The sequence below is a fragment of the Phaenicophaeus curvirostris genome, chromosome 5 (genome assembly GCF_032191515.1).
Source record: "Phaenicophaeus curvirostris isolate KB17595 chromosome 5, BPBGC_Pcur_1.0, whole genome shotgun sequence".
Classification (NCBI taxonomy): Eukaryota; Metazoa; Chordata; class Aves; order Cuculiformes; family Cuculidae; genus Phaenicophaeus; species Phaenicophaeus curvirostris.
The window spans coordinates 61,324,584-61,609,056 of record NC_091396.1 but is presented as its reverse complement, the minus strand read 5'-3'; the positions used below and the strand labels follow the sequence as shown (position 1 = coordinate 61,609,056).

Sequence of the window (284,473 nt, the reverse complement as noted above, 5' to 3'; positions counted from 1 at the left end):
TGTAAGGGAAAATAAGGGATGCTTAAACAAAAAACATTTTAAGCTCTACTTAAATAGAACATTAGGGAGTTTCAGTGGCGGCTTATGAGTTGTACTTTCTTAGAGCACCCTTTTTACTAATCCTTGTGAATTACTAAACATGGATAGTGAGATACCTTTAACAGAAGAATTGCCCCTTGGGTGGCTTTGACAACAGTATTTCTCACCTGAGTGTTGTATGCAGTTAAACATCTTGGGGGCAAAAGAAACGGGCAGAATGGCAAATCTTTGCTTTGCCATGAACGATGGGAATTTCTGTAGGAGATGATAACTTGGTAATACTAAAAGGCCTGTCATAAGTAATGGAACTTACTGTGGTTCCTCATAAGCAAGACTGAAATTGAGAGTTGAGAGGAGCAGAAGGTGTTTTCCATATTCCTTTTCAATTCTATGGATATGTCTCTGCATTTGTTCCTGGGCCTGGGCTGCCATCTGCTGGGGGGTCACTGATGTGCCTCCTGTGTTGTGATTTCAGAAAAAGCAGACCAGAGTCATCTTGGTGGATCCGTGTGTTCCTCTATTAGGTAACACAGGAAGCCAGACCATGTGGTCCAGGTTCCTGTACACTGCCTTGTCCCTGCTTGAATCACGAAAATTCCTGCCTCCCATGTCTTTTTCCTGACACTAAAAGGTAAACAAAGCACTTTGTTGCTCACTCCTTTATCGTGGAGGTCTATACCAATTTCCCTTAGCCTCTAACTTTCTTTGTAAAAGCTATCATAGAACAAGACAACATCAAAGGTTTTTCTTCAAATGCCTGATAGCACTAACAGTTTCTCCAGCCTAAAAGTTCCTCTTTATTCCAATCACATAAATCACTAATGCACAAAAAGATAAAATATACAACCTATCCACTATTCACCCCCAGTACTAAGTGGAAGAAGAAGAGAATTGAGGACAGTGGCCAGCACCTGAGGATAGCTGACTATTTTGGCCAAGTTTTCTACCATCACATTACAGTACTCAAGCAGTGATGCATATTCTGGGATTGCTCAGGTAGTCCTTCTAGTAGTTAGAGAGACTATGAAGAACAAAGTTTGGATTTTTTTAAAAAAAGTTCGGCTGTAAACTGCATCCATTTACCTGCTTCCTACAGCTGATAATACAGCCCTAAGTCACAGTCATCCTGTGTTTCAGAACATTTTGCAGTAGGTTTTCATTTACTTCGGATAAAAAGTATTTTGGGTTATATTAAAACCAGTTCTTGAAATGATTCTGAACTGGAAAAAATTTTGTCAAAAGGTAGCCAGCTCGACTTGACCATACATCAGTACTTAGTACGACGTGAATACAAGAATTATGTAATGTCATCCTAGAAAATCTAAGTTGATTATAACTGGGTTTATACTTGTCAGTCAGTCACATGAGACTATATTGTCGTAGCAGAAAAATACAGAGGGCAAAAAATTAAGGGCTGCTTCAGTTCAAGTAATTTGAAAAGCAGTAACTTGAAATCTGCAACAATAAAATTAAGACCAAAACTTAGTTTGTGGTTTTTTTTTTAACACAAAAATAATAATCACAGCATCATCAGTGAATGCTTTCAAAAGAATGATGCAGAGTTTTGAGTTGAGCTTACTATCTTGCATGTAAACATAGAGGAAGTGTGCTGGAAGTCTTTCCCATTCTGATTTCAGTCTGCGGTAGCGAGGTTTACAGCACAGCATTACAGAACATCCATGCCTAGGAGTGTATTGCTGTAATTCATACACTTCAGCTGAAAGCGTCCATTTAACAAGTGTTAAATCTTACTTCCATAGGCACTCATGTATTCTCTGGAAGCTCACAAGTAGCGCAGAGTGTGCCTCCCTGTGTAGATTCCTCATCCTGTAGCCCTGGCATCATATGGGCTGGTCTCTGCTAATGTATTTGCGTCAGCAACTGTGTTAATTTTGGGACTCCCTATTGGTAGCAATCACTTTGATTTTTTTTTTTCCCCAGTGTATTTTCTTCTACTTGGTAAATAAAACGCTTAGAGAACACGTGAAATGGATATAAAGTGTGTGTCTTCAATTCCCAACATAACTAGTGATTGGGCAGGAGGAGTCTGTTTGCATGATTGCTGTCCTGACCAAGTAAAACTAGTTCAGGAGAGAACTAACATTTTAAACTAGAGAAAGCAGAGGAACCTCCTACAGCTATTTTCTGTGATATCTTGAAATAAATGCTGTGGAAGATGCTGGCCACATCAAGAATTCTAATCACATCTTACTTGCTTTTCCAACTTTTAACTGTGGGCTTTCTGTCCTTATTTAAAAAGATAGACCAAAAAAAAGCCCCAGAGATAACATGTGCATGCTCTGTGCTGTTCATTTACTAACTATGCAGTCTAGATTTTCACTACTAACAGACAAAAAGAAAAAAAAGGAGCTTTGTGAATTCTGAAATATTGCTGACAGCTATACCATTTCTTTTTTAAACACAAGTATCTAGGGAGAAAGTTGCCCTTGGGTATTTCATTCTTTGTTTATAGGAGGAAAACAAAATTGGAGAACTGAAAGGTTTAAAAACCCTCCGTGGGCTGCGTGAAGGCCAAATACAGGAGGAGGAAAAGAAAACTATCATAGTGGTGTGTTTGCAGAACACCTGGGGCTCATCCCTCCAGTGGGCAAGGAAAGAGGAGACAAGTTTCGTTAGTGTTGCATGAAAAGGATGTGAACTCATCCAACTGAAGAGAAGTTTTGATTGCAGTTTTTTGGGAGGAGAAAGCAATCTCTGCACTTGGATGGCAAGGGGATACTTGGATTTGGAGCTTACTGTTCACCTCCTCTTGTCCCCTGAAACAAGCGGCAACCCCACTTCTCTCTGTCCCCAGGTGACTCACTGGGAGGGAGGGACTTGCTTGGGAGAAGGAGTGGAGGCTGTAATCCTTGCGGAAGGCACATGGTGCGTGCACCTCCGTGCTGCCCCACTCACCTCAAGCTGCCTGCTGATAGTGAGCCACCAGTGTGGTGGTGAGCCCCACAGGCTCTCTGTTCCTTTGGAAAAGACCCCAGGGTGCCGCACCAGCTAAAGAAAGAACAAAGGGCTCATCCCCACACCAAGAAATAGCTGCCAGGACTTCCCATCATGGGGACATGAAGTCACTAAGGGGGTGAGTCCCCTCCTTTGAAGGGGAGACTTCTGGGAGGATCCTGTCCCTGTCTGCAGGATGGAAGAGCTCCGTTAGCACAAGGGAACCTCTGTGGAGTTTCATCACTTTTCTCCAGGTTCTTTTGCAGAAAGGAAACTCCTAACTCAAACTGCGCATCGATGGTGGGAGATTTTGTTTGTTTTTCTGTTCCTTTTCTACAGGCTAAGGTAGACAAAAGTCCTCTTGGTACTATGCACCTTGAAAACATGGCAGTTATTTTCCAAAATCAGCGTCACTCCTGTCACATTCTAGTCTAACACTTGTATCCCAGTTTAAACTGTGATTCTGCCATTTATCCCAATTGATGTGGACTTTTTCTGACATTTATATGCAGAATAGCATGTCAATCTGTTTTAAGAAGTGTGGCATTTGTACACAATCCTCAGCCTGGCATGCTGCTTCTGTTTAGAAGATAATGGAACCCTGAGAATAGGCTGTCTCGTATAAAACTTAAAATAGTTAAGCAGTTCCCAGGACTGACCAAGGCTTCTCCAGAGCTACAGTTCTAAATGTATCCAGAGAGGCTGCCCTTTCCCTGTCTGTGTTTTAAGTGAAGTCTTACTCATTATTATGCAATATAATAAAATTGGGGGGGTGCAGAGGGGAAAGGCAAATCTCAGTCTTTAATTTTCACCTTCAGGTAGCAAGCGGCAGCATTTCTGCAGCTTCTCCAAGGCAATTATTCTCATGTGGACCATCATCTGTGTGCCTGTTTGAACAGTCCTTTGTCTCACTAAGTTCTCATTCCAGGCATGTCAGAATTATGCGGAAACGAGGTGGTTACTGTAAATAAACCTGAGACATCTGACCACAGGTTAAGCGAGGCAGAGCCCGTTGTGACTGCACTCATTGTGCTCAATAAAGTCACCCTAGGATAAATTCTCCATCCCTTCGTTATTCAGATTCCATCTCCTGCCTTCCTTTTCCTGTTAACTGTCAACTCTCTCTGTGTCTGCACTGTAAACAAAAGCTCATGTAAAATCCATGAGTAAGCGTTAGAAATAGGTAGCTCAGATGCCTACAACAGCACAACTGCACTAGAAAAGCTCAACGTTTCTAAAGTAAACATGGACTGACCTGTGCCTCTTAAAATTACGTACAACTGAAAAAGGACGGGCCTGTTTTCTCTAGAAATAAATAATTTTAAACTTGCATCCATACTCCCCTGAATTTCTCCCCTCATGCTTCCTGCGGAATGCACACACTGCCATTATGTAAGTGTCCGTAATCTCAGCAGGAAATCTATAGGGTTCATTCAAACCACCCACATCTGTACTAACGCACTTTTAAGGAAGGAAATGTGAAACCCATAAAGCCTGCTCTGTGCTCAGTGCTGAACGATGGGTGACCTCATCTGGAGTATTGTGTCCAGTTCTGGAATCCTCAACATAAGAAGGATATGGAGCTGTTGGAACGGGCCCAGAGGAGGCTATGAAGGCTGCAGCACTTCCCAAAGCATTTTTAATTGTCTTTTTTCTACTTGCAGAGCTACTCAGAGTAAAAGAAATCATGAAAATCACATTAAAAGAATCATTAGGCTAATATCTATGGGAGGATTCTTTTAGGTTCTGCAGGACTCCTTCCAGAAAGAACTTGCGACTTTCTGGTGAATATGCTTCTGCCTGTCCCATAGACAATCGAATCCAAACCAAAAGGAACCATGAAATTGTCAATAGAAAGTTGTGTGTGTCCTGCAATATTTTCATAGAATCACCAGGTTGGAAAAGACCCACCTGATCATCGCATCCAACCATTCCCAACACTAATTTTCTTGCACATCTCTCTCCTTTTGCACATCTCTGATAAAAGAAACCCAATTCAAAACATTTAAAGCTCTGATTTAGAAGGGAAAAACGCAACGTATCTTCATTGTAACAAAACTGGGGTTCCATATAAGTAGAATTGCTGGAGGTGGTCAGAATTTCAAAATGCTGCTTTATAGAACAACCAGCTTTTGAAAACATTGCTGGGAAAAGAACAATGGTCAAGGGTTTTTTTTCCATTTTTTGAAAACGTTCGCCATTGTTTATTTACAGTTGTCTCATATAAAAATGTATTTTATTTAAAATATCAAAACTGCTATTAGCTGCATGCACGTGATAGTCACTTCATATGCTGGAATGTAGCATCCTGAATGGCATCGCTGGATTAGAGGAGTGATCTCAAGTAAATTGCAAAAGGATGTATAGGAATGACTCAATGGCACAAACAGGCGGGGAGAGGTCAGGAGACCCAGTGGTACTGTTCCCAGAGAAGCTGTCTGAAGAATACACAGAAATAGCACTTGAGTGAGAGATACTAACAATAGAAAAAGAAGCACGATGGGGAAGGTCAGAGAGCTGCAACCCATTTATTTCCCTGCAATGACACCACAGGCAGCAGAATATTATCTCAGAGGGTTGAGAACTATAAGCTTAGAACTTTCATTTCCAAGAAGTTCTTCCAGCATTTCTAATGGTTCAACAAAAGGCCCAGGCTGTTCACCTCGGAGCGTAAGCCTGGAAGAAACGTAAGTATTTCTGAAAACTCAGCTGGCAAGGCTACATCAAAACAAGTGATTTTCTGCAGGCACAGGAGACTGATCGCTTTGGATGAGTTAATAGTCGTGTGGTTCAGAATTGTTTTGAGTTTGAATCATGGAGTTTTGGAATCAGAACAGCAAAGTGGTATTTAATAGAGGGATGTAGTATTTAATGCTCTGTATCTAATAGCATCCTGTATGTGTTAAAGAATACAATGACAGTACCTGGAAGGAGTTTCTGCCATCACAGCAATTAGTTTTTAATCTGTCCATCAATACATACAAAGTCATACTTCTAAGTACTGTGAAATGTAACTTTTTCTTTTTGACTGTGCTTGAATGGCAGCTCATGAGCAGCCATCAGATATTAATGACTTTCAGTTACCGTTTTGAAGCTGACAAACTAGAAATATCTGTCCTGACTCCTGAGGTCTTTGCTTGTGTGCTGCTGCTACGTTTTTCCATAATTGATAGAGCGCCTTGTGTTATAAGCTGAGCTGTCAAGACTAAGATGACAGAACTCATCTTCATGTTGCATTTTGTAAAGGACATTTAAAACTCGTGAGCTATGGAGCAACAGCTTAAGTCAAAGACAGATGTGGTGCTACCCCAGTGAGGAATGCGGCTCAGCTAACTCCTAAAAAAGAATTAGGTTTGGATTTTTTTTGTTTCCTTCCTTTCCAACTGCAGAAGAATGCATAAATTGACGCTGCTGCAGCCCCACCTCAAGTGCTGTGTGCCGTTTCGGGCACAACAGTATAAAAAGGACATCAAGCTGCTGGAGGGTGTGCAGAGGAGGCCACAGCACCTGTGGAGGGTCCAGAGGAGAAGCTGTATGAGGAGCGGCTGAAGTCACTTGGTCTGTTCAGTCTGGAGAAGAGGTGGCTGAGGGGATCCTCAGAGCATTTTACTGCTTCCTCACAAGGGAAGAAGCAGGAGCAGGTGCTGGTTTCTCTTTGGTAACCAATGAGAGGACCTGAGGGAATGGGAGGAAGATGTGCCAGAGGAGGCTGGGGTTGGATATTAGAAAGAGGTTCTTCATTCAGAGGATGGTGGAGCACTAGAACAGGCTTCCCAGGGAAGTAGTTGTGGTGCTAAGCCTGAGAACATTCAAAAAGCATTTAGACGATGCATTCAGACACATGGTGTAAGTTTTGGGGTTCTCCTATGCAGGTGTAGGAGCTGGACTTGACGATCCTTGTGGGTCCCTTCCGACTGAGGTGGTTCTGTGATTCTGTGAAACGTTGGTTTCAGTTTCCGCATCCCTGGAGGTGTTCAAGGCCAGGTTGGATGGGACCGTGGGCAGCCTGATATGGTGGGAGGTGTCTCTGCCCATGGCAGAGTGTTGGAAGTAGATGATCTTTAAGGTCCCTTCCAACCCAAACTATTCTATGAATCTATGATTAAATACTACATCCCTCTATTAAATACGACTTTGCTGTTCTGATTCTAAAACTCCGTGCTTCAAACTCAAAACAATTCTGAACCACGTGTCTGTTAACTGATACAAAGCGATCATTCTTATCTGCCTGCAGAAAATCACTTGTTTTGATGTAGCCTTGTCAGGTCAGTTTTCAGAAATACTTACGTTTCTTCCAGGCTTACACTCCAAGATGCACAGCCTGGGCCTTTTGTTGAACCATTAGAAATGTTGGAATAAGTTCTCTTGGAAACAAAAATTCTAAGCTTGAGTTCTCAACCTTCTTGTTGAAAAGACAACAATTAAAAATGCTTTGAGATCTGTGTTAGAAATCAATTAATGAAGTGGAATTATTTTCTTTGATACCTGATAAAGAATTAGCTGCACATTTTTCATTCTTTTGACAAAAATGGTTTCCTGCAGCAGGAATATCTGTCTATTCAGAAAGTTTTGCGGTGGATGTGTCCACGCACCCAGTTAAACAACAGCAGCTGGAGTTACCACTCATTTATGCCTTCAGGCATTGCTAGTTTTTGTTCAACAGCTTACAGTTTATATAAAACTTGACAGAAAACTGCTAGCCAGGCAGTTTCTTCTTTACACTAACACAGGTGAGTGAATACTGAAAAATTACAAGATTTTGTGTCTTGACAAATGTCTATTGCAAGATGAAGGGAAATAGCTTTATTTTGTTATGCTGTATTAGGGAGGAGGGAAAAAAGCATTTGTGATATCTGGAAGTAACTTTTCCCTTTCTTTTTTCCCCATTCAGGCAACTCCCATGATTTGAGACTGAGGCCACAGTTCTGAGGGCATCTTACTCAGCATAGGATTTGATTAAAGACCTTCTCACCCTCAGCCTTTTGCTTCCATTGCTCTTCTTGCCACTTTTGATTTTCCAGTATAACAATCAGTGGGCCTTTGCAGTAAGCTGCATCGGAAAACTAGCCCATGTTGAAAACACTTTGCACTTCAGCCTTCTTTCCCCGGGATTATTTTTTAACCCCTACTGATTTTGATTGCCATTCAGTGTTTGGCCATCTGGACAGCTGCACATGAAGTGGGACGTGAATGAAGAAACTGGGGTAAAGTGGGAGGTCCAAAAACCTGCTTAATCAAACACTGCTCCCAAGGGAAACATGACTTAAGGGACAAAATATGACTAACTAGGGAGAGAGAGTTGAGGGGAAAGTTCACCTGTGACGTGAAGAAAAAAGGAGAGAGGGAGGAGCAGCAGTGACTAAGACTGCCAGCTACTTGTTTCACCTAAACCAACCCAGATAAATAACTATTCCTTTTTATGAGACAGATGCTGTTGGCCCCTTTTCAAGGTTCTTTCTGAATGACTAGCAATTCTTTGGATTCCTATCCAGTGAAAAAGGCAATTATCTTATGCTGGCACTACTCTTGCTTCCTGTCACTTGAGCACATCTAAATTTCAGATAGCTTGATAATATTCTTAATTATCAATTCTTCATGCTAAAGCCCATTGAGAACTCTATGAAAGGTATGACTAGTAGTGTGTTGGTAGAATGTACTCATTTAAATACATAAAATGTGGGAAATACAGGTTTCGTGCAAGCTGGTTTCTAAAGAGCTCTGTATACTGAAATTAATTGCAAGGATAATGTCATAAAACCATCTCTTTGCAATTGTGTTGATCTTTACTTCCCAAAATTGAGTTTTGGTATGATAATAAACTGAGAACTGAGTCCCCACTTTACACTTACAGACATATTTTATGCTGTGCACTGCATTAAGCCATTTATTTTTTGTCTTGGTAAAACAATCCTCTCAAATCTCTGTTTCTTAGGAGCAGCAACGGTGATGGGTGACATTTTCCTTGTTCCTTCTGGGCAAAGAGAGGAACTTCCGACCAGGATCACAGTGAGGGCTGCAAGAGCAGTGTCATGATCGGTGCCTGCTCTAGGCGACCTCATCAAGCACAGGAGATGGGTGAAGCTCCCTTGAACTAGGGGGAGGTCATCTGTTGGATCACAGGTCCTGGTTCTCCTGGAAGACTCTGCAACAGCAGTGTCTCAGAGGGCAATGTGGAAGAGGGAGAAGCAATCCAAGAGATCTTGTGGGCATCAAGGATAATTTTTTGGATAAAGGCGCTGAACAAACTGCATACAGGAGGTGCTCTCCTGGATACTTAGGAACAAGAGGGAGCTGCTCAGCGAATAACGGTCAAGGGCAGTTCTGGCCGCAGTGGCTGAGATAGCAGCACTTAGGATCCTTTAGGAAAGGGTGCAGCTGTTACAGCTGGGAAAGCAGGAACTGCCATGATGGGGATTTGTCTGAGACAGCAGGTGAGTCTCAAATCAGCATTGATTTATTCTGTGGCTACAAAATAATCAATCTGTTACTAACTAAAAATTACGCATTAATCAAACATCCGCCAAGCCTTATTAGATACATGATAGGGTAACTTTGATACTGAGTTGCTGGCTACAATCACTGCTGGTTTTAGTTCTTGGCTTTCTTGCAACTAAGGAAGGCAAGAAGGCATTACAAAATATTCCCTACTTTCAGGCAGGCAGTTCTGTGGTGGCACAAGGCAAACAGGATGCCTTTTGGAAACAGGCTTTCATATGAAAGAAGCAAGGAAGACACGGAGTAGAACAAAGGCTCTGACTTTAGGGAGCAAACTTCGGCTTCTTCAGTGATCTAGTAAGCAAGATGTCTTGGGAGGCTGTCCTGAAGCACTGAGGAGCCCAGGAGAGCTGACAGATCTTTAGGAACAAACTAAAAGCAGGATAATGGCCCAACCTAAAATGGAAGGTGGGACCTCAGCAGGCCAGAGGAATGGGCGAACAGGAACCTCATAAAATTCAGCAAAGCCAAACACACGGTCCTGCCCCTGAGATGGAGTAACTGCATAAATCAGTACAGGCTGGAGCCTGAAAAATTAAGTAGCAGCTGTGCAAAAAAGGCTTTGGGGTCCTATGGACAAGACCAGTATGAGTCAGCAATGGGCCCTTTCAGCGATTAAAGCTAACAGAAAGCTGACAGGCTGGGCTGCATTAGCAAGACAATTACAGCCAGCAGATCAAGGGGAATGATTACTCCCCTCTACTTGGCACTTGTGAGGCTGTATCTGGATTTCTGTGCCAAGTTTCAGGCCACCCAGTATAAGAGAGAGATTGACAACTCAGATGTAGTGCATTAAATTTTTTTCTGTTGGGATACTAAGTCACAGAAATTGGAAGCAGGAGAAATTGCTTGGAGCGTCACGTAATACAGATTTTTACCTTGAAATTGAGTTAATTTTTATTTAAAAGTCACAGCACTGGGTACAAATTTAGTCCATATCCCTGCAACTTTCACACAGGAAGCATATTCTCACTTTGGCTTACTGAGTAACCCAGGTACTTAAGGTACTTGTTTTGCCTCAAGGTACTTGCGGGACAGCTTGTTCTCAGCTCACACAGCAGTTGCTGTCCTCAGTAACTGGCTCATTAGTTTTTAGCTACTTTGCTAATTTTGGAAATAGCAAATCTCATTACAACAGATCTCAAGACTTACCAGATTTCCTTGAAACCAACTTCAGCTTCCTTATACTTGATCTCACACCTGAACCTCAAAAGAAAACACCCTATGCCTTCCAAACATGACTCTTAGAAGTAGAACCAGTATCTGAATTAGATACCAGTACAGGGCTTAATACAGGTATTTTTTAATTTATGTCAGAGCTTAGTCTGCCCCTCTTACCACAATTAACCCCTTCAAGTTTCAGAGTCTATGAGGGACATGTCTCTAGCTTTTTCTGTAAAATAACTGTAGCATCACCTTTTTCATCATGCCTCCCTGCTTCCTTTACCTGCAAAACTTCCCCTCTAATCCAAATGTATCAACTGTTTTTACCTAGACACGAAACCCTAAATTTGTATTTATTTTTGAAGTGTAATGCTTCTATTTTGAGGCATTTGAGTAGAAGAAAGGCTTGTGTGTCTAGAAGCTGTTAGGAAGGAAGACCATTAGAAGAAGACGGAGGAAAGTTTGAGAAACGTCTGGCATATCATTGGTAACAAGCAGGTGAAATATAAACTGGAGCTTAGTGAAGCCTACAGTCTAGAATATTATGTAAAGAAGCATTCTGTTCCGTTCCCTAAACTCTTAATTCACCACTCCTTCTGTTATGGTAATTACTGCAAATAATAGCTATTTTCTCATCAGTGCAACTTTTAGGTACTAAGGACTCTGCTGGTATTGTAAGACCAGAAGACATCACTCCATCTGTTTTGATGACACTAGCAATTCTACTACAGTATTGCCACCACTAGAGCTGTGGGCAGTAATACTACTGCCCTTCCTCATGGAACACTGAAATGAGGTAGACGTGTGTAACTTGTTACTATCTCTTAAACCTGTTTCCTCTACGTTCTTCTCTGCATCAGCAAAGACTCTCAAATATCCCTAGTGCATGGAAAAAGTCCATTTCAGGATCATGGTATCCAGCTCTCGGTGATGACCAGCTTTCTGTAGATTGGGCCAAAAGCAACAGAGGTGATCATCAGGATAAAACAAATATTCAGAGCATCTGAGGTTGAAGTTATAAACTTCTGCCTCTTCTTTATTTACATTTCTTTTACAGAGGTGCCAGCTGCATGCATAGAGATGATATCATACACGTAACTGGCCATGTCTGTTGACCATGAACTTGTTTTCCCCTGAGCACTTTTGGCAAGACTGTTGAGAAACCGAAGTTATCTTTCAAAACCTCCTTGAATCCTGTGTTCAGTTCTGGGCCCCTCACCACAAGAAGGATGTTGAGGCTCTGGAACGAGTCCAGAGAAGAGCAACAAAGCTGGTGAAGGGGCTGGAGAACAGGCCTTATGAGGAACGGCTGAGAGAGCTGGGGTTGTTTAGCCTGGAGAAGAGGAGGCTGAGGGGAGACCTCATTGCTCTCTACAACTACCTGAAAGGAGGTTGTGGAGAGGAGGGAGCTGGCCTCTTCTCCCAAGTGACAGGGGACAGGACAAGAGGGAATGGCCTCAAGCTCCACCAGGGGAGGTTTAGGCTGGACATTAGGAAAAAAATTTTCAGGGAAAGGGTCATTGGGCACTGGAACAGGCTGCCCAGTGAGGTGGTTGAGACCCCATCCCTGGAAGTGTTTAAGGGACAGGTGGACGAGGTGCTGAGGGGCATGGTTTAGTGTTTGATAGGAATGGTTGGACTCGATTGATCTGGTGGGTCTTTTCTAACCTAGTGATTCCATGATTCTATGAAAATTTTATGTTGAATCTGGCTGTATCAAGAACTGTTTTGTGGTTACCGTCTCCAAGAAATACCAATCCTTGAGGGAGAATGCCCTCAAAGGGACAGAAACACTCAAATAAAAGAGTCTATGAGCTAATATTACCACACTGTCTATATGAGAGGGCTGTATATGGATTCTGGATTTCTCTAAGAGATCAGGCTAGATGGGTTGTGATTTTGCAGGCTGCTGACTGTTAATTATTCCACAGTGCTCATCTTTGCCTGAGGAGACCTTTCCAGCACAGCCTGCACGTTCTGTATCACAGCTGTTAGCAGGCAGCGTTGTCCATGTTTGGCCCAGGGCTCGATTCTCATCCTGAAGGTGGAAGCTCATGAGAAAACCTGGATGAAAACTGAGGTTCCTGATTAGGAAGCTGAAATGGAGGGTAGGGGTGGTTGCCCACACCAAGCTGCCTTTTTGGAGACTCCTGCTAGGAATGGGTCCCCTCAGAGGCCACGCAAGCAGAGGAAGTTCCCACCTTCTTCCTCAAAAGCCTTCTGGATAAAAACAGGGGATGATGTAGGTCCTCTCTTCTGAGCCAGCAATGTGTACTTGCCCAGAAAAGCCCAGAAAGCCAACTGTATCCTGGGCTGCATCCAAAGAAGTGTGATCAGCAGGGTGAGGGAGGTGATTCTCCCCCTCTACTCTGCTCTTGTAAGACGTCACCTGGATTCCTGTGATCAGTCACAGGAATTACATGGATCTGTTTGAGCAAGTCCAGGGGAGGTCATAAAGATGATCCGCGAGCCGGCGCACCTCCCAAATGAGGACAGGCTATGAGAGTTGGGCTGGGGAGGGACTGTTTACAGAGGCTCAGTGATAGGACTAGAGGCAATGGGTATAAACTGGAGGGGAGCAGATTTAGACTAGATATAAGAAGGAATTTCTTCACTATGAGAGTGGTGAGGCACTGGCACAGGTTGCCCAGGGAAGCTGTGGCTGCCCCATCCCTGGAGGTGTTGAAGGCCGGGTTGGATGGGGCCTTGGGCAGCCTGGTCTGGTGGGAGGTGTAGGGGGGTTGGAACTACATGATCTTTAAAGTCCCTTCCAACCCAAACTATTCTATGATTCTATAGTTTAATAGTGGACAGATATGTTTGGGCTTGATGATCTCAAAGGTCTTTTCCAATGTAGTGATTCTATGAATCTATGAACCAGATTCAGTTGCAGACTCTCTCAGCATTCATATCTATGCTGTCAAATAAGCCAGTTCAGTGCATTTTAGAAATGAATTCCTCCTACTTATTTCCTCCCACAACAGCTGTTTTTGGCTTATTGGTAGCTCATTTCAGAAAGTAAATCTTACTGCACTCCTTAGTGAGGTTACCGTGATGCCAATCTTTGTGTCAAGTTTGTGCTCACGTTTCTCCTAGCTGATGCCTTCAACAAGATCTTTTCCTCGGGCTTGTGGGCTGGCTCTCTTTCCTAGCCTTTACCTGAAATATGAAGAAAAAACCACCAAACAAATACAAGTAGAATCAAGCTAGCTCCCTTAAGAAAGATTATTATTGTAGCAATTATTTATCATCATGAAGTCTTATTGTAAACCTCTTGCAGAGGTTCTGCAGTTAACCTGTGCACGTGTAGCAACTGCAGTGTGTTGGACTTCTTGGACTTTCTTCATACCTACAGGATGCAAGTCTGTGTGAGTTGGGTGACAACCAGGTGCAGTTGCAGACTCTCAGCATTCATGTTTTTGCTGTCAAATAAGCCAATTCAGTACATTTAAAAAATGTCTTCCTCCTACTTATTTTCTCGCACAACAGCTTGTTCTGGCTTGTTGGTAGCTCATTTCAGAAAGTAAATCTTACTGCACTCCTTAGTGAGGTTACCGTGATGCCAATCTTTGTGTCAAGTTTGTGCTCACATTCCTCCTAGCTGGTGCTTTCAACAAAGTTCTTTTCCTCAGGCTTGTGGGCTGGCTCTCTTTCCTAGCCTTTACCTGAAATATGAAGAAAAAAACACCCAACAAATACAAGTAGAATCAAGCTAGCTCCCCTAAGAAAGATCGTTATTGGAGCAAGTATTTATCATCAAGCGATCTTACTGTAAACCTGTTGCAGAGGTTCTGCAGTTAACCTGTGCACACGTGGCCACTGCAGTGTGGTGTCTTGGATCTGCTAGACTTTCTTGCAGTGTGCCCAGGTGGCCAAGAAGGCCAATGGCATCTTGGCTTGTATCAGAAACGGCGTGACCAGCAGGTCCAGGGAGGTTATTCTCCCTCTGTACTCGGCACTGGTGAGACCGCTCCTCGAATCCTGTGTTCAGTTCTGGGCCCCTCACCACAAGAAGGATGTTGAGGCTCTGGAGCGAGTCCAGAGAAGAGCAACAAAGCTGGTGAGGGGGCTGGAGAACAGGCCTTATGAGGAACGGCTGAGAGAGCTGGGGGTGTTTAGCCTGGAGAAGAGGAGGCTGAGGGGAGACCTCATTGCTCTCTACAACTACCTGAAAGGAGGTTGTGGAGAGGAGGGTGCTGGCCTCTTCTCCCAAGGGACAGGGGACAGGACAAGAGGGAATGGCCTCAAGCTCCGCCAGGGGAGGGTCAGGCTGGACATAAGGGAAAAAATTTGTCAGGGAAAGGGTCACTGGGCACTGGCAGAGGCTGCCCAGGGAGGTGGTTGAGTCACCTTCCCTGGAGGTGTTTAAGGCACGGGTGGACGAGGTGCTGAGGGACATGGTTTAGTGTTTGACAGGAATGGTTGGACTCGATGATCCGGTGGGTCCTTTCCAACTTGTGATTCTGTGATTCCTCGCACCTACAGGGTGCAGGGACGGATGGTTTGTTAGCATGAGCTGGGTGAGAACCAGCGTCAGCTGCGGTCTCTCAGGGTTCGTGTTTTTGCTGTCAAATAACCCAATCCAGCGCGTTTTAGAAACGTCTCCCTCACGGTTCCTCCCTCCCCCCGCAGGCCGGTGGCTCCGGGAGCTGCGGGCGCCCCCCGGGCGGCTCCGGGCGGGGCGGGGCGGGCGCGGCGGCTCTTCCCGCCCCCGGGGGGGAAGGGGCGGCCCCTCGGCCGCCCTACAGCTCCCTTCGGCCCGGGTAGCGGTTCCGCAGGGGCGGGATGGAGGCGGCGGCGGGGCTGCAGCCCTCGGGGAGCCGCTCCCTCGGCAGAGCCCTGTCCGGCACCCGCCTGCAGGAGCGCCCCGGCTGCCCGCCGCCCTCCGCCGAGGCGCGGGTGCTGGTCATCAACACGGGCGGCACCATCGGCATGGTGCAGGACGCCAAGGGTGAGACCCCGCGGGCTCCCGGGGGAGGGGGGCGGGTCCGGCATCCCCCCGGGGCCAGCATCTTCCCCCGGGGTCGCGCTCCGGCATATCGCCCCGGGCTCCCGCATCCTCCCCCGGGCTCCCGCATCCTTCCAGGGATCTGTGGTCCATAATTCCCCCAGGGATCCGGGGTCCATCTTCCCCCCGGATCCGCGGTCCAGCATCCCCCCGGGATCCCGCATTCCCCCCGGGGTCCAGCATCTTTCCCCCGGGGTCCCGCATCTTCTCCCAGGGTCGCGGTCCAACATCCCCCCCCAGGGTCCATCATCCCCCCGGGGTCCATCATCCCCCCGGATCCGCGGTCTATAGCATCCCCCGGAGTCCCGCATCCCCCCAGGGATCCGTGGTCCAGCATCCCCCTGGGGTCCGTCATCCCCCCAGGATCCGTGGTCCAGCATCCCCCTGGGGTCCTGCATTCCCCCCGGGGTCCCGGATCTTCTCCCAGGGTCGCGGTCCAACATCCCCCCCAGGGTCCATCATCCCCCCGGGGTCCATCATGCCCCCGGATCCGCGGTCTAGCATCCCCCCGGGGTTCGGCATCCCCCGGAGTCCCGCATCCCCCCCCAGGGATCCGTGCTACATCATCCCCCGGGATCCGTGGTCCAGCATCCCCCTGGGGTCCGTCATCCCCCCAGGATCCGTGGTCCAGCATCCCCCTGGGGTCCAGCATCTCCTTGGGGTCCAGCATCCCTCTGGGGTCCAGCATCTTTCTCCAGATCCATGGTCCAGCATCCCCCCAGGGTCGATCCTTCCCTGGGATCCTGCATCCCCTTGGGATCTGTGGTCCATCATTCCCCCAGGGATCTGTGGTCCATCCTTCCCTAGGGTCCTGCATCCCCCTGGGGATCTGTGGTCCATCATTCTCCCAGGATCCGTGGTGCATTTTCCACCTGGATCTGTAGTCCAGCATCGTCCTGGGGTCCGTCATCCCCCCAGGATCCGTGGTCCAGCATCCCCCTGGGGTCCAGCATCCCCCAGGGATCTGCCGTCCTGCATTCTCCTGGGGTCCAGCATCCCCCAGTCTCTTGTAGCTGCTGGGAACAACGCCTTCCTTTCTCTGGTCTTACCAGCTAGCAGTTTCGGTGGCTTAGCTGATAGGCACCTTTCCATCCACGCAGCGAGTCAGAGCAGGCTTTGGCAGAGGGCAACGTGTTTCCTGAAGCGTGAGTCCTTCCTCCCCTCCTCCGTGCGCTGAAAATGAAACCGGCTTACTTGTACCAGTCACACGGCTCTTTTTTTAACTCCAAAAGAGCCGCTGTCCCAGGCTTCCTGGAGAGCATGTGCCTCACATCCCCACTGGGAAGACCGTGGGCTGTTGGAGGTGGTGGCCACGTCAAGGGTTTTCAAGTGGTGACCTGACGGATGCAGCTGATGCAACTGTGGCAGCGTATGTCGTGCCAAGCGACCTAGTGATCGATATCAGATGCAGTGTCTGTGCTCACCTGCTTCTGGGCGGGCTTCTACTGCTCTCCTGCCATCTCTTGACTTCCTTCCAGAGATCATGAAAGAGTTCTGATCTGCCTTACCGCGAGGGGGTGAGACTTGCGTGGATCAAAAGGCCAGTTGTGCCAGCCCCACTCCCACCAGCTGCGAAATGTTCAGATCCAAATTGAACTCTGAGATGTCTCCGCATACTACCTGCATTTTACCTGACAGTTTCTAGGATACCTTCAGGCATATGCTATGTGCTTTCAGGTGCCCCTAAATGTCAGTAGCTAGGTACCTAAAACCTAAAATCCTTCCTGCCCCAGAACCCCAGTCCAGAAGCTGGTTGGGGTGGCACCTCAGCACCACTAAACCCTCACTCAGTAGGCACAGATCCCACAAGATGCCAGAAGCATCAGCCAACTAACGTATCTGGAGAAAAGAATGGATTTCATCCAGCTCTGACTTCCCGTGGGGCTGTGCCTTTCACAGCGTTGTTAGAAAGGGAAAAAAGGATCTTGTGTCAGGGCAGGAGGAGCAGAGGGGAGGGAAGCAGTCCAATTTTGATAAACATCTATGACGTTTCCTTTTTTCTTCACCTGGGAGGAAGTGGAGCATCCCAGGGCTTCCAGAGCTTGTGTCTGTCTAGGTTCAGAAGTGTGGGTACTTCTGTTCCCTACTACAGAATTTCAAGACTCTGCCTGAAATACCACCACAGCTACTCATTTGTAGGGTTAAACCACCTTAGAGCTTCCTAGGCTTTTTGTTTAATACATATCCTTCCTTCTCAGAAGATGGTGGCTGGCTGATCCTTCTTATTGTAGGGATGATGCTTTAAGGGGTTGTTCTGCTTTGTTTTTTATGGCTGTCATCTTTGTGTTTAATCTGTCAAAGTTATAAAAAAGAAGTGTGTATTTCAAATGACATGTGGTGACTTTCCTCTCTGCATTGTTTATACTCCAATAATTCCCCACTTCTGTTGTCTCAGCTTCTCAACCACCTTTGAAGCAAATAAATTAAAATCTCGTCTAATTCTTTTATAAATGAGCTCCATCACCTTTTCTCATCTTGCCTGTCTTTTCTTTTTCATTTTGCTTCACATGTGCCCATCATTAAAACGTGTAGTGAGTCGGTATCATTGGATCATATCTGTTAGATTGTTTGCACATCCTGGTGAGGGTTTCAACCTGCTTTTCATACACAAATCTGGCAGCAGAGCAGCCGGAGTACCTCTTTCAGAATATTTGGCACTCTTTAGTGTTCAGACAGAAGCTGGTGAAAGGGCATGGGAACGGCAGCAAGCTCCAAAGGAAAACACAATAGATCCTAATTTCTTTTTATTAATCAATGGATAGAAAGTATCTAGACCTTTCTACAACTATACCTAGAACTACGAATGTTTTATTTCAGGTAAGGTGAACAGAAGTATCTTCCTTGAGCTGCATGAAACTTTTCATAGCAGCTACTGCTCAAATTGAAAGGATCAAGCTAGGTTTCCACTTAATTAATTTCTGTCTAGGCTTACAAGCTTTTCTATGGTCTTTCCAGTTGCAGGAGAAGATGATTTTGTTTACAAAATCAGACAGTTTTGATAGGCTTAATGTATTCTGCAAGGAATGTGTTCCTGTGCAGAGCTGCCCTGGTGTACAAGACTGATACAATCACATTCTCTGGGCTTATTGATCATGTATGGAGCAATTATTTATCATCATGAGATCCGATTATAAGCCTCTTGCAGAGGTTCTGCAGTTGACATGTGCACGTGTGGCAACTGCAGCATATCTGGGACCTGTTGGACTTTCTGCACACCTATAGGGCACAGGAATCATTTACAGAAAATGGAGGGTCTGTTTGCGTGAGCTGGGTGACAACCAGGTTCAGTTGCAGACTCCCTCAGCATTCATGGTTTTGCCGTTGAATAAGCCAATTCAGTGCATTTTAAAAATGTTTTCCTCCTACTTACTTCCTCGCACAACAGCTCATTTCAGAAAGTAAAACTCCTTAGTGAGGTTATTGTGATACCAATTTTTGTGTCAAATTTGTGCTCATATTTCTCCTAGCTGGTGCCTTTAACAAGATTTTTTCCTTGGGCTTGTGGGCTGGCTCTCTTTCCTAGCTTTTACCTGATATATGAAGAAAAAAACACCCAAGAAATACAAGTAGAAGTAAGCTAGCTCCCCTTAGAAGGATTACTTGTCTTCTAATAGTCTGCCTGGGTAACTTAGTTAATTATCTGTCTTTTCTAGGCAGTGGACTGCCAGAGGACTGGCTACTGTAGTCCAAACCTTTTTCTGTTTGAAATCTGTTCACCTCACTTCTGAAAGCTCTAAGTATTACAGCTGCAGAAATGAGTATTTTGGAGAACGCTTTCTGCATTTACAAAATGTAGTTGTTACTCTTGGGGTCTGGCACTGTATACATATGTGCCACTTGTACTGATTTTCCTATAGGTAAAATCTGGTTCAGTGAAGTCCTTTGTATTCCTCAGGATGGAGAGTTTGTTAGGATTGGGGGTGATGACTTCAGGCATGCTGCGGTGCAGTATGCTTTTTCTCCCCAGTACCTGTGGTTCCCTGGGTGCAGATCCTAACTGATGCAAGCTGCATCAAACTTTTTCAGCTCCCTGTTCTCTGCTGCAGACCAGGTTGTAGGATATGTTCACAGAATCATAGAATAACCAGGTTGCAAGAGACCCACCGGATCATCGAGTCCAACCATTCCTATCAAACACTAATAAGTAGCTATAATTATGTTCTCTGTAGCACCGGAGTGAAAAGCAGAGTCCCCAAGTGTAGATGAGACAACTATGCTTGTTCTATTTGGCCACAATTCCCTGTTTGCTGTTCTGCCTTTGTCTGTTTGCTTTGTGATGCTGGGATTGGCCAGCTAAAGAGGGAGAGGACAGAAGTTGATGAGAGCTATTTGAACAAGTTGCACAGGCTGCCTCTTCTCTGCAGTGAAGTTGCTTCAAATACTTGGTTAGCAAGCTTGGCTCACAAAAGGTGTTTTCCATGCATAATAAAGTACAAGTCTTCTTGAAACAGTTGCATTTGAGTTCCCGTGTGTTTGCTTCTTGAAGCTGTAAAGCAGAAAACACTGCTAAAGGTGGACGCGTTCAGGGAGCTGCATAGGTTGCGAGTGGGGCATCTCAGACTTCTGCAGAATGGTTTAGGTTCAGTGCAAGCAACTGCAGAAGAATCCTGCCAGATTTGTGATTAAGAGGAAAGATGAGGAACTGCCATTTATAAAGAAGGGATTTAAGAATATTTATGTACAGCAGCTCTGCACTTCCATACAAAATACAGAAATGAAACGGTCAAATCCATTGTCAATATTCAAAACCAAAATGAGGATTGGACGAACAGAAGAATAATCAGACAATGCTTGAAACTGGGTGCATTCCAGAGCGAAGATGACTCTGTGCCCAAGTGCAGTAGTAGTGGCCATTTGTGACTGAGCTAGGAACATCCTTAGCAGGAAAAGCAGGGTTTATAGCTGAATGAAGGAAACATCCAGAGCTTGAAAGTGTTAAGTATAGTTTGTGAAAAAAAGTATTCCGGCAGGATTCCAAACAAATCCAGTCAAATGCTGTTGCCATCCTGTGAGAAAGTTGGCTACAAAGGGGCCTGCTGCTTCATTTAAGGCGAGCCAGGAGGGAGATTAAGGAGTTCTTAAGGGTTTTTCCATCAGTTTGCAAAGTAAATGGAAAATTATAAAACTACTATTGAAAATACTCTCTGTATTTTGGAGTATTTTAAATAAATTTTCTTGTTGAAAGGTGAAGGAAAAAAAATCCCCAGATTCTAAGTGGCATGACACTCATGTTTAAACAAAGAGAAGAACTAGGAAGTAGGAGAGTGTTATCTGGCCTTAAATTAGAACAATAGAATCGTGGAACGCTTTTATAGAATCATAGAATCATAGAATAACCAGGTTGGAAGAGACCCACCGGATCATCAAGTCCAACCATTCCTATCAAACACTAAACCATGCCCCTTAGCACCTCATCCACCCGTGCCTTAAACACCTCCGGGGAAGGTGACTCAACCACCTCCCTGGGCAGCCTGTTCCAGTGCCCAACAACCCTTTCTGTGAATTTTTTTTTCCTAATGTCCAGCCTAAGCTTGCTCCATTATAGATCATTTTAAGTTTCTTGTTAATACCAACTGCTTTTCAGGTGTGCTGGGATAGAAGACAACCATTGAGGAGAGAGGTATAATGCTGTGTTTGTAAATTCTGCCATAAGTCTTTTGTAGCTTATTACCATTTCTGAATATATGCTTAATGCTGAGGAAAGGATACAGAGGATATTCAATCCTTTGAATTGGAAAGGACCATGAAGGTCATCTAATCTACCGCCCCTGCAGTAAGCAAGGGCATCTTCAAGTGGATCAGGGTACTCAGAGTCCCATCCAACCTGACACTGAGTGTTTCCAGGGATGGGGCCTCCACTACTTCGCTGGGCAACCTGTTCCAGTGTTTCACCACCCTCATTGTAAAGAAATTCTTCCTTATTTCCAGTCTAAATCTACCTTCCCTTATTTTAAAACTGCTTGTCCTGTCACAACAAGCCTTACTAAAAAGTCCCTCCCCAGTTTTCTTATAGCCTGCTTCAGGTACTGGAAGGCCACTATAAGGTGTCCCCGGAGCCTTCTCTTCTCCAGGCTGAGCAACCCCAACTCTCTCTACCTGTCCTAATAGTAGAGGTGCTCCAGCCCTCGGATCATTCTCATGGCTCTCCTCTGAACCTACTTTCGTTAGCTCCATGTCCTTCCTGTGCTGAGAGCTCCAGAGCTGGATGCAGGAACAGCTAGAACTAAGCAGGAGTGGTGTAATGAGGTTTGAGAGGTTTTTTGCCATCTGGACAAGTGGTACAAAACACATTTGCCGAGATTAAACTGAGCAATAACACCAGTAGAACCTTCATGTCCCGAAGAAAGTTCCCTGAATAAAAAAAGTCTCAAAATGTCAGACTTAAGAAAAACAAAGTGACCCCTGGCCCTAGACACCAGAACTGTTGCTTCCTCGATGGGGTATTGAGAGATGTGTTGCAAGTGAAATTCATGAATGAACTCAGTTCTATGATGCTGATATCAAAAATCTAGGTGCCTTTCTGGCTAACAGAGAATGGTGTGTGGATTCCCTTGGAAACACCTGGTTTGCAGTCAGGACACCTGCAGATTCAGCACACAGCATATGTGCCTAGGCTGGTTTAAGTCCTAAAAGTTGTAGGGCTCCTGCCACAGAGAGAAATGCAATATCACGGGTAGGGAGAGGGTGAACAGAGCTAAAGATGCATTCATGCTTTTGACTTTTTCGACTGAGCAGCTTTTATTCATCTTCTCTACCTGTGGTCAATTGAGATTTCGTTCCTAAACCTGCTGGTGGAAAGTACCTATTGAAGAGAGGGTCATTAGAACACGTTTGATTAAGACCTTCCTGGGAAGCTGAGGTTTTGCTATATCTGTTAATGCTCAATACCTACTGTGGGGTTTGCTTGGGCTTTCTCTTTTATTTATCCCTTTTCTCTATGGAAATGCTGTTGCTGTTGACAGTGAGACGCGACATGCAGCTTTCCAACCCGTACCGTGCTGTTTCTGCCAATGCTGCTGTAGGCGAAGGAGCTTAGGTGAAGACACTGCAAATTCATGGTACAAACAAATGCTCAGCGTTAGGTAAGGCCACAAGGTAGAGAACAGCTATGGCAAATGTAAAAAAGAATGGTAGCTTTTTGCCACAGCTACAAAAAATGACTTCTTGTCTCTGATGCTTATCAGTATTTGCACACAACCAACAATTAAAAATAGGTAAAATAGAAATTCATATGGAGAAAATTTGTAATGTTATTTCTCTTAAATAAAGGATTTATTTACTTCTAGTCAAGAAATAATAACTGCATGGAGATTTATTTGTTTTATCCCATTTTCATGCTCTTAAACTGGCAACAGACTGTTTAAATCTAGTTTGGAAGGATGAGCGAACAGCTGTGTAACTGGACTTATTCGCCCCTGGCTGTGCCACTTGCTTCCTCCCATCCCTGCTCCTTCATTTACTTGTGATATTCTTTATTTTTAAGGACTTGCTCCTGAGGCCAACAAATTAGTAAGCAGCTTGAAAACAATGCCGATGCTGCATGATGAGGCATATGTCCAGGAAACAAAACTGAACAACGTCCATGAACTTCCAGATAACACACTGGTGCTCCCGTAAGTACATTTTCCTTGGGGAGAGTGAGCTAGGAAGTATCATGTTAATTTTCAGATAATTACATCTCTAAAAATTTACTGTGAAGAATCCATTATGAGATTAACAAAAATGCTTATATTGACTTAAAAGGAAAAAGCCTACCACGTCTGATGCTATAGAAAACATCTAGTTTGATATATATGCAGTGAAGTGTCTTAATACTACTTGAGAAATAACTTTTAAATTGGGCAACAAGTAACCATTCGGGACAGATTAGTCCTGTGTTTTTTTCTCTTGGTTTGGCTATTGATTTGCTGTGCAAACATACAAATGTTCTGTAGAAGCTAAGAAAAGTGTAGGTACAGCTCTGTAAATTATCTTCAGCATAGTTCTGAAACATTAGCATCTAATTAATGCATCTCTGAAGGCTGCCTGTTTTTCAAAAGCTCTAAAAGCTGATTGTCTTTCCCAAATTTATGCAACATTATGATAATAAGCAGTGGGCTTATAATTAATCTGCGTTGCTTCTTAACTGTTGGGCAATGATTAATAAGCTTGTAGATTTTATTTAGAGGGCAGTATGCTAATTTGAGATAGTCCTCAGCTGTGATGAATGACTGTACCCTTGTAAACATGTTAACTTCACACAAAGGAGGATTTTACACAGTCATTCAAAAGTAAATGGGAGTATAGCCGTAAAAATTGATATTTTTTTAATTTTGTAAAAATTGACTTTTTTTAATCTTTAAAGAGAAAATCCGAACGTTTAAAGAAAATATAAGGTTTATGAATTTCTTTCTATTTTGTATTGAGGTCTCTGTGTAAAAGCTTTTAAAAGTAACCGCTTAAAAGGCAGATGGCAGGAAGAGGGCTAAAGAGAAAACACATGGACTCCCAGTAGAGCAGTATTGATGTGAACATACAGTTTGTGTTAAATATGATGGTTATACTAAGAAAAATGGAGCTCTGTTAACGGTACTGTGCTTGTAACTGAATAACTTTAAGGGATTTGAAATATAACAGAACTACCCTAACATGCCCAACTGTGTGAGTCCTCAAAATACTTCTCCTGGCACACGTTTTCCATGAAGAACAAAAAAGCTTAAAACCATCATTCACGATAAAAATTGAGGCTTAAAAAACAATCTTTTCCTGGTTTCTGGAGGTTAGTTATGGCAATTTGCCACTTTCTCTTTTGCGCTAGCTAAGTGATATTTTAACTAGGCAGTTGAGAAATAGCGTGAGTTTCTGAGCAGAGAAAATAGGAGTATTTTGTGAACTTTGTATATCTCTGTGATAACCTGGATGTAAGAGGAAAGATACAATCTCTGTTTAGAGAGAGGCATAAAAAGTGATAGACTAGGCTGGTCTCTGGTGTTGGTATGTCATGTTTTATTTAAAAAGCACTTCCTCAGGGGAGCTTTCTTTTCACAGATTTTCAGCTGACTTCCAAAGTTGCTCTTAGCACGTGTAAATGTGATATCCAACAAGGCCATTCGAGTCTAACTTCTTAGGTACAGTATGTCAGTTGGTTATGAATGAAAACTACACGTTGTTTAAATGCTCTCTCTGCTGTACGCAAATGTCCTGCAGGCTTCATGAGGGGAGTGGGTCTGCAGATTTTATTAGCTGATGAATTGCCAGTTGATTCTTGGGTTTGTGTACTTTGTTTTTATTGCTGTAAATATATACAACAATAGTGAGTGGGAACAAAACACTATTGCGAATGCTGAAGGAAGGTAATCAACTTTTCTGTGCTCTAAGCACTTTATTTTGGGAACTTCTATACATCCATGCAGTATTCTGGTCTTTTCTGTGGCCTTTCAATATCTTCCAGTGTAAATGTTGAATTATCTATCACAGTTAGAGCTGGCAGGGAAATTTCCATCATCCCCAGGCAGTGTATGAGCATTGAGAATACTCTGAAGATGACCCTGTTACACGTGCTCCTGGATGGCTCTGCCTGGAAGAGCAAGTAGGAAGGACAGAGATGGCCTGCTAGAAGTTCTTTGTTAGCTGCTTGTTGGCCTCTGTGTTGCTAGATAGGAACATATCGCATGTAACTTAAGAATAGGTGAAAATGGTGGAGATTCTATCCTCTTCTGAGCTTCAGAAAGGTAGCAGAAAATAATGTTGGTAGGGTTCTTTTTTTACCCCAAATCTTAACTAGCCAAATGGAATTCATATGTAGTTGACTTTGCTCTCTAGTATGGAGTAATGGACATATTTTGTGGGGTAAAACACATACTCTGTATGGAGTTCACGTGGCTGGCAAATCAAAGTCGTTGAAGGGTGATGTTTCTTGAGATAGGTAGATGGAAAAAGGGAGACGTGTGGTCCTGGGGAGCAGGGAGAGCAAACAGAATGCTTAAAGCTAGGACAATCCTACTGTGATTCCATAGCTGTCATTGCCTTTGATAAGTACACTCCAAAACTGGGATTATGCACTTTTATAAAATGTTTGAGTGCCTAGACACTTCTTAATCTTTGGTGTCCATCTGCTGGGCTACACGCTGCATGATGTTTGCAAGTATTACATTCCTCAGCCCCACAGGTACTTTACCCTATTACGTGACTCTTTGGATTTGTTTGGTTTGGGTTTTTTTAACTTGCATAGTTAGTTTGTCTTGTTTTTATTGCATTTCTAGTGGTCTTTTCCCAGCTGTCAAGGTTGCACTTGTTCAGTAGCCAATAATTGATTGCCACTCAGTTGTTTATAGTCCTGGTATGAGATAGCAAACCATTTTTACAAGGCTAGCCTGTTCTTAGCAAAGGCAACAGTTTACTTGAAGATCCTAATTAACCCAGAGAGATTTCTCTGAAATCTGAGGTCAGAGAAACTGAGAAGAGTGGATCTTCTAAAGGTCACAAAAGTGAATCTGAGTCATAAGTCTCTTAAGAGATGATACCCTTTGTGTCAGAGAAGAACATCTATTTATAGTTTGTCTATTGATATTTATCAAAGGATCAGGAAGTAATTGCAAATCTTCTGTAAAGAGTTCTTCTTTCCCTATAACCTTTGGGAACTTTGTAGATTCTTCTCAATAGTTTATGAAATGTTTTTTTGGACCCTGAACCTTGGTATTGATTTTTATTAGAACACCATTCCAAACTTAAAGTAACTCTGGGTTGTTCTTTGCTGTCTTTAGTGGTGCCAGCTCCTCCCTGCCTCCTAAATTATATTTATTATTAAATTAAATTTAGGGATTTGTGCTTTATACCACATCAAGCCTTGAGCTTCTAAATTTAGAACTTAATGATCCCAAATTAAGACCATTATTTTGCCATAGACTTGGGGGATGGGGAGGAACAGGGTGAAAACTACTGATTTAGAGAAAAAATCAGAAGTGGTGAGCTGATATTAGCTCTAAGAACTCTTTTTTTTTCCCAATTCTCTTTCTTCTTAGTGTCTCTAAGCAAAACAAGAGAATATTTTACACAATCCTTGAGCTATCACCGCTGCTTGATTCTTCCAACATGACACCAGAGGACTGGGCCAAAATTGCAAAGAAGCTTGAGGTACTGTGGTGTGAGATAATAATTCATTTGTTGCTTGCACAAAACCAGCAGTATACCTAGTATACTTTGCAAGATAGAACAATTCAGTAGTGTATGTGTATCTGGTTTTTATTTAAAATGTAAATGTAATGTACCTTGCATAGTTACTTGCAAAGTAAAAGTACTGCGCTTGCAAGGCCTGATAATTTTTTTTTCCTTTTGAAAATGTTGAAAAGTCATAAAAATTATATAGTTCTTCCAATGATGAGCTGTGCCACAATTCTGTACAAGAAAATAAAATAGGGAAATTGCAGGTATGATTGAATAAGTTCTGTAATATGTAGGCTGATATGTTCTAAAACATTTACTTAAATTCACTGTCCAGAATTTTTGAATAAAATCCTTAGGGAAAGGTGACTTAACCAAAGGTTGCTTAGTTACACATCATTCAAGTGCTCAAATAACTTAATAGTTGGCTATTGACATGGAATATTATTTCATGTCTTTATGCCTTTCTTACTGTGGACATAGATGGACTTGACTAGCTTTTGCTTTGCATCCAGTATTAAAAAATGCTGCCATGGTTCGGTTTTCCACACTGGGAAATGTTTAAAGCCCTAGGTATCTCTGCATATATAGATAAACTTATTACATCTTTCTCTAGATTAAAAAAAATCAGCATTTCTGTGCTCCTGTCTCTGTGTGAACTTAGCTTTGTGCTTTTAAGAAAGCAGAAATGTGAAACGTTTCAAATACTTCACACCAGGAATTCATACACAGCTGTTAGAAGTAAATAACCGTGGCCCTAGTAAGATATTCCGCTTCCACTCCTGCTCGCTCTACGATAGTTGGCTTTATTGTGTAAATTTTCTTCTTCAACCAAACTGTAGAAAGGCATGCAAGCAGCGTAGTAACGCAGAGGATAATGCTGAATATCGTCTTTCACCTTTAGGTCCTCTAATCCTCAAACCACCAAACTAGGGATGATGCTTCTCCTATTAAATGCACCTTGCTAGGGCAGAGATGGAGCTGGTATATAGATGGAGATCCTCTAGGATGAAGCAGGGGTGCATTTGCAGAAGGCTCAGGGTCAAGAGTAGAAGGGAATCCCATGCTAAGCAGGAGAGAATGTACCTTTCTTCCTTAATAGCATATTAGTTTTATTAAAAAAAAAATAAAATTGTTTGTTTCTTGTACACAAAATACAGCTTCGCTGTATATACAAATATCCAGTTCATGCAAGTGAAAATTGCTGAGAAGGGAAGAAGAAACCCTTTTATAACTGTGGGACTTACCTGTAGACGCTGCCACTTTGTATTCGTCGTGGACACAATCTTGGTAGGGCCCTAACATGCTGCTGAGTTTCCACACCAAAGCATTCTAAGATGTTTCTGTGGGGCATCTCCTTAGTTGCCAGCCTGATCTTTTACATTATGAAGCTTAAATCAAGCTCAGTTCTTTTGTATCTAATGAGGTTCATAAGGCTGAAATATTTGCCAGCCTACTAACTGAGTTAGAGAGAACAAGTGGATGTTGCTATGATCTTAGCCATTCTTGAAATTTTCTTATGTTGTTACTACATTGGTAAATAACTACAGCAAGCTTTTTGCATCATGCTATAGTTTGTCCTACAGAGAGATCTTGCAACGTTGGCTGTTGTTCTGCTGCCTAACTTGTTAGAGATAAGCAGAAATCCCCTGAAACTTCCCATAGGTGGCAACATGTAGTCATGAGTGTCAGTGAGGAAACAGCAAAAGGACAAGTACAAATCTGCAGGGGAGTTCGGAGGTGACCTTAATATCAGAGATGCCAAATGTGTGTGCGTACTGTAGCTTAAAAGTGTAATTACAAAGAAATCCTGCTTAATTCTGTGGCAACCCCCTGCTTCTTTTCCCCACGCTGGCTCTTCGTGTATCTGCTTAGACTTTGATGTCATCCATTCTATATTACCAAATTATATCAGAGACACCAGTGTCTCTCGCTACAGTGTTTACTATATGCATCACTCTTAAAATAGAGGAACCAATTCCTTTTTCCTCCAAAAGCCAGCAGATGTCTTTATTCCAAGATGAACCGTGCAATTCATGGCTTTGCATTAGAAAAAATTCCTGTGTGGAATTGTATATAGATTAAAGTTATTGTAAAATTCCTTTTTGCATCTGTACATGCCTGATGGTCTAAGGGACTTCTAAAAAAAACAGCAAGTGTGTGCACATTAATGAACAACAATAAGCCTCTTCACCCCTTTTTTTTGCTGCAGAAATCACATTCTGCTACAGAAAGGATGACTTTTCAACAGAAGAGGGCACTCTTACACTGGCAATTTGCCTGTCTGCCACCCGGATTAAAGGGACTGTTTTTTTCTATATGTTATGATAGCCTTGGTTTGCTTAATCTGTTCCAGTAAATGATGTAATCCCTAAAGTAAAAGCAGCAACAAGAAATCAGACTATACGACTAATTTGCATATGTTAACATTCCTGTTTAAAGCCATCGCTAAGCTTTTCTTAATTAGCAGTCTTCTGGTTTAAAAATGCTGCATTAATATGTATACATAGAAGAATCTCTTTGACTGTTCCATAATTAGAATTACTGGCTCTAGTGCTTAGTGTCCTATTAATTCTTAATTGTATTTAAACTGAAAACAGGATAACTTTGGGAGGAATTATGCGTGTCGTACCCTTTAAAGTATTCTGCTGTTGCTTCCACCAGTGAAAATAATGCAGTATGTACCTCTCTTGCTGATGCCAGTGCATTGGTCTAACAATGTGAAAACTGTCTCTCCATCTCCAGGAGCATTATGAAAAGTACGATGGTTTTGTGATCCTTCATGGCACTGATACCATGGCCTATACAGCTTCAGCTTTATCCTTCATGTGTGAGAACCTTGGTAAAACTGTTGTTCTGACAGGATCTCAGGTAATGGACTTAATTTGAAGTCGAAGTCAGAAGCCTTATTTTATATTTTTATAACTAGGTAGTATCCTGATTATCACCAGTTTAGTAGTGTAGGGTGAGCCTCTGGCCAGAGTGAATGGTCACAGTGCTGATAGAAATTAGTGAGAATTGACGGGTTCACCAGCTGAGGATCTGCCCCATAATTTTATCATTAATGACTTTACAACTCTGTACCAAATCAGACCAGTAGTTCATTATGGCTGGGGCCAGATGCTTCAGAAAAAAGGATATAAGAGCCTGTCATTGGCCATTGTGTATTAATCGGTTTATAAGAGAAGCATCTTTCCAGCCTCAGGTGGCTGCTGGTTGTTAGTTGTGTTTTTTTCTTTTAAAGCCCCGAAGCTTATTATTTCTTACTTCAGCAGTTGTTATTGTGTCTTATGTTACTCATTGTTGCATTCTTCATAACTTTTTTGATAATCTCTAAGCATTAGATGCGTTTTTGATCAATACTGTTCTACAAGGCATCTAACATGGTCTGTTTCCTTCCCTCTAAAGACTATGTGTATTAATTTTCATTCTCTGAGCTAGAGATCAACCCTTTGCATATCCTCTGAGGGGGAGGGGTTGTCTTACTAGAATAGCTTGCTTGAATGTAAAATACAGCTCTAATCACAAAAGAGAGATGAAACATCATGCTGTAAAATTCCCCTCCCCCATCTCATAACTTCCCTTTCATATGTGGTCTATTTGAAGTCAAAATACACAAGTCTAGGAAGGAGAAGGCTCACATTTACTGCCTTGACGTGGGGCAGTCTAGTTGTGATACATCATATTCAAGGTTTTACTTTCTTTTTGGCTTTATTGCTTGGAGATCTGCCTGATATATGATCTTGCAACGGAGTATGTGGGTTTGGTGTTTTTTTTTCATTGCTGAAAGGAGCTCTGCTCTCTGTTAATAAAGAGGCAATCTGAAAAGGCATGGAAGTCATCACTCAGCAGAACAAATTTCTGGTTTTAATCTTGTCCTTTTCTGTTGGTAATAACCTGCTGGCTCAGTTTTTCTATACTGTGGGGAAAGATGGTGCAAGAGAGCTGTTGTGACGCTGACAGTGGCAGTTCTGTAATTCTGTGATCTGGGGCTGTTGCTTTTTCACTGTACAATTACTTCTTCCATGCTCAGTTGCTTTAGCTATGCCTGCCTATTTTTTATATTTTTCCTGAATGAGTCTTTCAATCTGTTTAATCACACTAGAATCATCTCTATATTAGCTTTTAAGCACTTATGTTATAAAAGTTTGTTAAACACAGAGGGAAACCCTGCCATCTGCTGCAGTCTACAATAGTTTGGATGAAGAAGGAAACTTTATTTGTCATAAATCATTGTTACATAAATTATTCATGTATTTATATTGTGTAAGTTGGACTCTTTTTTCTGCTGTGTAGGCTTTACATAAGGGACAGGGTGTAATTTCAGTCTCTGCTCTTTAGGTGCCCATATATGAGTTGCAGAATGACGGCCGAGCCAACCTTCTTGGGGCACTCCTCTTTGCTGGGCAGTTCGTGATTCCCGAGGTCTGTTTGCCTGTGAAGACCGTCTCAGAAGCTACTTTACTCCCTCTAGCCAGAACACATACTTACATGCTCAAAATATCTGATAGGCAGTAAGGAAGTGCACTTAAACAGGAAGATAAAGGGATTCTGCTGAGGTAACAAGCACTTGCATGGCAAAGCAGGTGCCGTTTTTTCAGGAGTCATATCCTGTTTTGCCCATATGCAATATATAAAGAATACCAAGTCTGAAATGTAGCTTGCAGCAGGCTTGAAATCAGAGGTTCCTTCGCAAATACGTGGGATCTGAAACACTGTTAAGTCAGTTTTTGTAACTGAAAGTTACTTTCAAGTTCTAAAGTTGCTCTGGAACTCATAGGAGTGTCTTCTTGCTCTAGTTCCTGAAGACTGAAGTGTCAAGGATAATATACGTAGTGGATGTCGAATTACCACCAGGGTCTCCGCACCCTGCCTTTCAATTAAGATGCTGTTGCTGTGCAACCCAAAAATCTGAGAGAAAACTGGTCATGTTACACCTCATTTCACTTCTGCCATGCTCCCAAAGGCAGTTCTTGTAAACCAGCAGCAGTAGCTGACTGACTAAGATCTTCATAACTAACAATAACTTTGAGTTATCTCTGTTCCTTCAAATTCCAGCTGACAGACTTTGAGGGACTCAAGAAGGAACCCAGTTATTTTTCTGTGGTAACCCTTTTGAAAGTTATCCTCTTTTTCACTAGGCCTTTTGTTAAGGTTTTAGCCTCTGAAGTTAAATATAACTGATGAACTTATTTAAAAGTCCACACTGCTTCTTTCCTCTGTCTCTGTATTGGACTCAGGCAAATTTGCTGTCTCCTAGACTATGCCTCATGAGAGGATTATGAAACTAGTTAGCTCTTAACTTGTTTTGTTCTTCAATTCTTAAACCAATGTGTGACAGATGTGCCAACGTTTTGAAAGGGTAAGAGTTGTAAACATCTACTAGCCTCTGAGTTGCTTTAAAGATTTAGAAAACACTTTAAAAAGGACAGACTACAGTATTTATCTACTGAATCTTTTAATTACTGGCTTATTCATAGACCTGTTTCTTTACTTGTCTTGCAGGTGTGCCTGTATTTTTATAATAAACTGTACAGGGGAAATAGGGTGACTAAGGTGGATGCTGGGAGTTTCAATGCCTTTTCCTCACCTAACCTGCCTCCACTTGCAAATGCTGAGGTTGATATTACAAGTAAGCAACATCATCTCTTAAGCCTTGTAATTTATGCCACATGCAATACAACTCTAGCTGAAAAGAATCTGTGTCTGTAGTTGAAATGCTGTTTTTAAGCTCAAACAACTTTGAGGGCCCTGTAGCTTGACTGCACTTTGTCTGCTCTGAAACTGTTGAAATATTAGTAAGGCTGAGAATCTGTGACTCAATAGCATTTATCTTTTGAGTATAGATGTGAGCTAGACTGACTTTGAGTAAAGATCCAGACTAACCAGAGGGAATGTTGCCCCTGTGTCATGAAAATGCTTGCTCTGAAGATAAAAGTGAGGGTGTAAGGACTGAAAGAACAAAGACTTTAATCTCATTAATGACTATGCTGGGCTCTGAAATCAGGGAAAAGACTCATTGCAGAGTACTTGCAGCTTCAACAGATTCTCTATTTGATGCATGCATTGTGTAAGATATTATACTGGATATTTAGGACCTGTCTAAAGTGCAAGCACAGTGAAAACAGCAGACCTAAAATATGCTGTGTGAAGTCTTTTCCCCCAAACTTACTCAGACTCCTCATAACTTCTGTGTGTCCATTTTTTTAAGGAGAAGAAAAACTGCCTAAAGATTTCGGTATCCATCTGTAAAGTCATTAACACATTGATGTCTGTTCTACGATAAAGTCATAGTGTGGAGAGAAGAGAGAGACATTTGGAGTCCCGTCAAATGAGGAGTTGCCAAAAAATGTACTAAAGGACAGTTTAAAAAAATATAAAATGTTATGCAAGCTGCTTTTGGATAGGTTAGGTCTATTAAAGAGGAGTAGGACTTGGTGACAACCTCCATTATTTCCAAAACCAGGAAGTCGTTGGGGTTCCTGAATTCTTTTGCCAGATGCTGTTAGTGGCAGTAGGAGCTCTAGCCCCGTGTAGTGCAGGATGCCATTCTGAATGGCTTCTACTGCTAGAGAGCAACATTCTGCAGTCTGGAAAAATAAACTTATCCTTTCCACCTAATGAGTGGGAGTTACATAACAAAGTTCCAGGGTCAAAGTGCCGTGTTTGTCGCAGCAAAATACAAACTGAGACACCATGTGAAATATTGTAGTGGTCCATAAGACATCTCTCGGGTAGAGAGGCTGCCACTGTCGTATTACTATGCGGTGTCAAATACAGTGTCTCTGAAATCAACAGTTCACAGTTGATTGTTGCATTAAATTGGAGAGAATCTTCTTTCTTGGGTTTTTATGAATGGCATCAAATAGGGTATAAATAAATTCTGTTTACTGACTGATCAATAATGAAATCAATCTGCAAATTGCATGCTAGTTCTCTTTTGGGTTTGAATGAACTATTTTGTGATTCTTTTCCTATAGTCGAAAGTTATTAAGTACTTCCTTTGGCCTACATTGGGTCCCATTATCTTTTCAATAGAATGCCCCATTGAGATCAGTGGGGATTTCTGATTTAAAAACTGATGGTGTGATAGGCTCGATTTTTATTTGTTTCAGTTGTTTACCCTGTTAGAGTAGCATCATTTATCCAAGGTGACGGTGTCAGTATTGAAGAATTGTTTCATTTTGGAAAAACATAGTTTGTAGTATGGTCAATCTACGATTGCTGCTTTATTTTGTCTGAAGAAATTGTTTGAAACATCGCTGTCTCCCTTGAGTTTGCTTCTACAATCCTCATACGAAGCCTTCATGGAGACAAGGAACCACCTGGAACTTTTAAAAACAAATCAAACAAATTTAGCATCTTTTAACTCTTTTTTTCAAATGATTTTGTATAGCGCGTCTTAATCCTCCTGTAGACAGGGCCGACTCCTGCTGCTTCAGGAGAGCAATCTGAGGATGCCAGGAGGAGTAGACCATGTGCAGAAACTCTTCCTCAAGCTTCCCAGTTTTGTTAAAGCCAGGAATGAAAACTCTAGAAAAGCAGTGGGGGAGACGTGATAGGATGAAGGGAGTGGGGAGTGTAATGGGATCATGGGTTGGTACAGAAGAATGAGGAGAGGACATGCTGTTTGGGACTATGCAATGATCTACTTCAGAACCAGAGAGGAGAAGGAGACACTTAGTCCTCTTCACTGCCCTAGATGCAGCTCTCATCTTAATTTTAATATCCATTTTTCACCCTGTTCCCTGTTCAGGTAAGGCTCCCAGTGGTTTTCTGATCTCTTCAAGCAGCTGTGTTCTTGATCAGATACTTAACTGTGTTAGCAGTGCCTGAGAGTCCTGTTATCCAGTTTTAGATAAGCAAGTTTGTTAGCTTTCTCAAGACTTTGAATTTAGCACAAGAAACTCCTGTAAGAAACTGAAAAATTCTAGTCCACTCCTGAAATAAGAAACCCAATGCCAATGGGAAGTACTTTTGCACCAGAATCAAAAAATCTCTGTGTGAAATGAACAATATAGAAGTAAGAAAAATATTTCTGAAATCTCAAAGCTTATAAAATAACAGACCTCACCTTATTCCTCCCATATTCTGGAAACAGGAGAGACAAGGAGGACTATTTCACTTGAAATGTGTAAAGAGTCTCTGTATATTTCATAACTGATTACTCTGTTTTCTGTTGCCCTAATGAAGCAAATATGAAACTTGTTTCGTTACCAGGGCTGGACTTTCTTCATCACACATGCACGTAACTTCTGGGAGTGGTGCACATGCACGGGGCTGTATGATAAGGAACGTGTAGGGGATGAACAAAGCCCATGTGACTGTGCATGCAGAGTTAGTACAGCAGCAGCAGCAGGTTAGAAGGCCTTTTTGGGCTCATCTACTCACCGGTCTTATTAGAGAGAAGCTATTTGTCACAGGATGAGTCTGTGTCTTGGTTGGCAGTTCTGGTTATTTATAGTAAAAAGTGCAAGTTGTTTATGTGTTAAGGGAAACACCAGCTCTCTTCACTGAAATGCTTTTGGTTCCCCCGCCTCCCTTGTAAGCAGACATGTTCCTTCTTACAACACCACCATTTAATTTAAATACTCATTTCAGAAGGTGTGTGTTGATTGTTTTCTAACGAACTACCAAAAAAGGGGTCTACGTTTGTTAGCATCCTTCAAGGATTTGCATCCATAGGTTGGCCTGTGTTCCCCACCCCTTGGCTGCCACCATGAATTGTGATGACTGCTGGGGCAGCTACCTATATAATGGTAGGGCTTGCCCTTAGCCCTGCAGAGAAGGATGAGAAGAAAGCGTTGCTGTTTGTCTGGAGCTCTGCAGTCACGAAAAGCTGTATTTCTTGTTTGATTTCATAACTTGGAGTTCAGTCACCACTCCTAAGGGAGGTGTCGCTCATAGTTGCTGCTCTGCTATTATAAGTTGAAACCTGCATGGGTGGTATAGCTGCTGTTTAAAAGAAGAGGTTGGGGTTTTTTTCTGCTTTCTAGACTGTGTAGGGCTGCATCACTTTTTACCTTAATTTTCAAGTCAGGTTGATTTTTTTGCCACACTAACCCTATCATCATAGCTTTGTGTGTGTGAGAAAGAATAATACTGAATAAGATAAGGATGTATTTTTTGAGCTGCAGTTTTAAAAGCTGTAGTGTTTTGTAGGGAGGGAGAGACTGGAAATAGCAGAGTATTGCTTATATAATGGTTTTGTTTGGAAGAATAAACAAAAAGCCTTAATATCTTGAATGCAATCTCCTTGAATAATGCAATCTTTTCTATTCCAAGCCATTTTAGATACTGTATATAAACACCCATTACCTCTTTATTTAATGCACGTTGCTTTAAAGACTTTCTTTCTGCTCTACAAGACCAGTACCTAGCTTATGTTTGTTCCTCAGCTTTGTATCTGCACTTACATAATGAAGCACACTGTATCAGTTAAGCTCTTGACAGGCACAGACCATCCAAGTCAGAACAGGTTACTCTTTTCTGCGTTGTGCCAAAATTGAATATCTCCAATTAGTCACTCTTATCCATAGGATAAAATACAGTTATGAACGCTGATATATATAGCTTTTTATACCTCACCTGCTTGTATATGAGTTTCTTAATTAAGAACTATTAGTCATTCCTTAAATTTATTTTAATTGTTTTTATTTAACAAAAAGAAGATTGCTGTGTGATGTGACTATAGGCTGCAAGACAGATGGCTTATTCAGTTCAGTGAAGATACTTGGATTTAGCTATGCAACATAAATATTCCTCCTTTTTGAGATGGAGGATGCAAAGGGTGTGTTCTAATTTTTTTTTTCCTCTGCATGGCGCTCTGCCTCACTTAGAACAATTATGAATAAATATGAGATGAAGTTGTGCTTTCATGTATATTTGTTTGTCTTTGTCTCTTGCATCACACTTGCCTTTTGTTCTGCTTTTTAGACTCGTTTGTCTAATAGAAAACTGACATCTGTGGAGTCTGTAGTGCTGAGCAGTTTATATAAACTGCTGAGGTTCATGACCAAAAGACATGCTAACTCAGACAATTTTTAGTTCTTTTTTTTTTAATATAGTTTGGAATTACATCACTGTACTATGTCTGCATGCATTACATTTATCTCGAAGATTATACATTATTTGCTAAAGCATACTCCAAGAATACAGGTATAGACCTGGTATAGGCCTGACTTCTGAACCTGTCCTCTGATCTCTTTCCTTGGTCTTCTACTTTTGGCATTATCTTAGTGATCCATGCCAAGGCAGGTTTGCTCAGTTCATTATTCAAGTTCGTTACAGGCATTAGGGATGCTGATAGTTGCCAAACTTAACAGTATGCATTTGTGAAGTTTTGGCAGGGACTCCCAGCTTATGGAGGATAAAGGAAACAAAGCTCTGATACAATTTTATTGCCATCCATTCTTACAGAGGAGGCTGCTTTTAAAGAATTAATCTGTGTGTTAGAAAGCTGAAAGGATTTGATTTATTGCTAAACGCTGCTGCTTCTTACAGGACAGTGCTCATGAGTGAATGTGGTTAGCCAGGCCTATGGACCTCAAGCAGAACAAATTCACAGCTTTCTGTACTCACCCATATACCTCCTGCAAATCTCTAACTCAGTCTGGAAAGCTCACGGAGGCCTTCAAGAGCTACTAGGCTAACTGCTAAATCCAGCCAGTTGGTTTCTGAACCATGTTGGCCAGCTTAGCACAAAGAAAGAAACTGTAGAAATGGTCTATATTTCTATTCCCCCATTCCCAGAGCATTAGGAGTCCACGTGCTGAAGTGTGGCTGGTTGGACAAACATGATGCCAAGCCAGCTACTTGTGACCTGTTTAACTTGTCATATTTCTTTAGAAAGAACATACAGAGGCTGTGGTTGCTGACAGGGCACCACGACAGGAAGGGAAAGTCCATAAAGTCTTAGAGGCAATTGCTATTTTCTGTCCCGAGTTAATGGATTGTATATTTTTTAGTATCTCTGGCAATGGGGCAATAGAGTAGGTTTCAATGGAGGCTTTTAAATGTACTCTGAATATTCTTGCAAATGGCTGTCTGCTGATTGCAAGAGATTTCAACAGTAATTGGCGTGAGTAACTCCCCACATGGCTGAGAGCAAGTCAGTATTATGCATGCAGATCTTTTATCTGTCTTGCTGCATGGGAGTTTCTCCAAAATGTAAAAAGCTTAAATCATGATGTGGAAACAGGGAGCTTTACAGCATGGTCTACTTTCACTGGAGCATGACGCTCTGAGCTGTTGTCTGCTGTTTGTTAAACCTCTTCCGCTGTCTTGTAGGAGCCATCAGCACTACCAGCACTGAGCTTCTACACTGAAATAGTCCAATTTTGAAATCAATAATGCATGACTTGGCTTCTAATAATGCGACACAAACAAACTATTAGTTAAACAGCTGACTTCTGGCTCTAAATGTATAATCACAGTTAATTGAATCCTTGCTATTTTATTTAATCATTATTAACTACCTAATAAGCTCTGGAGGTGATTAGCAGCAACAGTAACTGCATTTGTCATCTCTTATGTCTGGGGAGTTGAAGGTCTGTTTTCTAAACATGAATCCAGCCTTCTATCAGGCCAACTACCTAACAATGAAGTTCAGGTCAATGTGTGACAAGTAAATATCTCACCTATGCTAGACCTACACGCTGCTCAGTTGGTTGAGGCTTTCTGAGCAGTTTGAGTTGGCACAAACAGGGCACGGTCAACATCATGAACCCACCAGATCTAGTACCTGGATGCTTTCCCCGGCTATTAGACTTCTCTTTTGAAGAGGTTGTAGTAGAGGTACACAGCTTTGTGTCTGATAGATCATCCTGTTCACTAATGGTGATTGAACTAAAACACCCCTTTTGGAAGCCTCTGCCTTAAAATGCTATTTAACTGAAGTATACATTTTAAATATTTCTTTGAAGGACACTAACTTAGAAACATTGATGAGTCATACTCGTTTATCTCAGAATCTAGACTATTTTGGAATTAAAGCTAAAATATAACACAGTTGAGCCTGACCTCGATGTGGATGTGGCCTTGAAGACATATTTTTTGGTGGTTAATAAGTAATGTATATTAGATCAGGTGCTATGGCTGATGTCTTAAGTGGACCTTCATTTCCTCTTTTCAAAACTAAGTTGTCTTTCATGAATCCCTTGCATAAGGAATAGTTCTAAAGACAGTGTTGTAAGTGTGAAGTGCTACAAATGTACTTAGTATTATGTTGTAATATTAAATTAAAAAGACCATTTCTCTTTAACAGTAAACTGGGAAACTGTGTGGCGAGCCAATACCAAAAAAAAATTCCGAGTTCACACCAATATGAACAGGAATGTTGGACTTCTCCGAATCTTCCCAGGAATCACTGCTGCTGCTGTAAGTGTCAGCACTTCATTTTGGACATGGGTGAAATGATGCTCAAATACTTGACTAGTTAGCTTGGAAGCTGCCTTGTTGTAGCAGTGGTTGTGGGTTTGGAGGGAAGGGTAAATATCTGTCATCTTCTGATAAACATTTTTTTTGAATATCAGAGCATTCAAAGACTATTTTCATGTGCCATAAACAATTGATAAAAGGTTTTGAAATATCTTTTGTTTAAACTGCCTGGGCTCTGAAACTTAAAATTAATTCCTGTCGGGGCTCACAAGTAGGTCAAGTGTGCTTTCCTAAAGAGGTGCAGGCTACAGGGACCATGGAAATACTCTCTTACTGCACACTGGGGCATGTTATTAGTAACAGATATCTTGTCAAAGAATACCCAATATGGTATGTGAAGGGGAGTGTGAAGCCTACAACTCATGCTTCTGTTTTGAGGTTCATTTTGTCCCACTTGGGTGGTTAACATGACTCTCAGCATTTGTACAGAGGTGAAAATGAGAAGTGGGATTTATTTTGCCTTTAGAAATTATTTTGCAGAACTGTGATTTTAGATAGATTTGTCTTTAAATTTTTGTCTGGTACTAGTTCCATTAAATTGACAGGTCTTTTGTGGCTCTTGCCGTCTTAAATTGAATCCAGTAGTTTAAGCAGCACTCCTCAATTATATTGCCATTCTTTTTAGGTTAATATGAACAGATGGAAAGGCAGAGGGGTGGTATATTTGCAATAAAACTCCAACTGCATAGCTGGCCTCATGGGAGCTTACAGTGTATTGCATTTAGCATATGTGATCAGCAAGGAAATGTCTATGTTGTTTAAAATACATCTTTCTAGGAAGAGGAATTTGCTAGGCATTGTCTTACAGTGAGGCACAATAGCTACCTCGTTAACCATTGGCCCAGAACAAATTAATGCCTCTCTTTTTTTTTTTTTTTTTTTTTTTAACCTTGAGTTAAATCAATTGAGTTTTGAGTTAAAAAACCTCCAGGCTTCATTAGATTGTTGTTTCCTGAAAGGAGAGACGCTCTCTCTATAAGTTAACATTTGTTAACAAAACTCTTTAGTGAAGTAACAAATCTGGATGGGGTCTGGGGGGGGTTCTAATCTCAATTAATAATTCTACATTTATTTCATAAGTGTAAATCTACCCTTTTGTTCTGCCATGGTGCAACAGTATAGCCTGTTATTGGCAGTTGGACAATAGCATCCTTTTTCATGCTGAGGTCATGACTGTAGAAAATAGTTTATTTTAAAATCTATCCCTCTAGGAATTTTAAAGGAAGCTGAAGAGTGAATTTCTCATTTTTTTTAAAGCTTATTCTACAGTCCTAGTTCTTGTAAACGAGGTGCACAAAAGGACAGGAGAAGACCAAAAGGCATGAGACCCTGTGAGGCTATAACAAAACAGACTGTTTCTAAAAACTCTGTGCCATACATGAAAATCTGAATGTAGCTTAAACACATCTTTTATCTCTTTCTCCTGCCTTGTTTTTAAACAGGTAAAGGCATTTCTTCAGCGTCCAATTGAGGGCATTGTACTTGAAACCTATGGAAGTGGCAATGCCCCAAACAACAGAGAAGACTTGCTGGAAGAACTGAAGAAAGCAACTGAACGAAAAGTAGTGATTCTAAACTGTACACAGTGCTTGCGAGGGTCTGTTAAAACGGTCTATGCAACAGGGCAGGTAAGGGTCTTGCAATGCTTTCAGACTCTACTACTGTGTAAAAGAAACATCCCACTGACAGAACTTGATTGTATGCTTCTAGTAGTCCCAGTGTATAAAATCAGATTTGTTAAATTCTAAAGATATTGCTCGTAAAATAAATAAACCTTAAAAATCTTAAGCTGGAAGCATTTAAATGTCTATCCACAAACAAGATCCTGTTACTCCTTGTCTGAATGGTCAAAACAGTTCAAATCTCAAATTAGTGATTGCTTGCTCTTGTCTTGTTGCACTCCAGGGTACCTTGCATTAGATTAGTAGTATCTATCCCTAAGGGATTCCACTGAGCTAGAAGCTAGCTTAGGGGTCAGATGATCAAATAAAGTAGTATTTGATAGCAGAACAGTTACTTATCTACAATGTAAGAACATCAAGAAAGCCTGCAAATCCAAGCAATATTTCAAATCCCATTTTTTTATTTGCCTGGGAGTACAACTGAATTCAGTGAGAGATTGGAGAACAGTATGTGAGGAAGAATCTCTTGCAGAATAAAGATCAGTTGTGTTTAACCCATGAAGGCTAGCTTAAAGCAGACTTTGTGTAGACACTGTTAATAGTCAGGACATTTTATAATAAGTTTCTCAATTGTGTATTAAGACATGACATCACTGGGACTAATAAGAACTCAAAGCCATATAAGAGTATGTGTTACATGTGGTAGTGTGAAGAAAGCTGGTTTAACTGGCCTTTATAAAAAGGCTCGCCATTAAATAGCCAAGAAGCACTGCCAGAGGGTGACTCATTCACTGTTTTAGACACCTGGTTTTGTTGGGACCAACTAACCATCTGGCAGAGCCAGCCTCTTCAATGACTGAGAGACAAACCCAGATACTCTAGTGTAGTGCAGAAACCTGCCCTTTTTAATACAGGTTTTGACACAGCTTTAGATTATATTTGCTTCGAGAACACATAATCTGTTTTGTGGAGAAAGAAAAGGAGATTCCAAGAGTTTCTTTCCACCTTTTCAGGATCCAAACTTGGGATTTTCTGATATGGGCAGTCATTTGGGTGTTGGTAAAACATTTGTATAACTTAATGGAGATGCTTTGAGAAGTAGTAACTTTTGCAAAGATCCCATGCTCTGTAGCAAATACATGGATTATTTAACAGTTCACATGGAAGGAAGAAAGCAGTTAAGTCAATAACAGACACCAAACTTGTATTTGAAAAACAACATGAAAATGAAGCTGAGCTTTTATGTGATATTCTGCTTGAAATGAACTGCTAAAATGTATAGAAGGAATAAAAGCAACACCTTTTCTATGCTTTAGTTAAGAAATTCTCCAAGTAAACACCTCTGAATGTTTTTTTAATGCGCTGATCCAGACTTTTGATATACAGAATTGAAAGATTCTGCTCAGGTCTTACTGAACCACTGTATGGCTGTGTGGAAATGTATTCCCTTCTTGCTTCCACTTTTTATATTGAGGATGGGTTCTGTTGCTTTAGCATCCATTGATGGAAGATGCCCTGTTTTCTTGGCATCTTTTGAGGAGAACACTGACAGAGACAAGTCCTACAGAATTACTTCATGCTTGTTCTTTCATTGCCTTCTCCCTTTCACAAGAAATGGCTCAGTGGAGGAAGTGTCATGGGTGAATGTTGGAAACTTGTTGTAATGTAAACGTTACTTTGATGGGTTTTTTTTAAATGAAATCTTTCAGAGGTCCTTGCATATGGCTAGGCCATTTTGTTCACTAATTCAGGCTAGCCAGGTGGGTCAGCTGAGTCCCTGGTTTCCCTTGAAGTGTTTGTTTTGATTAACTGAATGTCTGGCCTCTAATCCATCTGCCCAGTAGAAACATGTAATTGAAGGGACTTTAGGTATAGGAAGGAAGCTGGGAAATCCCTTCCTCCTACTTTTTCTCAAACCTGCTGAAAAAGCCCTCGCTGTTCTTTGGCTCAGTCTGCAGTACAGAAAGTATTTCTCACCTTCTCGGTATATGGTGTCCCATGGGACTATTAAAAATATTAGTCTGGGGCTGGCTTTCAGAGGTGATTAATGAGCTGGTTAAGGTTCTGTATCTTGCTAAGTTAAGCCACAGCAAGTTTCCGACCTAAAGTTTATATACAAGGTATTTAAAAGTAAAGTGCTGTGTAAAGAACTTAACTGTAAGATGCTTAACTGTTAGGCATCACATTATGGTAAAGATGATGGTCTCTGGTTTAGAGAAGCCTGAGTGTTTGCCCAGGTAAAATTTAGCGACAAGAGGTCTGAAATATCCTTTGTCTTTTCTGTCTTGCTCACTGTACACATACGGAGCTTGCTGACCATAACAAAGATCTTTCTGCTTTTTGCTTCAGTTCAGATAGTTTTTTGGTTTTTTTATTTTTTAGCTACCAGAAAGATAAATCAAAAAGGTCATCTTTTTCACTTGTTCTCATCAGAACTGTGTACATATTTCAGTTATATGTTCTAAATCGTGCACTGCTAGCACGACCTGAAAGGATCTGAAAACACTCCTGCTGTGAGCACACTATAGTGCTGGAATTCATCCAAAGCAATGCCCCATAAAAGAATGGTAAATATGTCTGTGTGAGAACAGCCTACTTGGCAATGTTCAAAATGCCATTGGGTTAAAGCAGAGTAACAGCAGCTTTTGAATAAAGGGAATCTGGCAACTCTGCAGATAGCTGATACGAACCTGTAACCTTTCCCTTTTAGCATAGTAAGTGACCGTGGCATTCTTCAATGTTATTGCATGAATAGGAATTTAAAGTAGAAGTCATCTGTATTCAACTGTCTCTAGTATTTACTCAGTATTTGATAACTAAAATTAGAAAAATTACAGTGGCAGCAGGAGGAGCAAGAGAGTGGGGGCACAGCTGCATCTCGTATTCTGTGTAGCTACTCATCATTCATACACATTTTCTGTTCATGCAGGTATTTCTGAGTGCTATGCTAATTGGAATCGTTATTCCTTTTTATTCAGACTCTCGCTGATGTTGGAGTAATTCCTGGAGGTGATATGACACCAGAGGCAGCCTTAACTAAACTGTCATACATACTCAGCAAGAGTAAGCTTAGCTGGGAGGAGAAGAGGCAGGTAAATATTTCAGTGTGACCTTGAAAGGCTTTAACTTTCTCATCTGCTATGCTAACTTCTGCTTAGCTGAATGCCTTGAGCTTGCATTTAAAAGAAAATGGTTCCATTACATGTTTTTTTCCTTAAGGAAAATACAGTTAGGCACAAATGAATGTATGTAAATTGGGAGAGAGAAGAATTCTCTGTGTAAGTCAGGTGAAGTCATTGACTGAGCCTTAAAAATGCCATCTTTAAATGGCAATAGTCTACCTTGGACATTTCTGTACTTAAAAGTGATGTGTGGAAGTTCACAAGGCAGACAGAGTCCCAACCCTCCTGAAGTCAGCAAAGATCTTGTCATTGATCTTAGTGTTGTAAAGATTTCATTCAAGACTCATTCACACAAAGCTAATTCTGAAAACAAATAATGCCTTCAGCCTCATCCTGTACAGCATTACTCATAAGAGTGTTAGATTTTGTTTCTGTAGATGTATATACGCTATATAAATACATAAAAAATAGGTGATTTTAAGGTTATTTTGTTAAAATCATAATTTCTTTAACAATGTTCTTACTGTTCATTAGTGCTTAATAAAGTCTTTTTTCTCAAATTATGTAGTTATATATCATGTTCCTTTTATACAAGGAACATATATCTCTGAATTAGATAGGGGAGCAGAAATCTGCAGGAATGCATTTGTTTCGATGTTTGTATGCAGTGAAATCATAATCCTGACACTCTAAGAGATGACATCATGATGAGTCACTCTCTAGACTTAGGCACTGCATGCACATGTGTATCTTATGATGGTGTTCTGTTTTTATTAAAACTGAAACAAATTTGATTGTTTTTTCATGCTCAGTATCTCCCAACCAGGAGTAGTTCTTGAGACAAATATATTTAGATACCTATGATCATGAGCGGGGTAGCTGGAAGTGCCACTTACCGTACTTAGAAAAAGTTTCAGATGCTAAGCCTTCAGTTGAGCTTTCAGGCTCTGAAAAATGAAAGGAGGAGGAGCTGTGTTCCTTCAATGAGGATGGCAAGAACATAACTGCACAAGAACATGCTTGTCATGCCTCATGCTGTGGGAACAGTAGTGGTATTGCATGTGTTTGTGTATATACGCTTCAGAAATCCAGGCTCTTCACCAATACCTCTTTGGTACGCTCACTGACCCTGGGAGGTACATATACTAGCCTGTTTTTTTTTAATGCAGACTTTAATCTTCCTGCACGGAGGATTATTTGACCTAGAACAGGAGAAACTTTCCCAGCTGGCTTCCTGCCTAGGTGTGTGAGTTAAAACTTAATTTGAGATCCAGATTGATAAGGTAAGATAGCTGATTTACTCAGGTGAAGACTTGGTGATAGGATATTTTAGGTACCATTAGCACAAGATACTCCTTCACCTTCCTGGCCTTTGGAATACACTACATGTTTTTTGTGTGCTAGTGCTGGTACCTCCTTTGTATGTTTTGAAAAACAAAATAACTTCTGCAATTTCTTTGAGTTAAGCAGGATCGTTTTCCTCATTTGACTCATTGTACAGACCCACAAACAATTCTGTGGGCACAACTAAGGGAGCAGCGTGCTACGTTTACTGGGCAGGAATGAGTGCTAAAGATCAGGAGAAGAAGAAAGCCTGGAAACATGTTGTCTGTGGCAATATCTTCAGCTAAACATATCACCAAACAATAGTCTCCCAAGAGACGGAAGCTCTCCTGAAGCTGCTGTGGTTATTTTAGGATTCTCTTTCAACATGAAGAAGCAAGGAATGTGCCCCCAGACACATGCAAATGGCTGCAGAGCCGGTAGGAGTGAGTAAGGCATGTAGGGCTTTGCACTGGGTGCATTTAGCACAGGTGCCAATTGCTAAGGTTACTGGGCAAAGCAATGATCTCAACCTGTCAAACTCTAAAAGTACGCCAAAGCAGTTGGTATCCTCTGAGTTACATCTGTATGGGACTCTTCCAGCAGACAGCTACGGTGTTGTCAGCACTTGGAGTTTGTTTTTTTTAACACAGGGCATGCCTAGACATAAGTAAACCTGGGGCATTCCTCCTTCCAACATCACATCTGTTTCTTGCAAACTTTCACAATCCTGCTTTTTAAAATTCTAATTGAAATAACTGCGTGCTTTATAGCTGCATCAGCAACCTTTTGTGAAAGAATGCCAGTATTTAAAATTGTCAGAATTGAGGAAACCAGTTGGTTTTTCTTAATACCTGGCTTCTCTCTCCGTTCTCCAGATTTCCCAGAACCTGTCTTGGAGTATTTTCTTTTCATTATTGCCGTGTTCGAGCACTTTTACACATGAATTGGCTGACCTTTTTTTTTTGTTTAGTTGTTTTTTGTTGATTTTTTTTCCTAGTTGTATTGAATGCACTCATCCTGCAAACTGTGACACATCTGCTTTAATATTGAATGACTAGTACTACTGGAGACCTTTGTCATTCAAAGCTGGCTCTATGGCCAAATTTTAACAAAATCAGTCCTGGTGGAGCTGTTTGAAAATCCATTGAAATACATCACCGTCTACAGGCAGCACTGGGATTTGTTTTGAGGTCTACGTACACAGTCTTTGTCAGAGTACTGACATTTGGGAATGCTGGTAAAAGGCAGGATTTCAGAATATTCTGGTCTTCAGCTTCACTCTGCTAATTACTGACTATCTTTGTGGTTTAAGTAGGCTGCAGCTTACCCCACTAGGGAACTTTCGTCTGCATACTCTAAAAATTGGGGTGTTTTGTTATGTGCTTATTTTGGTTTCTTTACTTTGGAAGAAAGTTTTATTTGTCTGTCCCTTTCCTTCTACACCCCAGCCCCCCGTTTATCTTTTTAAACTTGCAGTCTTCATGGGACAGTAACTATTTCTTTAATCTTTTGTCTGCATTCAATAGTTTCCATAATTCCTCCAAACAATTTTCTAAGGTTTTCTATTAGACTACTGCCATATTTTTCCCCTGCTAACAAAAGATTTGATTGCTTGCTTTTCAGATGCTGAGTGAGAATCTAAGAGGAGAAATGACTCTTGTACCCACGGGAGCCAAGATTTCTCTGAGAGATAGCAAGTTTATTCAAGTGATTGCCAAATCTCTAAGTATCAGCAGCAAAGAGGTATATACTTAAATATTTTAAATTGAACTCATACAAAGCTGTAAACTCAGTTAAATGAACCTGCCTTAAAGATGAACAGCAGAGCTGGGAAAAAATGGAACATTGGACCTTTTGCATTATTTTTATAGTACTGAGTGTCCCTGCTAACCAGTTGGGTTAGGGAGAAAGGACACAATGACAAGCTTAACATTAAAATGTTTTTAATTAAAAACATATTAACTTTTTTTTCCCGCTTTGTAGCCGCATCTTGAGTTTATTGTCTTGACTGGCTGGCTGGTTGCAATAACAAGCCTCAGACGGTTGCTGTAATTCAGGATATCAATGATATGAAAAAGTGCTTTGTATTTTTGTGGTCAAATATATTGACAGTTTGGAGCAATACAAATAATAACGGGTAAAACAGCTTAATTGTACCTGCAGTCACGGAATGCTGATACTAAGGAAGCATTACGCAAGTGTAATTTGTGGTCTGTCATATTAGTCCTTCCCAACTGGAAAATCAGAAAATATAGTATTTGTTGTAAGGTACAAGTATTTATTTTTCTCTTGACTTGGTTTCAGGGAAGATGAGATTTTTAATAGCTAAAGAATGCTGAAAGTACACTTATTCTTTAGGCAGCGTGAGAAACGGGAGGATATTTAGGGGGCTTATGGGGCTTGTCATTGGATGTTTGAAAGCACAGATTACACAGATGTCTAAGGAATTACATGAATAAAGGTGTCCTGTCTTGAGGAGGCTGGACTACATGGCCTTTCCAACTCCTCCCAGTGTAGTTTCTCTTACTGATACGTAACTATAGTGGTACAGAGATGGTAATTAATGCATGCATTTTATATAGATAATCAGATAATTGTAGTGTTGCCAGGGAGGAATATACATCTTCATGGATGTGAAACCAACAAAATGTAAAATAAATGTGAGACTTCTTTCCTTCCAAGAACTACATGCTACCATTTTTAAATAACCAAATGACTAATTTGGAAACTTTATATGAAAGCAGTTTTTTTATGACTTGGACATCGGTCATATTAGAGGCGAGGCTGATATTAAGTCATAGAACCATAGAATTGTTTGGGTTAGAAGGAACTATAGAGATCATCTAGTTCCAACCTTCCTGCCATGGGCAGGGACACCTCCTGCTAGATCAGGTTGCTCAAAGCCCCATCCAACCTGGCCTTGAACACTTCCAGGGACGGGGCATCCATGACTTCTCTGGGCAATCTGTGCGAGTGCCTCGCCATCCTCATTGGGAAGAATTTCTTCCTAGTGTCTAAAGCTTCCTCCCTCCAAGTTAAAGCCATTCCCCCTTGTACTATCACTACATGTCCCTGTTAGAAGGCCCTCCCCAGCTTTCTTGTACGTCTCCTTAAAGTACTGCAAGGCCACTATAAGGCCTGCCAGAGCCTTCACTTCTCCAGGCTGAACATCCCCAACTCTCTCAGCCTGTCCTCACAGCAGAGGTGCCCTAGCCCTCTAATCATCTTCATAACCTTCCTCTGGACCTGTTCCAACAGTTCCATAGCCTCCTTATGTTGGGGATTCCAGAATTCCACAGTACTCGTAGTGGGGTCTCACGGGAGAGGAATGGAGGGGCAGAGTCACTTCCCTTGATCTGCTAGCCGCACTTCTTTTGATGCAGCCCAGGATACAGTTGGCCGCCTGGGCCATGAGCACACATTGCTGGCTCCTGTTGAGTTTCTCATCAATGAGCACCCCCAAAGTCCTTCTCTGCAGGGCAGGTCTCAATCACATCACCCCCCATCCTGTATTGAAACCGTGGATTGCCCTGACTGAGGTGTAGGACCTAGCATTTGGCCTTGTTGAACCTCATGAGTTTTCACAGAAGCCCAGTTCTCCAACTTGTCCAGATCCCTCTTGATGTCATCCCATCCTTCTGGTGTGACGTCCTTCTGACTGTACCACTCAGCCGTGTGTTATCTGTAAACTTGCTGAGGGTGCACTAGATCTCTTTCTGTATCACTGATGAAAATATTAAACAGCACTGATCCCAGTACGGACCCTGAGGGATACCACTTGTCATGGACTTGCATCTGGACATCGAGCTGTTGACTACTACTCTCTGATTGTGACCATCCAACCAATTCCTTCTCCAATGAATAGTCCACCCATCACATCCAAATCTCTCCAATTTAGAGAGAAGAAAGTTGTGAGGGAATATGTCAAAACTGTTTAATTTTACTTGTTTTTCAGGAGTTGGAAGCTGTAAGAGATGCGTTAATTCCACCTTTGGCTTGTGCTGCAGCTAAACTGGGTGACATAGATGCGCTAAGAGCCATAGCAGAAATGGTAATGTAAAATTAACAGCCTGTACAAAACACAAATTTTCAAATAGAGCTGTAAATTGCAGGAGGAAGCTATGCTTACTGGGAAGCAACTAACTATGTCGTAGAAACAAAGAGTTTTGACTAATGCAGTTGGTTTCTAGGCTTCTCAGTCTTTGCCTTTCGAAACAGCTATGTTCTTTTCTATCTGGTTCTCAGCTGTTTATATGTTCTTTTGAGCTGTGAAAATAAAGGTAGATTAAAATTCAAGTTCTTATCTGCTGACTTGGAACACTTTAAAATAGTTTGTGCTGTTTTCTTTCACTTACTTTTCTTTATGCATATTCATAGTATCCAGCTTTTGGATGTAAATTTGTCATGATTAAAAAAAAAAAAGAACTTGAAAATTATATTTAAGCAAAACACAGTGCAGTGCTAATTCAGGATTTTTGCCTCTCCCCATAGCACCAGCTTTGGCAGTATCCAGAAAAAGAAACAGACATTTCCCTCTCTCATTTGCTACACCTCTTTTTTTGCTTTTTTTCCTTTTTGCCTTGATTTACCCTACTCTTGAAACTTTGTTAATGGGCCTCAGGAAACAATAAATATATCTTGAAAATAATAATAAATTAAGACAAGTAAAATTACTAGACTGTAGGCATGAAGCTGCTGTGTGGCATATTGCAATAAAGAGCATATCTGAAGGAGCTGTAATGAGAATATGGGGGGTGGGGACATACAGAAGGTGGAATAAATATCTGCATTGGTGTTGAAACAACACTACAAGATAAACTTGAAGTATGTTGAAAAGCTTAACATTTATGTGGCAGAATTAAAATGTGGTGTATGCCTCTACTGTTGTACCAACAACTTAATCTGAAGAAATTATCTTTTTAACATGTGAAGGGTCTGTCCTTTTGCAGGGTGGAAACTTGAGCTGTGGAGACTATGATGGCCGAACTCCACTTCATATTGCAGCCTCTGAAGGGCATTTAGCATTAGTTGAGTATTTGTTGACATCTGGTGCAACTGTTTATGCGAGAGACAGATATGGATCTACCCCACTGATGAATGCGATCAAGTTCAGGTAACAAAATAATTTATACACCACTCTATGTAAAGTTTGTGAACTGTCTGTTGTTTTGGATTTTAAGTCCATCCCTGTGTTTTGGGCTTATTTTGTCTCAGCAGTCATGTGTAAATGACAGCAGTTAAAATGACACAAACCAGCTGCCTTTCAAAGGATGCGACTAAATTAAAAGATTTTAAAAAATAACATGAAATGAAAGGAAACAACTTGGTATGCATGCAGAATTTTAGCATAAGGTAACTTATTGCTGCATTCCCGCCAAGACTTTGTCCGTACTTTCAGGACTCCATTCTTTGTTACGAGGCTTCCTTATAAACCAGAGCCAAACTGATACTCCTTTTGACTGTCAGAAGTGAGAGTGCAGGACCAAGGGCTCTCTGTTTTCTATCTGCCCTCCCCTTTCTCATCAAGACCAGACTGTTTCATTTGGCGTAAAATAAACTGGTAGGTCAGTATGTTTTAATCTTTCCCTTTCACGGGTGCTTTCCTGAATCTCTGGCTGGCTAACTGGTTTTTTGAATTTTCCCTTCCGCCCACACATAATTAAATGGGATGGCTGCATGGCTCTGCCTGCTTTGTGGATTTCCTCTTCCTGTTGTTGTGGATGTCAGCAGTTTTGGAATGGTAGTCATGGACTGGTCTTCTCCATGTTGTATAGTCCTAAGGAATGGCCATAGCACAGAATATAGAAGTTATCAGATATCAAAATTTAATTTTAAAACAATTAGTTTACATAGCCGGGGGGTTCATAGAGCCATTGGTCTTCTAACGTGTTGGAAGCTGCAGCCCCTAATCTCTTCTTGTTTCTTTGATCCACTTTCAACTCCTTATCTTATATTCAGTCTGTGTGATGGCAGGAGAGAAGCTTTTTTCTGTGAAGAAGTTTGGAGTGATAGAGTTTTCATGGATGTCTGTCCCAAAATATTCCTACAGCTTTCTAATCTTGACAAGTTCACCTGGTTTGTCAGGCTGGAATTAGCTCCCTGGGAGGTCTGACAGTCCTGGTTTTGCATTGGCTGCAGGAGTAAATTGAAGGTTTTTTTCTGTCTCAAAGATGAGGTGTAGGAAGACTAACAGGCTTCATTAACTTGGGACTTGAAGTTCTGTGTGGTCACACTGTGCTATTGCCATACCTACTGCATGGTCCTCTATGGCTTTGTAGTTGATGCTTGATCTCATGAATGTATAAGCCCTTCAGTGGCAAACCCTTAAAGCCTTAAAGTGAAAACAAGCCCAACAGCAAATCAAACAAATAACCTCGCAGCTGAAAAGAGGTGGCTCAGATCCAATGTGAGAAAATGCTAAAGCATTAGATACCATTAGATGTTCCTGCAAATCAGGCACCTACTTTTTTTCACCGCACCCATCTACTGCCTGAGGAATTTCACATGAGCTTGTTGTTTGGATTCCTTAGCATTGCCACTCCTATATTAGACTCCTACTATGACTCTTAAGCTCTTTAAAACTGCACACCCATTTTGATATAGGGAATTGTAAAGGGAAACTGCACCATAACCATTTTCAGTTTCTCTTTTTGTTTCTACTGTTGGAATGAGAGGAAGAGTTGACTAAGACCTAATCTCATAAATGAGTATTTATGATCTGCTGTGCGCTCGCACTGCATTTCACTCTGATAAGCATGTAAAGAAGAATGGTAAAGATCAGACAGCTGTATATGTGTGTAATCAGATACCCACTAAAAAGATTTCTGCTACAGAAATATTTAAATTCTATTTATTAAACAGTTGTGTGCTGAAAGTGAAGAGATAGCCTGATGCAATATTCAAACTGGCAGAGAGGGAAGGGGAAAAACTGATTGTAATGAGCAGTGAATGCTTTAAACTATGTAACATTGAAACTTTCTCAATTTTACTGAATATTGCATCAGCCTAATCCTATTTTCTGAGAATTAATATTTGTTTAATTGCCATTTAACTGCAGTACAGTATCCACTCATCTTAAAAACAGCTTTCTTGCAGTTTTATGGGGCACATTTCTCAGTGGCTTGCCTTTTAACCTACCATGAAAACCTTTATAATGATGACTAATTTCTCTTTTTCCGTTTCATAATTCATAAAGATGATCAGGAATTATATCTCTTAGATGATTCTTAACATAGCACTGCCAGCTGGTAGACCAGCAACTTGATCTATATAGGTGATAGTCTCTTAAATTTTTTGACTCTAAGTGACTCTTCCTTTGTTTCTTTAGATGGTAAAATGTAGAGTCACTTTCTGAATAAGAAATAAGCTACCGCATTTCCTCTTTTTCATTTGTAACTCCATGATTTGCATGTAGTCTGATTTATTTTATGCATGAAGCTAAACAGACCACTGTTAATTTAGGCCAGTTGCTTGACATATCAAAATTAGTAGCATTCCTTTAATTTCTTAGAGTACCCTCAGGGGATAATTCATTTTCAAAACAATAGAATAATTTTTTTTTTAATAGCAGAAACTCTCTAAGCAGGAAAATGTCTTGAATAAAATCAGTGTATATTTTATGTAGTAAAATCCCTTCCATTTACTTGTAGAGCAGCACTAAAAGGTTGAAAATGAGAAGTTGCTCATACATTGCTGTGAGAACATCAGATTAGAGGCAGTAAAATTACCTCCCACGTAAATATGTATTTAAATACTGGATATTTTGCAAGGTTACATTTATATTACTATAGGAAATCTAAGGCAGAGTGAAAATCTAACCACCACTGACTCCAGAAGTGCACTGAAGCCTGTCCTTACAGTATCTGAGCATGATATTCCCACTTTCAGTGCAGAAAACTGAACAAGTGAAACTTAAGCTGATCCTGCCATAACCATTCCAGTTGCTAGGGGAGCGAGCCTTAAAAAGAATGAAGCCAATCAAGTTTGGATATACATTACACCTGCATTTCTTTAAAGACAGTTGGTGCAAGGTGTGCACCCTAAGGCCCCACTCCGGCAAACACTTACATGTGTGTTAATTTCACATGTGTGATTCATCCCTTTTGAAGTTGATTCACTTTTAATAAGTGTCTGCCAAATCAAGGCTGAAGATGATAGGTACTGTATGGCACTTCGATTGCTGTGAATCCAGAGCACTCGTGAAGTAGTAAAAGTTCAGATGTCTTTATTAGGAACTCAAACTTTGTTCATAGCAGTGAATGTTGAAGACCAGACTGAATAATTTATTTTGCTATTGATCCATTAAAATATTAGTACATATTGGAGTTTTTATCTCTAGTATTATCAATAATAGAATCTAGCAGGGAGGAGACACTTGAAACACTTTTTTTTTTTTTCCTTCAGAGAGTGGATGAATGACAGCGGTAGCATCAAAAAGTTAACATAAGTAGCATATTCAAAATAGTATTGTTTCTATAGGCTATATCTGACCAAGAGCCATGGTTTGATAACCGAGAACCCTAAAAAAAGGAAGAGTCAGGGAGTCAGGAACAGTTCGCAGGTGACCGTGCTCCTCATGGATTTCTTTATCAGATGGGGCTAGATCAGACAAGCAGTGGTGCACCCCAGGCTAATGTGGTGATGTTGGCCTTCCCTCTACACCTTGAACTTTCATTGTCCAGCAGTTGCTCTGCTCTTAGTTTTCTGTTGCCACCTTAGAATGGGAGTTGCATTTGAACCATTCCCAAGAAGTTCCTGGCTCATGACATCAGCTGAATTTCAGATCAGCCAAATTGTGATGCTTGGGAGGCTTTTGTAAAGCCACAGGAGAGCAGCACTTAAGGAAACAACTTCTAAAGACAAACACCTCTCATGTGTGGAAGACATCACAGTATCAGAAAATTCACAGCCACCCTCTTGAAATATGAATAATGCTCTTGTGTACAATGTACAAGACAGCAGAAGTGGTACTCTGGATAGGGCTTCAGTTTCTGCAGAACATAGATACTGCTTGGGTGCAAGTAGAAACAAGCTGTAGTGTGACTTACCTCCCACATAGTTTTCATGTTGAGTGATGGGAATGTGAGAGGTGGTCCGCTTGCTTTCTTGCATGGATCTGTTTTTCATAGTAACAGTACTAAACACTTCTATATAGTGTGCTACTATTTGTCCCTATTCTTCTTGTCCCTTACTCTTCCCCTAACAAACAGTGGTATACAGCACTTCCTCTTCCATCCATACCAAGAAACATGATTTTGAACAATTCCCAATCATTGGGATGTTGTACTTCTATTTAGACATGTTTTATTCTAAGCATTTATTGTAAACACTGTTAGTTTCAATGCTGAAAGATTTCTTTTATTTCAAACCACTTTTTCTTTTTAATTTGCTGTATTAAATGCATGAGGCAAATGCCCCAAATCTGCCCGTATCAAAGATTTGTTAAGTCCCCCTCAGAGCAGTAATGGCTGTGTGGCATAGGTGGGACATAAAGTGTTTTCTGGAGGGAATCTTGCTACCAGTGAGGTGTAAATAGTCACAATAAGGGAAAACAAAAGCCTGGCTCTTCGCTGGAATCCAGAGATAGGGACTTTGTAGGGGAAACACACTGAGGGAAGACACTACATGACATTACATGCTTTGCTGCCTTTTATCTTTTAGTGCTGTCCCACAGCAAAGCTTTTATTTAAAAAACTGCCAGTTTCATGCTGTGATTTCAAATACAAGGTGTGAAATGAGGAATACTCCAGGGCAGTTGCTGGAAAGTAAGCAGACACTCCCCATATTCAGTTCTGTACCCAATGTGAGCTTGAGTGAACAAACATGTTCTACTTTAATCTATTTTAGGTCAAATTTCCTCAGGTAATTTTTAGTTCAGTCTTAAGCAGAACGGTAATTTCCAACATGTAGAATTTATTCTTCACTACAGGTTGAAAAATAGGAAGCTGTGCTATTATTTGCCAGCTCCAGGAGCTGCTTGTGGATGGGTAGCCACGTTGTAAGGGACCTACCTCAGAAAATATTTTAGATAACTGAACAAACTTGTGGCGTGTGTTGTTCCAGCAATGCTTTGCTATGAAATAAAGATTTTTTTTTTTATTTTGGCTGTCAGTTGAAATGAAGTACAATTTAAATAAATCTGTCTGCTAGGTTAAATAATCTGTGTTTGGAAAAGCTAAATTATTCCTATAGCATCTGTACAGCTCTTTGTTTAGTTTATAAATTAAGATCTTATATGAAACATATAAGCTTACATAGGCTTGGTATGGATAACCGTAAAGTAACTTCTCATTCAAGATGGAGTTTCCTAAAAAGAAGCAGAGGGTTTAGACAAGCAGTTTAGTCCACTTCTTAAATGGAAAGGCCCACAGCTGCCTCCAAGAAATTGCAAATAATTAAGCCGAACATGTATGTCAGTTTTTTTTTTATTTTTAATTAATGTAGAGGAGTTTTAGGTAATGGACTGGGAAAGCCTATGTATTTTGTATTACAATGATATGCCTAACTCTTTGTTTTGAAGTGTTACAGTATAGCAACTTACTTCAAAGACAAACTATGAACCTATTCCTGATCCACAGCTGTCATCATCTTGTTTTTGGAGGACAAAACCCCTGTGTTTGGATTCATAAAGTGGGTCGTTTGTTAAGCAGAGGAATACAGCTGTCACATCCGTTTTGAACCTAGTTCTAAATTTTTCACTAGGTCACTTGTGAAAAATGTATTTTGCACATTTTTTCATTTCTCATTTTATTTTTACCCATGACAGTACCTTTAGAGACCAGCCTTTTCCATCGATATTCTTATGTGTCTGACTAACTAAGGTATAGGAGTTGACTGGTAGTGCTTAAATATCTCAGGTGATAGGTGGTAGAACCCAAGTGACTGGCAGTAGGACAAAAGGAAATGGCCTCATGTGGCATCAGGGCAAGTTCAGATTAGACACCAGGAAAAATTTCTTCATCAAAAGGGTTATCGGGCACTGGAACAGGCTGCCCAGGGAGGTGGTTGAGTAACCATCCCTGGAGGTATTTAAAAGACGGGTAGATTAAGTGCCCAGGAGTATGGTTTAGTAGTGTACAGCTACACTTGAACTCGATCTCAAGGTTCTTTTCTAACCAAGTGATTCTATGATCTTTTTGTCCCTTTATCTCAAAGAGAAGGACAAGGAAGACCTCATGAAAGGTTCCAGATGAAAATAAATAGTAAAGGTATTGAGAGGAGGAGTTTAGGAAAAGATGTGCTTTTGTGGGAGGTTTTTAAGAATACTTACCACAGTTTTGAATCCTTAAAACCTCAATCAATTTCTACATTAACCTAAAGATTCATTGCTTATCTGCAAGGCATATGATTTATTTAAGACTAATACATATAGGCACTATATTCTGTAAAATACAGGAATGATGCTGTGTAATAGATGTCCTCACTGTTTGCATGTATTTCAATCACTAATATTTAAAGTGTTAAGTTAAACCAGCACTAAGGTAAAGGACATAGAAATTCTTTGAAGAGCAAGATGCATGCCTTTCGTTTTCAGAGCTGCACTTAACACTTCCATTTGCTTAGTATGTGAATGATTTTTTGATAGGGAGGGCAAATCTATTTTCTGCATTTGTCACCTTGAATAGGATTCATTGGTTCTGTGATGGTGGCAAATATATAAGAACTTTCACTGACTGTGTATACGAGTAATCCTGGATTTAGGGGAAAAAGACCCTACTTGTCAAAGCACTTTCTCTGTTTTTCTCTGTTCCTTTCATAAAGGCATATACAAGTGATTAATTTATTACGAGAAACAGGAGCGCACCTTTCAAGCCATGATTTGGAGAACATCGGAACAATACTCTGCAGGTAAATGAGATACAAGGTGAGGTGGCCCTAAAACTGGGATGGAGAGGAATGTTTTTTCAGAAGAGACTCTCAGAATGGAGAACAGTATGTAGACACCTTCTAAGAAACAGTTGAGTCCCTGGCATAGGATGTGGCTATTTCTGTGCTAGGCTAATAATGAGGAAACAAGTGAAGTAATGAAATTAAGAATCAATTCTGTGTTGTAGCACCAGTAAAGTAAGGAGTATTGTGGGGATAAGTGAATTGAAAGCAAATGTGTCTCATTTGTTCCAAACACTTTCACTGAGGAAGGGTGAGGAGGAAGCCGTGCAAGGTATGATTTAGTAACATCTCTATTTGAGGATAAAGCTGCATATGGTGCACCATTTCTGTTTTCCTAAAATCCACTTTTCACCTGTATGGGAATGGCTTCTACTCTAGTTAGCGTATAACATTGTTCTTAAAAACAACTAAATGAAATAGACAAAAAGGTTTAACCCCAAAACTTTTGAACAACTGCTCACTGTCTCTATATTTAATGAGCCAGCCAGAGACGTGTCCACTGACAGGGATTGCTGCATGGCCTATAACAGGAGCACAGCCACCCTGAGGCAGTGGTCAGGCTTCAGGACAGCACTGAAATGTCTATGAATTGTGGCTCTTCTGTATGCTGCTCCTGCAGAGCTGAAGGGCTTTTCCTCCTCTTGCTGTTTTAGAGGGCCTGGCATAGTCTTTTTGCACCAAAGTGGACTTTTCCCACAGAATATTACTCAGATGCTAAAATCTGAGGTGCTGGTGCTTGGCCTCCTGCCAAAATGTCTCAGATACTTCTTGAGTATCCTTAGATGCCCCTACTGATACACTAATTCTTCAAGTATACTCAGGCTCGCTTCTCTGTCCTCTTACCTCCTCCTTTTAAACCTTCTCTTTGCAGGCGCTGGCACCTTCATGGCAGTTGTGTTTACATGGCCAAGTTGCTTATAGAACAAGCTGTTTATAGCATCTTCCCTTTGTCTAATTTGAACTATTTTCCTGTCTATTTTTCTATCTTCTAATGTGCCTTAGGCTGCAGTAGGTACCAATATGAGTTTATCACCAATATGAGTTTATCAACTTCTGGGGATTTAGAAGGACAAAGTTGCTTGCTTTCTTATAAGCTCTGGATTCCTGCGCTTGACTAACTTAACTTTTTTCTCCTGTATATTTCTCTCTGAATTTGAAGCCCCTTGCTTTCCCTCCTTGCTACTTACCTATCCTCAAACTGGCTTTCATAAAAGACCACAAACAGTGATTTTTGTGTTCCAATACTGTCTCCTCAGCTTCCTTCTGCTTAGACTCATGATTTTAGAATAGAAGAGAATAGAGTAGTTCAGTTGGAAGATTTGGAGATAAAATAAAAGTAAATATGCTCCTTTGGCATTGGTGATGTTTGAGAGAACAAGTACCAACCAGAAGCGAGAGTTGGACAGCATCAGTGGGAACTCTTGTGTAGGAAGTGGAGATGCACATAGTGCAGCCAAGATGATCTGGTTTTTAAATCTTTCATGGTTTTGTTTGTTGGTTTCTTGGTTTTTTTAAGAGAGAGGTGTTAGCCTGATTTTTAGAAACACTTTGTTAATGTTTGGTATGTGGTTCATGGCTTTGTTTTAAAATGAGAAAGAGATCTCAGCATTAGTAATCTGTTAAAAATATCAGAATCTCTTCTCATGTATCAGTAGTATTGTCATCTGTCTGCAAAACCAAACAATGATGAGATAAATGAGGACCCTCAGACTTATTCTGAAGACTTGTTAACTTGCGGAGCTAATGAACAGTTGCTTTGTTGTTTTTAAAGGAGAAAAGCCTGTATAGAATTGAGGTACTCTGTTCAAGTCTGTACTTTACAAAATTAAATGGGGGCATAAAGCCAAACCAGCTTTCTCTTTCATATTCTTAGATTTCATAAAATGATATGATATAATATACAGGGATGCAGCCTTTCCAAATCAGCAGTTTTCAGAATAATATGCCTCTTCAATTTAACATAAACCTGGGGGGTAAGACTGGTGGAGGAAGGATAAATGTGCCTCTGCAGGAATTAGGACCAGAGCTTCTAATGCATGCTCTCTTTCAAAGAGAGAGACATGGAGATACTAGCTAAGAGTAGCAGCACTCCCAGATGTGTTCAGGATAGAACAAACCGTGCCTTGTGCTGGATTTTTAACTCACTTTTAAAGGATTTTCTTTTTTTAAAAAAGAAAAAGGGAAAAAAATATTTTCTGTCAGGGAGGGTGATGATGCACCTCAAACCCAAAAGACAGTCTTTCCTGATTGCTTTATGTAAACAGTGAAAAAGCAGAGCTTTATGACAGAGGAAAGATGAAATCCTAGTACCTGAGGAGGCAGAAGGGAACCCCAAGGTACCTTTTCACTGTACTCATTCCTTACCAGACCTAGTACTGCATTGGCCCTTGTTCTTCTAAACCCCCTGAGATCTGAGCAGCTTTGCTTCTGGTACCTTGACAGTAACAGAGCACAACTTAAATAGCAGCTCTTGTAACTGAGTTTGTTTGATGCTAGTGTGACAGGAGATACAAAATCAGAGTGTGTTATTGCTTTTCTTGATATCTTAGCTCTGTCATCATCATGGCTACATTAGCCATGCTGTAACTTTGAAATGGGTGCATAATCACTTTTACTAAATGCAAGAGTATTAATAGGCAGCATACCTGGGTTTATTTGCTGTAAAACGTATCAGTTGGAGTTTAGCAAAACGTGCAATGTGGTTCTTTGTCAATGGAGCAGATTTTTAACATTCTGGTAAGTGTATATTGAAATTATTTTTATTGCATTTAATGATATAAAAATGGAAGACGTGCTTCTCAGAGGATGAATTTGTAGTTGGAATTGCTGGCATAAATGTCTTTGAGAAATATACAGAGCAAATATCCCTGTAGTGTCTGCTGAGAAGTTCTGTGTATGTATTTGATTAAGTACCCTTACAGTGTTTAAAGGACATACAGGTATGTATGGCTTGACTACAGAGGTCTAGAATTTGAGAAAACGTTTTGTGGTGTTCTTGATTATAACCAATTTAGTGAATAGTAGGTATCTTCTACTAAAAAGATACCTAAATTTTCCTCACAAGCTACATTACTTTATTCTCTGGGTCACAGTCCTCATAGAATACATTTCTCACTTGGTGAGTAAATGGCTGCTGCAAAATTGAAGCTACTTCTCTATGTTTGGATTGCTGCTATGTCACAGAAGGAGACCACTTCACAGTTTTGACCTCTGGCAATGTGGGTTAAACTGCTCTTTCTGAGCACGTGCTATTAGGCAGTTAATTTTCAAGTAAGTGCAGTAGTCCTTGTTTGTTGCATACAGTGATGCTGACTGAATCTCCCTGGGTACATAGGTTGGTAATATTTCTAAACATGCTTGTCTTTGCCCAAAGTGGTTTCTGCTTTGCATGTGGCTGAATGATGACATTCTGTTTGGCAGATACAATGCTTTCCTGTCCAGTGTTGGAGACACTTATAACTCTCACTTGCTAGGTGGGCTTTTTTTTTTGTTTATTCCTTAACTCTGAGACCTTCCAGCATCAATGGCAAGAGACTTGTCTTTGTAAATAAAGATAATTCTTTTGTTCCAGAAGTTGTTGCTAAACATTTTTTTTCTCTGTTTTACTAATACTTATACTTCTTCTTTATTAATGCTTACTTTTTCCAGCAGTTTCCTTAGAGAATTCCCACTGAGCTTCCTATTAGACCTCCTTTGCCTTCCTCTGTTTCCTTATTGCTTCTGAGGGACCTTTTTTGTGATGGCAATTTTCATTAATGATTTATTGATAATTTTCTTCATGATGTCACACTGAAGCACTGTTAAACCTCGGCACCCCACTGCTGCTTCTCTGTCCCCCAGGGCCCTATTTGCAGGTCTTCTGCCCTGCTTCAGGGTTGGTGGGGTTGCATGGAGGAACACAGACAGAGACCATTTGCTTTCCCTTTTCCTGCCTAGCCTTTAGGACTGCTGCAAGCAAAAGCCTTTGACTTTCTCCTCAGACTGCTGCAATTAGAGGCTTCCACCCCTTTGAAAACATTTTTGCAGGTACTTAAGAGATTTAATCAACAGCAGAAGTGATTTTAGCCTGGCGGAGAAGTGAATGTTGCAGCCGTGCTTTCACAGTTTCTTCTACAAGCTTACCTGACTGCCAGCCCCTTGCCAGCCTTCATCCTTCTCCCTTCTCCACCAGGTCTGCCTGGCTTGGTTGTCTTACCCAGGAATCTGTCACCATCCTCCATCCCTGCTGCTAACAATATGCTATTCCCCACAGCAAGCGCTGTTTAACACAGCAAACTCTGAACTTAATAAGTGTAGGGAGGGTTCCATCTCTCTTAATGAGATTCAGCCTCACTCGATGATTATCAGTGTGGTTCTGCTGAAACAATCTGCGAGCACATGGCAAGCTCAGGTCCAGAGCCTGACAGATGTTGGTATCTTGAGAAAACTGAAAGTAGTTCTCCCAGCCTGTCTACAGGCTTGATATGGAGAATCGTGCATTTGCATGTGTACAGGCTGTCAGCCCTCCTTTTACCAAAATAAAAATTAAAAATGATCCAGAAGCATTATGGATGAGACTACCAGCAGACGTGCAAAGAAACACTACAGTGTATATTCCTCTGAAAACTTTAACTCACTTATTTGCGTATGATTAATTTTGATGCTTTCTGTTGCTCATTATACATTGCAGATAGAGGTCATCTTCAAAAAGCTTTTTTTCTTTTTTTTTGCTTGCTGCCCATTTAAATCTTATAAATTATCTTATAAAACTAAATAAAATTGTAGCTGCATTACTCTCCAAATGCTATCATGTAAATCTGCTGTCCTGACTTCTGATAGCAAACATAGTTAGGCAGGCTTGTGCAGGGGGTTCCTGGGTGGTTTTAAACAAGGTGTACTGATTGCTAGCACATTTGCTTGTGCTCTCACTGGCTGAGCTGCATCTTGATTTAGCCATTGCCCTCCCCCCAACTCATTTAATGAGATAAATATTGTGTTGTGAAATATGAAACTGCTTGACTTTTTTTTCCCCTTTGGTCATAGTCACACCCACTATGTGAAACCAGCCTGTTGTAAGTACTTATAGCACGGCCCTATTAATTTAAGGAACTGATTCATCAAGCTGTGTTGCTTGCTCAGCTATTCAAACTGTTGTAATAGGGTTCCTTTACTCACCTCTCTACCCTGGCAGCCATGTGGAACCTGTTCTGGTTTAGCATTTGCCTGCTGAGCTAATTGACAGGACTCAGGCGCACACTAAAAATGGATTGAAAGATTTAGAACCAATATTAATTATTCTTTTTGCAGCCTTTCAGCTAAAGGTGATGTGGATGGGCTGTATGCCTGGTACCTAGCTGGTGCAGACCTGGAGCAAACTGGTTATGATGGCAGGAATCCCCTACAAGTAGTAAGTGTGCATAAGGTTGTACTCCATATAGTGTGCTCGCTGTGTGAGTAATAACTCACACTGTCAGATAATATTAGTTTGGGAAAAGTAAGTGCTACTTTCGGGTCTATGAATTGGGTTAGAGTTTGTTACAAACTCGAGTCTGGTGTTGTTCCGAAGTAATAAATTATTGGAGCTAGAATTTTCTCATCTATGTCAGAGAAATAGAAATTTAAATTGGATTTTAATTATTTTGTGATAACATATTCATACTTCCCACAAGTAAGTATTTGCATGTCCTGATGTACAGGATGGCAGCATTTATTCATGTTTTTACTTACAGGCAGAAGCTACAGGGCATAAGGAGGTTCTTGATTTCCTTAGACAAAAGCAGTAAAGAAGGTAAGATCTTATTTTCAAGGTTCTTGACTTCCTTAGATGAAGCAGTAAAGAAGATAAGATGCCATTTTCAAGTACTAGATTTCTGAAATGTATGGATCAGCATATACGTGTATGAAGGAGGATTTTGTATTTAAGCCGTAGTTCACCCTAGGGCATCTGGGTTCAGCTGCTGTACCTGCCTTAGTTTCTGATGTGACTCTGAATAATCCTTCTTTGTAGAGTGAGGCTAATGTTATTCCTCTTTCTGCCTGAGCCTGAAAGTGCTTTTTTAGGGTACATTCCACAGTGTGGTCCTGAACTTGGTTGGGATTCTAAACACTACCAAAATAAAACCACTGAGGGCAGCACTGTCGTGTTCCCTTGGCCCATTGCAGTAAATTGCTCCTCTGTCTTGGCTGCACTAGAGGGGAAATTCCTTTCATTGGGCACTTTTCCGGGCCTGATTTTCAGGGTGCAGTGCCCCCAGCACAGGATACCTTTCCCCATTTGAGCTGCAAGGCCACCACAGCCATTCAGCTGCACAGCCTCCCACTCCAGAGGTGCTGCTGTGGTACCCACAGCATTTCCACGTGTGCTCTCCCTCTGGCTTTTAATGGAACACCTTACACCAGCCCATCTTCTAGTGTAACGTTGTCAAACACCACGGGAGATGCGGGGCAGATCCTTAACAGACAGGAGTTAGTTGTACTACACACACAGGCTGCAGAAGGCTCTCTTCCAGCAGAGAGCTCTGGCTAGGGATTGCTCCCCACATGGGTGCAGGACAAGACAGGGCTGTGGCCTCTCTCTTACCCAGACCTGAGCTGTAGCTGCCTGGCTGTCTCTGAGACAGGCTCCCAGCATGAATATCTTTTGTGCTGCTAGCACAGGTCTGTTTCCCTAGCTGTGAGGCGGGCGTGAGCTTCGTGTTCAAAGCATCAGATCTGACAAGTCTCTCAGTAGGAAACTTGTCTGGGCGTTTGACCCTCTCCAGTGCTGTGCTGTAACTGGAAACATTTAAAACACTTGCCTTTCATTTCTCAGAACTCTTTTCTGATGCAATAAGTTGATGATTTAGTTATCTTTTCTCCAGTATACTGGCAGGTCTAATACCAGTTTAAATATTGGGAAGAGATGTTCTCCTTTATTGAATAAAGTTAACACAAATTTTAGTTAAAGGTTTTGCTGCATCCATGGTTACCTTGCCAGTTGTGTGTCTCATTTGATCACTGTGAGTAAATTCAAGTGTAAATAAGTGGGAAACTGCAGCTGGAACCAGTAGTATTTTTTCATCACTGTGTACTGGTCTAAATGAACATAGGACAGAATCATGCATTTTTTGCTTTCCCATAAAGTTTTGGAGTTTTCTTTGGATTTAGCTGATGTAGAAGGATTAAATATAACTAGAGCCTTGGTTATTTAAATTGAAGTTTTCCAGTGTCCAAGATGAAGAGTCTAAAGATACCTTCAGAATATGGGTTATGATGCAAAAGAATTTCCATTTTCAGTGAAATACGTGTGCGAAAGTCACCTTTATTTTGTATGTGGGGAGTGAATGTGTTAAATCCTCAGCTGCTGCATGGATCAACTCTCAATTCCTTTGGACTGAGCTACCAGCAGTGTAGGGGTCTGATGGAAATCGTCAGAACTGCATGAGAACTTCCTTGGCAGGCTACAAGGTAATCCTCTCAGCAAGGTTTTGGATGCTGCCCAGTTCTAAACATCCTTTTTCTCTTTCTCCAGAGGCTGTCGAAGTTGGTCACTTTTCTTCAGAAATATTGGCATTGAACATCAATGGTATTCAGCAGTTATGGGAGGAAGAGAGGAAAGGAAGAAAGGTAGCTGCACTTGGAGCACACAGGAGGGCTACAGCTTAGAAATGTTCTTTACTTAGGATCACATTAAGTTCTTACTGATTTCTAAAAGTGATTTGCTGCTTTTACCTTTTACAAACTTGTTTTGAAAATAATTTTTTATAAACAAGTGAGACTGGAATGTATTACCTATACTGTAAAAGTTCTGTTTTTAAAGAGACCTTTTGAATGTTCTTACATTAAATCAATGAGGATAATATTGGAGGTGCAGCAAACAAATGCTGTGGTGAATTCATACCAAGAAAAAACAGCAGATTGTGCATTTCTGGATTTCAACTAATAAAATCTCTGAGGAACAATGTTGGTTTCACTTTGTCTGTTTTTCTGCAATGGTTTGTATCACTTCAGTTGCAATTACAGCAATTGTGAGTGTCAGTGCAAACAATTGAATCAGTCATGGGCATCTGCCTGCAGTTGTGTACTAATCTTCACCAATGTATCACTATAAAACCTCGCTTAAAATGAGTAGGAGGCAAATGCCATAAAGCATGTTTGTGGGACTATCTAACTGAATTGATTGTTTTGTTTCTAATAGCATCCTTCCCACATCCTGACCGGAATATAATTAAGATTGCTACATGCTGCACACATAATTATTTGGACTGTAAATGTGATCTCAGTATTAACAGACCCCATGTTTAAAGTCCCAACACTTTGAGACTAAAGAAAAAAAGCAATATATATCTCTTCAGCTGTGTACGACTTAGAATATGTAAATGTAGAGAATACTTCAGGCAAATGCATATATTGGAGACAACAACTTTTAATTTCACCTACAGCTTCTGCAATAATATATGTGGATTTTCTATCTGCTTTATCTGAAGGGAATCTTTGAAGTGCAGATAGTTTTTTTCTTTTTCCTCTTTATACTCTTCAGCCTTCCCACAGCTATTGTTATCACAGAGAAAAGCTGCATGGACTACTTGCTGAGCCTGCCTGGTATTAAAAGATTCCCAAGGTATGTCACGTATCAGATGCCCCTAAAACAACGTAACTGTGCATGAAGTCTGAGGAAATGCTGTGTATGCTCCAGTTCAAAACAGAAACATAAAATTGTGTGATTTTTTAATGTGAAGATTAGCCTACCTCTTTGCTGTGGTCACAAAAATTACAACTATGCTGTCTCATTATTAAATAATTGATATGTAGGAATAAACATGTCCTAGATTTAATAAAATTAATATGGAATTAAGTAAATGAGATCTAACATAAAATATCAGGCTTCAAATTAGTCACCTTTCTGGTGTTTTATCTCTAAATGACCTTATCTGTAAAGGCAATGTATGTAACAAAGTAATTAATGTGAAAATTTTTAGGATCAGGAGAAAAACCATGCACAGACTCCAATTCCTGCAGTATTTGGACCTACTATCTTGCCTAGTCAGTAGTCTAAAAGTTGATGCACTGAACTAGGAAATCCTTTGAGAAACGTCTCTGCAAGTGACTTCCTTGGGACTGGAATATTTGTCTTTATTTCAATGATTCTTGGCTGCAATAATTTTGCATAGCATTCATTCTTTGTTTCTGTACCAGAATGACTGCAACATATACAGAAGCATAAATATTTTCCTTAAACTTGTCAATAAAGGCTCATCTGATCTACAGAAAGTGATAACAGTCTTATATTTCTAAAATACAATGTCCATTGAAAGTACAAAACACATTCTTTTTCTTTTGAACAAACAATGATACTCTGGTGCGAATTACTGAAATAATAAGTCTCAACAGTAAAACTGAAGGAGAGGGAAGAAGACAGATAACTGTTTTCTTCCTGCATATGAGCCAGGTAAAGACACGAATGACAGCATTTAGACATACGATCCAGTAAGACTTCCAGTTACTTGTAAAGGTTTGGGTCATGTTTACTGTGAGAATAAAGCAGTATTAGCTTCTTTATGGCAAACCTTTACAGAAATATATTTGATATTAATGTTATCTTGTGTAAAATAGTGTTCATAGAACTAGCTAGAAAATCTGCAGTTTACCTTATGAATTTACCAGTATCTAAAATATCTTTAAATGGCGAATGCATGAATGCAAATTTAACTTTATCTGAGAAAGCATGGGATCTTCTGTATGTATGGAGATTTCATTCAAGAGCTGCAACAGTCTCCAAGCATTAAGAGAAACTGTATGTAGGGTACTGTTACTAAAAAAGTGGCAAGAATCACCCAGTCAAGGCCAGCAACTTAGGTCTTGATTCGGTGTCAACGATGAACTTCAATAATGTTTTCAGGATCCTGTGTTGGTCTTGTTTGTCTATCAGACCTTTTGCTCCATGTAGTGGATTTAATAATCAGAATTATACTCTCCCTGGTAACTCCCTATCTTATGATGAATCTATTTGTGTGTAGTAACCCTTAGGCTTTACATTGTTATTGGTCAAAAGCAAAATCTTGAATGAAAATTCTACATATTTGTTTCTACTTATTTGTTTTAGTTACTGTAAGCAGCTGAGTGTCTTCCATTAGTTGAACTATGCTAGACATTCCAGGGGCAGCTTAATTTTTTTAAACATCCTAATTTTTCTCCTTCAGATCATCCCTGAGAAGATCAAATACACTCTTCTTTTTATCCAGCCATCTTCTTCTTGGCAAAAGTTTGCAGATTAAGCAGCAGTACATTAGTAATGCAAACATGTTCATTCTATTGCTGAAACTAGCAGTGGGTCCATTTTATAACATCTATAACAGCTTGAACTCCAGTCGCCCACGATGTCCAGATAGCCTTTCATGTTGACATCCAACTATAGTTTGTTAGATCTTACATATACTGTGAAGATCATCTGCAGATCTGTTTGATATTTTACACACAGTAGACATTGGAATAAAATGGTAGAAGCTGGATGAAGTTTGTTTTGCATTTTTTTTTGAGCAAAAAAGCTTGTGATATTTTTTAGTATCAATTTTTAAAGCTTATTGGAAGATAAAGATGACATTGTAGTTCCTGTTAGAAAATGGCAGTGGCTCCCCTTCTTTTCCAGCCTCACTCTAACAATGCAAATGTTTGGGCTGGAGCCTTCCTTGCCCTGCAAAAGCACCAACAAATGAAATGCTGTGCCAGGAACACACAGAAGCTCCTGAGACAGCCTGCCAGCATGTGAGTGTCAGAGAGGTGGCTGCAGGTCTGTGACCATCCTGTTTGTGTGTGATTTCAGCAGTGACTGTACAACAGCGAAAAAGCATAGTCAATAATCTGAGACTGATAGCTGCTGCACAAATGTTGGATTTGTTTCCAGCGTTGGATCTTTTAAGTTGCAGCGATGTTCTGGGAATGGATGCTGGTCCTGGAACCTCCGCTGCCTCACCACAGAGAAGACGCCACATCAATTCTACAGCTTTCTTCACTTGAAAGACAATACCCAGCTTCCACTTTGTTTCTTTTTGCTAACGATCCAGCTAATACTGCCAAGGGATAGGGACTATTTAGCCCATGTCAGCACTTCCCCAGCACTGAAGAAGGCAGAGGTTTGCACAACTAACATGTCGAAGTTCCAGTATGATTTGAGTTACAACTTTCCTTTCCTGAATGCAAGCCCTTTCTTTTTGATTGATGTTTGAAAAAATTAAGTTTCTGTTTGGAGATTCTCTTATAAAACTTTTGTGATGGAAGGGCATTATTAATTATTTGAAAAATCAGCACATGCTTGCTCTCTTGCATGTAATCTTCATAAACTGTTAACATCTGCCAGGGCTGGCTGACCCACTGACAAGATTGACTGTGTCTGATCAGTACTTGCTGAATTAAATCAGCTGTTCAGCAAGGCTTCAGTGTCTGCTCATTCATCTTAAATTGCTAAATAACTCCAGTTCTGCACATCTTAACGTAGAATTACTGTACTGCAGCATGTCTCAGTTGTCTCATACAGGGGTTCTGGTGTTCAGCAATGAGTGATAATGAAATCTCTCATCTGGAACTAAATCCCTTTATATTCCTCAAATCAGATTTTCTTTATTTGCGGTCTTCTGAAAGGTGTGATCTACTGGGCTTCTTCCAAAAACATTGTGATCTAGTTGGAAGATTCCTCCTTTTTTAAGGTGAGTTCAAGAAGTGAAATGACTAATGAGGAATGTGTCCTTTGTACATAGAAGACAAAATGTGCCCAGTTCCACAGCCACACTATTATTGGACTAATAGTGTGATCAAATTAAATCGTGCAAATCCTTCTCCAGGTACCTATGCTGATCCCTGCATAGAATCTCCTATGGCACTGTAAGAAATAAAATGCTTCTAGTTTTCAGCATCACATTCTGTGAGATCACTGAGATAAACCTGAAGTAATTGCACGATGGGTGAAAACTAGAAATTAAAACACACTAATCAAGTGTGCATGCATATGTCATCACAAGCAGTGCTGATATGTTGGTGTCTCTTCCAAGTGGACTCTATCAGCAGTATAATCATCTAGACTAGTAAGACTAGTCTTTCCATGGTTCTGTAACAATGGTTTATGACACTGTGGTGCTTGATTGCATGGTTGTAACAACACTTTTATTTTAGTTACTTTTTTAGAGAAGCTACTGATGTTGAAAGCTTATAAGATATGTAAAATACTTTAATGCACCATACAAATGAAACTGTGGGACTCAACTGTTGCCATCCTAGATAGTCCCTGAGTCAGAATAAAATCTGGTACTACCAGATTTATTATTTGTGCAAAGTGTCTACCTGAAAATTGCATTAGAAACTTCATTAGACATACATTTGTTTACCTGTGATCAGGTGAATGGGAAGAGGCAGAAGTCTGCATCTCAGAAGTGCAGCAGAGATAAGTATCTTGAATCACAGCAACCGAATGAAATGTCTAGTGTAAACTACACAAACCAGCACTACTTAATGTCGCTTGTTGCATGACCAGAGAGGAAAAGGCCAAGAGATCGTCTCTTGCAGCAGCAACAAATATCACAACAAGAGAGAACCACTCTCAAGCCACAATATTCCTTCCCATCTTCTCAGCTTCAAAATGGGACCGGAAGAACGTAGCTGGGGGAGAAGCTACGTGGCCAGAACTGCCTGCTCAGTAGTGTATGCAGCATTTCTGAGTACAGATGAGCCCCACTAATTGTGTGTTCATGTGCACAATAAGTGTGTTTCTTCTGCAGTGCCACTGTTGTAGATCCTATTAGGCTTTTGTGGTTGGTGTTCAGCAGTCACAGACCCTGGTTTTAAGAGCTTACAAGTGGAATTATATGAGATTCCATGCAGTGAAAGCTGAAAAGAAGGGGGCAAGAGAATGACAATAATGTTCTTTTTTTAAGTCAGCTGGTTATTTCTACAGCTTGATTGCCAATTATTTAACTTTAAATGATTAATTATTAGCATAGAAGGGTTATGACAGTCCTGGCAATTCAGTAACAGCAGTCACGTGTAGCAAAGAAAAGAATTTCAAGGTAAAAAAAAAGGAATCTTTATGGCAATCTTTTGCTGAGAGAGAAGAAATTATCACAATTGGAACAGAGAGTTGTAAATTAATCCTGTCATATGCAAGAAGCTGCTGCGCTGGTGAGATTCTCCGACGGTGGTGCTTGTGCATTAATAATTACACTTGCATCTTTTCATAGAATCATAGAATCATAGAATAACCAGTTTGGAAGAGACCCACCGGATCATCGAGTCCAACCGTTCCTATCAAACACTAAACCATGCCCCTCAGCACCTCGTCCACTCGTGCCTTAAACACCTCCAGGGAAGGTGAATCAACCACCTCCCTGGGCAGCCTGTTCTAGTTCCCAGTGACCCTTACTGTGAAGAATTTTTTCCTAATGTCCAGCCTAAACCTCCCCTGGCGGAGCTTGAGGCCATTCCCTCTTGTCCTGTCCCCTGTCACTTGGGAGAAGAGGCCAGCACCCTCCTCTCTACAACCTCCTCCTTTTAGGGTGACTTCCTTCCTGGATATATTTTGCTGTGGATCTTTGTGACCATGGCCCAGTGAAAGAGGGATTTTGATGCATCAAATTCTTTCTGTGGCACATCTGAATTTCCAGTTCACACGGAAGGGTCAGTTTTGGGTGACATGATTCCCAGCAACTTTGAGGCAAGACATCCAGCAGGATCTCTGCTGAATCCTGTAGAGCTCCAAGGCTTCAGGACAAAGGTGTCAGCCTGTTATCTCTGCCAAATGACAAGAGTGTGGTGTGAAATACTTCAGTTTATTTACTTGGACCACTTCGACTGAGCTCTGTGCTCACCACTATGTCACCGTTCACTACTGTTGTTCGGGAAATTCTACATTCAAGGACATAAAACCAGAAGTATGGGATGTTGCTAAAAATTACCTTACTATCTCAGTGCAAAGACACACTCTGACTCTCTGTCTTCAAGGGTTTGAACCAGCAAATACTTGGGAAATCACACTAGGTGGTCAAATCGTTAGTAATGACTTCCTTTCTGACGGCTTTATAGTGCAGGACATGTAATTCTGCTAACACTGAAAAACCATCTGGTCAGTGAACATGAGAAAAAAAGTTGGTGCAAGGTTTGTGATGGCTATTGCAATTTATCATTGCAATCAAACGAAGTTGATAAAGCACACAGTGCACAGCAGCTAGTCTTAAATATGAATTTATCGGCTGAAATGTTCAGAAAATGTTAGTGATTTCAAGTGTCAGCTTCCAAGGTCTGAACATAATTGGCAGAATAAAAGGTGGCTACCATTTTTTTGAAAGTGAGCTCCTCTTGTAGTCTGTAGAGGCAGGCAACTGGGAAGTGGGGCATTCAAAATTACTGACCATGTCAAAGTCATGTTCACTATATATTTAATTCGTATTTTTTATTTCAAATTAAAAAATCCCAAACAACACAACACAAAAAAGAGGAGAAAGGGAACTGGATTGTGAGGAGAGGAAAAAAGGAAGTATGAGACCAAGCTTTCCTAGAATGTTGTAAAAATACTACAGAGCTTCTTCATCCAGAATCGATTTCTAAACAGAACTTAGTGGATTCCATTTCTCATATTCACACCTCAAACTGTCATCTCAATGGCACCCTTGTGGCTCCTAAGTGTCCAGTGGAAAGTCATAGCAAAGGATAACCTGCACCAGGACTGCAGAAGCACTTCCTCATTGTTTGCAATATGCCTTGCCTAATGTTTTTTTAGGGCTCCTATGGACAGAGTTGAAGCTTCTCCTTAATATAAACCTCTTGATGCAGAGGCTGATGGATCACCCAGGACACATCTGCTTGACAGCTCATGGGTCATCTCCGCAGCACAAGGATTGTTTTTCACACACACCCACCCTCCCCAGCTACTGATGCCCCGGTAATTGTACCCATTGATCCAACATTAGGTGTGCAAAGCCCTGAGGTCTCCTTGTTCTAGACAGATTATTAAAAGAACCAACATGTTTAACAATTATGGAAAATTTGAAATAAAAACCAGAAAAAATATATGGCTATTCACTGCTGCCTATTGTGCTACTGTATACAGACAAAGCTTGACTTGATAAATTTTCTCAGAAAGGAAAAAAGTACATTAATTTGTATAATGTAATTTATACAGTTAACCTCTGGAATGAACATGATGTTAAATCAGAAGAAGGAAAGCGGTGAAGAGCGGCGTCACACTAAATTGGTATGTAACCTCTGTAGGGCTCAGGGACAATGAACTGTCTGCTTAGACAGAGCACACAAGATACAACCCCCTCTCCTGCTGAATTGATAACTTTGGCTTGAATCACAATTTTGTGCCTACGGTGGTCACATTTTCCAATAAAATGTGTATTCTTAGCTTCACATGAAGATATTATCTGTATTTTAATTTCTACCATGTCTTTATGAATTTAAGTACTGAATGGCAAACCCCTAATCTTTCTAAAAGTTCTTAGTTGGAAAAACATCCCACCCCATTTTATTTCTCTATAAATTACTTGCTGTTATTTAGGCAATAATCTCAGGCGGCTTCCTATTTGTGAGGAAGCATTAGGCCATCACTTAAGATGTTTATTACTACAAAACAAGACACTGTCAAGCTATTATTATGCTCGCGTGTGACATATAGTGGGCTGCTGTATTGACAAATGAGTTTGAACCAACTAAAGTAAACAAGAAGTTGCTCCATCAGTGTTTGCTATGAACATATGGAATGCTGATTTCCCAGGGTGGGAGAAAATACACTTGCACGGGTTTTTTTCTGTTTACCAGGCCCAAGGATATGACAGGTACTTTACAGGACATGTCGGACTCTGAGCCTTTGCTTAAGAAACTTCCAACCTCATTTTAGATGAGCAAGAGTAGCAAATCAGTAGGGAAATGATGCAGAAGGTAAAGATGACTAGCCAAGAAACAATAAGCTCCGTGTCCAGGCTTAATTTGCATGCTGGATTGATTTTAAATTTAGAATTGCCAGATAAAACACTTGGTACAAAGGACAGTACTTTGGGTTGTCCTATGCCCTTCCACCCATGGAATAAGATATTGGTAGGAAAGTACAGGGAACTTCTGCCAAAAGAGTGTGGGACAGATAATAATGACAGCACCTCCCAGTCATTTTTCTCATAATTTTTTTCATAGTAGAACCTCCTTGAAATATATTCTTCCTCTCATTGCCAGAGCATTCATGATCTTCCATATTCTGCCATGCAAACGGCGCACCCTTTTATGTCCTCCCACAACCTTACCCTTCATCTTTTCTTCCTCCCAGGCCAGCTCTTTGTCTCACACAATCACGCCCGACATTATGTCTCCTTTTGTGCTGCCCTCTTTATTTGACACTATCATCTGATGAGTGTTTGCCTTCCCCTTCCAAAAAACCTCTGCCTGCTGTGCAAGGTGCTTGAGCACCATGTTCCACCTTAGAGTGTCCTGCTCCTCCAGGTTTCAGGAGTGTCGGCTCAAGCAGAGAGGTCCTACCAGCTGGTGGAATGAGTCCACACTGGCCGGTAGTATAGTAGTTTTTCATTGAGTTTGTGCTCCTGGACTGCAAATACACAGAAGAATACCTGGTGCTTGCTTAACAGGGCCATTTATTGCACTGTGATCCCTTAGAAACCAAGCATAGAACTAATGTAGTCACATCTATGTACCTGAAAAAAGGAGATACACAATACCTAGTTTAACCATCAATAGAAATTAAGGACTAGTTACATTCCTTCTAATACAACTAAATTGTCCCCTCTCTTAATTTTCAGAACTAATTTGATTATTTTAATGATTAATCGCCTTTGGTACCTTCACAGAGGAAGAACAATTAATACATGGCTTATCCCTTTCGTAATGCTCTGTCCACTTCTGTTGTTACGCATGTCTACTCATCCACATTTTCAAGCCTTCAGCCTATTCTGGAGGTGGCAGAATGTTATCTTTCTTACTTTTATTTTTGAAGGTATACAGACAAGAAACAGAACTTATGAAATAATTACATAAATAAATTAAATGTACATTTGCCCACTGCTCTCTAACATGTAAGTTTCTAAAAAAAACAAAAAAAGAAAAAAGAAAAAAAAGAAAAAGAACATTTTTCATATTAGTGATCTAAAGGAATTCATACATTGACTGCATGCATCCCCTTAAGCCAATGAAGTTCATTCTAGTCACCCCTTAACAAAGAAACACAAGAGACTTGCATTCTCTCTTTTTTTTTTTTTTTGTTATATTCTTCCCTGGAAAAAACCCCAAATCACCAACACTTATTAAAAAAAAAAAAATCCATAGCAGAAGATGATTGATCCTGCCTAAATCCCATTCACGTTCTTCAGTTACCCCTGGCTGCTCCAGACAATTCCTCACACCGGGCTCAGAGTCCTTCTTTAGGGACCATCATCCGTGTGTGTCTGAGCTGGGAGCAGAACGGCAATAGGATCGCTGGGGATCATATATCTCACCAGCACTGTAGTGGGTTCTGACTGGTTTGGCTAGAAAGGGCTTTTGCACTTGATTAGGATGGACAACTGGGTTATTATTGAGCTGAATGGGATTGTGGAGCTGTGGGTGTAGGTGTGGGTTTGTGTTTGTCAGGGGCAGGCAAGAGTTGGCAGTATAGTTAAGTGAGGGGTTATGCATAAAGTACAGCTCGTGTGATCATACTGTGCATTGTGCACATCACCAGCAGGAGTGGGAGACCTAGGACACCATGTCATAAAACAAACGACTCTTCTTACAGGGAGTAAAGAGCAGCCTGGCTTCCACCGATTTCTCCTGATGCCAAGGACAGAGTTCTCCTTTGAATTAACTCACAAATAGTGCACCTTCCTCTATCCAAGGCAAGAAAAGATCCTTTTGGGAGAATGAGAAGATCCAGAAACCCCCTACAAATTGGGATATCTGGAACAAACTTTGAATTAACTTCTGGGTTTGAGTCTGAGAGGACAGAGCAGAAAAGCAGGAGCTGGTTTTACCAAAGCGGACTGAAACGCCTCCAGCCTAAACCCGGGGAGCTTCCTGAGCATGAGGTTTGCATAAGCTCCCAGAGCAACCTGTCTGCTCCTGCTTCTGGTGCAAGCAATGCAAGAACAGCTCTGGCAGAGGCATGAGGGCTTCTCCCTCCCTTGCTGCTCTGTGACACCTGTATGAGCATTTCCTTCAGGGCCGGCTTGAGTCTCCTATATTCTTTTAAAGGGCCAAAGATCATAGGATCTGGAGCACCAAAATTCATACACAGCACTTAGGCAGTTCTTCAAACACTCAAAACACTATATAAACATTAGTGAAGCCTCATAAGATGAGGTAGGTAAGCATTATCTCTCCCTCTCAAGGTGTGGTGAAGTGACTTGGCTGAGGCCATAGGTTGAGTCACTGGCAGAGCAGGGTTTCTACCCACAACTTTTTGAAACGGTGTCTCCTCGGCTGACTGGCAGGAACAGAGTGCGGTCAGGCCACGCAGGCAGCCCGGCACCACCAGTGACCAGCATTCCCTGCTGCTGGGAAGCTGCTGTTAGGTCACCAAAAATTCCATCCTGAGGTGACTGGGTGTGAAGGCCTTTAGCTCACCCCAACAACGTGGCGAGGAAGCCTCGGTGAATTAGGTTTCATTGCTATTCTGCCAACGAAGAGACTAAAATAGAGAGGGATTACTTGAAGAAGCCCAGAGTCAGAGCTGGTCGCTCCCTGAGTCGCGGCTTCAGGACGTGACAGTGAGCAAGCAGCCTGATTTTTGGAAGTTCAGGATGACCTCCCAGTTGGCTGCCCAACACCTCTGAAAATCAGGCCCTTCTTCAGGGTTCTCAGTCCCGGTTTCTTAGTCCTGTTCTTCTAAAATGAAGTAGCATTTTCTCCTCAAGGCTGAGCAGAAAACCAGCTCTGAAAAGTCAGTGCTCACCGATGGCAACCCCTGCGACGCTTCATGTGGGGAGATCGCAGCAGGGCTGTGGGGAGTGAAAGCTGGGTCAAATCCAGCCTAATGGGTTGGGTTTGGGAAGATGGGACACACAGCAGGTGGTTTCTCACACCATTTCTGAGCTAAAAAACCCCCACACTCAGGAGAATAAAGACGACATTGAACACTTCCAGGCTGGAGAGGGCTACGTGTTGCTACCCATCCAGATGACAGGAACCTGGACACATCGCCAGCCTGCGCAGGGATGCCAGGGGGCTTCTGCACTTTGCCTTTGGCAGGCAGCATCCCCACAGCTCTCAGAATATTGGCGGGTTGGGAAAGAGGGGAGACCAGTCTCCGAACACCAGGGAAGGCAGCCAGAAGACCAGACTTCTCCACTTCAGGCCTTCTCCAGGAGCAGGCTGGCTGGAGGCTGCTTTCCTCGCCAAGGCGCGATGCCACGACAAGGATGGAGCCTGGACCAAGGCGGATGATTGCGATGAAATCCCCCAGAGAACGTGATGAGCCAGTTTAGGGTGTTTTTTTTGTTTTGTTTTGTCATTTTGGTTTTGTTTCTTTACGGCTGGCAGGCAGGCGAGGGGGAACAGGGAAGGTGCCTGCCAGGAGGGCTCAGGGTGGAGTTTCTTACTCACCTCCCCGAGCCACCTCCAGCGAAACCTGTCGAGCAGTTTCCCCACCGGTGCCAGGGCGGGAGGAGGAAACGCACCTCAACCGCCCCAGATGATGATGATGATGATGATGATGACGGCTGGAAACAAAACAAAACAAAAAAAAAAAAAAGAAAAGAAAAACCGCCCCGTCAGTGCGAAGGCAGCCTGGAAAAACTGGTCGTGTCAGGGGCGAGGGCTGCATTCCTGGCTGCCGCGGCAGGGGACGGCTCATCACCGCGAGGGACCGCGCGGCTATAAAAGCTCCCGCACGGGCATCCGCGGCAGAGGGGATCCCGCCCCGGGCTCGGCTCTCCTGCGGAGAAACACCTTTTTTTTTTTTTTTTTTTTTTATTATTTTTATTTTTTAAATTTTTTTTTATTGTTCTTGGTAGGGTTCTTTTTACTTCTTTCTTTTTTTAATTTATTTAATTTTTTTTATTATTTTTTTTTTTTTTAAAGAAAGCTTGTTGCCTTCCAGCTTGCCCAAGCCAAGCCGGGGGGGATGCTCGTGGGACGGTGGCCCAGGAGTAAGTGGCGGCGCTGAGCGGGCCGGGCAAGGGGATGGTGGGTGGGGGGACCACAAGGCGGTCTCCCCGCATCGCCGGGGTCGCGCATGGTTTTGTCTCGTTCCCCAGGTTCGCCGTGGCGAGAGGAAGAGCCAAGCCCCCGGGGCTAGGAGCGAGATGGAGAGAGACCCCCCTTCCCCCTCCCCGACCCCCCATCCCCGCTCTCTCCTCAGCCTCCTTGGTGCAGTGGTTCTTAACAGTTCAACAGTTCTCTATCATAATTGTGAAATGTTTAGGACCACTTGACCAGCGAGGCCCGGGCATCGCGAAGGAAGAGCCAGCCCCTCCATCTCCCCCCCGCCCCAGGAGCCGGGGGCGCCCATCGCCTCGCCTCGGGGCGGGGAAGGTGGGAGCAGCCCGGGGGCAGCGCCCCCCGTCCCACCGCGGCTCCGGCTCGGCGGGGCGGAAAGAGTTAATCCCGCTGCAAGCGCTTAAAAAGTTTTGTGTGCGCCGGGGGCACCGGGGAGTTTGATATCTCGGAACAGGTAGGATGGACTCTGCGGTCAGCCGGCTCTGCTCGGCTGCTCTACGGGCGTTCTCTCCATTGTTCCCCAAAGATTAAAAAAAAAAAATCAGATCGTCATCGTCTTTGACTCTCCAGGCCGAAGAAGAGGAGAAGAGGAGGCTTCCTGGAGAAGAGGAGGCTGAGGGGAGACCTCATTGCTCTCTACAACTACCTGAAAGGAGGTTGTGGAGAGGAGGGAGCTGGCCTCTTCTCCCAAGTGACAGGGGACAGGACAAGAGGGAATGGCCTCAAGCTCTGCCAGGGGAGGTTCAGACTGAGCATTAGGAAAAAATCTTTCACAGAAAGGGTCATTGGGCACTGGAACAGGCTGCCCAGGGAGGTGGTTGATTCCCCATTCCTGGAGGTGTTTAAGGCACGGGTGGATGAGGTGCTGAGGGGCATGGTTTGGTGATTGATGGGAATGGTTGGACTCAATGATCCGGTGGGTCTTTTCCAACCTGGTGATTTTATGATTCTGTGATTCTAATTCTTCCAGAGGCTTCCCACCCCTAATATGTGCAACATGTAGTCAGTGACAGCACTTTATTTTTGACAGTGGAAACTTGGTGAGCTTGCCCGTGTGTTTGTTTTAAACATACACGTGGTGCCCTTTGAGCACCCTTTTATTTAGGGCAGCGTAGCCTTCGTGCTGTGCTCTTTTATGCTCTGTTTTCTATGTATACGCTTCCTGCAGGCAGTTAAAGGATTATCCAGACTTTCTGTCCTACCTTCATCAGAATTACCTTAGTGGTTTTATACTTTTAAGACTTGCGTCGATGGCTTGTTTTGAAGGTCTGTGGACTTAATCAAATTGGATGGACCTTAGTGAAAACTCTGGATCTTTCAAAATACAGCTGAAGAATTTTGAGATTTTAAAAAGAGAAGGGAATAAAAGCTGGAAACAGCAATTCTGCCAACAATTTATTTTTCTTGTGAAAGAGTAGCTTTGTAAATGAGAAGTTCTTCCTCCTTTGTGCTCATTCTCATCTTTACCCCAAGTATTGAATGGATCTAGAAATGTGTTAGGTTTCTTTTTTCCTTTTATTTTCTTTTAATTTGCATCTAAATAAAACAAACAGATCAATTCATAAAATGGAATTTTACTTCTTTATATTTGACCAAGGAAACTTAGTAAACTTGCCTGTGTGTATGTTTTAAATGTTAAAAACTAACAAGGTATGTGTATTCTCACCATCACTTCCGTGATATTGTGTTTACTTCAAAAATATTCCATCTGGCATGAACTCAAGGTGCACGAGTATATTTGCAGGTGATTCTGGCCTCACTGAAGTAAAGAAGAGTTCTGATGTTGCTGGCAGTCGAGCTGTGGTCTTCAGAAGAAGAGCTTCCAGGAGAAGCTGGAAATATTTGAAGAGTAGGCAAGCCTGATATGTAAAAATACTTCTTGGGGACAGCCTAGGAGAAGCATGATTTTTACCTACTGCTGTAACTCAGAACAAGTTAGGCAAGGTTAATTACAGCATAATAGGGTTTAATTTAGCTGGGAATGAGGGTATGGTGGCTACTAGCAGCGTTTCTCAAACTGCAAGGCTGGCCTCCTTAGGCAAGCTTACACAAGCCCAAAGCAAATGGAAAAACACACTTTGTCTGGGACTTGGCAAAAGTAGAATCCACAGTCTGTTACTGAGGATTCCTCATTTGCCAAAATTGAAATGTTCTGCCACTTAAGGGTCTGATGATTCAATACCTTTCTGTCTGGGTTCTAATATATGGCGCTCATTATCACAGTTTCTGCGCACCTCCCAAATATTTAAAAAGAAATAACACTAGTGATCTGCACACACAGTTCTCATTAATTTCAGTGGGTGTTGTGAATATTTAAACAGAGCAGAGCCCTGAAGAGCTGAAAATAGACTTGCAAAAACACACTCTGGGTTAGATGCGCGGCTGGCTTGAATCAGCACAACCCTGATAACTTGAGTGGAGTTACTGATTTACACCAGGTGGGATTTGACCCAGTGTTTTTCTCTCCTGCCCCATCTCCAGCTGATACCTCTGATCCTCTCAGCTGGTTGTACCCAAGCTGCCCGCTGGCTTTGGTGGGAATATGAACTGTGCAAAGCAGATTCCTGTTTCCAGGGAATCCTCTGTGCTTTTAGTAGTATAGCTCAAAATGATTTAAGTGGCTTTTCCTGTGTTTCAGTGCGGTGTGGCCTCAACATATTTGAATAAAACCCTGTCTGACAGGGGTAAGAAGAGTTCTGTTTTCTTAAGGATAGCATCAGTCATTCTGGAAGAGCAAACCTGTGGGAGAGGTTCTGCCTACACAACAAAAAAACCTTAATGGTCTTGTACTGGGTTGTCCATGTCAAGACAAACCTCCACTGATTACTTACAGAAACCGGTGCTTTATTGTGATCCATGGCTAAAACTGGGGAGCATCACAACATTGCTGGAACATATCTTTTATGTGTGTTTCGCTCTTTGACATTTTAAAGGTATGGAATCAGGTTGATTTCTAACCATTGTTTTTCTTCCCTTAGACTGGTGAACTCCTGATGACAAGCTTGTAGCTTTCATAAGCTTGGCAGTAAACCATGTGGATGAACTAACAAACAAACAAAAATCCCCAACAAATACGCAGTGAAAACCTCTGGGCAAAGAGCCCTTCCTTGTGATATTGTCTAAGCTAAGCAAAAGCCTGAGGGGATGAAGGGAGAAGACTGTCCTGCCAAGCTCAGTAAAATGTTGCCCTGCAGTTGCAGAGCATGTCTTTAGTGCTTACTATTAGCATCTCAGACAATATTCCAGTTTATCACTGGAATCTCAACCTTTGGATAATAACATGTAATTTTCTTTACTCCCTTTTAAAATGAATAGCAAAGACATTATGGCCAGATTGGAAGCATAGGTGGATTCTGGTTCTAGACTAACCCCTGGACTATGAAGGCATTTCTCATAGTCTGCTCTGCCCAAGAACAGGAAGCAGAAGCACATTCCTTCTTCCTCGCCCTGTTCTGTAGGCTGCTTAATGCTTTGGCAGCATCTGGTAGTTTCAGTATACACACAAATATATTGGATGAGATGCTGATTGGTCAGAGATTCAGGTGGCAACACCTAGTAAAGTATGCATTCAAATTCTTGTTTGAATTAAGAAAGGCGTGTTTCAGGTTGCTCGCTCTTTGTCATCCACTAAGTAATGCACCTCTGCATGGGAGCAATCTAGACACTGGTGCTTCTCAGCTATTGAGTAATGCCATAATCAGGGCATCCTAGGTATTGTACTTGGACATTGTACTCAGACATCATATTTAGGTTCTCGGACAAGGCGGTTGTGTCCCCAGGAGTACCAGTAAAAAGATCTTTTAGTAAAAGCTAATACCACCCCCCCTATTTGTAGACATTAGTAGTCAGCATTCACAGAGGATTCACGCTTAGCTTCTGGGATGGTACTTGCAATGTTCATGGAATAATTTCTATGCTGAGAGACTTTGAGCATCAGAAATTCTTAGGCCTGATCTGACCATCTGTTTTATTGACCTTGGCTGAGAAGTCTCACACACTGCTGGCAGCTTCCAATCCCTTAGACATGAATTAGTGACCATACTTGCAGCCCACATAAACAGGCATATTGTCTTCCAATTCTGTGTAGCTATACCTGCTTACCCTAACTGAGGCACAGACCTTGAAATTTCTCTCTGAAAGTGATTTTGTGCTCAAAACCAATGATAGAGAATGCAGATAATTTTTGAAAAACACATTTTTCAAGTACAGTTAATTGTCCATATCAGCAGTAACAGAATCCCTGAGATAAATGGGGTAGGAAAGTCTGTGCTTGATTACAATGAAGGTATGATTTCTTTGCTAGCTTGTTCACTTCTTCGACAAAAAAATTATCTGACAACCTGTGATTTTAGAACTTGCACGGCTTTAATTTTAAAGGTGTTCATAGTATCCAGCAATTTATACTGGCTGTGGTGATCATCTCACTAAAAAGCTTTTGGTCTATCTCTGTCTGATACAAGGACCAGTGATTTACATCTCCCTTTAGCTTATGTAGTTTCATGTCATTTTTTGATGGTCTTAGACAAAGCCAGCTCTCAGATAAAGTTTTTTTTATTGGTATCTACAAATAGCAGTGAAGAGAGTGCCTTTTGAAAGCACTAATTCCTACAAGCGTGTCCAGCAAGTTTGTTGCGTGTGCTGTCTGAGATTAATTCTTTCCCTCCAGTTTTTGTGACAAATTTGAGTCCCAGGGTGTAGGGTGGAGCAATATTTGAAGCTGGAGTAGTGTCTTGCCAATTTACCTTTTATTCGACATTTGGGTATGATTGAACCGAAAAACACTGAATATCTAGTCGCCTGAACTAACTTTATGATTAGTGTAGACATTTGGCTATTCTCAGGTGTGATTTGTGTCATCATCTTAAAATGGATGACTGAAGTAAGTGAAGCTAATTCTGCCCTAAAAGTACCTGTTTCCCTTAGTTTACTAGGAAATGTGGCAACATCACTAAATCACCCACAAGACTTATACATTGTGGACTATGTCCTGATAGACACCAACCTGAAGATGAGTTACCAATGTGCCCTCATGGTCAAGAAAGGCCAGTGATATCCTGGGGTGCATTAAGACGAAGTGTGGCCAGCACAGGTCGAGGGAGATTATCCTCCCCCTCTACAATGCCCTAGTGAGGCTCCATCTGGAGTATTGTGTCCAGTTCTGGGCTCTCCAGGTAAAGAAGACAAGGAACTACTGGAGAGAGTCCAGTGGAGGGCCACAAAGATGATGAGGGGACTGGACCATCTCTCTTATAAGGAGAGGCTGATAGATCTGGGTCTGTTTAGCCTGGAGAAGACAAGACTGAGAGGGGACCTTATCAATGCTTATAAAAATCTAAAGGATGAATGTGAAGAGGATGAGGCCTGACTATTTCTGGTGTTGCCTAATGGCAGGGCAAGGGGCACAAACCGGAACACAAGAAGTTCCACCTGAATAGGAGGAAAACTTCTTTATTGTGAGGTGGTTGGAGCACTGGAACAGGTTGCTCAGAGAGGTTGTGGAATCTCCTTCTCTGGAGATATTCAAAACCTATCTGGACGTGTTCCTGTGCAGCCTGCTCTAGATGAACCTGCTTTAGCAGCAGAGTTGGACTGGATCATTTCCAGAGGTGCTTTCCAACCCCAACCATTCTGTGATACCATGACTCAAACCCCCTTGAGAGTTTCCCTGCAGTCTTAGTCCAATACAAACCCTCCAGCCATATAAAGCTGCAAGGCTCCATTGGTTAGATCTATGTTGTCTATCCACTTCAATGTTTATGTGAATCACCTTTTTTTTTTGCTTCCCGGAGTGCAATGAGAAGCAGTTTTTAGAACAACAGGCACTAAAATTAGAAATAACTCAGTGACACTTTTATAGTAGCTGTATGCAGGAGTACTTGTTCCGTAGTAGTTTAACCTTCACAGTATCGTAAACCAGATGTAGAGCTCTTTTTGGTGTCAAGACGAAATAAATTTGTAATAACATTTAGTTAACACATTTCATGAGTCTTGCACAGAGCTATTTTTGCCAGTAGCTTTTTTCCTGACTCTGTAAGAAATCAGGAATGGGAGAACTGGCTTCAAAGCCAAAGCCCTAGCTGTTTTTTCAAGTATGGGTTTTCCTTTGGTTATTTTTTTCCCAGGAACATTGTGCATAGTTGATTTGGATTAATACCCAAACTGTAGTATATTTGGCTTCTTTTCATTTTAAGCAATTTAATCTGTTGTAGTGAATGTCACCTTTTCTGAGTCTTGCAGCATAGCCAACCTTATGAACCTATTTGATATCGATGGTTCATTAATTGTTCTGATACTTTCATCGTAAGTCCCTTGTTAGCTGATTTTGTTTCTTCTTCGCTTTTTTGTTAGATGTTTTTACCCCAAGGCTTCAGCTTCAGGATTCATGTAATTTAAGGATAACTAAGAAGCTTTATTGAAGATGGTTCCTAGCTCTCATTGTGGCAGAAAAATTTGAAATAGTAATCTGACAACACAGAAATGCTCAGAAACTGGTAAACAAATGGAATCAAAGCCATTTTTGCTCTCGTGATCTTTGTTATAGGGTGGGGATGAATGATTCATTATGTCCTCTTTTTTTTCCCTTCATTTTCTTAATGCTTGGAATTAGCAGTACTGCATTGTAATAAGCCTCTAAAGATGTTCTCTATTAATATTATGACACCCAAGCAGAAAGCCAAATCTTTTCTCTTTCACATGGGCTTAAAACCAGGAAAACACCAGTTATTTGTGTACACTGATGGAACAGAATAAACAAACAGAAAATACTAAAACCGCTATAATGACCTGTGCATTTGTCATTTCAAGTAAAACTAGTGATTCCCAATCCCAAATGCTGTCTGGCCCAGCTTGTGTTTTGCTGATCTTATTACCAGGTCAGAAGGCTTGTGAAGCTGTATTGGTAAATGTTAAAAATCCATTTGGTGAGCTGTTAAGAAAGGCAGTTTAAATTCTGGCAGCAAGAGATCTAGAAGGAGGTTCCCCGGTTGCCTCTGTTGCTCCAGGGCAGAATTATTAAGCACTTAGCTCCAGGCAAGGGATGATTTGGAGTATGAAGAAGTGGCTCTTGGCACCATAGTCTTTCAGAGTCTTGAGCTTCCTCTTACACGTTTCCTCTCAGAATAAGCAGCTTCCTGTGGAGGACGCCAATGTTTGTGGATCAAGTTCCCAGGCACCTGTTTCCCCCATTGGTGGACTGGGATCTAAAAGGTGATTTAGAATTAGAAGGAGAAAGTCTGACGGGATTTTTATTCCAACATGTTTCTTGCACTCTCATTGCAGCCTGTATGTAAACTTGCCTCATCAGACCATGCTCACACTCACGCAGCTTGACATGGACTCAGCAAAGTTGTGCAGGTTTCTTCAGGGACCACAGTTGGCTTCATACCTCAGCAGCACATTGACAAATACTAAAGGTCAAAGTGGTGGCATCCCAGGCTCCCTCTAATCAGATGCAGATGTAAAATTGTAAAAGGCAGTTTTGTGCTCATGTCAAATTAAAGAATAGTGTTTTGTTGTTTTCAAAATTTTTAAGCCCAGAAGAGGGTATTCACATGACACTAATTTTAGATGGCACGTGTGAGAGGCTTATCTTCCCAGACATCTCCAAAGGGAGGACAGGGGACTGCAGTGAGGTTCCTGGACAGAATCCCCTTTGCTGTAGAGGGTGTGTAGGAGACAGGCTTAAATCAAATGCACCTCAGGAGGCAGTGTGTATGCCTTCCATTGGGATAAGCTAGTTCCCTCTCTTGCATAACACAGATAATAGGATGTCCCTGGAATATTTATGGTTTGGAGTGGAACACTTCTTTTACAAAGACATGTGGTCCAATTGAAAAAAATAAGGCATTCTTCCAGACTCTCTAAAATAAACAGGAGATCCATCACATATAATAATGTTGTTCACATCTTCCCTCCCTATTTTTCTTTCCCTAGTAAATACAAACATATTTTTCCTGGCTCTTCTTATGCATTCCATTTTGTAATAAGGGTTTAAAGAAAAACAGGGTGACCACACTACTTTAAAAACAGGCACTGGTTTTTTGTGTTTGTGCAGGCTGTGTATTAAGTATCTAATATCCCAGCAGAGGCTAGCATCTTTCAGAGTCATGCCTTTCTAGCTCTAAAGCCTAAGCTTAGCTCCCAAATCCATATTTAGACTTAATTGTAAGTGGTTTAGAAGGCCAATATGTAAGATACTGCATCTTTCAGCCTGTCAGCATCCAGGAATATGGGCATTGCCATTGTTTGCTTGCTGTCCAATACTTGTCACATTTGAGCTGATGTCAGTCTGAACTCACCCGGCTGTGATTTCAAATGCTCTTTAGTGATATTAATACTATAGTGATCAGTGAACAGTGTTTCTATCACAGAAGTTTCAGCCTATGTATATAGCTCCATGAAGCCATGGGTTGTTATCACTTTATTGTTCAGTAAAAACAAATACTGAATGTGTTTGCATAAAACTGTATTTTTTGGACAGAAAGAGAGATAACTACCCTAGCTTCAGGTGGCTTCCTACTGAGAGCAAATATTAACAGTCATCCATGTACCATGAATTCCAGAAAGACCATAGATTAAGACTGTAGTTAGCTTTTTATGTAATGTCTCTTGAGAATTTTTGTGACTATAATAATAATAATAAAAAAGTTGTGAATCTTCCTTTAAGACCTGACTTTTCAGCACAGCTAAGCACTGTACAAGATACATCCTTTATTGCTGGCAGCAACTGCTCTGTCCTGGGACAAAAGGTCATTCAGAGTCATAAGGAGACACCTCTAGGACCTGCATACCATATGCCACATTTGGCTACACCAGCATTAACATAACTGAGGCGGTTAAGAAAAAATAACACTGTCAGCTGACATAACTGTAATGGTAAACCCTCCACTCCTGTGTCCCTCCTCCCCATGTGTGAGATTTTATTTTAAAACAAAGGCAAAGGGACACTTGCTTGGTGGCAGCATGTGCCATGTCACCCTATGTGTCCAAGCTGTAGAGAGTACAGAACTGTTGCTAAGCCTAGTGACTTAGCTCTATCACTGGGGTGCTTTCAATCATGACTTTTGAATCACTGGTGTTGACAAAATGGAAACTATCATCTTTGCAAAGATAGGTTCAAGCAATATAACTGAAGACTTTTCTACTGGTGTCACCATCCCTATAGCTGTGACTTTGACTTCTGAGTGGCTAGGCGTCTGGGGTTAGCATGTGTGACCTTGTATAAACTGCAGTTATTCTTGACCGTGTGCTGGAAACTGAGCAAGATTTATTAAGGAGCAGAAAATAATAGGCTATTGTGGGGGCAGAAGAGCTGCTGTGTTGCCAGAGAAGCTGGAGTAGAGAAATGGTGGCTTGGTGGTGGGTGGATGGGATATCTCACTGTGGGATCGGCATGGTGAGAAACTGGCCTAGGAAATCAGCCAACCAATGTGTTTATTGTGCTGTGCAAAGATTACACTTCTGGGTGGGTTTGATAAAAGAGGTGAGTTGAAATGAAAGCAAGAAGGGGGCGGGTACCTGGTGGGGGGAGGAGAAGGATTAGGTTGGGTGTGTTAGGAAAAAGGTAGAAAAAACAATGTCTTAGGTACTTGTTTTACTTTGAGATCTTTTTCAATGAAGTTTTGACCCCTTACCTCTCTCCCAATGAGGCATCTGCCTCTATGTGGGAATGCTACTTTTTCTGGCCTTTTCTTAGCCTTCTCTTATCTTCTATGTCTCCTTCTCTCTTCCTTCTCGTCTTCTTTCATTATCATGGATCTTCTTCCTGACTGCATTTCCAAACTGACTTCCTCCAGTCCCATGTGCCAGAAGGATCATCAGAGGAGAAAGTAACCTTTGTTGCTCAAAGCTTTTGCTAGGTTTTCCAGGTAAGTCCCTGTTAAGGTTTAGCTAGTAGTATCAGTGAACCAGGGAGATTGCCTCTTCCTGTTATTGCTTTAATCTACTGAAGATGACATTTCTGAATTCTTTCCTCCTCCACTGGAAACAAACTTTTTCTTTGTTTGAATGATAAATTTGCATCTGGTATGTGATGGACTGTTTTGTCTTCATGTGTTCAGCAGAGCTGGCAGAATACTTCTCAGCTATGCAAGCAAAGCAGGTAAAATTTCCTACGCTGGAAAATAAATAAGGGGATGGGCCAGGTGTCTTCTGCAATTAGAAGGAAAAACATTGGGGGAAAGACTCTGGCAAAACATTGGGGGAAAGACTCTGGCTTGGTGTTCTTACTGTTGTTGGGGAGATGTGAGAGAGGAGGAGAGTATGAAAGAATCAGAGACATTCCTGTTTTTCCACAGCAGGGGCTGTAGCTTCCAGACTGAATTTCTAGAGCTCTGGCAGAGGGAATAAAGGCACTGGTGCTCATGGTCATTTTGCTATGTCTGATTGTCTGTTGCTGTAGACAACTGCTTACTCTGGCAATAGCTGGAGCTGGTCTTGCTCTTCATTTCCTCCGTTTGTTGCCTGCTGGCTTGGAATGGCCTGGAGATACAAATACAAAAACATTGGTAAGTCCACAGGAGCCTCATGTACCAGTAAAAGTATTTGTATGTTGAAAATGGGTACAAGTGGGTACAGAGGGAGTGCTTTTCCAGTGTGGTGAACGATTTGTAGTTTTCAGTGTCATATTATGCAAGAACTTGTCATCACTTTTTGTGTCATAGGCTCTCCAGCAATGTTTTCCATTTGCAAAACCAACGCTCTCACACTCTCTTTCTGCCTTGTTTCACAGAAAACTGCATTAGTTCTCCTTTGCCTTCTCAAGCTGTTGGTGCCCTGACATGGGCTCAAGTCTTCATCCTTTCTATCCTAGGACAGCGAATAAACAATATACAGCCAAACTTCAGCACAAAAGTTGAATAACTCGAAAAAGGTTTTCTGAAGAAAAATTGATGAATTGATTAATCTAGTCACTTGATTTTAAAACTTCCTTTATAAAGCAGGACAGGGCAGGAGTGCAGGAAAGAATGAAAGCAGACCATTGATGGTCCTCTGATTAGTTTTTTTATTCTAATGCATGTTTTATTGGGAATCTTTCTAAGGCATGGCTAAATTCCAGCAGCTGCCATGCAGGTATTCCCTGGTCCATTCGACTTCAGGCTTTCTTGGCTGCCACCATTTCTTTGGTGCCTCACTTAACTCTGGAGTTGAGGTTGTGAGAGCCATCCCTGCAGCTGCGGAGCAGGGAAAGGTGCCGGGTTTCCAGGGCCGTTCCTGGCCGAGCAGTGCCATCTGCTGAGAGTGGGAAGCACAGACGGTGCAGTGCTGTGCGGCGGCAGGACTCCGGGCGCCTCAGGCAAGGCTGCTGCTTGAAGGCTGATAAATACCCTTTGGTTTGTTTACTTGAGGTTTGGGATTCAAGCTTCTCTGGTGTACTTCTCAGGATTACCAGTATTTTTCAATCAAGAAGCTTCTGCTTGTTGCTACGAGTGAAATCTGCTCTGAGGAGTCACTAGCCTGCCGAAAAATAATCACCTGCTCTCTTCTTTGTCTCTTACTGACAAAGCAGCCCATTTTAGTTGAATTATATATTTTTTTTTCTTTCCATTCAAGCATGTTTAGATATTGAATGTAGAAAATCGAATCTTTCTGCTTGGTTGAAGGATTAATAAGGCACTCGGCTTTGGCTGAGGCAGTAAGAAAAATGCATTCAAGATCCAATGCGGTGAAGGTCTTACTTGTCCAGTAAGACAAGTCAGTGGATGAGCTTATAGGATATACAAGAGGAAGCAACACCAAGCTCCCTGGAGTCTATTTGCTGACTTTATTCCTTACTATATGATCTTTGTTGGGTAAGGCGGGACAGGAACAGGGATCTGTATTTCCAAGGCTGTGCTTGCTATGTTCTCAAGTCATAGAAACTGTGAATGCTTTAGCTGTGTGTGGCCAGCAAGGCTGAATCTTTCTGCTGCAACTTCTTGGATATTTTAATGTTTCTTGTGTTACTATTTTACCTTTGATGAAAATACATTTATGTAGAACTTTACATTTGCTTTTTAAACTAGTCATCATAAAGCAGAGTCTCCCTGGGAACACCTCCATGTACACTGTAATGGGGACACAGAAGAACTATTTGATGAAGGCTAGAAGCCTGGCTGGTTTGCTATCTCTTTCTTTGCCCTACAGCATGCATGAAATCTACCCTACGTCATGCTTGATGTCCAGGGCACTTGCAGCCCCGTGAGAGGGTTTCCCCGCCAGCTGGAGTGACTCTGCTAACACAAGGAGGAGGAAGAAGAGGATGTTGAGTTAATCCCAGTTTGTGCCCATGCGGTGAAGATTTGCCTGTGGCATCTTTTGGACCGTGCTGGGCAGCATGCGGCTGCTACCTTGTTTAAAGCGCAGGTGATTTTGTTCTCTTCTCACGCTGTTTGTGTAGGTTTGGCAACGCAAACCTGCCACTGGAGAGAGTAGAACGGTCCCCGGAGCACTCCATCCTGTGGGAGCTCCGCCAGGGGAGATTTAGGCTGGACATTAGGAAAAAATTTTTCACAGAAAGTGTCATTGGGCACTGGAACAGGCTTCCCAGGGAGGTGGTTGAGTCACCTTCCCTGGAGGTGTTTAAGGCACGGGTGGACGAGGTGCTAAGGGGCATGGTTTAGTGTTTGATAGGAATGGTTGGACTCGATGATCCGGTGGGTCTCTTCCAACCTGGTTATTCTATGATTCTATGATCCCTTGCAGCCCATGGGATCCCTCTATCAGGACAAAAAAGAGGAAAGCGCACACCCCTCAGCTGCTGCCAGAAGCTCTTTTCCAAACAAAACATCAGCTCCACTGGCATTTTGAGGCCGGCCCGGCACCTGCCCGCGGGTCCCGTGTCTCCGCAGCCGCCGCGGGGCGGAGGGAGCAGGCTGGAGCGGGGCCGCTGTCCAGGGTGCTGAACCGCCGCTCCCCGCAGCAGCCGCTGGGCGGAGGGCCCGGCCTGGAGCAGGGGACGCTGTCCGAGGTGCCGAACCGCTCTCTGTGTCCCTGCACCGAGGGAGAAGGTGGTTCCAACCAGGCTTGGATAAAGTAATCCTCACTCCCACCACCACCTTTAAAAATCATCCAACCAATTTTTTTCTCTCTCTCTCTTTTTTTTTTTTTTTCCCTTTTTGTCACTTTCTACAGGCTGCTGCTCAAATGCACCTGAGCAGAGCTCATTGAAATAGTGTTAGAAGTACAGATCTATAGTGCAAGGAAGACACTAATGCGTCCAGGTAGGTATGTTTCACTGACGAGATGGTAGCTAGGGCTGAGCATAAGAAGAACCTAGTGAGGGTTAAACTGGCACGATTAGGGCATGACAAGAAATTAAACAGGAGACCGTGGACTGCCTACTGTCTCTCTTTATGACTTGCAAATTAGAATGGAAATTAAAAAGCTTGAACACAGAGATCCCCACGCCTCCCAGACACGGACAACTGAGCAAAAGATTATCTGCAACTGTCTTTCATTAAGTGGTGTCAGGCTTTCCTTCCCCTGACCTTCACCAGTTGTTTACAGGAGGGCTTTCGATCTCCCTTTGGAGAGAAGGGTCACAAAGAGGCAAGGGACCAAGCCAGAGCTGAGATCAGCTCTGAGCTGCCAAGCCCAGGCAGAGACAGGAGAGCTCTTGCATTGAGCTGTATTACCCAGCCCTCCCTTACAAGGCAGGTCATGACCTGGGGCTTGGTTAAGCCCCTGCTTTGCTCCAGCCCTGTGAAATCCACTCTGTGGTCTGAATTGCCTCAAGCACAGGCAGGACACGGTCTTGGCATGGGAGGGAGCCCTGTTACTGTGGTGGGAACTGAAATGGGGTCCTGCAGGCTGGGCTGGACACTCCAGGACCATAGGAGTGGTGAGGAAGCACCAGTGAAGTGAGCAGTGGTCAGAGCCCCTGTACTGTGAGGGAGAGTCACCCAAGTGCAGAGCTGGAATTGCTGCCTGGAGGCAGGATGGAGTTGTCCAGCCTGGCTCACCTTGGGGTCAGAGAAGAAATCTGTCTCTCAAAGGGTGAATTTGGCCACTCTTCTCCATGTGTCCTTTCTGGCCCTTCTGGTGCAGACACATCCCACCGCAGAGCACCCAAGGAGCTGGCATCTTGCCTCTTGCAGCCCTCTTGGAGCTGGCGACTGGAAGAGAGCTGGAGGATTTTCCAGGTGCCTCCCTGACCCCAGGGGTGGCCCAGGTGGCTGCTCCAGCCCTGCAGTTTCACCCGCGCACCCCAGGTCTCTGGGGTGAACACAAACCCATCTGTGTGTCAAGATGTGCGGGGGGGGGGGGGGGGATGGGGGCGAGGGAGAGGCTGTGTTTACTTTTTGCTCCAGTTTCACTGATACGATCATTATTTTCTTTACAGTTTGCAAAGGCTGAAGTTTCCCTTGATGGTCTCAACTGCCTGCCCCGCAAATCAATTAAAAACCCAACGCTGGCAACCGGGCCTGATCAAAATAATGGAGAAGCCACACAGCAAACAAAAAAAACAAACAAACAAGCAAACCCCAAACAAGCAGGCGCCCCCGCGGCTCCCAGGGTGCCCCCCCAACAGTGCAGCCCAGTGTGGGGAGCACCTGGGAACGCCTTGAAACCAGCTCCACTTTATCCCTCCCCATCGGTGCCTCCTGCCCCCGGGGCTCCTGCATGGGACAGGGAGAGGGAGGGTCCTGCTGAACCCTGGGATTCTGTGTCCCTCCCCTCTGAGGTTTGGGCTGGCTTTGAAATGGAACGTGCTTGCCTCCTCTGGCTTCACTCCCAGCCCGCTCTACCGTCTATCACTTTAAAGGACCACTAATTTATTGTGTTTTCCTAATTATGTTTTATTTAGCTATTTGGTGCTCCAGTGTCTAGGGCTAATCTTGCTCTGCTTTCCTTTCTCTCCCTCTCCCTCTTCCCTTGCTTTGATGTCCTTTTGCATATTATACAAACAAGATCAAAAGCTACTTTTACCACCTCCGCCCACCTCACACAATATTTGTTATAGGAGAAAGTGTGTTATGGATTGAAAGGCTGCCTTGTGAGAGACAGATACTACCTAGCTCACACCAAGTGGGGGTGGGCAGGGGGACGTGGGTGAGAGACACAACACCAAGTACATGAACTTTAAAGTGAGCCCTATTACCACGTTATTTAAAGGTCTGATCGTGTCAGGTACAATACTGAAGAAAAATGTTATGTCGGACAAAATGCTTATATTTTCCTGTGGTATTAATGAGAAGCTTGCCCTGGGCTATTTCACCATCTCAGAGGGCAGCAGATGCGAAGAGTCCTTGGGGAGTAGATCTTTGAAATTTCATCAGCATTCATGGGTGACCTAGCCTTTTCAAACACAATGATAGACACGATAAATCATCTTTACAACGAATTCTAATTATCCTTTATATGGCCAGGTTGCTTCTCAAAAAGCAGAAATCTAACACTTTTCCATATTGCTTCCAGATTTTGGTGAGGGTGTCAAAAGTCTTGTGCCATCCTTCTTCCCCACTGCAGACTGCATCGCATGACATTAGCCCTAAACCCATGAGTGTGCAGGAGTCAAACTACTCTATTAAGTTACATGCTTGCCTGTATTGAACTAAATTTAATTCCTTCCCTCCCTTACCCAATGAAATTATGTGGCGTGGTGTAAGATAGGATTAGAAGTATATCATTATAGCAATTAATACTATAATGCCTCCATGATTAGTGTGCTACATTGAATTTCATGGATTTTTGCTCACTGTTGCCTAGATTTCCCTTGGGTCCTCTAGACCAAACCATTGTATTCTTAGTAAATTAAATGTGAAATCACAGCAATATACTTAATAAACCCACTATCACCTGTATGGTATATTAACAAAGAATTCCAACACAACCTGTGCATCATCACCTTGCAGCCTGGGGTGCACACACTGGGAAGGCCTTTTTCCCCAGAGGAGATGGCAGCTGGCTGCTGTGTCCCTGCTCTCCTCCCCAACCTTTTCCCCTCTTGCAGAGCAGGTCCAGGGGAGCTGGGCTGTGGGAGCCCATCACTGCTCAGCCAAAAGCAGGGCACGGGAGGTGGTGGTGTAGAGTTAGGCTTTTGGCTTGCAGACGGAATGCTTCGCTCCATGGTTATTTATGGAAGGGAATGCATTGCAATGCAATAACACGCCCCCCACCCCCCCCCATCCCTGCTTGGGGACTTGGATGAAATCCCCAGCCCCTTGCCTCCTCCTCCTCTCACCCAGGGAGGTTCAAGCCTCCCGCATCTCCCCTCGAGGAGGGAGGGAGGTCTTTAAAGTGGAGCCCGTTTGAAGTGCCCCTGATGGAAATGGGGTTATTTCAGAGGTACAGTAATGGCTGTCTGGTTATCTACAGCCTGGGCTCTGTGGCGGGGAGATAAGGTATTTATTAAGAGACCCATTTTAATGCTTGGGGATCGCTTTCAGAGGGCCCAAGAAAAATGGAGTTTATCTAGTCTATTATTATGTACAGTCCCCCCGTTGATGTTTTACTTTAGTTTAGACACCATGAATAAGAGCTAATAACTTTCCCTTCGGCTTGTTTATCGGCAAGACACCTGAGGGCAGTGAGGTGGGGAGATATTTGCTTTAATAGGGTTGATTGAAAAGAGACTTTCCAGGATTAGGGGTGAGGTTGGGGTTGCCCAGGGACCCTCAGTGCCTGACACTCAGGGCATATTTTAGACCCAGACCTTTCTAGAGTCCTTGCTAAGAGCCTACGAAGAGGAGCAAACTGTGGCGGGGAAGGGGCATCTGGTGAGCTGGTGGTGGTCCGCAGACAGGGAAGAGCCAGGCTGTCCTTGGGGCCAGAAAAGTGTGGTTTGACTGGTTAAACTTGGGTTGGGCGGAAGACTGGGGGGATGGGAACAAATGATTCAGGCCTTCTCCACAGTGTCTCCAGCCTGGCCATGCTTGTCTCTGCCCTTCCAAGCCTCTTTCCCCAGTGCATGGGAAATTACATTTGTTGCTTTGGGTTTTGGTGGTGGGCACAGTTTTACCTGCTGCTGAGCACCTGAGATGAGGGCCTCAGTGGGACACTCTTTACCTGGACAGCTGATGTCCATACCACCATTCTGCTTGAATTGCATTTCTTTCTGCCCTCCACTTCACTCTTCTCTTTCCATCCCCCCTCGGTAGTGTGGCATCTTCCAGGCATGGTTATCTTCTGGGACAGAGGCATGTCTCTGCTGTGCAGGGGAAGGTGGTGGAGCACAGGAGAGAGTGCATGAGGAGTGGTGCACAGCAAGGCAGGAAGCTGGGATAGGATTGGTGGGGGTGAGAGGAGGTTCAGGCTGGACATTAAGAAAAAAATTTTTCACGGGAACGGTCATTGGGCACTGGAACAGGCTGCCCAGGGAGGTGGTTGAGTCACCTTCCCTGGAGGTGTTTAAGGGATGGGTGCATGAGGTGCTGAGGGACATGGTTTAGTGATTGATAGGAATGGTTGGACTCGATGATCCAGTGGGTCTTTTTCAACCTAGTGATTCTATGATTCTATAAGGTGGTACAGAGGCTGGATCCCTGTGAGTTCCATTCACAGATGGGTTCAGGGCACAGCTGGCAGATCTCTGGTCTGAGATGCCTTCATTAGGATGGGAGACGACAAGGAGATCAAACAAATCCTTGCCCTCCTGCTGTAAGCATTTCACCATTTCCCTCCCTCTTCCCTCCATCTCTGCATCCCTCCTGTGCCTGCCCATGGCAGCTAGATTCCACCTCCATCATACACTTCTCGTGTTTAACAGGCACGCTCCTCATTAGCGGGAAGCCCAGAACAGGTGATCCAGTAAATTCTGAGTAAAAAGAAAATTTGGTGTCATATTATGGATATAGAAACTTCTTCCCTTCCCTCTCCCCGGAGCGCGGGGTGGAGTGGCGGGTGTTCTCCCCCGTGGACCTGGCCTAAACTGATTAGTCAACACACTTTGATCGCGGGGAAAATGCTCATGTCAGGGGGCGAGTTATTTGTTTATCGGGAAATACACGGGGAAGGATTAACGCTCTGCCCCGACGGGAGGGGCCGCGCCCCGGCGGAGACCCCGGTGCGAGCGCTCAGCGCCGGCCTCGGGGCCGGGGCACGCGTGGGGCTGCCGGAGAGGCAGCCTGCGGAACAGCCCCCTTCTCCCCGGGAGCTTTTCAAAGGAGTGAAAGGCCAGATCCCTTCCGGAAAGAGCTTCACTTCTGGTTCCCTAGACTTTCTTCCTCTCTTTTTTTTTTCCCCCCTTTCCTTCCCTTTTTTCCCCCTGCTTTTTTCCCTTCCTCTTTCTTTCCTCCGTTTTTTCTCCTCCTTTTTTTTGTCTCATTCTTCTTCCCTCTCCCTGCTTTAATTTTTTCTTTCTTTTTTTCCTATTCTTCTTCCCCTCTCCTCCTTCTCCTCTCCTCCTCCTCCTCCTCCTCCTCCTCCTCCTCCTCCTCCTCCTCCTCCTCCTCCTCCTCCTCCTCCTCCCTCTCCCTCTTCTCCTCCTTCTCCTTCTCCTTCTCCTTCTCCTTCTCCTTCTCCTTCTCCTTCTCCTTCTCCATCTTCTCCATCTCCTCCTCCTTCTCCTTCTCCTCCATCTTCTCCTCCTTCTCCTTCTCCTTCTCCTTCTCCTTCTCCTTCTCCTTCTCCATCTTCTCCTCCTTCTTCTTCTCCCTGTCTGTCTCCTCCTTCTTCTCCCTGTCTGTCTCCTCCTTCTTCTCCCTCTCTGTCTCCTTCTCCTTCTCCCTGTCTGTCTCCTCCTCCTCCTCCTCCTCCTCCTCCTCCTTCTCCTTCTCCTTCTCCTTCTCCTTCTCCTTCTCCTTCTCCTTCTCTTTCTCCTTCTCCTTCTCCCTCTCCTCCTCCTCCTCCTCCTCCTCCTCCTCCTCCTCCTCCTTCTCCTCCCTCTCCCTCTCCCTCTCCCTCTCCCTCTCCCTCTCCCTCTCCCTCTCCTCCTCCTCCTCCTCCTTCTCCTTCTCCTTCTCCTTCTCCTCCCTCTCCTCTCCTCCCTCTCCCTCTCCCTCTCCTTCTCCTCCTCCTCCTCCTCCTTCTCCTCCCTCTCCTCTCCTCCCTCTCCCTCTCCTTCTCCTCCTCCTTTTCCTCCTCCTTCTCCCTCTCCTTCTTCTCCCTCTCCTTCTCCGTCTCCACCTCCTCCTCCTTCTCCTTCTCCTCCTCCTTCTCCCCTCCTCCCTTCTTCTTTCCCCCTTTCCTTATTTTCTTTCTTTTTTCTTCTCCTACTTCTTCTTTTTTTCCCTGGTGCGTGTCTTTTCCCCCCTCCTAAAGTGACTTCACCGGCAGCTTTTCCCCCGTCGCGCTCACCCCGGAGGAGGAGGAGGAGGAGAAGGAGGAGTGAACGAACACCCAGAGCCCACCGAGCGGGGCACCGAGCGCAGCCCGCGTTGGCCGGGGGGAGGCAGGAGGCTGATGGCCGGCGGCGGGGGAGCAGGGCGCTGCCGGCCCCGCGCCCCCAGCGCAGCGGCGGCCCCGGGACCCTGAGCCGGGCTCGCTGCTCCGGCGAGCTGCGCCGGAGAGAGGGGATAAAACGGGAGGGAGAGCGGCGGAGAGACGCAGAGAGAGGCTGGTGGGTCCGCCCGGCGGCTGGCTCCCTCACCCCGGCAGATGGAGGAGTAACTCACTCGAGTCTGGATTTTTTTTTTTTTTCTTCTTCTCTTCCCCCCCCCCCCCCCTCTTTTTTAAGGGGTGGGAGGTATTCGCTATTTTATCCCTTTATTTTTTTTTTTCCCTGTGTGTGTGTGTATACAAACACATCGCCTCCGCTCAGGGAGCCGGATATTCCAACCCCAAACTATGGCTTTTCAAAAATCGCCCGATGCCTCCAACGCCACGAGGAAAAACCCCAGCTTCCTGGAGATAGGAGCCTTGTGCTTAGACTCCGAGATCATCTTCGGCTTCACCAGTCACCTCCTGCGGAGGAAAGCCAAGGTGAGGGGACCTCGCTCCAGCCCCAGGGGATGGGGGTCAGAGGGGGACATCGCCGGGGGGGGGGGTGGGGGGGAGCGGGGAGGGGGGAGGCTGCTGCTTGCCCTGTCCCGGACGGGCTCCTGAAAAGGGTCTGGAAAACTTGCTGGTGGGAAGTTGTCTGCGGCGGCTCCGGGGAAGGGTTTCAGCACCACGAACAGTCCTGGCGGCCCCGCCGAGCGGCGCCGGGGGCGCATCCCCGGGGCACCCCGTCTTCAACCCGGCTGGAGGGACTCCCTGTCCCGCTGTTTCCAGGAGGGTTTGGGTTTTTTTGGGTTTTTTTTTTGGGTTTTTTTTTTTTTAAGGAGAAAAATAGGTATCTCAGCCCAGCAGCGCGGCTCCCTCAGCCCCAGAGCCGGCCGGGGGTGCACAACCCTTTACCCCCCGCCCCGTCCAACCTTCCAGCCTGAGACTTGGGGGAGCGGGGATGGGGTCGCAGCTCTTATTTGGGAATATGGCATTTCGGGGCAAGTTCGCGGACAGCTGCAGAGCCCCGAGCAGGCGAGAGGAAGGAGCCGGGGTGCCTGTGCCAGCCCCGCTTCCCCGCTCGCCCCGGCAAGGAGCACACGGCAGCCCTTGTGCGGCGGTCTCGCTTCTTCTCCCGTCTCCTCCTTTCTCTTCCCTTACTTAAACTTTTCCCAGGCTCCAGACAGGCGGTCCGGGGCCCCTCAGGGCTTTGCCGGGGCACCAGCCTTCCCGCAGGGCACGAACCCATCTAGGGGGGTTGTCAGACAGGTGCTCGAGGCAGTTCAAGCGGCCGGGGAAGGTGCCTCTTAGAGGGATGGATTTTTTTTTTTTTCCCCCTATATATATATTTTGGTTTTTTTTTCCCCCTCTTTGTGCTCGGCGCTGCTCACCTCGCCGCAGACCCCACCCCACGGCTCGGTGCCACCAGCCCGCAGAGGGGACAGGGACGGGAGGGGAGGCGACAGCTCCTCGTTCGCCACCGTCGAGGGAAAAGCCGCCCCCGCCGCTGCCTCCCGGCTCGACCCGCCGCTCCCCGCCGGCTGCGGGCTCCGTCGCGGGTGGCCCGGGGGGGGGATCCCGTCGGCAGGTGGCGCTCCGGCCACAGGGACGGCGGCCGCGCTCCGCACCGCCCGGGCGCGTCCCGGCTCGGGGCAGGAACGACAGACAGACGCGAGTATTCGTCTCTCTGGGGGCAGGAGGGGAAAAAACCAAACAAAAAAAAAAACCCCCCCCACCCCCCCCCAAAAAAAAGAAAACAACCAACCAAAAGAAAAAAATCGCAACCCTACAAAAAAAAAAGTGCTAAATATACGAGCCGGAGCGGCAGCCAAGTAGACAATTAGCTGCGAACGTTAATTTCTCCATCTGTCAGGTCAATTTTCGCGTGTAGGAACATCCCAGCGCGCCTGCCGAGCGGCTGGGGATCTGTGCCCCGCGGCACTTGCGCGTCTGCCCGCGGAGGGGGGCTCCGGTCCTCCCCCCCCCTACCCCGCACAACAGCACCGGAGGGGGGGCCAAGAGGCACCCGCGGCCCCCGTTTGCAGCTCGGCAGCGGGACCGGCCCCCCCCCACCCCAGCCTGGCCCTTTTCTCCCCACTCCCGAGGAACTTGGGTGTTTGAGTGTGAAGAAGACGCCAGTTTGGGAATATCCCGTAGGGTCACTATGAAAAAGCATCCTCCAAACATCAACCCCAACCCGTCTGGGCCGAGCCGCCTCCGCCACGCTTATCCCACCCCCCCACCCCGCCCAGCCCCTCCTTCCCCTGCCCTCCGAGCACTTTTCCAGCTTTTCTTTTTAATTATTACTCGACGTGCTCCCGTGCTCCGTCCGGGTCCTTCCCCGCACCACCGTGGGGAGCTCACTCCGCCTCCCTCTCCCAACCCAAACTTCACTCCCTCCTCAACATGGGAGGCAACATCACCTAGCGCGGCGGCCCGGGCGGCGGGGGAACCGGCGAGATCCCAGTTGCAGCCCCGCTCCCCGCCCGGCGATGGGCGCCCCGGGGCCCCGGGCACCGCGCTGACCCCCCCGCTGCCATGGCCGGCGGGAGGGGGCTGGGGCCGGAGCCGCGGGTAAGTTGCTACAGCGCTCCTCCCCGCCTTTATTTATTTATTTTCTTTAACTTTGTTTTCTTTTTAAACTTTTAATTTTTTTTAATTTTTATTTTTAAAAAAAATTTAATTTTTTAAATTTTTTTTTTTTTAAAAAAATATTTCCTCCGGGGCGGGAACCGCGTCGCCTCCGCGGTGCTGAGCTCTCCTTTCTCCGCAGGCGGCGGAGGGGAGCGCGTCGAGGGAGCTCTCCCCGCGGAAGAGACCGCCGGCCGCCGAGGAGGAGCGCTGCGCCAGCCGCCCGCCGCCCGAGGGAGCGGGGGCCGGCGCGGAGCCGCGGCCCGGGGAGCGGGCACCGGCCGGGGGCTGGTGCCGGAGCTGCCAGGCGCAGCTGGCCGAGCTGAGGAGGCAGGCGGTGCGGCTGGCGGCCGGGGGATGCCCCCCCAACGCCCCGCCGGTAAGAGCCCCCCGGGGTCGGGGAGGGGTGTGAGGGGATGCGGGAGCCCGGGCGGCAGCCCCAGAGCGACCGCAGAGCCAGCCCGGTCCGACTCGGGAGGGTTCTTCACGAGTTCAAGGATTTTCCGTCCCGCGGTGGGGCTAGGGGGTGGGGTACTTTTATCAAAAAGCGAAACCCTCTGTTACAGTTACCGGCTGCCAGAAACGGTTAAAAAACAAGGATAGCGACTTGGGCAGGAGGAGAGGTGGTGCGGGAGCCGCTCCCGGAGCCCCCCGACCCCGTCCCGCTCCCTTTCGGGGATGCCGGGGATTCGCAGCGCCTTCATCCTTCCCACGAGAAGCCGCCGGGGCCAGCGGGTTCGGCTCCTCCTTCTGAGGAGCCTTTAAAGCGCAGCTGAAACCCACGCACTCGCGTTTGCGGCGCTAGAGGAAAGTTGGAGCGGGCTGGTGTCGCTGTGCGTGCTCGAGGTGCCTTGCTGGCTGACGGGCTCGTTCCTGCCCCTGGTGTCACCTGGACAAGCCAAGGCTGGGGCATTTTCCTCCAGTTTGTGCCTCGCGATGCCCCTTCGTACCTGGTAGTGAGTGCAGAAAGCGCATGAGCAGGGCACAGGTTTTCTTTAACACGTGTGCAGCTTTATTCGTATGTGTTGTAATTGCATGCCCATTTTTTTTTTCTGTTTGTTTTCTGTATATCAGAGGTCTTTATCACTGTTGTACTCCCTCCTTTAGTGATTTCTCCTTTATAGAATCATAGAATCACCAGGTTGGAAAAGACCCACTGGATCGAGTCCAACCATTCCTATCAAACACTAAACCATGTCCCTCAGCACCTTGTCCACCAGTCCCTTAAACACCTCCAGGAAAGGTGACTCAACCCCCTCCCTGGGCAGCCTGTTCCAGTGCCCAATGACCCTTTCTGTAAAGAATTTTTTCCTAACGTCTAGCCTAAACCTCCCCTGGTGGAGCTTGAGGCCATTCTCTCTCGTCCTGTCCCCTGTCACTTGGGAGAAGAGGCCAGCACCCTCCTCTCTACAACCTCCTTTCGGGTAGTTGTAGAGAGCAATGAGGTCTCCCCTCAACCTCCTCTTCTCCAGGCTAAACAACCCCAGCTCTCTCAGCCGTTCCTCATAAGGCCTGTTCTCCTTTATGATTTAGTGTTTTTCCTTTGGAGAAACAATACTTCTAAAGCACGACACAGGTGAAAAAATACACACTCTTGATATGGAGTCCTGCCCAGGCACCTGAAGAAGAGTTCCCAAGGATTAGCTGACAAGGCAAGATGCGACAGAAGACCCTGAGATTCTGTTCCAGCCCACACAAAACCTGTGTTAGGTTTTTGATAACATTTGGAAGTAATGTATTGTTTTCTAAACAATGCTTATCTGGATGTTTGCAAGAATAGGGGGGAGGGTCTGAAGAGGAAGCCAAACCCTACTGACCTTCATTTTCATTCAAAGAGTTCCTGTATGATCTACAGAATTCCCATTGAATCTAAATATAGTTTTGTTTGGAAGTGCATTGTGGAGCAGTGTCCGAATGCGCAGCAAGGTTTGTGTTTTCAGGCCAGATCCAAACCCCTTTGAAATCAACAGGAGTTGACTTGCTAGGTTTGAAACAAGCTCTTTTTTCTGTGGTGTAAAAGGTCACGTATCTTATCTCATTTTATTCAGGACTGCTGGATCTTTTGTTTTCTAGGTTGCTGCGAATAGTGGGAAGAAGTTTAATTTGCCCTTGTGAAGCGTGTGTAATAGGCTACTTCAGCGAGGAGTACATAAAACCCTGTTCCCTGTTCGGGGTGGGCCTCTGCTGTAAAGAATAGTGTCCTATCTATGGGAGGATCTCCGTCATGGGAAAAAAAGCTGCTGGTGTGGGAGAGTCAGGGGGCTGTGGCCAGGTGTTAGGTGAGGAGACCTGTGAGCAAAGGCCTGTTTGTGTGGTCTCGTTCCTGTAAGTCTCAGGAGACTTCCTTGATAAGCACTTGATGATGGGTAAATTAATCCCCCCCCTTTTTTTTTGCAGGGTTTCAAAGCATGCCTAGGAATGTAATAAAATAGTGGCCATCACAGTGTCAGAACCTCGACAGACCTGATATCAGGTTAACAGATACCTGGAGTTTATTTATTGAGTAGCATGCAGTACAGTTAGATGTTTAAAACTTTCAAGAAAAACACGTGAGACCTCTAGCCTAATTGCAAACTCAAAACCCCCACCAATCCTGGTGCAGCGAGCAGCTTCTCAGGAAGGAAGATGCAATAAACAGCGCTACTTACTGCCTTCTGAGTGTGAAGTAGGTTAGCGGGAGATAACAGTCAGGGGTTCAGCTACTCAGCTGCTGTGAATTGGCCTTGCAGTGGGAATCTGATGCAATATGCTGGCAGGTTGAGCACTGTATAATGTTTGTGCCAGAAAGGCAGCTTGCCTCCCCCCTTTTTCTTTTCTAGTTTAATTATATAACAAGACATCTGAAAAAACAGCTCCTCTCGATGAGAGTTTCATGCCCATACAATAAAAGTCCAAAGAGTTTCTTATGAGCTCTTCTAATGCACTGTCAAACCAAGCAGCTACTGGATAAGTAAACACCAGAAGGCTACTGCTTGGAGCATGCTGCTCTCAAAGGATTTACCTCCTTTGCCATAATAATTAAGACATCTTTCAGCACAGATTCAGAAAGATTTCCACACCTGGTTGAAAACCCTTTGGAAAGGTGGGCGAGTGCCTCAGAGATGAAAGAAGGGCTAGTTTCCTGCTGTTGATATCTTTCCTGATGAAAGAGAGAAGGTGTATTCTCATGCGTGGGGCAGCTGAGGGGGGATTGAATTCACATTAGAATAAAAAGCCAGCCTAGTGTTTGCAGTCTGCAGGGATAACAAATCTAATTGTTTTTGAGGGCTATGATTCATACAGTTTATGTGTTGCTGTCCTTTCAATTAGGCTTATTTAAAATATTTAAATAATATAAAGTTTTGGTGCTCAGATGATGTGTGTTGATTACAGAACACTGTTAGTTGTTTGTGTCTCTTTAAAGTCCTCTAAATCTCTTTGGGGAGCTGATAAAAAGATATACCTCTCTGCTTATGTTAATACTCTTTTAACAATTCTCCCAAGTACAAGATTTACTGCACCCTACGCTGTCAATTCCATTCTTTTTACTGCTGCTGCCTTTACAGTTTGCCTCCACAGTGAGGCCTGTGTGTGAATCAAAATGTGACTTTCATCAAGCAAATATGGATGTGAGCAAAGTTGAATCTAAAATTATTTCAGATTGGCATTTTGGGATTGCAGTATCAGCAGCAGTTGCTGGACCACGTACTGAACTAGTGGAGGGATTTAAAAAAAAAAAAAAGGTGCCTTGGTTTATCCCTAATTAAAAGTTTTGTATGTGCCTTGCAGGCTGTGTTCCTAGGGAGCCCGTAATGGGATACAGGATCTCCTACCTCCAGGGTTCTGGCTGGAGTGGAGAGCAGGTGGTTGTGCCTGGAAGTTGTTGCTGTTGGCAGCTGTGGGGCAATCCACAGGAAATGAGTTGGTGGTCTCTGTCTCACTCCCAGTTGGCAAATAGCCTTGTCACAAAACCACCACAACAATTACTGCTAATTGGCATCACTGTTGGCAGTTTCACAGGAGAGGCTGAGGACAGAATGGGGATGTAGATTAAATTAGTAATAATAATAATACTTAGCACCTAAAATCTTCACAGTGCTTCACAAATGCTACTTAATTAATTTGCATGATGCCCTGTTCTGTAAGCTCAAATGAGCTGTCCTTTCTAAGGAGGTGTATGTTAGAGTGTGGTGTGTGTCTCTGAAAGGAAGGGGACAGGTAGCGACTGTCCAACATGAGAGATGTGCTCCTGTAGCTGTATTGCTGGAAGTAAATTCTATGCTCCCTCTAGGGCAGGCAATAGCCTTAAGGATACAGAGCTATTATAAAATGCTTTTAGCTAATCCCTTAGGAGCAGAGGAAGAAAGGGCTTCTGGTGTGAGGAATGCGTGCACTGATACAACTACATCCACAGAAGAGTTTTATACTGGCATGAACATCTTGGTTACAGAGGAGTAATAATCATACACAGTTATACTAGAATAAGAGGGTTTTTGTTTTTTTCTATCAGTACTGAAAGGAGGCCAAGGCCAGCGGAAATTCACTTTGGAAGCGGTTAGCTTTGAGGATTGTATTTCTTGCAGCACAGGGATTCAGATGCCCTGTTTCACCTGTCCCCATCCACACTTCACCCCTGGCACCTGAAGTCTGAACAGTTTGTGTTGTACCTACTGCCAATGCAGGCAGGTGTCAGAAGCAGCGTTAGAGGGGGCAGAAACATGATTATTTTATTGTATCTTGAGTTTGACCACGTTCTTGCTGTCCCTGTTGCATTATCTGCACTGCGTGTTACATGAGGCACACCACCAAACAGCTTCCAGGGAGCCTAAGGGACAAAGGAGCATGGGTAGGCTCTTAATTTCTGGTGGAGTGGACAGTGCTTTTCCTCATATACCTAAAAAAACCTGTACTCCCAGCTGACCTGGTAAGCTGTGGCTGGGTAGAGAGGCACACTGCCAACCCTGGTCTGCAGGGAGTCTTGGGTGACCAGGACAGGTCATACCTTTCATTACTAACAAACCATGAATCATTTGAGGGAGCTAAGCAAGCCCTAGCTTGCTGCATCCTCAGCAGGGCTCTGTGTTACACCAGCTAGAATTGGAGGATGCCTGTCTTCTCCAGAAAAAAAGGGGAGGGTAGCAGTAGCTTTAGACAGACTGCTTGCACTGATGTGTCTCAGCTGTGCAGATGCCAGGCAGTGCTGCTGGATTGAGCTGCCACCACACCCGCTTCTGATCAAAGTCATCATCACTTAGTACACCTGTATGTGCTGTTGTTTGCATCACCTGAAGGGGAGACGAAGAACAAAGTTTTGGGAAGAGCATGCTCTTTCCTGTGGATTTCTCCTGTATGCTAAATAACCCCCACATGTGTCCACCAGCAGCAGAGCTAAGGAAGGATGGTTTGGTAGGATGGATGCTTTGCTCTTCTTATCCCTCATTAATCTCAGCTGTTCCCTCCTTGTCCTTAATGATTCGATAAGAAGCAGCACCTTCTCTGCATCTGCACACAGACTGTTTGGGTGACAGTAAGCTAATACTTGGACGTTTGGCTTCTGCCAAACAATTAATAATGGGTGTGTCCTGCCAAACTTCTCTCATGGCTAGTTTGAGGAAGTTGTAGGAACTTGCTCTCTCCTTTGATAGGTTCCAAAGCTGTTAAGGAGGCCTAGCAGCAAGGAGGAGAGAAAGAAGGGCAATGTGGCAGTTCTCATTGCTTTGGAAAACTAGGCCAAGAGGACAGATATGGGATTGAGGACTGCTTTTGATGCAGGAAGGCAAGGTACACTTTGTTATTCTCACCTTGGTCCCTTCCAACCCAAACCATTCTATGGTACAGCAGGACTAGTAGCAAGGAGAGCTCACATGATCCCTGGCAGTTGGTACCCATCTCCTCGTTGCTGTGCACACTGTTGGGTGCTTCAGGAGCTTGCACTGCACGCAGGAGCCTGGGAGATGCCTCTGTGTCCTTAGAGTTTGTCTGCAAGTTTTTTCTTTCTTGAAAGAGCAAGGGTTCTGGGCACGTGGGAACCTCTTGTGACATTTGAGGTGCACGCGGGAACCTCTTGTGACATTTGAGGTGCACGTAGAGTAGGTAAAATCTTTTAGGAACAGCTCCTGACTTTTTGTGGAGTTTTTCTTCACGTGCCCATTGTTTTCTATTCATGTGTCAGCCCTATCTGCTGAGTGGCACAGTCACCTGGAATTTGAGAGTCCTGGGGATGAAGCTGCAGAGTCTTGGATAAGTTTGGGGCTCTCTGTTACTGAGGGGCTGGTTTTTTTTCTTTTCATAGGAGGCCTTTCTGCAACTGGGTTGATGTGGGTAAGGGGAATTGAGTGGGACAACTGTGTCTTTTACAGATTGCTTTCTAGAGGAATCCAGTTTTCAGGGCTCTTTCCAAGTACTAAATGCACTTTAAAATGTTCTGTGTTTAACATTTCAAAAACACATAACTGGAAAAGTAATGTCTTAGTTAATAAATATGAAACTACAGGGCATTTTTTGAGATGCACATTTAATATTTAATTTTGTGAGAGAGACTCTTGTAGAGACTTGGCTGTGGAGTGCTTCAGGCTATGAGCTCAGATGTGGATTTCAGGTACATGTGCAGTCTAATAATGGGGTTAGTGACAACACTGTGTCAAATGTGTTGACATGAGCAGTTCCCTTGTTTCAGTCAGTGCAGTAGTCTCCATATTATATGATAGGCTGCGGAAAGTAATTGTAATGAGTTTGCTTTAGACATTTAGGATTTTCAAGTATGCCCTTTTGAAATACAGGTGAGCAGGATTATCTTGCAGTTCAGATGCCAGAGGCAAGAGACCCTCTCCCTGGAGGATTTGAAGTGGGGGAGTGGGGATTGTGCCATTAGCTGAAGGTACTGTGGTCTCCCGGGTCGCTGAGCGTAATTAGTATTGCTCTGTCTCTCTCTGTATCTAATTCCTTCAGCACCCTGCCCTATTAGGGAAAAGGGAGGAAACACATAAACCATTTCAAAATCCCAGGGGGTGGAAAAGAGCATCTGCTCCTAACATCTGAGGTTACTTTGAACCTGTTGAAATATGTAGTAGCTGCTTTATTGTTTTTGCCAAGAGTTTCCACCTACAGTGATTCCCAACCTCTAACTTGTTAATAGCAAGGTTGTAGGAGGGAGCAGTCATCCTCCTCTTCCCTGAGCAGCTGATAGTGGCTGCTGCTGTGGGCCTGGCTGTGTAGGGTATCGGAGCAAGGATGGCTGGAACCACTAAGAGGTGTTTCTTTCCCAAGACCAGGATTGCCCACCATGTACACAGGTGCTGCGTGGGTCTCCTGGGTGGGTCTGAATCCTTTTTTCACCCCAGTGAGGATGCTGATCTAGGGAAGAGCCAGTTAGTTCCTAGGTTTTTAGCTGGCTGATGAACATTTTGTCCTGAAAAGTGAGTGGAGATTTTCCTTCACTCTGGCTAGAGGAGGGGAATCTCTCTGGAAATGCGTGCATATCTACATGTCTTTTGGAAAAATTCTCCACGACAATGCTGTTGCCTTTCTCAGAATTGCACTACCTTCAGGAACTACATCTATTCAGATATTGCTGACAGTAATTATGGCAGGCAGCTATCTATTTGGGAGTGTTGTATTCTAATTTTTAATTTTTTGTTTATTTACTGGAAATTGGTGGGATTTAATCTGTCTGCATTTGTCTCCACGTCGTCTGCCTTCAGATCTGCAGCACTGGAATAACTAATATTCATGTGTCCAGTGTATCCCCAAAGGAAGGCATCTTCAGGAAGGCAGGAGTCTTGTCACCATCACTCTTGATCAGGAACAGGCTGATTTCTTTTACAAGGGTCTACTAATTTTGTATAGTCTTTCATATGAGTGGCTTATGGAAAGAGTCATGCCTCCTGCTGCTCTTTTTAATAGGAGGAATTGGGTCCCGTTGCAGGGATGCAAGACCTGAATTTAATCCTTAGATTTGTCATTGTCTCTGTGAATTTGGACAAGCTGCTCAACACCGATGAGTCTGATTTCTTCTTTGCCCAGCAGAGTGAAAAAGCTTCCATCTTTTGCTCATTTTGGCATTGAGCATCATTGACTGCTGTTCTTAGTAGACTTGACCATTCCTGTACTATATATAACAAGGAAGAATATATAATAACACAGAGACTTAGAAAACAGCACATTCTGTGACTTGCAGCTGGATTTACAGGTCTGGTGTTGGGGAGGTGGTTGTGGAGCTGAGGTCTCTGCAAAAGTAGAAACAGCAAGCAAAGCCAAGGACTTCAGATGAAGTGAAGATAGTAACAGACAGTCCTGAAAATCTGCCAGTCCACCAGGAGACGAGTGGTGAGGCTGTGGAAGGGGACTGAAGGTGCTCAGGAGGAGTGGAGCTTGATTAAGTAGCAGGTATCAGATCAGCTTAGGGAGCATAAGTTAGAGCTGTGCTGATGCTATCTAAAAGGGGTTTATCTGCATTCTGTGCTGTGCCTCCCTATGATGAAACTAGAAATTTGTCTTGTGGAAATGGGGTGTGGCCTGGTAAATTGGAAACTCTTCAGTGATTTCAGTCCTTCACACTGTTGTTGAAGTTTATACCAAAGTGTATTACTTCTTAGTCTTTCATGAAACATCTTCCATGTTTTATTTTTAAACAGAGAAAAAGGAAAATTTTGTAGAGGAACCTAAGAACAAAGTTTCAAATGATTATTTCAAGCAGGGGTGGTGGCAGGGTTACGTCGCTTTGCAGGAGCAATGCGTTCTTCTCTAGGATAAGTTAAAGTGAATGTAAACTTTTGGTGTATAGTTCTTTGGGCTGAGTGCTTTGAAGCTGCATGAGCTTTTAAGACATAGCTGGCAGATGTTCATGTTGGAGAAAGGTGGATATATTTATACTAGTTAAACATTCTATTTTAGGCAGCATAATGCCATTGTTGCATGTTTGTTTTATCACTAAGAATCTGACTGTAGTATGCATCACCCTAATGTAATGAATCAGCAAAATCTCAGCAGTTGCTCACAAAAAGAAGTGCTTAGGTGCACACAATTATCCTTCTTTCTGAGTCAAGCCTTAAAATCAGTCTTTGATCAGCGTTCCTGGAGTTTGGCAGGCTGCTCTGAGTTTCAGCTGGGGCTGGGCTGGCATTACCATACATCAATAATTGTGCAGAATTGATTGGAACACCAGACAGCTGTGGGAAAATGATCAATTTTCATTTAGCTCTTAGCAAATCTTCCCCTAATGTTGCTCAGGGATTTTACACTGCTTGGTGAATGGGATGGGAAGCCTTCTGTACAAAACTGAAATGTGATACTTGGGGCTAGGCTGGGCATTGACTGGCTTTCAGCATTAACTGTGAAAGTGAAGCATTAGTCCTAGTTCTCACAGCATTCAAAAGATTATGTTTAAAATGTTTCCTGTTTTACCACAACATACAATTTGTTATAGCATGGTTTGTGTCGCTGTTGGTGTGTATATATCGATCAGTGCTGACTATACTGTAAATGGGCAGTGCCTGGCTTTGTGTTTTAAGTCATTTGGGAAGTTAGATGTACTCAGTTTGTATTGTACTCCTTTTTTATTGCCTTGTGTTGTTTTCATTGTATTGTGTGTTGTAGCATGTATTTACTCCTTTTGGCATTGTTGTAATTCTGCTGGACTTCAGAGTACAGCAGTACAGCTTTGTCTGTAGCTTTATCAAGTAGACTGTTTTTGCAGAAGTTGCCTGCTGCTTTTCCATCTTATATGGCACTGAGCAGTTCAGAGCTGGTGGCTGTGTCCAGGGTACATCATGCATCTCTCAGCAGAATGTTACGGTTGAGTGGTTTTGAGAAAGTGGTACTGCTGGGGTGGTTGATGTTAATGGCACGGTACTTTATTGGTGATACACATCTGATTCCCACCCCCAGACAGGGAACCCAGAGCTGTTGTCATCCCCAGACTACAGAGTATCTTGACGGACTCTCTGGGATGGGGCAGTTTCAACAACTGTTGGAAATAACATGCAAGTGGCATGTATGATGAAGAAATCTGGCTGTCCCTGTTTCAGTTGCTTTACTGCTTTTGGGTCATCTGTAGAGGCTCTGTACTGCTTGATGTGGAGTGGCAAAAGCCTTCTGTTCTCTCCTTGGTAGTTGTTTAGTCCTCTTTGAGTGCCTCAGGACAAAACACGTCAGCATTGTGGCAGACACTCTCTTTAAATTCAAATTGTCGAGTGTGGAGTGTAAAACCAACTGCTTATATTTACTGTCCAACAGCAGCCAGGCTCTAGAGACCAATGCCACAGTTCCCAGGAGGGTTAAGTGTCCAAGAGCCAAACCTTAAAATGTGCTGAGTGCTTTGTCTCTGGAGTGCTTTGTAGATGTTGGTGTGGAACTGGCTCAGAAGCCAAAACAACTTCCAGGCCTAGGTGACCAGATCACCAGCCTGGACTGGGAACATCCCATATAGTCAGTTTTGCGAAAGGAAACAGTTTTCAGCTGCAATAAACAGTCAGCAAAAGTTGGACAGATCTTTCCTCTGTTCAGCAGGGGAAGCTTGACTAATGATGCCAGGGCACCTGATGTCCAAGTGATCAAAGACAGGGTAGGGAGATTGTTGAGTAAGATAATCCCCGGCACCCAAGGCAAGGAGGATTTTGCTTCCCCTGTGGTGAGCATGCTTAGGACAAGGGTAAAGAACATGCCAGCCTCTCCTAGCGTTGGATTGTGTGTTGTTTTGTGGGGGTTTTTTTTTGGTTTTTGCCTGACCTGGGTATTATTTGAGAAGTGTTAGCCATGTTGTGATAATGCATCAGTTTTGTGTGGAACTGTTGTGTACGTGTGTATTTGTATAGTGACCTGGCTGCTCCACCTGTGAGAATGAGTAATAGAGAGGAAATTTTAGTTGAATCTCTGATGTGAACATCTCATAATCCCCTCATGTGTGGCCTAATGCTGAGGGCATTGTAAGGAAGAGAGGTGTTCCCATACCACTGCCTGGCCCTGGGCCATCTGGTCCCAAGGAAACAGTCATTAGTGATGAGAAATGAATTTAGTCTATGAAATTTGGCCTTTGAAGGATGGAGGAGAAGCACAAATGTCTTTGCCGCTGTCATTTCTAGGTAATGCTGGTGCTACTTTTCTGGTTGTTGAGCAGGACTACTTTGTTCCAAATATCTCTATTAGAAGAAATGCCTTAGCTTTAGTATGAACTATGGTGCTACAAATCTTTTGTAAGCTATCTTGAAAACTATGCTATGGGTGAAACAGGGGCCAGGATTCTGCCTGTGACTATTTTGCCTGTGGCTTGTAATTAAGTCTAAAGTTAATCCCAGAATTTCCAGTTAAAAAGTTCTGCTGTTAGTGTTGCTTGTATATCTATGAAGGCAGGAGTGAGCTATTTTGTGTCTTTCTCTGAAGATTTTGTTGCAGAAATGTCAAGTACATTTGACATTCCTCCAACAAGCTCTCATAAGGGTAATTTTGTGTGTATGAATGAGTGGCATGGAAACATTGTAAGACATTGTCCTTTTGTGGGTTTTATAAAGAGGAGAGATAGTTGAAGTAATTTATAATATGCACAGAGTCTCAACAGTCTGCTGAGAGAGCTTCTTTCAGCAATTACCTGTAAGAATAAAGTAAAAAGCATTTATTATTGATACTTGCGTTCCGCATACTAAGAAATATTTCTTCTGATATTGTTAATTTTTTATTTGTAGGCTCCAAAGGAGTGTAGAGGAAGACAAACGTGGTTGAGGAAGAAAAATGTATGAGTTAATGCATTAAGTTCACGTATTTTTCTTTTGATGGATTTATGGTTTTTAATTACACCTTCATGTTTTGCATAGGGATCCCTGGGGGCCCCTTCTGAATTTCATGCTTATACTCTTATAAATACAAGGTGCTGTAACCTGCCAACTAGTGTGGTCTTAGTGTTACTTGACTGACCTCTGGTGAAGCTACTTTTTATTCAAGCTTAAAATTTGAGACCTCCACAAAAAGCTACATGTTTAGAAAGATATTTGTGTGATTGAGAGAGTTTCTCAGCCTACTATGTTGTACCTCTGAAACACAGGCTGTGAATGGGTTTCTCTGATGTTTGCAAGGAAGGGTGGACTTTGTGCTCAACCTTTGCCAGTTTGATCATGAGTAGCAACTACCTGACCTCAGCTTATGACCTTACTGGCTCCCTGTGGACTGTTTGGTATTGGGAAGTAGTCATATCTTTGGTAACAAACCTTCAGGAAACTATGACTGGATTTAGGGAAGAGTATTTTCAGCAATATGTTGTCCTGAATCTGGCCGTACATCTCTCTATTTCTGTCTTCAGTTACATACAGCACTGGATTTTCATTTTGTAACAGTTTGCATTGCGGTTCTTTTATTGACAGTGGAATCAAAAAACTATGTTAACAGGTGGAAAATGAAGCCTGTTGGCACTGTGTAGCTTCAGTTGATTTACACCAGTAAAACAGAAGAGGAAGCCAGACTGCAGAACTAGGTCAATGTCTGTATTCTAAATCTGTCTCTCTGTGTAGGTATCATTACCTCTGTCTGCTTTTTTTCCAGCACATCCTCTTCATTTTTCTGTTCAGTGGGAACATAATTACCTGTGTGGGGTAGGGGGAAATAGGGCTGGGATCTGTTTGGTATAACTGAGACATAGTTAATCCAAGAAGCAAACAACCCAGGCCGATAATACTCAAAATTTCCAAAGGAAATTTGCCTTGGGACTGACACTGAGTGTGAATATTCAGCCACAACTTGAGCCCCTTTTCTCAGATTTGTGCTGTATATCCTTTTATTATTCTGGTCATGACTGCTCCTAAGCACATGCAGCTTGAGAGCAAAATAGCTCTGATTTGTGCTGTAGAAATTTAGTTGGGTTTCAGCTTCTTATTGCCAAGCCTTTTGATGACATGAAAGATATGTTATATGCGGGGCTGACTTTTCTGACCCACCCTGAGTTCTTCACTGAGCTTTTTATTGCTGTGGGAGGGCTGGACTCTTGTAGGATTGGGAACAATGAAAAGCATGGAGTAGATAGATAGATGACTGCAGTGCAGAGAAAACACTTGACCCTGGGAAGTGAACACAAGTAAGAACACAAAGGCATTGTTCTCTGAGGTGATATATTGGAAAATCTAAGCTTTTCCGTGCTTTCTTTTTGTAGTTCCCATTTAATTCCCTTTGCTAGTCTAGATTAAATCTGATTTTTAATTCTTCTTGCCGCTGGAGCAATAGCCTTATTTGTCAGTGAAAGCAGTCCAGGGCATCCCCATCTTTCTAAAGGCTGTACTTCCAAGGTGAAAGGTCTGATACAGAAGGCAACTCACTAAGCGTAATGGTAAAGAAGTGGTTCACCTGCATCAATAGGAACGAGCTGAAAAATGTTTATGATTGTTCAACAAGAAAAAATGTAGATCCACTATGTGGAAAAAATCTGCTTCTTTCTGTACCTTGACAGGTTTCTTTAAGTCTCTGCAAAAGCAGACTTAAGGTAATCCTCATTTTACAGAGGAGTTAGTTAACTCGGGAGTCTTGTAGCTCAGCTGAGTACAATACAAGAGTGACATCAGTGAGAGATTAGAGTAAACTGTTATCTTCAAAGACTGTTTACTTAATGGTTGGGGAATCGCTGTGTTTGTAGGTAGAGGTAGGAAATGTCCTCAGGCAAGGAGGAGCTGATAGCATATAACAGAGTAGTAGTGTTTCTCCTCAGTCATCCTTTACATTAATTGTGTGCTAACCCCAGCCTGCTGGCTGCCAGTGTTTTTGTCTACACCACTGGTACCGAGGTCTTTAAGAAATTGCCAGGGTAATTTTGAATGCTAAGCACTGAACCCAAGCAAGTATCCTTGCAGCTTTTGTGTTATTTCTTCCATGACATACCGACTTTGGCCCTGTATGGGGTAATTACATGGACAGTCTGTAGCCTCTGGCTTGTTTTTTCATTGTTTCCCTATATGTATATATTTTTTTTTCCAAATTCCTGTTAATTTTCAGGGGTGATGTGCTTCCCGGGTAGCTTCTGAAAGTGTACCCTGAGCTAGTGTTCCTGTCTGTGGAATGGTGGGGAGGGAAAGGAGAAGGGAGCAGGGTGTGTGGCCCCTCAGTGTTGGGCTATCAGTAGCTTGTCCTGTGGCATGATGTGATGGGTGCGGGGCACAAGTCACCATGCAGCTCTGCTAAGCGCATGTTGGCTCTGCTAGGAAGCACATTCTGTCAGCAGAATGAGTCCTTCTAATAAATGTCTCTATCCAATACCCGAATGGTGTAAGAATTGACTTCTATGAATCCCAGGGCAGTATCGCTTGTATTTTTCGTATGCATATGCATCTATATTTTTTTCTTTAAAATATTGGTTAGAGGTATTAAAAAAAAGCCTCAGAGTTGAGCAGTGTTACCTACCCTTGGATATTTTGGCTATTCCTTGTAATCACATGGAAGACAATATGTAGTTGGTTTGGGTTTTTGGAGGATTCTTGTGCAGGACTTGGATCTTCTCTGTAGAGTTCCTTCTGACAGCATTGAAGTTACTTCTGATCTCCAGTAAAACGGACAATTTGATTTGTAGATTGCTGTGTAAAAGCTGCTGTAAACTTAATTTGGAGCCCACTGGGATACATGTCTGCATGCAAGTGCTTAGCTCTTCCATTTTTTTCTCATGAAAACTTTTCTGTGAAAGTGGTCTTTATAGTCAGTTTGTGTTTCATTGGCACGTTTTATAAAGACAAAGCAGAGATGCAGTGTTCCAGGAAGATGTATTTTTTTTCTCCCACCTGTTTTGTATGCTCATTTGATGTTAAGTCTCTGTTCAATCCCATCCTATGTTCTTAATGACTCTTAGTAAGTGGGAATGCAGGGCTGGAGGAAATCCTGTTTTATATGTTCCTATTCTAGGAGAGCCTCAGAAAGACTAACAATAATGCTGCTTGGTGAGGTAGTGGGTAAACACAGTAAGAAATAAAAATGTGCTTAGTCCTTACTGAAGCAGAAAAATAGCTTATGAATGATGATATTGTTTTTGATATGTGGAGATAATCTGACCCGCTTCAGGCTGCGGATTAAGGCATTAACTATGGAAGCCGAAACAACTTCTCATAAAAAACCTGTCCCTGTGGTTGTAAAGGAGTTGTCAGCAAATGCTAATGAGAAATACAAAGAAGTAGGAGCCCAGTCATAACCAAGCAAAGTCACTTGAAAGGCTTACCTTAACTTCAGTGGTCAGTTAATTCCCACCTGAGTTGGAGGGTTGTGTTGTGCAGCTCAGCACTAGTTCCAGTCAGCGAGGTGGATGGTGCATAGCAAAGCTCTGGTAAAGCCTTGGGTTTGTTCCTGTCCTTGTAGTGGCTCATTCAGGACACTGTGGGAAAGAGAAAATGGGGACATCCCCCAGCTTTTCCTTCCCGTTGCTGAATGAGTTAAGTTTAGAGAGAAGTATTTGTTTTCAAGAAGAACCAGTGTTCTTGTGGGAGGTGAAATTTCTTCATCAAATTCTTGAGGAAGTCGAGGCTGGATTTAATGCTGTTGATCTTGTTCAGTGGATGGACAGCAGGTAGAAATACAAGATGAAATTTTGGTAGCAGTTTTGGTAAACAGTTGACTTTTTTATTTTGAGAATAAAGTGTGAAATGGTGTGATTTATCCATCAGCCAGCTTCCATAGCAGCATGTATGAGTACAGTGAAACATCACAACTCCAGCCTACTCACACTGTCTGTGCAACAGGCTTCCCTAGGGACCTAGGGCAAGTCAGCTAGCATTACGTTCTTAGATGTACTTACCCCATTTAGCATATGCATTTTGCTCAGTGCATCGTTACAGACTACTGAGTTTCAGGCATATACAGCAAGCCTTCCTATTGGTTTTAATTTATATATACACTTCTTTTTATGTGCATTAATCTGGGGTGTATCCTTCATCTGTATTTATAATCTCTCTCTGCCCTGGTGTTTTTGACTGTGAAACAGCAGTTGTCCCATTTCTTTGAGTAAGAAGGCAGAGTCATACTTGTGACATATTGTAAGACCACTTAGAAGATACAAACTTACTTAAGTGCTTTTGATGTATCTTGTTTTGCGTTATTTGATTCCTTAAATGTCAGCCACTCTAAAGCACTCCTAGGATTTTCCTTTTTTATTTGGGAAATGTCAGGTGATGAGAAGGTAGCTAGCTGGTGCGCTGAAAGCATCATTCCCTTAAGAATTTGGTGTATGATGTGTTTAGCTGTAGAGAAAGCCCAGTGAGAGGTGTTCTTTTGTTTTGAATATTTTTTTCTCTCTTCCTCCTAAAAGTTGCCATCTTGCACCGTTGATTTAATGGTGAAGGAACGCTGTGCAATGCCTTTAAGGTAGTGAGAAGGATCTTGTATGTATAATTGTCTGGCACTTGGTTGACCTAAGCTGATGGGTCTATACATAGTCCCAATTCCTGCCAGCCAAAAGAGCGTCTGATGCAGACAGCTGCTGGATGTGTGACGCGTTTCAGTGTGTGGGCATATGCCTTCCTACCTGTTCGGTGGGTGTGGCTACCTCCAGTGCTTTCTGCTCTCCTTCTGTGCTTTTGGAGAGGACAGCCCCACCAGGAGACCTTGTCCTTGGTGGAGGGAGCTCTTGGACCCATGAGGGAGGTAGCTGGGCTGCCTGTAGAGGAGCAAACGATCATGGCTCCCTTATGCAAACAGTGCTTCTTGGTGGAGTATTTAGGGTAAAGGTGTGAAGACATGAATATGCATTGGGCACCACAAACTTTAACTGCCTGGTGGAAAGTGCAAAGGGGAGGTTGCTTGAAGCATCTCCTTCTTCCAGACCCCAATAACTGTGTTATTGGCTCCAGGGTGTAGGGTGGAGGGAAACTATCCATTGATAGCTGCTTTCCAGAAATGCTTGAGATCAGAGTCTAATGCATATATATCACCTCTTGTATATCTTGCTTGTTTCAGGTTATGTTGTGATGGCAGTCCTGATCATTATCTCATATTAATTTTCTAGAGCATGATGTATGTGGATACACCTACTGCACTCAGAGATTTCTCTGCAAGATTAGAGACATGTTTAGGAAATTAGTAATGAGAGAAAAACATGTAATTAAAAATGATATCAGTTTGGAAGCTCATCCATCTTCAGCCAGCTTGCTGGAAGAGAAAAGAGTCTTACACAATGCTCCGTGGTGGGAAAACACATTTGGCTTTCTATATTTTAAATAGGAAGGAACTATTTAAATGACAGACTTACAATAGTAATTAGGGCATTTACTTGGGAGCGTTGGATCACAAATTGTAGCCGCATAATGTCAAGATAACTCAGACTATATAAAGTTAAAACAGATCTCATTATATTTATTTTCTTTTAATGATACCTATAGAAGTTTTTTTAAACTTATTTGCACCCATTATGAGGTAACTGAGTCCTTGTTCTGAAAACAGCACTCATTTTGAGGTAGTCAGGTTTACATATTGACTATAATGTTATGAGGTTGCACACTTAAATCATAGAATAGTTAGGGTTGGAAGGGACCTTAAAGATCATCTAGTTCCAAATCCCCTGCCATGGGCAGGGACATCCAACTGGATCAGGTTACCCAAGGCCCCATCCAACCTAGCCTTGAACACCTCCAGGGATGGGGCAGCCAAAACTTCCCCTGGCAATCTGTTCCATTGTCTCACCACTCTCATGGCGAGGAAATTCTTCCTAATGTCTAGTCTAAATCTGCCCTTCTCCAGTTTTTATCTGTTCCCCCTTGTCCTATCACTACAAGCTTTTCTATATTGTCCCTCTCCAGCTTTCTTGTAGGCTCCTTTCAGGTACTGGAAGGTCACTGTAAGATCTCCTCAGAGCCTTCTCTTCTCCAGGCTAAACAGCCCCAACTCTCTCAGGCTGTCCTCATAGGGAAAATGCTCCAGCCCTCTTATCTTTGTAGCCCTCCTCTGGACCCGTTCAAACAGCTCCATCTCCTTCTTATGTTGAAGATTCCAGAACTGGACACAATACTCCAGATAAGGTCTCACAAAAGAGGAATAGAGGGGCAGAATCACTTCCCTCAACCTGCTGGCCACACTTCTTTTGGTGCAGCCCAGGATACGGTTGGCCTTCTGGGCTGAGAGTGCACAATTTATTTGTTTCCTGAGATATGCAGTTTTATGTGAAATGTCTTAAATTTGAAGCCTGCAACTGAATTTTACCTCTTCATCCCCAATGACCATTATAAAATTGCCATATGCCTAAAAATGTGCTCAACGCAACTGTGATTGTTCAGGATGTGAATTTATTCTCCTTTTAGCATGGGATCCTTAGTTCCGAATAAAATTATTCCTCAGCAACAGGAGAAACACCATTTGGTTGTATATGGGTTGTTATAAAACCAGAATTTTTAAGAATTTCAAACAGTATACATGCTTTATTTGAATTTTATGCCATATTTAATGAACAGTTAACAGTGCCTTGTTGTAATTTCTGTCATGGTATGTCCATATACTCACTTATTATTCTCTTTGGTCTAATGTGCAAACACATAGAAAACGTAAGCAGATGTCAGAGCAATAACCAGGTGTACATCGTAGTACTTTGCAAAGTTTTGATTGCTGCAGGGATGTTTCCTAGTTAATGAAGCTGTTTAAGTGCTTCTGTCTATTGTGTCTGGTTCTGGAGCTTACCTTACATATGGTGTTTGCAGGCTTAGTCTGGCTATTTCATCTAGTGACAGCCTCAGAATAACCAAGCAGAGGGATGTGTTTTTTCAGTTATGATGTCCTTAGCGTAGTTAACAAAACTGCTTAATTGCTTATTGTGTAATTTGACTTTTCTGTAAACTCAAATGCTTTGGAATTGTAAGTTTGACACAGTGAGGAGGTGGGGCTAGACCCTGCTGGGTCTATGGATGTGACCAGTGCATAAATATTTACACTTATTTCCTCTGTAAGCATCCTGGGGTAAGGTCAAGTATGGGCCATGAAAAATGCTTAGAGGGCTGGAGAACCTCTCCAATGAAGAAAGGCTGAGAGTTGGAATTGTTTGGCCTCAAGTAGAGAAGTCTCCAGGGAGACCTTATTGTGGCCTTTCAGAACTTAAACAGAGCTTTATAAGAAGGTGGGGAGAGACTTTTTACCGAGGCCTGTAATGATAGGACAAGAGGTAATGGTTTTAAACTAAAATAGGGTAGATTTAGATTGGATGTGAGGAAGAAATTCCTTACTGTGAGGGTGGTGAGACACTAGCACAGGTTGCCCAGACAAGCTGGGGATGCCCCATCCCTGGAAGCATTCAAGGTCAGGTTGGATGAGGCTTTGAGCAACCTGCTCAAATTAAAGGTGTCCTTACTCATTGGGAGGGGGGTGGGGATGGAGCTAGATGATTTTAAAGTTCCCTTACCATCCAACCTATTCTATAATCTTTGAGTCGCTGATCATGGTGACTGTTGAGTGCTCACCTGTGAGAGATGATGGCTGTTGTCATTTGGGAGGAGGGACAGGGGGTGGAAAGAGTATGGCCAAAATGACTCACCAAAGACCAGTGCTCCTCAGTGGTGCTTGAAGCAGGGAGCCGTTAGGTTGGTGGCCAAGGAAACTTCTTGCTGGGAGCTGGAGGTCAGCAGCTGTGATAGAAGAGTGTGGGCAGCTCCCTGGTGTTCCCAGTTATGCTCACAGATAGAGAGTCAGCCTTCCTGGAGAGGTGAAAGGCGTGGCACAGTCTCTCTTGGCAGTCACTCTGGGGTCTGCATTATTGTGTGTGGAACAGGGAGACGTGAATGCACTCTGAGGACGTCTTCAGTTGTCCTGTGCTTACTGCCCAGAAGCAACTGCATGGTGGGAAAAGATCTTTGGTCCATAGCCTTGTGCGGTGCTGCAGATTTGTACCAAGACCAGACCGTGGAGCAACGACTAGGTCATTTATAAACCATATTATGTATTGATGGAACAATGGGAGAGAAATTTTTTTCCCCAGAAGTTAAATAATTGCTTCCTTGATGAAAGGGCTCAACATCTGGCTGTTGTTTCATGTATTTTGTCATGTAGATGTAACTGTTTGCTTTGTTCCTGGCAGTAATGTTAACTTATTAATGTATGAAGCTGTTTCCAGGTCAGTGGAAAACTGCATATAAATCTTTATTACATGTACCTGATTGTCTTTAACTCTTTATAAGATATAATTAGTGTCCAGTAATCATATCGCAGTGCTGTTGCTGTGATTACACTGGTAGTTAGCGTGCAGTGCAATTCTGGTTTTATAGACTGGAGATAATGTTAGCTTGATTAAAATAAAGGATAACAACAGCCCGTGTTGTTGGCCAGTTAATTTTCTCACCTTTCTGCTCCCAGTTTCATTGCCTTCTGCAGTTCTGAGATATGACTGCCTGCCACCAAGTGGCTCCTGATTAAAAACCTGTGATTTTTTTTTTTTTTAATACATGGTGCTTCAGGTTGAATTGGATCCACTTTCAGTGTCTGTAATGGAAGGGAGGAAGTGGATTGTGGCAGGGTTTTCGAGGACAGTGACTTGGCGGAGCAGTAGTGCCTAGAAATGTTTGGATCCTATTGTAATGAATAGCTGCTAGTTCCTGTTGTTTGTGTTTTGATTGAGTGCCCAGCTGGTGTATGGTGGAGATAGGATGTTGGGGCAGAGAAAGGAAGTAACTGTCAAAAGTGCATCTCCCTTAGGAAAGCAAGAATGTGGAGGCATGGTAGAATGGGGGTTTAAATAGCACTTATTTTTCCTCGGTTTTCATAGTGCACTGACCGTGTACAATTTCCCACATGCTGGGTAATGGAAAACTGGCCCCAGAGGAAGTCACTTTTAAAGTCAAGTTTGGAATTATAAAATCAATCACTGTTGGGTCACTAATTGGTGTGGAAGATAGGAATTTCCTATACAGTATGATAAGTTCATTGGTTTTTCTGGCAGTGTGTGCACAGTGGGCTGTTTAGCCAACGATATTCTTTCCTGGTTCTGTTGTTAACTCAGGAAAAGCATCAGGTCATTTATAGTTACACCCAAATTGCTGGTTTGTTCCTGAGTAGTAGGAGGAGGGTGGAGGGAGTCTGATGTCATGTAGAATCTACATGTGTTTTACGAAGTGTGTTTTCATCTCTTTGTGGCATAATAGTGAAGTTTGGCAGGCACATGGGAATCGTGAAGATTGATTGCTCTTGGTGTTAAGCATCTCGCATCTCTGAGTTTATATCAACACAGGCCTTCTTCCAGCAGCAGCATCTGGCTTGTTGGCAAGATCTGTGGACAGTTGTTCTGATCACTCTGGAGATGCCTCTGGCTGTCATGTGGCTGCTGCCTTGGCTGTGCTGCTTTGTTATTCTAGCTGGTCCCGTTTAAATATACTTATTTTTCGGCTATACCTTTGAATCTGATGAATTGCTCAGGAGATTGTGGTCTTGAATAAATCTTGCCTAACTTCGTCATGCAGGGATTTCCATCAGATGCTGATGTTAATTTATTTCAGTGACTATTTGCTGATTGGAGCTGGAGCAATAACATCCTATTCTGTGCCTTCTGTGCAGGTTTTCCCTGTGAATTGCAGCATCAGTCTTGTGAAGCAAACCGCACATCTTTGAACATATCCTGCATAATGGGTTTCTCTGAGACTGGAGCTGCAAGTCTAAATCAAATATTACAGTACTCAGCCCATGTTCAGGATGGTGCTGAGAGTCCTGGAATCAAACAGGACTTGCATTTCTCAAGTTGACCATAAGGAGTAAAGTTTCTGGCCCAGCTGATATAAATTGGCACAGGAGCAAGGAGTTGTGTGTGTTCCTTCTGGGTGTTTGATTGTATGTTTTTCTTTCCTTTTTTTTTTTTTTTTTTAATTCATGTTCCTTGTATTTCAAAACTGTAATTCTTTCAGAAGTATTTTGGATTTGGAAGATACTTGGGCTCAAATAAAAGTGAGTGTTTCTTAAAGCACTAAACCATCCATTTTTTTTAAATAAACCTATTGAGATCACTGCCTCTTCTGGTTGAAATCAGCAGGGCTGTGATGTGCAGGAGGCCAGACAATATGGTTATCTTTACTGGCCTTTAACTCTAATGGTCTGTAGAACAGCTTCAGCGCTGTCTGCAATGGAAGCTGTTTGACAAGCTGTCAGATTTTATAAGGATATTAGCAAGGCATGGTTACACACAATTTTCTGGTGTTAAATATGTATTTATATCTGTAATAATAACAAGGCAACCTGGGTGATGTGTATATTTTTTATCGTTATTTACAGCAAATTTCAGACGTTACCTACTGCCACAAAACATTATTTTACAATGGAGGGGGAATTTTGCATTGCAACATGTATCTTAACTCATCACCCAAAAGCTACAAACATGCATTTTGTAGACGTATTGTGAAATGGAGAGGTGAGTTGGTAAAAGAGTTCATGGCTGATTTGAAGTTGGGAATGGGAATGCTTGAACTTAGAGGAGGAAATACTGACTTTGCCTTCAGTATAAATGTTGCCATGGATTTCTTTAGGGCCCAGGTGCCACTATGGGGCTGTAATGTCCCTTCTTGAAAGGACCTTTTTGTCCTCTGTACTTGACGTTTTATAGCTGGTGATTAGGCAGCTTTTTTTCCAAGGTCTCAGAATAAAAATTAAAATAAAAACATCCTTTTATGTTGTACCTTCAGTTGAATGGAAACATAAATGCATCCTATGATGTTAGGCATTGTCTATGTTTGTACAGTTTCTATAGAAGCAACATTAGATACTGTAAATGTTTGAGCACCCTGTAAGTGTGACTGGTAAGATGAGCTCGAGCCTTTCATCTCTTAGTTGCTGGTTTTAATAGGATCTGGCTTGAAGGGTTTTGAAAGTTGTTGCCAGGTATGTGATTGCTTTTGCATCTTGGGAGAAAAGGCTTGTGAGGAGCCTGAAAGAGTTTACAGAGGTATTTTAGCCAGCCATCTGTGGGCTAGTCTACTTCTATGTGTGTTACAGGCAGATACAAGCTCACTCTGCCCATGTGTTTAATATCTTTATATCCTGTGTTATAGCAGAGTTTGTAAACCCTATTAATATGGTTTTCAAGATGCTCTGAGCATGGGTGGGGTGGATTTTTGTCTGCCTGTGGGTATAACCACATTGATTTATGTTTGTAGAAGACAGACCTTAGGCAAAGAGAGAAGGGAGTTGCTCCTCTTTGATTACACCAGCCCTTTGGATGGGGAGAGGTTGCACAGCTTGCAGATTTCATAGGACCACTGTAGGGCTTCTCACCATTGATGCCGTAAGGATTACAGGTGGGTATTAATCACAAAACTGTTGTGCAACTCACATGAGTGTGATTTGCTGGGCTAACAAAGGAGAACAGGTTAAAAAAGACAATTCTTATTACGTAGGTCACATAGAAAATGCACAATACCTTCTGTTGCCCATTTAGGTACTTTAAGGGTTCAAGACTGGTTATAACCCGATCTAGTTAGATATCCCTGCTCCTGCAGGGATATTGGACTAGATGACCTGTAAAGTTCCCTTTCTGAACAAAAGCAGTTTATGATTCTATCTATGATTTATTGTTCACAATACAGTATAGCCATTGAAGGACTTATTACAGGACTGTATAATCAAAGGGTTGCAGCAAACTTACAAAAAGTGGTGTTCTCCTGGGAAGCCAGAGTATTCTTATGCAAAGCAACTGATTGTTCTTACATAGGACTATTAGAAATAAGTTGTTTTGTAAAGATTATCTAGTACTGTTCAGGTAGGGGTGTTGAAGATAAATTGGGTAAAGTGGGTATTTCACTCCTACTACTAATCTTGTACTTACTATGCTTTTATGTAGTGTTTCAGTATGATACTGCTACTAGTTCATGGTTCATGATGTTGTGCTGGTGCTGAACTTATCTTCAAAGAAAAAGTTGAAATAGGAGAAATGTGTAATAAAGTACAACAATAGCAAACAGCTATTTTAAATTTTCAGCAGCTTTTAAAATTACTATCCTTTTTTGTTTTTTATTGTTCTTTTTCAGTGTATATATTTAGGCTTTCAGCATCTCTGTTCATCTGTCATTTGTGTGGATATCTGTGGGAAACCATGCCTTTTTTTTTTTTTTTTTTTTTTTTGGTGTGTGTGATTATTTGTTACTCCTGAAACCTGAGAGTAAAGTCTCGGGTAAGAGGAACAACAGTTTTACTGCAAAAATCCTTTTGAAGATTCTGTGAAATGTGTTGATGCCAGAGCATCTAGAAACATCTGGGCAGATAAGCCAACAGGTATCTGTGGAATTGTCTTTTTCATGTCATCCTGTTTCCAACCTTTCTAGTGTACCATCAGCAGCCTGAGATGTCTCCCATTTATAATCTGGAGTGACTGCTTTGCATTCCTTCACAGCCCCTTTTGGTGGGCTTTGCATTGAGACTTTTTTAACTTTTACAAGGAGATATTTAGTTGCAGTAATGCAACCAATACTTGCTGATGGTTTTCCCCCAGTTTTCATTTCAGAGTTTTTAATCATTCTTGATTATTGAATTTATTTCCAGAATGTTATGGACAGATAGGAGGGGTTGGAGTGAACGCCATCTAATTTAGGTATCTCATCTGGATTCCTAAAATTATCCTGTGGAACATGTAGGGAAGTAAATGCAACAACTCTGTGTGGGTTTTTTTAAGGGTAGATTGAAAGTGGAATACCTATGTCCATTATGAAGAACATTTTGGGTATTGTGGTGATGGGCTTACTAGTATTTGGCAAAAGAATTACTCATGATTATAGAGAGTCACAACTATGACAAAAGGTGTGGAATTAATGCAGGAATGATTCAAGTTGGAAAACTTGCTGTGAGCTGCTGAATAGTCATCTAAGTGAACAGTATTTTGAAGTCTATATCCCCTATCTGGCTGTGGCACTTGAACCTAAAGAAAAATATGTCTATGAATGTGTTACTCATCTTTCCAAAGCTAGGATCATAAGAATGCAGGCCTGGAAACAATCTTCAGATCTTTAAAAAGTAGTCTGGCTTCCTCCACCGAAGTGGGATCCCTCATGTCTTGGTCACCTCCAATGGGTATTTCTGACCTGCTCTTCAGAATCTGCCATGAAGAAAGGACATTCTCAACATCATTCTAAATATTTGTTAGTACTGACTCACCCTTAGCAGTTTTTCTTAAGGGGTCTTTGCTGAAAAGTAGATGATTTTTTATTTTCCTTTCCCAGGTGGACATGGAAAGGAATTGGTCACCAATCTCTTTGTAGCTGCTTTTTGTGTACTGGAGGACTCTGCTCAGTTTCCTTTCTTCTAATCTAAATAGCATTCTTGTTTTCTAAGCCACTTTCTGTCCTATAGACACTCTCCAAATGGTCTTTCTCCATCTGCTATTTATATGGCTGAGATCACACTTCAACCTAATGAGATTCCATAGGAGGATAATTTGATTCTTTGGTCAATGTCCCCTACCTGCAGATGTCATTAGCCTCTACATATTTATCTTTTCTTTCTAATGTAAGATGGGGCCAGCAGAATGGGATCAGTTACTTCTGTGCACCAGTGTCTTAACTGAAAATGAGGGACAACCATGTAACTTATTTTCATCAAAGTCCTGAGATACTGATGGTGTCAAGACCCCACTTTCCAACAGATGGCTAACAGCAAATTTGTAAATTTACTTGTTGAATTTCCTTTGCTGGCGAATGGTATTAAAATATTCCCAAACCGTAAGACCTTAGAATCCATCTTATAGAACTGCCATTGGAAGGACAGATTGGAGAGGGAGGTGATGTCTCACATGCCACCAAGTAAGCAAAGGAACTAGAGCAAACTTTAAAAACAGTGTGTGGCCTGCTTATGGTTGAGGAATTAGAAACACACTGTATAATTCATTTTCTAATCATCCCTGTTTAGAGGTTTGTTTTTTTTTAAGAGTTTCTTTTTTTTTTCTTGATTAAGTCTGAGCAAAGATAAAAAGGAGAAACTCTAACCCACTACAATGCTGTCTAAATTCAGATGTAAACCCAAGATTTTCAGCCAAGTCAGTTTTTGGTGAAAGAGTTAAACTGAGGCAGTGGCACTTTAATTAAGATGAAGGGTAAGTGTAATCCACTTTGTTTCTGGAGACAAACTGCCTAGTGTGCTGTGTGCTATATGCTATATGCAGCAGTTTGGTTCTGAAAGGTAAATAACTTCTGTATGGTCCTCAAGTAGTCATTTACCAACCAAATAATTGATAAAATGAGCAAGTGAAAGAGACACTAAGAGGGTGTGATCCAATACCAAGCACTGTTTTTTCATAGCTGATTTTAAATCTATGTTATGCTAATGATGTTCATTTGGAAAATGTGTCCTCTCCCTATCTTCTGCTGCTGAGTGCTCTTTTAATTGGATTCAGATGGTTGGACTAAAACAGTTGTAGGTTTTGTGTACAGATGTCCTGTGTGCTCCAGCACTTTTTTTCCTATCCAATTTTTCTAAGCCAAAGTTGCTTTCACTGTAGCTGATGTCCAACCGTTCTTGTGCTCCCACATTAAAGATCTGTCTGATACAAATGAGCTCTGTTCTCCTGGGGCAAATATGGCAATGATCACTTAAACATGCCGGAGAGCTCATCTGAAGCATTACTCCTCTCCTAATCCGCTGGGATGCTGGTCTCTGGTCCAAGTTCATCAGTGAAGGAGTCCATCTCACCAGGTTTACCATTGCAATTTGTCATTCTGAAAACATGGGCTGTTGCCTAAAAAGCTGCTAGTGGAAACATCCTTTTGTTCCAATAGAATGGTGTGAAGAGTTGATATTTCTGAGGCATTTTGACAAAGCAGCTTGTTTTCTGTGTAGTGGTGCTCCTCTCTTATTTTCACCCCTATGCTGGAATTCAGAGCTACCACATTATCCAAGCAGCCTAACTGAACTCAAACTCTGTGAAGTAGGTGGCATTCAGTATGATTAAGTTATTGGAGAGTATCAGTTTCCAGAGCAGTCATTCTAATGCTTTTCACAAGCACTCAGTTTGCTGCTAAGAAGAAAGAGAAGTTGTGATTTTTTTTAATAGTCTAAGGAGAGTTTCTGTAATCTGAGTTGTTATGCTTATATGTACTAAATTAAATTTACTCTGTATTTTCAAGGAAGAAATAATTAGGATGAAAGCCATATATCTTTTAAATAAGTGTCTAATTTCTGCTAAAAATTTTGTCTGAATCTCTGAAAGAGAGCTTCATCTAAGTGGCTGTTTCTGAAAGTAATAGTCAAAGGCTTTTCAGACACCATAGTGATGGGTATGCAACTATTTCCCCAAACATTTGGTGCTATTCAAAATGGTAATACTTTGATGAAGGTTTAGTAAAAAAAAACAACCCAAAACAGAGAGAAATACAAAAGACACAACGAGTGTTGGAAAGTGGTGTTTTCATATGAACGAAATCAGTGCTGAATTTGCATTGTGAAGTTACAGTAAGGCACAGACCCAAGAGGGAAAATTAAAGGATTACTTAAAACCAACAATAAACATGCAAATTAAAAGTAATCATTTTTAAATGAAGTCATACACTATTAAAAATAAGCACAAAATTACATACTAGTTTGAATGTGTAGTTTATAGAATATACCAAATGTTAAAATTGAATGAAATTAAGAAAAACATTTTCCAAAGGCAAGTAAAATATCTGTTTAATTAGATCATAAAGAAAGGAGATTAAAAGTAATATTTTGTGAGACAGTAATTACTGTTTTTCAGAAGTAGTCAGGTTCCTATGTGTTGGTCTAAATTTAACGGTGATAGCAGATCTCTTTGGGGTCTTTTGTTTTGTTTGTGTATTTAATTACTTTAAATCACAACCACTACCTTTATTTTGTTTTCTTTACACTGAACACACTGCATGGCTCTTTGCTCTAATACTCTGCCGGCTCATGAACGCAAATCTGGAAGATCAGCTTATACCCTCTGGTTCTGCGAGGTTAAAAGCCAAATCATTGCAGAGGTCTATACAGCAAGATAACAGGAAAGTCGGCTGAAACCAATGGGAGGTGGGTTGAGGTGCTGATGGGAGCCTGAGATGTAAATAAACCAGATTGCTCTCATTTCCTCTTTCCACTGTATTATGCATTCCTATAGCACTATTCATCTTTATGACAGACACCTATTGCTTTAACTTTACTGCGGGCCACTGAAGTACATTAAAGTGGGCAGGAAATGGAAATAAATAGAGTTCAGTGGAGACTGCAGAATAACTAAACATGCTGCAGTCATTTTTAGTGTGGGGTCATGAGATTTTTAGCAGATTTATCGTATTGCTTGACTTTTGTTAGAAAGATGGGTGCTGTTTAAAAGAGATGCAGTACACATATAAATACACTTATAAAATAAGTAAGAAGATGTGCTCAGATATTCTTTTTTTTTTTCGGACTCTTTGGGATACCAAAGATGAAAGAAGAGAAATTGAGTTGAGTCTCAGATGGGTAGAGTCAGTGGGTTATGTCTGCGTGCAGCACCTGAGGTTGTGGTTAAAAACGGAATAATGGGATCCAAGGTTTGAAGAAATTATGCTAGAGGACAGCATGAGAGGAGTACCACAGTCCATAGGCTTAAATTAATCTTCCACCTAAAGGTAACGAGACATTCAGCTAGAGACGCTGGCTGGAATTTGCCTTTAAAAATGCATCTATTTGTTTTTTTTTAATGCATGTTCATTTTGGTCTCTTTGAAAATGTGGATTGCTTATTCAGAGGGCTTTTTTCAAGGATAGCAAGGTTACGCTGTGAATTCCAGATACCCTTAATCCTTAGGAGATGGGACTTCTGGTGAATTCTGTTTTTGTGAAAGCTTTGTGTGTGTTTGTTTTTCCTTGATTGTTTATATTCTGATAAGATTAAGTCAGTAAATGACTGAATTCACACACATGAGACTTACAGCTCATATTTTCAATCCCTTGAGACAGTCAGCTACTTGGAAACTTTTCTTTAAAAAAAAAAGAAATTAACCATTAGCGCTGGTTTTTTTTTTCCTTGATTGCATTGAGCAGCCTCTGCTTTTGCTGAGTATAGCATTCTCTTTTTATTGTTTTTTTTTCTGGCAATGACTGCTATGTAGTTGAAAGCAAGCATCAACCTTCAAAGTATTTGTCAATATAGATGATATTAGTGGATATTTCACAATGTCATGTAAGATAAAAACTAATTTGTAAGCAGCATGGCAGAAATCTGGAAAGGCAATTAAGACAAAAAATCATTAACATTGATTCTTTTGCACTGGGAAAGTACATTCCTTTCTCCCTAAGCATCCTTTAAAAATGTTGTTTAACTTGGTCTGTGTTTAAGTATATATTTCAGTGTGACATTCAGTGATTCGTCTTCTTTCTTTCAAATTGCCTTTATATCAAGAATTTAATTTAATTCAGAATACTGCTCCAGATACACTCACATTGCAGAAACTAGTGCCAGGCAGAATTGCAGGTAATTACTGAGGACGATTGTTGGCAATTTGACTTTTCATCATTTGTTCGTCATCATTTGTTCACACTCTGTGGATAGTTCCTCGCTGAAAGGATTAGGTTACAAATGGGTGGGTATTACTTCAGGGACTTCTTAAGTGAGAATCCAGATGCTTTTCTGTGTCCTCTCTTCTTGCTTAGTTTGGGAGTTACAAGTCAGTGGCTGCAGGTAAGATTTAAATCTTGTATCTTTGTTTCTTTTTTACAATGGATAAACTCTTTCTTACTCCTTGTTAACTAAAAGAACAATCTACCTGTGAACTTTAAGTACTTGGAAAACTACAGATTGAGCTAAAAGTTCAAAAGAATATGATTTTTAAGTGCAATATCACTGACAGACTGCTTCAGGTTTTCAAAAGTGTTCAACTCCAGCAAGGCCATTCGGTGGTGTGTGCTTTTGAAAACTTTGCTATCATTTTTGTATCTCAGTTGTAGAGGGTTTTTTCAGAGCTGGTGGCCTTTGGCCGCAGTCCTGTTGCTTTGTTTGTAGTTTTCAGAGCAACGGTATTAGGCTGTAGTATTTTACAGTTGTGAGAGGTGGGTTTTGTTTGTGTCCCCCCACGTGTGGCTTGCTAGGGTTATCTGCATAGTTGAAACCCTGCTTGACCCTCACTGGATTTCGTGGGGAGGCAATGCAGTAGTTGAGTTATACATCAGAGAGGGAAGCGTGAATTAAAATCACTGAACTGTAGAGATGATTCTTTCTTTCTGTTACATGTTGCTGGATGTCAGAGCTCCTTTTCTTTTCCCTACTGCTGTTTTCAGAGATAAAGCCTTAAGGCAAACTCCAGGCTAAATGCAGTTGGTGTTGAACTAAATGGGTGTTTTGCTCTGTGTTCTAGTGGCAGCATAATCTCCGTTTTCCAAGTTTACCATCCTGCCTGGTTGAACTTGGTAGGGCTTGCAGGCCACATCCGCGTGCCGCTCTTCATGTGGGCAATTTGCACGTGCGTGTTTAATCTCCCAGCAGCAGTTGGCAAGCTTGTTTGTGCCTGTAAGAACCACTTGCTGAAAGACAGTGGTAAATTCAGGCATTTCAGAAAATTCTTCATCATATAAGTACATATAATTATCTCCCTTGACCTCACTGGGAGCTGCTGGGCTCCCCAGTGCAGTTATCCCTATTGAGACCATTTATAATACCCTTCTAACAGTTCGCAGTGTTTAAATATCTCAAATTTGTATGCAAAAGCTAACAAGCTGAGACTGACATTAGGATTTTGGTTTCTGTAGTGGGAGGGGAAGCTGTGAATGTTAAAGCACCATATTATTTTGCTTATCCTGCTTGTTCAGAAGGTAAGAACAGCATTTGGAAAGTAGGTGTGACAAAGACAGCGTAGTTTGTTTATGCTGTGCAGTAATAAAGGAGTCGTCTTTGTAGCACAGCAGACTGAAGTGGTTTTGGAGCGCTGTTTGGAATAGAGGTTTGTATATGGTATGGAGCTGTAACAGGGATGACTTTTAACTGCTTCCCCCCTTCCATGTATGCCTCTAACACATTTGGTCACTCAAGTTTATTTCTTCCCTCTGTAAAACATGAAAGTGTAACTTCCACCCCAGCCTTGTTAGAGTGTGAGCTGCCAAAGCAGAGTCTCCCTGGGACCAGGCATTGTCACTGGGTAGTAAAACCTCTTTAATGGGGGCTGGCTTAACTTTTAAGGTATGGTTAATGTTTTTAACAGTGACTTGCGTTTCCTCTGCCCTTCACACCCAACCATTAGCCAGGTGTTTTTGTTGCACAGGGCGGAAAAATGAAAGTAATGTAACCATACAGCTGGGCCCTCAGTGAGGTGCTGGAGGAGGGTGGACGTAGGTGCAAACTGAGGATCAGAGAGGCTGGATGAGCTGGTTAAAAGGCTCCTTGTAAGTGTTTGGCAAAATATAAGCACTGGAAATGAGGTAGTGTTGTTTTCTTTTTTCCCTTTACTATAAATAAATTTGGCATACTGTGTGCTTATATGGTTTGTTCTGTGTAATTTTCTAAATAAATCAAACTTTTGGGTTTTTTTTGTTCCCCTTTTAATATGGCATCCACTCGATTTCCTTGTAACTGCAAGATGGGACTGACTCTGATCTGCCTTGCACAGTAAACTGTGTTTATGGAGCTAGAGCTGGGGTCATTAATTTTCTTTACATCAAAAGAAGTAATTTCTTTTAAATGAGAAGCCTGTTTCACCTAGTAATTCGTTTTAATTGCTTATTTGAAACTTTTGACATTTGATAGCGATTTTAAACATTGCCAGATGAGGCTCATGCAGTTGGGACCTGCAGGTGCTTCCCTGTGTGCCCAACTTGGATGAAAGGAGCAAGCCCAGGGTTGTGCCTGGCTGTGGATGGGGAACCTGGTGCTGGAAGGTGCTGTTTTCTGGGGCTGTTTGAATAGAGGCTGTGTATCAGCCTGGACAAGAATTTGCTCAGAGGACTCTCCTTTGGAAAGGTTTCTGTGGAGTGCCATGATGTTTGTTTTTCTTGGAAGGCAGACTGCGTGGCCTTTGTTATGCCTCAGGCTTAATAGTGCTGGCAGCACAGAGTTTTTATAGTTTTAAGCGTAACCAATAGCACTTTCTGCTGAAGGGTTAGAAAAAAGTTTCTGAAGTATTAATTGCTATTTTTCCTGACTAATATCTGTTAATTTAGTATTATCATCTGCTGGGAGGTTTAGAGGGAAAGAATTTTCTTGCTCATGAGGGTAAGTACATGGTGCAACTTCAAAGGCATTTTTAGCAAGATCTAAACCTCAATAAAGAGAAAAGAGACAGAAATTGAAACAGTTTCTTTCACTTGATTTTGTAAACTGGTTCACTAATGTGAATGCTGCTTATTGTTCAGTCAGCAGTAGGAGTAGCTTTCCTTAGCCTACCTTTTATTTTTTAAGTCAGTAAATAAACAATAATTTAGGTTACTGCGGAAAAGCAACTTTTGTTAATGGCCTTAGGCTGTCGAATGATGTGATGCTAGATATACTCACAATGGTTTCTATCAGCTCCGGACTGTGTCTTGTGAGATAGATTGTGAACTACTGCAGAAGCAGTTCAGCAGCTGAAAATACGATAAATTTTGTGCTCTTGCTGCAGAAGCTGAGCAGTGTTTTAGGACTTTGTGAATTCAGAGCAAAGGGAAATAGTGCAGTTGAAAGAGAATAATAAGCAAAGCCAAAGTACCGGTGCCAAGAGTTCTTAAAAGAGTTTTATTGATGTGTGTTATAATTAAAACCAGAATTAGTTAGTTTTCTAATAGGACATTCATTTCCTAGAGAGCAATTGCAGCTTGGCATAAAGTAATACATTTTAAAAAATGACTTCTGATCTGGGGATACCCCCAGCATATGTTGGATGCCTGACTTACTAGCTTTGTGTGCCCTCATTATTAACAAGCAAATTAAATATTTTCAGTTAAAATAATTATACAAATAAACCTTTGGCTGTGCTGTGATTTCATTAAAAAGTTAATTGTTTAGAGAGCTCAGTGAGGATGTGTGAAGCTGGGTCAGTTTTATTGCATGGCATTACTCTTGATAGCAGGTTTACAACAGGGCTGGATTTAATCTCTTGAGTAATCTTTACAGTAGCAGGCTTGGGATGGGAAGGTGTTTGCGTGTTTCAGGAGATAGGTAACTCTATCTCTGAATTGGAAAAACAGACCTGGGTTTTAAAACATCTGGGCAGCCTTAAGATGAATTAGCAAGGGGGAGGGGAGGAAAAATAGCTCTGTGGAAATAAAATTGGTGTTGCTTTTAAATCAGCTTCTTAGTGTGCACATTGTCACACCTCCACACGTGGTTGTAGGCTCAAATCTATTTCTCATCAAAGCAACTCTAGCGTAAGGAATGTAAGATGTGACCATCTGGGTTGCAAAGATCAGAAATAATGGTCCTTGCTAGCAGAGGAGACAGTTGTGGGCAGCACCATGTAAACTGCTTTTTTATGCCGCTTGATTAATCATTTCTGGGGGTGAGGACAAGAAAGCATTTACCAGATCATGCACTAATATTTTTAAAAATAATCTAAAGTCTAGTTTCCCTGGGTTTAAGGAGGCAGTTTGCCTTTGAAGCACATTATGATATTTGTAGGGTCAGCATATCAAATAACGTGGCTCCTGAGCATATGGGAAACACAGGTGTGTTAGATGTCTCAACAGGAGAGTTAAGCAGAAGAACAAGTAGTTATCAAGTACACCACAGCTCTGCTGTTTAATTCTGATGATAGTTTTCATACTGGATCTCATACAAATTAATTCAGTTCTAGTTTATTAATCTGCTATGACCTGCAGGTCTTTTTGGATATTCGGGAGGAAAAAAGTCTGAATTACCAGAACAGATTTAAAGTCCTTCCGTGGGTGGAGAGCAAATCACAGAGAACTTTGGTCTTTTTCTTCCTTTTTGTCTTTCTGCATTGTTCTAACTTGGTGCCCTTTTTTTCCTGCCTTTCTCTCCTTCTTTAGGACCCACGACTATCAGCTTTAATTTTTGACAAGCTTCAAGTGCCTGACTATTTACAGAAAAACAGGAATGAAGGAGAGAGCAGATGTGAAACTTGTGCCACTCACTTGAATCAGCTGAAGCAGGAAGCCATTCAGATGATGCACACCCTCAGTCAAGCTGGCTATGCAGAGGTGCCTGACCTCCCGCTCAATGCTGGCGCAGTGACCAGCATGGTACCTAGGATGGTCACAGTCTCTTCGCAGAGAGACCTGCCGCTCATTGCTGGACAGGTGGGCAGGCAGCCTGGAAAGTCACCGAATCTCTTCTCTGGGGCAGAGAGGAAGAAGGGAATTGGATGGTCTCAAGGCATGGGAGGTTTTCCAAATTCCAGTGTCCAAGTCACAGTGGCTCCCAGCGGTCTCAGCAGTGCTCTGAGCTCGGTCACTATCCAAGCTCAGCAGTACCTTGAGGGCATGTGGAGTATCTCCAGAGTGAACAGCTTTCTCCCTCAGGCTTGTCTAGTAAGTAGTGATAATTCAGATGCTCGTGTTTTGTTTATATATGTGTTTGGATAGAGAGATAAAGATAATATTTGAGATGTATACATATTTATCTTAAAGAGGATCAGTTAATGGTATTCTGAACCGTGTTTCAAGAACTGAAGAGCTGAAAAGGAGCTTTGAATGATGTTCTGTCAGATGTCACAATGAATTTGCTTTCTTATCTCAGGTGGTAAGATCCTTTCCTCAGATGTGCTTTCACCTATTTTAGCTTCGCGTATGCAGATGATGTTATTTGGCTGTCACATACCTGGTGACCCCTTTAGAACAACATAAAAGGCCAGGTTTGTCACATATGAAACTCTTGGAGCTTCATGGGATTATATCAAAGATGAACTTGACCCTCAAGTCTAGCGCTGAACTTCTAAGGCTGTGCTCAGTTCATCATTTGCTGTTGATAGACTGTGATGGAGAGCATTAATCTTCAGGTTATATGTGCTGCAAAACAGTTTGCTGTAAATGAGCGTGTGACTCCAAAGGTTGCTTCAGAACCACATGCCCGTAAATGTCATTGCACTTGGATTTTAAGCAGTGATGTTGATTTTAAATGTGTCCTGTATTCTGTGTGTATTTTAAGAACTCTTGTGGGAAATGAAAGTGCTTTATGTAAGTGCATGCTACCTTTAAAAACAAGTTCACTACAGATTCGTGACTGTCTGTGGAACTGTGCTAAAAGGATGGATGTAGTGACTGGTTTTGACTAACATCTATTCCTCAAACATTTTCATGTAGCAATGAACAGTAATGGTGAAATGTGTATGAATAATGTCATGGTTTTCAGTTAAAGACGTTGAAACAGCTCTTGCAAGACCTGGTATGTTGGTGCTAGACAGCTTCAGATTTAGCATAATGCCTTATGTGCTGTTTTATATAAACATGACCTAATATTACTTGGTAGCTTTAGCTGGTTGAGCTCCAGGTTTATCAGAGAGAAATACTTAAGCGTACTGCTGTATAACATTGCTTTTATAGAGTGGTGGTTGTGTTTCCTTCCAGAAAAGGCTTGGAGAAGCAATTCCTCCCTCGCATAAATCTCTCTCATATGGAAATTTGTGAATGCACATACATTCCACCTTTGAAGGGTCTCTGTTTAAATCCAGGAATCTTCCCTGATGTCAGATCACTCTGATTATATTTTACATTGAGAAAAGGAAAAACCTGGCCCATTCAGCTCTTCATAATTTGAGCAACTGTTGCTGTGAGTGCTTTTCTCTAAAAGCCTCCCTTATATGTTAGGGATCAGATTGGCCAATGTAATGCGTATGATGTTACCTTTTAATTATCTTTTCAATTCTGTGTATATCACAGAAATGTTGAAAAAACCCAAACAAACAGGGAAGCTGCCGGGTTAGAAAGCCTGCACTCTCTGAAAGCAAAAGTATTTCCATTTTTCTGCTCATTCATTGCCTGCCCTGATTCTTGTCCTAAATAATTCATTAACAGCCAGCTCCAGATTTCTTCCTGCTTAACTATGCTGACTGATAGATGTGGTTTTCTCTAACCACTATATTATTCTAAGGTAAAACCGAGTTGCCTCATTTAAACCCTTTGAAGGAAAAACGTGTATAATGCAATAGACCTTCAGTATGATCTAGAAATGTGCAAAGAAACTCAGTAGACTGGAAAACAGTGACCTTTAATGAAAGGACAAATGCTGTTAGACTGTGAGTGTTGGAGGCTGTTTGGATGCGATGCAGTTGTCTGCAAGGGCAGTTTAGATTTAGAAGCAGTTTTTGGAGAGAAGCTAGGCTTCAGTTGTTTTCTCTCTCTCTCTCTTTTTTTTTATTTATTTTCTTTTAATTAATTTAAGTCCAAATGTAGTTACTGAAGAGTCAGTTGTATATCTCTTCTCAGATTGTGCTTTCTCTGTCTGAATTCTCCTGCTGCCTTTTGTATTATTAAGAGCCTTGTGCCTGATGAAGCTATTTGTGTGGGTGAGGCAGTAAGTGCTTCCCCTATGCTTTTCCGCAGAGGAATTGCAGGCGTCGAAGGAAATAGGCTTGGAGCAATTTCAAGAATTGGCTATTACAGCCTTTGCCTAGGAGAGCATCTGCTACAAGACATTCTTGCCCAGTGCTCATCTCACCTCATCTTACAATTTTGCAAAGACTGGGATTCCTTGGCTTGTATTTATTGTCGAATGTGAACTTCTCCCATTAGAAAAGTTCTGTTTTATTTATTTATTATTTTGGTTTTGGCTGTTGTTTTCTGAATTCGGAGACAGTGTTCATGTTTAGATTAGGAGAGATCTATGGATAATACATGCTTTTAGAGATGTCTGTCTTTATTAACCTGTACTATCTTCTTGAATATGAGCTGGCAATGTGCGCTTGAAGCCTAGAAAGTCAACTGTATCCTGAGCTGCATCAAAAGAAGTGTGACCAGCAGGTCAAGGGAGGTGATTTTTGCCCCTCTAGGCTGCTCTTGTGAGACGTCACCTGGAGTACTGCATTGAGTTCTGGAGTCCTCAGCACAAGAAGGACATGGCTCTGTTAGAGTGAGTCCAGATTTGGGCCACAAAGGTGGTCAGAGGGCTGGAGCACCTCCCTTACAAGGACAGGCTGAGAGTCTTGGGCTTGTTTAAACTACAGAAGAGAAGCCTGTGGTGAGATCTTATAGCAGCCGTCAAGTATTTAAAGGGGGCCTATGGGGAAGCTGGGGTGAGGTTCTTTATCCTGGAGTACAGGGATAGGACAAGGGGTAACAGTTTTAACTTGAAAGGGGGTAGATTTAGATTAGATATTAGGAAGAAATTTTTTATGTTGAGGGTGGTGAGGCACTGGCACTGGTTTCCCAGAGAAGTCCTGGCTGCCCCATCCCTGCTGGAGGTGTTCAGGGACAGGCTGGATGAGCCTTTGAGCTACCTGGTTGTTCTTAAAACAAGCGCTGAGCTCCCTGCTAGGAAACTTATCCAAGCACCTTACCTCTCAGTGAATTAACTTGGTGCCGCATATGAAATGAGCGTGATTAATTTTCTAAAGATGAGAAGACGGACACAGATAAAGGCTGGGGTTTGTCTCACTATATTTAGCTGCCAAACAGACAGGTGTTTATTCTAAGTTAATTACGAAGGCTTCCTTTGTAGTTGTGGGAGAGCAACAGGCACCTCCAAGAGGTGCTTTGTCCTTCTCATCTTGGATATCTGTTTTGGCTTCCCTTGTCTGCTGTAGATGCCTGTGGCTTTCTGACGGTGCTAGCAGAGCCCAGGTGGGTGATGCGGCGCAAACTTTCGCTTGGGTAGCCAACGCAGGGTGGTGTGTGCCTTGCAGGGGTAAAACCCCTGCTATCAAACCTCAGGACACCTTGTACCTACAAACATTTCTCCAGGATCTGTATTTTTTATTTATGGTTAGTTTTAATATTGGCAGCAGTGGAATTGTCTGCAGAGAGGAAAAAAAATGACTTGATTTCTGCTCTTCATCTCTTTCTCAAACTCACATGTATCATCTTGTAATGTCACTTATGGTTGCGAAAACACTTCTGGGCTGAATGTTGGGGGTCAGAAGTGCAGGACATTGTAAATTTTTAATATATGTTTGGAGTTCAAGTGTGAAAATCCATTATATAGATTATAAATTTTTTGAACAGGAATGTGTCTTCCAAGCATAGTGTGGGTACTGCTCAAACCAGAATAATAACCATAGGCTTCGGGAGCTGTGAAGAGGAACAGTAATTAAGGATCCAGAGGAAGGTCCAGGGAGGGGAAGACTGGGATTGCAACCGAGGTGCAAAAGGTGAAGATGTAATCATCTGCTTTACCCAAGTGGCCTGTTGTGAAAAATTACAAAAAATAATCACCAGTAGCAGTGATAACTACTCTGAACAGACATCTAGCACTGGAGGGGAGAGCTGGTATAATTCTCAATAAGGTAGTTGATTTGCAGTGGACAACTGACAACTTTAATTAATAAATAGTTTTATATTGATGTTTTTATTTCTACGCCTGTCTAGTGAATATAAGGTTATTCAAATGAAAAAACATAACAGTGTTCAGCATTACCACTCAGTTAAACACTGAACCAGAGGAGCAAGGGGAGTTTAGGCTTTCTAGACGTGTTGGAATCTGAGAGGTGGAAAATTAAAACCACTGAAAATACCTTGTACGTCTGCTAGAAGTATCTGCATGTATTGTGGAAAATAGAGTTCTTACTGTATGCTTTCGATTGCCTGCGCTATTAGTATGCAGTGTTATGTACTGCATAAAAATGGTAAAGTAGCCACGCCATGTGCTATAAAGACATCACAATGAAATAGAGCTTGTTTTGCAAATAGCTTTTTCTTTCATCTTATGCAAAATTAAATCCTTGCCACACTGTATTTCTAATTCGCATATATACAAATGGTACTGGTTAATAAGGAAGATATTGTGGCTCCTTGAATATTTACTAGTTTCTAAGTTATTTTGAAAAAACATTAAAAAATGCACCATTAGGAAATTGTAATAGTTGGAGCACTGGAAAATTGAAAGTGACCTAAGTAAGACTTTTAAAGCATATGTATATGTGATTGTAAATTTATCAGTAGACAAATGGATGTCCTTGGGAGTATTCACAAGTTTAAAGTTAGGTATAAGTTTACGGTCTGATTCAATGAGGTTCAGAGAGACAGGGTTTGCCCATAGCATGTGTGAATATACTCTAAAGTTAAAGGAGTTATGCTCATTTGTTTTATGTGAGAAATCTCTGGAAGTTATTTTAGCCACAATTCAAGCTTTCCTGTAGTTCTTAAGAAAAAGTCTACTGCTTGCAGTAATGAAAAACACATGAATTCATCTGAGGGTAGTTCAGCTTCTGCTGACTTTCCTTAAATCCTCTTTGTTTGTTTATAGTAAGGATGACTTACATGTTGCTTAGAAGATGCAATAAAAAGCTGACTGTGGAAAACAGAAGAATGACAAGATTTACTTTCCAGCATTTACTTTTTTACTTTGACAAATGTCATTCCAAATGGATTTTAAAATTAATTTTTAAAATCCTTCTTGATAGCTTTCTCAGTGACCTTTTATTAATACAATATGTGAAATGTATTTTGTACTGAAACAATTACAATATAGTGCTTTGTCCGTAAATCTTGTCTGTGAGACATCTGGATGACTTTGAGCTTTGGAACATTTCTCAGACTCTACATATGAAATCTTTGCTCTGCAGAAGTCAATAGCAAGCCCCAGCCAGACAGGTGGTGGCTCTGGGTTTGCTTAGAGGCTTTTCTGTTTTCCCTTTACCTTTAGTTGTGTTGGTGCTACTGCTCTTGGACAGGAAGTACATAAAGGAAAGGGAGTTGAGAAGAAAACCCCAAAACAACTTCAAAGCTAGTGTTGGTCATTCTCTCTAACAAGTCTGGACAACAGAAGGAAACCTTTTGATCCAAGTTACGCTATTATGGGAAAAGCATTTAGTAATACATGGCCCCCATGGAAAAAACTTCTCCTGAGACTTTGCATCTCAGCTATGCAATATTGCTTTGCATTGCACTTAGCAAATGCAGAGGGAGGGACGTGATGTGGGATGATGATGCTGCTACCAGTGCTTTGCCTCCAGAGTCAGTGAGGCTTTTCCCCAGCAGCCAGGTAGCAGACCAGCTTAGAAGGTGTGAGCTGGAAAGTCAGCCTTAAACACATAGATAAAATTGTAGCCCTCTGGTTTAGTCGCCAAGGATTTCATACTTGTTTTCTAGATAGCCACCACTGCATGGTGCTGAGGATGAAAATTAGTTATTTTTTAAAGTATCCCCAGGTATCAGAATGACTTGCGAAAAATGTTAAGAGTTGACAGGAAGGATTTGGGCTGCAAGATGGAACTGAGCATTTTCTTAGGTGAGGGTGTGGATAACATCTCTTTACATTTTGTGTTTGCCACTTCTGCTATACTACTGGTTTTACAGTGTGGGACAGGATAATGATTCTCAGGACTCAGACCTTATTGTGGTTCAAATTGCCACCTGAAAACAGTTCTTTTGATCCTTCAGCCCCCTAGGCTAAGCAGTTGTTATTACAGCTCTTACAGGGAAACAAGTCCATACCTGCCTTTGTTGACAATTGAAGTCAGTGAGCAATAATAAAGAATGTTGGCCCAGACTTCACCTGTACTCATCAAGGGTAGATTTAAGACAAGCAGACTTTAGAGATTATGTGCAAATGATAATCCACAGGATTTACCTTAGGTCCAAAGGTCATTCTCTCATCCAGCAAGTGTATCATAAGCCTCACTAAGATAAAAATTCTCCCCTTTTGTACTCTTGCCTTCAGAATAGTTTTTTTTGATGTGGCCTTTCCTCTTCGTTCAACTCACTTTCAGCTTCCTTTGCTTCCCCCTAGTCCATGTACTGTGCGTGTGCTCCACTGTGAACTCACCAGTGAACTGATTGTTCATCAATGCATTCCATGCCACCCCACCTACGGAAACCACCTTAAAAGAAATGGTCATATATTATGGCTGGAGCTCAGAAGCATCATCCAAAATTTGAGAAAGACTCTATATAGCTGATGTAGAAGTGCTTTTACAAGGCTACTGTTGTTCTGCACTGGTTGCATTGGCTGTTGAGTGTGAGCTGCAGCTGAAACCCTTTGGTTTCAGAGGTTAGTGTTGCAGAGAAACCAGATAAATTCAGGCTGAGCTCAAACCTTAGTTGTGTGTAGGCTAGTGGAGAGGAAGTCTTTTGCAGTGGTCTCTGTATAACACATGGGAGGAACACGTTTGCGTGGCTGGATGCAAGTGTGAATTTACCTGTTGTCCTGCCAATGTAAAGTAGAGTTGAACATTGTACACTGTTTGGAAAATGCTTTGAATTTAACATTTTCGACATAGGCTGTGTACTGGGATGGTGGCATGTTGAGGTCATGGGACTCTTGGTAGTGAAGCTGTGCACACTGTGAGCATTGCCAAAAGCATCTCTTGTTGTTTTGTGGCATGAAGGGTTGAGCATCTGGCAAATATTGATGCTCTTTGTTACTTGCAGCCAGAGTCCCTGAAACGCTCTGGTTCGTCTCTTCTCAGAAGAGGTTTAAAAAGCATCAATAGAAGATGTATCTTCTTTTCTGTTTCAGCACTTGGGAGAGAATTTATAATGTATAGATAGAGTTCATAGATGTTTCAAGCATTTCATATGTGTGTGTTTAATGGAATGGATTGCTACTTTACTGAACATAGCATCAAATCAGCTCTGTTAATTGAAAAAGATTTTTCACATTATTGCTAATGATGTGACACAGTTTTGCTAGAGATGGTGCATAAAATAGTGCTACTTGAAATGACATTAATGTATGCATTTAAATTCCTTTCTTCCCATTTACGTGCATTATTGATTTTATTTCATTGTTGAGGAGATAATGGATTTATAATTAGAATACAATCACCATAATCAATGATGAGATTATTAGACTTATAAATAGAACTTTAAAACTACGATGAGGTAATTTTCCAGTGTAACGAAGGATCAATAATTAGAGGTTTGCTTTGAATCTGAAAGCGGTACTTGAAAAATTCAAGCGTGAAACACTTCTAGGCAAGTGAGTCCTTATAAGTCATTATACAAACTGATGTAGTTAGGCATTTTCCAGAGGTGACTGTTATTACTTTTGCTTAGTGTCCAAGTGCTTATGAATTAATTCCTGTGGCTTTGTATAGCTGCTAGTATCTCAGAACTGGACAACTTTGCTCTTTTCTGATGCCTTAGTTGAAGGAATCATTTGAAAGGTGCCATAGGCAGGGGTCTGTTGCTGTGTTGTTGTTGTTAAGGAATGATAACGGATCTACCGTTCAGAACCTTCTCCTTCTGCTTCTTGAAAGTCATGGTGTGGTAAAGTTGGGCAAGGCATTTGGCTTTTTGTAAGGGTGTAGATGGCAGTGGCAGGATGAAGAAGGGGAGAGCAGCCCTTGTGATGCCTGGCTTGGGAAGGGCCGGGGTTTAGTTGGTCCATGCAGAGTAGCTGTGTAGACCTCTTCAGTCTCACCATCATTTCCTGATGACTCTGAGGTATATGTGGGGTTCTATGGTGATAGTGCAACCTGCTATTACTAGTTAAGCTAAAGTTTCTAGTGAAAAGATTGTAAGGGAATGATAAAAACACAAGGAATATCCTACTAGTTCTGAGCTGCGTCCTCTCAAGCCAAGGGCTATCTCCAACAGCAGAACTGGAAATGGCATTTAGGAGATGCCATGGAGCCTGGCTGCTTTCTGCAGTTTGCTCATACCCCCCATGATGCACAGCTGGGAGAGTCTCAGGGACACATCCCCATCCCTGTCTGTTTCCTTTAGTATCTATCTATAGACCACCACTCTGGGAATTTATCTGATTCCTCTCTGACCCTGCTGATGCTCTGCCTCCATGCTTTCTGTGTCAGCAGGTTCCACAAGTTCACTATCTCAGTGCAAAGAACTATTTCCTTTCTTTCAGCTTAGCCACCACATCCATGACACTGTCAACCTCAATCAGATCCCTCTCAGCTCTTCCCTCTACAAACCAGATTCTCAGCTGTTTTCATCTTTCCTTCTAAGGCAGCTGCTCCATCTGCTTTGACCATTTACTTGCTCACCTGTGTTATTTCCCTTATCCCACTACTACAGTTTTGAGATGCAGGACTAGGATGGCACCAGGCACTCAGTATGTGGACTCTCTCCTTCTTGTCAGCTCCCTGCCTGGTGATTTCCAAAATTGGTTTGCTGGTTATTTTTCTTTTTGGCTGCTGCTATATCTTAAAGTGGTGATTTCAAGGATGTTTCGATCTTCTGAGTTGTAACTGCAAGTTTTGGGTTAGCATCATTTAGGTATAGTTTAGATTATTTTTCCCTAAATACACGATCTTATCTATGTCAAATCTCACCTGGCACTTCTTTGCCCACTCACGTTTGGGAAGTTATTCTGGAATTCCTCATCAAGTGGAATTTGGCCACTTGAAAGAGCTTTAGGACATCTGCAGAGTTGGAGATTTCACCCCAGTCCTGGTTAATCATGACTGTCCCTGCATCTCGGTTACATGGTTTCCATGTGGGGAGTAAACAGCAGGTCAGGAGGGAACAACCATAAGGAAACAAGAGCAGTATCTGTACAGTTCTATTCCATAATTTGGAAGCTTAATGTTTTTCAACAGTGATCACATAGTCAGAGCTGTCCCTGTGTTTGTGAACTCAATGCTGCTTCATGATCTTGCCTGTAATTGAACCTTGTTCTGTAGATTTGGGTGTACTAAAGACTCAGTTTTTCCTTCATATGAGGGCTTGTAGCTCTTCAAGCAAGATACTAGTCAGTGGGTGCCTTGCCTGTGGTAGCTGTCAGGCAAATTGATCCCGAGGGATGTTGTCTTTAAAGTAGTTACATCTAAGATGTAAGCAGTTCAAGCGTGATTGAAATAGAAATTAGGTATCTCTGTCCACCTTTGCCTTTATTTGCTGACATTTTTATGTCAATCATTATAACAATATAATGATTATAATAAAGTGGTAAGACCACTTTGGGAAAGTTCTTTGGGATATGGTGATTCAATTTTGCTGATTGGAGAGTACTCAAGGCACAGTGAAATTTTGGTTGAGTTGCCTAAAGTTATTGAGAAATTTTGTGGTGGAGTCAGGAAGGCAACGCAAGTTCTCCCAGTTCAAAGCTCTGTACATGTCCTGTATTTCATTGGTCCTAGAGATACATTGGGCTTGTAGAAGTCAGTCCTAATGGAAAAGCATTTGTCTTGTAGGAAACTCAATCCTAAGCTGTCAAAAATTTGCATTATTATGAGCTTGTTAATGACTTCCTTTGCTTGCTCATATCAGCCTGTGACAAAAAGCAGGGATTCAACTGTATATTTACCCACTTGAATAAACAATTCATTTTTAATTTTGACCGCAATGGTAAATTAAAACACTCTGAGTGGAACACAGCTATATATTTTTGGCTTTGGAGGTTGTAACTATTGTAATACATATCAGCAGGGAGGGCTCTGGGGAACACTTTCTGTTGTTTTCCTGGAGGCATTCGAAGAAACAGTTCCTCTACTCTGGCTGTTTTAAACCCACTGCATGTGAAAAGTCCCCATCTGAGAGTGTTCATGTGCAGCAGATCTATGACTTCCTTGATAGCCCTTTCTCACGTACTCCTCACTTTCCAAGTTGAAGGTTTACATGTGCAGATAGGATGGTGATGTTTGTGTGACTGATGGTCAGATAGCTGCAAAGAAGGAAAAAAACCCAAACCATCACTTGCTGCCTCTTTCGGTACCACTGTCCCGAGGGGCTAAAATGTGAAGTAATTGGTCCACTGCTGGCTGGTGTCATTATTGTGCCACTTGAGTCTTGGCTGCAGAGACCTTCCAGCCTGGGGATATAGGCAGGCTGAAGGAGGGACAGGCATTTTGTAGAAGAAGGTGGCCTGCCCAAGACCTGCACAAACCCTTAATTTCTTAGGGAACAAGGAGCATAGTTCAGGATAGATCTTGGCCAAGGTGAGATCAGGAGCCCTGGTTAGAGTGGAACAAGCTGCCTCTTCTTTGTCATTGTTCTGCCACAGGCATCAGCTCTGGATGCAGCTGGACACGTGTGTTCTGCAGCTAAAGGATGAGGTCCTCACTGTGCTTGAAGCACAGAGGGCTAGTGATTTTTGATGGTGAAGATCCATCCCATTAATCTGTCTCAGTAATTCAGATATTAATCCAAAAAGCAAGGGTCCTGTAGTTGTCTTTGGATCTCCTATATCACTTGCCAGTCTGACAGCAGGTGAGCCCTCCTTTTTCTATTTGATTTCACTTCTTTGTGATTTTTCTCCTTCTGTCTCCTCTTCATAGTAAGTTGGGCATTAGCAGCTCTTACAGCTGAAAATCTGTATTTTCAGTTACTATACTCTGCATTTGAGTCACACTGGACTTGAGATGCATGCAAGTATAAAACTACAGGTTTAGGCCATTCTTGTTGCCACATTGCAGCTGCAGGATATAAAATGACTACAATAGTGTATTGTAGTTATAAAATGCCCTAGTTATTTTATAATGAGCCCCAGCAGAAACATTGTCAAAAGGCAGTAAAAAGTTTATCCAGAACATGTTTTACTTCAGCCTGGCATACACTGCACAGTTAACTTTACGTAATGCTAGGCAATTGGAGGAGGAGACAATTCACATAGAAGATGTATGCAGGATTTATCCATGCTTACGGGAAGGAAGGGTTTATAGTGTAGCATTATCCAGGTGGATTTACGTCACATTTGTTCCAGTTAGTGTAGTAGGTCATAAGAGTCTTAGCATGAATCATTTAGGGGGAAAATTATTGGTTTATCATATAGAAACAGTAGACTTAATACATTGCAAAATCATTAGATCAAACAGTCTTTACAATTTAATTGTCTGTGACGTTCTCATCTGCAAGGTTAATATAACAGGCTAAAGCAAATACTCAACATTCTGTATGCCTGCCTGCTAGTCAGAAAGAGGTAAAAACAACTTAAAGAGAAAAAAAAAGTGCTGCAGTACAGACTCAGGCTTGATTTTGCTAAAGCTTCACCTGCAATCACTGTTGAAGCCCTGGTGAACACTTTTATCATAGGACCAATTTTTTGAAATAAAATAAATGGTGTTGAGTTCTGACTCGGATTACACAGATGTGTGGTAGTTGCTTTTGTAATTTCCTCCATATCATCTATGAATCTGTTATTGACAGATATTTAGGCATCATATCTGATTACTTTCTGTTACAGCTCTATCAAAACTTCTGTTTTTCTTTTACCATAGCAGTGCAGTCCTAGGATTGATACATTTTTCTCTATTTTTTTATATGCTTACAGTTTTCTTGCCTGTCACCATGCACATATTTTTGCATGAGTTAGAGACTCATGGCTTTTTTTGATCACTGGAGAAAAGTCAATGTCCAGAGAATGGAAACATTTGGGAAACTGGAAATATTATGGCTTAGTTTTTTGGTTTGCACTTTTAAACTTTTAAAGAGCTTGTTAGGGTTGTAATTGTCCTTTAGATGGTAATGGCCTGACAGTGTACTGTGTACCTGGAAATTTAATCTATGGCCAACTTCTCTACAGTGTAATTTTGGACTAGGCTGACTTGTTTAAAGCTGGGCAGGTGTTTCCTGCTGTCTGGTCACAACAGGGAACCTGTGTGCTGCTAGTTGTGGGTGGGGCAGGGGATGCCCCTGCTCTGCCCAGCAGACCGCCCCAGCCTGAGGATGTCAGATGCCTCCATCTCTTCCTGCCTTCTCCCCAAGCCTTTGGCCATCTTAACTGAGAACAACTCATGCTGCTATTGCTTATTGTGGCCCTGCCAACCTCAGCTGCATGTGTGGGTGCTGCCAGCACATCCAACTCTGCTCCTATGTCATCGGGACGGATGCCAGTGCCAAAACCCTCCTCTGTATGATACAAACATCAATATGAAGCACTGAGATATAAGCCATTTCTGCATGTGCAAAACACCCAGTGTGATGTTTTAAAGTGTTATCCTTGCTGTGCTCTTACTGGTGTCAGTTTTCATGTAGAGAGAAGGGGTCCTGTTGAACAGTTTTAGAAATCCTTTGTTTGGGGATTAGCTCATTTCCAGAGGGTTGATAGGTTTTGTCCCCTGAACCTTTTCTTAGAAAATTAGAACAAACATTAATCTCTAGATGTGGAGGCTTCTCACACTTTAAATATTCAATGCAGTCAATAGTACTTTTGACAAGGTTGCGATTTCTGTGTTTGATCATGAGTGATTTATGATAATTTAGTAAACAGTGAAGCATAGTTCCCTCTTAGTTGCAGACTGGAGCCTTCTCCCTGGGCATACTTGTGTGCTTAAAAAAGCCATGAAAAGTTGCTTCCATTCCTCTATACAGAATTGTATTTTCCCACATACATTCTCCAGAAGAGCAGAGGTTGAGATGAGGGAGATGTATGAAGTGATTCCTCCATTTATTTTAAAAACAAAGCCTCCTTATCTTATTTGGACCCCTTCAGCAGCTGTAAGCAACACAAGCTGAAACTACGGTGTGACAAACTGGAGTGCCCAGGAGGGTCCCATAACTTGTCTTTAGTTTTCCTCAGGGTACATGACTGGGACATGACAAATTTCCTCATACCTGAGCCCTCCTCATCAGCTGAGAGATGCAGCTGTCTCAGGGACAGGCAAACATGGTTGGACTGGAAAATGCCTTCACTTTGGAAGGTGCAAACAGTCCTTGAAATTAATTCTGTACTTGGAAGAACTTGTTTTGTTCTTTTTCAGTCTCTCACCATGCAGCAAAACTGGTGTTAGTTCTGTGTTGAAGAATACTAATTGGGTTTGAAGACTCAGTGAGAAACTCACAGGTTGTGTTCTGCACTAGCTTTCTGATGATTTTATATTGCTTGTCTTACTTCACTTTTGCATCTTTTACAAGAATCAATGCCTTCTCATTGGCATTCCCTCATCCTTATTTTACATGTGCACAGAACTGAGAATAAAACTTCCAAACTTACCTAGAAATTACAGTTTGACTTTTCAAAAGTGTCTAATGTGGAAATGGCAATTTACAGGCATCCAACTTAGATGTATAGTTTTGGAAAGTATATTAACCATCTGGTATCTGAAATATCAGGGTTGTTTTGGATATTTCAAGTTAGATGCATGATAAGTCTGCAATCATTTGTGTCTTAGCAATGTAGACTTCTAAATTCTCATAGAAATAAAAAGGTGGTTAAAAAGGAATGTATGTTACACATTGCTCATATTTTTGTTAATTGTCATTAATATTTACAGGAATTGATCTGTTAGCAGACAACAGCACATGTGACAGAGGGTTATGGTCATCTTTCTTGGAGAACATATGGAAGTTTTCAAACAGTAATTTTAGCCTGCAAGTGGCTGCTGGTAGGATTTCCTTCTCTTGCTGGCCGTCACGCCACTGGCCGCTGTGCGTGTCAACCCATTGGCGTGCCAGTTTGTGAGCCCAACATACTGGCTCTAGAGTTTCTAGTTTAGACTTCTTGGTCTGTAAATTGTTAAGTCCTTAGTGAGGCAAATTGCTAAATCCATAGTGAGGAATTATTAGCAGTTTGCATTGGTTTGTGCAACTCAGAAGTTCAGATGCCATGTCAGATCTTTCCGAGTCTCCATTGTTTTCCCCATGGCATATACTTTCCATGGCTGGTATAGGTCAAGACCACACATTTGTTGCTTCAATTTGTTAACGCTCAAGTACTGCTCATATTGCTGGCGTACCATTTCTTGTGTCAGTCTTGACTACTAGCTGTGCTCGGTCACTGCCCTTTTGCTTCATGAGACGTCTGTAGTACAGAGTGAAGGGTTTGCAGAGGGTTATTCAAACGTTCCAGTTAGGCTTCTAGTGTGAGTAGCTTCACTAGGACTAAGTTAATCTGCATGAATATTCTGTGTCTCAACCTGAGATCTCTTAGGTGAACTCTATAAAAGTACTTTTTTATGTAGCAGTCTATGGAAAAGCTTTAGGCAACCACTTCATAATCCAGATAATAGTATTAATCTTTAAACAGCAGTCCTTAAAAAGACCTGGGTGCACTTTCTTGTTGACTTTGCTAGGAACTGGGAATTCAGCATTCAGCCTGTGGGAATGAGTCCAGATGAAACTCCGGACAGCCTTTCATGCAGCTAAGCACTGCTCAGCTCACAGAGTTTTCTTTTACTTCATACCTAATAATGGGGTTGCCTTAGTTCTCATGAGAAAAACTGTTTGGTTTGTGAGTGTATGAGAAAATTGAGGGTGTGTATGTAACTGGGAAGGCCCTATTACCATGTCTGCATATCTGCAGTTGTAAAACACGGTGTATGGCAGCACAAAATTTAAAATTTGGTGGCATCCCAGGAAGTACTTAATTGTGTCTGTGCTTCATTAGAAGGCTGTCTCCTTTTCTGGAATTTATTTTAGCTAATTAGTTGGAAATGTCAAAGTAGTATTTCAGATGACAGAAGCATCATATATTATCATGCATAAAGCAATTAACTCTTTTGACAAATATTTATTGTGGTGTCATCTTTAATTTAATCTTCAGTACTCCTAGACATAGAGCAGGTTTTTCCAAAAAAGGAGGCCTTCCCAGCACTGTCAATGAGAGTTTGACTGATGGGACTTAATTGAACTTGATACTGAAAGAGCTGGTGGCCTAAGCATGAAGATATTGACATGACACAATTTCGCAATACAGATGTCTGATATTTTGGCAAAATCCCAAACCAGTCCTCCCCCAACTCTGTCTCAGATACTGCAGCTGCATTATACTGCAGAAGATGCATCTCCAGTCACTCCTGTTATTCCACTGGAATGGTTGCAGGAGACAAAAATGTTGTGTGCTTGTGCTGCGGAGATAGATGATGCCGAAAACCAGGGCTGTACATATGTTTTAAAAAATCAATTTTTTTTTATTTAGTTCTTGGGGTTATTCATGTGGAAACATGTTACAAATGTGACTGGTTAGTTCCTCCTAAACAGATAGGTCTTGCAGATGATGTACTGCTGAGAAATAATTCCTGACAGTTATAACTGAACCAGATAAACAGTTCTGCCAGCTCCCAAATAACACTGTAAAACAAAAGGGTTCTGCTTATCATTTTCCATTTCTTCATGCCTGTCAAACTATTTAACTGCGCATTACCCATCACAAAAGGTCTCTCTGTTATTTTGCTTGTCTGCTGTGGTCTGTTGCAGGACCTACTGTGGTTCTGTTGTCCAGCTCTATCACTCCTCAGTCACTGCTGTATTCACCTTTGCCCTTACAAAGACACTTTCAAAGTGCCACGTGAGATTTATCTCTGTTGGGACCATTCAGCAAGCGTATTAACCTGTTCATATGTTTTCATTTTTTTCAGGCAGAAACAGCTCCAGAAAATGGACGGGATTGTCCCAGTGTTCAAATCAGGTCAGGGCAGAACAACTCTGATCCCACAGGAGCAGGTGGCTCGGCAGCCTCCCAGAGCCTAGTTACTCCAGCTGGGGTCTCGGCAGGTACCTCAGCTGCGGCTTCGTTCTTCATAAGGTAGTTTTTCACCTTTATGGTTTCTGTAAACTTCTCTTTGGTCTTCAAAAGTTTATGAAATACTGTTGAGTCTCCTTGCCATGAGTGCAGAGTGTAGCACATGATGCTGGTTGCTGAGAGGTGGAGTTAGTCACCTCGTTATGACTGTGGCTTCTTACTGCTACTGGGGAGCAGGGAAGTGACAGTGATGCCCCATTTCTCTTTCTGGAGACCTGAGCAGGAACCTCTGTTGACCAAAACCAAAGAAAATGTGTATTGGTCTTCATCTAGTCCTTAGTGGACATTTCTGCCTGTAGCAAGACTATTTCCTTGGAGCAGAAGCTGAAGTAATAAGGTAATTTTCACTCAAATATAAATAAAAAGAAGTTATACTTTTATTCAGTAGCATGGCCTATGTGTGCAAATAGAAGTTTTTTCATAGCTGGAAAAACAGTTAGAACAGTTGAAGATTTTTATTTTTTTTTTTTTTTATTAAGCAGTAGCCTAGAACAATCTTGTTTTTTCTGTTCTTGGGCCTTATAACAAAAATGATATGTTAGCTTTTTTTTATGAAATGTTTATTGTAATTAGCAATGTTGATTAAATGCAATACGCTATCAAGCAGATGGTATTTAAAACAACAAAATTCAGGGCTTTGTGCTTGCATTCCAAACTCCTTTTTTAATTCAGAACTGAACATGTTTTGAGACAATATTGAGAGACGTATGTCTGTGAATGCATTAAAGTAAATATATGCACTAAGTGAAGATTCTTCTTATTGTGTGATCATGATGGTAATTGTATTGTTTCCTTTTTCTTAATCTTTAATATGTGCCACTAAAAAAATGACATTTACTCTAAGTTACAGTCTGACCTCAGAAGGAGCTCAGCTTCCCAAGTCTTGTCTTTTAGTAGAAGTTACACGTAGTACAGTGAGTCTTATATGTATAGTGTATATATATGTATAAGTATTATACGCCTACATATCCCAGCCTGTTTGTGCACAAGAGATTGGGAAATGATTGCCCCTGGTATGATGTCTCTGTGCTAAGTGCCGCAGGTTTGAAGTTAACACAGAGAAATGGTTGCCTACAGAGGATGATTTTTAGATAGGTGTCTGAAATCAGTAGGAGTGGAGACAGAAGTTAAGACTCAGACTTTAGTTACCTAAATAAGGACAGGTGAATCCTCTCCAAAGTACCTAAACTGGACAGCAGCATAGCTTTCATTACTAATTTCATATTGTGACTATGAGCAGTCTGGTTTAGTTTGATCTAATCTGGGTTTATTTCAGTGTGAGTCTGTATGCTGTAAGCAAATGCAAAAATTATAATTTCGCTGGGGAATCCAGAAAATAAAATACCCTCTTTGGAATGAAGACAAAGAAGTTGGTGCCTAGCAATCTGAAACAGGATCCAAAATATTTTCTCACAATGATAACTTCTATCACTGGTCAGCAAATCTCAATTCTGGTTTTCATAGAATCATAGAATAACCAGGTTGGAAGAGACCCACCAGATCAGCGAGTCCAACCATTCCTATCAAACACTAAACCATGCCCCTTAGCACCTCGTCCACCCGTCCCTTAAACACCTCCAGGGAAGGTGACTCAACGACCTCCCTGGGCAGCCTGTTCCAGTACCCAATGACCCTTTCTGTGAAAAATTTTTTCCTAATGTCCAGGCTAAATCTCCCCTGGCGGAGCTTGAGGCCATTCCCTCTTGTCCTGTCCCCTGTCACCTGGGAGAAGAGGCCAGCACCCTCCTCTCTACAACCTCCTTTCAGGTAGTTGTAGAAAGCAATGAGGTCTCCCCTCAGCCTCCTCTTCTAACAACCCCAGCTCTCTCAGCTGCTCCTCGTAAGACTTGAGTTTTACTCAGATATGACAGATTCTTACTAATGATTGTTGCTAGCTTGATTCTGGACTCCAGCAGCAAGACTGCAAATGACATCATTGCACATTGGATCAGGCCCTAATAGCTTCTCATGAATCTGTCTTTGCCCCTAATGAATCAGAATTTTATGGCTTTAGCAGCTATGTGTTAGCTAAAACATTTTAAATCCCATTAGTACATTGCTTATTCCCTACTCATGTTTCCTCTATTCAAAATTGATTCTCTTCATTTTTTTTAACCAAAGAACAGGATGGTTGAAATTTTTTGTGCATAAACCACTTCTATTTCTTTTTTCTATTTTTGGAGAGGGAGACTCAAGTGAGAAATATCTTTTCTTTTAGCAGTTATCTGAATTACTTTTGTAGCATTTTCATGATCTTTCATCACATTGCCAATTAATGTATTTTAGCATTTATTTCTCAGTATTCCAGAGCCCATCTAAGAATCTTGGGTTTCCTAAAGGCGAGCATTCAAGAAACAAGTTCAGTTATGACTGTGATTAAAAACACAAATTGAAACACAGAAAATATCACAAGACCTGTGGGATAGACATCCACTGTTGATCCCTGGCAGTCATAAGTATATTGAGGAGGTCCTCAGGTGGATGCTCTTGTGTAGTCTTGGCCAGGCTTCTCCAGTACCGTTGGCATTAACCCCAGGAGAGGCTCCCTCTCCTAGAGCTCCTTCTTCTCTTACAAATCCCTGTGCCGTGGGGACCTTACTGAACAAAGATTCCACACAGGATCTTCCTCCTACCCTCAATCCATGCAGTACTCAGCATGAGGGGAGAGGGAGAGAAGGAAATCTTCAGGGTTGAGTGAGACATAGATGCTGGCAGAAAGTGTGGTGGAAGTGGCTTATCTACAAGTATTGGAATATCAACATTTTTGGTTGGTTTTGTTCAGTACTGATGGATATCAGGCTTCTTTTTTCAAGCCTTCCCAATCCTGTCTCCTTTTTCCCTTTGTACCATCCAGCCTCGAGCATGCTGAGGAAGAAAGTCATCTCTACTTGAATCCTTTGCAGCAGCATCCAGTTCATCTCTGTTCATTTAATCCTTTCTCAGCAAGCACCTAGGGATGAAAGAGAAGTCTTAGCACTACTGTTATGTTGTAGTCCCTATTCATTGTATTTGTTGTATCTTTCCTTATTACATTTCTCTCCTTGGCCTCTTAAACTGTGAAGTTCATACAAGGCCAGGTGTTACGTGCATTGTACAGGACCTAGAACATTTTATTCCTTGTTCTCTACTGGAGTAAACGCAACCAGTATATTGAGAATCATACACATTTATTTGCCCTCTCTTTGACCAAATCTACCGAGTACCTCCATCTTTTTCAGCCCTTTTGTAAAAGGGTCTGTGATTGGGACTTTAGCTTGGGAAAAGGTCTGCTTTGTCATAGAAATAAAGTAGCTAGGCAAAAACATGCAAGTGTATTAACATTTGGTGTACTGGGATGCAGGGTTAGTTACTTTTGGAGAAAAAGCCTTCATCAGGTGCTGGTGGAAACTGCATCTGTGATTTATTTAGCAGCAACGATGCAAGATACAGATTTTTTTTCACATGAATAAAGAATCCCAGTCTTGTTCTTCATGGAACACGCTAAAACTGCTGCGTCTATGTGGTGAAATAATACCCTTTGACTCTTGCTTGTGAGCTGTCTTGTGCCTGCGAAGGGAGAGGGACTGCGCAATTCTTTTTGGTTGGCTGGTTGATTGGTTTGTTTGTTGGTTTGTTTTTTACTCTAGTTTGTTCCTTGGTGAAAGTCATAGCTTTGTGTTTGTAAGGTCACAAGCTCAAAGGACCGTACAGAGAGTTCATGTCCTCACCTGGAAAATAATATCTAAGAGATGCAGCAAAATGTTTACCTGGTGATAAGAGCTACCCTGTGTTAAAACGAATATTTTTAAGATAGTCTTTGCAGTGAGTGCATTGATTTTGTTAAGCTTATGTGCAACCCAAATCTACATATTCATCCAAAGCTCTTTCTCATTTGAATGTCATATTTAATTTCTTCAAGCTTAATTATGTTCTGCTTTTCAAAAAAAAAAAAGTATTTTATTCATTACCTAGAAATGCAGAGTGTCTAGCATGGAAGTGCTAAGTATTCAAAATCAAAGACAAATATTAGAGCATGCAGACAGAAGCATATTAAGAAATTAAATCAGTTTTAAGCTTTTTTCCTCACTCTGATCTGTCACAGAAGGAAAGCTTTGATTAACATCTGACTGTGTCACACAAGCAAATTGCCAGACATTACTCAGTGGTCATGTTACCAAAGGACCAGAAGATTTAGCAGAAAATGCAGCTTCTCAATAGATCACTGACAGAATAAGAAAGCTGGAGCAAAATGCCCAGTTCAGGGGCATGGATGTCTGTGAAGAGGCTCCCTGTTTACCCTTACAATGCAGAAGTTTAATCTTGCATTCTTCAAATCTAAGAAGAATGCAGCTAGGTTTTGTCCCTTGGTGTTGCATGAGCCATACCTTGCTTAGTGCTCTGCTCTTAATACCCTTTCCCAGTTTTGTGGGGTTTTTTAGTTGTTTTTTTTTTGTTTGGTTTTGTTGGTTTTTTTTCAGAAGGAACCTGAACAAGATTTATATTTCTAAGTGAAAATACTAGAGGTAGTAGTCCCCTTCTACTCTACAGAAGGTAGAGGACCCTTCTGTGGGGACTATGCTTGCAACTAAGTAAATATTGGCTTATTGTGATATAAAGCTGTAATAAGCTGTGGGGTTTTGTGTCACCTGGACAGCTAGGGAAGAGAGGAAATGATGTTTCCAAGAACAGGCAGGAAAAGTGCAGCGAGGAAGAGGAGGGCAATAGGTTATCTACCAAAAAAGAAAATGTCACTCCCTTGGGAAAAAAAAATTGAGACCTCTGAGAAATCAGAGCTATCACCATTTATGTGCCATTTCTACCTGTTGGTGGCTGGTGAGCACGGTGGCAGCACTGCCTGTGCTGCTGGGTTGGGGTATGGTGTTTCAGTGAGAGCAAAGATGTCTGGCCTTGGTGCACAGAGGCGAGCTGGAAGGAAGGTTTGAGCAGTTGCAGGGCAGCTAGGAGGAATCAAACCTGTTTAGAAGAAAACATGTATAAAAGCAAGCAACCATAAGTAACGTTGCGCAGAAGAAAATGTATGAAGTCCTTCTTCTTAAATTTTACTCTTGTTTGATGTCAGGTTATTGTCACATCTTTTCATACTGGTTTAGTCACAAGATTGCACTTGCCTTCGAAGCAGAGAAATAGCTGTATAGTTGCAGCTACTGTTTCTTGCATCCACTTGCTTTTATTTGATCCAAGCATAGCACTCATTCGTTTTCAGGTTTCTAAATTATCTGCAGTGATGCTGGGCTTTGCTAGGTTAAAACCATTTAAGTTAATAAATCTGGAGAAACACAGCAGTGACTCACACCCATTATCTTTCCACTTGTCATATTGCTGCATGTTTGGGAAAGCTGTGTCAAGTTAGACATGATACAAAACATTACACATGATAGGCTTTTTACAAGCAGCTTTTCTTAACAAGATATATAGTCTCTGAGTAATGTAGTTACACATCTTAAGAGTTAAAATAAGCATAGTAGTCTTTTTCTAGATTCATGATGTTCCATCATATTTTAATGCCCACAAGTTGTGGATTAAAGAATCTAATTATTCACTAATGAGCAGTAATGGTACATATAAACTAAGGGTCACTATCCTATTACAGGCACCTGATGGTTCACTGATAAGCATTTGGTCATTAGATTGACCATAAAATATAGTCAATAATTGAGGTTACTCATAGAGCAGACACCTTATCAGTTTTAGGCATGGTGGGACAGCTTGTCAGTACTCTGTGTACTGATTGTGCTGTGACTGAGCATATGATTAGGGTATTGAAGCAGTCTGTATCTAATGAAACTGCAGGAAAGGCATAGCAATATTACCACAACCACTAAATGACTAATGTGTTTTTGTTCCAAGCCTCAGACACTTCAATTAGTTCCAATAAACTCTGATCTAGTGTAGCGGTAGGCAGAGAATTCAGATATTTTGTATACAAGCTTTCATTACACTACTCAAAATTTGTAACGTTTTGGGGACAGATGAAATCTATGTGGCTTTGAATGAAAAATGATGGAAATAATAAAGGCTGTCATTACCATTTTTACTTCATTTTTTCATTTTATTTTTGCATTTACATTTTACATTTAGAATACTTTCTGAGACAATGCCTAGTGCACGATTTAAAAGATGAAGCTGACAGCAGCAAATTAGATGTCTACGTAGTGTGTTTTAAGGTTTATTCATGCATTTCATGTAGGCTTGTGCATATAGATCTAAACTTAGAATGTGTTTCTTAGCGTTTTATACCATATGGAACATTAATCAAATAGTCTAGTTCTTGAAGGCTTTCATAGAGGTATTGATTTTACTGTGCTTCAAACTGTTGCTGAGAAAATAACCTGAGAACCTATTCTTTTATGGTTTTTTTCCATGAGAGTCCCTTAACTTCCATAAATTATTTAATATGGTGAAGGATGCAAAATGCCTTTTGTCTTTCTGAACTGCTGTTCAAGCTTCTGTGATGTGACCTTGGAAAGTAACCATAGAAACATGTTAAAAGCATCAACTGAAAATCAGTAGTTTGGTTTGACAGTGATGCAAATTCTGTGAAAGAAGATTATGATGTATTAGGAACACTTGAGGCATATATTACTGCTAACCTGTTAAACCTGATTATTCCATGACTGTCAGTACTTTCAGAATTTAATGCAGGGGAAAAAAAGCACAAAAAATGAAACATACATTTTTTTTAAGTTGCCATGTTTAAGATGTTTTTAGCTAAATCACTTCAGTCTGTCATTCTCTGCCCTGTTAAAAGCAAGAATTATATTTCTGCTAAGCTTATAATATAGTTCACCAGCTCTCTGTATGTAATAGTTGTAAACTTTTGCCCTGTACCCTGCTGAGATGCACTGGTATGCTGGCTTTGTGCAGAGCTGGCACAATTTAAATCTCTTCAACAGGTAAAGTGGATAACTGCATTATGAATAAGTAGTAGTTCACCAAAAGGTGACGAAAATGTGTGTCATTGGATCCTGAGTTAGACCTTTTTGTGCTGACCTGTAGTAGTTAACCTAGTCTGTGAGGCTGAAACAGAAGTGCTTGCTATAGTTACAGGTAACTATACTAAATGCTTGGTGAATGATGTGTCAAGGGAAAAAGTGGAGTCCCTTGTTAAAGCTTCCTCATTAAGCATAACCCATGCCTAAGAAATCCTGTGTTGAGGTGATGTGTGAAAATTAAATTTGAATTAATTACCTAGGAAAATGGGGTACCAGCTCTTCCTAATTAAGACTGCCTTTCTGGCAGATATATCCAAAACCCATGCATGATTTGTCCCTATTTTGCAGTGTCAAAGCAGTATCACAGGAGCTGTGGGGCTCTTCAGGGATGTGATGACTCGCTGGCATTAATGCAGCTCAACATCCTCTCAGTGCATCAACCCTTCTTTGTTAAATGCCTCACAATGTACCATTTTCTCTTGCAACCCTTTGGCCACTGTTGGAAGCTGGTTAGGAAGGGTGGCTGAGCAATCTGCGGCTTAGGGGAGAGCTACAGATGTGCAGATGAAGTGGAGCATCCAGCTGTTTCAGGGGGAGACGGACATATAATTAACCTTTTCCCCTTAATGAATCTTGCCTTTGAATCTAGATGGCTGGAGCAGCCCAGTCCCTGCAGTGTCCTCCCCACTGCATGGTGCTGGAGAGGGGGATGCCTTCCCTGGCCTCTTTTGCCTTTCTACATGGAGCTAGGGAGAGCAAGAAAGCCCTCATGCAGATGTGCAAATGAAGTTAGCACTGGTACCACTGAAGGGCTTGCCTCATCTTGCTGGTGCCGTGCTGTGGTTGCTGGAATGTGGTTGCTAGTTGTCCCTGGAGAATAAACATAACCTATGTGTAGCCTGGTGCTATGTGTGGACAGGAGACAGGGAGGCAGGGTGTGTGGCATTGTGCAGGATCTTATATCATCTTAGGGCAGCTTAAGCTTTCCTAGTTGCTGTGGCAGCATAATACTGTCTATAATTAAGGACAAACAAAACGGTGTATGTTTTAGGTATATCTCACTTTGCATTAGCCTGTAAGGAGGATAAACTAGAAGATAAGTCTGAATTTAGTAGGCTTTGTTCTTGGAAACAGAAATGACTCTCAAGGCAGCATGTTTAAGAGCAGAACATCATTACTGGTATGATTGCTAATACTGATCATACATTCACACAGTGCTTTGTCAGCATATTGTAAGCCATACTCCTTGCTATGAAGAGCTCATCTGTGATGACTATGAGACTGATGGGATGGACAGAGATGGGACACGGAGCTGTAGTTCAGCAAAGGGAGAAGGTAAAGAAATTGGAGTAGCTGAGAGGAGAGGGAAAGTAGAATTTTGGACATGGGCATGGTGTAGTTACAACACTGCTGAAAGCGTGAAAAAATTCCCAAAGGTCAATAGATCTGTGATCAGGATATGGCTATTCACTTAGAGTGGGAAAGCAATGAATGAACAGCCAAGGTGGAGAGCCTGTGATGAGGGTTTCAGAGAGCCTCAAAGAGAATTGGCTGGGAGAGTGGTGGAGACCAGGTGAAGCAGCATTGGGCATCTAGGAGTCATTGCTGTGGAAGATGAAGGTCCCCTGTATAGAGGGTTAGAGATCATGATATGAACCAGAGGGATCGTGCAAGGCATTAGTGTCAGAGGTGTTTGGAAGGAGAAGCCTTTCTTGTATGGCATGGGCCACAGGGTTTGTGTGAGAGTAGGTTGGGCTATGCTGGAGGTGGCAAAATGAGGAAAGGAGGGAGCCTTGTGCCAACCAGACTGGCAGGAAGTATAAAAAGGATGAGGCATTAAAAGAGGGGGGGAAAAACAGATTTAGTGTTGTGGGGATCTCATTGTGAGGTCGGCATGTTGGAGAGGATGTTCTAGGTCTTTACGCCAGCTTTGTAGTGAAAGTGGAATTGGGGTACAACAAAACCCTTGTGTTGTTTCACTCTGACCAGATGCCTAGAAATCTTTATTGTGTGAAGCTACTCCTGGGGAGGGCTGATTATTGTCAGCCTGAGTGTCTTGGTGGGTAGGAGGTTTTGGAGGACCTGAAGGAGCACCCCCTGCCTCAGAGGTGCGGCAACTTTTTGAGCTGCTTTAGGTGATTCAGTGGAGACTACTGCAGCAGCAGTTGGCTCTTGGGCTAACTCTATATTCCAAGATGTTCGTGATGCCCAGGAGGAAGAAGAGAGCAGAAGAAATTAGAACAGATATGTCATGGATATGTCAGGAGAATCTGTGCCTTCAGAGCCACCCAAGTTTGAATTTATTTGTGTGAGTAAACAGTGGTCAGTGGAAGGGATTTTAAGCTGGGGAATAATCTGAAGTATTTATGGATAATCTTGACTGGAGTCATGCGGATATTTCTTCCTACTTTATCCTGTCTCTGATCTTCTGCTTTCCTGAACCTAATGTTTTCTCCTGTAATTTAAGGATTTCTCATGCAATCCCTTCTGTTCTTTCTTGTTCATTTAGAGCTGAATGCACCTGATTTATTCTATTTTCCTGAATACGTGGAATCTCGCTGTTGTCTAGCTACCAGTGTCTCTTTCCCTTTCATTCTTCTTCCCTTCATTCTGTCCTTCCTGGCTTGTCAAGAGGAGCCCTTTTCTCACTCTTCTTCCTCACTCCCCCAACCCTGGCCCCATAGCCTTCCTAGTCTGCCTGCCTTTTTCGGTTCCTGGATTCCTGAACACCAGTGCTTGCTCCAACTCTGTTATTTGGGGCTCCTCAGCTTGGCAGCAGTGGCAGCTGTGCTGGTGGTTTTCCTGCAGTGGGAACAGAGCATTCCGTAGGTAAAATGATAATGGTGACTTTCCTGTGTGAATGTAATTTGACAGTATGCACCTGTTTTGCAGCTTTAGAAGTGACTTCCAGGCTCTTCTGATAATGTATTTAACTGTTTGAATACCTAGTTGAGATGGGCAGATTTAGCAGGCAAAGTAGTAAAATCAGACTGATAGTTAATTGAATTTTTAGTTCTCACAGCTGACTTGCACTCGAATACTCAGTTTACTGTGTGCAGGGTGTGATTTGTAGGGCCGTTGGACTTTCAAGTGACACTGTCTCTATTCTGAGCTAGACAGCTCTGCTTACTTGCGCTCATGGCAAAATAAGACATCCCACATTACCATTTGTAACAAAAATTAAGTGTCAAGCCAAAATAACGAACCAGCACTATAGCTGCAGTGCTTGATCAACTGCAGGATTACTCTGAAGGTACTTTTTAAGTTCTCTGTGGAATAGCAGTGAATTCTGGCTTTCTAAAACTTCCCTCATCCTTCCTGCTGAGAGGATGGAAGATGTTTCTTTCAGCAGGACGTTTCAAAGGGCTTAGCAAGTACCTAGCTCAGCATCAGTTAGTGCTGCTTTGCCAGTGATGCTCTTGGGGTTGCTTTATGCTTTGTTGGACTATTTGTGTCATCAGTCTGGGAGCTCACTTATTAAGAAGCACTGCCCTGTGAAGTTCTTACTGGGAGGAAATGACTCAGTGGAAGTTAATCAGCATAAAATGAATCTAATCTGGATGCTATTAGTGAAGTTAGTTGGAGTCCAGGGCAATCTTCAGAACATTGTTTGATAATGTGTCTTGAGCAGGTCTTCAGGAGTTGCTTGTTTCTGCTGAAATTTGAAGTTATCTGTGGGTCAAAAATGGTCAAATCTCCATTTGCAGTAATGCAAGAATATGCATCTTGCATTTTGCTGCTAAATGCTGTTTTAAATGGTGGTGCAATTTCAGCCCATTATACCTCTGAGGAGTATAATTTCAGAACTATTGTCAGTTAAATAAATCACAGGAACACTGGGTTTTAAGAAGCCCATATGTCCCTCCTCTGTTTAAAAATACTTATTGTGTGGACATAACAACTTTTGTACTTGGGTGATTTCCCCTGTATCATTTAATGCTGTCAGTGACCATTAAATTTGCTAATAGTAGGAATAAGTAAGTGTCCCCCTGAGAAGTTATTTGCTTGCAGTATAGGTGTCAAGTCTTTGACTAAGGATCTGAAATAAAACCCAGCTGAAGTGAGAACGGAGTCTCTGTGGATTTCCTAGATGTGCACTGGAATGTGGAACTGAGGGAGCTGGAGGTGATGAGAGAGGTTTGTCTGTGGGAGTGGTGTGCTGGGGCAAAGGAAGGTAACCTGCAAAGATAACCCACCCTAGAGCTTTTATGGTAAAGGAGGCTTTACAGTCACAGATGATAATGTGTATTTAGACTGCTATTTGTGATCAGAAATGTGAAAATACTGAATTTATTCCTCATTCAGTCACCCTCCTTTTCTATGTAATACTTGGCTGAATCTAGTGCTTCAGATGCACCCCTTGTTAGCAGTGTCCTGCAATTTCTCTCATCTTTTCCACGCATGAATGTCCCTGTTTCTTCCCTGGAGCAGCCTGAATAAACAGAACGCTTTTGCTGTTCATACCAGATTGTTTTTAATGAATATGTAATATCCTTTGTAACAAAACTAATTTATTGCCTGGGAAGTAATTTTGATACTGACTTCGTTCTGTACACTGGGAGCCGATACTGCTGGGCAAAATTTTAAGTGATCTATTTAAGTAATTACTTTAATAACGAAGGGCTAGTTAGCACCATTGTTTCTGTTTCATTACTTTGTAGCTTTAAAAATGTCTTTATTACTTTTTCTTTATAGAGTACAAATGAGACTAGAATTTTATTTTCCTCCATCTGACTGTTTTGTGAGTCTGTGTCTTGCTGGCAAATAAGTCCAACTTTCTTGCCTGAGGAGTGTGCTTAGATTGATGTGGTTCTGCCTGCTTTAGCTCAGTTAGTTCATGAAACAGTGAGGAAATATTGCTGGCTTTCAGGTAGCTGTATTTTCAATACATCGCTATCTAATGCAGTGTGCAGCCTGAGAACTGACATATTTCTATATTAGGTGCTGACAGTCTTGCTTACATAAAGATTAACCTACACAGGTTTTCAGCAGTTTGTCATATGGTACAATTGTAAACAGCAAGTATGGAAATACAGCAATATGTTCATCTGCTCTTGCTTTGTTTAACATCATTAGTGAATGGAGCTGGAAATGGTATGTGGCAGGCTGCAGTGACTAGCTGTATATAGATAAAAAAAGTCAGTTCCTGGACACTGGTCCTGGCTCCTGAAGCAATGTTTGTTGGCCAGAAGAGTGTCTTAAATCTGCAAGCTGAGGAGAGAATGGAGCTGACATCACATGTGACAATTTTATAGCAGAAACCTCAGAAAATGCTGGTTTGGAAGAGGAGAAAAAGTAGTTGTATTGTGACAGTTGGTGCTCGTGAAGATCTACTCTTTGGTGGTTCTTAAACATGGGTAAAAAATAGATAAGAGTCCTTGGATTCTTACGTGCAAATAGCTTGGATGCTTGAAAATGAGCTTGTTCTGTTGCTTCTGTTTGAATAATAATGTGCAGCTGGAAGGAGGAATCAGCTCTTAGGTCTATACAGCAAGAGGAATGTCTTGTGATGTCAGAGGTAGCCTGCGATTTTGCTTTAACTTGTCATATTGTAGAGGTCTATTTAACCTCATCCTAAATGGCCTTGCCTGGTCTTTCTGTGTGGTGCCTGAATTTGGATAAGTCTTGACTATTGCTCTTCAAATCATGAAGCCAGAATTATATACCTCATGAAGGTTGGAAAGACTGGGACTTCTTCATTTGTAAAAGAGAAGATTGAGGTGTCATAGTGGTCTTCATGCAGATAACAGCCGCTGCAGCTGAAGGAAATGAAGTATTCCGCATGTCTGCTGGGGAGCTGGGGAAAAACAAAGAACATAAATTCCAGCAAGGCAGGCTTCTGAGAGACACGAGGTATGAAATTTCTAACAATAAGAATAGTTAAAAACTGGAACTGATTGCCTTGGGAGTCTGTGGACTTCCTTTCACTCGAGATTTGTAACAACAAATACACGTTGGGAATGAATTAGGTAAAGTTAATCCTACCGTGGAGCATTGGGAAAATGTAGATAACCTCTTAAAATCCCTTCTGGACCTGTCTTCTCTGATCAACTGTGAGCACTTGATGTTCCTAATATGTCAACATGGCTGATTTTTATTTCTGCCTTGCTGATTTTAATAAGAGATAGTAAGTGAAAATTAAGAGGTCACTTAAAGTGAGAGGCTGAAATTCAGACCTGAATTGTAAGATTATCCAATGTGCATATTGGAGATACTTTCTTTCATAATGTTGGCTTAGTAATGCCCCCGCAATATTAGATGTGGTTTGACATTTTGCAATGTTTCAGAATAATGATTTTCTATTGAATTTTATTACCATCACTCAGTATAAAAATGCTATTGTTTCAAGCTGTGCATTGTGGTCCAGATGAACTAATTATATACTGAGGAAGTTGAAACACTGAAATAAGGAAAATTAATTGTTTGTTCTTCCTGGCAGTGTTTCTTGACAGCATTGCTGGGACAGCTAAGCAAACAAAAGTTTGGTGCTGTACTTGTATAATGCTACTAATATGAGAAAAGCCATTATATCTTCCTGAAGCTATATATGCGTCACAGGAACCTAGTAAGCTTGTTATAGGGGGAAAGAACAAACCATAGCCTCAAATTTTAATGTATGTTTGATAAGTGACTCCTTTGACAGAATTTACTATAGGAATACGGATGGTGCCTGTCCTTTCCAAACTTTAACAATAGATCTAGGCTTTCCAGTTCTCTGTTTAAAAATTACTTTTTTTTTTTTTTGAACCAGATTTTATTTTCAAATGCCCTTAATGGAAACAGATAGATTGGTTATTTTTAAGTTTGCTTGTGGTTCTGGGTAACAACTGTTTCATTGTGCTGCCTTTCTAATTTTAGAATGGCAAATCAAACAGTAATGGCAATAACAGAAGTAATAATGCCAACCAAGTTGATTCTGTGGGTTGCAGGAGGCTTGGGACGGACTGCTGGAGGGTGTATTGTAGGACATCCGTCTATTTGTTGTCTCTTTTGACAAGTAATTAAGGAAACAATAACTGGAACTGCAAGATACAATGACAGACTGTGACTTTCCCACTGCTTCCCTGGGAGCTAGTTTGCATCGGGAAGGGCCTGGGATATTGGTATGTGGTGGAGGAATGATGCCTTGTTGAGCTGGGAACTGGGGAAGTCTGGAAATGTCTTGCTTTAGAGTAGACGGATACCCAGTGTAAACCCGTGTCTAGAATTTTGTAGTCTTTGTAGAGGGATCAGAAGAATTGTTCAAGATATTTAAGGCTTGAGTTGTACAGTTCTTTGACCTTGATCCTCTCAGTGAAGCCCTTAAGTAGTCTCACAATATAAATAATAGCAGTGATCTCTAGAAGATAAGGCTGGCTAGTAACACTAAAACTTTTGATATTTAATGAGTCACAATGAAATGAATGCACAGAAGTTTGCTTTTATTTTTGTCACTGGAGATTAATAATGAGAAGCAGGACTCCCAGCTCTATTTGTGGCTTGTGGCAGTTTGTCCATAGACCCACCATGTGAATGAAGTCCTCTGCATCTCTCTCAGTTGATCTGTTTCTAGTATTTGTCCCAGAGTACATTTCGCATCGCTCTTCCTTCTGAAGCTTAATGCATTCCCTGAAGAGTTAAGGAAAAAATTTTATAATTCTGTGTAGTTATAAAAGTTTTCAATTCTAGTTTTCTTTTTCATGGTGAAATTATGCCCAGAAGGAGCACTGTTCTTTAAAGATTTAAATTGTGATGTTTATTTTCACAGTTATAATATGCAGAACGTGCATGATGAATGTAAGCTAAAAGCAGCTTGTTACTATATGAAAATATATAAAATGCCATGTTAATCATGTAGGCAGAATTTAAAATAAAAAATTGTATGGTTCTTTCAGTGGGTAGAGTTTGTAGCTACTGTTGTTGCACAGTATTATTCCCTGGGTGCTTAATGTTATGTCATTGACTGGCTATGCTTTTCCTCACTGGTCTCATCCATGTACGGCAGAAAACCTAGTAATCTGTGAATTGTGTGGAGGAAAGCGCAGGTTAGAGACTGACCCTTGTCATTTGATATTTGAGTGCCCCTGTGTGTGTCATATATTAGTTTTATTTCCTACTGTGACACCTAGCTATGAGAAAAAAACTCTCCAGAGCATCTTAAAAGCCATCTTCTATTAAAGATGGAAAGAGTTAAGAAAACTGCAGACAGTAGATTTCACAGTGAGAGGTAAAAACAATATATGCAGACGTCTCATGCTTTAATTGCAAGAGATGCATAAAAGTGTGGCGTTCAGATTCCCTTGCAAGAATGTTTTGTAGAAGAGAGTTTGGAGGCTTAATGGGGAAAGTGAAGATAGGTGGAAAGCGTACATCTGCATCAAAGCTGTGGCAAAATGCTTGCAAAATGCCCAGAAAATCAAATCACAGAATCACAGAATAACCAGTTTGGAAGAGACCCACTGGATCATTCTAATGCTTAAGTTTTGCATCGTATTTTCAAGAGGTCATAATTTTCCCTGTGAAGAAACATTGGAGAAAGTCAGACATCCTGTTGTGGTGCTGAAGATGGATTTAAGGGCCTCCTGTGCAAGAATAAAAAGAAAAAGAAATAAATTGGGAAATAGGCACGACACCTAATAAGGCTCCGACAGAAAGTTCTTGTATGAACCCAACTTTTGTCTTTCTGGTGCTAGGCAAAAAGGGCTCAGTTTATGAGGACAGATTCTATCTGAGAGAAGGAATGCTACAGGAAAAAAAGGACTGGAAATTTAAGTGTAAGTTCAATAATAGGTTGTTGGATAATGACTGCAGAAAACCCACCATTCCGGAGTGTCTCAGAAGTGGCTCCCTGTAAGGACACACCCCCATGAATTTTGCAGAAGTAAGGAATTCTGTGAAGCTGGATTTTATTTAGTTTAGTTGGACCTATGTCCAAACCAGCCTGGGCTAAATTTGGGCCTAATGAATGCTTGGATAGGATGCCACCAAGTATATTGGTGATGGCGCAAGAAGTGCATGCGGACTGAGGAGTCCTCATGTGGTGCTCTCAGCCTGGACCAGCCCAGGAGCCGAAGGAAAACATATGAAGGGTGCTGCCCAGATGCCTTTTGTAGTAGTTAAAGAACTGACTGCTTTTTATAGGAGCTGAGGGTGACAATTACTTAAATTCATATTCAGAGCCTACAGTTTGATGTTTCATTTTGCCTAAATTGCCCTGTTCTTCCCATTAGGTCCTTAACTTTTCCCTTTTAGGAAAAGAAAACCCAGACCCAAACCAAACTCAATATGCTGTTTGATATTGCTGGTACAAGATGTCTGTGATGTCCCTACTCCAGAAACAACCTCATTTTAATGTCAGGCAAAGTAATTCTTGTGTTCAAATACAGAGAGGTTGTAATTAAGCTTTCTGCACTGCTACCTAAGAAGAGATGCTTTTAAAATGTGAACCACATACATCATTAGTAGTGCAGTTGGCTTGTTGCCCATCAAAGCACAGATTATTTTCTACAACAGCTACTCCAGTTCCTCTGGGTTTTTTTTTCAGTTTCCTGTTATCTCACATGGACATCACCATTCCCTTTGCCAAATTTCTTAGTGAAATCATGGCACTCCAGACTCATAGGAAGAGGCTTTATCGGCACTACAGCAGTTAATTGCTTTAGCTAGCACATGGCACTGTCCTTTGAACAATGGAAATGCAGAAGGTGTGTTAATACTATTGGAAATGAATCACTTTCAAAGTTGTTCTGTCTGCATGGGGAAGTTAAGACAACTTGTAGTGGACATCTTCAATATGCTTTTTGAAATGAACCAATACCATGTTACCAAACGATTTTGAGAGGTGCTTTACTTTAAAAAGGCTGAATTTTGTGTTTATTTCTTTATATATTTTGCTTAGCTTGGCCTTTTTGGGTGCACTTACACATTGAATTGTTAGCGCTCAGTTATGTGCTTGAATACACAATTCCTGAGTAAATTTGTCCTTTTTATATCATTCTCTATCATGTATATTTCCCAGAGAAGCTCCTTCAACCAGATCTATTGAAGGAATAATTATTTCATCAGGGTTTAATGTATATCTTGATTGCACTTTGAAGACATTCTCTTGAGGAATTTTTATCATTTCAACAAGGGATCATAGCATGTAAACAAGGAAATAAACATTATCTTTCATATTAATCAAGAAGATGATTAAACAATAACCACAACTGTTAATTGGTACTTAGAGATAGAGGGTAATGACTGCCTTGAGTTTGACAATGAGAGTACCAACAGGTAGACACTCTTTTCTGCACATAGAGCTGCATATAATTTAATTATAAAGCACAATAAAGCTGCATATAATTTAGGAAGCGTTACGAGTTTAATGTGCAGCTGCAACCATAGTGAAGTTAGGACACCAAGCAAAGAGTTGCATGTTTCAGACAGGTTTTCATAGTCAATGAGGTTTTCACAAGGAGATCGTGATTTAGGCAGTTAAATCAGTTCTTATTGCCACCAAAACTCCAGGGTTCTATATAAACCCATGCTTCAGTGTTTTTCTTCACTGTGGGACACAGTTCCTGCTGGTTTCGGGATGCAAAAGCTGCTTCTTAGCTCAGAGGCAAAAGTCCAGCTTGTCCCTCACAAGACAGTGACTTGTGGCTCTCTCGAGTTTGGAACTAGAGCATTATTTTTTTCATCACCCAAATCTTCGTATTTTTCTAAATGCTGCAGTATTTGTAGAGGCAGAAGAAAGCACAAAGGGGGTCAGCATCTCTAGAAAATGAAGAAGTAAAAAGATCCAGGAGTTGAAACCGCACATTTTAGAATATAGAGCATAGGACTGGGAATTCTGGAGATCTGTATTGAGAGTACTGTTCCTCATACTGACTAGCTGCCTAATCTTGACCCTAGTGAGTAATTTTGCTCCTCAGACACAACCAATTGTTTGTACTGTAACTCATTTGAAGCTCTCAGTGTTCATTCTTGTTTCTACCATAAATACAAGCAAAGGAAGAGTTTCCTTCTCTGATCATCTTACTAAGCTGACTCAGCCTCAGACTTCCTGATGACTAGATTTGTGGCAAGATTAGAGGTCTAGATTTACCCTGAATTAGGTATGACAGCTAAACACTGCCTTTATTTCTTCTTATGTCTGTTGCTTATAATACTTCACAGATGCTAGCACCAGTTTGAAATCTCTGAAAAGTATTTGGAGATCCTGGACTGAAAGGCATAATGAAAATATAAAGTAGGCGTTGTATGAAGAGACTTTTTGTTGTCACACGTTTGTAAACTGATTTGTCCAAAGTGCGTTTATATTGCAAGCATGATCCCCAGAAGACCTGCTGGCATCAGTAGCATGGTATCAGGTTGCCCAAAGGTGCTGGCAGTGTAACACTTGACATTTTTGCTGGCTTAAAAGTCATTCAAAGTAATGTTAAAAGATAGCATGTTGGATGCTTTTATATGTATCTGAGGGTGGGCTGTTTACTGATGGTCTCAGAGTCAGATCACATGTGTGTTATTCAGGTGGCAAAGCTCTCTCTTGGTCTGACAGAGCTGAGATTTCCCCCTCACTTCTACCCCTAGTTGCCCCGTGTGTGCTCGCTATCACATATATATATATATGTGGTTTCTATGTAACTCTGCAGGGTGATTTTTCCCTTGTGGGTTTTGATCTAGAGTAGGATTTCTGGTGCTATTTCTTGCTGTACTGTTTGGTGTTGCTGATGGGGACTAGCAGAAAAACTGATTATATTCCTATTCTTATTCACAAGGAAGAATGTTATGATTTTAATTGTATGTTTTAATTTTTCCTTTTTCTTCATCTTTTATGTTTTTAAATTCTGCATTTCAAAAGCAGGATCATTATCATTCAGAATATTAAAGCATGTCTTTTTAATAGCTTTCCCTTTTAACGTGTAAGAATGGAATTGAGGAGGAAAAACCAATCTGTCTTGAAGGAAATTCTCTGTTATCTACGGATTTTCAGTGCAGCCAACAAGAGAGGATCTTGAGCTCAGCTGACTTGGAGTGTTATCCTCTGCCTTGAGTAACTTGTAGAGTACAAAGAACTACTTTCATAATGTTATCAACACCAAAGTCCATCTGGTTCTGCCAGTGACAAGGGGATTATTCTAGCTTTTTATTGTCAGTGACATTTTAGCATTTTAGGATTCGGCTGTCAAGCTTTTTGGGGAAAAAGGGGAAGATAGATTATAGTTGAAGCTCTGTTAGGGGAGAAATTAACCAAATATTTTGTAAGTAATTTTTTTACCCAAATTTCCTCCTATTAGTCTCCTGATGGTTTGTCCTTATGAATCACATTAGAATGCAATGACTTGATTTGTTAAGCAGGCAGTGATGACAATGAGCATCTGTGTGTCTGATCCAGAGTCCCATTAACATATAGTAATGTTGTCCTTTTTTGCTATTACTTTTATACAGAGCAGCACAGAAGCTTAACCTGTCTTCGAAGAGAAAGAAATACCATCCGCCCCTGCCACACACACACGACTTCTCTATTTATGCTACTAACTTTAGTGGCATCCTGCAGCTCTGTCCTCCCCCAGCACCACCATGCCTTCTGAGAGCTGTGTCCAAAATCAAGGACAACCCTGGCATTGGAAAGGTAACTCCAGATTTTGGTTTTTTTTAAAAATAGTTTTCTAGATGAATTTTAACAGAGTTTGAAGCTTTCAGCTTAAAACAGAGTTGCATAAGCTCAAGGGAAGAGTCTTGGGATAGAGAGGTAGCTGCAACTGTTTGCCTGCCTGAGAGCTGTTATCACCTGTTGACTTGTACGAGGAGCGGCTGAGAGAGCTGGGGTTGTTTAGCCTGGAGAAGAGGAGGCTGAGGGGAGACCTCATTGTTCTCTATAACTACCTGAAAGGAGGTTGTAGCGAGGAGGGAGCTGGCCTCTTCTCCCAAGTGACAGGGGACACGACAAGAGGGAATGGCCTCAAGCTCCGCCAGGGGAGATTTAGGCTGGACATTAGGAAAAAATTTTTCAGGGAAAGAGTCATTGGGCACTGGAACAGGCTGCCCAGGGAGGTGGTTGATTCACCTTCCCTGGAGGTGTTTAAGGGACGGGTGGACGAGGTGCTGAGGGGCATGGCTTAGTGTTTGATAGGAATGGTTGGACTCGATGATCCAATGGGTCTCTTCCAAACTGGTTATTCTATGATTCTATGACTTTGTAAAGAGCTGGCAGCATCAAAGCAGATTCAGTGCTAGTGTTTTGGCTTCCTTGGAGCCACTTAACATCACTGACAACATTGGCAAAGGTTGTTTTGTCTTCCCTCTGTTAAAGCAAGAGACAAATTTTTCTTTGGCATCATTGTTCTAAAACTGGTGACATACAGGCTTCAGCTTTGGGAGAAGTGCTCTCTGCTTTGCCAGCAAGGCTCTGCCACTGGTGCTGATGTTGTCCGTCTCCTTGAAGTTAAGGAGATACATTGAGGGGGGCTTTTTTCCCTCTGCTTCACATGTCATTGTAAATCAGGAGTATGGAAATGAGGTTGAAGAGAGAAATAAATGTCTCTCCATCTTAGGAAATGTAGCACCTTTCAAATTGTGAAATTTGTGCTAATTTGATTTAAAATTAATTAAAATACAACCCAATTATTTAGAGCTTTATTCATATTTCTGTTTAATCGCTGACACAGTAGAGTCTGAATACATATTTACATAGGTTACAAGGGATTAGCCTTTGAAGATAGAATTGAAGTGTGTAATGTGCAAGAAGAGCTAAAATACACAGTTTGAATAAGACAGCAAATCGCCATTAACGTAAAGAGATTGTCAGTCTTCAGTATCTATAGCTAACACTTGCTCACAGAGTATACTCTGTATATCTTAAGTCAGTGAGTTTGTGCTAAATGGAAGACGAAGGAGTAAACAGGGCTGTTTTCAGCAGATGGAAGCTCATAGATGAAAATGTGGTTTCTTCTTCTCTTTTCCCAGTGTCTGGAAAAGAGGAGGTAGTATTAAATGGTGGAATACAGCAAATGTGGCACGGTACTTTAGAGATTCCCAGGTGGAGGAGGGTTTGCTAAAGAACATCCTTTCTCTGTGTGTGTTTTAGCAGAGCCCATTTGTTGTGCCTGTTTCTTCTCTGTGAGCCTTAGCACTTGGCCATGGCACCAGGAATAACCGGGAGAGTGGCATTTCTGAGGCTCTTTGTCTTAGATAGACCTTTAAAGAATGCTTGTCCTTGCGCGTACAGCTCAATAAAACTGTCTTTGCACATTACATCACTCATGTCCCTGCAGCAAAGTGTAGCCAAAAGACTTCAGCTTTTTTCCTACACTTTGAGGGTCTTGGTGGAGCTTACCAGCTTACTTCTGCCTCATGAAAGCTCTGGTTTGTCTGGTGTCTTCAAACAGATCAACGAAGTCTAATAAAGGCCAAGTACGTGATCCCAGATGGCAGGAGGTTATCTGCCTTGGGTCATGTGGTCTACCTGCTTTCTTCATTAGTGAGCACAGCAGAAAGCTTTCAAAGAGAGGTGCTCTACCAGAATGCCGAGTGGCATGGCAGTACCTTCAGCAGCTATGCGGCTCAGCTGTGTGAGCTTGTCCAACATGAGATAGATAGATATCCTGTGATGGTATTTCTTTCCTGCCTAGCACACTACACCAAGAATTTCCAGACTTGTTGACCCTTGAATGTCTCTGTTATTTAGGTCTCAGATAAAAACATTATTGAAGATAGTGTTTGTGCACGCCCAGGATTCCAGCTGTGTCATCCTCATCCCATACTAGTTGACCACATTTTGGAAGAATCCTGTCCTGTCCTGGAGAGAATAAAAGCTCTCCTGTAATTGAATCAGCCCTTTAGTTTTTGAGTTAACATCTAGACCATCCACATTGTGATGGGTTGTGCTAGTTAACTCGTTTTAATGGTCCTCAAAAAATAAAGTAACTAGGCATCTTCTCAAATCCACAGTTTAAAATATACAATACCTATAAAATGTCTCTTAAACCATTCCTCTTTTGCAGCTTTTTAAATTACAGTGTTTGCTCATAGAAAAAAACCTCAAGCAATATAGCTTTTTGTAAAAATTGAGTCAGCTGGGGTTGTGTAGCCTGCAGAAGAGGAGGCTGAGGGGAGACGTGCATGGGCACACACATCCCCGTGCACGCATGCACGTTGCAGACGCACCCCGTGCACTCACACGCTACACACACTGCACACCTTGTGCATGAACACACACTCTCCGTGCATAACTACCTGAAAGGAGGTTGTAGCGAGGAGGGAGCTGGCCTTTTCTCCCAAGTGACAGGGGACACGACAAGAGGGAATGGCCTCAAGCTCCGCCAGGGGAGATTTAGGCTGGACATTAGGAAAAAATTTTTCAGGGAAAGAGTCATTGGGCACTGGAACAGGCTGCCCAGGGAGGTGGTTGAGTCACCTTCCCTGGAGGTGTTTAAGGCATGGGTGGATGAGGTGCTGAGGGACATGGTTTAGTGTTTGATAGGAATGGTTGGACTCGATGATCCGGTGGGTCTTTTCCAACCTGGTGATTCTATGATTCTGAATCTCATGAATCGTGGTTCTTAGAACTTGTGGTTAAAGGAAAAGCGTCAGTCCAATATAGATGTTCTTTTCATGCTAAACACTCATTGTTTTGCCTTCTCTAAGCAATGCCAAGAAGCTTTGGTAGCTTGTATGTCACTGTGTAATGACCATCTTCATTATTATTTCCACTTCACCAGCTTCTGCTGAAGATTTAGTTGGCTTGTATCTCATTATAAGGATGATAGAGATACAGTAATTACCTTTCTTCCTCACTGCTTTAAGTATCATACCAATTGAGAGAAGATCAGCAAAAGCTGGCAGATGTTCTGTGGTCCTCTGTTAACTTCAGCCCCTCCTCTTCTAACAGCTTTTACTTTACCCTGATCCTAGTTATCTTTTCCCTTGGCTTTTTCTTGCAGCCTGTCCAAAATAAGTACAAGATATGCATAGGGAACAGAATCAGTGATTGATTGTTGAGTAACATTTTTCTACTGCAGCATCTGTGGCTTTGGCTGGTGTTCTTGGTTTGTCTGACCATTCCCAGGTCAGCGGTGTCCCTCGCCCTGTTATTACTGTATATCACGGGTTTAAACAGCTGGTAGGTCAGCCTTTTCCTTCCTTACCTCCTGGCTTGCTGCTGTTTTGTCTGTCATGGTTAGTTGTGGCATGGATCAGTAGTTCCTTGCTGGTTTCTGCTGTACAAGTAGGAATGTAGTACTGATGAGCTGCCTAATTCCAACTTAACTTCACCTTACTCAGCTGAGAAAGACTCACTGAGGACCAGTCCTTATTCTCCTCAAGACGGGTGTTTTCTCTGTACACAGAGAGCTTGACAAGTATGAATTTATTTATGATGACCAGAATGATTTGCTTTCTGTATTTCCCCTGCTATGGTAATTTTTAGCATTTTTTACCCACATTGATGTTCAGGATTTTCTTTTGGCTGGTATTCAATACATCATAAGAGACTCAGGAAAAGAATGTAGAAAATGTGATGTGACTTTGAGGACAAAAGGGAAAAAAGGAATCCAGTGTCAGACCAGGCAAAGTGGTTAAAGAAGTAATAAAGATAGAAATTAGCAGGCAGGGATTAATGTTATGTAGTAGAGATGAGCTTTTACAGGTGGAACACATACGACAGTGTCCTGTGAAAGAGCATTTGAATAAGTTTGCTATGATTGATAGTGTGTGTCTGAATTTTAAAAAAGCTTTGGACAAGTGCCCTGACCTAAGTTTCTTAAAGCCCTAAGCTGTCACGTGTTCTCTAGTGGCTTAATAACTGGAGGGAAACAAGAGGGCAGATTTCACACTGGAGCAAAGTTAGCAGTGATGTCACATGGAGTTCCATGCTGTTTGGTGTCTTCCTAAATGGTTTGGACAAGGTGGTGAAGCTGCATGTTCAGAGTAGCCAAAACTGAAACTGCCTGTGAAGACCTGAAAAAAGATCTCATGACACTGAAGTTACCGAGTGGATAAAGATGCAGATGAACTTTATTATTGATTAACTCAAGGTTGTGTACATAAGAAAGGGAGCTCTTACTATGCACACAGAATCAGTAAGCTGTAAGGAAATCTGGCATGATTGTAACCCATTTTACCAGCCATCATGGGAGCTACAGTGTTAGGTTTGTTATCATAAGTCTGAGCTTCTAAATAAATGCTTTATTGGCTGTTCAGAAGGCAAGAAAATTAAGCATCTTCAGCTATAAAGGATCTCTAACAGTACGTGATATAAACACATGCTCCTCTTCAGACTCATAATACTTAAAACCAGTCAGTCATTAATGTTTTTCCTCTTTGGTGGCCTTCTTCCTTGAGGTGTTTTAAAGAAGTTTAATAAAGCATGGTAACAACTAAGAAATGTAAAGATTTCCCCTCCTTCCCCACATGTATATCTCTAAATTACCTTCTCAAACAGGGGCTATTGTTGTGGCTGAACAAGGGAAGATCTGGGCTTTACGCAGCAACTGTGTTTTTTGGTGCTGGTACACAGTTGGACCCCAGTAAGCCTTAACTTTTGGGAAAAAGACCTTACCGAACAAACTAACATCTATACCTGGAATTTTAACTTCCTTATTTGACGTGCACTTTCAAAGCCACCCTAGCACTGACTATTGACTTTTCCTGCTGAAGAAGCTCCCTTTGGCCAAAGAACTGATTCAGTGGAGAGCTTCCCCATGCATTAAATCCTTTTCATTTTTTAATTTTTTTTTTTAAATTAAAACCGAGTAAAAATTATCCTGAATTGAGGTAAGGGACAGTTGAATCTAAGGAACTGATTGAATTGAGCATAGGCAGCATCAGGACTATCTTGGGTGTTTCTGTGGTAACTATTAGAACTAGTTGGTCTAGGTGACAGGTCCTGTCACTCATGGGATCTTGTCTTGAACTTGTGAGCTCTGTGGACATTTGGTGAATGAAACAGGCTTGAATTCTTGCTTTTTGTAAGTGGTGTGACTATAGCAAAGGCAGTAACTGTACACTGTCATAACTGCTGGAGGATGCGGGAATGTGAAAAGATTGTGATGGCTGGTTCTTGCACTTCAACTCAGTGATTGATTATTTGAGCCCAAGATCGAAAATTTTTTTTTTTTTTTTTTGTCTCACATCATCATCTCCATGAATATCATACAGTTCTGCTGTGGTGAAATTGCTATATAGCTTTTTATGGCTCAATACATTTGTTAAGAGACTTACTACAGCGGGGAGCCTATATGTATCTTTTGTGGTTTCTATTTATAATTGCTTGTTGTTTCAAGTACTCTCTTGGAAGGTGGGAAATAAATGTCTTATTAATTTCTTTTACATTTCACAAATACAATTCTTTCCCCTTATAGTGTAGGAGTGTGTGGACTTGTTCCGTGATACTAATCTTTAAACTTTTTTGCTTAATTTTCTTTTCTGTAAGTGAAGAAAGTTATATGTTCTCACAGATGCATGCAGGGTTTGTCCGTGTGCAGGAGTACCAAGCAGGAAAAATTAAAATAAAATTATAACTGTAAGTCTATCTGGGACTGTTTATTCACATAGTCAGCGATAATCAAACTCTCATGCACAAAGGAAAATCCCACTATCAATGCAAACTGAATACGGAAAGCAATTTTGCTCACTACTGATAAATGTTATGTAGCAAATTTCATACCTTTCTCTGGAATGTGCCAAAACCATCAGAGTCAAAATCATTTAGTTGTATCCTACTTAAAAGGCAATGATCCAGTACAGTGTGATCCTTGTAACTGAATCGTTTTTGTGGTCTCTCTGGGTGTTATTAAATTTAATGTCAGAATAGTAGGAAAGACGTCTGAAAGCCATTTAATATTGTCACTGGAAAGAAGTTACATTATGCTCAATTTCTGACATTAATGTGCTACTTAAGATAATTTATCATATTGTGGTATTAAAAAAGACATCCCTTTTACAATGGCTGCTGCGTAGCATTCTAATCTGCTATTTTTCTTTGGCATGGTAGAAAGCTTTTTTTCATGCAAAATGTTTTTTTTTCTGGGGTTCTTTTCAGCTCATTCTTTATAATACTGCATCGCTTACAACAGCAACCTTAAGTGCTTGTCTCTTCCAAGGATCCTGTCAATTTTTTATGTTAGAATGACAGAATCCTCCTGTGTGAGACAATTGAAGTGGAGCATTTAAAGAGAACCTGAATTGTCAGACAGGTTTCTTGGACAGGTATACACATACTGGTCTCCATTTATGTGTTTTAGACATTTACTTTAATTTATACTTTACAAAGCTGTAAGCTAAGGTGCTGCTAATATGATTTACTGATCATGCAAGGTCTCCTTAAGTGTGCTGGATGTTGCATTCACTGGTTCTTATGGTGGTTTGATGACGGATAACAACAAGGTACTTAATTTTGTCATCTTTACTACTGGTTGTCTCCTAATGACTAGAGTATTATTTCTGATATAGATCATGTATCATATTGAGTACTCTTCTATCCGTGTATGTAGTCCTGTATCATTCAAGGTACATATATCTGTGCTGAAATGCCTTGAAGTGATTAAACAAAAATGTGGAAAAATAAAAAATACACAGTTTTGTCTACTTGGCTTTCACCTCTAAAAATAAAATGGTTTTCTTCATGTCCCCTGGGAGAAGAGAATCAATTCTTCTTTAATAGAGTGCAATATAGAAGTGACTTTTTTTTAAGGCTCTCCCAGGAGAGCTACATGGTCTATGCTAGCATGGCAATTTTGCATATAAATTTGCCATCCACTGGTAGTGGCAGTATATGAAAGGCTTGTAAGAACTACCCACAGTAAACCAATTTAGCAAGGGTTATATATCTGTCAGTTACAATTAAATCCATGAAAAATATTGGCTCTGAATGAGGACTTTTGTAATATGAATTTACTCTGTAGTTGAAAAAAGTGATTTCATTGGAAAATGTTCTTTATTCAACTGAATGTGATTTCTTTGTAATTTCTTGCTGAGAAGTCTTAATTCAGAATGGTGGATGTCTAAACATAGTTATTTAATTAACCTGCTGTTATACGCCATTTTGCGAACATTGGACAAAATTAACTTCCTGGCTGCATGATGCCTGTCAAGAATGAGTGTTTCCAGGGAATATTTAGTGTCCATTTGAATTTGATATAATGACATTTATTGCTAAAGACCAAACTGCTGTTCATTTAGGGATTATGGTACTGCTGTAATGCAGAATATGACCAGCATTTTTAGAATGGATTCCAGTATAGTGCCAGTACTTTCCAAAATGTAGATGGATAACGTCAGATTTTATTTTAGTAAAAAATGCTTGAGCATATATATCTTAAAATTTTACATGTTTTTAAATTCATTCCTTCTATCTTTTCCTTCTCAGTCTGTCTAATTTGAAACTTGATGACTATATAAGCATCAAATGCTAACAAAGCATCGCTATAAACACATGAACACTGCACATCCACTGATTTCAAAGGAGGTACCATATGTTGCTGTTATGCCTGTGCTAACATACTTGGCTGGGTAAGGGTCTTCATTTCCTCGGCATTCAAAATGCCAGGGAATCTAGTCATTACTTAGTGAATTAGTGGAGTCTTCTCTGTCTATGTGTCTGCCCCAAATTAAACTGCATAGAGTATTTGGCACCCTTCATTCCACTGAAAGATGAATCACCAACTTTCTGAGCTATATGTAGTATTTCTTGTCTTCATTATCCACAACATAGAATCATAGAATAACCAGGTTGGAAGAGACCCACCGGATCATCGAGTCCAACCATTCCTATCAAACACTAAACCATGCCCCTTAGCACCTCGTCCACCCATCCCTTAAACACCTCCAGGGAAGGTGACTCAACGACCTCCCTGGGCAGCCTGTTCCAGTGCTCAATGACCCTTTCTGTGAATTTTTTTTCCTAATGTCCAGCCTAAATCTCCCCTGGCGGAGCTTGAGGCCATTCCCTCTTGTCCTGTCCCCCATCACTTGGGAGAAGAGGCCAGCACCCTCCTCTCTACAACCTCCTTTCAGGTAGTTGTAGAGAGCAATGAGGTCTCCCCTCAGCCTCCTCTTCTACATGTAGTAGAGGTTTGTGGTAGTCTTTAAGAACACATTCCAAATCATCTGGTTCTTTAAGTGTGAGACTGTCATTCCCCTTTGTCTAGTCTCAGGGTTGATAGCTCTTCCATCTCTTTTGATTATGGAGTGATAATCAATGTGAACCTGCCTGTCTCAGTCTCCTGACTGTTTTTGTCTAAACTTGTGTAGGATTGTGTCATTCTCTCTGTAACTACTGTCTCTTTCTACAAATTCAGCCTTGGACATGAAGTCTTCTGGGACGGCACATACTTCACTGGTCTTGGAGGAATTTTATGTTCATTGATGCATGGCTTTGCTCTAGCTCCATTCAATACAGCATATCCAAAATATATGGGTTGCATTAGACAAAACTGCTGGCTTGTCTGTGGTCATCAATCTTGTATTCATGTCAGAGAGTTGCCTTGAAATTTGGGTTCTATGTTTTTTTTGGCTGTCTCTTGCTCTTTCCAGGCCTGCTTTTTGACACTGCGATACACTAGATATTTTACACTATCTTGACCAGTCCTGCACCCAACCTGTTATTTTGGTTGCTGTGACTCCCTTGTCCTGTTCTCCTGAAATCCAGCTGACTCAGTATGCAGGGGGAGGTCTGGAAATCACAAGTCCACACAAAGGAAGCACGTGAAGGTGGCCCCCCTGGAGGAGGTCACAGCATGGGAACAGTGACTGCCACGTTGTGATGAGGCAGAAGGTCTCTCCTTGTGACCCCTAAGTGTAATACAGGGTAAATGGTAGCAATAGAGGCAAGGACGAAGGACAGGTACCAACCAGGATGCACCCCTTTTAGTTTTTGAGATATTTCATTGTTTAAGTCAGAATTGTTAAATATGTATCTATATCTAACTTTCATAAGGGTCAAAGATGTCAAAGTCTAGAGTTTTGGCGCAGGGGTCCAACAAATTAGTGATATTTGTGTGAACTATAAGTTTCTGTGGTTCTCTGGTGGTCTCATCCAATGTTTCTAAAACTGTATGGGGTTTAGGCCTACAGTCCTCCACATAGCCATTGTCCTCAGCACAGGGGACTTCACCCCTCATTTTATTCAGAAATCTGTCCTTTGCCAGTTTGTCTCCCTCTATATTCTTTGTGCACGCATAAAAATGCAATGTGACTTTTCTTTTTATGCTACAGCATCCGTCCACTTGGTTTGCCCTTACATAGCTGGAGCAAATGGATTCTAGCTTGCAAACACCTGTTTTTGTAGTCTTTCTTTTACCTGAATTCAACTGTAGGCTGACAGACAGATAAAAGAAAAAAAAAGGAAATTGCTATGAGTCTCTCCTACCCTTGCCAGTGAAAGTTAAAATTACACCCGCTGGTGTGCTGGATGTGTGAGACTCTGACCTCGTACCATTAATTTCTAGGGCTTTTCCAAATTATGTGCTTGTTTATTTACTTCTAAAATTCTTTGTAATGGCATATTCAGGATGTATTTGCGACCTTCTTTTCCCAAACACTTTTAATTTTAATAGGATTTCCTTTGGTAATTTTCCTGACCTCCTGGTTCCTACAGAAACATAAATTTGGAAAGTTTATCAGCTGAGTGTTAACCCCAAGTGTAGAAAACCCTCCAGATGAGAGTCAGTTAATTAATACAGTACTTCAGTAGTGCGCATGATTTAGACTGTCTTCAGGCACTGAGAAAAATATTAATAATGTGCAAGTATTGTGATGTTTGTTTTTATTTTATTCTTATTTGCAGAAACTGAACCTATTTGCAGAATATGAACCTATCCTTTTTTTCTAACAACATCCTCGTTTAACTGGAGCCTCTATCCAATATTCAACATCTGTGTGGATGCCTATGTGCAAATTTTTGCATCTTAGATAATGACAAACTTTCACTTGGACTTCTTTTTCTTACTTTGCATCTTTCTGTGACATTGAAGAAGAAATACAGAAAAGGGAGGGTAAAAAGGAGTTACTACAAATCCCCAGTCACAGGAAGGATGTTCCATCTTAGCTCTTCTTAAGCAGTGTAAAAATTGTCAGGGCAGAGATGTGCTGAGCCTGAGATGACTTTTCTGGAATCAACATATTTGTATTGTTTTTCTTTTTCTGTGTTCGGTCTCTCTGCACTACCCTTGCTTCCCCAGCCCTTGCCATTCCTTTTAATGTGCTATTTTTGTTTTTTTTTTTCTTCCAGCCCTGTTCTTATTCTTTCAGACCTGTTTTATTTTTCCACTTCCTCTAAAATCCTTATCTTCTGTTTTCTCTGCTTTGTACCAGTGTTACCAGTAGCAGATACTGCTGCAGTTGGAACTGACCACCAGAAAGCTGGTCATATTGTTGAATAACTGCCCAGAGAGGCTGGGGTGTTTTAATTAATGTTATTGCACTTGAATAACCTGATGATTCTATGATTCTAGTCACTCACTTTTAATAAGCAAATAAAAACATTAGAGTGCAGTGCAAGTATTACTGCTATGCTTCCCAGTTATGGGTTAAGTTCCTTTAAAATCTGAAAATTCTCATGTTTTCTTGAATCCTCCCCTCACTGCAGACTCATGTGTCTGAATGATTTCCTGCACTGCATGTTGGTATTTTCTGCAGGTAAGCATGCCTTTTGTATGAAAACTAGTATATTGACCCAGGAGAATCATAGAATCATAGAATAACCAGGTTGGAAGAGACCCACCTGATCATCGAGTCCAACCATTCCTATCAAACACTAAACCATGCCCCTTGGCACCTTGTCCACCCGTCTCTTAAACACCTCCGGGGAAGGTGACTCAACTCCCCTGGCGGAGCTTGAGGCCATTCCCTCTTGTTGTGTTCCCTGTCACTTGGGAGAAGAGGCCAGCACCCTCCTTTCTGCAACCTCCTTTCAGGTAGCTGTAGAGAGCAATGAGGTCTCCCCTCAGCCTCCTCTTCTCCAGGCTAAACACCCCCAGCTCTCTCAGCCGCTCCTCATAAGGCCTGTTCTCCAGCCCCCTTCACTAGCTTTGTTGCTCTTCTCTGGACTCGTTCCAGAGCCTCAACATCCTTCTTGTGGTGAGGGGCCCAGAGCTGAACACAGAATTCGAGGAGCGGTCTCACGAGTGCCGAGTACAGAGGGAGAATAACCTCCCTGGACCTGCTGGTCACGCTGTTTCTGATCCAAGCCAAGATGCCATTGGCCTTCTTGGCCACCTGGGCACATTGCTGGCTCATGTTCAGTCACTGTCAACCAACACCCCCAGGTCCCTCTCCTCCAGGCAGCTTTCTAGACAGACTTCTCCTAGTCTGTAGCACTGCACAGGGTTGTCGTGCCCCAAGTGCAGGACCCGGCATTTGGCCTTGTTAAACCTCATGCCATTGGACTCTGCCCAGCGGTCCAGCCTGTTCAGGTCCCTTTGCAGAGCCTCCCTACCCTCCAGGAGATCAACACTTCCACCCAGCTTAGTGTCGTCTGTAAACTTGCTAAGGGCGCAGTTAAGAAGATGCAGTTAAGTTGATCCTTAAGACAGGAAACATGCTGGCTCTACATTATGCTGGGTTTTTTTTGCAGTACTCATCTCAGAAGTATAGTGTGATGAACTTCAGAGCTGAGAATACAAATGTGTCACTTAAGACTCCTCTTTAAACACAGGAGGGTGAGAAGTATAAAAAGAATAAACAGTATAAGACCAAGCCTTTCTTTTACGTACTTAGAAGCGTGTACGTACACCTGGGACCTGTATGCACTCAGTTTTTGATGTTGTGAGGGCATGCGTTTGAGTAATCTTTGTGCTTGTTGGTTCTTTCGTGAGCATTTTCACATCATTTCCATGTGAAGTCAGAGTCTGGCTTGGCATCATGAATGAGTATGACATATAACCCTACAATTTCTGGTAGGCATTGCTTGTAGGTAGGTTAATGGGCAGAGAAACTAAATTTGATATCAGTGTTCTTCTACTTTGCAAATCAGCTTTTATACACAAAACACTAAAAGAATAACTCCCTCGAGCTGCTATTCTCTTCCTTCTCCCATCTGTCTTCAAAGCTCACTTCCAGTGGAAAACTGTAGACGACCTTTAAGACCTGTTAAGTTTTGGCTCTGATTGATTAGGGAAAGCTACTTTAGTATCTTTCTGTTTCAGAGACGTAGCCTCAAAAAGCTGATGTGACAAACAAGGTTTTTCTGGGGTGAAGCCATCTTTGTGTTGGGAGCAAAGCTTTGATGGAGGTAACTTGCTGTTTAGGTCAGGAGCAAATCAATTTTCTTCTTATTCAAGCTGTGGCTGCTATAATCTCGTAATAGGTGGAACAGAGAACAGAAGGAACTATTTTGAGAAGTGCTTTGAAAACAGCATATATTTTTAAATTCATTTTAATCAAGTGACCCTGAAGTGGTCATTTGTACTTACATATATATTTAGGTGGGGCTTTTTTTTCCCCCTGAGGGGGGTTATTTATCTGAGCACCTTGGTAGCATGTCAAGGTTGAGCTAGCAAGCTAATACACAAAGCAAGCTTCACGAAGCTTTTAAGGGGAAACAGCCTTAAGTGTGTCACCTCTGATGCACTTCACTTTTGAAGCTGCTGTTTAATTTATTTTAAAGTTTGCTCATTTTCTGGGACTGATTTCATATTCATATCACTATGAAAGGATTAAGAAAAGAAAGTGTTGAAATTGGAGGACTGCTTAAGTAAATTGATGGATTTACTGCTGCCTTTGGTGGAGCATCCTGCACTGTTTACTGGAGCGGTTGGTTGTTTTTTAATCTCTTTGTTTGAAAAAAAAATGTTGGGGAAAAACGTTTGTAGCTGCTTTCTGGGAAATAGTTTCTGTGAGGAGTAACTGTGGAGGGATTTCTGTGTGCAGTGTAGTTTCTGTAAAAAGGAGAAGCTGGAAAAGTGAAACAGTTGAGGACCTAAATGAAATCTTCAAATTACCCTCCATCCCCAGCTGATAAAGGCAGGAACAGTTCAGCATGGTGCTTACTGCTGCACCCACTCATTTGCTGGGGATCATCGTGGCTTGGACACTGCATTTTGTCTGCACCCGTGGAGTGCAGGTATGGATGCCATCACCTTGTCATGTTCTCTGGTATGAAGGGCAGTCCTAGAGGGTGCCTCAGCCTGCTCTGTTTTTTGTTGCATGCATTTCCTATGTTATGCTTTGCTGAAGTAGTTTTTCAGCTTTGGTTCTTCCTTTGCCATTATTTCTCTGGATACAGGAATGATGGGGAAGTGCTGACTGCAAAGTCCAATTTTTTTTTTTTTTTGGAAAGAGAAAAAATGTTTCAGTGTAATAAGTGCACACCATTTTAGTGAAATAATGTTCCTGGAACATTGTAGGCAGGAGTCAAATTATACTGGCAGATATAAGGTTAAATTTAGCAACAAAAAGTTACTGACAAGGAGGATCAGTCTTTATCAGAGATGGATGCTTTCCAACCTCATTTCCCTGTGTAACATCCAGCTCAGGGCTAGAGGTGAGCCTGACTCAGATAAGCAAGCAACTGCATGCTCTGTGTTTGGAGGGTTCACCTGGTGATTTGCAGCTGAGGGTCTGCTCTTTGTCACTCCCCTTCCAAATAAGGTGCAAGTGCTGTGGAAGTGGGTGTTTCAAAGGTCATATGTAGTTGCATTGTAGAAGATGAAGCTCCTGATGGTTGCTTTGGAGAGTACGGTTGTAAATTGTGCATTACAGCCATGGAGGCTCTTCACTCTGAAACGAGATGGTCAGCACTGGTTCTATGAAAGTCTTTAGTTGGATAAGGAGCTGATAGTGTTCAGCTTGTTGTTGAAACATTTCATATTGGCCATGTAAAGTCACACTGGCTGAGTGATGCTTTTCTTCTAAGTTTGATCTGCTGGGCAGTGCAGAATTGAGGATCAGCAAAGTGATTCAGTGTGCCTGTAATAGTCATTGACTTTACTCCAAGGTGTACAAAACGCGCTGGTTCTGACCTGGGAGCATTTCATAAGGATAAATGGTTGTAAGTGGGTGTGAGGCAATATTTCACAGTTTTTCAAAGTAAGAGTATGATTTCCAGGAAGCTTAAAAAAAGCAGGTGTGCAGCCTTTGCTGAACTTCTGTGAGGCCCAGTCACTCGGATTCCCTAAGCTGCTTTGGAAATCACAGCCAACAGGTCTAAGCTCTCTAAAAATCCTGTCTTGAAATGCCATGTGTAGGAAATCAGCATCTGTGATGCTGCACTAGAAATATACTTTGTGAGTGAGTGGTTTCTTTTCAAGCTTTGTGACCTTTTTAATGTGTGAGGGTTTTTTTTTGTTGTGTTTTTTTCCCCCTTCTTTGGGACTGCCATTAAATCTGCAACTAACCATTGAAAAACCTAGCAATGACAGTGTAAAGGTGCCTGCCTGGGAAAGCTATAAGTGAAGCATCTTTTTTTTTTTTTTTTTCTTAGAAGAATGTGAACCAGGAACAGAAGTTTTCTAGATTTATTTCAATTTTAACGCACTAGCTGTTTGAACCTAGAATTATTCAGAGTGAATTTTGGAGTGAATTGGTTTGTGCTTTTGGTCACATTGAGTGCTTGAAAGGTAGAAGACTAGACTTTCCTTTTCTTTAGGCGTCGTACTACGCCTAGAGTGGATTATACCTACCAATCAGACATGTGTATGAATTGAAATAGTAAAACTGACACCGAAGGGACAAATTGCACCTTTAAAAGCTACTTCAGTGTGGACCCCAAGGTGGAAGCCAGACTGAAAAATCTGTCTCTGCTTTTGTCCCAGGTTTATTTTGACACATCGGAATATTACAAATGAATGTGCTATGAGAAAGGAGTAAGTTTGGGAGGAATGCTTTCCATGTGTCTATCTGTAGCTGAGAACTCAAATTATTTCTTTCTTCTGAATTCTTGCAGGTGAAAGTGATGGTAAGGATTTGTCCCTCTCAAGGAGCACATGAAACATCTGAGTCCATGTCCTTCCTAAAGGTAGACCCACGAAAAAAGCAAATCACATTTTATGATCCAGCCACAAGTGGGCCTTCCAATGCAGGTCACAGGAGAGGTGTTGTTGCTGTCCCGAAGATGTTTGCCTTTGATGCAGTTTTCCCCCAGGACGCTTCGCAGGTACTGGAGTCACTTCCATCAACCTCCTGAGTCTTCTCATGGCTGCTGTATTTGATTGCCTTAAGAGTTCTTTCTGTTTCTAAGGAGTTTTATTTGAATCTGTTGCCTTAAAATCTGGAAAAAGCATAGTGACTAGTAGACAAATGGATAGATTCTTACATTTTCAGTTTAGATGAGACATAGAATTAAGGATTAATATCTAGGGAGATGGATTTGCTGACCGAATTATCTTCTTGCATTTTCTCGTGTTAGAGAAAGACACACAGCCAATTTCAGATTCACTTTTTCATTCAGTTAGGTTTTAACCCATTTGATGTCACTGAAATAAAGTCCTTCCCCACTGCTTTCAATGGAAAATGAACCTGTGCTTAATGTTAGGCTAAATGCTGCTGTTAAGAGAAGAGATACAGCTAAACCCATGGGATTGATATACTGAAACAGCTAGGGAGCTTTTATATTTTCCTTTCTTTTTCCAGCTTGTTTATACTGTGTTTTTGACTGATTGTTTTATCTTGAGAGTGGTGCTGATGGTGTATTTGTTCAGTAATAGCCCCGGACCTGAAATCTGATGCACAGATAGGATAGCTTTTAAGAGAATTGTGGGTTGCGGTATATTTATGAGACTGGACACCTGAAATTTCCCTCTGGGAAAAATCTTGAGTTCAGGAAAAAAATCCTAGGACAACTTTAAAAAGAGGGAAAAAATTAATCAGAGTGTGGAGAGCTACTTGAAATTTGAACTGCCTGAAAGAAAATAGGGTCTGATGAAAGAAAAATAAAACGCAAAACATCCAAGGTGAAAAATGGTATATTAATGTTGAGGAAACATGACAAGACCTAGTTCAAAATCCCATGCTTAGATCTTCTCTTAGGATTTTGTTTAATTTTTGGGGTCCTAAACTAGAGGTATGAAAATATCCATTAGGTCCAAGCTCTAGCCAAGCACTAAAGATGGGGAATAAACTCCCACACAGATCAGTGCCTAAAGCAATGGTAACCACACTAGGAGGCTTCTTTTAAGATTCTGCATAAGCTCAAATGTCATCTTTGTGCAGATATACACAACAGTGATCTGAACGTTAATTCAGAACTGGAAGTGGCTTTTCTTACCTGTGCTGCCAGCCCACCTGCAAGGTGGCTGGTCGCAGCCTGCTTCTCTGCTGGCTTTGGCCCCAGTCCTTCATGTTGCTGACCCCTGTTTTGGGCTACGATCTTTCAGGTGCTCATCGTAGGCCTTTCTGGTGGCCTGTTTGTGGTGTTTCTGGGTGATGTCAGCCAGCAGAGCTTCCTCTATGTAGGCATCGTTGCTTGAGGCAAGCTTGCTGCCACGCACCTGCAGACAGAGCCTTATCATTTCACTGTAGTTACATATTTACACCAACCCTCTCCCCTGCTCCTAGTTGCTGTACTTAATAGATGATCTCATTGTATTTTTGAAACCTTCACTGACATGGATAAACTGGTTTTAGTACACTGGGTTACTTCAGAAAGTTCTCTTTATTGATGACCATTTTTCCCCTGGAAGAGGAAAAAAATGATGCTATGAAATCATATTCAGGGATCTTAATGCATTTTTCTTCCTGTATAAATGTCTATTTAATTCCTGTGAGCACTCTTGAGTAGCTTAATTTCAATGGACTTGCTACTATTGCTGAATAGCCTTGGCTACGTTATTATACCAGCAGGAAGTCTAGTTGGACAGCATTCAGTTTGCTACATTAGTCATGGAATCAATATTCCAAGAGATCTGGTTTAATAGAATTGGAAACTATTTTAGGCTGTAGTAGCATATTTTATTATTTTTTAAGATAGTATAGTTACTAAAATAATAGGACTGATGCCATAAAAATAGGAAGAATATTGTGCCTCAAAAACATTGAGTCATTCATTTCATTACGGAATAGTAAAAACCATAGCAGTATATGCTCTTTTACTTATTTGTCTCCAATCTTTCTTTCAGGCTGAGGTATGCTCTGGAACAGTAGCAGAAGTAATCCAGTCTGTTGTGAATGGTGCAGATGGTTGCATATTTTGCTTTGGTCATGTCAAGCTTGGTGAGCTCCCAAATTCGTTACAGTTAATTACTATGTCAGTCTGGTAATTACATGCTGTCAGCTCCTGGAACAATAAAGCTGGAGTATATGAATAGATTAGAATTTCTTTTTAATTAGCTTTGCAAACTTATCATGTTTTATTTCTACACTGGGATTGTAAGTTTTAATTTGAAAAGGTAAAACGTAACATCAGATTAGTTAATTCAAGAGCAAGTTTATATAGGTGCATTGTGATGAAAATCAAAAGATCAGAGGAATTTTTAATGTTAATTTGGTGTCAGAATGAGTCACACAAATTGCAAAACTAATTGAATAAATAGTAATGGATTAATAATTAAATACTTTCAGTTTTTGCATCTGTTCTTTCCCATTATCGTGCAGCGCATGGCATTGCATGTAATGCACAGTGGTGATATAAAGAGACTGTGTCTTGTACAAGAAAGGTGAATTAAGTTCATGTTTGTCTTTTCATCCTAGGAAAAACTTTTACCATGATTGGGAAAGATAACTCCACACAAAGCCTTGGTATCATCCCCTGTGCAATTTCTTGGCTTTTCAAATTAATCAATGAACGTAAAGAAAAAACTGGGACTCGTTTCTCTATTAGAGTATCTGCTGTGGAAATCAGTGGCAAAGATGAAAACCTTAAGGATTTGTTAGCTGAAGTAGCCACTGGCAGCCTTCAGGATGGCCAGTCTCCTGGGGTTTATCTGAGAGAAGATCCAATATGCGGAACCCAGGTACAGTGGATATCAAAATGTATGTTTTCTGAGTCTGACTTTCTTATGCTTTTTATTTCCTTTTATCTGATAACAATTATGACAACTTTTAAGATGGTAAAAAATATTTATTGCTTTTAATTTATAAGGCCTTCTCCCATGGTGTACATATTTGTTTCTTTTAGTGCCCTGGAGATCTGGCCAGTTCAGAAACAGAGAAAAATAAAAATGCCCCTGTGCTAATTAATCATTTTCTTATTTATATTCAAGCTTCAAAACCAAAGTGAGCTAAGGGCTCCGACAGCAGAGAAAGCTGCCTTTTTCCTTGATGCTGCAATTGCTGCCAGAAGTACCAGCAAACCTGAATGTGAGGAAGAAGATAGGAGGAATTCACATATGCTCTTTACTCTTCATATATACCAGTATCGCATGGAGAAGAGTGGCAAAGGAGGAAGTATGAATCTTCTTACCATATTGTTTATTTTTAAATGACATGATTTTGGGTTAGTTTAAACAGTAACTTGCAATAAACTTAAAAAGAAAAAAATGAAGTGAATCTTCAAGCCAGTCAAGTCACCTTTAACTTTAGTAGCTGTGGCTAATATCTGGTTTCTTTACTATTAATATTTAATTTGGTCATCGTCCCATGCTGTATTCATTATTTTCCTCATTTGAATGCATTCTGAATACCAAGTTTGGCTTGAGTCCATGAAGAATGTGATGTACAACTGTTTTTCCCCTTTTCATTTCAGTGTCTGGAGGACGCAGTCGTTTGCATCTCATTGATCTAGGGAGCTGTGAAAAAGTGCTGAGCAAGAGCCGAGATGGAGGAGGCTCTCTGTGTCTGTCTCTCTCTGCCCTGGGCAATGTAGTTTTGGCCTTAATTAATGGTGCTAAGCATGTGCCCTATAAGTAAGTGAATTATTGTCTGCGTTATCTTAAATTTGTGGTGGATGTTACCGTAGGAATGAGTTGCATCAACAATTTTGTCTTTACCCAAGATGAATTTAAAGGAAGTTCTGTGAGAGAACAATCTGTCTTCTTTTAAGGTCACTTCCATATTACAGATACTTATAGAATCATAGAATAACCAGGTTGGAAGAGACCCACCGGATCATTGTGTCCAACCGTTCAATTCATCTACCTGCCTATATGTATATATACATACACACAACTTTTTAAATTTCACATAATAGCATGACATGCTTAATTATGTGGCCAAAAACTATAAGCATATTGGTATATACTTAAGTTAGGTGAAATGCTGGGGAGGGTTTGGTTGCTGAAAAGAAGTATGGAAAATGGCCCAACTTTTTTTCTTTCCTTCTGTCTCCACTTTGTTCATTAATGTCCAGCTGGCAGAGATTGCCCTGAATTTCAAACCCAGGAAACCATTTTATGAAAACTTCATAGGATTTTCTCTCTCTCTCTTATTTCCTAATTGAAAACTTTTACTGAAATTTCAGACAACACTTTTGAGTTTATCAAGTATAGTCACCAAAGGTTGTTATTTTTGCATGCCTTTTTTAATGATACATCTTTTCAATTAAAAAACCGAAGACCACCGTGTTGCACATTTGTTTAGCAGAAGTGAACATTTAGTTGTGTTCCTTTGCGGAGCCTACTTGACAATAATGTTATGTGAAACACACCTGTGGGGAGCCCGCCTTGAAGACAACAGCCGCATTGTAAACACCCTTACCAGAACTTGGCCTTCAGTCCTTAAATTTAATTGCTGCTTGTCTTCATGTGTTGTAACTTTGTACCGTTGTTATCAATCATGTCATTTCACATATTTATCTAGTGCTGCAACTGAAACAGGTGTTCTTTCTATATTAGTCAAAACAATGATTTCCTCAGGCTAGTTGCTACGCTTGTGGATGGAGTAGAGGGTGGATGGGTTAGAAAAGGGAAGGGCAGATACTCAATTTTGTTCCCTACCATGGTTTAGTGAGCTCATTGTGGGCAGTAAGAAGCAGCCTCCATGGTATCCTGGGGAGAGATGTCTTGGGGGCTAGTGGAGGACAAAATGTTACCCTCTTGTCAGTTTTGCTGTCCATGGCTGGGTGACTTGCTTCACCAGGAAAGTCTTCAGAGAGAAATTCTGCTTGCTATTTGCTACATCAAAGCAGAGCACAGCAGGCAGAATGGAAACTAGGATTAGTTGGGATGGCGCTGATAATATATTTCTGATACCTAACATTGATATATTTGTTTAGAGATTTCTTACCATTTCTGTTGCCTTATTTCTTTTCTTATTATCAAAACTGTTTGCGTAGATCTTACAGAATTTAGCTATCCAGGTACTGAGCCTGCTCCACTAAAAATACAGGATTCATGAGCTCTTCGGGTAATATGAGCTAAATCTTAGATAACTAAAGGAGTTTTCAATAATTTTACAATTTTTTTAGTAACAAATAAAATGACTTAGTAAACTACAAATATACAGGCAGTTAAATAATTAAAATATTTTTATCTTTGTATGTGAACATTTAGACACATTTTAAGTGTGGTCAAATAATAGGGGCATATTTCTTATCTACGTGTACCACACCTGCATATATCCTATGAGAGTGAAAGCACAGCCTGCGGTGTAAAAATCTGCCAAAAAAAGATTGTGATTTCTTTAAGCTATCCTAGTATTCTCATTTGTTACACAGGGACAACAAGTTGACAATGCTGTTGAGGGAATCACTTGGGAATATCAACTGTAGAACTACTATGATTGCGCATATTTCTGACTCCCCAGCCAATTATGCAGAAACTCTCACCACCATTCAACTTGCATCACGAATCCACCGAATGAGAAAGAAGAAATCCAAGGTTAGTTCACAAACAAGCAGAAATTAATTATTTGAAAATGAGTTTTCCTAACCTTTTGGTGGGGGAACATGGGATTTCTCGGTGGGAAGAAGTAATACAAAATTCATAAAAGCTCAGGAGAGGGCTGGCAAATTACTTGGCACTGAGCCATTATCCCACTCCCCATCCTTAATCCTGAAATTCCCTTCTTTTTGTTCCAAACAAGTATTCTTCCTTTGTTTATATGTGGAACTATTTTATAAGCTCCTATATTTAATAATCGCAAACCAATAAGGAAGGAGCAGAAAACTGTTGAGGAGAAAGTCAATGCATAATATGTAATTGAAATGATCTGAAAAGGTGTACTTGTTATATTAATCCTAATACAGTAAAATCTATGTAGCATGACCTTGTAATTTTAATTCACGGTCTAACATTTTTCGACTAGATGTAGTTGTGATAGTATAGACTAAGCACAGAGTATTTGGCAAACCTGACCTTTCAATTACATGTGCATGTATATATGTATGCTTATATGTCAATTAATATTAATAAGCTTTCCCTTACTGATCATTTGCAGTATGCATCGAGCTCATCTGGAGGAGAGAGTTCATGTGAAGAAGGGCATGTTCGAAGACCACCCCATTTACGACCGTTCCACCCACGAACTGTTGCCCTTGACCCTGACCTTCCTGTTCTGAGTATATCTAGTGATCCTGATTATTCCTCCAGCAGTGAACAGTCTTGTGATACTGTCATCTATGTTGGTCCCAACGGTGCAGCTTTGTCTGACAGGGAATTGACAGATAATGAAGGTCCTCCAGAGTTTGTTCCTATAATCCCATCCCTAAACAAGAAGAGAAGTAAAGACAATTCTGCTCTTAGTAGGAGTTCTGACAAGGACCATTTTAAATGCAACACTTTTGCTGAACTACAAGAAAGGTTGGAGTGCATTGATGGTAGTGAGGAACCCATCAGATTTGCTTGTGGAGAAATGTCTGTTGTGTCCAATTGTAGTCCAGTCCCTGGAGGTACAGAAAATGCACAGTCTAAGCTGACGAAGGAAAAAATATCTTCTCCTTCTGGAGGGTTCAAGAAACCAGTTCCACAAGAAACTGCATCTCCCAAAAAAGGACATAACCTTCCTTTCCAGGCTGTTACAGCAAGGGTTAGCAATAGCAATTGTAATGAAAAGGACACACTTCACTTGAAAACCGAGCTTTCCAAACCGCAGAGCAGAGCCGACAACAAAATAATAGACTTGATACTGGAGGGAGAGACAATCACTGATTCCCTGCAGTCCTCAAGGTGTAGCCCTTCAAGGAATCCAGAGCAGAATAAGGCCACAGCTGAATGTGTTGTTAAGGAAAAGTCCTTGTACATGAAGAGAACCTTGCCAGGCCCAGCACCTCCACCTCCGCAGCAGAAAGAGCATGTACTGAATCCTGAGAATTTGGAGCTGGACAATAGCAATGCAGTCCGGACTCCTCCTGTGGGAATGAGCAAACAGATAGGAAGCAAACCTGAGCAGCACCCCCTAGGAAGCACACAACTGGTTGGTAACAAGTCCCAGAATCCATCAGGGGCGATAGAAGTACACAGCTTCAGGTCAGCATTCAGAGGGAAATGTTTTGATCGGGATATACTAACGACCACAGTGACTTTGCAAAAGCCTGTTGAGTTAAATGGAGAGGATGAGCTTGTTTTCACTGTGGTGGAAGAACTATCCATTAGTGGGATTATGGATAATGGAAGACCTTCCAGTATCATTAGCTTTAACAGTGACTGCTCCCTTCAGGCCCTTGCATCTGGTTCGAGGCCGGTCAGTATTATCAGCAGCATAAATGATGAGTTTGATGCTTATACCTCACAGGAGACTTCTACTGGTGTAAATATTGATATTGTTGTGCCCTTTGCTAAGGATCCCTTTACTGGCAGCAGACGTTCCTCCATCAGTTCATGGCTTAGTGAAGTCAGCATCTGTACAATCGAAAGTGATGGAGCCCAGAGTAGCGATGGTTTTATCGCACAGTCATCCTACAGCTGTAATAAGTCTGAGGAACCCTTCGACTTGGATTCATCCCATTTATCTGTCCCTCTGAAAAGCACTCTGAATGATAGTGGATTTTGCTTCTCTGAGCTGGAGAATGAGAGCTTGAGTTCCAGTAAGCTGTCTTCAGGCATCAGCAAAAGCCCTCAAACCTCTGAAACTACCAAAGCATCTCAGATAAAAAGTGCTTTTTGTGTCACTGATCAGCCCATAAACATAAAATTTAGTAATTCTCGCGATACGACTTTGATAGAAACAATACATTCTAGTCTTCCTAGGAAAACAAAAACTACCTCGTCTCCAATCCACAATAATACTGTCCTCAGCTATAAAGAGCTGCAGAATCCACATTGTATATTTGAAGATCCCTGGCTGTTGCGCACCGATTATCAGTTGGAAGCAAAACCTACAGACTCACTGCTGTCTCCAAAATCTCATGTGCTTGGTACTGAGAAGCAGCCAGGAAAAGCTGCCCAGTATTTTGGCACATCATCCAGGCCAACGAAGTCACCGACTATGCTTGCCTGCTCACAGAGGGTTGTGGATGGTTGCGAAGTGGCCTGCAAATCCTCTAGTGGAGCTGCAAAAAAGTCAGAAGTTGCGATGAAGATGCCACAGCTCAAGAGAGGAGCCACCACATTGGGAGTCATGCCAGTGTCGCACACTACCAGTACTTCGTCAGAAGCCATGACCCAAGGGAATTTGGATGCTCCCTTGACCACTGGCAGCTTGAAATCTTCACTGGGAAAGAAGAGTGCACCACAGAAGTCAACCATGTTGCCTAGGCCAAGTGGGCCAACACCTCCAACACCTCCTGTACGCAAATCAAGCCTGGAGCAGAAACCTGTTGGTCTGGGTAGTGGTGGGGGTAAAGCCTCCAGCCTGGACTTAGCCAGAGCTTCCATGCCAAAGGCTGAAGATGAACCAGATTTGCGATTGAAAGCTGGGTCTTACTTCAGTGAAAGTACCAGCAGCAAAATGAACCTGAAAGGTGACCACTCTTTGCCCAAGATGACGTCCAGTTTAAAGGCAAAGACGTCAAAGAGCGAAGTTGTGCACCGTTATGGGAGCCACATGTCCCTGGAGCGATGCGACAGCCTGACATCGGTCGGATCCAAAGCAAGCCTGGCAAGGGAGAACGGGAGCAACAGCCGGGCAGGGCGCTCTGTCCCCAGGCTGGGGGTCCCCACTGTTGCCTCCAGCGTGGGTTTACCACCGCCCTTCACCACCCCTGCACCTGGTAAAAACAGCCAGGCGAAACCTGCAGCTAACCAGAAGGTGCAGGTGAGTGGGAATAAAAACAGAGGCCTCTCTGCCAGTGGATCAAAGTCTCTCAGCTCCTCTGTGAAGTCGCTGGCACAGCCCTCGGGGAAGGGCTCTGGCATGGCCCCTGGTGGGAAGGTGGCACCCCGCTCCGTGCAGCCTATCAATGGCAAACCTGGCCGAGGGACTATCATGGGGACCAAGCAAGCCATGAGGGCGGCCAACAGCCGTGTGAATGAGCTGGTGTCGGGCAGCTCTGCCAAAGCGGGTCACTTCCGAGGCTCCACTGACTCTGATAGTGGCAACGACAGCGGCATTAACCTCAGTGATGAGAAATCGCAAATTCCAGTGCTGCCGTCTCCATACAGCAAGATAACAGCCCCCCGGCGGCCTCAGCGGTACAGCAGTGGGCACGGCAGTGACAACAGCAGTGTCCTAAGTGGGGAGCTGCCACCTGCCATGGGGAGGACAGCTCTGTTCTACCACAGCGGGGGCAGCAGTGGCTATGAGAGCATGATTCGGGACAGCGAGGCCACTGGCAGCGCCTCCTCGGCACACGACTCCATGAGCGAAAGTGGGATGTCATCACCGGGCAGGATGAGGAGCCTCAAGTCCCCCAAGAAGCGATCGACAGGTAAGCAACACAGGGGAAAGCAACCAGGCATCCACTGCTGGTCTCTGAGGAATGTGGGGTTTGCATGATGTGAAGGAGAGGACGTTTGGGTGAAACTCGGAGCCCAGGGGTGGACCGCTTGCATCCACTTGCGTGTACACGTGTATCGCTGGGGGAGCAGCTACTTGTCATTCATTTTACTTCAAAGCTGCAGGTGTGACACAGGTGCTGCGGTGGAGAGGGCAGGAGAGGTGGTGGGTGCCCCGGGGTGCCGGCAGCCTCCCTGCGAGGGAGGAGAGGCAGCAGAGTGCTGTCGGCAGACAGGGGAATATTCCTTTCTTAGTAGGCTTTGCAGCAAGTGTGGCACTGGTGCAGCCCAAATAGGAGGGTGTTACGTGTGGATTGGAACAAGCGAGAATGTTGGGTGGGTGCTGATGAGATTTTATGAGCATAGGGGAAGACCAGTGAGAGAAGGGCAGTGAGGAGAGGAGGAGCTTTGCTGCCAGGTGTTTGCAAGAGAATTTCAGTGAGATAGGCTGGGTCTATAGATTGGAAACAAGGGAACAGGCTGGAGGGGAGAAGAGCATTTGTGAATTAAAGAGGACTGTGTTGAATGTGTGTTAGATTACCCAAACATAAGGCTTAGGTGAAGAACAATAGGGTGCATACGTAATATGCAGCAACTCTTACGTTAATGCTACAAGCTAATTGTAAAATTATTGTGTTGCACTGTAACAGTCTTTTTAGAAAGAAATTTTAGACTGTACCTGTGGATACTATAAACAATAGGAAAATGACTTGGGGAATTGCTCAGAAGTGGCTCTGATTCACGTATTAAGACAGAAATCACAGAATCACAGAATAACCAGGTTGAAAGAGACCCACCGGATCATCGAGTCCAACCGTTCCTATCAAACACTAAACCATATCCCTCAGCACCTCGTCCACCCGTGCCTTAAACACCTCCAGGGAAGGGGATTCAACCACCTCCCTGGGCAGCCTGTTCCAGTGCCCAATGACCCTTTCTGTAAAGAATTTTTTCCTAATGTCCAGCCTAAACCTCCCCTGGTGGAGCTTGAGGCCATTCCCTCTTGTCCTGTCCCCTGTCACTTGGAAGAAGAGGCCAGCACCCTCCTCTCTACAACCTCCTTTCAGGTAGATGTAGAGAGCAATGAGGTCACCCCTCAGCCTCCTCTTCTCCAGGCTAAACAACCCGAGCTCTCTTAGCCGCTCCTCCCCGACCACGCCATGGAAAGGTGGGCGTATAAGAGTCATGTTCCCTTTCCTGCTCTCCAGTGCTTTTCCTTATTGCTTTTACATGTGATGCTCATGTAACTGCTGCTGGTTGTATCTAGCTTCAAAATTAGGCTCATATAACTGCTGTTACAGGAGTCATTATTACTGATCTACGTTCAAATCCTGTAGTACCATGAAGAATTAGTGGAAATCATATAGCTAATGACCAGCAGCCTCATTCAGCAACCTAAGCAAACAGACTAACGGAAATATAGTAGGAACTAACATCAGTGTTGAATCTGAGCTTCTGGTTAGAAAATGGTAATTACTACAATACCTTTAGACATCCATGATACTCCATTCTGGCAATAAAACCAAATGAGTTAAACTGACATAGAATTCATGGTGCTTTCTGGTCAAAGCAACTGAGTTGTTTCAGCAGGTTATAAATAATTTTGGAAACTTACTGCAAGATTTGCTGCAGTTCACTTTCCATAGCATATCAACCTTTTAAACATTTCCTACAAATCAATATTAACAGCTGTATAAGTGGCACACATCGAGAAGGCATTACCCGCTGATAGATTTGTACTTGGTTTTGCCCCAGGAAATGCTTATGAAGTCTTTAAAAATGATGAACGATTTATTTTTACAATTGAAATTGCTCTATATCGGTAAAATATGTATTACTTTTTTTGGAGTGCTGTAGACTTTGAGACAATAACATATTTTATACATGAAGTGAGGAAGTTTATGAAATATTTCTTACATAAAATGTTTGGTGCAGACCCGTTATTGGTTTAAATTATATTGTGATCTTTGTAAAGTGTTAAGTGATTCTTGGAGTAGTTTATGTTGCTCCAGACTGTGTTGGAGTCATGTAGTCTCTGGACCCAGTCTTCCAGACCCTATTCCTGTATATGTTACTAGAAACCTCCTCCTTCATCCTTGGAGAAATGATATTGACCTCAACTGGTACAGGGGAAGGACATGAAGTTTTTTTGCTTAGTATATGTGCTTGACTGCATCTGTTCGGTGTCCTCTTCAGAGTGATCCTGCTCTAGCCAAAGTGGCTACAGGATCAGAGTTACAGCAGGTGATTTCAACAGGCAGGATTATAGTGGTGATTCAGACTAAATGAATGGGGGTTGTGACAATGATGAGCAATTGATGTAGAAGAAGAATCAAATCTTCGCCTTTTCAAAATATTCCCATCCACATTATTCTTGTTACTTCTTAATTGCATCATTGCTAACTTCTAATTAGAGATTTTTTTCTTAGGAATATGTAAAGCAGGTAACTCTTGAGATATTTATGGAGGTGTGTTGCTCTTGGGGGTATCTGCTGGGATTTTGTCTCCATTTCGTGTTGAAGTTTGTGACAGAGTTTACCTGGCAGCGTCAACTTGCACTTAACTCTATTGTAGAGGTCTCAGCCCACAAGTTATTTTGACAGCACTAGCCTCTGAGCAGCACTGTCTAGTCTGTTTGATGTGCTACCTTTTGTAAGAAGGCTAGAAGAAATAAGACTTTTACCTCTGTGTTGGTTTTCCATGTGAGGAGGAAGTTAGCCACTAAATTTATTGCTACTAGTCACCCAAAAGCTGCTATACTGACTGCTGCCATGTGACATTTCAGCTTGTTTCTGGTGGTCTTTGGCCCTCCTATTTACCTAGGGTTTGGACTGCAGCCTTGTTAACATTGCCTGACCATCTGTATGCGTGTACTGATCTGTGACACATTTTGTGTAAAGGTCAGTCTCTTAGAGAATGAAGAGAAATTTATCATTATAAAAAATTCTGGACACCCAACTGCTAAGTCTTGTATACAGAAGTACCAGAATTTTTGAAGGATGTGTGTCCATTTCTGCCTCTTGAAACTTTAACCCTAGCGAATATGTTGAGGCGGTAGTATGCTGTTTGTTTGTAAATCTGGGACCCCACCTGTAGAGCATTTGGTGAGGTTTGTCATGCTCTGAACTTCTAAGAGCTGGTGCAAATGGATGTTGACAGGCTTCAACATTAGAGGTGGCTCAGGTTGCAGCATGGTCATTGCTGAATTCCTCCTATTCCCACAAAGTCATTAAGAACTGCAAGTATTTAGCACATTCAAGCTCTGGAGGAAACAGTTTGCTCTTTGCAAAGAGGTAATGCAGTGAGAGGGATCTGCTCTCATGAGACCCCACCTAGAGTATTGTGTCCAGCCTGGAATCCTCAACGTTAGAAGGATATGGAACTGTTGGAATGGGTCCAGAGGAGGACTAAGATGATGATCAAAGAGCTGGAGCACCTCTGCTACAAGGATAGGCTGAGAGAATTTGGATTGTTCAGCTTGGAGGAGAGAAGAGTCTGGGGAGACCTTTGAGTGGCCTTCCAGTTCCTGAAGAGAAAGCTGGGGAGAGTCTTTTTACAAGGGCATGTAGTGATAGAACGAAGGGGAATGACTTTAAATTGGAAAAGGGCAGATTTAGATTAGACATTAGGAATAATTTCTTCATGATGAGCGTGGTGAGGCACTGGCACAGGTTGCCTGGGGAAATTATGGATGCCCCCTCTCTGGAAGTGTTCAAGGCCAGGCTGGATGGGTATTTTACTGAAAGGAAAAGATCAATAAAAGCATCTTTCCTAAGCATCTTGAGAAACTAGATATTTCTTTAATTCAGTGTGGTATGTTCTGGGGTCTGTTAGTTGCTTAGAGTCTGAAGAATGCTTATTTTGTATTTTAGGTCTCCAGCGTCGTAGACTGATTCCTGCTCCACTGCCAGATGCTGCCACTCTAGGAAGAAAACCAAGCGTCACTGGCCAATGGGTTGATCTACCGCCTTTGCCAGGCACTTTAAAAGAGCCATTTGAAATTAAAGTTTATGAGATTGATGATGTGGAACGATTACAGCGACACAGACAAGAGGAAACTGAGGTCAGCACATATTTTACAACAACTGTAGACAACTTAAATTACAGTATACAGGCAGAATCCTTGCTTGAATGCTGGAATGGTGTTCAGGAAATTGATTGCAATTAAAGCGCTGTAATTATTAATTTTACAATTCATATGTTGGGGTACCCTTAACACAGAAAATGAAAATGATTACTGTCTAAAATTAATTGTGTCTAACATGACTGATGGTGTAAATGGAAGTTACCAATGAATACTTTATGAGAAGACTTTATAATCTTAGTCTTGCTGATGAAACCTTACAGCTTCCCTCAACTATAGGGTCATTAACTCTTTATGTAAATGTCAGGATTCTATTAAATCAGGGATGCACTTGGTTTAATATACACGTAACTGGAAAACACTTCAGCTAATTCTATTTTGGAGACCAGAATTCTATGTTCTTCTGATGCCTTTTTCCCATTTCTTTCATAATAGCCTTTCCAGGATGTTGAGAAGGTAGGAAATGCTTTTAAGAAAATAAGAATTCATGTGTTTTAGGATTAAATATAACTCTTACAGTATTATAAGTCTGTGTTTATCATTTGCACTGCTGGAAAAAAAAATTGTCTACAAATGGTAGTAATTTCAGAATGTGTTAGAGATTTTTTTTTTACTCCAGAGATGCTTGAGTAATGTAGTGTGCTATTCCCCTAGATTAGAATTCATTAATGTAAACTTCAAATGCCCCTCACCCCAAACACAAAAACCCACCAACCCCACAACTAAAGAAAACAAACCACCTGCTAACTCTTACAAGTAATGAGCTGGGAGCAATTTGTGCCGAATTGTTGGAGTTCAGTTCCTAACAGGGAAATAAATGAAATGGTCTTTCTGTCTCTTAAAAGGGTCTAATGTATTTCCATACCAAGCTGAAGATACTAGAAAGACGCCAGCAGCGAATCAGAGAAGTAAAGGCAAAGCATGAATTTTTGAAGGAAGAGTTGGAAGAGACAAAGTGCAGATTGATGATAGATCCAAATAAGTGGAAAGAAGACTGTAAGTATTTTGCAAAAACAGTAGTATACTCAACATGTAACAAATTTTCAGCATGTGAGCAGCCCCACTTAGCACTTGCTAAGATAGTTTGCTGAATACAGCCCTAAAATTCTCCATGATTCCATTTATGTTTCTGTGATACTACTCACCACTGAACATATCCTGTATTGGAAATGAACAAAACCTGTCTCCAAATCAACCAGAAGAGAATGCCAAAATGATGCAGAGACTTACTGTGATGCTTGTTAATATTAATATTGATATAACCTTTTATTATCCTTTTTTTCAAAGTATAAAAGAAATTGTTTTCCTATCCATGTTATAGCTGAGAAACGGGAGTTGAGACTGAGTGCTGTGCTGAACTGGAGCCTCAGGGCAGAGTTTTGCATTTGCTGAACAAAGTGAAAAAGATTTCTTAGTTCAAGAAAAATAAAACTGCACCCTACGTTATTGGCTCCCTTGCAAAAGAGTAATGTTTTGCTATGAACTGTTTCCCTCACTCACTATTTTTTTGCCTGACAGTTGAAGTGGATCCTGATCTCGATAAGGAGTCACAGGAATACCTGGAGGCACTGGAACAAGTGACAGAGGAACTGGAGCAGTGTGTTAATCTGTGCAAGTCACATATCATGATAGTGACGTGCTTTGATATTGGAATAACAGATGCACAAGATGGAGTAAGAGAAGTGGAGGTTTGAAGAGAAGATTTCAAAGGACTGAAGGAAGTGAAGCTGGACCGTCCGACATGAAGAAGTAAAGAGATTGAGTAGCTGGGAAGTGAAAGAGGAAAGATGAAGACTAAAAGCAAGAATGAATGTTGTGTGGGAAAGAAACAGCTGAGGGATGGGAATGTTCATAAATCATTTGGTGCCTCAACACGACCTGAACTGTACAAAGATAAAAGTGGGATCAAGTGTTGCTTCTACCAGAGGAAACGAAGAAATTTACTACAAACAAAGATGTTAATATCAAACAAAAAACATACAATGGAAGTGCCTTTAAAGTTAATTTGATTTTCATTTTTGTATTGGGTGCTACAAATAAAGCCAGCAAACCTAAGCAGACCACAAAATGTATTCCTACAAAATATTTTATACTGTATAGTGTATTTATAACTATGTAAAAAACAAACGACATTGTAGCAAAAGCAATAAGTAAATTATGTTTTCATACCTGAACTTGCCTTCTTGTTTCATAGAAAAGCTGTTTTATGTAGCAGAATTAAATTTGTATTATAATTGTTTTCTTGGTTAGGGTTCAAGATATTTTTATGAACATTTATCTATTGAAAAGGTTATTATGGCATTTTGAGATGATTGTTTTACCTTCAGGTTTTGTATTATTACTTTTTCAGATCAAAATAAATGTTTGTTTTCCATTTTATATATGCCTATATAGATATATATTAACTGCTTGCCTACTTCATTGGTTACTAACCTCACTTATCACAGACCTGGTCTTTTTGGAGTTGTAAACTTAATGTGAGGAATTCTACAAAGGGCACTGTGTTTTGGTTTTCTTTTTTCCTCTCTGACTGCAGGAATTGAGAATTACATTTATTACCAAAACCATAAAACAAACAAACAAAAAAAAGGAACAAAAAGTTTTTGTAAATGTTAAGTTAGGTCCATATTTTTATATAGTTTTGACTATAAATATAGCATTTGCATTTTAAACTTTTAAGACAAATAGTATATCTTTTTACAGTTTTTCTAAGGAAGGCAAACACTCAGGATCAAGTTTATACATGCTGCATGAGATTTGTGCTTTTTTGAAGGAGGCCACTTAATTGTGGAAACTATTGATAAAATGTTGCCAAACAAATACTTTTGGAAAGGTTTAATAGTGTATGTAATACCACATTTCATAATGAATCATATTTTCTAATCATCTTCCTTTTTATGGTTTTTTCAAATCCTTTGTACAAATATGTATTATAACAGCTTGCTTCAGTTTTTATCTGTGAATAAAAAGATACATCTATTGTTATGATTGCTTCTTGCTATGTATGTGATTCTAATGTTCAGAAGAGAGGATGGCCCATGGTACAGTGTATTAAATGTCATATTATATTATCTCTTTGCCCAAGAGATATAATTGTGAACTGGAGTTTTGGCATTAGTCATCATAAACCAATCTGTAAAGAGAGACAAAACGCCGAAGGGCAAATTAAATAGCAATGATAATACTTATCTTCTCGTAGCACTTCATAGTTTACAGAACAAAAACCTGTGGCTCACATACTTGTTTTCCCTGATGAGACAAAGCAATTATAAAAACGGCTCTAAAAGCACAAGAGAACTTTAGGAACTGGAATCAAGCCCTGTGCCTCATAGGTCCGTCATGGAGAATGACTGCATTAATTTCTCTCTGACAGTGCTACATTTGCAGTCTGATTAGACATTAGCTATGCCTGGTCCTTGTATCCCACTGATGCTGACTGGAGTAACTCCCAGCAGATTTAATATAAGCCTATGCTTCTCGTGACACCGTCTTGAGTGTTTTCCAGCTGTTTGGCTAACCTGCCTCTAATGTGTGAAATTTACCCCTCCTTCTTTATCTCTTGTTACATAGTCCTAACAGCATGATATCCAAGCACCAAGTTCTGTTACCCTCACAAGAGGCCTGTGAGAGGAGAGTAAATGCTTTCCTTCTTGTTCCGTGGCAGGAGAAGTGGGAGAGTAAGAGTTTGATGCTTAAATATCTTTGTGACTTCGCACAGGTTACAAAGGATGCCTTGCTCTTATCTATCTCTCTGGGACTGATCTCAGGGGAAGGGTGCAATGTATTTGCTTACTGACATTTGGCACTGGCTTGGATTGTATGCAGGGGAATGTCACCTCTAGAATTTCTGGAGGATCCCCTTGCTGATATTCTTGAATACTGGGTATATTTATTAGGTTGTAAATTCCTGCTATATTTACTTTCTGTGTCTATGCAGAAAGTCACAGTTTTTCCAAAGATGGAATCAAAACCACATGGTGATTCAATACACTGTGTTTGATTTTTTTTTTTGAGCAAAGATCAGTTGAATAAATACAATGAAAATAAAACAGACATCAGCATTCTGAGGGATGAGCATTTCTTAGCAAAGGGGAAAACCTCCAAGCAAGAGGGCCAAAGGAGAATATGTTCATGGGGACTCTGGACTAGGGTGTTAGGTTTTGCACTGGTACCATTAGACTGTCCTCTAGCGATGCACATCTTAATGGTGCTACTGCAAGGTGGGTTGACCTGTTTCAGTCTCTGAGCCCTGGACACTGCAGGACTGGCCTCACAGTAGCCTGTAACCTTGTCTTAAATGAACAAAAGAGTTTTTGCTTCTTTTATTTGCCAGGCACTTCATCCGCTCCTCAGAGGTCTTCACTGTTTCTCCCCTACTCTGGCAATATTATAATCCTCTCAAATAAAAATCAAGCCACTAGTCATCCACCTCGAATTTTATAAGTGTGACAATTTGTTTAAATATTCTACTATATGGTGTTTGCTGATCAGGCCTGCATTCTTTGCTACTTTCTCCTTTGTTTCTAATTATGGCTATGTTTGTCATGAAGTACCAAAAGAGACGTTTCAGGGCTGCTTAGTTCCATATCAACATGGCAATAGCATGAATATTAAATGCATTTAGCCTCTGGCTTGGTGACACAAAACGAGCCTGAGATGCAAAATAAGGTGAGGCACTGATAGATGAAATAGCAGAAGTTTCCCTATGCAAATTCTGTTCTTTGTTATTAGTTGTGGATAGTAAATTATCTTTCACCTTTAAAGACCTCGGAGCCTGTAATATTCGTTTGGTTACTTTTGCAGTTCTGTCCAGTAAAAAAAAACCAAAACCAAACATTCTTAGTTTATGATTCAAGCTTGGTTTGACAAAGGCTTGATTATATAAAGTTATAAATGATAATTTTAAAAATGAAGCTGAATGCTTTATTTCATTATTTTTCTATTGAGATTTAATGATTTAATAGAGCTATTAAATTGCACACTTGAAGAAGTGATCTTGTTGGTTTTACTATGGTATCAAATAAAACCTTGGAAACCCACTGGTGCTGAGAACTGCCTGAGTTACTTTTGGCAGAACTTAATCGTGCTAGAATTTTTTCTCCCTTGTTTGCGGATCTTCCCATGAAATCCCACACCTCTTCCTTGCTGGAGCAAACCTTTCTAGATCCCTTGATGGCCCTTGGTCTACCAAGCAGCTCACATCATGCTTATTTCCTGGCAGCAGGATAAAACGAATTGACAGCAGCTGTTTTTCTTAAACCAATGCAATGGTGACTCTAACCAAAGCCTAAAGATTATAGTTGAGGAAGTGGGCCATGAATTCCCTTTTCCTCAAACCCCACCTCTCACCAGGTTTCATTAACCAGGAGGCCAAAGATGAGTTTGCCTGTGTGTGAGGGGCAGGGTGAGTAGAGATCTCCACCACCTCAGTGACAAGGTCAGGCACGTTTCAGGAAGAGATGAAAATGAGAAAGCAGGACCAGCGACTCAGGAAAGTGAGGACAACCTTGCATTCTGGACATGACCTCCAAGATTTTGCATTTTCCATCCAATGGTCATGTACCAATATAGAAAATTACTCCTAGGATATGAGATTTCATCTCACTGATCAGAATTTGCAAATTGGATGGATGAGTTGGAGGAGTCAGTAGCCACTCCTGTAAAGTGTGTTGTTGCTAACCATTTAAGCAGTGTACATCTGCAGGGACACTGCTAAATGCAGTTGTTACAAACACAGATTCCCTACAGAGATATCAGATGGCATGTACGCAGAAACTCATTTATGTGTGAAACCTTTTTCCTTACAATGCTTCTGGTCTAACTAGTTCCAGCTAAGGCATTTTTAGGACACTAACTGCAGTATTGAAGCATCAATACTAAAAGAGAATGCAATAGAAATAGAAGATTATTAGTTCTTTTTTTCAGTGTGCAGAAAGTGTTTCATTTATTTCTATTTCAAGGTACCCATATATTTTGTTTCTAGTTATAAACCTACATTTTCCAGTCACTTGCATTTTATTTTTAAAGTTGTGTGTGGAACATAACTCCACAAGCAGCTGTTCTATGTTGTGGCTATACAGGCAGGGTTTAAGGCAAAAATGTTTGCTAGAAGATGACCTCCATATCAGATGTCCAAGTTGGCAGAAGTGGACACAAATAATAAATGGTGCTGTATGTGGGACCCAGTTCGCTCAAGCGCTTAGGCACCTGTTTAAGCAAGCAAGTCAGTCTGGTTTGTATCCAGCAAAACACTTCAATTTTGGCATATATCCCACTGACTTGGAGGTTTTTTTTGCTCCAGGGCTTCATATAATGTGAAATGCTTTAGCAGAGGTTCAGTGAAGCTACACTGGCTTTCACCAATTGAAGGTCCTGCTGAAAATTTTTTACTTATCGGTGGTATTTGGTAGAAAGGAAAGAATAATTCCATCAATGTGTAATGATATTATGAGTGCAAATTAGAAAGGAGAAACTGCCTCTTGACAGTGTAGATGTTCAAAAAGATTTATTACTAGACCTGCAGGCAAACTGCCTAGTGATTGGGTGTGTTTAGCATGACAGTAACCTTTCAGCTTATGTAGGAGTCCATTACTTAACTCATCCTTTCCCTTCACAAGACTCTTCCCACAAGCTGGGGTGGGGAGCAGGAGCATAGTAGCAAAAGGACAGGAATCTTTCAGAGCAACCCGCACAAGGACTCAGGGTGATGCACACTTCTTCAATGGCCTGGTTTTACCTTTTTCATATGTCTCTTGCTTCTGATCATTGCGTTCAGCTTGAGACAGTATTCCTGGGCATATTCCTGTGGCTGCTGAATGGGAGGGAAGCACAACTGTCATGGGGTTACATCTTACTGGGGGATGGACAGTAAAGAGATGCTTATACAGGAAATACAAGTAACATTTCTGCCTTTTATCCATTGCATCAACACTTATTCAGTAGCATAATTTATTTGTTGTACTTTTATATTAATTCATTCTCTAGCGATTAGGACCACCTTCAAATCCTGGTGGTAAGGAGGTCCCTCTGTGACAGCTTTTATTTGGTTGATTTGTCTTCCAAGTGCACAGCCTAGGTCCTGGTGTAAGCCAGTACCACTTTGTTCTGCTAAGGTTTTGCTTAATTTATTTCTTCAGTGTAATCACTTCCATGGGAGCATCCTATCGAGTGGCATCTTGGAGAATCAGGCCTGAAGCAGCTGTGGGATTCAAGAGTTCTCACATCCTTCTGTGTCTTTGGGTGTTTCCTCCCCCCTGCCCTTTTTTTTTTGTCACATCCTCCTTAGTCCTAACGACCCTCTCATTTCACGGAGAGGCCAGGTGATTTGGTCAGATTCTTGTCTTTCCCTGCAATATGCCGTGTGCTTTCCCCTGGAGGTGTTTAAAAGACATGTAGATATGGTGCTTACGGACATGGTTTAGTGGTGGAGTTGGCAGTGTTAGGTTTACAGTTGGACTTGATGATCTTAAAGGTCTTTTCCAACCTATATGATTCTATAATTCTATAATTCTATAATCCACTGTGCTGCCTGGACATCATAGGATGGCTAAAAGAGCTTGTCCTGGCTTTTGAAAGACTTTCTTCGGAGCTTTGCTGTTGATTTCTGTAGGAGAAGAACCAGGTCATTTGTTGAATCCTAGCAATTGTTAAAGCAATATTACATGTCCAGAAGGAGCAAAGCCTTCAGTAAAAGGGTAGTGAAAAAGCAGGTTTGTGTCTCCTCGTTATTCGGCTTTTGTACCCAGGGTCAATGGGTTGCCTTAGATTCTGCCCTTCAGAGTGTCAGGGACCTCATCAGGGCTGCAGAGCTCCTGACACAGCTCATGTGACAGTATTTAAAGCACATTTTAATTGATCTGACCTTGTATGGGACATACCCTTCGAGTTCTAATGTGCTGCTCTCTGGGAGGCAGGCATAGTGCTCCAGGGCACAGGCAGTAGAGAAATAAGCAGACTTTTTAGAATTTGGCCTTTGACTGGAAAGCCTGACTTTTAAATATTGGCTCTCTGAGACCTTTCCCTGTCTCTGTAACAATGACACTCAATTTGTCAGCACCTGGCACAGATATACTTACAAATGCCCCTTGTTCTGATGGGTGCCACTCATTTTGTGGCACATTACCATTTAAATGAGTTACATTTGTACCTAAAGGCTTCAGTCTCATGGGGTGAAGTGCTGTACTAACACAATTTTTTAGCCATATAGACAGAGTATGAGGGGGAAGGACAAAGTGGACTACTGTGTTTCCCTCCAAATTGAGTATGTCAGAGTTCTTTAAAATATGTCTCACTCAATGTCCTTTGCTGAGTACAGAGCAAAACCTTCAGATACGGAAACTGAAACACTGCAGACAGACTCTGATAGGATGCCATTTTCAAAATCCTCAGTTTTCAGTGAAGACATTATTTACTTTTATGATAGGAAATGAGGAAAAACAAAGCTCTCCATTCAGCTTTTGGAGAGAGCAACAGAAGGAGGAAAGTGTAATTTGCTCTTTGTTATCTAAAGTATCTCCACCTTTTATTCCAGCTCTTCTTTGCAATGTTGCAGTTATAAATACAAGTTGCCTTTGGGCATTGTCCAATGTGAGCAGGACCCTGCCAGGAGAGGTTAAATCCTAAGAAGAGAAAAGTTGGTAAAAGGAAAACTGCTTGGTAGAACAACTGGGACTGGACACCTCTAGGACTTTAACTCTGCTGCGTTGGGGCCAGTGAAGTTATGTTTAGAATTAGACCAGCAATGCCGATAGCTCCACTGAGCTATATTTGTATTTAAACTGCATTTTATAACTGAAGTTACTAGATAGAGTTGTACTTGATAGACAGGTGACCCAAAAGAAGCCAAGATTTGAAATAGCGTGGAAGCATTAAACTTCAAAGACACACCTAGTTTACTTATTCTTTAAAATCAGAAACTAGAAATCTATTGTGATTGAGTCTGTCAGTAGGTACTTCCAGATGAACTGACAACACACTGACTGGTTTGCTATAGCAATTTAAAGATCTGTTTTCAGGTGTGTAAATTATAAATGCAGGTTTGAAAGCTTCATAAAATTTACCCTTCCATGGTGCTCATGATATAAATACGATATCTGAGTCACTGATGTTATAAGAACATTTAATATGATAGATAGATCTGTATATTTTGGGAATACGGCCAGGAGTTTCAGCTCTGTGGGCACCAAGCATGCAGCTGTGCAGTCCTTGTCCTCCAAGGCCTTTCCGCATTACTAGTGTTAATATTCAGGTTGGAAATGAGCACAGCAGTCTGAAAGCACCAGGTGCAAACTAACTGGGAATCTTTGGAAATGCCAGTGCCCTGTGTTCCTTTCTCTGGGAAAAAACATCTCTCTGCCCCTTCTATATACAAGGATAGTTAATAATTTTCTGAGAAGAAAATTGAGAGATGTAGGGATGCTCCTGCCCCTCTAAGACCCATGCAAGTTGGTGCATGCATTTCAAGTGGCTTCCACTGTGTTGCTATTTACACAGTGATCCAGATACTTTGCAGGGGGTTGTTTAACTGCAATCTCCCACAGCAACGAGCTGCACAGGCAGTAGTTCTGCTATTTGTGTGTAAGTTTCAAATGTGGCACTGCTTCAAGAAAGCCAGCGTGGCTTTGTGTTTACAAGTGTGTTGCATCAGCCTTGCCTTTGTTGCGCTATCATCTTATCAGAGTGAACGACTGATGTGTTTTGCCAGCCTGCAGCATGTTGGCACATACGCTTCTGAGGGACCTGTTGCTGCTTTTCATTTCTGGAGTGCACACGTGCGGGCTGAGGAGAGGGTCGGTGCATGACTGAGCAACTCCACTGGTTGACAGAAGTATCTGAGTCAACCAGACTTTGATTCAAATTCTCCTGCTAGTTCCTAGTCTTTGAAAAGTCTCAGGCCTAGTTTTAGCAATGTCACAGATGTCAGTGCCAGCATGGCAGGGCCCTGTCGGCCACCTGGAACCTGTCCAGTTTTTGTCATTTTGCATTGCAGTTGCTGTTTCTTGTACCTTAAGTTTGAAACTACTTAATGTCGAGATGGGAGTTTTGTTAGCATTTACATACATCAGATTACAATCACTCCCATTGCCCAGAGGGATGTGAGACTTATGAAGAAATAACAGTTTTCACTGTGCATTTGGAATGAGGAATGAAGTCTGTAGCCCTTTTTCTTTGCAGCTCCACTGCACACAGTGAGGTGAGCGGTGACCATGTGGAAGGACTCAGTTTTGTACTATAGCCAGCTTAAGTGATGACTTGACAGCCCTGTCAGTGTGCTGGTGACTCACCACACCTAGCGATCCAACAAGAGCTGGAGATTTGCTCTGTATAAATACATATTGCTCTTCTTATTTGTTTTGCATTTATTTTTGCCTTTTCCAAGATGTGTGATGAACCAAGGACAGTATTAAGGTATTTCATACCTTAGCAAGCAGGATTTTTTTTTCCGTTTTGTCCAAACTTGAACTTGTACACAGGCCTTTCAATTGAAGCAGTTTGCTTTTTATATTAGGTATTTCAGACATGTTCTGACTGCATCATAAAACAACAATAGAAAAAGTGCCGAGAAACTATAACAGAAGAGAACCTGCGGCTGTTAGTAACTGTCTTAGAGTTTATTTTTCTCCCTTACATCAGTAACATTCCTACACACAGCAGTAAGAGAATATATTAATGCAAGAGAGCTTTGCTCTACTGTTCACACTTCAAGGTGTACATGGTATCTGGCGAGAGAAGCAGTGAAGCATGATTTCTTATGTACTTATGAACACCTGCCCTCCATCCCCTCTCACCGAAGTTCAGCTTCTGACATGTTCCCAGCAACAACCCCAGCAGACAAAAGGCAGCATGTGTTGCAGCTAGTGCAGAGCAATTTGCGTGCTGGGTGCCTGGCCAATTGCTGCCACGGGGACTGTGTGATTCCTGACTTGTGTCTGCCCTTCCTTTGGTGGAGAAGTTAATTTCCTCCTCTATCTCGCTGGCAGTTTTAATGAAATCCTGTGGGAATGTAATTATTAGTGAGATTTCTGTCCTTGGTCAGACTTGTTTGATGTTGGCCAACCCTCCTCCCGGTTACTGGGGGTAAGGGAGAGAGTGATCAGATACACAGTGCTATTGAATAAAAATGGCTCAGCAGTCAGAGGAGTTCCTATGTGCAGTGTGAATCTAAATAATTTGCTTTCAAAGCTGAGCATGGTATTAAAACAGAAAAACATGCAATGAAGCTGCACATCCCTGAGTGATTCAGTGACTTCCAGTCCTAAACCTGAGGTCATCTGCTGTAATGAGATACATCTGAAATACAGCTTTGCTTCCCTTAGTAAATAACGCTTGTGTCTGCTTCTGGGAATGAATTGTAAGTAGTTGAGGAGAGAGGATATCACTGCAGCCAGTTGATCTGCTTTCAGTGGTGTTAGAAAAGCTGAAAATAACTCTGTCCTGGAATTTGCTTATGAGGCTTTCTTACAGCTCCAGATTGTGGTTACAGGTTACATCAGCACAGCTTTACCTGAGATCCACTCAGATAAACTTAGTTTGTCTGAACTTCCATCAGTATTGATGAAAAGAGGATTTGGTCCCTAGACCTTCATCGAGGAAACCACCTGTGTTTAGAAAGGATGCTTACATACTGGCTTAACTTGCTGCCATGGTTCAGAAAGCTGTTTTCTCATTTACTGGCTTCGTGTACATTATTGAATGGTGGTGAATTAACTGGAGGTAAAAACAATTCTAGCACATTTCTTCAGCTGCTGGCAATACATGTAACTCCATTGTCTTTAATAACGAGTGCTAATTTTACACCTGTTAAGGACTTGATAAAGAGCAGTGTTGGCAGTACTGTGCCTTCTGGGGTAGATAATGAGCTATTTTGTGTCTTTGAGCCTTGGCTTTCTCACTTGCTTGTGCTGGCTGGAGTGTTATGAGGGTGGGATGTGGATTTTATTTGCTGCTGAGCCTCCTATATTTCTGTTTGGTTTCTCCCATGCTGCTAGTAGCCATATGGGTGACTCTTGGGAAACTGCAAGCACTGTATTTTGATTTAAGCCCATATGTAAATAGATTGAATGGCTTCCTTGACCTGTGTGATCAGTCCTAATATGAGGAGAACATTTGAAAGTAGTCTTGGCTTGCACAAATCTTTGTCTCTACAAGTGAGGGCAGCCACATCTCTGCTTTGGAGGACTTCTGGTGAGAATTTTTAGAGTCACTAATTGTATGGGCCATCTGCTACACGTAGAGAGGGCTGAAAAATCGTAGGTATTGTCTTAAGTGTGTGTAATACAATTTTTTTGGTGAATGCTGCCTTTAATCACCAGTCTTGCAAAGTGAGGCATCTGCTTTTGAATTTACGTAGCTAAGAATAATCAAACTAATTCAAGTCTTTCTGGAGCAGGCCTAATTGATCAACCCAATATTTTATAAAATTGTTTATGTTACCCCTTGCTATAAGGAAGCTGGTTAGTCTGTTAATCACTTGCATGGTGATCTTACAAGTTGATGCAGAAATCTGTTTACAAAATACACCTGTTCTCATTTGTTGTTACTTCAAAGGCTGCACAGTGCTTAGAGGGAGAAGAAAGTGCTGATGTGTGTGTTTCCTGCCAGAGTTCTCTTATTCTTGTGGTAGTGCAAAAAGTTATGTTAGTTGGAAATACGACTTAGCCTGAAGTGGATACGAATGCTTCCAATGTAAATTGTCAGTCTGAATGGAAGCATTTAGTCTGGGAAGAGATTTCTAGTTAAGTCTTTTCTCATGTCTGTATGGCATGCCAAAAATACTTTCTTTCAGAAGTGCGAACCCTACTGTGAAGAGAAATCATTACTATATGTATTATATTCAGGTGTACGATGCCTATCACTCAGTATGTTTTGCAAACATTGAAGCAAGCTATTATTAGGAGAGTGATATTGAGGGTAAACTGGTGAAAAGCAAAGGCACACAAGTTCACCATGCTAGTGGGTGGTAGACTTGGCTCCTTTTTAATTACTCTGGCTATTGGAAGATATGCCATATCCCAGAGCTATTGGTCTAATATTGCCTGGACCTGCACAAACATCTTGAATCAATTGTAGAAATATTATTTATAGGGCAAAAAATGTGCTTCTGAGGAAAGGATGCTCATCCTGTCACAGTTAAAGTACAAAATCTGAGTTCTGCTAAACTTGCCTCAGGTAGGAATTCACTGGTATTTTTACAATTAGATATTTTCACATTCCTGGGGGAAGCTGATACATCCAAATGATTCATTTTGTTATACACATAGACACATATTCAGGCAGAAAGCGTCAGTAGCAAAAAAAATTGCTTTGCTTTGTGAACTTATTAAAATAAAGTGTTTTATTTGCTGGTGTTGAAAGCTAGAACAAGCCTTCCTTGCAGCTTCAGATGAACTTAGACATTTCACATAGGCCTCAACTCCAGGCAGATTATTAACTCCTGAGTGAAGTTACCTTTGACTTAAATCTAACATATGTAGTCAAAGTTATTCATATACTTAAGTTTTTATCTTGATTATCATTTACCTGCTATGTTAGGGAGCAGTTAATGTGCCAAAGGCAAAGAACCCTCTACGTTTCTATTCAGCAAGTACTTATGGAGCCAGACTTTTTTCTTAAATGCTATAGCGTATAGTCCTCTTTCTGCTGTTCTTGTAAAAGTACCATAAAAAGAGGGGAAGCTTTAGTGTGAAAGTAGTAATGAAATAATGCCTGTTATTTCATAAGGCTGTAGTGGAAAATAACCAAGGAAAATGGCAAGAGTTAAAGCAGTGAGAGCTAACTTGCAAAAATCTGGCATCACATAGAACCACAAACACATGGCAACTTCCAACTCACTTTATTTCACTTAGTTAATATTTTGCAGAGTGTTTGCATATGTATGTTGATCAGTACCAAGATCTAGTCCACCTGAGTTTTTTACCTGTTAAATAAACCAACATACTCCAAATAACACTTAAGTATAGATAGTCATCTTGACTTCATCTCTCGTGAACATTTGTTACAAGTGTTCTCATCCTTTCCTTTTCTATTTTTACAAAGACCACATGATAAGGTTTATAAGGTATATTTGGGATGTTTCTCAACTCCCAGAAGACATAACATAAACAATTTTACTTAATGATGGTATCTTAACAATCCCTTTGTACTTGTTCTTTCTTATCGGGTAACCAGGGTAGCGCCTTGCTGTAATTGCAGTGGTGGAAAGAGATATCTTGGTGTTACAGCCACAGCCCAAGTTAATTTTTGTCACTTAGAGTAATTAAATACTGGGACAGTCTTGGACGTAGCCATGGTGCTTTCATGTGGTTTGCTGTAGTTCTGTTGATAAGGTTGCAAGTCTGTTATCATGTAATACTGTGAGGAATTGTTACTATTAAGTGTCTGATCTATAAGCAAGTAGTGATCTAGTGAAGTTCATTAAATGAAATATTGGTAGCATTCTGTTACCAGAGCTGAAATAATAGGAGACTGCTTTGTCACTGGGCTGGGCACAGGGCTGTTTGATAAATTTAAGCAAGGGGCTCCTTATGAACTGAGAGGCTCAGAGGGGTTTTTCTGAAAAACACAGAGCCTGGGCACCTAGTTAGTTGTTGGCTTACTTTTGCATCTGCAGTGGCAGAAAGGTAAGAAAGCTGTTATGAAGATGAAGGAAAAGGAAGGAGCATTTGGAGAGTGAGAAAAGTCGACTTGTATTTTGAAGCAAATTAATTGTCCACTGCTGTTTTGTTCCTCTGGTGCTTTGGTGGCAGGACTTGGCGCATGTTTTCTGTACCTTGGCAGGACTGTACCAAAGGTGTTCCTGATGAGCAGTGGGCTCACACTGATAGCAGCTAATGAGAACACTATCTTGTTGTTTGGTTGCAGTCTCTACTCTGATTGACTCTTACTGGAGTGTGGATGTGAACAGGACTTCTAGATATGTAGGAAGATGCTTTCCACCTTCAAACTGACACTACCATCCTTCCGTCAGAGGAGGCGAGATCATTGTATTCTCCTCAATTCTGCAGCCTGTGAGACCATGGGGTAAGAAACATTTTTTTTATTTTTATTTTTACTCTGAATAAATTATGACCCGTGCTTTGAAATCAACTCTAAGTAATTTGCCATTTTCTATGTATCTTCTGGTGTGCAGCCACTTGCTGAATACTAACAGCTTTTCTGACATGGTAAGTATGAGGCTGTCCAGCAGGAACATGCAATATACTCCATATCCTGCTCTAATACTTGTTTAATAATCTCTCAAGGTCCATTTATGATCTCTGACCCAGAGCTGCCAGGATTGGAAGTCTTGGTGTTTGAGACTAGAAGCAGCTTTATACTGGAAATTCTTGTCCTCCTGGGAGTTTTGCAGTCTCTCCTTAAGTGATTTAAGGTTGCTATGTGTGATAGAACAAATGAGCTTAAATTTAAAATAGTTAAGCTTCTGTTTTGGTAACAAGTAAAGCTTTTATTTAAAAACCATGCCTGCATGGTTGATTCAGCTTTATTCATCTCCTGACACTTGAAGCCATATAATTTAACATACAGTAAGGATTTTGTTTACTCTGTATCTTGTATTGTGGAAGGCTGTGATTTACTTAAGGGACTTTCTCTCTTTTTGTTCCCTACTCCAAGTTCAGGTCTTCTACCTCCATCGGGCATAACAAATTTGAAAGTAGCATTTCAAACCCTGCTCTACTAAATTCCTTTGAGGAAGCTCTGATTTGGATATTGCTCCATAAGTCTAGTATTGTCTGTAAGGGCTAGGGTTCATGAAGTTCTTCTTGCATATGCTTTTGCACATATGCCATATATTTAAATCCTGGCTTTTATTTAGAGTGTTGTGAAACCTACATGGTTGTTTACAACATGCTTCATAATGCATGTGCTTTTCCCCACCTCTTACTATTTCTCTTGGTACTTATAGCTGTCCTCTGCACCACAAGTTCAAGCCTATAAAGATTAGAGCAATGCCTGTGTGCTTAAAGCCAGCATGACTTCTTTTGAATTCTATCCAGATTAATCCATTTCAGCCAAAATTTTTAGCCTAGGCATTTGGGAGCCTTCCTGTATACAGCCTCAATAGATTATGCCAGCAGCTTTTCATAGGCATGCTGAGAGATGAGTATCTGCTTAAGGGTTAAATAGAAATGAAGATGTCATTAGGACAGTTTTAGGCACTTATTATTTTGGAATAATTCTGATGTTCAAAAGCTTTGAGGCCAGTTGGGCCAGATAGGGAAGACTTTGGATTAAGGAACATTCAATTATGTCTTTTTCTTTGAACACAGGCACTTCTTCAGGTTTTCCTTCATGGGAGAAATACAGATTCTTAGGCTGTGTCCTTAGATGAGGCAAAGCATCATGGCTTTACTGAAGTCAGACTGACGCTGCCTCTACAGGATCTGTCTTTAAGCTTTAAGTGTTTTTCATCACTCTGCAGAGCAAAACAGGTGTGCTTTCCTCTGAAAGACATTCTGTTCTCTGTGGAGCTTCAGTGATGAGCAAAGAGAAAGATTTCCATTTAAATAACTATAATTTATATCGATGATAATATGCTGGATTCTATAACCACTTGCATCTCTCAGACGAATCTTAATACATCCTTGAGTTTTGGGACACCGTTTCATCTGGATGTAGTAGATGTCATGGGGTCTTTAATTTTCACTCCTTGGATTCATTCTCCTTCTTTCTGATTAATTTCTCTATGGGGTGTCTGACTTTTACATCATAGCAAATGGAGTGCCGGGGGAGGGAGATATAATGTTTTATTAGCAGCCTCTGTTTAATGTAACCGTGCTAGTCCTGTGAACTGAATATGCTATCAAATGCAATTCCCTTGAGATGAGCAGAGTCACTGATACTGGGAGAGCTGTAGAAGAAGATATTATGGGCTGTAGAGGAAAGCTTGAAAAGCCTCATCTCTTCTGTACCTTTTTTCTAAGCCTGACCCAGGGGTCTTTTCTGTTGATGTTAAATTTTGCTTTCTTGTAGAGAAAGAAAGATGTTTCAATGTACAATGAGTATTTGACAGCTGATTAAATGAGGAGGTTGAAGCTAATGTGTGATATGAGTTGTACTGTAGTGGCCCTGGGAATGTATCAAAGGCCAAAATCAACACAGTGTGTCAGGAGCTCATATGCACAACGTGCGTTCTCTTACTGAGCAAGTTTTTTAATAAATCTGTTGAAGCACAGAACTTGAAGAGATTATGAAGTCAAAGCCAACACCGTTCCATTATTTCTCTACTTTCACATCTTTACTTCCATATGACTAAGATCCATATTGCTTCTTCTGTAAATTCCAGGTCATTGTTTCTCCCCATTTGTGTGAGATGGGGTGGTGGCACCAATGCTGAAGCACAAAAGAATGAATATTCATCCTGTAGCTTCTCCTCTCTTTACTGGTAGAGCTTAGTTGAGTCCCATGAGCACTGAGGAGTTTTTCCCCAAAGTCTTCTGCTTTATTATTTGTATGTCTGGATGCCTCTGCTGCCAAGAAACAGAAGCTGCACAATCACAAAGGATCATAGGGTAGTCTGTATGGCACTGATGGGCATGAGCAGTAAGTTGATGTGAAGTTATAGTGCACTAGCATGAACTTGCCCACATTCTTGTGGTTCTAAGACTGCCCCATTCTATACCTTGAAAGGAAAGGCTGAATGAGCTGCCTTGTGTAAGGCGTATCTGCACTGGGGGCGGTGCACGACCTCCTTGGATTAACCTGTGTTTCAGTTTCTATTGCCTAATATTAAGGAGTTGGCATTTAGAGAGGAGTTATTTTTCCGTTCTCTCCTATGGTAAACAACACCACTGCATAAGAAGTACTTGCTCATGCTATGTGTGGCTAGGTTACTTTGACAATTTCTGTCCTTATCTAAGGAGTCCTAGATCTCATGCCACAAAACAAAACGTGTGTGGGAAAGAAGTGATTTTAGGTTTCCCAAGTTTTAATTAGGTACTTAGCTATTAAGCAGCCTTCCTGTTCATTACTATAAAGAACACTGAATCTGCCACAGACTATTTAAGGGACATGATGTGAGACGCTTCACAATCTGTTTACTTCTGCAGTGTTTGGTACAGTTAATACATCTAACTGGAATATTGCGAAGCTTATGGTGATTACTAAGCCTCCTTGAGAAACCTGGATGCAATATACCATAAAATGATGTAATAATGTTGTCTTTACTGATCAAAACGTGATTACTTTTAGAGGAATCTAATTGTATATGAAAATTCTGTAGCCAGTACCTGCAGAGTTCACTGCCAAGAGACCTGACAGCTTCAAAAAAAATTTGAATGCTGTATTGAAAAGTAAAATTTATATTAACAAGATGTTGAGGACAGCACATCATTAGTCATGTGTAAATAAGTGTCTTTAAAAGAAAGGTGGTGTTCTAAAAAGAGCTAGGGATCTTATAAGTATCTCTTTTATAGTTAGAAGAAAGGGAAAGGTAATGTGTACTGCTGCAACTTCCAACTGAAATGTTGAAACTGAAATTTAGGTCCTGCATGTGATATTGGATGTGAACCAGTGGCCTCTCTGTGCATGCCTACCTCCCATGTCAGATGCTCCACTTGGGAAAACATCACCCTGCTTCACACATTAATTTCTTTAACACTATGGTTTCGATCGATCTATGCTTTCCATGAACCACCTGCTGTGATGGTCTTGTGGCCTTTCAGGGAAACATATCACCAATTGGTACAGTTTTATTACAAAAAGGACTAATTCTTGAATGGCATTTTGCTGGGAGTGTTCTAGGCACTCTTCAGAACTACTGCCATGCAGTGGTAGAGGCATCTGTGGTCACGGACACTTTCACCTCTTGCTTTTTGCTGTGTATCTGTTTTTCATCCTTAGAATGTCTGTCTGAATTCAGTGTCTCAGCCTTTAAAGCAAAAAGCTAGGAAAAGCAGCTCAGGAAGAACTGTTCCTGCTTCTTGCATGTTGAGATTTTTTTCTCAGTGGATTCTTAGTGCTTCTTAGCCCCTTGTATATTCATACAAATCTTCACAGAACCCACATCTGATTTACCAATGTCTCTCCTGGAAAAGCAGAATCTTCTGTCCTCTTGATGTTTGACTTCTAGTACTTTTAGAGTTAAGTATAAGGAACAAATGTACCTCCTCTTGCAATCAAACTGCTGTGCTGTTGTCCTGGAGGAGGAATTAACTGATCTTTACCAACATCTTTTCCTGTATGTCATGGTTTAACCCCAGCCTAGCTTGACTGGCAGCTAAATGCAAGCATCCCATCCTTCTCCTTCCCCCCTTCCCTCCCCTCCTCCAAGCGGAAAAGGAAATAGGAGATTAGTGGGTTGGAAATTAAAACTAAAACAACTTTAATGAGGCAATGATGATAATAAGGAAAATACTACTAATAAGAAAACAATAAAATATGTACAAATATACAAAATTGCCCCCTCCTCAATGAATACATCACCACATGTGCTGCAGAGCAGGCATGGGAAAAATGTCGCAGGCTGGACTCAATAGCAGGTGGGAGCTGGATTCAGGAACGTATAGATCTGGGATCAGAGGCAAAAATACAGATGAGGTTCTCACTGGAGGCTGGCCACTGAAGAAGAGAACTTGACCCTTGTGATCTGTTTTATATGGAGTGTGGCTCTTACGGAATGTAATACTCTGTTGGTCAGCTGGGTCACCTGTCCTGTCCACTACTTCCTGCATGTGTGACCCCTTTTTTCCCTTTTCACTTACAGTATTCCACCAGCTCGAGGTGTTTCTGTAGGAATAAGTATAAGCACTGGCCTTTCTGCATCCCACTACGCTGTGTTATCACTTCTAGACAGAAACTGTCTAAGTATATGCAGTTAACTTTCAGAAAATGAAGTCACTTAAATAAAACTTAGATAAAAAGTTAGAAAGTTGTTTCTACTTTATCTCAAACTAGAGCACTGTGACAACACTTGTGAAGGAAATGCAGGTCCCAGTAATGAAGTGGTTGCTGTGACTGAGGCTTAGCTATTCTTGCAGCACTCTTACGAATGATACAATGGTATCATAGCCAACTCTCAACCATGGTCCAAGTGACTGGATCCTGTTTACGATGCCGTGGTTTGGAATAATCTTTGGCACAAGTTTGGACAGGAGTCATGCTTTTTTAAACTGTGTGGTTTGGAATGCTACCTCCTGACCCTCTGATCAGGATGTGCTTTCTCCACATGGGCATGTCCACAAAGTTAGGGAGAACTTTACTCTTGGTTCTTCCGTATCCTCCCTTGAAGCCACAATTTAGTGAACTATATTTCCTTGTTGTGACAGTGTAAGGGACATGTGTCACCAGTTTTAAGCAGCAGGGTCTTGCAGTGGTGACCTGCTTGAGTAAGCCATGAACTGTTCTGGGATGGTCACCACGGCTGCCAGACAGCTCTGAGGCAGCTGGAAACAACAGTAGCAACCAATCTTAGGCCCCAAGCTCAACCACTTAGTCCTCATGATATCACTACTGAAATGTATTTAACAGAAAAGTAGTTCTTAATGAAGAAACTACTTGTGCCACCTAAACCTTTGTGCTGCCCACCACCCCATTGGGGTAATTTTAACTGAGTGCAACTTGCTAATAATATGCCAAGTTGAGATTGGGGAGTGGGCACAAAAAATCTTTTATTTAAAGAAGAAAAGCGAAAAATGCAACCCCCTCCCCATTATGTTTGTGTGTCTGTGTCCTTTTTCTCAATGCCCAAATTAGCGATAAGAAATGTGTGTTGTTTAGTAACAAATGAAGTAAAATTCCCTGACTTGGGAGTGTTTTCTGATGACGGCGGAAAGTTCAAAGCTAGTAAACTTATTTTAAAAGCCTGCTTCCAGATCACAAGCATCTGAAAATGAGTCTTGGGTGCTTATAGTAGCTTTATGAGCATGCTTTTGTTAAATAGCTGCTCTGATCTTGCTTATTCAGTCTCTAAATTAATGTGTAAAAGATGCCCATAAGCAACCAGCAGCTGAATTGACTGTGATTAGATGGATTATTACTATTACTCAGCCCAACAAGTTGCTATATGTTTTGTGTACTGAAGCAATTTTTGCTGTGCAGGCAAATATATACACATGGGCTAACATAAAATCCCTCAAAATATCCCAAGATTACATCAACATAGATTTATGGAGTTGAAATAAAAATGAATTGCCTGTGTTTCCAAATTAGAGACTTTCTGGCATTTACATATATAAATAGCTTTTATCTTAAAATACTCTGTATCAAACAAGCATTGGCTTAGTTGCTCCTTTTCTCCCCATGCTAGGAAATAGCAGTCAATTTATCAGAGCATCAAACTGGTTAAGAAGAGATTATCTGCTGTAGGGGCTCATTTAAACAGATCTGGGGATTCCACTGGGTAGCTACGTTCGGTTGAATTCATTTCACACAATAAAAATCCAATATCTTGGCTTTAAAATTCTTCAATTCTTTCTGTTTGGGCAAAGTAAGTAGGAAGTTCTTAAAGTTTTGAAGCCATGCAGACTGCAGGACATGTGGGGATCCCTGGTAATAAGGTAGCACTGCAGGGTCTGTGTCATATGAAGCACAAAAGGCTTTGCAATATGGACCATGAGCCAGCAGTCCTTCCTGTACTTGACTGATCCAGGCTCTGAACTTGCATTTTCCTTAGGAAGAGTTGAGAGCTGCTGTTGATAGACTGGGCTGAAGAATATTCTGCCTGGCCTGCCTATTTTAGAGTTACCCAAACAATGGCAGTTGGGTTATGGTGGCAAGCCTCTCTATTTTCTGGAGAGCTCTAGAGCTCAAGTTGAGGTAGCAGTTGAACACTTTAAGAATGGTAGGTAAACCTGACTTTCAAAAAGGGTCTAGACCTGTCAGCTGAGATACAGCTGAGATCATTTAGGTAATCAAAAAGGTAAGACCATGAATATAGTGGGAATGAGAGGGAAAGGAGGCATTGTGGTGCTTTCTGCTCCCTCAGAACCCCTGGGACTTCATGTTCAGTTCTGTTCCAGACCTTGTGTTAGAATGACTGTAGTGATTGAGGCATGGACCCTGTCTTAAGGTGCCAAATGAGATCACCACTGAGGTGGTGGTGGCCACATTCATCCTGGCACTGCCTCTGGTTCTTGCTGTGAGGCAAGAGCCGCTGCTCACCGTGGAGGCATCTGTGTCAGCATGTGCCTCCGAACTGTGCTCTGCTCCTGGTTTCCCGACAATGCCCTCCTGTTCTTATCCCATTTTGATCTACACCAGCTGGCAAAATGTTTACACTTTCCACACCAGGGGCAGATTTTAGGCTCTCTCTCCTGGTTTTGAATGTGGCAGTCTTGTTTAAAATGTCCCTCCTTGCTGCATCTATAACAGAATGTCTTTCTGTCCTGGTTTGCAGTCAAGGTGGCAGTCAGTAGCTGTGCTTGATAGGCGAATAACCTCACCTGCTATTGTAGGCTTTTTCAGACCATGCAATATCTTTCTACATTCATCGTTAACATTGTCTACTGCTAATTGCAAAATTAGGCCTCTTTAGCTGCTTGGTTGTCTACCTGCTTGTTGAGTGTATCCTTCAATCTGTCTATAAATGCCATATATGGGTGATGCCTGTTTCAGCTTTCTGACATCCAGTATCTTTATAAGTGTTTGATAAGCCAAAAGCCGTGCCTGCTGTAAAATCGCGTTACTTAAACGGGGTTGGTTCTTGAGCTGCTACAAACGTTGTTTAATCAGGTCATTTCTTATTGTGATCTGTTGCAGTCCCTTCTGTAATGCTGAAACTGCCTGGGTTACAGAAAGAGAGTCCCTGGCCACGCTTCTTGTGGCTCATAATGCCAGCTTGATGCACAGTGAGTTGTATCTGATGAAAGGCTTCCAAGTCTTTTGGTCCTCGTGGTAAAACCAGCGCACCTCCTCGGCTCCCAACTCCCGCACCACCTTGTAGCGAGGTGGTGGCCTCTTGTAGTTCTGCTAAATCTTTGTCTGATCTTAAGTGTGTTAATGATTTGAACATTAACTGCCAGGTAGATAATAGTCTTAGCCCCACAGGGTCATTCCTGGTAGAGGTGTCCCACAATTTAACGCCCGTGGGGTCCCAGATTTCTATATCACGTGCATAAGTCACATCTAAACCTGGATCCTGAGCCTGTACCCATTTCAACTAAGTCCTGAGTTGTTGCTCAACATACTTAACCCCCTGTTTCTTCAGAATCGATTTCAAGATATTAAGTGTAGTCCACACCTCTGCAGATATTGAAGACCCCATTATTTTCACATTCCTGGCTGCTCACCTTCTTTCAGGTGTTAATCGTCTGGACAACTTCAGTGCTTCTCACTGGCTTTATTCAGTTTCAACCAAGCTTCACTACCATCACTGCTCTTCAACGATTCTCCCCCTGAATATCAGGATTTTAGCGCTCAGGGTTGTGGATCCCTCACAAGTTGGGCGTCATTTCATAGAATCATAGAATAACCAGGTTGGAAGAGACCCACCAGATCGTCAAGTCCAACCATTCCTATCAAATACTAAACCATGTCCCTCAGCACCTTGTCCACCTGTGCCTTAAACACCTCCAGGGAAGGTGACTCAACCAACTCCCTGGGCAGCCTCTGCCAGTGCCCAATGACCCTTTCTGTGAAAACCTTTTTCCTAATGTCCAGGCTAAATCTCCCCTGGTGGAGCTTGAGGCCATTCCCTCTTGTCCTGTCCCCTGTCACTTGGGAGAAGAGGCCAGCACCCTCCTCTCCCAAGAGCAGGCTCACTCCAGAGCCTCAACATCCTTCTTGTGGTGAGGGGCCCAGAACTGAACACAGGATTCAAGGAGCGGTCTCACGAGTGCCGAGTACAGAGGGAGAATAACCTCCCTGGACCTGCTGGTCACGCCGTTTCTGATACAAGCCAAGATGCCATTGGCCTTCTTGGCCACCTGGGCACACTGCTGGCTCATGTTCGGTTGGCTGTCAACCAACACCCCCAGGTCTTTCTCTTCCAGGCAGCTATTTGTAGCAATTGAGGTGTGGACCCTGTTCTGAGGTGACAAACATGGTCACTCATTAAGCACAAGCAATCCCTTTTATACCCCTGCCTTGTTGAGGCAGTGCTTTTCCACTTGCCCAAATAGCTCAGTTATGCCTTCTTGTTTTCCAACCTTGCGAAGTCTGTTTTTAGCCCAATTATCTACAGCTTTGAGCAATGACTGGGGTCTTGCATTCTCCTCCTTTCTGTACCATACGGTCTCCTGCCTACCAGGGCAATAATATCTTTATTGTTTTTGGTTAACAAATCACCACCTGGCCCCACAAATGACAACTCTAGATCTCATTCTGCTCTATAAAATGTATTTTAATCTCTGATTTTATTTTGGTTTTTAGGTAAATTATTGTTCATTGTCTAGAAGGAAACAGATAGTTGATGCCCTTCCTGCAAGACTGGAAATGGCCATTAAGACAAATCCTCATTTCATCATTTAAAGGTGTTCTTTGAGGGAACTCTATATGGCAGGAAATTCAAGCCCTGAGTCAAATAGTTACACTACAAATAGTATTCTTTCCGTCAAGCGACTTTCTTCTGAAATAAACCATAAAAATATAGGAGAATACTTTATTTCCTCTTTAAGCTATTGTGCGGGAAAACAATAATTTTAAGGCTAAATGACTACAATGGGACTTACACATATGTTTAAATGCTTTATTGACTACAGGTATATTCCCACTAAGAGGCAAACACTCATCGACTGTGTGCCTTGCTCCACAGGTCCTCTATCTGGCCCAGATTTGTATTTATTACTACAATGTAGTAATTTTAAATACTTTTTCTTCAGTATTTTGTTGGAGCCTGGTGTACTACTGCTCCAACTGCTGCATTTGGGTGAGAAAAGGCAACTATTGTAATCAATGCAGCAGCCCTTTCCCTGATCTCCCTGTGTAAGAGAGAATGTATTTTCTGATGGCAATTCCTGGAATAGATGATAGCTGGGGATCAAAAATGCGTACATTATGCTAAAAAATGATAACAATACACTAAAATGCTGTAGTACATTTTGTACAACCGCATATTTAGGCTGGCTCATGTTGTTATTAAAGTAGCATCTGCTGAACAGGTAGGGGAGGACACCAGTGTAATGGTGATTTTGTCTTTTTGCAGGTTACAGAGGAAATAAAGCATTCTCCTGTATTTTTATAGTTCTGTAAATCCCACCTGGAGTTGTTTGTTTTCATATCATGCTGTGCTTGAGAAGCGCCTTGTGGCTGACGTCTCCCTGGGCTATTGTGAGCCCCTGGTGAAGAAGCAGCCTCAACTTAGTGTTTATAATCCAAACAGGGCAGGCAGAGAAATGGTGGGAGATGAAAAACATGAGCTGCAACATATCCAGGGCAACGGGTCATTTCCACCTCTCCTTGCCATGGGCTCTGACCTCCTTGCACACACTTGTGTGCCTCCTACAGGAGCTCTTCCCTGTGCATTTCAAATGTATGTTCCACTGACTATTGAATAAATGTGAAACCAAAGTCTAGGTAAAAGCTTCAGACTTGTTGGCCCTGAGGAGTGTGGCAAGTTGAAAGTGAGACTTTCTTGGTTTTGCTTGAGTTTTTGTCCTTTAACACCCTGTCATGGTTTGCTATGTTGATACTGATCCTGAGCCAATATATAGACGATAAGAAGCTCTTATACAGCATCAAGAATATATACTCAGTGGGCTAAACTTAGCTAAGTGGATCTAATGCTTTAAGTATCTGTTTAAAGCTTGCAGATCAATGTGTTTTAATCATATTGCATGCTATCAGTCAGAAGTAAAAACAAACTTCCTTTTTAAAAGATTAATTTACTTCATCTGCAAAAACCTTACACTTAATGTATAGGAGTTTTGATTTTTCTGAGAGCTCTTTGAATGTTCATTGAAGTAAGATTTCAATTTATATTATATTAGAGTTGACGGAGGGGGGGAAAAATAAATAGCCATCTGCTAATCAGTTTATTTCTCATAATGAAAACAAATCTGCAATTTCCCTAATTTGAAGGACAGCGAGCACTAACGTTGCAGGGAGCCAGTTTCTTGCTGTTCAGGGAGCCTGCTTTCATCTTACAGTAAATAAGTGTTTGTGGAAGTCCTTGACTGTGAAATGCTGCTGCTAAGCTCATCATGACTCTGCTCTGCTTGAAGTTAAATGTAACCCTTGCCAGAGACTGCAGTGCACAGGTCCTATAAAAACAAGTTTCAGTTAATGTGGTCGTAAGGCTTTGAACAGATGTCCCAAGCCTGCTCCTGTTTAAAAGCTATGCAGGTGTTAGTGAACCCCATTCAATAAACCCTGCTGAGAAGTAGCATTTGGCATGCTTATGGGGTGTGGTAATGTAGTTTTGAAGTTTCTGAAGCTGTGGGCAGGTTCCTAGAGTCTCACTTTCTAGGTCTGAGATAAGAAAAATTGTAAGTTACTTCTTTTCCACCACAACTTGTTTGATGCCATAGAAAGTATGTGCTGTGAACTAGATGTACCTGTTGTGCCAGGCAACATCTGAGGAGTGTGGGACCTTTACTCATGCAAATCCTGCTTTATTTAAAAAGCAGTGTGAAGGGAAGGTGTTTTTTTCCATGAATCTAGCGGCTCGTAGCATGTTAGTAGCAAAACTGAGAATGCTCTTTCTTCAAAATTAAGGTTGTGATATAGATTGGAGAAAGATTATATGTACAGGCAGCATGACCCAGTTGATGGGTCCTGTACACCATCTCTCTGCACAAGCACAACCCAAAATCCATCTTCTCTTTTGATAGGAACGGTTGGACTCGATGATCTGGTGGGTCTCTTCCAACCTGGTTATTCTGTGATTCTGTGATTAGCTCTCTCTTAACCTCATCATAGAATGGCTCATATGCCTAAAAACCTGTCTTTATGAAGGTGTTAGTGAGGAAGATGAAAACATATGTATTGAAAATAATCCTTACTAATGTCTAACTCAGTTAATGAAGCAGATGTTGAAAGATTTCAGTATTAGGGAATAAAAAAAAGCCAGCTTTAGGATGCTTGTAGGCTGTGTTATACTGGCCAGTGTCCTGATACAAGGAAAATTTCCAATCTGAAAGCACTGATGCGAGGGGGAAAGAAATTTTTCCTTGCCCATGTGTTGGTAGAGGGAATAATATTCCTTGCCAGCATCCTGGAGCAAGAATTATTTTCTATCTGTGTTAACCCTTACAAAAACTGTTTCAGCATGTAAAATGTTCATGTTCAATGGTGACAATTGTGACCTTTTTTATTGCTGCTGTTTCCTCAGGCAGAATCAAGTGCAGGAGCTGGCAAGGTAGATTAATTGAGCCATGAACTGTGGCTTAGATCCTGAAGAGCAGCTGTAAAACATGGAATATATGGAACTGATGCTTGCGAGATCTGTGCTGGTTGAGTTTTGACTTCCAAGCTTCACACAGGCTTGAGCAGATGGAAGGGCGTGGGGGCCCAGGAGCCCACAGAGAGCTTGGAGAGGGGAGGACTGTGGCAGCTGTTAGGGAGGTAAAATGAGACAACTCTCTCTAAAGTTTTGGGTGGAGAAGTTATGTGCTGCTGTTGGGTTGTGTGTTGTTCTGCTTGCTGCTCTTGAGCCTTTCTGCAGTGAGTATGAACTAGCAATCCCATTTTTTTGTCAGTTTGGCAGTGAATGTCCCAACAAATAAATGCCTAGGTGATGAATTCTGAGGAGAGAAAAATAAAGCCCCTACACAGAAACTGGTGCCTTGTTTGTTTTCCTCTGCTGCTCTAGCAGCAAGTGGGTCTGTGGAGCAGGGACAGTAACTTCTGTTGGTAGCTTAGTGCATCAAACCTGTGTGAGCTTAGCAGTGCTGTGAGGCTGTGGATGAGATTCATCTTTTGACACAAATGGAGAAAATAACCGTCAATTTTGAGCAGATAAATGAAAGCTCACTTCTGTATTGAGAGCTCTTGGAGAGCTACAGCTTTTTGACATGCCCCCTTCCCTGTTTTCCCCAGTTTTTGGGCTCTGGTGATATTTCCTAAGTGGAATCTGCAGTGAGGAAGCAAGGAAACACATTTCTCACTATGAGCATGGAGGTGTTCACAGGCACTTGTTAAGGAAAATCTGTACTTAAGCAGAAAGTTGTGGGCTTGAATAACAATTTTACAAGCTTTTGAGTGTTGCACATCAAGCAGTGCTGAGTGCTTGGAAAGATATGGGATTTATTAGAGGTCTTATTAGAAAGATGGTAGCCTGTTTTCATGTATGACTTCCAACAAAAACAGAAGGAAGATTACATGGACCAATCAATGATACGCCGTTACCTTAAATTCACATAGCATTTTTGTGTATATGTGACTTTTCAGACATTTACTTCCTTTTGAAAGAGTGCCTCAAATTCTTCAACTCTTCTTGAAAAAAAAAAAAATTTCTTCGTTCGTGGTAAAGAGCAGCTGCTTTACATTTGGAAAGGTGTATGAGTATTTGAAAGCTGATGTAGATTGTCCTCTTAAACATGTTAGGGTTTGTTCAGCCTCTTGATGTCAGTGTATTTTTATATGTAACCTCTACTTTGTTAAAAAATATACAAGCTGTAACAAGAGCTTTGTGTCCATTCATACAGCAATAAAACTGGCTAGGACACTGAACTAAAATAATGTGACGTACCATGGCTTCATGCTTTGGCCTGTCTAGACTGGAGCACTTTCCATTCTTTCTCCATTGATACCAAATTTTAATACTTTCCTTGTGGCTGCCCTTGATGTAATATGAATACAACTGTTCTCATGATCCCTGTCAACTCACCAGGGATTTATCTCCTTTTCTTGTATTTCAGGAAAGAGCTAGTTAAGAAGCTATGAGAGAAAAGAGATTCCCTGTTAAGTACTTCTTTGAAATGAAGCTAAATTTGATTGTCTCTGACCCTGGATTTTAGAGATAAAACTTTCCTCTCTTTCCTTCTGGGAATGAACCAAGTGCCAGATTCATGTGCAGTCTAAGTTTGCCTATATTTTTTTATTTGAACTGCTCAGCTGATGTCTGTTGCCGATATTCTGTTTTCCTATAGTATACAACATATTGATCTCATGTATCTTACTGTGAAGCTCACAGGTTGATGATTCAGGCAGAGGTCCAGTAAACCTTTCCATAGAGGAACAGGCCAGCAATTACTGGCTGAGAAGTAACTAATGTACATTATAGGCATAAACACAAATTCAAAGTTCTGCATGCTGTAACGCATGTTCCATGTATGCGTGCTCTGTGATTTTTGGGTTTTTTAGGTTTATATGGGCTTAATGTTGTCAACACTGTGTAGAGTAATCAGGTAGATGAAGGTTTAGAGGTCTTCAAATTGCAGCTTCCAGAGATTTCATTGGCTCACCAGTTATGATCTGGCAATATCTTTAGCTAGTAAAAAGGCACCTCGTAAAGAGAGGAGTGCGTCATTTTAATGTTCATATGGTAATTACCTATTTTGGGGTGACATTTAGTAGACTGAAATTCACTGCTGTTCATTTCATCCTTTTGTGTGGGGATTGCTGGAAAAGAATTTGTACTTAACATTTTGGGACGTGACAAAAGAGGAGAAAATTATACCCCTTGGCTATGCTCTTTTGATCTTGTATTTTTACCAAGATAAAATGTAGTGTGCATCAGACGCTAGCTAGAAAGTACATCTATACTGGTTTTGGGCTTGCAGAGAAATTGGTCATTCAGATGTCTTTAGTATAGGAGATTTCTTGGCATCTACGTCCTTTCTTTGAACATTTTTTTATTTAAACTAACATAGTAACTTTGCAGCAGGCATTAACTCAGTTGAGTTTAGTGATACCAGAAGTAAAGCAGAGATATTTAATACCTGGATATCGGTTTAATCTGTAGACACATTTAAGGGTTTGTGACTTGTTTTATTTCGCTGTTTCACATGAAGGAAGTATCAACACATCCATAATTTTTAAATGGGACTAAAGAAGATGTGCCCAAAGAATTATAATGGGGATACAAGCCTCAGTTTTAACTGGTGAAAACTAAGACCAGTGGGATTTACCTGGTATTTATTTATTTATTTTTTAATCCCTCTTCATTTTAGCACTTGAGAGTGGACAGGGGGTAGGTGCTAACGACAAAACCCTAAGGTTTGTGGTGACTTAGGAAGATACGGTGTTTGAGACACGGAGTAAACATCTCTCAAGTCTTTATGGGCAGCTGGTAGTAGGGAGAGGAGTTACACACAGCCTTAGTCCATATTATGAGTCTGCTTTAAAGTGAAGGTGAAAAGTGAACCCATTGTGTCTTCGAGATACCCTAATATGTAAAACTTGAGATGATTTTTCTATGAATTTTTAAATTTCTGTCTCTGAAAATCTTCTCTCAAGGCAGAAAGGAATCTCGGTTTTTAAAAAACAAAAAATTTATGCCTGAAGAAATACAGGTAGAAAAAAAGTGAGTGTAAAAATGGGTAAAGAAAGAGCTCGGATACTGATAGCAATGAAACCTGAGAGGTATGATAAAGAGCAATTCTCCTTCTTTTCAGAACCCCTACAGAATAGCAGGAAGCTGTTCAGGGATGTTTTCTTGTGATGCTGAGAGATATAAAGGACGGTTTCCTTCAAAAAAAGCCCTGTCTTGGGCAACCCTGTAGGAAGTGTTTACTGTTATTCCTCCAGTATGTAGCAAATAAAGATTCTCAAATAATTTTAAGTAGTCTCTTAAAAGCTAGCCTCTGGAAACGCATCATCGATCAGGATTTGCATTGAGGCAAAGAGAAGAATAAGCTTATTTGACCAAATTATTATCTGATCCATATTGATGTGGGGAATGTCCCTTGAAATCATGAGTTCTGCTGCTAATTATGGATCTGGCCCATTTGTTACTGCTTATGCTTAGGTCTCTGGTATCTAACAAAGATCACACACTTGCTAATGATCGGCTTAGTACCCATGAAAAAACTATATTAGCTATTTTCTTTTAAAATTTTAGCAGTGTTCTTTTTAAAACAGTGTTGTTTACTCTTCTACAGAATATCTTCTCTAAACTAATCAAAACAGCGATGTCTGCTGCTGACATGATGCACCAGAATCTCCCAGCATAAACCTACCAGTTAGAGAAGTTCCTTTACTTCATACCAGCTTGAGAATCTGTTTCAGTTTTCATTGTTCAGATACAGAGATCTTATGTGAACAGAATGGAAGCCAATAGAAGTGGCTGCAGGTTGCAGCAAAGTCTGAAAAGTCTTTATGAAGAGCTGTATAAAACTTATTTGCTTTTGAAAGCCATCAAATGTACTGGAAAACTAACCAAATTAACTAACTGTCACGAATTTGGATCGTATGCAGTGACTTAATCTAGGTGAGTTTTTTACTTTTAAAGAATTTCCAATTTGTCCAAAACTGGAATTTTCATTTAAGAAATGAAGCAAAATAGCAAAGATAAGCCTTACAGCATTATATTCAAATTAAGTAGAAGAGTTCACATTGAAATTGAACTGCAAATAATTTTTTAAATCTATTATTCCTCTAATATTATGGGATAGTTTGTTTTGAGTCAATATGAGTTTTTTGTTCTGATGTTTTTCAGTATGAAAATGAGAATCAGTTGCTCACTACATCAGACTCATCTGTCTCAGTAACAATCAGGAAGAACTTTTTTCATACTCTGAAGATACTCAAATTTAATTAAAGAACAGTAGTGTAATATGAGGTACTCAACACCCATTTCAACTGAAAGGGACATTAATTTTGTAGAACAGAAATGTCACAGATTTTCATCTTTGCACAAACTACTGTACCAGAAGGGTAAGATCAGATTTTTTTTTTTTTTCCTCAGACGAGGAATTTTGTTTTTAAAACGTTTCTTTGTGTCTTGCACTGTCAGAAATCAAAGGTAATAAAGGTAGAAGGTAGGATTTATTTCTTTCTACCCTGCTGCTGTAATTAAAGGCTCAGAATAAACTGGAGAGTCTCGATTCCCTTTGGTTCTCAGTAAGGCTCCACAATTTATTCTGGAAGGAGTGGAGAGAAGGGAAGGTAAACTAGCCATGTCCTTCTGACTACTGATCTTTTAAGGTCTTTGACTATTTGCTTCAATTTTATCTGCTTTGCCAGATGAAGGAACAGCACACAGCTAAATTAAATAAATGCATTTAAATAACCATGTATCTGATTTAGAGAGGACAGGAGAGAGTGCTGATTGTGAGTTGCAGAAAGTACCAAGTAGCAGTCCTAGCTCACAACTTTCTACCTGCTATTGCATTAACGTATAAGTTGTTTTTAATATCATTCAAATGTTTGTATACTTTTAAATCAGTTCTTATTTTTCTGTTTAAAAAAACGTAAGGAAGCAATATAAAATGAATAGGCACATAAGTTACTGAGTATAACTGAAATTACCCTCTGGGCTTTGCAAGGAAGTGATTGAATATCAAGATCCAAAGGGAGTGTTTCTGGACAAGAAGGTATATGCTTTGTATCAAGGCATCTGATGTGCGATGTCATGGTTTTAGGGTGTCATTACAGGCTACAGGAATCTTGGGGCTGTTCTAATATGCTACAGCATCATGACTACCCTCCTTTCATTCCAATGAGTTCTCAGTAATTTGTGGCTTATGATGGAAGCTGTGCCAATGTATTTCTGTATGTATATATGAACATATTTATGTACATATAAGCAAGACTATGTGGTAGGTAATTGATTTACCTCACTCCTGCTGTTAATTTGCAGCACTCATTGCCATAAGCACTGAGGCTAAGGGATTCCTGAAACAATTATATTGTTATGGTTAAATCTCAATTGTGTATGGGTTGAGGTTTGGGGAAAATGCAAGACTTTGCTCATTTGGTTAATGGTGATGATCCACTTGCTGGCTGCCAGGTCTGGGTATTTTCTTCCTCTATCTTATTCTTACTGTATACACCTGGGTGAAATGCTTGAAATGAAGGGTAGAGTGGGAGTTAATGCTTGAGCATTTGACTCCTAATAGCATCTTCAGAGCAGGAGGTGAAAGCATGTTATTTGTTGATTATAGAAATGGTAGTGTGGACCATTTTCACTGGATTTAATCTCTCTGGCCCTTATAAGGAAGCATTTGTTTCCAGCTTTTCAGCTTTTATTTTGAATCTTAATATTTGATGTTAATCTTAAAGCCCTGTCATCTTATTTCAAGCCTAGTGCCTGAGATTCTTGGTTTACCTTTTTGATAAGAAGTTTGAAAAAGTGGTTTGATAATTCAAAAGATCTTCTCCACCGGTGAACAATGAAGGCATTTCTAATTGCTTCCTTATTGTTGGAAACAACTCACAAGTTTTAATTGTTTGAATGTGGATGGCTTCATATTTATTGTACCCCCTGAAGAAGACTTGGCTTGCAGCCTTTGGTTAATTTGTGAAGATTGTCTTATCTTGATTTTTCTTAAAAAAAGATTTAAAATTATTAGCTATTTCATGTAATCTATGTTTGCTTCTGTTATTTATATTAAAGTAACTGTTTGATAGTGTTAGCACAAAATTATACCATAAGATTAAGCCCTTCACATTTATCACCACTGTCAAATTTCCAAAACCATTATCTGAAAAAAAAATAAAGGAAAAAAAGAAGTCGGAGTTAAGGGGAAACTTCAACAGTGGACTGAAGGCTTGAAAATAAGCTCATGCAGTGAAGACCATTACAGTAGGAAATTATGATCAATGATGTTATATGGTGCACAAATATTTACAGGCAGGCTGTTGGCTAGCAACAGGCTCTTTACGACATTAGAAAATTTATCCTTCATTCTGCTCTAGAAGGAACCATTTTGGACAAAATTGCTCAGAGGCAGTGACTACAGCACCATGGAAGCAAATGGAATGCAATCAGTATGTGGCTAGGTAACTGAGGTAGGCATGGTATTATTTCACCCATTATTTTAATTTGTATGCAACTTCAAAATACACTGGGAGCCCTAAATAGCAGCGCTGACAAACGTGAGCTTCACAAGTGATGTAGGGGAATGTACATTGCTGTAAGTGGCACATTAAAGAAAAGTAAAAGGACGTTCTCTCATAAGCAGTTTTTCCTAAACCTTGTTAAAGGCTGCTGTTCTATCCTCTTAATTAAAATTAACTGGCATTTATGGCTGTGTGTAATCAAGAAATGGAAGATTTTATAACACCTTTTTATCACCTGACATGTGGTGAGGGAAAAGATCAGTCTGCCTTTATCCGTGTGCATTATCTGTCAGAGGGCAAAGTTTGTCCAGTTTTCCCATACACATATTTTTTAATTGCATCTGTATCTTCCATGGACATCCACATTACCAGTCTGTATCTGTTTCTGAAGTGAACCTAATCATATGTTGTTAGGTGATGAGTACTAATCTGCTGGCCTGTGTATAATAAAACAACAGTGCATGCATTGTAATGGCATATTTAGCTGAGTGGACTTGCTTGTTTTGTTGTGCTTCTGCTGTTGCCAGTAGTTTCAGGATACTATTACATATGTAACGTATATTACATTAGCCAGTACATGAATCATGCCTGTTTCCAGATCCCCATCTCTACTGCTAGAATTTCTGTTTGGTCAGGATGACAAGTTGCGGTGCTTTATGCCTGACTGGTTACTCTAAATATTCCACTTTCCGCTTTAACCTCTAAATTAAATTTATCTGTCTTCAATTTGTAGCTACACCTTAGCTGTGCACCTTAATCCCCCCCAATGTGCACATTTAGATTTTTACAAAATGATCAGCTGCAGGTCCCCTAAAATGCTACAGGCTTACCACTGATAGTACTCAAGTATTTGCAAATTGAATAATGGAATTGTGCTGCTTAATCTTTGGGCCAGTGGAGGTCTCAGATGTCACAGAAGTGGCATATTAAGACTCTAGTAATAAAGATGCTCCACAACTGAGTGTACATACCCAGTACTGGTCATGAATGAGCTGTTAACTGGTTGCTTTTCAAGTAAAACAAGAAGGAAATGTAAATGAGAGAGAAAAGGAGATTTGTTAGAAGTAGAACAGGTAAAATGTGATCTCAGTAAATTATGGAGTAGGTTCTAACCTATACTCCTAGCTGCTCAGCTCAGGACATTTATGTTCCTTATTGATTAAGGATGAAGCTGGGAGTCACAGCACGTTTAATTTTAATTTTGCAGAATTTCATGCAGATGCAGTACTAAAAGTGCATTGACACATCTTTTTTTTCACATATATAAGTGAAAGAATGTCTACAGATCTTTGACTTTAAACTCAAGTTTTATTTTAACAATTTTTTAAGAATATGTAAAACAGCTAGATACTCTAGACCTCCAGTGTCATTCTATTTTTTATCTTTACCAGATTGACTGGAGAGCTATTTCCTTTTTGGGCTGGAACTGGCAAATGCAGTTGCCTACTTGAATTTTCACTACTTGCTGCTGCACAAGAGCTTCCCATGGTTTTTGTGGACAGAGGCTGTTAAAAATACCCGTTTCTGCATGAAGGTGCATTTTAATAACGAACTAGAAAAGCATTAAAATACCAGTACCCCTCTAACGGTGCTGTTCCCAAAATTCCTCTCAAAACAAAAGAAACACGTAGCTCCTGCTGGGATACATCCCTTAAATTCACACTGTTTTCAGATGTGAGGATGAGGAAGCTCAACTACGTGTTGCAAACTTGCCAGTTGGGTGTGTTAACTGGCATTTCTGATGTTCAGTGGAAAAAATTTCCCTTTAAGGGAAAACTGCAGTATTGATCTTACCTAGTTGCTATTCCTTCCCCATATTTAGGCTAATGTGGAATTACAGGTGCACTATAAGGTGAATTGTATCTGTTTGCATGGCTGTGGCAATATGCTATTAAACCAGAGACTAATTTTTTTTTTTTCTGAACCACTTTTTTTCCTGCTTTGCATATATCATGGTTGCTTCAGGTTCTCAGGATATTCCTCTATAAAATGCTTCAAATCCCTTTTTTACTACTTTATTGTTCTTATTTAGGAATTCTGTATGGGTTATGTATCGGGTTCCGTTTGAATTGAATAGGTAGGGAGAGATTGATACCACAGAAGTTTGTTTGGGATACTCACTTTTTCTTTGCAAATCTTTAATTTTTGTTTCTATGTAAGACTAATGCTTGGGAATGGCTTTCTCTTTGAAGAACTACTGTTTGGTGCCACACCAAAAAAATGTCAATAAGGGCTGAAGTTCAATTTAAATCCTTAAAGATCCTAATAAGTTTAGTGAATTGTGGCTCTTATCCTCAGAAGGCAAACAGTGAGAATAAACTTTATCAAGATCTTCAGCTTCTACTTCTTCTGGACAGATCACTGTCTATACAAGCTATAACTGGGCTTTCCATGTGACAGGAACTCCAGTTCTGTCTCTCAGTGGAGCATCCATCTCTAAATGCAAGTCTGTTCAGAGCATGCTCAGGTTCAAGGCTTCCGGGAAGCCGTAAAGACTTTGGGTGAGATGACGTTTAAATGTGGATCTCCGGGCATTATTCTTACTATGTTTTCGGGATGTAAATAGGCTTAACACAGTGTTTTCCCTTCTGCATAAGAGCTGTGTTCAAGAACAGTGTTACAAAGGAGGATATTGCAAGTCATTGCTAGGGCTGGAAGTTTTGTGGATGAATATACCATTCTAAGAGAACTGGAATGAGCTATTATGATCTTATACAGCTTAGCTACAAATGTTTTGGTTGCTTGTAGATGTATCAGCTGAAGGAAATCAAGAGTTGTTTACACAGGGTTGTAAGTAAATCTACCATGTGAATGCTTTCAACTAGCTTTGAAGGCCACCTACTGAGATCTGCAGACTCCCAAACTGAGAAAGTTATCTCTGTTTTGTCAAGGGTTTTAAAATTAGAGGCTTCTGATTTCAGTGCAAAATCTTCTCTTTCTTTAAATTTACGCAATAGTGTTGTTTTTTTCTTTGGGCTTGAATTCTTGCTTGTTTATTCTTGTACAAAACCAAGGAAACGTAGTGTTAAAATACAATCAGTTCCTCAGCTGGCATAAATTATTGTAGTTCCACTGACTGCCCTGTTTTAAATCCAAATTTGATCAAAAACTTTCAAATCGGGTTGCAAAATGAATTAAGTCTGTATTTAAAAAAACCTCCTTAGGTGCCTAAAACCCCAGTCTAATTTTCCAGTACAAGAGCATCAGCTGCTGCCTTGTACATTCAAAACCTTGTATTAGCTGCTTATGGCTCAATAACTATTGGCTGCTCTTTTGGCCAGTGGAGAAGAAATGTTGGCTGTTGGCTTTCTTGAATAAACAGAGCTATAAAATGAGGAAATAATAAAACATGATGATTAGGTTAGGGTCACAAAATATTGTAAATATGAACATACTGGCCTTTCTGCTGTTTTTAAAGTTCTTTATGTTGGCTAGCCAGCTTCCTGAATGTCTGTGTTGTCTTAACTATTTGGCTGTCTAAAGGTGATGAATAAGGAGGGGAAAAAATAAACTGTTGGTGACCTTTAGCATATACTAGGGCCTGAGACAACTTTTTTTTTTTTTGAAAATGCTTCCTTTCAGACCTTTAGCTTATTTCAGCAATGAAGTATCTTCCTTCCATCTCTCATGCACAGAAGTCTTGGTAGCATATAGCATAGTACAGGAGAATTGCAGTGACCAGTACTTGCATTAATGTGTTTAGACTGGGATTTTTAAACCCTTCCATTTTTGCACATATTCTGGCCCATTTGAGAATTCCTCAAAAATTTGAGAATGCCTCAGAAAAGCAAGCATTAGAGTAACTCATTAATAGCTGCCATTGCAGGAAATGTGAGCAATTAACAGAAGTGATTCACAGCCATGACTTGGTGTTTATAAGTGAGATTTTTGCTTCACAGGGGTAAACATGTATTTTGGCTTTTTTGCTTTTTAAAGCACTGAGCCATCAGAACATATGGGCTTCAGCAGGACATCCATTACCAATGACTTTGAATAAGGGATCATACGTGTGAGCGCAGAGGGGTCTAGATCCAAAGATCAAAAAATTTTTCTTTAAATGAACAAGTGTTAGAGCAACAAGACTGTCTTTGGTTATGTTACTGGTCTCTCCACCTTGCAGCATTTATGGCTAGTAGGTTCAGCATGTTAGTGAATGCCAAGCTAGAGTGTGCTATCTCAGATCAGAAACAATCAAATTGTTTCTTTCCCTTTTTGTGCTGCATGGAAACACCAGGATAATTACAGGAAGGTGCAGACACTTCTAACACATGCAGGAATATCTGGTCAGGAAGTCCAAGATGTTTTTGAGCTCTGTACTCAGTACCTCACCTATCTAAATGAGATGGGGAGAAGGGTAAAAATCATTCTGTGGACACAAACTGAAGGAACATGCTGTGTGAAACCTCATTAGTCTGTTATTGGGACACAATAGTTTTACAAGCCATGAGATGATCTTTTGGCAATTCCCACCCAGGAATGTCCACCTGTATGAAATTCCACCAGGTCTGTGGCCTAACAGATGGTCCTAACTAATGAAAAGAATCCTTTTAATTAGTCCGTCTAAAGGCATTTATTCACGTTGGTGGGCGCTCCCAATAAAGTTTCAGTGACTAGGATGTGTGTTGCTGGCTTCCAGCAGTCACCATCTGTTTGGTGGCAGAAACTGGCTGTGGTATCGCCGCTTGTATTTCCCACTCCAGTGGGCTGGAAACAGGCTTAAAGTGTGGGGAAGGAGGGGGTAAAGGTCTCCTGGTTACTGCCTACAGCAGTTTGAAAGATGTGGTATCCCTGCATCCAGACCTAGGATTACAACAGCTTATCCTGCTGTCTCTAGCAGCAGTTTTGGAAAGTGGCTTTAGAAATCATGATCATTTCCTCTGGCAGCAGTTTTTTAACATTTGAGAATACCTTCAATGTGTTGCAAAGTCTCTTTCTTAGGCTGCTCCTTATTTCCTAATTGAATATTGAAAATCTGTCTATTTTTAATGACTGTTAGAAAAAAATTCTAGGTAATTAGAATTAGAAATGTCATGTCATTAATGCCTATTCTGGAAACAGAGGAATTGGCGTGGCAAAATATATCTCACTGGCTTCGTATCAAAGGGAACAACTTAATGGCAATGTTCAATTAAAAATTAGGAGGGATGATGGGGAGTTTGAGCAGTACAATTGAAGATTTGCAAAGCTTTATTGCCCATGACTAGTTTTATTTATGTCCTCTGCACACTGACAAACTACTTCAGTTGAGGGGATAATTAAACCAGGGGGAAATTACAAAATTTCCTGGAGAAGAAACACAGGCTAGTGATGAGACAAGAATTGAGGGAATTCAGAGTCTTTCAGGATAATTCCAGCTATAAGTGTTGCTTATATACTGAACTTACTTACAGCCCTTTGCTGTATTCCTCCCAAATCCTACTCAAACTCTAGCTTTGTTTTAATTCATGCTTTAATTTTCAGGTCTGTTCATAATGAATGTTTGTGTTTTATTTATAGAAACTTCCTGATAAGATTTGATCTGACAAAGTCAGAAGTCTGAAATGTTGAGAGAACTTACAAACTATTGTGCCTGTCACCTCCCTCACTTCTCATCCTCCAAATAAATAAAGGTAAACAATTTATTTTCTGGTTTGTGTTTTCATTTTCATGTCCTTAATCTTTTGCTGAAATTCTTTTTCTATGTGAAAACTAATGTACTGATCCCAGTAATATTTCTCTTGGAGGTACTAATTAAAAAATAATCTCCAATCCATTAAATGTACTAAAAGAGCAATATTTGACAACATTGACATAATGGTCAAAGACAAACATCTGGGAGAAGTACTGGTGCCCCTTTTTGATTACTGCATTTATTTTAGTTTCTTTTTTTGCCTGTGTTAATATGATCAGATTTTCACCATTAAATTACCTGCCATTCTCAAATGTCCTGAAGGGCAGGCTTGAGGTCATATTCACTCCAGCTGTCAATATTACTTGTAGAGCTCCTTCAAACTATATTTACCTGTTGTTGTGTGAAGAGTTGTCATTTTGTTGACACCAGGAGTCTGACTTTCAGCAGATAAGTACGCCTGACCTGATGTTGGAAGGATGTAGAGTTTTCTTCCCAAAAGGCAAATTGGTTTGAGGCAGCCTCGTGCCAAGACGTTTTCAAAACACTATGCAAATGATGGCTCCCATTCCCAAATTCCTAGAGCTTTGCTAACCGTAAAAGTCATGGTTGTACTGAAACCCTTATTGACTCCGTGCCCACAGTTGTTGTTTTTTTGGTGCCATCCTGCTGAGCCATGGCCCACGATCCTCCTCTTTTGGGTGCGATACAAACACAGAACAGGGTGTTCGTCCCCCAACAAGTCTATGTTAAGTATAAGATGGCAACAGACAATGGCAAACAAAACGATGATACAGCTCTAGGCAGACCCAGATGTAGCTGCAGGCTATTGTCAAGCACCACACGCAGTCATGGTCACAAAAATGAAAGGAAGTGTGTAGTAGCCAGTAGGATCTTTGTAAGGGAAAATGTAAAGATGTATATTTGAGAGTTTAATAATGTGTTAGATTGGCTCGTGGGCTGATTGCAGGTAGAAGTCAGATGAGAAATGACATGCAAGAGCTTCAAAATAATGATTTTAATGTAAACTAGTGGAAAATAATGTCTAATAAGAACTTTGAAACCAGAAAAGAAACATCTGGTTCAGGAAACAGTAAAATTGGGAAATTTAAGCTATAGTTTTACTCAGTTCTAATGCTCTTCCTGTGACATCCACAGCTAACCATCAATTGACATAAATTTACTTGGCTTGGCGTACTTTGAACTGTTCCAGAATAATCTTGGATTTTATATCTATGCATATAAAAGTCTACTGTTTAAGACCACCTCAGGAAGGTGGAGGTGTTATGCCTGACAGTTTTATTCAGTTAAGCTTTAGCTAGAAGTACTGGACACCTCTTTGGGTAGAGAGGAGCTGTAGGAGAGAAATCCAGGTTAATGCAGATAAATATTGTTATCAGTTTTCTGTTGAAACCATATATGTTCATGAGGCCATATTCATCTGAATTAAGTACTTAATCTGGAAGGTTTTTCCCAGCTCAAGCTTACATTTTGGTAGAAAGGAAATAAAGTGATGCCGGCTTCCTATTACAGCCCTTAACACAATATGAAAAACATTGTTCTGTGTTTTAGAGAATTCTCCTTTTAATTAGGTAGACTGAGACTTTCCCATATGACTAGCTTTGCAAGACTAATTGTCTAGTCTGAGATAGACATCTCTGGTTTTAATAAAAATATCAAACAATCTCAGTTTTATCTCATTGTGAGATGGCAAAAAAAGCAATTAAAGATCAGGATTGTTCATTGAGCAGCAAAACTTGTCCTTGTCCAGTTCTAGTTCAGGCAGACTAGATAGCACAAATAATGGTTTGAGATTTAAAAAAATAAAAAGGGAAAAGAGCTGGTAGCTGGATACCAAACTGAGGTGAAAAGTGGATTTTGTAAAGACCAACAGCTTAAAATACTTGTAACTTAGGGGCCAGAAATCCTAAGAGGGAGAGAAATCTATAAGAAGAGAAAAAATGAGGTGGAAATGGGCATGGGGGAAATGAGAGTTAACTGAGGAAGCAATGGGCTGAAAAATCAGGAAGCCAAGAAATATTTGTATGATGAAAAGGGGAATAGAAAGTGAGCTGTAGATGAGGGCTTATTTTGACAAGAATCTCTGAGAAGGGAAGTGTGATGGCCAGAGGAAAAGGTGCTGTTCTAGCTACTAAAGATGTACAGTGGAAGACAATAGTTTTGGTTTGAAGACCTGGCAGTCCAAAGGTCATGACAGTGTGAGCTTTCAGACAGACTTTGTCTCAAGCCTTTAAATTTTTGAGGTTTCATCTAAAATAGTGGGGTTTTTTTAAAAAATGAAAGGCAATGACATTAGAAGACCTGTCAGCAGTTATTTTCATTGTACTGAAATGGTTGATATTCTTGCTGATGCTGCAATGTTGTTGTTGCATTTATTGGACCTTATGTCCTTGTTGGAGCGTTTAAGTTGTATGACCATCTTTGGCTTTTCTAAATAGCCTGTGTTGCACCAAATGACCCCAAGTGAAGTTGGGGTTTTCTTTCCTAAGCAGATTTAAACTCAAGATTTAGTGAAAATGAAGTATGGTTTGGACTGATCTCTCAGGCTTAAAGCTCTCTTTGCAAAATTCCCCACTGAGAGTTTGTTTCTAAGCCATCTAAAAGGTAACTTCTGTGTTGCTAAAGAGAGTATCATTTTGATGCTGATAACTGACAACTCAGGAGAATTCTGTCTATCCAAAGGACAAGGGGTAGCAACAAAACTGAGTTTTGCTCATGCTTCCTCTGATATGCTAGAATATGTTTGTAGGCTTTTGTTCTAGAGTAAATTGCTTCACTACCTCTGGCCATGGAAGCGGTTTCTACACAAAGTATACCTGGAAAATCTGTCTGAATTAATGCTCACGTTGCATATGCTCAGATTTTCTCTGTTGCTATCACTAGTCAAGCTCTGAATATTATAGTGGCTTGGGGAGATTTTAGTTAAAAATGCTTACAGTTGAGGAAGGTCTGAAGATAAGAGAAGCATGCAGTCTTCTCAGATCTTTAGCAGAGGTGCAGCAGTGTGCATTTGTTCAAGTTCGTGGAACATGAGACAAGGATTAAACTCTGTTTGTTCAACTGCTTCAAATAGTAAAAAGTGTGATCTCTGATACTCATCACAAACATAATTGCCTAAAATCTGAGCAGCTATCTGAGCAGTTTCTGTTAGTAATGAATGTTTCTGGATTTTCTTCTGAGCTTCACCGGAGTCCTGTCATACTCAAGTACCTAAGTCTCTGCTTCTCATAAAGCTGACTCTGAAACAGATCTTGGTCAGAGAGCAGATTCTGATTTTTGAAAGCTTATTTTTCATTACAGCAGATTAAAATGTGTCTTTTCTTGTGTGAATTGAAGCTTCACTTTCCTGGAGAAGCCCCACTTTCCCTCCGAGACTCTCAAAATGGATGAAAATGTCATCATGGGTCTGGCCAAGTCTACCATCAGAAATGTCATTAAAATTGGTAACTTGCTATGGAACAACATCTTTTGACAGAAATTTTATGGCCAGATCTTCCCTGACCAGAGCCATTCCTTACTATTCCAGCCTGCATGTTCTGTTTTTTAGAATTTTTGTGGTTTGAAGTTTTCCAAACGTTTATGTTCCTCTGAGCATAAATCCACAATATACAAAACAAAAAGAGGAGGGGAGAGAATGTGAAAATGGGCTGCTGAGTGCAATTAAAAGACCCTCCTAATTACAACCCAAATTGAAAACCAATGTAAGGGTAGATTTTCCTCTTTCCTTAGCTGCCTTCATTTGGGTTACCTTTCTGTTTTCTTCATGCATGTTGTCTGAGTTTTAGTTATAAAGCATGCACAAGAGAAGTTAATTTTAGCTTTTGTGAGTTATGGTTGTGCCTTTCATTTTCCTGCAGATGTTCTGCACAGCAAGATGGGTTCTGGGGTCTGGTGCAGTCTGCCCACAAATCATTCCTAACATGCAGCTGTGCAGAAGCATCTGGATAGCTTGAGTGAAAGCATTTTGAATGTGTGCATGTGAATTTCTTTCTCTAGCTGTGTAGGCATGAGGTGTAGCACATTCCGTGGGCTACTGCTTCTCTGGCGTGACCAACGGAGGACTTAATTTTCTCCTGTAATTTTTTAAAAATAGTTCTAGTCTCTTCCAGTAAGGTTGGAGTGCACATGAGATTTTATTTCTTGGATGAAGGAGTCGGGGGAGAAATGGGAAGCTGCTGGTTCTCATCTCAGACGCTGGGTGCTCTCTGGCCAGCACGCATAGGCTCACACAGTTGATGGTATAGTAAAATGATACACTAGAAGTTAAAAGCATCTAGCTTATTATAGAAAGATGTCATGCATCTTCCTTGCTTTTTACACTGCTGCCTTCTTTAAAAATCCCCTTCTACCCTTCAGCTCTTCCTCAATCTGACCTTTTCCCAGTCTTTGTATTATTTCAGGCTTTTGAATTTTTTTTGCCATTGCAAATCAGTTCAGTACTGTGGCTCTTATGGTAAATTTAAAGAAACTGCTGTTAATCTGTATGTTTTAATACTGTCACATGGAGTTAATTTGGATGCCAGATCCAGAATTTTGGGGGCCTATAATAATGTTTTTTGTTAGTTGCTTGGTGTGCTTGTTGAAAACCATCCTTTGAGTTTCTCTATACTGATTGTCATCCTTGTTTTGAAGGGTTTCTTGGCTTAGGTTAGGCACAACTATGTTTCTTCAGGATATGCCAGGAACTTAGTTATTTCTACTCTTGTGGAAAGGAATTTGACTATTTCTCATAATCTTGTATGGACCTCTTCTACACAGATTATGAATATTACCTTCTTCTAAACAGATTTGACCCAGCTGCTACTAAGCTTGAGGGAAAGTTTCCTGCTGATCAGGGAGAACCGTGCCTATTTTGCTGGAGTGGCTTTTTTTTTTTTTTTTGTGTGGTAGCCCACTGAATTGTAGTATAAAGCTATACTATTGCATAACTATTCATTTCCTGGGGGTTTTTTGATGTAGTTGTGGCTAACAGGAATCCTGAGGTTAGATTCCAGGCTATATTTCAAAGTGGTGTAACATCTTTTGGGTTTTGTGACTTCTCTTTTCTCATCTGTTTCCAGGTCTTTAACAATCATGCAATTACACAGCTTATAGTTGTGCTGGTTTGTGCACTAGTAGGGAAATCTGGTGGCTGAAAATTGGAAACCTTTAAAGGTTTCTTATAAAGCACCTTGAAAGGTTTCTGGTTTTCATTGCTGTTGTATGTCTGCAAAACCAGGGGAGACTAAAGCCACTGGCTTCCTGTTTAAATGCATCCTGAAGTCTAAAATGTCTAATGACCTAATTAGGTAGGCAAGGAAGGGGCTGTCTGTAGCGAGGTTTACTGGTGCACCTATGCAGCGGAACAGATGACAATATGCTTACTCTGCTTGTGGTTTTATTTGGCCAGATGTAAGCCAGATGTGAACAAATATAGCTGTCTTAGTACAATGTTGAGCTAGTGAGCCTTTTCTCTCAACTAACACCATTTTATTTTAACTGGACAGAGACTGGAGACTAAGGGGTCAGATGATGTGAAGGCTTACCTAGCTGCACTCGATAGCAAGAGCTTTCCTACTGATGGAGGGACTGAGTTAGCTTTGTCGAGGGATAATATACAAAATACAGTAGGCCATGACTAGCTTTGAGGAGGCCTGCATGTGAGGCTCCATTTTGGGCTTCTCTGTAGCTTTACCTCTTAACCTTCAGCTTCCTTTTCTTCCATTTCATGTGTTTTTTAGCAGTAATTGTTCTTTCCACTGGGTTTCAAAATCTGGGACTGAAGTAATTGTGCTAATGAGCCAGGAGCATCCATAGAAAGGAAAAACCTGTACTAAATTGGTGAATTGGTGGCCACTTAGATTTTCATCTTATGAGTGAAATAATAAATAATATGGATACTTATTTCCTTTCTTCGGCTTCCTGAAGAAATACTTTTCTTGCAATTACAATCCTTTTTTTTTCATACTAACAAAATAAGGTGCTGTCAGTTCAAACTTTATTAAATACATTCTAAACAGGACATGAAATCTTAAAATGAATAAGCAGTTACTAACTTTTTTTTTTTGAAGCTAAGGCTGATCCTCCATCAGTAGCTTGGCTGACTCTCAGATTGGTGGCAACCAGTTTGTTGTAGCATCTTGTTTAATCACTGTCTCTTATGTGTTCATTTTGAACTCGTGTCTTGTTTTCCAACCTACTTTATTTTTCATGTGTGCAGCCTGGTGAATACTAAGTTATGTAAGCAGGTAGTTAGTAAAGATGCTCTTTAGACTGAGGTCTTATAAGAAGCTGGCTAAGATGCTGAATAGGATACTAGCGTTTGGGTTTGTGTTAAACTCTGTCTTTTGTAAAATGTTCTCAGCTGCAAATGGAGTGTCTTGTAAGCTCTTCACATGAACAGCTGTAACTGCAGAAAACCTTGAGAAGTAAGTTGTTCTTGCAGCTGCTCTAGGTAATATAAAAAATGAAGGTGCAATTATTTTTCTTTGGGTTTCAAACTTGGGCGAACAAAAAACCCCTCCAGAGATCTGAATCAACATTGTGCTCTTTTTTGATATCATGGAGTGGAAGGTTGAGATTAGTGTGAAGTTTGTGTACATGGATAGACTCTGGAGAGGCAGTCCCACGTTAGCAAGGTTATTGCTTCCCAAATGTTTAAAGTAAGATGAGCTTTATCTATTTAAAGCAGTTTGATTGTTGGCAGTCTAATCTGTATAAATTATTTTGTTGAGCTGCTGTTGCAGGACAACGGCTGCTTTGGCAGTCTCATGCCTTTTTAGGCACAGACACTTTAAAAAGTCCTAGAACAGTGTCTTTCTGTTTCACTAATGCAGCAGGGTTTAAATCCTGCTTGACCTGTGAAAATCTGAAGACAGCCTTACATGTGTTAGTAACATCCAGATTGGATTAATGTAATTCTTTGTTTGTAGTTCTGCCAGCATCATCATTCATAAATTACCGCTTCAAAACACAGTAGCCAGAATGATCTTTGGTGCTGCAGAAATAAGCATGCTAAACAATCCAGACACCTCTTTTCAGAGCCTTCTAGTTCTAACAAAACTGGGTAGAACATCTGTTTTGTCTTAAACTCTTCAATGATTATGTTCCTAATTGTTTGTCTAGGTGTCTGTGTAAGCACAGATCCAGCCGTTTTTGAGTTAATGCTGGGCTTCTGGCACTAAAAAGCAATCCTGACTAGATAAAATGCAATCTGTTTATATGAAGTGCTTTTTAAAACTTCTTTGCTGTCAAATTTCTGTGAGGCTTTTCGTTAAATTGGTTTCTTGTTGGTTGAAAGTAGTGTAGCTCCTCAGCTGATGGTATGTGGCAGGTTTTAGGATTACTATTTTAAAGAGTTGTGGTACTACTTTGGGATCCCTTCTTAGAGGTATATGATGTATGCAGACATAGTTATAGAGGGCATGGTTTGATGTTTCGTAGTGAGACAGGTCACATATGAAGACTGAAGAGTGTATCTATTATTCCTTTGTAGTCTGGAAAAGAACAACCCCAAATACTTAACTTGAACCACATATTTAGATAGAACATAAGAAAATATTAAAGTGATTCCTTATGTATTTTCTGGACATAGGTTGCATCAAAGCCTTTACCCCCTTCCAAGCTAAATTTGGATTTCTGCATATTGTTTTGTGCAGCTTCCTCCTTATGACATGTTGGTCCTGAGGAATGTTTTCTGAGCTTTCTCACACCAATCGCGTATCTGCAGGTGAAGACTGAGTCTAGAAGGTTCTTTTCTGAAAATGTGGAAAAATCATCCACAAAGGAATATGTAATAGCTTGTGCTTCTCTTTGTGTGGGTGGAACCAACAGAGAGAACTCACTTTCTCTCCCTGATTATCTTTTTAAACAACTTATGCCAGGATGTAGATCAAGAGTAGGCTTATGGAAAACCTCACTTATTTTCAATGCTGGTCTCTCAGTTTTTGTTTTCAATATAATTCTGCATCTGTGTCATACAATAAAGTGGGTCAGCAGAAGTTTTTAATGTTCCCGGTTTTGAAGTCACGTGTGTTGTGAGCAATGCTAATGTGCCCTGTTTAATCTTAGACAAGAGGCAACAGAGGAGCATGACATGTAGAGTTTCCAGCAGGTTATTCATTCATTCATTTCTGATGGTTTAGCAAACCACGATTATATGGCAGTTAATAGTACATTCCTACTATCCTGTTTCCAATACACCCTCACAGCAGTGGAACTGGGGGAGTCTAAGGCTTCCCATGTACTGCTACTTTTATTTTTGCTTCTGTAAGACTCTTTATTGAAGATAGAACTTCCAAATACTGCTCTGTTGTAGAAAAGTGCTCTACTGCTCGTTTTAATCTCATTTATCAATTAGTACTTAAGTATTTTCTGTAACTTTTCTGTGGGAGTCAGATAAGCATTTTCATCAAACGTATTTTTAAAAAGAATTTTGATATTCTAATAGCGCATAAGTGGTTTACACAGATGACAAGTAAGGGATTATTGAAAATTTGAGCAAAGAAGACAAAAGGACATTTCATCAACAAAATAAGTTTTACCTACACCAGTTTTTCAGTATCATCATGCTTTTAATTGAGCATGATAGATTGCTGCATAGAAAAGCTAAGAATTTCTTTAAGATGCTTAGCTTTGATTTCTACTTACAGAAGAAGCTTGTTAAAGAGCTCAAAATGTTTTTACCCTTAGGTGAGTTTGGAAATTTTAAATGAAATATTCTATGATTGGAAAGTGTGAAATCGACAAACAGGATCTTGTTTGCAACATAGACCAACTCTGCAAAACATTGCTTGGCTTAGTTTGTGAGAGCTGGAAAGAGTGTGAGCCAATCCAAAATGTCCCGGCATCTGGGAGAATCAAGTTCAGGAATACAATAATTTCATAGAAAGGACTAGAGCCCTATCAGCCTAATTAGTTATGCTGGAATAACAAGTACCTCAGCTAATTTACAGTAGACCCCTTGAGTTTGTAATGTAAGGCAGATCTGAGACAATTTGAATTGACTGAACCTAAAGGTTGAAACTGTAGATATTTTAAGAAACTACTATCTGGCTGTTTATATGCTTTGGGGAAAACTCGGGTCGTAAGTACAAGCAGTTTACTGAGCATATATTAGGCCACAACAACTCCTTGCAGTGCATAGCCCAGGACTGAAGTAAGTATGAATAAATTTAATTAAACCAAAGTCTACTGGACCAAATTCTGTTTTCCACAAGAAGCTCTTCCAAAGCACTATTTCTGGAAGAAACATGGGACATGTGGTCTTGTACTCAGTGCAGGTGCGTGTCCCATGGATAGGTTGTTGATATTCATACAACAGTGAAAAGTGCAGTATACATCTCTATGTGGAACGCACTGAGTGGGTGAGATGCAAGAAATCAAGACTGAGGACAATCTTACAAGGTCTTCTCGGAGATGGGAATTTGCTGAAGCATGAAATTGAGATACATTTCCCATGGTGGTGCGACATCTTTCTGTCTCCTGGCACAGTGAAGTGCTGTGAACAAGCTACCATAAAGGGCAGAAAAGAGGGATTATGTAAAACCTGTGAGCATCTGTGTATGAATGTTGGATATTTTAAGCTCTCTATTTTTGTGGCTGACTTTCTTTGAACATGTGATACATATTGCCAGCCTTTACTTAAAATTCCATTCCCCCAAATGATGTTAAAATGTTGCAACAATTCAGCTGGGAAACGTACAGTACAATTTCTTTCCTTTTAAGGGTTGAGAGGTCCTTATCTAATGTGTCTAACAGTTCATCTATTAAGTTCTCGCTACCTCAAACAGCACCTTTTTTTTTTTTTCAAGAGCAATTTTAACAGATTTAATGAAAGGGACAGTCTGAAACAGTTTTTTATTATTCTTTTCCTAAAGGGATTAAACTGCTAATGCAAGTGTTCACAATAAAGTAATACTCACACATGTGATGAAATTTGAGATCCAATCATTCTCTGGCATTCACACGCTTGGAAAGAGTTGATTGAAATTAGTGCACCCTTCATGTGCCCCTGCTTTTTTACTCAATTTGTCACACTATTGAGAATATCAAATAGAAATTCCATTGGATTTTAACTGTTTTAACCCCTGCAGCAGAAAGGTTATAAAGAACCTGAATTTGTGGGATGTGGTGGAGGTTGTATTGTAGAACTGCATCAAGTTACAGATTTGAATGACAGTTTATATTTTCATGGTGTTGTGTTCTAGAAACACATATTAAAAGAAGCATTTCTGCAAGTGAGAGATGAAAGGGGCTGGAGTTTTACTCTTTGATTGTGGGGTATAGATACCATAAATTTTCTTCCCATTAGAAGTATGAATTTATCAAATTAGGGGAAAGCGTTCTGTAAAAGATACTGCCAGGTTTTTTAACCAACTAAATTAAATTTTGTAATGATTTTTCTCCAAATTGTGTCTGTTAAGAATTCTCCTAATTTTTTCTTTCTCCTGTTTTTCCTCTTTCTACTTTCTCAGCAAGTAAGAAAACAGACCATACTAGAATCAGACTACACATCTTTTTGGTAGGAAAGCATTTTGTTTTCAGAACTAAAATGTCCTGAGTGAAATGTTTAATATGGCACTGGATTTTTTTTTCTTGCTTTTGATACTTAAAAGTGAGTTATCTCCCACACAAAATACATGGGTGTCTGGCAGGAACTAGTAAGGGAGCTTGTTAGTCTTCAGTAGCTTGTCATTTTTGAATGAGTAAACATTTTAAGGAGTGTGATATCTAGCCAACCAACCAGGAAAGGTCTAGGGTTTTGAGATTTAGAATACAAACTAACTCTGACAGCAAACATTAGTACTGAAAGATGGCAAAGAATTTCCCAAGAGACATGTACTGTGTCCCATAAACTAGAGACTGTATAGAAAGTAGTTGGTGATGGAAAGGCTTGATGTTGTTATAGACCCTGAGGGCAGTTCACAAAAATTATTTGTGAAATGTTTGTACCGATAAGAAAAAGACCTAAAAGAAGCCTTGGAGACTGATCATGAGGGATTTGAATCACTCTAGTATTGATTGGAATAATAACCATACAAAATCCAAGGAAGGCAGGCTTTTAGAGCTACTCTAGTGTAGCGCTGCTTTCATAATGCAATTTGTTGAATGGTCAATATAGCCAGAGGATATTTTGGACCTAATCCTTGGAAATAAATCAAGTGCTTTATGATTTAATAAGGCTGGAAAATGGGTACTACTTGTATTTGAGTAAAACCTTCTAGAGCTATCATCCAATTTGAGATACTTGTTAAGAGAGAGCACTAGATGAAGCAACACAAAAGTGACTTTGAGAGACTGTAAAATGCCCTGAGGTATTTTGATTAGAATTCATCAGTTTACAGCACAGGAGCAGGACGGCAGTCAGAGGTATTGTAGCTGACATTCATCCCAATTGCACTGAATAAGCGTATGGGTAAAAGGGCAGCAGATACCATTGCGGGAAAATGGCTAAAGGCAGGATGTAAGCGACAAGTGTTCAGGTTTCAACATACAGCTGGCTGTATAAACAACTCTGTTTTAGAGATAGTTAAGAATAAATTTGAATACCGAACATGAAGAGCCATGTGGTACATTCTAACCTGAGGTCAAAGGTTTTCCAAATATACTGACAGTGCCATGTAGGTATGCGGAGAACTGGTTCCCTGAGGAGCTGGGAACAGAGCTGAAGGTGGAGAATGAAGGAACAGCTGACTCTTGTTTTATTTGAAAAAGCAAAATAAAAATACAGAAGAAACAAGAGAAGAACTATGGCCATGTCAAGAAGATAGGTGAATTTGCTAAAATTTGAAGAAGCAAGCTAATAGAAATAAACAGACCATGTAGCAGGGAACATGCTCATAAAAAATCAGATACTGTTCAGAAGGAGGGGAGGGAGAACATATATATTAAAGGAAGAAAAGCCAACAGATGAAGCCTTTAGGTTGGTATGTTTGTATTTTCTAAAATTAGAGAAGCAACATAAACATTGAAGTTAATTGTCATAGAGAAACTAATTTTTGTCCCAAGTGAGGAACAGGACATATTGTACCTCTGTTTGACAGAAGAATTTAATATTTTTCCCTTGGAAAGTTCTTGAGCCTTTCCCTGTATTGACTAAAGAATCTGTGTCTGTCTGTAGGGATAGAGCTTTGTCCAGTCTTTCTGCTTTTCTCTTACACGATTCAGGAAAGAATACAGTGTGATGCTGCTTATTTATTATTTGTGCTGACCCAGTGCAAACAGCCTGGTTCTGGTCTAAGAGTATTTTTAATCCTTTGTATGAATATATAGCAAATAACAATCACTAAAGATCTCTTAGCTTAAAACATATTATGTAATAAGTGAAAAAAACCCTGTGCTATAGAGAGAAGGAAGAATGGCCACCCTGTTGTGCAGAATCATAGGTAGTCTGAAATGGAGTTTAGGGGTACCTAACTTGTCTTAAGACTTCAGTAAAGCAGAATTTTCATGGTTGTTATGGCTTAGTCAATGAAAACTAACCTGATTGGAACATCTTTGGGAAAAAATGATGTTTTCTTTCCTAATGCCTGTCAAGGGTGGTTCAATCCATGATTAAAGTAGACAAGCAGGATTTCAAATCCTGTTATCTGTCAATAGATTAAAACAAACCAACCCCAGAACAGTTGTTTGATGTGCTCAGTGTTTTGGTAGCAATGAGAGAGAACTGGTTACTCCAGTAATAGCCCCCTTGATGGCATCCATTACCCACACACAGTTCTGTGTTCACCAGACATCGGTACAGAGGAGAAAAGACACTTTGAAATTTCAAACTTTTGTTTAAGATGGGAAAATAATTGTCCCAGTACCCAACCTGCAGCTTCTGAAATTCTTAAAACTTTTTCTGTTTCATTGTCCCTTGGAACCTCTTTAATTTGCTTGAACTAACCCTTTACATTTTATGTATGCATTAGGGAAATGGTACCTTTATTTGTTGAATGTAAAAAGCTGGTTACATAAAGCATAATTTTCCATCAGATCTTGTGCCTACTACCTGATTTTCATCTCAGGCTGGTGGAACAATGTGGTTTCTTGGGTAATGGAGCGAACTAGGGAGTATGTATTGAAGGGAACACTCATGCTGTACTGACAGGAACGGTATTTGGTGGACCACTATAGAAGTCTCCCTGAGGGCATTGGCCTAGTTTATGACTGTAGTTAAAAATAAAATAACAAGCAAACTGAATACTCACATCAATTTGTAGAGGGCCAGAATATGGCTAAAAATGCAATCACTTCTGTACCAACTAGAATTTCTCTGTTTTTATATACTCTCTTCAGATTGGGTCATGTTTTGCTGTGTAAAGTTGCAGTGATTATTTTAGAGAGGATAACAGAGTAGTAATCAGCATGATACCTAGTACTGACTCTCTCTTGGGCATAGGTTACACTCTGAATTCAGTTTATTTACATTAGCTGTGGCAGGAATGCTTTTTTAAAATTTCTTTATGCATAACATTTGCTGTAATATCTTTTTTGTATGGCAGCTAACACAGATAACATTCGTACTTGTTTTAGTCAGATAACTAACTTGTTTTAACCACCCTCTCTTATGCAACTATATTCACCAGGATTGAAAACTGAATATTGCCCAGGAAGGTCTTTATTTGCAGTTACAAAAAACAAGAAGTACTGATCAGTTAATCAAAAAGATGCTGCAGTGACCTTGGGAAACTGCAATGTGTAGAGATCTCACACGTGTCTTAATAATGAAAAATCACAGAGTGTTAAAGAAAAGCTCTGGTCCTGCAAGTGTTAGTGTCTTGACAGCACCCGATGCTTATGCCAAGCCCCATCAGCTTCAACTGTATGACTGCAGCAGTGCAGCAATGTGGTCATAGAACCAGAGTGTGTATAAGCAGAGAATAATAGATGTGTCAGGCTGGAAAAGTCTTTGAGAAGTAGCTGAGTCCAATGCTCTGTACTGACAAAGTATGGATGTCCTCTGCAGCTGTTAAAAACCTTTAGGCATGTGTAGGGACAGTATAGGAGATTATAAAATCTCTCTGATTGTCCTTATTCTAGTGTCACCAGCTTTAGTGGTAGAAAATTTACCCTAGACCTCAGACTGAATCTTTCAGATACATTTAAGCTGATTCTTATTGTTTACCCTAGTAACCACATAAAGATAATTGAATAATTGACCTTGGTTTTTTTTTTTTGTTTTTCTTTTTTTCTGGAAGGCTTGGAAAAAAGTTTGTTTAAAGGGCACAGATTAAATATGTCAGGAAAGCATTGAAAGTAACTTAGTATATTGAATTATTGTTCATTTCATAGCTGAAAATAGTTTTGTCATGATATTCTTAATGCTAGCAGTCCATTTCCCTAATAGACCAAATTCAAGTGGTTAGCCTGCACACAATGTTGTAATTACATATGGGAATATTATGTTGACAAACAAGAACTTATTGCTCCACTATCATTTTGAAGTACTATCTATTCTTCACAATGAAGAATTTATAAAACAGACTGTATATCCAGAGCATTTTATTTTTGCATAACTAATTGAATGTTATGTATTACAATGACAATTTCTTTCTCTTGAAAGATGTTGCTCACATCTCTCACCCCATATATTGATTTGTCTGGAGGTGGTTAATGAAAAGAGACCATTTGAGACATAGTTTTATTCCAAAGATCATTTGCAGTCATCATGATAAGAATACAAATAAATGCAATACAGTTTAAAAACAAAAAAGGCAAATACACCCAGTTTTGTTGAAAGACGATTTGATAAAACACATTTCCAACTCTGGCTTCTTCCAGCAAAGCTCTTTTCAGACAAACGTGTTTGCCAATAAAACTTCTGATTGTTTTCAAATTTTTATAAGTAATGATTTCTAAAACAGTCATTCCCAGCACCTGGGAACAACGTTCCATAGGAAGGACCACTTGTAGTTGCCTTATTCTATATATCTATTGTCTCCCTAAATATCTGCCAGGGAGACAATACATACAGATTTTGTGCTTGTCCCAGCTCTATAAACTCTTTTGGTCTTCATAACATTAATTATGTCCAAAAATCCCTAACTACTAGATGTTAACTTAAGTGGAATTCATGGAAAATAACTGCTACATAATATTCTTACCACTGAATAACTGGAAAGCATTAAACTCAGCTCATGATGGATAATATACACAAAAAGATGTATTTCTGGTGTTTTCAGGCAAAGAATCTAGCCTACTAAAATTAATCAACTCTTCAGAGTTTCGAGACAGTTTTTCTTGATAGCAATTGGCCAACTGAGCCCTTACAAATGTCTGGATAGTGCAGTCTTGCAACAGAGCAGCAGTTGTTTTATAACCGCACACACTTGTTTCTGAATGATTCTTCTACCTGTTTTCATTTTTCTCTCTTCTGCTAGGTTCTGACCTTTATGTTTGGTGTATTTTCCCTGTTACAAATATGAAACCCTTTTTTATTTAATTTGCAACAATGATGTGTGATTACTGGACATACTACTTTATTATTGCAGAGATGACTAGCCCTCTCACAAACACATGCAAAGGTATACAAGCCAAGAAGCAATATTTTTATACAAATAAAGGCAACTTAAAAGTCTGATTAGAAGTTTAATTTCCGTAAGAACATTCAATGGGTTAGTGTTAGTTTTATTGTCTATTTAATCACACTTGAAAATGGAAATGCACATCTAATTTCTCAAGAACTCCACCTGACAAGTTCAAGTCTGAAATGCTTTTCTTGGCAGGGCACAGCAGGGATGGTTTTTAAGTGCTCTACTGACAGTGTTAGGATGTGATGTAGCAGAAAGTGTGAAATATCCCTTTTAAGACTGTTTCAAGAATGAGGTGACAAAACAGTAGATGAGTAGAGTTCATGGGAATCAACACAATGGGTAAGAAAATAGCAGGTAAGTCTCCCTAATGAAGGAAGGCTGAGTAATTTTCTTTCATTTCTCTAAGAGAAACTGAGATGAACTGTAGTATACCATGGTGTACTTCCTTAGACTCTCTAGTTGGGGCAAGGCATGTAGGTGAATAAAGTGAAATCCTGTAAGAAAGAGTAAGTGTGAAATAAATGTTGCATATAAGGTGCCTGCCATCCCCAAGTTAAAAATCATTGGCCTCTTCACTGATGTGAAGCTTTGAGGTGAAACGTTTTTTCCCCTGATTTTGGGCTGCAAAATGCTCTTTGCTTCAGTGTTTTGTTCTAGAACTTCATTTTGAACTGGAGGCATAGCTGCGATAGAGCCATTATGCTGGTCATTGCATCTGTATAGTGAAATGTGTCCCAAAGGTGATCCCAAAGACAAGAGTAAGAAACTGAGGGCAGCGAATAAAAATTAGTGATGTATCAGGTCAGTGAGAGAAGTTAACTAAATCTGGGTTTCCTAATTTTGACCTTTTGGAGATCATAGCAATTTTTAAATTAAAGTTTAATTTGACACACAAACGAGTACATTTCATGTTAGTGCTGCTGTCATGGGGGTGTGTTCAGGGTGCAGAGAACATCAGAGTGAGGAGGGTCTGCTCTTGGCATCACTAGTGTAGGCTTCAGTCATAAATCGGCTTTCAAAATCAGGCTGTAAATAATTTCTTTGACTTTACCTTGACAGTGCACAGTGTTAATTTATTTCTTCAGCTTGCTGTTTAGTTTTTATAAGCTATAAAACAACGTGAAAATCAAAAGCTGCCTGTTGATTGGATTAATGCACGCAGACAACAACTCTTGATCTTAGTCTTTAATGGAAGTGTTAAATGTGATCAAAGAGAAAAGAGGTGATACCTAAAAAATGTGCGTGTTGGAAGAGACTGGAAAAAAAGCAGCCATTTAAAGAGCTTTCCCTGAGCATCAGGGAAAATGGTGATTCTTGTAGGAGCCAATAATAAGAAAGAACCAAAGATATGCCTGGAGCCATATTATGGTTATCCAGCATTGTAAGGATTAGCCTTTATTTTGTGAGCACGTGATGGGTCTATTCTGTTGAGTTCTAACAGAAATATCCAAAGATATTCAGTGTTAAATATTTTAGGATGATTTTCAGAATTTAGAGCTTTGTTTTCAGAGCTGGCATGCGCTGAAAGTTCTGTAGTTTTGCTACTAGAATTCTTAAGTTATGTGTCTGGGTCTTGAAATCAGGATGTTTTTCACCATGCTGGCTTTACTGAAAAAAACCAAACCAAAACTGATAGGTTTGAGTGAGTATTTGATTGTTTCCCAAGCAATGAGTTCTCTAAAAAATAAGTCATTTATGAAATAAATTCTAGCATATTGTGTCTTGTGGGATGGAGAGGGAGGAAGGGAGAATTGTGTGCTCTTCAGTGACCTTCAGTATATCAAATTCAAGTATTTCCAACACTGTTTATAATTTTGTATTGGTATATGTTTAGAGGGAAAGAAATATACAGGAATTGCCACACTGGTTTAGATTAATTGCTCATTTAGTCCAATATCCCATTTTCAATATTGGACACTACGAGATGGATTAAAAATACATGAGAAATTTCACAATGCAACATGCCTAGTTACTGTCCATTAATAGGTTAGGTCTTGGAACACAAAGCTTTCTAGTTATCAGTCTTTTTTTTAAAAAAAAAACCCGAACAAACCCAAATGTTTTCTCCAGACTCTTGTGTCAAAAAGGGATGTAGACTGCAGTAATAAATTTAATCCCTTCAAGGCTGAGACAGAGTTTCTCCCAGCTCCCCTGTGGGAAGGCAGACCCCTCCTCTTTCTTGGTGACTCTCACAGTCATATGGTCTCATCTGTATAGAGCTGCTGCTGACTGTCTCAGTTCCATAGATGGTATTTAGGTGAAGTCCCATAATAGATGATGCATAAAAATCCAAGACATATAGAGAGGATATGTTATTTGTAGTATCTGTGCATTGACAGAAACCTCGAATTTTGAGTAACTTATATGATAAATAGCAATGTTGGAGTTTCTGATTAAAAGCAAAACAAAACTTCTAAAATGTGCGTCACATTTAATCATATATTGAACACAGAGGAAGACAGCTGACTCTCTACTTGCATGGTGCTGAGTGCCCAAAATCAGCATGAATATTGAGAACTGAAGAAATTTGAATGGGTGGCCTTGGAGCATTTTTTTGTTCTACGTACATTAGACAAATGCTGAGCTCTACTTCTCACCTTCTCCAGTTAAACTGGATGCGTTAGCTACTCATCATATTGACCCATAGTGTACAAAGTTCACTTTCACACTTGCTTTACAGCAGAATTTGACACATTAACCTCAGTACTGTGATCTTTTCATGGCCAGTGTAATTACAGTGATCTCTTAAGGTACACTTGAGAATTGTTTAGTGGAGATGAAAAGCAAAAATGTCCCCCACAAAAAGCTTCTCTTATTATACAGAAGCTTGGAGAAAAAAGGTAACTTCAACTTACCTTTTGGTTTTTTTTCAAGGTCTCTTAGTACTTCGCTTACCGTACATAAAAAAGAATGCACTGGATTTTTATGGTAGCAATATTTAAAGTTGAGATCATTAACATCTCTAGAGCAGGCATAGTACCTAGTTAAGGCTGAAAAATGTTTTCACTGGGGACAGACTGACCAGAAATTCTAGCAGGGCTCAAGTGAGTCAGGGTAGGAGCAAAAGGTGCTGCTCCCATACTTTGTAAGGCAATTCATCACGTTGCCCTTAGATAATTTCTTAGGCCTTTCTTAGAGCCTGGCTGGCTCTAAGGCAACTTCAGAGGAGAATATCTGAAGATAGGACTTCTTCACTCTTCATGGGCTTTCCTGGAAGGAACTCCCTGTTTTCTGTGATCTAGAAAACCCTGATGAAAAGCCACGTGCCTTATTTCTGCTTATGTTTATCATGTTGCAGAAGGAAGCCCTGAATAGTATTGTCAGTATGATTAGTTATGGAGAAGTTTGCAAGAATAGAAAGACCTGGTTTATACATAGGTGCTGAGCAAGTAGCAGTAATTCCAAAATGTAAGTAGTATGTATCATCCAAACCAGAACATAGTACAAGCTAGTTATAGAAGAGAAATAATCAGTGGGTTAAATTTCTGTTAATAGTCTGTTATTGTAATGGTAACAGAGGCAAGACAAAAGCACAAAGTTTATAAAAGAGAAAAAAAACATTGGATGAGTTAGGGTTTGAAGAGATGAAAAGAACCAATTTTCTCCATGGAATTAAGTATGTCTGTTCCAGAATGCGTATGTCTTAAGATGAGACATTTATTTATTTCATGGAGCTTCCAGAACAAGCTTGCAATGTGGTGCTAGAAAGCCTCTTTGGATAGGCTCAGGGTATAAATAACTGAAAACCAACATTAAAAAGTTGGAGGTTCTTATTACAGAGTAAAAGGTATTGATCCCCATATTCAAGTTTTCCTGAGAAAATAAGTAAATGCTTCTCCGCTTCTTTTTGTCAAGTGTTAACAACTTTGAAAGGCAGCAGAGAAAAAGGCATCTAGGCATACAAGTCTCTTGATCTTGTTGCAGGAACTGTAGCTGATGTTTGGTTAGAATTTGTGTGCATAATACAGAAGTGCTGTTTCTGTGTTTGTACTCAGGAGAATGGTGGTAACATTGCAAAATGCCCTGCAGAGAGTCCTTTGTGCTTCATAGTGTACCAGGACAGCAATGTGCCTACAGACATTGCAGAGCGGCTGGAGCAGGATCTGTCAGGGGAATAAGTAGGAAATGCCAAAGCAGCTGTATTACAGGAAGATGCTGAGACAGGTAAATTGACTTGGCCCGTGTTCCCTGTCTTTTTACATCTTCATAGCCTGGCATCTAATCTCTGCTGTCCAACCTTCCTGTTGCCTACATCATAGTGACTTTTTCAGTCTGTTAGGTTGCAGCTCAGGTCATTTTCCCATTCCCATCTTATCCTGGCAATTAGTGAGACTTGTCTTGTGACTCAAGCAAAACACTTTTTTGCTACTGCATTTACGGCAAATGCCTTGCAGCTGGAGAATTATCAGTACAATCCTTTTCTAAAGGAAATAGCTAAAACCAAAGGCTACGTGATTGCGATGCAGTGTTTTAAGGCATGGAGACGTTTGCTAAATAGAGTAACCCAAGTTCATAATAACTTTACCAGTTCTCTGCTGATTGCTGATATGTTATAGAGATTCTCTACCTTGTTCAGATAGGGGCTAAAGCCTAGTTTTTACAACACTTGCAGAGCTAATGTGGCTGTTCCAGGAATGGAAATATTGGCAGGTTATTAGTTTAGCTGGTTGGTACACAGTGCTATAAGAATAAATGAGCAATAGCTGAAGGCAAAAAATTCCCAGGATCTTTTTAATCTCGCTTTGTGATACAATTCAGTCTAAAAGGGAGTCTTCTTGTAGCTTTGCTTAATAAGGTTTGTGAGATGATATTTATCTCTCTGGTGGTGTAGTACATACTATACTCTTTGGAAAACCTGCCAAGAAAGACTTATGGTAACACATTGGTGGCATGATACAAGCATATGGAGCAATAACTCTCCAAAGCATCATCATGAATGATAGGCTATTTCTCAGGTGTTAGCTGAGCAGTTTTAATATTTGCTTTCATATGTTGTTATTCTGAAGCTGAATTTGGTATTATTAATTGTGTTCCCCAGTTGCTGAGTTGACTTCTCTGCTGAATTTGGTATTATTAATTGTGTTCCCTAGTTGCTGAGTTGACTTCTCTGCTGTGTCACCCATTGCTAATGGAATCTACTTATACTGGGATAACTGAGTCTTGACTAAGGAGTATGTACAGGTGTCACCGTCCTTAAATTAAACCTAATCTTGCAGAATACTGAAAACTATCCCAAATGTTGTCTTGAAATACATGAGATTTCAAGAGCAGAGGCATTAAGTCAGCTTAGATGGTGATATCCAGATAAATTTAAGAAATCTCTAGCAGTCAAGAATGAAGCGTGCTCATTGAAACTTCCAAAAATAAATTCCTATGTTCTTGTGTTCTGTAACTGTGGATTTAACAAAGAATCCAGCAAAATTATTCAAAATTCAGGGTTGCCGACTCCTTTCCCCCTCCTCCATCTGTAAGGAGTTACCTGTTATCTTTTCTGTTCATGAACAAGTGCAACAGGAACTGTAATTATTCAAGTATGATTTGAGAGTATGTTTGAATAAAAATGTTAGAGGGGGTTTGCCTTTTTTTTTTTTTTTTAGTGTACTGCATTCTTCCTTTTTCGGGTAGTGGAAAATGGATTCTTTTGATTAGGCAGATCAAATGTCTGCTGAGACCATATGAATGTAATGTTGACTGCAGGCAGCATTTACCTTGGAAGCTAAGAGGATGAAACACCCCTACTACTGCTAATTGGCATAGCCTACCCACTCTGGGCTATACAAAATGATATTCACCACATGACTCTGTAGTCTTTGCCCTTCAGACAGGGGCTGCTCCCAGCTTTGCATACAGGAGGCTCTTGGGGCAAGTGTGTGCATTTATAATTCTTCTATGATAGCTCTGTAATAACCTGTGCTTTGGAGAGCAGTCTTGACAGTGAAGGTTCCAGAGGTAGAGCACTTTCTTAAAGTGGATAAAGAAGGGCTATGACAATAGTCAAAGCCAAATTAACTGAGAAAATCTAAAATCTCATCAGAAATAACTGGAGTTTGAAAGGCAGTTTAGAATATACACAGCAAAATCCTCTCCGAATGCTGTTGTTCTTGTCTTCAATTTGCTGTTTCAGCATCAGGATATCTTGCGATGGGGGTTGAATTCATTTCAATCACCACAGCTTTCTTGCAGTGCGGATAATATGTGTCATTGTAGCTATAAGAAATTATTTCTACCAGGACAGAAATGATGGTTTATAGTACTTCAGCTTGGTTTCAGGATCACACAAGACATAATTTATATGAACTTTAATGACAGATAGAAAAAGAACAGTAGATGCTGCTGTGCTCACTGAAGCTAAGACCAGATTTGAATATTTTTTACTGCAAAAAGATGGTTAAAGGATTCCCACAATGTCTAGGTTTTCTTTGAAGTGTAGATCTAACATTATTTACTTCAAGAAGCATTTTATAAAAGATTATTTTGCTTAATAAAAAAGATATCTCAAATTCTCCTGTAAAGATTTAATCTTTGGGTAATTCCAAGGAGAATTAGAACACACAGCATGTTAGAAATGTTTCAGGCTGCCTCAACACCTTAGGTACCATGTCCAGAGATGCAATGGAATTGGATGCATGTACAAGTGTGAATTGACTTTTTATTTCTGTCTGTTTCAGTAAAAGCTATGGATCTGGTTGAGAAGTTTTCAGCCAGACTCTATAATAGACCAATGCTTGTGTTTGACCAAAAATTACAAATTAATCTAGCCATGAGAAGCGATGGCAGTGAGTGACAAGGTTTTTTAAGAAAAATTTCTTCACAAGGGTCTGTGTGCTCCACGGTTACATGTGTTCAAAAGCACTGGGTCACAAAAATAGAAGTAGTAGTTGCACACGACAGGCTTACAATAGAAGCTTGCTGAAGTGTGGGTTGTTTTTTTTTTGGTTTTTTGGTTTTTTTTTCAGTATTCATCTGGTTTTGACTAGGGCTCTAGCATCAGAAAAACCCACACTTTTGGTGTAGAGAAAATGTTTGCAAAGATTCCCGAGCAGTCACTTTAGGAGAGAAGAATTATAGACAAGGTATATTGATGTCTAATCAGGGGTTTTGATAAAGATGTGAGAATAGTGTGGGGAAACATATGCCTGTGTGTGGAGACCTATGTGTTTTCAGGAAGAAGAGGAGCTCTTTGATGCATCACAGGGAAGTTTCCTGTGTCTTGGAGAAATGGAGGACAGAGAAGACTGGAATGAGTAGCAAGAAAAAGACTTAAAGTGAGGGAGATCAGAAACTGCCCCATAGTGTTTCAGGAGAAATACCTGTATCTTCTTTCTAGGGGATATTTAAAACCCAAAAGCTGTTGGAGTCAGCAATGGAGAGGCTTACTGCTCTGACACAGAGTAAGGAGCTGAAAAAATCCCTTTTATTTATCCTACTTGGAAAAAAAACAAGCTGGATTTCTGCATCCCAAGCTGGTGGCACAAAGCCAGCAAACCTTGGAAAACACTGTCAGTGAATAAATTTGATTGGCAGTTTGTGAGATTTGCTCAGTGTGAAAACTAATGATATCACTTTTTAAAAGGAGCTGTTTTAGAAAGGAACAATTCTTAGATAAATATATGGATCTGCTTCATTTTTTAAGAATGTTTCCAAGACTGACAACTTGGACATGTGTTGTGGAAATTTTAACTGTTGTTGGAGTACAACAGCACTGGACACAAGGTCACAGAAAAATCAGATTCAGTCTTAGCGCTGTCGCTTATTATAAACTTCAGCAACAGATTATATTCAAAGGCAATTTCAGTGAACCTAGAGATACATTTTTCAGTAAACTACTTATTTGGAGGCTATTAGCAGTTCAATGAGGATGAAAGAATAGCACAAAGTGTCATATTTGAAAACCTTATTAGAGAACCAGTTTTGTAGTTCGTAGTGAGAAATTCATTTGTTCGACAGGCGAAGAGCAATTTTTATCACCTGCAGAAAATTCACAAGGAAGAGGGATTGATACAGCATATGCAATTAAACAATCAAATCTAGTGCTTAATTAAATTGTTCAGTTATAAGATGCCACACTTCCTAAAATCTCAGAAGTAATTATTGATCATCAAATACTCTGCCACTTCTGGGTTTGTCATCAGCTGAAACTGGTGAATTATTCATGTATTTCAATTTAATACAGTAAATGTTCTTTCCTATGATTAGTATCTGTGTCAAATGTCTAAATGTAAGTTGTTTCATTTCTTCTTGTCGTAGTATGACCCCTGGCTTGCTCACACTGCATGCCTGTCACTCCAGTGTAGGGCAAGTTCTGCAGTCTTTTCCTGGATAAAAGAAACAATAGCTTCTCTGGAAGGTGGTGCATGACAAAAGATGGGTTTAAGGTGTAGAAATTATAGGATAAAGTGTTTTCTGCCTTTAATAAGCTAAGCAGGAGAAGGAAAGAATCCTCAAAATCAAGTTTTCTTGGAAGAGAAAAGCAAGAAACTGCTTTAATTTACCACAATATTTGCATATTTTACATTATAGTTATGCAAACAGGAGAGATTTAATCCTGCCTGTAAGCACATCTTCATAAATGCATTATAAAGCCTTCCAGAACGAATAAAATCAGCTGAAAATATACAACCCTTGATAGTCACATTGAATTTATTACTTCTACTCCATTCAGTGAATATTTACAGTCAGCACACATTTACACTTCTTGGTAAGAGCGTTTTAGCAAACTTTACATTTAAAGACCTTTTTTTCTTCCTGATGTCAATTGGGACTTTTATGCCTGAGCCAATAGACGTGAGTATATTTGTGTCTATATGCGTGAAGAATGAACAACCAGTGAGAAAACAAGCCAATGAAGAGCAGGTTATTGGGCCAAAAACTATTAACTATTTCAAATTCAGTTGGAGGAGTTTTCTCTTAGTGCTTGGAATCAATGTTAAGGCGTGATATGCTCACATGCAATAACTGCAACAATAGTTTCTGTGGTGATGTAAAATATATTAAATAGTTTATTTTAGGTCAATGATATTACTCCTTGTATTAAATGTGGCAAAGAAACCATACTGAGACAGGGAAGAGACCTTTTCTTTTTACCTTTTCACACTCTTCCCTCGTGCTGCAATACCTCTGTGAATCATTTAACTCCTATGAAACTAAACTTCAGGGATAATATTCTTGTTACGCAAGCCCTTTGATTTCTGGGAAGATAGGCAAGGGTTTTGGCACATCCGTGCAGCCTGCAGATACTTTACATGGATGTTCAATTTGCAAAATTCCATCCACCTAGAGACGGTAATTATCTCTGTTGGAAACTCTCTCTCTTCTCTCTGCGAGTCTTGAATGGGTTCAGACATAAGTGGGATATGTGAACCATTCCAAAACTGTTATTTTGAAGTGAAAGAGGGCTGTTGGGAAAACATAAAAGGTGTTACTATCTCCCCTGGCTCCTCTGGGTCTGTAGGGACTATTAGAGAACTGAATAACAAGATGTAATGTAGGCATAAGGCTTGTATCTAGGACTCCAAAACAAAGAGTTAGGGTCTAGGCTGAGTGACAGGCTGTTGCTTTATTACTGTCAGGGAAATTGATCCTTCTTTCTCCTTCAGTTGTACAGTCAGTTTTCACAGTTGCTTACCACTGGTTTCTTCTGATAGCTGCCTGCCTGTTGTGTACCCAACTGATGTATCTGTTTTTAGTCAAAAGATTGGATAGAAGATCTATGAGGGATCAGGTTGAAAACACCACTAGTGAGAAACACCTTATGTTTGTCCAAATCTGTGAATGGTGATATTTCCCTTTGTACAATGGAGACATTCTCGTACTGCTGTCACAGTCCTCCTGCAGCTCCTAAGATGGGGTACAGACGGCTTTCTTCACTGCAATCTCTGTAGAAATTTCACTTGTATAGTCTACTGCATATATGCCTGATGTATTTTCAGATACACCACATCTATGAGGGCTGAGGGTATGGGAAGTTGACAACACTGTTGTATGAGGAAGCCAGAGCAGAATCATAGAATCATAGAATAACCAGGTTGGAAGAGACCCACCGGATCCTCGAGTCCAACCATTCCTATCAAACACTAAACCATGCCCCTCAGCACCTTGTCCACCCGTGCCTTAAACACCTCCAGGGAAGGTGACTCAACCACCTCCCTGGGCAGCCTGTTCCAGTGCCCAATGACCCTTTCTGTGAAGAATTTTTTCCTAATGTCCAGCCTGAACCTCCCCTGGTGGAGCTTGAGGCCATTCCCTCTTGTCCTGTCCCCCATCACTTGGGAGAAGAGGCCAGCACCCTCCTCTCTACAACCTCCTTTCAGGTAGTTGTAGAGAGCAATGAGGTCTCCCCTCAGCCTCCTCTTCTCCAGGCTAAACAACCCCAGCTCTCTCAGCCGCTCCTCATAAGACCTGCTCTCCAGCCCCCTCACCAGCTTTGTTGCTCTTCTCTGGACTCGCTCCAGAGCCTCAACATCCTTCTTGTGGTGAGGGGCCCAGAACTGAACACAGTATTTGAGGAGTGGTCTCACCCCTGCCGAGTACAGAGGGAGAATAACCTCCCTGGACCTGCTGGTCACGCCGTTTCTGATACAAGCCAAGAATGGTTTTGGCTGGAAAAGTTTTTTAAGATCATCGAGCCCAACCATCAATCCAGCCCTGCTAAGTCCACCTCTAGACCATGTCCCCAGAAATCTACTCATCTTTTAAACACCTCAAGGTTGGTGGCTCAAGTACTTCTCTGGGCAACCTATTCCAATACTTGGCAACCCTTTCAGTAACTAAATTCTTCCTAATACAAAGCCTAAATCTCCTCTGGGGCATCTTGAGGTCATTTCCCCTTGTCCTGTCACTAGCTACCAAGGAGAAGAGACCCCAACATGCTACAACCTCCTTTTAGCTAGTTGTAAAGAGTGGTAAAGTCTTCCCTCAGGCTCCTTTTCTCCAGACTAATCAGCCCAGCTCCCTAAGCCACTCCTCATAAGGCTCTAAACCCTTCACCAGGTTTTTTGCCATTCTCTGGGCACACTCCAGCATCTCAATGTCCTCCTTGTAGTGAGGAACCCAAAGAAGGTAACAAAACCAGCACTTGCTGCTATGCCATTAGCAGGGAGAAAAAAAAAAATACAGTTTTGGGAGATCATGTGCCTGTCATTACATCCTGGAATTTCTGCAATATGCTGGCAAAGCAAAGTTTCTATTGGTATATCCTGCCTGCTGTCAATTTTTTTTCAATTCCAATTTTCAAGTCTTGAGCAATTTTGTATTTGCAATAATAAGTGGTACAGCTTAACTCTTCTCAAAAGAGAAAAACATATCTTAAAAAAAAAGCATCCAGTTGCTTGTTCGCTTTGTTTGAAAATCCTTGCTTTCTTCCTACAAGAAGTGTGTTCATCATAAGTGAGAATGTGTCTAGGCCAAGTTACAGCATTTGATTTCGAAGTATCATTCCAAAAGAGACAGCCACTTATATGTCTCCTGTAAACAAACAGGCAGAAAAACAAGATTATTATTTTTTTTTTAAGATCATCACAAAGGCGAAATGGCTTAGACATTGCAGTAATCCAGGGTGCTTTGTCTGTTCTCCCTGTGGAGAACTTTATAGCTTGTTTACTATGCTGAAATCTGTCTCTCACTTTACCAACTGCTTCCCAAGATGTTGACTTTGTCGAACCATGTCCCCTTCATTCTCCACTGTTCTGTTTCTTTTCCTGCCAGGATTCCAGAGTTGTTTACATGTTTGCAGTATGTTTCCTTTATGATTTTTTTTTTTTCAGCAGTTTTCTAGTTCCATTTGCTAGGCGAACTGGTCATTACCAAAGGTGGCAGGCTATACAGAACTTTTGCCTTACCTCCATAAACATGGAGACAGTAACTACACCCAGATCTTGGCTCAGTGGAGAGTGGTGGTGCAGATATCCAAGTGGCCTCTTTGTTTTAGTGTTTAAATATTTGAAGCCAAATAGACAACTTGGAGTTGGTGAATAAACAGCAACAGTGAATATTGTGACCAGTGGAGTTACAAGCTAGACATATAAATATGCTCTATTTGAAAGCCACAAAATAACATATGTTAGGGTTATAAGCTAGCAACAAACCTCTGGTGAGGTCAGCAATGACTTTTGAAGTCTCCCAGTCATTGTTTTGTAATTGCTTGTGGTGAAGCTAACCTGTAATGTCTAGAGAAAGACTATTCTTATCTTAAAGGTATGACTAGTGAATGGGTACATTCGAAAACAGACTTTGAGTAGATTTGTTTTGTTTCTAAACCCATCTCCCCTTGAGTTTGTTAAAGCTGTAGAGAGAATGAAGCTTTGCTGGTTTTCAAAGGGACTTCAGATTATTTTATGAACTGAAGTATTATGTCCACCATGATGCTCAGGAAAATTGGCAAACTCCTCTTATATTAATTATTTTATGCCTAGATAGACTTCTTTAAATTCTTGTGAATATTAAACACTTAATCGATTTAATTTTAGAAATTATTGTTTGCACAATGATTCTAATGAATTTCACTTATTTATTTAAGAATACGTTTGGATTCAGGTCTCAGTGTTGTTGACTCACTTGCAAATCTGGTGTGCAGCAGTGACTAATGTACTAGTTGCTGCTTTCTGGAAATGCAGACAAGCTTCAGTGTGATGAGCATTGTACTGTAGATTAAGGGATGAAGGCTGATAATGACTACAGAAGCTATAGCTAACATGCTTTAAAAAATACAAAATACTTGTGGTTGACTGTGATCAATAGATATCTTGCCCCTTGTGAATATAGTCAGGAAAGGCTTATTTCAGGGGATGAGGATTTGAAAAGTGTGTGACTTCACTGCTAACAGCAGAACAAATTACAGTTCAAGGCACTATTTGAAATAAAATGTGTACAAATATAAAGTGCAGACCTGTTAGCCAGATAGATAAGAGGTTTTGTTTGTAAAGTCCATTTTTGAGAGCAAAGGTAATCTATAAAATAACAAATGTGCTTGTTTCTACAGGAAATTTGGATTCTCTAGTGCATTTCCATGCCCCCCAATATTCTAACAAACTTGCTAACATGACAGAATAGTTGAGAAGTATGAAATTATCCTAACCAAAACCAGATGAAAAGCTCTGAATTCAGTTACAGGCAATTGCAATCCAGCACCTGTCCCATTGATAGCAGGGCCAAGCCACATGGCAGCTGCCGGCCCAACTCTGGCTTCTTTTCTCTGGCCTGACAATGTAGATTCTCCTTTACAGCTGCTTCCCTGAGAGCTTTCCTCTGGCATGAATCCAGAATGAAGTGCAAATGTCTACCTTTGGATTTGCAGTGAGATGCCTCAAGTCTTCTGACCCTGGAATACAAAAATGCTGTTGTGACTTAAGCACAGTGAGCATGGTGACGGCTTCAGCTTACCATCATTTTCTCTGTATGTCTGGGCTTAGCAGTGAATTGCTGTCACTTCCTCTCCATACTTTAGACTTCTTAACTACACTATGGCCAGAAGAATAGTAAAGTTACATTTGTGGTACACTCCTTTCCGAGTGTAGTGTGTGAGGGGATGATGGGGGGACAGGATTCCTGTAACCTGACCCTGTGCACAGAAGCAGAACTGGCTGAAGTCTTCGGCAGTTCATGATGTTTTATCATGGACAGAATCATAGTGTGGTGTAAGTGCATGCCAAGACAGATGTAAGTGGTATTCAGCCATTAGCAAGAGTCCTAAAGAACAGTGGTGCCAACTCTACCTCTTCTGAATTCTTCCTTCTTCTGAATTCTACTGATTTAAATGCTGCTCAGCCTAAGTGATAGTGTGGTTTTTATTTTCCTTCTGAAACACTAAATCAAAGCAAACCCAAACCACTTTTTTCAGCAGAAATACTGTAAGACAGAAAGCAGAAAACTTTTGAATTTCCCCAGGTAAACCTGGGAAAAAAAAAAATCTATCTACTTTTGGGCGTAATAGAATTAAGATATTTTGCTGTAGTTGGTCCAGTCAGAAAGTATCATATCTGTTTACTTTGTGGTTGCATCTGCTTAGCTTCCATGGTCCATGTAGGAGGCTGGGTTTTTTTGGCATCTTGTTTTGCTGTTCTTTCCTAAAGTCCTTTCCTTAGCTGGATTATAATTCCTGTGATATAGCATGAAGAACTTCTGCCAGCTGTGACTTTCTAGGAATCCCATGATTGCTATACGTGGTGGGTGGGAGGTGGTGATGGACTGGACAGTGTCTTGTCAGCAGAATTAAAAACTGAGGCTCTGACATTGCAGTTCGCAGAGAGCATTTAGGTGGGTATGGCTCACCATCAACATAGACTTCCAAAACATAAATATGCAGAAGCATTTAATTTGTTTGGGGAGTTTGGGAGTGTGGTATTTTCATTCTGTAGGCTGTTTTATATTTTGGGGGTTTTGTCCCATTTTGGGGAGTCCCTAAAATGAAAAAATAATTTTTTAGTCTGCTATATACTAGAAATCCTAGTTAGCATGTAAAAATCTGAGTTCACTACCTTGGGCCACAAGATTGATTTTAATTAGAATTCCATTTATTAAATATTTTTCCTTAGGTGTATCTTTCCATTTAGAGATATTGCAAGGAATGGAGGAAAGAATTCTCAAAGCTCTGATTAGCAGGTAATGTCAAATCATAATTCTGGCATGGCTTACTAAAACTTCAGAGTCAGAGGTCTATTTGGATTTTCCCTATTAATTTTTCCCATTTATTTCCTGATGGTAAAACTTGACATATATAGTTGCAGCTGGGGAGCAATGATGTACCAAATATTGTTTAGATTTTTTTGTGATCCTTTACAGTTATGTGACTAAACAGCATGACTACTGCTGCCTTTGTACTTCCATAGGATTTCCAGAGGACTATTCGGGTTGCAGCTTATTTATCTTCGACACCAGACATTTCAAGTGTTACCTGCAAGCTTTACAAAAGCCTCGATGCCAGTCCTGGACTGTGTGAGAAATAACCTGGCTGTATTTTGGATAACCAAAATGGCTCTTGCTGTGTTTACTTGCAGAAATGCATGAGCAATGTGCTGGAGCTAGTTGGGCTGGCTGCTTTGCAGAGCAGACACTGGTCTGAAATGGTAAATCTATCCTGCAGTGTGCTGTGATGTGTGGACTTAACAGTTCAGGTCGGTTACTGGCTTTCAGGGGTCTTCATCCATTATGCAGTATAGATGCACTCACAGAGATCAGAGAAGGAAACTGATTTCATTTTCCTGCCTCAGTTTTTTTGTTGTTATTGTTTGGTGTTTTAGGGTTTGTATCAGTCTCTGGAACAGTGTGGTTTTGACAAGGTTTCTTGAAATTTCAGTGTCGTCCCCTGAACTGTGAATCTAAAACTGCTAGCATGTTTTCCAGTTAGATGTTCCTTTTCCTTTTCTCAGTACATTTGATGAGGCTGATAAGCCTTTGAAGATTGCCAGCAGACATATATGGTTAGTGTAGTCTGACAACCTGGTCTGCACTGGATGGTAACTGGCTTTTTCCCTGTAAGCATTCCAACTCAACTCACCAGCATCAACAGCTAACAGTCTTTCTTTGTTAGCCTTGCCTCAGATGCAAGAGTCTTGCTAGTCATCTCCGGGGGGGGTTTATCTCAATATGGAAGCAAAAAATGCATTCGAAATGGAAAAAGAATTTTCCAAAGCAGTTGGTAGTCTAACACAAGGGAGGGGAGAGAGAGAGACACACACACAATCGCTGTGAACAGCCGTAAGGCTTAGACATACAGACCGACATAGACAGATTTACCACGTTGGCACTAATACTTTCAATCCTTTTACAAAAAGAAAATATTGCCAAGATGCTAATATATACACATGGTAGCAATATGTTCATGAGGAAGTGTAGTTAAGTTAATTACTGGAGCTGGGCTGTATGGACTGTGTGTTATACAGATGGACTGAGCAATACACAGACACTTTTTAAGTATGCAGATTCCTACTGAAGTGGCACAGCTTAATGACTCACTTGGATTAAAGCTGCTACAATCTATTGTCCCAATAATCCAGGATTTAAGCATGCTGTAATTGTATGTATCATGCATGAAGGAGCCATTTGTAGCTGTGGAAAGTTTAACATGCTCCTAGCTTTTTGGTTATCTTTTTTCTTTATGCCCAAGAGCCAAAGTTTGAGTCTCAGCTGTGCTTGTTGCACACAAAGACTGATTCCTTTCCTTACTCTCACTGTTGTGAACTAGAAGTAACTCTGCTGAAGTACATGAAAGAGGAGCCAGCTTGGGACTCTTCAGCAATAAGATACCGCTTGTCAGCAGGGTCTGCTTAGTGTCTTGCACTGCAGGTTGCCGCATGTGAGCCTTGCTTGTTTTTATTCTCTGTCAAAGAATGATTTGGGATAATAGGCAGACCCCATCTGTTCCCATTTTAGGATGCTTTGCTTTCTTTTCAGAGTCTGCCCATAAATAAACACACAGAGAAAAATACTGGGGTGTGAAGCGCACACTATGAGGTTAGCACAGAAGAACCCTGTTTGTGTCTGCTAGCACTGACGTGCTCAGCTGTTGCAGCATATATTGTACCTGACATCCAACATCACCTATGCAACTCCTTCAGGCCTAATTTCAAGTCTTACTGGAAAGGGCTGGGTGAACGGAAAATTAACCTCAAGGAACTAGTCCCTTCCTCTCAGGTAAAGTCATCTCCATAACTGCATTATTCTGCTGTGCAAGGTTCATACTGAGTGTCTGTGTGGGTCATGCACAGATTATGGAGGTGATGTGTGGGGCAAGAGGGGGTGTTAGGTGTCTCGTGGCACACACGTGGCTGGGAGAGTATAATTGCTTTCACAGTACTTGAGGGAAGGTAAAGCTTCATTGTTTTAGCCTTGATCTTTTTAGCCTAGAGAAGAGGAGACTGAGGGGAGACCTTATTGCTCTCTACAACTACCTGAAAGGAGGTTGTAGAGAGGAGGGAGCTGGCCTCTTCTCCCAAGGGGCAGGGGACAGGACAAGGGGGAATGGCCTCAAGCTCCACCAGGGGAGGTTCAGGCTAGACATCAGAAAAAACAAATTCACAGAAAGGTTAATTGGGCACTGGAACAGGCTGCCCAGGGAGGTGGTTAAGTTACCATCCCTGGAGGTGTTTAAAAGATGGGTGGATGGGGTACTCAGGAGCATGGTTTAGTGATTGATAGGAATGGTTGGACTTGATGATCCTGGAGGTCTTTTCTGACCTAATGAATCTGTGATCCTCATTTTAGCTGGGAGGGGGAAGAGACTTTCTGGGGTAAGGGGATAGCCTTCTATAGTGCAGCTGTCATTGAAGAGGGTTTTATCAAGGCATTCCGAGGAGGACATATTTGCAGCTGCCTGCATGCCTTTAGCATTTCCTTTACTCTACTGTGAATTCTGACCTGTGGCATTTTATGGTTTTCTTTATCCTGAGGTACAGCTGATTATTGCAAAGGAGCTGCCTGACACCTTTTCTGTCACAGCCAGACTTCTCTGAACAGATTAGCATTCCCTGTAAGCACCATGGAATGGGAGGGTGTGAACCCAGCCCGGTGTGAGTGATTGAACATTGGTATTACCTGATTCTTATAGTATTAAGGTAATTAAGAAACATGAGACTTCACAAAAATAGACAGCTTGTTGTACTGAGAGTATCAAAGGCATTTCTTCTCCCATGTCAATTTGAACAGTGCTCTTGGCTACTACATTACAGTAATCAGCTTAGCTAAATTTGTTTTGCATGTCTGATGTTAATAAATGATGGGTTGTTACTCTTTTAGGTTGAAATCCGCTGCATCTGCATAAAACAGGGAAGTTAGCAGTGAGACTTCAGAAGCTACAAGGCCGAGTGGAGGGCAAGGAGTCGAAATCCACACTTACAACAAGTGTGGGGCTGCAGAAGAGCAGTCCCAGTGTGTGTGACTTCGAGCTAGTGCAGCACCTGCATGTCTGTTGCATCCAGGCATGAAGAGCTTAGCATCTGCACAAATGTGGATTACAGCCCCACTAAACCTTTGAAATAGTTTCTGGTTATGGTAAACATTGGAGGTGTAATGGTGCTATGTTATGGTGCCTATGTGAGCAGGCGATTCTTTCTTCTCTCCTTTCCCTCTGTACCAGGGTGGGTCTCACAGTATGTGGGGCTCCTACTGCCATCGCTTACAGGCAGTTTTCAGACGTGGTCAAATGAAGAAATGATGGAAAAGTGAAGTCTCTGGTTAAACCCAGACTTGAGCTAGATTGAGGCAACTCACACAAGATGGAATTTTAGACAGTTTTTTTTCAGATCCTTTTCTATAATCTGCCCCTGCAAATATGCCATTTCTAATGGGTTCCATATGCCTCTAATTCTTCCTGGTATTTCCTTCTTTAAGGATTGCTCGCTTCAGCAAGAAGTCTGCCACTCTGCTGCTTGTTGTTTTGTTTGTTGTTGTTTTTTTTTTATAAATACCCAAACAAAAACTGGAAGAAGGCATAGGATTAGATGCCACTTTTATCATTCTTCATAGCCAACGTCAACCTATGTTCTGATGCTCCTGGTGGCAAGACAGAGTCTGTTTAAAACATGTATGCTAATTTAAGCAAGGGAGGTTGATGCATTTTGGAAGCCAGAAGTAGCAGCCAGAAGATTAAAGACTCTATGAGAAGCTCAAGGTGTCCACTTGCTAGTACTACTGTACTGCGTACCATTTTCCTCATCCATAACTAAATTTTGGGTTTCTTTTTTACGCTGAGTCTCTAAACTGCTGTCATGCTGAATTATTTCACCCTGGTTCCAGAGAATGGTCACAGGCTACTTTTTGTGGTCTGTGAATATGGAGGGGGTTTGAAAGCTCATTGCTACTTTACTGCCCACACATTTCCTCATCTATTTGCTATTTTGCTGCTGTCTCCTCCCTACATTAATCCTCCATTAACATCATAAGACACTGCTGAAGGATGCCAAGGTCACTCCTGTGCCAGCAAGCTTTGCATTCACATCTTAGTGCTGAGTAGGCCAGTTTTGGTTTTCCTCAAGAGGAGATTACCAGGTAAAGTATAACTGCTGAATCCCTGCAATTTTCCTGTGAAATAAGGGAATTCTGAAAAGCCAAACACTCTGGCCAAGACTGAAGTACTCTGCTTTCTGTACCATTTCCAGTGTCTAACCAAAGAAGGTTTCCTATTTAATAATCTGCTAAATTCCAAATTAGTGCAATTAGTGTTTGAGCTAGCTTGGTAAAATTGAAGAAGCAGGGAGCTGAACTGCCTCTGGCAATGTCTTCCCATCTCGCATAACCTGTCCTCCTCACTTGTCTCATCTAATACCATTTAAAAGAAACACCACTACTTAAGGCACGTACATAGGCTTATGATGAGAAAATCAGTTAATATGTTGACATACGAATTACTATTTTTAACTTGTATTAGACTAGCTGCTACAGCTTGTAAAGTGCCACACTAGGGATTTTACAAACAAATTGTAAAAGGGAGTTCCTGCCAACATACAGTTTATGATCCAGACAAACAAGATAGACCAAATGCAAGCGGAGGCAAGTGTCACCTTTAATTTGATTCTGTGGAAACTAAAGCTCTGAGAAAGAGTTTCTTCAAGGTCATAGTGAGAGATAGAGGGATTGATTCCCCACTTCCTGAGTCCTGAAACAATACCTTACTCATTAGGCAAGCATTTCTCCTCAAAGACTATAGAAGTTTCTCCAATTAAATTCCCTGCAGAAAGTAGAATTTTGAATTAGGAGCTAGCTTTTTTTTAAGTGACTCGCATATCCAGAGCAAGACCACCCATTAAAGGAGCCATTAAAAAATCAAGTTAGTCTCCTGAGGAGGATAGTTTTTAATTAAGATAGAGCAATCTTGATTGGATTCAGTGGGCCCAGTTCTTTATTGTATTTGCGGAGTGTGTATTCTAAAATAACCATGCTGTACAACTTATTGGTGTCTAGAACTGGGTAGGCTTGTTCTCTGTGAAAATTTAGTGTCTAGCAGCTGGGACATTAACGAGACATGGAAGGCTTTTTAAAAGAAAGAATGTTCTCCCCTGCAAACCCAAGGATCTTAGCATGAGATGTGGTTTGATTTGGCTAAAATCTGGCAAGGGGGAATCTAATATTCTATGAACTACTTGTGAAAGTACTGTACCTAAAGCATTTAGAACACAAGCCTATCATAGTTCTTTGACTTGATTTGTGTTCAAGGGGAACAGTAAGAGAACTTAATTGTATATTTTGTCACATTAACAGCAGTTGTCTTCTCCAGACCAGAGAACTATCCAGCTCTTGTGAATTTGATGGGAGGAGAACACTTCTTGAAAAAGGTCCCCAGAGATTATTAATGATAAATTGAATCTAATAGCTATTTAATGTCAACAAGGACATGTCAATATCAACAAGTGACAAATTAGTACTGGAATATAATGTGTTAAATTCTGCATTGCCATCACTGACTAATGAGGACTGACCTTTGCAGCAATATATACAGTCAGTTTATTAAAGCAGGGACAGAGCAATCTGCAGGCCTTTGGTCAATCCAGGTTGCTCAGGGCTGAGGAATTTCCATTTAACATATCTTTTCAGGTGATAAAGACTGATTCAATAGAGATCAGCTAATAAAGAAAGTGCTGGAAGCTACTATTAAATTCTAGCTTCTGTCAGCTTAACAGCAAAAACTTTTAATGAGGAAACCATTAAAGCTGACCTAATGAATCAGAAATGATTTTCCTTGCTGGCTAATTACAGAGTGCCTAGAATATCTTTCAACATATGTAATTTAGAAAATATGGATCTATTGAGTCCCTGTGCTCTCAAAGAAGACCTGTTGCATAGCAGAAAACTGGAAAATGCTCTCCTGGGGGGATGCAGGTTTGGCCTGAATTCACTGAGGAATCTCCATGGTCAGGTAGGCTGGGTGCAGAGGACATGCAAATGGATGAAATCAGTGCTTGATATGTATAAATATTGCCTTGTGTAAAGTGCTGTGGTTGTGGAGGATCACAGTAGGACACATGATGGACAAGAATGATTGCTGCATGCATCTGGTCTGGGACAAAGAATTATGATAACATCCTGGCAAGTAAAGTAGAAAGTATATCAAGGTATCCTGTTTACAATTACAATGTGAGGTGAGGCATCAAGGGACGTCACTGAAGATGATGTTTGCTTCTATTAGCAGTATATTCTGGCAGGAACATTTTCTTTTATGGTATAGGAAAAAGTCATTGATATTACAGTAATATCCAGAAATCAGAATCTTGATCAGATTGGACACTTAAGAACCCAGCTAAGAAATACTTTCCACTAGTGTTGTCACTTCTCAATTTCCTTTCCATAAAATCTTAATTTACAAATAGGCAAGACAGATAAAAGAAGGGAACTATTCCTGTTTGGCATACATGAAGCATAGAGAAATGAAATAATTTATCAAAAGTTTGATAAATTTATATTGGAGCTAGGAACTGAACCCAGATATTAGTTTTAATTTGGAAATTGAACTGCAGCTGTGTGTGAGGTAGTTTATGATTATTGTAATCTAGTTCCATTTCTATATGAAACTTCCTGCATTGCTAAGTAGTCTGGGTTTTCCCATTCAATCCCTAGTCTACAGAGCTCTGACATAAATAAAACATATTTCCAGGATATCCAGGATCTTAAAGAACCCTGATAGTCAAATGTAAGGCGTTTGGGTTACTTTAATGTGGTATGTCAAAATGTGGTTCACAGTTAAATTCAGAAACCAGTTTATGGAAGTTGGCAGTTTAAGAGAAAACCCAGATGTGCAACATACTATAAATAAATACAATCCCCCCATCTGTAACTCGCACAACTGTGAACTTGTTCCCTCTGTGATTAAGAAACAAAACCTTAAGTTAAAAAGTGAAAGGAGCACAAGCTGTGGATGCAAACCAAGCAAGATGAGGTGGAAAGGGCACTACAATTTTTAAGTGGGGCAAAATACAAGCAACAGTGTGGAAGAAAAGCCTCCTGTTATCAATGCAGTGCTATACTCAGATCTGAAGATTTTAAACCTTTAATTTAAGAGAATAAAATATAAAATAACTTCTTGCTTAATTTCTAGTAGATTTCTGTAGTTTTAAAGCATAATTTTTGCTTGTAGGAGGTAGGAATTATCCTCAATTAAAGTAATATGTTTGCTCCTTTTTTTTTTTTGCAGAATAAGAGAGACACATCCGAGAATTTCCTTTCAAATTTCTTCAAAGTTAATATCAAGCCACCTAAACTGAGCAAAACTGTTGTATATTCCAGTAAGCTCCTGAAGTTGGAGTTAAGTCTTATGATGTATGAATTCTGTAGAGCAACCACGTCTTCTGTCAGAGTGACTGATATTTTACCATGCACAGGTTCCATTACTCTGTTGGTGCTGGAGTTGTACTGGGGATAAGGAGGTTCTGTGGCATGTACCCCACAGGAGTTCATCATATCCACAGGTGTCCCAAGGAGTCTGTCTTGCAGGGGAAGTGACGGCTGGAGGTGGAGAGCTGAGAATGGGGCTCATTGCAAAAATTAGACTTGTGGTGTGTCTGGTTTCTGCCATGGGCAGTGCTGTGAGTGGAAGGAAATTTTGTACAGGTCTAATGTCAAATGGTTGTACTGTAGGCTGGTGTGGTCATACAGTATGTCAGCTGGAGGTTGTTCATACCTCGTGCTGGCTGTAGCACAGTCGATCTTGTATCATTATTGATTTTGCCATTGACATAAGTGCAAGCTTCCAGTCCTCTGCTCCATTATGACAGCTGTTGACTGTGCTAGCTTCGTTAGGGGCCAGCCAGTTTCCAGGCAGTGAGTATTTGTCCATCTTTAGCCAGGTCTTGGTGTCTTTGCAGGACTAGCGTTTATAAGCCAGATACTCCTGTGCATGCCCAGCTTGCAAACACTTGGACTTATTGCTGTATATGTTAACTGCAGCTAGGGAGCCTCGGTAAGGCAGCATCTTTTTAAAAGATGTGCTTAATGCTGGCAGCACTGCAGCTTTTCTCCTGCTCCAGCAGATGCTTAGATCCTAGAATCTCCCACTGACGTTACTTGTTGACATCTGTGGCTACCAGACTAGGGGAACAGGCTGTGCTGGGCATGCACAAAATATGGCCCTAGCTGTGGGAGGGGTGGGAAGCAGAGCCTGCTATGCTTGTCTCATCCTGTACACGAGACTTGAGAGGCTAGGCTCTATGCCAGCCTTCTGGAGACCCCCTTGGCAAGTACAGTCAAAAGGAGACGTGAGGGAGGGGCGAAGTTCTCCATCTTTATGTTAGGGTAGGGGCCAAAACCAAGTGTCTAAGACGGCCGTCCTGTGTTGTTTAATCAAGAGACTTGCCATTACAGAGGTAAAAATCCATCTGTACTTAATTTCTTAATGTTTTCTTCATGCTTGCCAATGCCACATATCCAGCACAAATAAATTTCCTTTATTTTCCTCTTTTAAGAATTTGAATGATTCAAACATGGGACACGCTTCCTTTGTTCTGTGCATTTTGAGCCTTGAGGACTACGTGCGTTCTGAGCTTCTTTGTCAGGAATTTTCATTCCTAATTGCATCATTCTCTATTATTAACTCTAAATGTCACAAGGATTCACAACAGTATCTCAGATTTTTTTCATGTGGGGTTCAACTTAAGGCAAGTCTGTGGTGTGCTATTTTAGAAGTAACTTCTGTCTAGTCTTTCTGTGCTATTTGAATTTCAAGTGAATACATATCTGCACATAGAACTATTAAGAAGATTTATGCTTTTGTGTATTTCTTGTGTATTTAACATCCCAGAATTTTGCACTAGGCCTTCTGGTACTGTTTATTTACTTGGGGTTGGTTTTAGGCTATAGGCATTAATAATTTTATGACTAAGTGTTCCTAACAGATGGCTTTATGGGCTGTAACAGCCACCAAAGGGCAGTGCCAGGGAGCAAAATGAAACCATATATAATACAAACAGTTGTGTGTACGCTTGCTGTAGGTCGCAGAAATACGTCATTTATTGAATATCTTTCTGTAAAGGAGGGTTAGAAACACCAGCTAAGAATGGAGCCAAAGGGACTCCCTCCCTCTGGATAATGTTATTGCTATATCATTGTGACTTGGAGAAGTGTGTAATTGGTACCAGTCGAAGGGGCCCTCCTTGCTTTTTGAGTGTCTTTGAGTAAAGGCCTCTAGATTTGTGGCTTGTTATAAATTAGCATGTGTGTTTGTGGACAGTATGTGGTTTGTTACCCCAGGAAATAGAGTAGCTTATTGACTTTCAAGGGACTGTGCAAAGAGAATGGAGCTTGTGTGATAGAAAGTGGTCTGATCTATTTTTTGTGGAAGTCAATGGAGACATTAGTACTAAACTGTTCTTCTGTGCCCCTGTAAATCTGCAGGCACTACACTATGGTACCTGGTAGGCAGTTTTTTTCTTGTATATGTTCTGTGTTAACGGACTTCCAGATCCAGGGGAAAAATCCAAGTCTGAGGGCCAGTGAAATCTGTGTCAGACAGATTTGGTAACCTCTTTTGATAATTATTTTAAAAGAAAGCTTGTGCATATTGACATGAAAGAAGTTCGTGTATATCGGCATGAAAGAAGCACATTATAGGCTTGTAATCTAGAAACCCTCTTGGGCATATGCCCAACTCTTCTGGTGGAACTCAAAGGTCTTGTGACTCATTGGCAGTCTCTGATACTCCAAATCAGGGACTTGTCATTTATCCCACAGAAGTAGTGCCAAGGCTTACCTTATCTTGACGAGAGTGGATTACATTCAGTCGCGTCTCAATAACTTGCAGAAATTACAGCTATCTCCTGCATAAATGGAGATGTAACAACTTGTAGCATGATTAGGGGATTTCAGATGGTTGCCCACCCTTTTAATGACTGCAGAGACCACAGCAGTCAGGAAAAAAGAACTGCTTGGTCGCCTGGATAACTTCACTGTCTCAGTATGAATTTATTATCTGTTTGTGCTTTTCAAAATACCACAGGCAAAGAGAGGGAAAGGGAAGAAATAGAGTGCCGTGTGGTATCTTGAGGTTTAACTTTGCTGAGCTTGTCTTTAAGCGATGCAATGAAGATGACTTGTAGAAAAGATGCTGTGCAGCATGATTAAGGAAAAAAAAAAAAAGATCCATTATGCTAACCTTTAGGAAAAAGAATTCTTGTGCTAAAACCACTGGTAATCTTAATAGATTTTAAATTGTACAGCCTTTGAAAAATGTATAGTTCTTGTTTAATCACTTGTGAACACATTGGGTCAAAGGAGGATCAAGTCACTGACTGGTTCTTATTGACTGAAACACCTGTGTAAATTCAGTGCAAGGATGCACTCTCTTCTTTCGTATATATGACTTGATGAGAGTGACAGAGAAGTCTGATGGTGTACTTCAAATTGCAATGCATTTGAGATAACTTGAGTTCTGCCTATGCATGTATGAATTCCAATGCTGTCTCTGAAACTTTAAGTGATGACTATATCAGAAGACTGGAAGCTAATTTCTATGCAGATGTCAGTATAAGCCAAATCATAGCCCTACAGTAGAATTTGAAAGACTGGTGCACTTTACATTGTGTGCTTTTGAACTTGTTCAGGAAAAGAAGAATTATTAGCAGTTTAATTTCATCTATAATGAAACAAATAATAAATGAATGCAACAAATCCTCAAAATAATTGTCTAGAAGTCACCAATACAGCAGCTGTATAGAGAAATTGGTGATCACAGGTAGATGCATGTAAACTTGCAATGTGTGGAGTTATTCTGAGGTGATGTAGATCTGGAGGTGGGAGTGTCATTGATCACATGAACTGGCAAGGGAAGGTGGTTATTGGCAATGCTATGGAGCAGTTTCTTCTAAAAACCATTCTGTGATTGTCTTGGTAAACGTAACATGATTTTTGTGCAAAGAGGGATACTGCATAATCTGCTACCAGGTGATTCGCTGCATGAAGCATGCAACCCTATGTCCTTCCCTTAATGTTGAATGAGCTGGCAAAAGGGCAGCAGACTCAGGCTTGCATTTTGTTGTTGCTGTAAGCTCTTACTAAGTCCTTCTACATGGTTCCCTCCAGTACGTTGGTGTGTGCTAAAGGTGCCAGCTATTTGATGAGAGGTTTCATCTTGCCATGAAAGCAAGCCATGGAAGTTTTAAGCTTTTAGTTGTTTCATTAGAAGTTTTTGATGTCCTTCAGGGAAAACATCCAGCATTTATAAAATAGCTACTTGCTAATTTATGCGTGTTAATTTCTAGTTGAATGGTACTTGCTTTTGAGTCCTCTCTGTTTTTTCTTTTGATAGCAAGTGATAAGAGAATTGCCATATAAAGAACATTAGCAATCCTGATGTGTCAGCTATGGTAGATGTTTCTATAAAATAAGGCTGTGATCACTTGAGATAAAAGCTAATATGATTGCTTTCTCTGAGGATCATTTCAATGTTATGTACTAGTTTCTGCAGGTTCTGGTGGACTTTTCTAAGGTATCTGTATATGTATTTTATTTAGCCTCCTTTCTATACTGTCCCTCTTTACTGTCTCTAATCTGTGTCTAGCAGAGGCCTTTCCCAGCAGCTGTTAGTGGTAGGTAACTTGCTGTGGATATTGGATATAAGATCCTGTTTGCCTCCTCCCAAGTCTGGATGCCCAGAAGCCACTTTTATCTTTTTTTCAGCCCGCTGCTGTGTGGTTCTTTTGAATAACCTTACGTCTAAATTAAAAAGAGTGAGGGAGGGACAGGGGATGCTTACAAGAAGGAAACGTTTTGCTGACACTTGCAGGGTAGATGTAAACATCAATAGTAGTTCTATGTGTGCACCTTCATAGTACAAACAGCTCAACTTGCAGTATGACAGTTAGCATGAATATAAAATATTCATACCCTGTTCAAGTATGCAATGATGAGCTCAAAGAACATCACTCTTTCATAAGCTTGTCAGCGTATTATTCATGCTCTGAACAGTTGATATCTTTAGACAATATTTTTAATGTGCACATTATACTCAGAAATACATCTTATTTACTGTTAATTTTTGTGAGACTTGTGTGAAAAATGATGCTCATGTTATATACCATGCATGAGAATTAGAGAGTCCACCCCTCTCTTTTGGGATACTTGTGTCTCAATTTAGATTAGGGTTTTTTAAAGCTTATTACTGCCAGGGTGTTCTTGAATGACTTCCGTCACTCAGATCTTAGTGAGACAGCATTTTTGTAATGTATATTTCTAATATTTTTTATTGCTCTTGTTACCATTTTCACAAAATTACCTGGGATTTTTCATCTTTAAAGCAGACTATAACCTGAGCTATGGTAAGTCTGCACAGTTCCAGTTACTCACTATTCCTATACCTACTTCCTTTTGGAAACTGGGGGCAAGTAAACCAATTTTTATCCAGTTTAACTGTGGAATTGAGGTGTATGAAATAATTCCATTAATGTGAATGTGTATTCCCCAATTCTCTTGTAAGTGTTTGATCCTGTTGTATAACTTCAACAAAATGCATCAGGATAATAGGAAGCTACAAAATATTGAATTCTTACAAAAATCAAGTAAATTTTTAACCTCCAAAGTAATAATTTCAGCCTGCCACCAAGAGATGCTAAAAAATTTGCTCTGTACAGTCTGCTGTACTGACTGCTGGTATCCAGCTGACCACTTGGGAGGCACATAATGCTTAGGCTCCTGGTCGGGAAGTATATGTGTAGTTTTCAGCAGACTGCAGCTCAAACTATCTCTGGCCCAAGGGGGTAGTTAAATAAAAATAAGCTTCTGGTGGTAAAATGGAAGTGATGGGATCTCAGACTGTTACCTTAGTTAAATTAATTCCAAAAAAATCAGTCAGCCATGAGGAACAAATGAATTGAAAATAAAGCATCATTTATTTCAGTGCTCATGGGACTGTTATTACAGCACTTTTTGCCTTTTCCACATCCTGGCTTTATCTTGCAATGACTTCTTACATCGTGGACAGGAATGAATGTAATCCTAAAAATCCCAATCCAGGTCAAATCAAATGCAGACCCCACATTGATTTCTAAAATGCATCTATTCCATCACTTGTCTTCCGGTATGTTTGCACAAGGCTTCACTCAATGGTGCTCTGATTTTTGACTCAGGCTTGTGCATACATGATTAATGCACCTTATTTTTCACAGCTTTTCATATGGAAAAGAATTTCAAAGAGGCGGATTTAAAGTTAGTTGCCTCTGTCTAAATAGACATCATTACAAAGGATAGCTTTGCTTTCAAAGGTGGTAAGTACCTCCATGTTCTAATGGTGTCAGAACTGTAGAAACATAACACTTCTTAGAGGCTGAAATATGGATTTTTTTGATAAGCTGAGGTTGCTGTAAGATGGGAGTCAAATTTTATCCATTCTTTTTTCTCCAAATAATTGCTGTTTTCATTCCCAGTTTATTTTGCATAATAACCAGACAGAAATCAATGTCTAAATTTCACTGTTTTCCAAAATGCATTTTAATGTATATTAATTTTTGAATAATCTTTAATTCAATGTTAAATCCTCTTTGCAGTTTGGTTCCATCAATAAGCAATATTTATTAGTGATCTTTCGCGTGCGAATGGGAATAGGACATTACTGTGGTAAAGGAATTGTAATGTACAACTGTGAAATTTAAACTACTCTCTTGCAATACTACAGATCAGAATTCTGTGTAATAATTCTGTAAAAATAATATTTAGTGCAAAAGGCAAATTGATTTCTTTGTTTTGACTGTTAGATGGAAACACTGTGAAAAACTGAATGCCAAAGCAACCTTATGCCCTCAAAAAAGCCTTGATGTGTCAAACAGCTCTGAAACTTGGTTAGTCATCTGCTAGTTACATTTCACACTTCACACCTGGATTCCTTAATATTAGAGAACTACAAAGTCTAGTCTGGTAGATCTCTGGGTAATGAGAAATACTAATATATGTTTATGGAATGAAAGTTCATAACTTCTGATTTGCAGAGGACACTAAGTGGAGGTAGAGGATTATTCCATCAAGAGAAATTTAGGAGCCAAATAAACAAAAAAAGAATAAGGAAAGGCAGAAAGCATCTATGCAATGAGAAGACTAGAGATAGACGTTTTAGAGATGGCCCAAGGATTAAATGTATACTTGACATCCTTATTTCAGGAAGGATAACAGTACTGACCATGGGCCCCAAAGGTAAGTGGTTGAGAAAGTGGAAATGATATCTGCATTGAAGGCAGTTGCAGGGTTTAGTATGCTCAAGTCTGAGGACCCAGGTAATCTCCATCTCAGCCTTTGGGAGAGATAGCTTTATAAGTTGGAAGTTTTGGCAGCAAAGATTTCTACTGAAGTAATCTAAGAGTGAGAATATGAATACCAAATCCGATACATATACTGAAAATAATGTGACAAATCATACTATACTAAAAATTGAAGGGAGCAAGATTTGAATAACTTGAATGTAAACAGGAAATGACATTGAATGTACCATTGGTTTATCAGTCTGGGACAGCTGCCAGGAAGGCCACTAGGTTGTTCAAGGGGGATGAAGCGTTTGTTTTACTGAAGGAACGTTGCTTAGCCTACAGAAGGAATCTCAGTTAGTAGATCTTTGCTATCTATGGTAATATCAGGACACGGCATCTGGAAGAATGAGGAACATTTTAGAGTGGAAAAGAGGTCTTTTAACAATCAAAATAGTATTGTTCTGGATTACTCTGCTGAACAGAGTAGAAAGGGGAAGGAAAAGTTTTTTATCCTTTTGAAATGGAGAATAATGGGGTTATGTCCACACCATAACCTATTTTCTGTTAGTGAAGTTGCAGTTTCCTGCTTGCAGCTAGGACGAGGCCAATGCTATGCTCCAGGACTCTTCCCTTGTGACAGCTGCTTTGTAATGCATTTATTCTGAACTGTGGGAGAACTTGTTGAGTCCTAGGAAGAGCCTGAGACCTGCTGAGCCCTGGTTGGACAAGTTTGATGGTAGTTATCTTCTTTTGGCAAGTCACAGTACTGTAAAATGTCTTCTTTCTGAAAAAAAGAAAAAAATCATTGCGATAACTCCTTGACTCTAGATTAACTCTTAAGTCAAACAGAAATGAAAAAGTCTTGCAAGCAAATAGGAAGGATCTTGGTCCTGGGTAGATGATTCTACATATTTTTTCCTTGTGGCAAGCAGTATTTTTAAAATAATAAAGCAGTGACAGTTCAGTTATTGTTTCTCATTGCATAAAGCTATACTTATAAATATTAACATTTTTGTGTTTATGTTTTCCTAACCTTTCCTTTTTAAAATGAATACATAATGTTAGGTGGTGTTAAGTTTATCTAAGCACTTTTTGTTCCATTAGTACAGTGTTACACATCATGGTGAATGATGCTTTGTAAGTTTATTCCCTTGCTGCCACTTTTATTGACTGGTTTTATGAGATTTTACTTTTTTTGTTTTGGTTTTGGTTTTGCCTTGTGCTTTAAGATCTGTCTGTTCCAAAGAATTTTTCAGTAGGTGCTTTTCCTTGTGACCCGGAAGGAAATTCAGCAAAAGTTGGTCAAACCACCTCAAATGAAATATATGATATGATATAACTGATAGGGACTGAATCACCCTTATTTACTCACCTGCTTTTGCCACTGAAAATGTTCAAACTACTGAAAGCTGCCTGCGATTAACCAGCAGGGAATTTCATGTAGGATGGGACCCCCACAGGTATAGAAGTGCTAACTCAATATACTCTATTTAGAATCACATTCTTTCTGCTAAAAATGTATATGTGGACTTGGAGATATGTCCTGAGAAAAGAAGTGTAGCACAGTAAAGCATCCTTGGATTCCCAGCTGTGCCATTTCAAAGTTTCTTATCAGTGGCTTTAAAGTATTTTTGGAGTAAAAGTTGACTTGAGTTGCAGCCATTTCCAGGTGCCTACTGTTCATCCAGACAGATTTGTAGCCATATGCCACTTAGCAAACTTCAAAATGGTTGTAAATCCAGTGGCAGAGCTTTGTCTTTTGAGGCAGATACTTGTATGCATTTTTGACAATATTTCCTTATTTATAGCACAATGCTTCCATTTGTTGCTGCAGAGTCCACTGATCAATTTGACTGAGGTCCAGTAATATCTATCAATGTATTCAACTGGAAGAATTTTCCCAGATATAATGCTGTTGAGGTGGTCACATGCTGCAGGTACTATCATGTTGGATAGCAGAAGGCACAAAATTAAAGGGAAAAGTAAAAAGGAAGGAAAAAAAAATCTATTTCCGTGAGTAACGTGAGATTCATACAGTATTTGAAGAGTTCTGGATGAAATAGTCAGATTTTGGACCACATCTGTGTAGACTACAATTTAAGTAGCTTGGACAATGCTACAAACTTCAGTATTAGCTTCATTTCATCTTTAAGACCAT

The 284,473-nt window shown here is 41.1% G+C and overlaps 2 protein-coding genes across 5 annotated transcripts; both read left to right on the top strand.

Moving 5' to 3' along the window:
• The first annotated feature begins 15,396 nt into the window (after nucleotides 1–15,396).
• ASPG (asparaginase) lies at nucleotides 15,397–65,529 on the top strand. 3 transcript variants are annotated; one of them, XM_069856844.1, is made up of 16 exons: nucleotides 15,397–15,604; nucleotides 23,145–23,274; nucleotides 26,662–26,773; nucleotides 29,546–29,671; nucleotides 31,142–31,225; nucleotides 32,306–32,432; nucleotides 39,066–39,178; nucleotides 40,681–40,866; nucleotides 43,839–43,952; nucleotides 46,932–47,051; nucleotides 49,264–49,359; nucleotides 50,258–50,421; nucleotides 57,069–57,155; nucleotides 62,484–62,583; nucleotides 62,906–62,964; nucleotides 64,687–65,518. In XM_069856844.1, exons 1-15 carry the CDS (start codon nucleotides 15,439–15,441, stop codon nucleotides 62,957–62,959), a joined length of 1,779 nt encoding a protein of 592 aa, XP_069712945.1. In that variant the 5' UTR covers nucleotides 15,397–15,438; the 3' UTR covers nucleotides 62,960–62,964; nucleotides 64,687–65,518. The 3 variants fall into 3 exon arrangements, 2 of the variants coding, with proteins under 2 accessions (XP_069712945.1, XP_069712946.1); XM_069856845.1 differs by lacking the exon at nucleotides 57,069–57,155 and having other exon boundaries at nucleotides 64,687–65,529; XR_011337428.1 differs by lacking the exons at nucleotides 62,484–62,583; nucleotides 62,906–62,964; nucleotides 64,687–65,518 and adding an exon at nucleotides 50,707–50,868.
• A 31,508-nt stretch (nucleotides 65,530–97,037) lies between these two features.
• On the top strand, nucleotides 97,038–200,225 carry KIF26A (kinesin family member 26A). Of its 2 annotated transcripts, XM_069858971.1 has the most exons (16): nucleotides 97,038–97,172; nucleotides 99,448–99,684; nucleotides 133,091–133,591; nucleotides 149,410–149,576; nucleotides 168,917–169,100; nucleotides 184,350–184,559; nucleotides 186,520–186,613; nucleotides 187,091–187,353; nucleotides 187,603–187,786; nucleotides 188,085–188,244; nucleotides 189,993–190,155; nucleotides 190,715–194,081; nucleotides 198,021–198,211; nucleotides 198,668–198,688; nucleotides 199,078–199,228; nucleotides 199,751–200,225. In XM_069858971.1, the coding sequence occupies exons 1-16, from the start codon at nucleotides 97,038–97,040 to the stop codon at nucleotides 199,924–199,926; spliced, it is 6,204 nt and encodes a 2,067-aa protein (XP_069715072.1). In that variant the 3' UTR covers nucleotides 199,927–200,225. The 2 variants fall into 2 exon arrangements, with proteins under 2 accessions (XP_069715072.1, XP_069715073.1); XM_069858972.1 differs by lacking the exon at nucleotides 198,668–198,688.
• The last annotated feature ends 84,248 nt before the right edge of the window (nucleotides 200,226–284,473 follow it).

Coding starts and splice junctions, on each gene's coding strand:
- ASPG (XM_069856844.1), top strand. CDS start 15,439: ATGGAGGCGGCGGCGGGGCTGCAGCCCTCGGGGAGCCGCTCCCTCGGC. Junction 23,275..26,661: donor GATAACACACTGGTGCTCCC/GTAAGTACATTT, acceptor CTTTCTTCTTAG/TGTCTCTAAGCAAAACAAGA. Junction 47,052..49,263: donor TAAGTATCAGCAGCAAAGAG/GTATATACTTAA, acceptor CTTGTTTTTCAG/GAGTTGGAAGCTGTAAGAGA.
- KIF26A (XM_069858971.1), top strand. CDS start 97,038: ATGGCTTTTCAAAAATCGCCCGATGCCTCCAACGCCACGAGGAAAAAC. Junction 186,614..187,090: donor CTTTGGTCATGTCAAGCTTG/GTGAGCTCCCAA, acceptor TTTTCATCCTAG/GAAAAACTTTTACCATGATT. Junction 190,156..190,714: donor TGAGAAAGAAGAAATCCAAG/GTTAGTTCACAA, acceptor GATCATTTGCAG/TATGCATCGAGCTCATCTGG.